The following is a 288,358-nucleotide window of genomic DNA, read 5'->3' on the forward strand; positions in this document are numbered from 1 at the left end:
CTTGAAAGTAGGGTATAAGATGAACATCAACAAAAGCAACGCAGTGGTTAGACACTGGACTCGCATTCGGGAGGACGACGGTTCAATCCCGCGTCCGGCCATCCTGGTTTAGGTTTTCCGTGATTTCCCTAAATCACTCCAGGCAAATGCCGGGATGGTTCCTCTGAAAGGGCACGGCCGACTTCCCTCCCCATCCTTCCCTAATCCGATGAGACCGATGACCACGCTGTCTGGTCTCCTTCCCCAAAACAACCGACCAACCGACAAAAGCAAAACAAGGATAATGGAATGTAGTCGAATTAAGTCGGGTGATGCTGAGGGAATTAGATTAGGAAATGAGATGCTTAAAGTAGTAAAGGAGTTTTGCTATTTGGGGAGCAAAATAACTGATGATGGTCGAAGTAGAGAGGATATCAAATGTAGACTGGCAATGGCAAGGAAAGCGTTTCTGAAGAAGAGAAATTTGTTAACATCGATTATTGATTTAAGTGTCAGGAAGTCGTTTCTGAAAGTATTTGTATGGAGCGTAGCCATGTTTGGAAGTGAAACATGGACGATAAATAGTTTGGACAAGAAGAGAATAGAAGCTTTCGAAATGTGGTGCTACAGAAGAATGCTGAAGATTAGATGGGTAGATCACATAACTAATGAGGAGGTATTGAATAGAATTGGGGCGAAGAGGAGTTTGTGGCACAACTTGACAAGAAGAACGGACCGGTTGCTAGGACATGTTCTGAGGCATCAAGGGATCACCAATTTAGCATTGGAGGGCAGCGTGGAGGGTAAAAATCGTAGAGGGAGACCAAGAGATGAAGACGCTAAACAGATTCAGAAGGATGTAGGTTGCAGTACGTAGTGGGAAATGAAGAAACTTGCACAGGATAGAGTAGCATGTAGAGCTGCATCAAACCAGTCTCAGGACTGAAGACCACAACAACAACAATACTGACCTATATTTTGAAATCTAACCCTTTTGGCGGCTACACTGTTAGCGTCCCAATGAGACATTTTGTTGAAATCGTGCTGAGACTGGCAGTTGCGGGTGCTATCTGCCTACCGCAGTTACTACTTCAACATCGAAACGCTAGACGAGTGAGTGCAATGCTCATTATACATTAATTTAAATAAATTAATCCAAATCGCCGAAGTGTAGGCAGCTATACTGCAACGGAAATACCGTCACAGCGTGACAACAAATTGGACATGCAAGTAGCTAACCACATTTACTATTCAAAGGATTGCCTAGTAGGATTAGCTGTACGACAGTTGGGTCTATAATTGCAAAACAATAATGCACTGAATGACATCGGATTGTTGTCAACGAAGTTCTACATGAGCCAAAGGAAGTGACTAGTAAGAAGCTACTATCATGTGAACTTAAGTTCTCTGAACATTAACGGCAAACAGTGGCCCACTAGAAGCTTAATTGTATCTGAACGTTGGAGGATACGTCGACTCTACCGGAAGACTGCTTGTCAAGCGCAGCAAACTTTCGTAATCTGCGGAGCTCGCAAATGCAAAGTAGCTAAGTGCAAGACTCGCGAAATAAGAAAAGTAATGAAGTAACTCAATTTGCGCTGCGAATCCTGCAGAATTTGAGCAGCTCGGATAACCGACAGCATTAATTGAAAAATACGAAACTTACAACTCGGGAACACGCGCCGCAACGAGCAGGTCATCACCAAATGCAGAATGGCTGAGATGGCGGCCGAGAATAACTGACGCCGACGCCAGGACAAGTCCAGACGTCCTCACTACGGCAGGTCCCGAAACGGAATCCTCATCTCCTCCTAACTCTCGAAAAATTCAGTCTGGAGGGGACGATCTCTAAGCATTGCCACAGTGACAAGCGAGAATTTCGCTTTCTTCTCCAGAATACAGAGGGACCGTGCACAAATTTCCCATTCTCGGTGCACTGAACGCATTTTGGTTTGCAGAAGGTTGGTACTAACTCCTAGTCAGGTTCCACTGATCGGTCGAGTTCTTTGTACGAAAGCATTATGTCTGAAAAGATTCGCAGGATTGGATAATCAGACTTTGGAGGGAAAGTAACGAGTTTTCCCACATCAAGCCAGTGTGCTTTCCTCAAACCTAGCCAAAACTGAGAAAGTAAAAAGATGAACGTCGCACAGCGACATGTGACTGCAAGGTCACAAATTTTGTTATCTGTTTGAATACTCAGTTGGAATCATCCCTAAGTTCGAAGGTCTTTCAAGTAACCCCGAAAACGGTAGCTTTTCTTTATATGAGGTTCAATACGCACAGTCTATGGTATGTATGCATGACCTCACATGCTCGCGGATGTATGGTGTATCCCGTCATCATCACTTTTGAAATGACGACACACGAGAGAATTTTGGTCGAATGGTCTGAACCTACGGTACTTCACATCAAAAGTTTTTTTTAGTTTCTTTTAGCACTGTGGAACTTTCTGCAGTCTCCAGAATGTGCTATAGATCATATGCTGCAGCCTATGTATTCTACTTTTATGATTCGAGATGGCCATATTCTTGTCCGAGGAGTGCCTGATTCACATCCTGCTCTGGTTCTGTGACCGGCAGTGTGTCTTACGTACACTCGACAGCAAAAAAAGTGGGTCACGCCTGAATTCCAACGTGTAGGCTGCACCTGAATGTATGCAACCAACATAGCATATCTGTGTTGCACATCGTCGCAACCCTCCACAGTACGGTCTCTGTAAGATACACAATGGGTACCGCTAGAGACTACTAGAGAACACCGGTCTTTATGAGAGTCCGTCCAGATGTAAAGTAACACCACGATAGTACTGAAGAGATCAGACAGTCCTTAATGTTTGTAAACTAAACTTAATTCCAATAAGTGATATTTCAAATGTTATGGGGCAACTAGTTTTGCCACATAAATTGTTCAGTAATCCTTAGACTCAATTAAATATTTGAGACAGTTTATGGATTTATAAAGTTGTATGGCAATTGGAAACAAGTTCTTTGCTGTCTAAAAGGTTTACCCAACACATGCTGAACGTCATTCAACGTTCTACGGGGAGCGGTTTCGCACCAACTTTATGTAATACTAAGCAGTTAAAAGAAAACGTGATTAACTGCGGCAAGCACTCTATGGAAATCCCAACATTAACAGCGAATCGCAAGTAATACCATTGTTCACATTACTCATCACAAATACTTGTACACAAAGTTGTACTTTAAATGACATGACCAATGTCTTCGTTCTGGATGCGGATGCAAACCCAGAACGTAAAGCCATTGTTAACCAAGCAAATCTTTGTGCCTTATCGAGACTCGATCACTAGGCAGAAAGAGACGTCAAATATTGACGTTTGCACCAGTCTCAGTTATCAATTGTGAACTTGAACGTAAATGACGATAATGTTTGTACAAAAGCAGGAACCCTAACATGACAATTACCTTCGTGATAATTAACCTCGAAAGACGTTGTATACTGTTGCATTGTTAAGGAACAAAGGATGCACATGTTTAAAATTGAAATGCCATTATGTAATGCTGGGGACAAGGATGCGAACCCAGCACCTAATGGGATTATTGAATAAGTACGTAAAATCGGAATGTGTATACCACAGTTTGTCACCAGTAGTGGAGTTGGAACCTTAAATGACGACTGAAGTTGTATTGCCTGACCGGGATTCGAACCCGGCGCCTACCGCCGTCGTTGTCTAACCAGGAACAGACGAGAAATGTCCAATGTTGGTCCACGATCAGCGAGATCTGCACACGTTTAACCAGAAATAAGGTGACGAAAAAGTCTATGCTGACTGAGAGTCGAACGCCGCACACATGGTTATGGAGACACGTTAATAATCAACTTCATATTCAGTAGTAGCTAGGAGTACCATGTTTAGTTGCGAACGTTAAGGCCTTCCTAATAACTAGTAACGTGTTGCCTAATATCATGATGTTAATTTACAAGTGGATTGAATGCCGTAAAGAGCAGCGTTCTCTAGTAGTTGTGTATCATTGAGATATAAATGAAGTGCCTCAGCAGAAAGTAATTTCCGTCGTGCAGCACGTATTGTTTCAGAGACACTGAGTACATGTTATAAGTGCACAAAACGTGTGTTATATACTAAGTATATACTATTATTTGGAGAAGCTACCGCCAAACCTGTTTACTTTTACATTCCGCTTAGTTGTCGTGGTTGAATACACGTTTTCTTACGGCTACATCTAATGCAGAGCGCTTACAAGAAAGAATAGTTTCCTGCGTCATGCTATTGCTAGCTAGGTCAAATATTCTGTGGTAGGTATGTTTAAAATGAATGTATTTTTGAAAGTATTGTTCGTCAAATATTTGAATGAATCGTCAACTGTAGGTGTGCCTGCACATGTTATAGCAAAATAGCTGTAGCTGCGTTAGTTTATACTAAAGACTTGAGTAGGTTAGGTGTAACTTTTGATCCTTCAAGGGGTGATCGTGGCCTTGCGGCCCGGGTCTGTACTAGCCGCGGCTCGCGAGCTACTGGCCAGCCAGGCTGGCCGAGGCGAGACGGAAGTGAGCGAGCTGGCGGTGGCGTTGGTGGGCCAACAGTCCGGGACGAGCCAGCACGGCTGCGCCGCATGCCTCTGCCTCTGCCGCTCCGTTTGACGTAAATATGTTTACCTCATCTCCTGGAATCAGTATAAGAGCGGGAAGCAGAAATACACATCAGGCTGTCTGCCATAATGGCTCGCTGGGAGAGGTCTATTCGAGGTAGAGTCAAAAAATGGTTCATATGGCTCTGAGCACTATGGGACTCAACATCTGAGGCCATCAGTCCCCTAGAACTTAGAACTACTTAAACCTAACTAACCTCAGGACATCACACACATCCATGCCCGAGGCAGGATTTGAACCTGCGACCGTACCAAATACCACTGCAACGAGATGTTGGAGGATCTGCCTTGAAAGAGGCACCACCAACAGGGCTCCTGGCTCAGGCAGGAAGAGAGTGATCTCACAGCAGGAAGATGGGGACCTAGTGTCTAGGAGCAAAGAAAATCCCTTTCTGAACGCGCGGCGTGACGTCACGTGTTCTGAAAACGTCAGTGCAATTGGCGGCTGTCCGTCGCCGTCGATCGCCGTTGCCATCACCCAGTAGTGGGCGGGTGGTACACATCTTCTTTAACACCGGCATCCATATGCCGTTTAATTTCACACACTCCTCCTTACGGTTGAAATTATTAGGGTGTTTAGCTATTTCGATTGCCTCCCTGTAGAGCCTTTCGTAATATCCGCTTGTGGCCGCTAGTACTTGCGTCTCCTCGAAACGAATATTGTGGTTCCCTGGCTGGAAAGCATGCTCCGCAACAGCTGATCGTTCCGTTTCTCCTCTTCTGCAATTTCCCTTATGCTCTTCCAAACGTTTAGAAACAGTTCTTTTAGTGGTACCCACATAAACATCACCACATCTGCATGGGATTCTATACACTCCAGCTTTTTCCAGTGGTTTGCGAGCGTCCTTGGCAGGCTTAAGGTATTCCTGTATCTTCCTCGTGGGCTTGTAAATTACGGTATGGATGTGGCCGACTATCGGAGTAAAATTACTGATCTGCTGGATCCGCAAGCATATAGGAAGCTGAATAAGGACCCCACTAACATCGTTCTCAGAACTGTGTCGCGGTTAATAAAAAAGTCCTCCATTGAAGAGAGTGTACAGAAAGGTCTCTGCAATTCGGTTGCGCTACCACCGAGGCTTTATGCATTGCCCAAAATTCATAAAGAAAATGTGCCGTTAAGACCGATACTAAGTGCCATTGGTTCGCCGACCAACTCGTTAGCCAAGTTTTTGACTACGCTGCTAAAACCACATGTGGGCCGTTCGGACTCTTATATAAAGAATTCGACACATTTCATCAGCAGATTGAATGGCATAGTGGTCCAGCCGGAGGACATATTGGTCAGCTTCGATGTGGTATCGCTGTTTACCATGGTTCCACTTAATGATGTATTGGAACAGCTGGATCGAATTTTTCCTGCCGATATTTCAGAACTGTTTAAGTGTTGTTTGACGACCACGTACTTCAAGTGGAATGAACAGTTTTATGAGCAAACGGATGGCGTGGCTAAGGGAAGCCCCCTAAGTCCCGTAATTGCAAACTTCTTTATGGAGAAATTCGAAGAACAGGCTTTAGGTACTGCCAGCAAAAAACCAAATGTTTGGTTCCGATACGTGGATGACACGTTTGTGCTGTGGAGACATGGTAGGGAGGAACTAAACCGGTTCCACGACCATCTGAACAGTATAAACTCGAGAATTCAGTTTACAATGGAGGAGGAGGTAGACGGCAAGTTACATTTCCTCGATGAGCTTGTTTTTAGAAACGAAAATGGTAGTTTGGGCCACTCAGTATACCGCAAACCCACGCACACGGACCGTTATTTGCACCGGGATTCGAACCACCACCCACAACAGAAGCGGGGTGTTATCAAGACGTTAGCGGACAGAGCTAGAAATATTTGTGAATCTGAGTTGCTCGACGCTGAGATGGAACATCTCCACAATGCACTATTGAAGAACGGATATTCGTCCGCCGAAATAAAACGTGCGTTGAGGCACCCACGCAGAAATCATACTGACGTACAGGCTACTGCAAAATCTAAGGTTTTCCTGCCGTTTGTTAAAAATGTAACGGGAAGAATAGGGAGGATCTTGACGAAGCGGAATATTACCGTAATTTACAAGCCCACGAGGAAGATACAGGAATACCTTAAGCCTGCCAAGGACGCTCGCAAACCACTGGAAAAAGCTGGAGTGTATAGGATCCCATGCAGCTGTGGTGATGTTTATGTGGGTACCACTAAAAGAACTGTTTCTAAACGTTTGGAAGAGCATAAGGGAAATTGCAGAAGAGGAGAAACGGAACGATCAGCTGTTGCGGAGCATGCTTTCCAGCCAGGGAACCACAATATTCGTTTCGAGGAGACGCAAGTACTAGCGGCCACAAGCGGATATTACGAAAGGCTCTACAGGGAGGCAATCGAAATTGCTGAACACCCTAATAATTTCAACCGTAAGGAGGAGGGTGTGAAATTAAACGGCATATGGATGCCGGTGTTAAAGAAGATGTGTACCACCCGCCCACTACTGGGTGATGGCAACGGCGATCGACGGCGACGGACAGCGGCCAATTGCACTGACGTTTTCAGAACACGTGACGTCACGCCTCGTCGTGGGAGCGCGCGGACACGGAATTTAGCGGCAGTCAGTAGCGAGCCAGTGGGTGTGTTGGACCTTCCATTGAGCTACGGACCCCCTTGAAGATGTCTCCCGCAGTCGGAGACGAAACGTTGGGAATCGACACAGAATTCGTCAACCGACCACGGCATAACAGCCCGGATAATTATAATGGACATGATATTTCCGGCCGTGAAAGTCTACGTTTTAGTAACTCCATATATTGTCTCAAGTATTTAATTTTGACTCAGGATTACTGTACGATATATGTAAAATAATCCGTTTTCTCAGAACTTTTGGAATGTCACTAATTAAGGTTAGTTTATGAGTGTTATGGGGTGTCTCATCGCTAAGAACATGTTTTCTAAAATGTTTTGTATGACGATATTAGTTGACGCTTAGACTGACTGCCATAAAGACCTTTGGTCTCTAGTAGTCTCTTGCGGTACCCATTGTGTGTAGTCAAACGACTGTACCCCACGGGGTTTTGGTGTTTAAAGGACCTGCAACACAGCTACGTTATTTTGGTTGTATTCGGCAGTGACCCACTTTTTTTTGCTGTCAAGTGTACATCATTTCCCTCATGTTATCAGTCGCAAATAATGAGGTGAAAATGCTTCCACTGAGTGTCACTACAATCTTGCAATAACAGTGAATCTGTTGCCTCTCGTCAGCGTCAGGAAAAATTCATGGTCAGTATAAGGAAACAATCGTTTTAAACGCCCTGCCGTCCTGCTTCTGATCGGTAGATGTCGGAAGAGTCTAAATTCGTGCAGTTGCCGTTTACATGTTGTCTGTGAAACTGACTGCGAGAAAGAAAGCAAATCATCGAATTTTTACAATATTGTAATTCTAGTTTTTGAACTTTTTTTTCAATATCACTTCATATGTAGGCTATGTAATACCGAGTGTTTTTGAATACAAAAAACAGTTTAATTTCTCGGTGATTATTTTTGAATTATTTAATATAATGAACCCGCCTCCGTGGACGAGGACGCGCACAGAGTGAAAATATCCATGTGACACTGAGTGGCAATATCCACTGCCGTGGCGTAGTATTACTGTTACACCCGACCTGGTTTCCAGTCGTAGACTAGCAGGAATGTGACGACACCGGTGTTGCCTCTTTGACAAGACCGTTCTAAAAAATGAAAATTGTGACAAGACATCACTCGGTACAGGAACAGGTACTTCTCCAGAAACGTATGGTTCGAGAGAATTTTATGCCAAGTGTGGCTCTTCACTCGCCTGAGAAATATTTCCTCACGGTTGAAATGTGGTTTCACTTTCGTTGGTCGCGGCGTTATTCTGGGTAATTACTTCGTTTGCGTTAACAGCTTCACTGATGGTTTGCTCTACATCAGATATACTGTTAATGCTGGTCATTTTTAAAAGATACGACAAGAAAACTAGTAACTCAGATTTTCCGGAATCTGAAAGGAGAAGAGCGGATGCAATAAGATAATTGCTAAGCAGTGAGCTCTCAGCAATGTAGAACGTTGTAGCAATGAACCGTTCCGCCAAGACACAAAATGTTTGCTGATTATAACTGCATAGGAAAAATCATCTAGGGCTCTTAGACTGCGTTATAACTACTTTTACTTGAATAATGTTACGAAAGAAGCGAGATAATAAAAAAGAAATTGTGTTAGCTCATTTGGTGTGTAGGTCTGTTTTCACGTATTTCATCTTTCTCTCAATATCCACCTTTGACCCATATCTCTTTTACTACGTCTGTTTTGTTATATAATGACATATATCCTTATAACTTTTTTTCTCACAGATAAACATAAAAAGAAAAAAATAAGTATTATTGTACACGAAATTGGCTGTTCATAAATTTGACTGTCACACAATAGTAATTCAAGTATAGGGATCGTTCATATCAACGGTCACCATTTGTCGTGTTATATCTGATTAAAATGATGTGGAAAAGATAAATGCCAATTTTTCTGTATTATTCTACATCGGAATAACACCACAAATGACGGCTACGGGATAACTTTTACAAGAGATACTTAATTTTTTATATAATTTGTTGTAGAACAGACCAGTACAGAATGTTGATTTCAAATAATACTAACTTACAATAAACACCTGCAGTCATCGTCTCTGTTAATTATGTCCTTTACTTATAGCGCCTTTACTTATGTCGAAATGAGTAGACAACATTCCGTTAGTTATTGATTGTCTTGGGAGAACCAGCCACAACAAAACTCTTCCATGTGGTGGGCAAGATGTATGAGACAGGTGAAATACACTCAGATTTCAACAAGAATATTGTAATTCCATCTCCGAAGAAAGCAGGTGCTGACAGGTGGGAAAGTTACCGAACTACCAGTGTAATAAGTCACGTTTGCAAAATACTAACACGAATCCTGTATAGAAGAATGTCTATAGAAAGGTCCCAGAACTGCTTTCATTAATAAACGGTCGCAATGCTGACATTGTACTAGGGACAGAAAGTTGGCTGAAACCAGACGTAAACAGTGATGAAATTCTAAACTCAGATTGGAATGTATACCGCAGACACAGGCTGGACAGTGAAGGGGGAGGCGTGTTTATAGTGATAAGAAGCGCAATAGTATCGAAGGAAATTGACGGAGATCCGAAATGTGAAATAATTTGGGTGAAGGTCCCGGTTAAAGCAGGCTCAGACATGGTAATTGGATGTCTCTATGGGCCCCCTGGCTCAGCAGCTGTTGTGGCTGAGCACCTGAAGGATAATTTGGAAAATATTTTGAGTAGATTTCCCCACCATGTTATAGTTCTGGGTGGAGATTTTAATTTACCAGATATAGACTGAGAGACTCAAACGTTCATAACGGGTGGCAGGGACAAAGAATCCAGTAAAATTTTTTTAAGTGCTTTATCTGAAAACTACCTTGAGCAGTTAAACAGAGAACCGACTAGTGACGAAACATATTAGATCTTCTGGTGACAAACAGACCCAAACTATTTGAAATAGTTAACGCAGAACAGGGGATCAGCGATCATAAAGCGGTTACTGCATCGATGATTTCAGCCGTAAATAGAAATATTAAAAAAGGTAGGAAGATTTTTCTGTTTAGCAAAAGTGACAAAAAGCAGATTTCAGAGCACTTGACGGCTCAACACAAAAGTTTTGTCTCCAGTACAGATAGTATTGAGGATCATTGGACGAAGTTCAAAACCACCGTACAATATGCATTAGATGAGTATGTGCCAAGCAAGATCGAAAGAGATGGAAAAGAGCCACCGTGGTACAACAACCGAGTTAGGAATCTGCTGCAGAAACAAAAGGGAACTTCACAGCAAACATAAACATAGCCAAAGCCTTGCAGACAAACAAAAATTATGCGAAGTGAAATGTAGTGTGAGGAGGTCTATGCGGGAGGCGTTCAATTAAATCGAAAGTAAAGTTCTATGTACTGACTTGGCAGAAAATCCTAAGAAATTTTGGCCTTATGTCAAAGCGGTAGGTGGATCAAAACAAAATGTCCAGACACTCTGTGACCAAAATGGTACTGAAACAGAGGATGACAGACTAAAGGCCGAAATACTAAATGTCTTGTTCCAAAGCTGTTTCACAGAGGAAGACTGCACTGTAGTTCCTTCTCTAGATTGTCGAACAGATGACACAATGGTAGATATCGAAATAGACGACAGAGGGAGACAATTAAAATCGCTCAAAAGAGGAAAGGCCGCTGGACCTGATGGGATACCAGTTCGATTTTACACAGAGTACGCGAAGGAACTTGCCCCCCTTCTTGCAGCGGTATATCATAGGTCTCTAGAAGAGCGTAGCGTTCCAAATGATTGGAAAAGGGCACAGGTCATCCCCGTTTTCAAGAAGGGACGTCGAACAGATGTGCAGAACTATAGACCTATATCTCTAACGTCGATCAGTTGTAGAATTTTGGAACACGTATTATGTTCGAGTATAATGACTTTTCTGGAGACTAGAAATCTACTCTGCAGGAATTAGCATGGGTTTCAAAAAGACGATCGTGTGAAACACAGCGCGCGCTATTCGTCCACGAGACTCAGAGGGCCATAGACAAGGGTTCCCAGGTAGATGCCGTGTTTCTTGACTTCCGCAAGGCTTTCGATACAGTTCCCCACAGTCGTTTAATGAACAAAGTAAGAGCATATGGACTATCAGACCAATTGTTTGATTGGATTGAAGAGTTCCTAGATAACAGAACGCAGCATGTCATTCTCAATGGAGAGAAGTCTTCCGAAGTAAGAGTGATTTCAGGTGTGCCGCAGGGAAGTGCCGTAGGACCGTTGCTATTCACAATATACATAAATAACCTTGTGGATGACATCGGAAGTTCACTGAGGCTTTTTGCGGATGATGCTGTGGTATATCGAGAGGTTGTAACAATGGAAAATTGTATTGAAATGCAGGAGGATCTGCAGCGAATTGACGCATGGTGCAGGGAATGGCAACTGAATCTCAATGTAGACAAGTGTAATGAGCTGCGAATACATAGAAAGAAAGATCCCTTATCATTTAGCTACAATATAGCTGGTCAGCAACTGGATGCAGTTAATTCCATAAATTATCTTGGAGTACGCATTAGGAGTGATCTAAAATGGAATGATCATATAAAGTTGATCGTCGGTAAAGCAGATGCCAGACTGAGATTCATTGGAAGAATCCTAAGGAAATGCAATCCGAAAACAAAGGAAGTAGGTTACAGTACGCTTGTTCGCCCACTGCTTGAATACTGCTTAGCAGTGTCGAATCCGTACCAGATAGGGTTGATAGAAGAGATAGAGAAGATCCAACAGAGAGCAGCGCGCTTCGTTACAGGATCATTTAGTAATCGCGAAAGCGTTACGGAGATGATAGATAAACTCCAGTGGAAGACTCTGCAGGAGAGGCGCTCAGTAGCTCGGTACGGGCTTTTGTTGAAGTTTCGAGAACATAACTTCACCGAGCAGTATATTGCTCCCTCCTACGTATATCTCGCGAAGAGACCATGAGGATAAAATCAGAGAGATTAGAGCCCACACAGAGACATACCGACAATCCTTCTTTCCACGAACAATACGAGACTGGAGTAGAAGGGAAAACCAATAGAGGTACTCAAGGTACCCTCCGCCACACACCGTCAGGTGGCTTGCGGAGTATGGATGTAGATGTAGATGTAGAAGAATGGAAAAACTGGTAGAAGCCGGTCGCGGGGAAGATCAGTTTGTTTTCCGGAGAAACGAAGGAACACGCGAAGCAGTACTGACCCTACGACTTCTCGTAGAAGATAGGTTAGGTAAGGCAAACCTACGGTTATAAAATTTACAGACATACAGAAAGCTTTTGACATTGTTGACTGGAATAGTCTCTTTTCAAATTCTGAATGTGGCAGGGGTGAAATACAGGGAGCGAAAGACTATGTATAATCTGTACAGAAACCAGATGGCAGTTATAAGAGTCGAGGGGCATAAAAGGGAAGCGCTGGTTGAGAAGGGAGTGAGACAGGATTGCAGCCTATTCCCGATCTTACTCAATTTGTATATTGGGCAAGCAGTAAAGGAAACAAAATAAAAATTTGGACTAAAAATTAAGGTCCAGGGAGAGGAAATAAAAACTTTGAGGTATGTCGATGACATTGTAATTCTTTCAGAGACAGAAAAGGACTTGGAAGAGCAGTTGCTGGAATGGTAGGGTCTTGAATAGAGGATGTGAGATGAATATCAACAAAAGCAAATCAGGACAATGGAATGTAGTCGAAGAAAGTCAGGTGATACTGAGTGAATTAGATTAGGAAATGAGACGCTTAAAGTAATAGATGAGTTTTTAGATTTGGGAAGCAAAATAACTGATGAGGGTCGAAGTAGGGAGGATATAAAATGTAGACTGACAATGGCAAGAAAAGCGTTTCTGAAGAAAGTAAATTTAACATCGAGTATCGGTATAGATTTAAGTGTCTGGAAGTCCTTTCTGGAAGTATTTGTATGGAGTGTAGCTTTGTATGGAAGTGAAACAGGGACGATAAACAGTTTAGACAAGAAGAGAATCGAAGCTTTTGAGATGTGATTCTGCAGAAGAATGCTGAAGATCAGTTGGGTAGATCACATAACCAATGAGGAGGCACTGAATAGAATTGAGGAGAAGGGAACTTTGTGGTACAACCTGACTAGAAGAAGGGATCGGTTGTTAAGGCACGTTCTGAGGCATCAAGGGATCACCAAATCAACATTGGAGGGCAGCGTGGAGGGTAAAAATCGTAGAGGGAGACCAAGAAATGAATACGCTAAGGAGATTCAGAAGGACATAAGTTGTTGTAGTTATTCAGAGATGAAGAGGCTTGCACAAGATAGAGTAGCATGGAGAGCTGCATCAAACCAGTATTTGAATAGAAGAACACAACAACAACAACTTATAGTGATCTTGTCCTGTGAATTAGACTTGGCTCCGAGCAATTTATTATCCAAAGTTGAAATAAATGCACTAAAACAGACGCGCTCTTTTATCACCATTTGTATATTCTGGAAATTATTTTTAAGCGTGATAAAGACACGTCTTACTTCAACGGCATTGAGAGAGAGGAGTGGTACTTACCACAGAGAAATTATTGACTTCATCTGTTGTCACAGAACATGTCTCCTTTTCTTTGAGAAGTGAGATGCACATTAATTTAGATGACAAGACAAAGATATTCGTTGACATTCGTTGTACAACCAAGAATTTTAAATGATTACTTGCTTAATGTGAAAGTTACATTACACTGGTTACAGAAAGAGGATATCCCCTTTGCGATGTGATGTTGTAACTAGAAAAGGCGCCAAACGATGATGCTGTTGAAAGGTGGGACAACAAAACAAATCAGGTTATCGTTATCTCTCACCCTAGAACGAAGTATTTGACGCAATTCTTGAATAAGGAAGCGGAGCTTATGAACTGCAGCTACATGAAGCTGGAGATGGATATTGAAGGGAAGAAGAGGAAGAAAAATTCTTGAAACTGGACGACAGGATCGAGAGAACTGTAAAAAATTATGAAGAGACTAGCAACTTCAGGTCCTGTTTGAAGACCATTGCTAATAACTGTAATACCCCCTCAACCGTATGGGTACGTCAGTTCAGAGGGCGCAGGAAGGCAACGGTAGAACCTGTACAACAGGACCAGGTATAGTGAAGCACTGTGGTTGCAAACCAATTTTCGAATTGATAACAGCTTTACTTGCTTACCAGTAAATAAAGTGTACTGCAGTTGTAGCATAAACATGATGAAGACTATGTAAAAAGAACGTGAATCCTTCGTCGCTGATGCTGTAATTTCCCAGAGCGAGTGAAGAGTTTTAAAAATAAATGTAATACAGTTAACAAAAATTGTGTTTCCTATGTTCAACTTACCTTAAATATATCCTTGAAGTGGTCTATCCTTAAACCATTTTTAAAGGTTTACTTTTCATACTATTCGAAGGCCATAATAACTGTTTAATATATGGTTGTGTACAGCTTGTTGGTTTCCATTTAACTTGAATTATACTAACACCTGTTCTTCATGGGCTGTTTGATAAAACTGCTCTTTTATCTGCCGTGTGAGATAGATCGAGGAAAAGTTTATCACCTCGAAATGGCTAACAAAAATGACATGGTGCAGCTTAACGTGAAAAAGCAGATTGTTCAAGTAATAGCCCATGTTTTCCGATCTGTAAACAAGCAGAAAGCATTGTTTGGCTGTAGAATATGCCTGTAATAGCAGTATTTGCACCCACGTATTTCTTCGTACTACATATTTAAAACAAAACAAAGACCTAGTTTCTCAGACTGAATTTTTCGAGCAGTGTAGTAATACGAATTTCTTAGGTAGCATCAGTCTATGAGATGATAATACGTTAACACTTCGGAATGAGATTCATAAGTTGTTCTCTGGGGCATGGCGTTCACTTTAAATATTAACACGGTTTTAGCTACATCTTCATGGATACTCTGCAAATCACATTTAAGTGCCTGGCAGAGGGTTCATCGAACCACCTTCACAATTCTCTATTATTCCAATCTCGTATAGCACGCGGAAAGAACGAACACCTATACCTTTCCGTACGAGCTCTGATTTCCCTTATTTTATCGTGGTGATCGTTCCTTCCTATGTAAGTCGGTGTCAACAAAATATTTTCGCTTCGGAGGAGAAAGTTGGTGATTGGAATTTCGTGATAAGATTCCGTACCAACGAAAAACGCTTTTCTTTTAATGATTTCCAGCCAAAATCCTGTATCATTTCTGTGACACTCTCTCCCATATTTCGCGATAATACAAAACGTGGTGCCTTTCTTTGAAGGTTTTCGATGTACTCCGTCAGTTCTATCCCACACCGCGCAGCAGTATTCTAAAACAGCACGGATAATCGTAGAGTAGGCAGTCTCCTTAGTAGGTCTGTTACATCTTCTAAATGTCCTGCCAATAAAACGCAGCCTTTGGTTAGCCTTCCCCACAACATTTTCTATGTGTTCTTTCCAATTTCTGTTGTTCGTAATTGCAATACCTAGTTGAATTTACGGCTTTCAGATTAGACTGATTTATCGTGTAACTGAAGTTTGTGGATGACCTCACACTTTTCGTTATTTAGGGTCAACTGCCACTTTTCGCACTGTTCAGAAATTTTTTCTAAATCGTTTTGCAGTGTGTTTTGATCTTCTGATGATTTTATTAGTCGATAAACGACGACGTCATCTGAAAACAACCGAAGACGGCTTCTCAGATTGTCTCCCAAGTCGTTTGTATAGATGAGGAACAGCAAAGGGCCTATAACACTACTATGGGAAATGCCTGAAATCACTTCTGTTTTTCTCGATGTCTTTCCTTCAGTTACGTCGAAGTGTGACCTCTCTGACAGGAAATCGTAAATCCAGTCACATAACTGAGCCGATATTCCATAAGCACGCAATTTCACTACGAGCCGCTTGTGTGGTACAGTGTCAAAAGCCTTTCGGAAATCCAGGAATACGGAATCGAACTGAAATCCCTTGTCAATAGCACTCAGCACTTCATATGACTAAAGAGCTAGTCGTGTTTTCACAGGAACGATGTTTTCTCAACCCATGTTGATTGTGTGTCAATAGACCGTTTCCTTCGAGGTAATTCATAACGTTCGAACACAATACATGCTCTTGTTGAATTAAATCACAGCTGTGGTCCATATTTCATCTGCCAGTAAAGTGCTTCCACTTCGAGCAATACATCGTATTTACACTTTATCTGGTAGTCTGTAAAATGCACGCCAGCCAAAGGAAATCATCGCAAACGATTAATGAATGTATATTAAGACCTTTATTCCTGTTTGTTAATACAGGTTGTTGCAGAGACAATGAATGATCTGCTTTAAATTGAGCGCAAACTTCCGTCAAACCTTGGTGTCTGCAAATCCCCATGTCCGAATTTCGCCAGCATTCCTTGCCCTGTAACGGTATTTGCGTCTTTCAAGCGATCGCTACCGGCTGCTGGCTTTCCGTCGCTGGGCAAGCTGTCCGTTATCCGGCAGTGTATAATGGGCCTCCGACGAGGGCAGTTATGTGCTCTATCTCTGCTGCTCATTTCCTGTAAGTAATACCCCTTGTAAACAATCAGTCTTCCTCTGCGTATGATAGTTTTGAATAATATTGTTCTTAATGGAAGTTGTATACGTTTACTTACCGAATTGTTTCACTAGACCTACAAGAATGACATCTCAGCAACATTTCAAGCAATCCGTACTATTTGTTGAGATCACGTATCCAGTTTGTGCTAGTAGAGTTGTGCCCCACACGAGTAGGCCTGCCAATTACAGAGCTCTCTCCCGTTTATAGACTGCTTGTTACTGCATTTGCCGTTATCTACACGCATGGAACCTTTTTGAAAATATACTTCTGTTGAAATGGAAACACTCTCTATTGTAGAAAATGAGCTGTGTTTTACCAGTAATAGTGGGGGACGACTGACGTCTTAATGTTTCTCAACGAAAATATAGTATCGTAACCGTGAAATGCTTCTAGGACGCGAAACAAATCTGTTCTGTGATAAATGCTGCTACGGGGAACATCGCAAGATTCTTTTGTTTCAAAGCCCGAACTTCTGTTTAAGATACACTTAAACAAACGTGTACAAAACTTTCGGTGAAAGGTAAAAGCCCTAATCTTGAGGCAGTGCAGTACATCGGTAGCATTCAGATATTACAAGTACTCGACCACGTCACACGTTCCAAGCCTATGGAACTTCAAAGTTTCAAGGTAAACTACTCAGCTCTCTCTCTCTCTCTCTCTCTCTCTCTCTCTCTCTCTCTCTATATATATATATATATATATATATATATATATTCATTTGTTAGTACGAGCGGTTAAGGACTCGGTACGTTTCAACATTGTTCATTATTCCAGTAGTGAACGTATGAACGGTCAAACTGCGGTATTCCAGTCAACCGTCAAACAAATGGAAAAATACATATATATCGCGCAAATAAGAACATACGCGTCCAGAAAACTGTTTTTAATCAAAATTTCATAAGTAGTGGAATAATCAGCTACCAATATATGGAGCAAAAAGTTTTTGACGATTTTTGATAACAAAGACTCACATCAAAAATCAAGTTAACTTACTGTTTTGTAGATATTGTATTGCAGTGTGTATATACGTATTCCTTCTCGCATATATTTCTATGTATTAAAACGTTTGAAAGACAATTTCCTATAATGTTTTGCACTTCCATGTAGTGTGCAGAATTTACGATACGACTTTGTCAAGAAAACCATACCGTATTAGATTTAGTTTTTGCCATTAATAAATTGACCGAGTTACTGATTTAATCTCTTAATTCCGATAGAATAATCTGACAAAAAATGGCTCTGAGCACTATGGGACTTAACTTCTTTTCTTTTTATAAAACTTTTATTAAAAAAAACAATGTTACACATTCCAAATACATACTAAGTTATACATACATGAAGTTATTTAAACAAAACGGTTTGATCATTTCAATTGCGCTGACGTTAAGGAAAGACAACAGAAGATTGTGTTACTGACTAAATCACCAGAAAGAATTAAATTAAACGTAAATACTTGAGAATGGCGGAAAGGAGATATGTAATAAAGTTGACTAGTCTTCCAACTACGCTTTCTGGACATTAATTGAATCTAAGTATCTGAAGTGATCAGATCTATATAATCAGTCTTTCGCTGAAAAAACAGGCAATGTGCCAGCCATTGAATATTACATTTATCAGATAATCTTATGGTTTTAACCAATCCATAAGGACATTTCTATAAAAACTGTCTATTTCCAAATTTCTAGTATAAGCCGATAATGCACCTTTAATGTTTCGTGTTTGGCAATATTAGACACACAATCTCAATGTCACATAAGTTCTGTACATTAGCTTATAAATTTCAAAAAACTAGTCTCTGAAGTAGAAAATGCACACATCATAAATATACTGTAAAATCTTAAATAGTATCCTTAAGGTAACTACAATACATCACTGTCAACACAGTCTTCTTTTTTTATATTAACCAATGCCCATTCTTTCAAATACAATTTTTAGCATATTACCGAACTTTTTCTTGTGATTCGAATAGATTCTAATTTTGTGGGACTCACACAGCATGCGTACCTTGAACTCTATGATGTTATCGGATCCTGATTTGTTAAGGACGTAGTTAAAAAAATTTCCCAGCAACCAGTACACAGCGTTATTTTTTGCTTCTTGGAAATAGCGTGCTTCAGGCCTGTGTATCAATGACAGCGATATATACTCAGGGGATGTTCTTGTAATCAAAGCTATTTGCTCCCGGATCCACTTCCAACTATTCATGTGACCACTGCAAGTATATCTATGAATTACTGTGTCAACTAGATGGCATTGTTGACATAAATTTGTTTCACAGAGTCCGATTGCGTACAGTCTTTCATTGGTACTAACTATGTTGTTAACTGTCTTGTACCATGACGTTTTTATATTAGACGTGAGCACATTAGAACTAATGTTTTTCCAAATCTCAGTCCACTTAATGTTTGGAAACTGTCGTTCTATTTTGTTTCTTCCTTCGCTTTTATCTCGTTCCCGAATTATGGCTCTCGATGTTAAGTGTCGGAACTGCCTGAGTTCGACACTGACATAACAAAACTCAACATAGAAAATCCTCACGTGCTGTAAGCGACTGTTGATATTCTGCACGTCAGTCGGGGGAAGCAGGCTTGGAGGTTTAATGATCTAGAAAAGTTGGCTGGTTATGCTTTCTCGCTAGTCTCTTATTAAATTAACTTGCCTTTTGATAAAAAGAGCAGAGGCTTTATCCGTTATATCGTTTAATCCTAGTCCACCATTTTTAGGATCTAAAGTGGCTACTTTAGCAGGTACTCTGAACACTTCACCTCTCCACAAAAATTTTGTGATTTTGGACATTATTTTCCTCGCTATCATTCTCGGTATTGGAAACAGCTGGGCAGTATAATAAGCCTTAGCAAGGATGCATGAGTTGATATACTGTGTTCTTTGAACTTGGTTCATATATCGAGTTAAATTCTCTACAATGGCTCCTTGCACTTTATCTGCTGCAACTTTCCAATTTAAAGCCGTCATTTTCATACGACGTGCTGTCAGGGTGAACCCGAAGTGTTTTATGTTGTCGGACTAATTTTGCCCACTCGACGTTGATATTATCAAAACCTCTGGGATTTAACATCTTACTTTTTTTCCGTTTGCATTGGCTCCAGATGCTCTACAGTACGAATCAATCACTGTTGCTAGCGTGGTTACCTCGTCATTATTCCTTATAATGACCCCTATATCGTCAGCATAGGCTCTTATAACTGTTTTATTTCCTGATAATGTTAAGCCTTTTAATCTGGCATGGACATGTCGGAGGAAAGGTTCCAGCGAAATTGCGAAGAGCGACATGGACAGAGGACTTCCTTGAGGAACACCTCGTTGTATTTGCATCGGCCTGGATTGTTGACAATTCACCGCTATTTTAGCATTTATTCCAGTTGCTATGTTCTTAATCAACTGTATAACCCTGTCGTTGAAACCTATTTTCTTCAATGTCTGTGGAAGATATTCATGGTGTACTACTTCGAACCCCTTATAAAAATCTAAAAACAATAAAGCACACTTTATGTTTGTTATAGAAGTTATTGCAATGATATCCCTGAATTCCGCTAGATTTTGAAAAATGATTCTGCCTTGCGCACAGTTCTGATGTTGACTAATAATTTTATCTGTAAGGCATGAAATTATCTTGTTTATTATTCTAGCTATTAATTTATAATCAGAATTCAGCAGTGAAATTGGACGAAAATTATTTAAATCTTTGTTTCCATTATTTTTTGGCACCAGAACAATTTTACTCTCCTTAAACTCAGTCGGAATCATTTTACCCTGAATAACCTCATTTACAATATCCGTGATTTTCGCACCTACTATTGGCCAGTAACGGATGTAAAACTCTCCTGGCAGACCATCCGGTCCTGGGGATTTTTTTGGTGGTGAGGCGCACAGTGTCACATACACGTCTTCTTCACTGACAACCTCGAGAAAATTTTCGTTGTCATCTTCTGTCAGCTGTGGGGCTAGGATGTCAAGGAATTCTACCAAAGAAGCATCACTACTTTGATGTACAGAATATAGCTCGCAATAATAGCGATAAATCTCGTCCATGATATCCTGCTGGGTTCTGAGAATCGTACCGTGTTTTGTTCGAATTTCTTCAGTAAAAGTCCTTCTCCCGTTTTTCGTATGCTTCACTAAATGATATAGGGAAGTAGTTTCATCTGCTGACACCGAATTTGCCTTCTATTTAATTTCAACCCTTCCATTTGACTTCTCTTGATATTAAGTAACTTGGCTTTGACTTTTTCGATGTCTGCTATCCGAAGTGAGGAACCTGCTGAGACTTGATCATATAGATCTCTCAAAACGGAATAGTAATACTCTGTAGCGCATTTCATTTCCCTTGCGCTCTGGGCACTGTATTGAATAAGAACTTTCCTCAACTTTGGCTTTGCCATTTTAACCCACCAGTCAATAGCAGTGGCATATCTACTACGGGCTCGCAGGCATATTGCCCATGTTTCTTTAATCAGATCTTCTAAATCATGATTTACTAACAAGGAAGTGTTCAAATTCCACTGATTCTTGAATCGGCGAACCGGCTGTCTTGTTAGATTTATGCAAGCTAAGACACTTGAATGGTCTGAAAAGTACTTAGGAATGGTTTCTACTTTTGTCACGGAAGTTACAAGATTTATAGAGATATATAGTCTATCAATCCTGCTACGTGATGTTGCCGTGACATAAGTGAACTCAACAGTGGAGGGGTATTTGATTTCCCATATGTCCTTTAATTCTAAACCAGTAACTAATTGTTTTAGTTCACTTGAGAAATTAAAATTAGGTAACTGATCTTTTCGATTTAAAACACAATTAAAATCACCTCCAAGTAATAACTGTCTTGGCGATTTCCTTAACAAGTATATCAAGTCATCTTTGAAGAAACGTGCCCTGTCAGCTCCATGAGAACTTCCTGAAGGGGCGAACAAGTTGATGATAGTCACATCATAGACATTTAGTCATATTCCCCTTTCGGATTCCAGTCATTCCACCTCGCTTACTGTAATCCCTTCCCTCACCAAAATAGCTGTTCCACCACTTGTTTCGAGAGATACATTTATGTAACTGACAAAACCGGGAATCACCAAATCCGAAATTAGAACTTCTTGTAACAGGGCAATATCAGTCGTGGATTCGTACAAAAATTCCTTAAGAGCCGATAATTTCAAACCGGTCGTGATTTTATTTATGTTTATAGTGATGACAGAATAAGATTGCGTCATTGTGCTGTCACTATGTAGTTGTTTTGTTGAACTAATTTAGTTTACTGTGGTTCAGGGTTCAGTTAAGCTGTAACAGTTTTCTCGGAAGGCTGAACATGGAATAACACTTCAATCAGTTTATTAGTTACCGTCCCGTTTTTTTCTACTTCTGATGTTTCTCTTGTACCGCAAGCAAACTGATTTCCTGGTAAACTTTCTGATTTTTCCTCCAGTGATTCATGTACGACCGTTTCGGACTGAACATTGTTTGGGCTTGGGTCGCCCCTACCGGATTTTCCCTTCCCTTGGTTACGAGCTACATTCTCATTTGGTTGCGTCGGTATTTTACTTCGCGGCTTATCTGGAGCAGCAGCAGACGCTTTAGCAGTTACGGTTGCCGGCGCCTGCCCTGAGGTGTTGACCGTGATTTCAGTCTGGCCACCACTTCGTCGTTCTTTATTAATTTCACTCACTTTCTGATCGAGGGAAACAAATGGAGACTGCAGTTTTGCAACCTCTCCCTGAATTTGTTTATTAACAGATACATTCTGATCTTTGCAATCGGTTACTGCACCTGTTGTTTCTTGCAAATTAATGCTGCTTACACCCCCTTCATTTTCTGGTACCGTATGTGTATTATCTTTCTGTTCATTAGTTTCCATTCGCATTTTGCCTTCAGGTTCCTCTGCCTTCTCATCGCACTGTTTTTGCTTGCGAAGTGAGGGAGTGGGACAAGACAGCTCGTCCTCTGAACAACTATCAGTTATCTCCAGAGGTCGTTTTTTCTGTTGCGTTTCAGTTTCACGAGTAGTGGCAACAGGGTTTCCTTTTGTTGTAACGGGGGAAATTGACTGTTCTCGTGAAGGGAGACATCAGCTTGGCCCGCTGCGTTAACATCCTCAACCAGTTGTTCTGGGCTATTCTTTGGTAACAGATCATTTAAGGTAAGCTTCTGACGCTGTATCAAATTACTTTTAAGAACAACAGTTCGCCGCGGACATTCCTGTCTGAAGTGGCCGGTTTCGTTACATATATGACATGTAGCTTCCTGACCTGTACAAACAATTTGTGCCTTATGCCCACAAACAGTTATGTGAGACGGAATATTCGTCTTAACGTCCATCTCTACACAGCGGACCCCGTTAAAACACTGCAGTTTAAAGCGAGGCGACCATCTTTCATTTGTAATTGATTTAACGTCTCCGTAGTTTGAAAGAGCTTCCTTAATCTTATCATTTTCAATTTCAATGGGAAGATTCGAGACACGAACGGTTTTGTAATGAATGTCCGCTCTATAGATGGAAACCTTACTTTTATAACCATTTCTATGCACAAAATCTACTTCATAGCCCCACTTTCGTAACACTTCATCAACAGTCGAAGCACTGATTAACTTGAGAAAAACACAGTATTTTTCCTGATCCAGTTGCCAGGTATGAACGGTTTCAGAATTTAGACCAATTACCTGTGTAATCCAGTTATCTATTTCCAGGGATGTCGGCTGAACAGGACGGGATTCCTTGTCAAAAGCAAATACCAGAGTATTCTTTTTGGTTAATTCAGCGAAGCAATTTCGGTTAAACAACCGAAATTCCAGGTAACAGCAGCAAGACCAGAAAGAGCGATCAGATCACAAGGAACAGGAACGAACACGGACGGCACTTGGCGAAGCACAAGTACAGCGATGTAAACACTGAAGTATAGCGCAACAGTTAACAGCGGCCACTCGTGAGCGCCGCTGAAACGGAACTGAGCCTAGAACTTAGAACTACTTAAACCTAACTAACCTAAGGACATCACACACGTCCATGCCCGAGGCAGGATTCTAACCTGCGCCGTAGCGGTCGCGCTGTTCCAGATTGTAGCGCCTAGAACCGATCGGCCACGACAGCTGGCAATAATCTGACACTTTGTACGCCTCACTTGCACTGTTCAGTTGCGTACAGTTAGACATGAAGTGGACTTTTCATGAGACTCAACCTGAACGTTCTCTTTATGTCGAATTGCAGTTGCCATGTGTTCTTCCATGCGTCCAATGAATCGAACTATGTAACTCCTACTACAAGCTTCCTCATAGATCACTGCACTCCCTTCGCAAGCTGGTTAGAGATCTTAGAAGATCTGTTTTTCTTTAGTAGGCGTCCAGTAGCATTTAATCGAAAGCTAATTGAAATATTACATATATTTAATTCACCAGTTAACCTATATCTATGGATATGATAACATGTATTAATGTATGCAGAGTGGGAGTTAGCTTTCAAATGAATGGTGTTTTGAAATTGTGTACTACTTGCCTTGGAGAGGGCTTTATTTGTCGCCTACCACCCGCCCTCCACTCCAAGTGGGTCATTTGGTTTGAACTCTGTTTTTAACTGTAGATGTTTTGGTACTAAAGCGAATGATAGATATGTCTAGGCAAAGTACGTAGTAAATAAGTACATAGTAAATGGCACGTGCATATCTACCATAATTTGTTCTGTTGGTAACGGAAACGAACACACCGTCACGCAACTTTACCCATCACAGCAAAGGCTTAGATGTGAATAATTTTTTCTTCATGGTGTGTGTGTGTGTGTGTGTGTGTGTGTATGTGTGTGGGGGGGGGGGGGGGGGAGGGCAGATGTTGAGTTCTGTTGAAGTACAAGATCTTCATTCAGATCCCGCGATATGAGCATCTTAACTTTCATAAACTGTTTCAGCATTTAGAAATGGAACGCGCTTTGCATCTACAGAAAATTCTAATACAAGTGATTAGAAATAAAAGCACTGTAGTAAAAAAATTGAGATGGGCCTATGTGTAGATGTTGATGTATATCACTCCATAAATCGCGAGTTTTTAGTGTTTATAAACTGCATGTTATTTGACACTCCAAATCAAATTATTTCCTTCTCAGCATTGTTTGATCTTGATACAAAGTACCGGTACTTTATGAAACACAGCACACATGTGAATAAATGTGCAAATCATTAGTCATTCTGAAGATTACTGTTTCTGAAAAGTATTCGTCCTAGAAGCGTTTTAGGGTTAAATATAAGAAGCGTGAAAAGTTTGACAGAGCACTGAAAGACCTAAGTCGAAACAAGGCCCCGGGAGTAGACAACACTCCATTAGATCTACTGAAGGCCTGGGAGAGCCAGGCCTAACAAAACTCTACCACCTGGTGAGAAAGATGTATGAGACAGGCGAAATTCCCTCAGACTTCAAGAAGAATATAGTAATTCAAATCCCAAAGAAAGCAGGTGTTGACAGATGTGAAAATTACCGAACTATCAGTGTAATAAGTCACAGCTGCAAAATACTAACGCGAATTCTTTACAGACGAATGGAAAAACTGGTAGAAGCCGACGTCGGGGAAGATCAGTTTGGATTCCGTAGAAATGTTGGAAGACGTGAAGCAATACTGAACCTACGAGTTATCTTAGAAAATAGATTAAGGAAAGGCAAACCTACGTTTCTAGCATTTGCAGACTTAGAGAAAGCTTTTGACAACGTTGACTGGAATACTCTCTTTCAAATTCTGAAGGTGGCAGGGGTACAATACAGGGAGCGAAAGGCTATTTACAATTTGTACAGAAACCAGATGGCAGTTATAAGAGTCGAGGGGCATGAAAGGGAAGCAGCGGTTGGGAAGGGAGTGAGAAGGGTTGTAGCCTGCCCCGATGTTAGTCAATCTGTATATTGAGCAAGCAGTAAAGGAAACAAAAGAAAAATTCGGAGTGGGTATTAAAGTCCATGGAGAAGAAATAAAAACTTTGAGGTTCGCCGATGACATTGTAATTCTGTCAGAGACAGCAAAGGACTTGGAAGAGCAGTTGAACGGAATGGACAGTGTCTTGAAAGGAGGATATAAGATGAACATCAACAAAAGCAAAACGAGGATAATGGAATGTAGTCAAATTAAGTCGGGTGATGCTGAGGGAATTAGATTAGGAAATGAGACGCTTAAAGTAGTAAAGGAGTTTTGCTATTTGGGAAGCAAAATAAATGATGATGGTTGAAGTAGAGCGGATATAAAATGTAGACAGGCAATGGCAAGGAAAGCGTTTCTGAAGAAGAAAAAAATGCTAACATCGAGTATAGATTTAAATGTCAGGAAGTCGTTTCTGAAAGTATTTGTATGGAGTGTAGCCATGTATGGAAGTGAAACATGGACGATAAATAGTTTGGACAAGAAGAGAATAGAAGCTTTCGAAATGTGGTGCTACAGAAGAATGCTGAAGATTAGATGGGTAGATCACATAACTAATGAGGAGGTATCGAATAGAATTGGGGAGAAGAGGAGTTTGTGGCACAACTTGACTAGAAGAAGGGACCGGTTGGTAGGACATGTTCTGAGACATCAAGGGATCACAAATTTAGCATTAGAGGGCAGCGTTGAGGGTAAAAATCGTAGAGGGAGACCAAGAGATGAATACACTAAGCAAATTCAGAAAGATGTAGGTTGCAGTAAGTACTGGGAGATGAAGAAGCTTGCACAGGATAGAGTAGCATGTAGAGCTGCATCAAACCAGTCTCAGGACTGAAGACAACAACAGCAACGGGGAGAAGAGGAGTTTGTCGTACAACTTGACTAGAAGAAGGGATTGATTGGTAGGACATGTTCTGAGGCATCAAGGGATCTCCAATTTGGTACTGGAGGGCAGCGTGGAGGGTAAAAATCGTTGAGGGAAACCAAGAGATGAATACACTAAGCAGATTTCAGAAGGATGTAGGCTGCAGTAGGTACTGGGAGATGAAGAAGCCTGCACAGGATAGAGTAGCATGGAGAGCTGCATCAAGCCAGTCTCAGGACTGAAGACCACAACAACAACAATAACATAAGAAGAATTGCATGTAATGTTGGGAACATCCATACCAAGTATCTTTTTCTGCAGATGAATGTATAAATTGGGGTCTTTTCCGAAACCCTAGTGTATATTTCATCCAAATTTGACACACAAACAACAGACTTAATGAGCATCAGCATTCTGAGGTTCATAAACTTCTAGCTGCAGTATGAGCGAAAGATAAGACAAATACAATTTTTGTAACCCCTGCCAGATTTGCTGTCCTATATGACTGGCGAATTGTATGGTAATGGTATCAGCTTGCGTTATCAACCTCTTTTGTAGTGCAGGAGTAAGAAACGCTTCTGAAGCTCTCAATGTGTAGGCGCCCTACACAATAGGCGTGTTGTGTTGCGGCAGTTCTATTGATTTGCTTTGCAGCGGCTACATCTGCAGATGGGAATAGCTGGGAGAATTCGAGAGGGGTAGAGTGTGCGATGAACAGAAAGGGGGCAGGGGAGAATGGATAGGGCGAGATGGCGCAGGAGTGGATGGATATAGATAGATATAGAGAGCCCAGAAGGGAATAGACAGCGAGAGGGGGCAGAAGGGGATGGGCAGAGAGTGTGTGAAGTAGGAGGAGGTGGATATAGTGGACGGCAGAGGAGTGATGTGATGGACAAAGTGAAAGAGAGAGAGAGAGAGAGAGAGAGAGAGAGAGAGAGAGAGAGAGAGAGAGAGAGAGAGAGAGGCGGTGGAGATGGTAGAAAGAGGTAGGACAGGATGATGCAGGAGCCAGGTAGAAAATGTAGTGCAATAGTGGGCAGGTGCAAAAGGAAGAGGGGGAAGGAGATGAATAGAAATTGGGAGGGGGGAATGAGGACAGAGGGAGGGGAGGCATATATGGTTGAAGAGAGGGGACCGAGGAGATGGACAAATAGAAGGATCAGGAGGAGATAAAGAGACAGAGAGAGGGGGGGAGGAGGAGACATTCAGGTAGTTGGGAGGATGATGTGGAGGAGACACAGAGGGGGAGGGAGGGGAGGAAACGGAAAGGGGAGGTGGTATGTACAATATATGCACATGCAGACGAAGCCTCAGTGCAAAGACTAGTATGTCCTCCTAAATCACTTTATCATTGCAACCAAACATGATGCATATACAACTTGCTACATGGCAACCAGGACTGTGGGGGTTAAAACCTCCTAGTTCCCTTACGATTGGAAATATGGGCAAATAAGCATTTTCACCCCTAATATGCAGGCTGATCTCCACAACATGCATTTTTGTGGTTAGTATCGGTATGTCTAGCAGGGGCCATACAAGTGGATGGGCATGGCTGAGCAGAGAGATTTTTTTTGGTCATCAGTCTACTGACTGGTTTGATGCGGCCCACCACGAATTCCTTTCCTGTGCTAACCTCTTCATCTCAGAGTAGCACTTGCAACCTTCGTCCTCAATTATTTGCTTGACGTATTCCAATCTCTGTCTTCCTCTGCAGTTTTTGCCCTCTACCGCTCCCTCTAGTACTATGGAAGTCATTCCCTCATGTCTTAGCAGATGTCCTATCATCCTGTCCCTTCTCCTTATCAGTGTTTTCCACATATTCCTTTTCTCTCCGATTCTGCGTAGAACCTCCTCATTCCTTACCTTATCAGTCCACCTAATTTTCAACATTAGTCTATAGCACCACATCTCAAATGCTTCGATTCTCTTCTGTACCGGTTTTCCCACAGTCCATGTTTCACTACCATACAATGCTGTACTCCAGACATACATCCTCAGAAATTTCTTCCTCAAATTAAGGCCGGTATTTGATATTAGTAGACTTCTCTTGGCCAGAAATGCCTTTTTTGCCATAGCGAGTCTGCTTTTGATGTCCTCCTTGCTCCGTCCGTCATTGGTTATTTTACTGCCTAGGTACCAGAATTCCTTAACTTCATTGACTTCGTGACCATCAATCCTGATGTTAAGTTTCTCGCTGTTCTCATTTCTACTACTTCTCATTACCTTCATCTTTCTCCGATTTACTCTCAAACCATGCTGTGTACTCATTAGACTGTTCATTCCGTTCAGCAGATCATTTAATTCTTCTTCACTTTCACTCAGGATAGCAATGTCATCAGCAAATCGTATCATTGATATCCTTTCACCTTGTATTTTAATTCCACTCCTGAACCTTCCTTTTATTTCCATCATTGCTTCCTCGATGTACAGATTGAAGAGTAAGGGTGAAAGGCTACAGCCTTGTCTTACACCCTTCTTAATACGAGCACTTCGTTTTTGATCGTCCACTCTTATTATTCCCCCTTGGTTGTTGTACATATTGTATATGACCCGTCTCTCCCTATAGCTTACCCCTACTTTTTTCAGATTCTCGAACAGCTTGCACCATTTTATATTGTCGAACGCTTTTTCCAGGTCGACAAATCCTATGAAAGTGTCTTGATTTTTCTTTAGGCTTGCTTCCATTATTAGCCGTAACGTCAGAATTGCCTCTCTCGTCCCTTTACTTTTCCTAAAGCCAAACTGATCGTCACCTAGCGCATTCTCAATTTTCTTTTCCATTCTTCTGTATATTATTCTTGTAAGCAGCTTCGATGCATGAGCAGTTAAGGGGCTCCGGAAAGGCTCAAAATTATGAAAAGTTCAATTTTTACTTTTTTGCGTTTTCTGAATCTGCAGACTATTACCTTTTAATAGATATATAATTTACTCAATTCCGAAGACTACAACTATTTTTAAATTTTTTCGAAATGTGTTCTACATGGGCGTGACCCACTGTGGCGCTGTTAAACGGCTGTCAAATAGTGTTATTATTAACGTCCGTGTTCATCAGGTACATTTTAGTGATGTGAGATAAAGTATGTGTTGTGGCTAACCTGTGATGGTTCAATATATATTGCTGGTGTGATTGTCGATTGTTTCATGTTTATTTACTCTGTCGTTATCTCGAAAATATTCGTAATTAATTCTGTTTCTTGAGTCTCTGTTTTGTTGAAGTATAATAATGAGTAAAAGTAATTAGAAATCCTCTGAAGGCTTTTAAGAAAAGGAGAAATGTTGGAAAGCCAAAGGTATGTGTTATTACTGTAAACAATAAAGACGATAACCAAGTGAGTGAACCTAACCTCTCAAGTACACCTGCCCATAGCAGTCAAAGTGGGAAAGAAAATACTTCACAGAAGAAGCTTGGTTCAATGAGTGAAAACTATGAATGTTTTATGGGCGAATCGGATGTGAATGAAATATTTGATATGTCGGTTCTCAAAGGAATTTTTTGAAACTGTGTAAGATGTATTCATTGTAGTGAAGTTGGTCTGGAACTCTCCATAATAAAGCACGTAGGACTTGCTAGTGAAATACAACTGAAATGTCATAAGTGTTCATACATGACCACCTTTTGGAACAGTGTTGCAGTAACTGCAACTGAAGAAAATGGTAGCAAAATCTACGAACACAACAACGAGCGATGCTTGCTTTAGACAAGGAACGCCTTCGGGCTGCAGACAGGGCTGTAAAGAGTCTAGAAATACAAGCAAGAGTAAACAGGAGGAGGAACAAGAGGAAGCTGGAGGAGGAGTTTGCAGAGGATGAAGATAATCCATCCTATGGACCTGGAATGCACTAAAAAGTTAATCCAATCTTTGTCGCTCGATTCCCAAAACTTTTATTTTCTCATACTAATTACATGTTTTCTAAGGATCTTCCAAACATATTTGTTTCAAACTTTCAGTAAATATTACACAGTACCTTCTGCATAATTTAACACAGCCTTTTTCCAAAAAACTGTATATTTTTGAATATATAAATAAAAAATTGCAAAAAATGTTGTGAATTTTCATTACAATTGAAAAAAAAAATCGTCTTTAATAACTGAACTAAAATTTTGTAAAATCCCTGTGTTAAGTTGTAGCCCATATTCCAATAAATAATCTGTAAAAAGTTCAACTTCCTACCTCAAATACTTTGTGAGGAAAGATGTAATTTATAAGCGTTATTTTAACACTGCAAGTATAGGGCGTTCCGGAGCCCCTTAAGCTGATTGTGCGATAATTCTCACACTTGTCAGCTCTTGCCGTCTTCGGAATTGTGTGGATGATGCTTTTCCGAAAGTCAGACGGTATGTCGCCAGACTCATATATTCTACACACCAACGTGAATAGTCGTTTTGTTGCCACTTCCCCCAATGATTTTAGAAATTCTGATGGAATGTTATCTATCCCTTCTGCCGTATTTGACCGTAAGTCCTCCAATCTTCACCCTCATAGAGGCTTTCAATGTATTCTTTCCACCTATCTGCTCTCTCCTCTGCATTTAACAGTGGAATTCCCGTTGCACTCTTAATGTTACCACCGTTGCTTTTAATGTCACCAAAGGTTATTTTGACTTTCCTGTATGCTGAGTCTGTTCTTCCAACAATCATATCTTTTTCGCTGTCTTCACATTTTTCCTGCAGCCATTTCGTCTTAGCCTCCCTGCACTTCCTATTTATTTCATTCCTCAGCGACTTGTATTTCTGTATTCCTGATTTTCCCAGGACATGTTTGTACTTCCTCCTTTCATCAGTCAACTGAAGTATTTCTTCTGTTACCCATGGTTTCTTCGCAGCTACCTTCTTTGTACCTATGTTTTCCTTCCCAACTTCTGTGATGGCTCTTTTTAGAGATGTCCACTCCTCTTCAACTGTGCTGCCTACTACGCTATTCCTTATTGCTGTATCTATAGCGTTAGAGAACTTCAAACGTATCTCGTCATTCCTTAGTACTTCCGTATCCCACTTCTTTGCGTATTGATTCTTCCTGACTAATGTCTTGAACTTCAGCCTACTCTTCATCACTACTATATTGTGATCTGAGTCTATATCTGCTCCTGGGTACGCCTTACAATCCAGCATCTGATTTCGGAATCTCTGTCTGACCATGATGTAATGTAATTGAAATCTTCCCGTATCTCCCGGCCTTTTCCAAGAATACCTCCTCCTCTTGTGATTCTTGAACAGGGTATTCGCTATTACTAGCTGAAACTTGTTACAGAACTCAATTAGTCTTTCTCCTCTTTCATTCCTTGTCCCAAGCCCATATTCTCCTGTAACCTTTTCTTCTACTCCTTCCCCTACAACTGCATTCCAGTCGCCCATGACTATTAGATTTTCGTCCCCCTTTACATACTGCATTACCCTTTCAATATCCTCATACACTTTTTCTATCTTTTCTTCTTCAGCTTGCGACGTCGGCATGTATACCTGAACTATCGTTGTCGGTGTTGGTCTGCTGTCGATTCTGGTTAGAACAACCCGGTCACTGAACTGTTCACAGTAACACACCCTCTGCCCTACCTTCCTATTCATAACGAATCCTACACCTGTTATACCATTTTCTGCTGCTGTTGATATTACCCGATACTCATCTGACCAGAAATCCTTGTCTGATGGATTGTGAGATGGAGAGGGAGGAATGAGGGGGAGAGAGAGGGAGAGGAGGGAACAGGAGGAGGCATCTTGTGTAGGCAGTATTGACATTCGTTGCAAGGTCTACATTTTCGTATGGGCATAGCTGAGCAGAGTGAGAGGGGAAGTGATTGATTTTTAGCGAGGGGGAGGATGAGGTGGACAGAGAGATGGGGGAAGGAGGAGGAGATAGACAGGACAGAGGTGGAGGAGATGATGAACAGAGTGGGGAGGAGGGGATGTACAGAAAGAGGTGGGTAGGAAATGGACACAGAAAGGGGGGAGAGGGGAGATACAGGAGGAAGGTGCAGCGGGATAGTGGGCAGGTGGAAAAGGAGGATGGGGGAGGAAGAGATACGAGGGCTGTTCAAAAAGTAAGGGGACTTCTCAAATTCCACAGGCAACGTACATTCGATTATCAATCATTTTTCGTTATGTTGGTACACATGCCCCGATCAGATGTTCACAGTCTATAGCATACTTCGTTTATTTTTGACAGATAGAAAGGTTAGACGTGTTTCCGTGTGCTCGGTGATTTTCGATTATTGTAAAAAACAGAGCAAAGAATTTGCATCAAATTTTGTGTGAAAAATGAAATCAAGTGCTCCAAAACACTTGAAATGTCGACAGTGGCATAGGGAGAGTCTGCTCTAAGTAAAGAAGCGTTTACAAGTGGTACAAGCTTTTCCAAGATGACCCAGAAGATGCCAATGACGGATCTCGCTCTGGAGCCCCGCACATCAACAACAGATAATAACGTCGAAGCCGTGAAGAAAATTGTTTTGGAAAATCGTCGAATTACAGTAAGAGAAGTTGCTGAGGGTGTTGGCATATCCGTCGGCTCGTGTCATGCGATTTTTTAGGATGTTTTGGGCATGAGACGTGTGTTAGCAATGTGTGTTCCAAAACTTCTCAATTTTGATCAGAAGAACCGTCGCATGAGCATCGCTCAGGAGCTCTTAAATGTTGTCAATGATGAACCTGACCTGCTCAAAGAGGTCATAACCGGTGACGAAACATGGGTTTACGGTTATGACGTCGAAACCAAAGCCCAATCGTCCCAATGGAAGCATCCCAGAGAGCCAAGACCGAAAAAAGTACGCCAAGCTCGATCAAATGTCAAAGTTTTGGTCACTGTTTTTTTTCAATTACCGTGGCGTTGTGTATCGTGAATTTTTGCCTCAAGGTTGTACGGTCAATAAGGAGTATTACCTTTACATTATGCGCCATTTGCGAGACACAATACGCAAAAAATTTCTGTAATTGTGTAAAAACAATTCATGGCTTTTGCATCACGACAACGCATCTGTTCGTTCATCGTTGCTTGTGAGAGATTTTTTGGCCAAAACAACACGACAGTCATGCCTCAGCCACCATATTCACCGGACTTGGCTTCCTGCGACTTTTTCCTATTCCCAAAACTGAAGTGGTCTATGAAAGGACGAAGATTTTCCATGATTTAGGTAGTAAAAACTGCATCGCTGGAAGAACTCAAGGCTGTACCAAAAAGTGCTTATGAGAAGTGCTTCGAGGATTGGAAGAAGCGTTGGCACAAGCGTATCGTATCTGAGGGGGATTACTTTGAAGGAGACAACGTGAATATGGATGAATAAATAGATATTTTTTCATAAAAATATAAAGGCACCTTACTTTTTGAACACACCTAGTATGTAGCATGTCAAGCTTTTCCTGAATCAGTGCCCCCAGTATAGCTTGGTGTTCATTAGTAGACTTTGGAGTTTTCGTGACACCATGTTGCTTGCCAATCTACATGAGGTGACAGTAAGTAACACTGCTCTAGCCCTTACACAGTGAACTGCTTGAACTTCTGCCGTGGCGTTTGCTTAATTTCATTTCATTTAACTACAAATACAGAGTAACAATGAACTATAAGTATATGAAATACACACATCAAAAAAAGTTTTGCATCACCTCGGTTCCGAGAGTTGCGGAACCTGTACAGAAATTTGGAATAGAGACCAAAATAAACATCATTTCCGCCCTTTTTATTGCTCATGAAAACCACACATTGCATGTTGTACCACAATACAGCGAGACCTTCAGAGGTGGTGGTCCAGATTGCTGTACACATCGGTACCTTTAATACCCAGTAGCACGTCCTCTTTCATTGATGTATGTCTGTATTTGTCGTGGCATACTATCCACAAGTTCATCAAGGCACTGTTGGTCAGATTGTCCCACTCCTCAACGGCGATTCGGCATAGATCCCTCAGAGTGGCTGGTGGGTCACGTCGTCCATAAAAAAGCCCTTTTCAGTCTCTGACGCATGTTCGATAGGGTTAATGTCTGGAGAACATGCTGGGCACTCGAGTCTAGCGATGTCGTTATCCTGAAGGAAGTCATTCACAAGATGTGCACGTTGGGGGCGCGAATTGTCGTCCATTAAGACGAATGCCTCACCAGTATGCTGCCGATATGGTTGCACGATCGGTCGGAGGATGGCATTCACGTATCGTACAGCCGTTATGGCGCCTTCCATGACCAGCAGCGACGTACTTCGTCCCCACATAATGCCACCCCAAAACAGCAGGGAACCTCCACCTTGCTACGCTCGCTGGACAGTGTGCCACAGGCGTTCATCCTGACCGTGTTGCCTCCAAACACGTCTCTGACGATTGTCTGGTTGAAGGCATATGCTACACTCATCGGTGAAGAGAATGTGATGCCAATCCTGAGCGTTCCATTCGGCATGTTGTTGGGCCCATCTGTACCGCGCTGCATGGTGTCATAGTTGCACAGATTGACGTCACCATGACGTCGGGAGTGAAGTTGTGCATCGTGCAGCCTATTGTGCACAGTTTGAGTCGTAACACGACGTCCTGTGGCTGCACGAAAAGCATTACTCAACATGGTGGCGTTGTTTTCAGGGTTCCTCCGAGCCACAATCCGTAGGTAACGGCTATCCACTGCAGTAGTAGCCCTTGGGCGGCCTGAGCGAGGCATGTCATCGATAGTTCCTGTCTCTCTGTATCTCCTCCATGTCCGAACAACATCGCTTTGGTTCACTCCGAGATTCTTGTTCAGAGCACAAAGTAACAATGCGGACGCGATCGAACCTCGGTATTGACTGTCTAGGCATGGTTGGATCACAGATAACACGAGCTATGTAGGTCCTTCCCGGTGGAATGATGAAGTGATCGGCTGTCGGACCCCCTCCGTCTAATAGACGCTGCTCATGCATAGTTGTTTACAACTTGGTGCGGTTTAGTGAAATCTCTGAACAGTCAAAGGGACTGTGCCTGTGAACATACACAGTCAACGTCTATCTTCAGAAGTTCTGGGAACCGGGCCCACATCTCGTGGTCGTGCGGTAGCGTTGTCGCTTCCCACGCCCGGGTTCCCGGGTTCGATTGCCGGCGGGGTCAGGGATTTTCTCTGCCTCGTGATGGCTGGGTGTTGTGTGATGTCCTTAGGTTAGTTAGGTTTAAGTAGTTCTAAGTTCTAGGGGACTGATGACCTAAGCTGTTAAGTCCCATAGTGCTCAGAGCCATCATCATCTGGGAACCGGGGTGATGCAAAACTGTTTTTGATGTGTGTAAAATCGTCATAACTTCTGAACGTTTTACATTAGGTCGTTCAAACTGCATAGTTGGCCATGGGCATCGTGGGAATTAGTATGGCTTGGCGATGAAGCCCACTTTAATTTGCATCAGTTCATCAATAATAAAAATTGGCGCATTTGGGGGACTGACAATCGGCATTTCGCGATCGAGAAATCTGTTCACCATCAACAGGTGACTGTGTGGTGTGCAGTTCTAGTCACGGAATAGTCGGTGTGATATTGTTTGATGGCACGGTGACAACAGAGCAATACATGTAAGTTTAGGAAGATGTTTTCATCCCCATCATTCTAAGTGACACTGATTTCAACAAGATGTGGTTCACGCAAGACGAAGCTCAACCCCATCGAAGCAGGACAGCGTTCGATGTCTACGAGGAGCACTTTTGGGACATCATTTTGGTTCTGGGATACCCAGAGGCCATTGGCATGGGCCTCGGTTGGCCGCCATATTCTCTGGATCTGAACACTTGCAACTCCTTTTTGTGGGTCTATATTAAAGACAAGGTGTACAGCAATAACCCCAGAACCATTGCTGAGCAGAAGACAGCCATTCAGGAGGCCATCGACAGCATCGACGTTCCGACACTTAAGCAGGTCATGCAGAATTTCGCTATTCGTCTGCGCCACATGATCGCCAATAATGGCAGGTATATTGTACGTGTCATAACCTAAATCCGAATATCTGTAGTGACGTTTGCATCTTGAATAAAGTGTGTGCACGCCGTAGTTTGTTACTAATGTAAGTTTTTTGTATGTAGTACAATAATTGTCACCCTGTAAGTAGCACATGTGAAAATGAACATCTAACGCGCTTTCACGTTACCTTGTTACCTTCTTGCGTCATTCTCATCACAGCAAGTGGTCAGATTGTAGTGCGAGCTGTAAATGTTGTCGCCATTATGGGAAGCTGCGACCCATAACATTCCTCATACGGCGATGGACGATAGTGCTTAGCTGTTTGTGCCCCACGCTCTCTGGTGAGATGACACAGGAAAAGTTGAACAAGGTATACCACTAATGGCTTATGGTAAAAAAAAAATAAGGACCGCAGTAGCGGAGTTACGTTCTTTCGCCGTATTCGAGTTTTCAGTTTCCTTCCAGATGAACATAAACAGAAAATACTATCAAGGTTGCATGCTTTAAAGCGTAATTTCCAGGTTCACATATCAAGGAAAGTAACGACAGTCCTTTGTAGCTATTACCGAAATGAAATATGAATCGAAAGCAAAATTATATTCAGGAATACCAACATATAGGATGGCTTTGTGGCCTCCCATCTTCCACTACACAGCATGCCCTGAGGGTATGGTAATTCCATCCCCCTAATTGAGGAATGAAACGTTTTCCGTTCGCTTGCGAACATTTATTCTATAACGCGTAATACATATAAAATCACATTTTCAACCATGAAGTGTTTTTACTCTAACGAGGCTGTCTTCTGGAACATAACACTTATTTTTTAACACATTTTAAAGGCCACTAGAAACAGGCTATTTATGGCTTATTTAAGTGGCAACCCCCTAACCTTATTATTGAATTGATGATGTCGAAATTACGATTACTGTCATGTAATGTTAACAAGATTAAATTAACACGGTACGGTCGTGGACGGTACCGATATGTTCCAAAGGGCCAGGCGCGAATATACGGTGTTTCCATGGCGTCATATCTCGTGTTCTATTGATCACAGAGATAAGGTCAAGTGTTTTGGTCAGCCCTTTGTCTAGCGACCATTTGTATACCTTTTGGGAGAACGGGCAGACTGTAACTGTCATATTTTAGAGGTCAACATTTTAACATCAGGCAACGTATAAAGGCACCATTTGTTCATACACGGTTTCTGAGAAAACTTCCAAAAAACTATATTTTTTTGTGCGCGAAAATTAACAATTGTGAGGATGGCCAGATCTGTAATTCCGGTTCATAGCAGATCGTCAAAATATTTACCATATGTTCTTAAGATGATGTTTTCGGGGAACCTTGAGACTTGTTTCGGTATCATTACCTGTCAGCGAGATTCAGAGGTTCAAAGTTACCGTACTTATGCGAGTAAAATATGAGAAAATGTAGTTTTAACTGACGTGGTGGACACGTGGCAAGAGTTCTAGGGTCACCGCAAGTGTTTTGATGACTCGAAACTCTATTTTTAGTCAGCATTTTATCACCAATAAAAGTTTGACGCGCTGTCTCCGTATAAAAGCGTCTTAACATGCCAGAAAGGAAATTAAAGTGAATGTCAAAAATTGTGTAAAACAGAAAAGACTGCAAAATCATTAAAATACTTCTAATAACATTTTTACTCTTTTAAAATACAAATCAAAAGTCGGGAGTTTTCGATGAATTGCAATCGATGACTACAATAACCAGGAAAAAATTATTTTCTGCTAACCCTATGCACTACGCTGCGCAATTAAACGATTACTTTTTTCAAATCTCGTAATTGTCTCCCAGTACGACACAGACTTCTGAGATTTGGCTAATAAGGTGCGTACAACATTCCTATGTGAGGGTGGAAAAGAGTGGAGCCCCGTATAAAATTACTCAGCTATCTTCACTTATTGTTATTTGTATTTTGCCTATACTGTGAGCCTTTTATACTGAGATGTTTCCCACACCAGCTTGTGCTGTGGCTCTATATGTATGAGTGATTGTCTGTGTGTGTGTTCTGTTGTAGTGAATACATACACAGTTGGTGGGACACAGGGTGAAAGTGCTTTCACACTATACGCTTCCGTTGTTATGGCGGCCTGCTCTAGATGTTGCAGATGCTGTATTGAAGCTGAAAGTATTAATCAAAGTTGCCGAGAAATATTCGTCGGGGCTCTGTTGCATAGCAATCAGATTTGCCTTCAATTCTTAGAAGCATTGGAAAAAAAATCCGTGAAATCACTTCTTTTCCGAAGAAAGCATCAAATTATTTAATTAGAACTGAAAGCTCCCGTCGGAACTATTCTCGAGTTGGTATTCATTAATAGATCACATTAGAGTATACGTCGTTTGTGGAAATAACACGTACCTGTTTGAATTGAACGAAGTTTTATTGACCTTAGTGTTAATGAAATTCTTCACGCACATCTATGAGCGATTCCCTATCGTATATACAGATGTATATACGAATTACCTTCAGAATTTAGCTAAGGTGTCGATTTGTACTATACAATAAAGAAAAGACTCCTCTCTCTCATAAAATTTAACAAAAACAAAAGCTTACTATCTAAGAATAATTATCTAAGCGCACTACGTCACAGAGTATTAAGGAATATCTAAGAATAATTATCTAAGCGCACTACATCACAGAGTTTTAAGGAATATCTTTGTCTACCTCTCTCGTACTATCACATTAATGCATAGCAATCTTATCATAAGATACATCATATATGCCCCTCTTGTGGACGAACGTTTTTGGGGAAAACTCACTATTCTGATGGTTGTTCATGACGCTGTATACTATTAATGTCCACTATACCTGTAGTAACATTTTTTTGTATTAGTCCAGTTACTATCAATATTAAATTGAACTTAAATTATACATTTGGATGCGTATACATAATGTGGTACAATATTGTGCTAAAAAGTCTGTGTTGCTTGATAATTGTTGAAATGCAGCTTATTTGCATAGCTCATTTAACTTAAATTAATTAGTTCGTCGAGGATGGCATGAGATGCGATCAGAATCTTTTTTCATTATCACTCAAAGCTTCTGTCACACGTCGTGGGACGTCTCAGACTTGTAATCTAGCCATTCGGCCAAGCCCCACAAATGAAAACCAAGGAAAACCTTGGGGTAGATTTAGAATCCTCGTATTTTTCATTTGCAAAACAAACATTTCATTGAATAAGACTGAATAACAAAATATTTACAGAATAATTTTCTTTGAAATGATTTTAAACACTTTTCACACAAGAAACACAACACTGTTAATCTCCTGTGCCTTGAGGTGAGCCGTCGACGCGTTGGGTTACGCCCATCTACGATTCCCTTTTATTTGTCATTTCCGGGTAGCTGATTTGAATTCTATTCCCATTTCACTATATCCTTGTGGATATTATTTTTTCCGACATATGGTGTACATGATAATAAGAGTCAGTATAAGTTCCGTGAAAAAGATGTTTGATCGATGCTGAGCTGAAATAGAATCTAATCTTAAGTCCTTTCTAATTCTCTGTCCTGAATTCGAAATATTCGGAAGTTGTAAGATGTTCTTAGTTCGTATCAATAACGATAGGATGGATGCACTATACACTAACCCAACTGGTGATGCCATCTCAACTTATGTTCGTCATATTTCAGATGTACCTTAACACTTGTCGATGTGCTTGTAACTGCTCAGCATTCGCCTAGTTGGTAACTTCGCGAGTAACAATTGACCTGACAAAATTTACATACAGAGGTATGTTACAACACTGATACAATTACAAAGCAAATGTCCATTACAAAATATTGAAATAAAGCATAGGCGGGTGTAGTAGCCGAGAACGGGTACCCCTTCCGAACAGTATGACTTCAGCTCAGCGAGTTAAAAAAGATACAAACATACACTTACATTGTCAAAATTGACATAAGCAAAAAAAAAATGTCGTGCCATAGACCAGATTCATTTGAATCATTAACCCATGGTCATTATGCATTGTGAGAACTGATTGAAGTTATTATTAATAATTAATCTAAAAATTAAAAGAAATTAGTCATACTATAGCTAAATTCTCTGCATTCTGGAAAGAAAATTCATCTCTCATCGAAAAACAAATATATAATGTCTGCATACGTCTGGAACATGATGCCTGAAAAGAAAGACTTACTACTAAATTGCAAAAAGAAAGAAAATATTCTTAATATGGTTCATAGTTTCAATGTAATACTGTCTAATCAATATTAATTGAGATGAATCGTATCTTCAGTCTTCAGAATCTTCAGTCATCGCGAAATTCTTTCAATAAATGATGAGGGTACATTCCTTTCACCTTATCTTTCTTCACATCCTTCAAAACATAAGTCCCTGGATGAGGTATTTTTCTAATCACAAATGGTCCTTGATACAATAATTGCCATTTTTTGTTCCTCCTCTGTATAAGTGAAGCATTAGGATGAGTTTGTACGAAAACTTGGTCTTTCACTTGATATGTTTTTATTCTTCCTAGTCGATGGTCAAAACAGATTTTTCTTTTCTTTGCCTTCTCCATTATAATGAGTAAGCCGTGGTGTACTTTATTTTTTAGTGACATTCTGTCAATTGATGTTTTAGGAATTGGTCGAATCCAGTCATTTTGCTCCTGTTTTCCAAACATCAGCTCGTACGGGGTGTATTCTGTCGTAGTATGTGCCATGTTGTTTACAATTTCCTGAAAATCGTCAAGGTAACAGATCCATTTCGTTTACTGGTTGTAGCAATATGTTCTCATGTACCGGTTTAATTCTCGAAAGATACGTTCCATAAGATTTGCCGAAGGGTGGTACACTGATGTTAGAATCTGTTTTATCCCACAGTTACTTAGTGTTTGCCTCCAGCGAAATCCAGTGAACGTTGACCCATTGTCAGACAGAATAGCCTCTGGTTTGCCTACACTGACTATATAATTTTTGACCAGTTTTTTGGCTATGGATGAACCAGTAGCTGATTTTAACGGATACAGTTTGACATATTTAGTGAATAGATCGAGAAAAGCCACAATATACTTGCATCCTCCTCTTGATGACGGTAGAGGACCACAGAAGTCGACCAAAACGATCGACAGTGGTTTAGTAGGGATAATAGGATGTAGGATATCCAACACACAAAAATTTTCTGGTTTGGCTAGCTGACAAATTTTGCATTTCCTTAACTGTCGGTGTACTTTCCTGCGGATATTTGGGAAGTAGCAATATGCTTGAATCTTTTGAGCACATTTTATTACTCCAAAATGTCCCCAAGTGATGTGCGTGTACAAAATTAAGTCACCCTCATTCTTCTCGGGAACACACTCTCCAATTATCTGAATCAATGTGCCCTCTGAAAAATAATACGTCTTCTTCAACTTTGTACAGTCGCTTCAGATGTTCGTTTCCAGGTTTTCCTAAAGCTTCTTTTATTGAAAGCCAACGAAGATCTTCATTTTGTAGTTTTCCCATGTGTTCACACATTCTTAAAAACTGTTTTCTATATTTTTTATTAGTCATTAACAGAATTTTGAACTTGGACGGATTGTCCGTTATGTTAATTGTTGACACATCTCCGTCTGTCATCGGCGATGAATTATGTATTTACTTTTAAACTGAAACTCTTGGAGTGAGAGCATTCATCTTGCTAATCTTGGATGTAATAACTTACACGTTTGCAAAAAACTTAAGGCTATGTGGTCACAGTATACTGTTGTCTTTGCTCCGTATAAGTACACTACTGGCCATTAAAATTGCTATACCACGAAGATGACGTGCTACAGACGCGAAATTTAGCCGACAGGAAGAAGATGCTGTGATATGCAAATGATTAGCTTTTCAGTGCATTCACACAAGGTTGGCGCTGGTGGCGACACCTACAACGTGCTGACATGAGGAGAGTTTCAAACCGATTTCTCATACACAAACAGTAGTTGACCGGCGTTGCCTGGTGAAACGTTGTTGTGACGTCTCGTGTAAGGAGGAGAAATGCGTACCATCACGTTCCGACTTTGATAAAGGTCGGATTGTAGCCTATCGCGATTGCGGTTTATCGTATCGCGATATTGCTGCTCGCGTTGGTCGAGATCCAATGACTGTTAGCAGAATATGGAATCGATGGATTCAGGAGGGTAATACGGAACGCCGTGCTAGATCCCAACGGCCTCGTATCACTAGCAGTCGAAATGACAGGCATCTTATCCGCATGGCTGTAACGGATCGTGCAGCCACGTCTCGATCCCTGAGTCAACAGATGGGAACGTTTGCAGGACAACAACCATCTGCACGAACAGTTCGACGACGTTTGCAAGACAACAACCATCTGCACGAACAGTTCGAGGACGTTTGCAGCAGCATGGACTATCAGCTCGGGGACCATGGCTGCGGTTACCCTTGACGCTGCACCACAGACAGGAGCGCCTGCGATGGTGTACTCAACGACAAACCTGGGTGCACGAATGACAAAACGTCATTTTTTCGGATCATTCCAGGTTCTGTTTACAGCATCATGATGGTCGCATCCGTGTTTGGCGACATCGCGGTGAACGCACATTGGAAGCGTGTATTCGTCATCGCCATACTGGCGTATCACCCGGCGAGATGGTATGGGGTGTCATTGGTTACACGTCTCGGTCACCTCTTGTTCGCATTGACGGCACTTTGAACAGTGGGCGTTACATTTCAGATGTGTTACGACCCATGACTCTACCCTTCATTCGATCTCTGCAAAACCCTACATTTCGGCCGGATAATGTGCGACCTGATGTTGGAGGTCCTATACGGGCCTTTCTGGATATAGAAAATGTTCGACTGCTGCCCTGGCCACCACATTCTCCAGATCTCTCCCCATCTGAAAACGTCTGGTCAATGGTGGCCGAGCAGCTGGCTCATCACAACACCCCAGTCACTACTCTTGATGAACTGTGGTATCGTGTTGAAGCTGCATGGGCAGAGCTGTACCTGTACACGCCATCCAAGCTCTGTTTGACTCAATGCTCAGGCGTATCAAGGCCGTTATTACGGCCAGAGGTGGTTGTTCTGGGTACTGATTTCTCAGGATCTTTGTACCCAAACTGTGTGAAAATGTAATCACATGTCAGTTCTAGTATAATATATTTGTCCAATGAATGCCCGTTTATCATCTGCATTTCTTCTTGGTGTAGCAATTTTAATGGCCAGTAGTGTAATAGTGAAATTTTTTAAATGACCAGACTACGGACGGCCAATGCTTCCTCTTCGGTAGTTGTATACGCTCGTTCACAAGCAGAGTCGGCTAGCGAAAGTTATGGGACAGAAAGTTATTTTTCCATCTATTATTTTTACCTGGAAGAGACAGGAACCAATTCCAATTTCCGAAGCGTCCGCCATTAAACCGAATTCTTGGCTCATATCTGGATGATATAATATTAGTGAATTAACTAAGGCATGTTTTATTGCTTCAAATGCATGCTGGCATTGTTGCGTCCACACCCACGGAGTATTTTTTCGCAACAAGCTGTACAACGGTTCTGCATTAATAGAGTGGTCATAAATGAAGCGCCTGAAAAAAGAAGCAACGCCGAGGAGTCCATTTAATTGCTTTTTAGTTGTTAGAACTGCGAAGTTTTTGAATGCCTTTAATTTTTCGGAGTCCGGTAATATTCCTTTTTCATGTATAAGATGACCTAGAAATTTAATTTTATCCCGAGCGAAATGGGACTTCTGCAGATTTGCGGTTATGCCTGCTTCCTTGAAACGTTGCAACACTCTCCTCATTAAATCGACGTGTTCCTTCCATGTGGTCGTAGCAATGAGCATGTCGTCCACAAAGTTAAACTGCTTCCAAGTGTAGGCCCCAATGCGTAATCTAGAGCATTTATGAAAACTCCCGAGGTCACGTTCAGCCCGAAAGGTAGAACCTTAAATTGGTAACCTTACCTTCGTGTACAAGCGTCACCTGCCATAATGAACTCCTGAGATCAATATTCGATAAGTATTTTAATCCTTCGAACTTTTGAATTAATCATCTATATTTTCCGGATGGGTTCGCATGGGCACAATAATCTTATTTATTTGGCATGCGTCTAGCACGAGACGAACCTTTCCTTCCTTATTCGGGACAACATGAATAGGACTACAGTATGGACTCGTTGAAGGCTCGATCAGCTCCCATTCAAGCATCTGTTGGGATTTCTTCATCAACTGCCTTTCGTAGCTGTGGATAAAAAGTACGGCAGAAAACTTGGCGTGGAATCACATCCAAATAACACGTGTATCCCTTGATTACACCTGGCTTTTCTTTAAAGACTTCATGATATTCCTGTATAAGATCGTATAATTGCTGTCTTTGATGATGTTGCAAATATTCAGGTTCTTGTACTTTTTCGTACACCTTATCTTCAGTTTTTGAGACTGATTGCAAATAATTAATTTGGTATTCCTGTGCAGGTTCCCTGAGAAGATTCACCTGATTTCTCTGATCCATTATTGTAGAAATGGCACGACCCAGAGAAAAATCGATATGCCAATTCCTCTCTATAAATTCATCAATTCCCAAGATACAGTCCTCAACCAATTTTTCTATTACAAGGAATATGCAATTTATAGCTATTATCTCCTATATTTAACTGTATATTTTACTATTATTTCAAGAAATGGAGACTCAAACCAAACCCTAACAAAACTGAAGTATCTACATTCCATCTTAATAACAAAATGGCAAATGAAATTATTAACATAAAACTCGGAAATACCAACCTCAGACATAATAAGTTTCCAAAGTACTCAGGTATAACATTGGATCGCACTCTTTCTTACCGAAAACATCTGGAGAACACCACTGCAAAAATTGGAACACGGAATAACATCATCCAAAAACTTAGCGGTACTACTTGGGGATCTAACGCAAAAACATTACGCACCTCATCTATCGCCTTAGTGTTCTCTGTGGCTGAGTACTGCGCTCCAGTCTGGATTAATAGCTGTCACACCAAACTTATTGACAGGCAATTAAATAACACAATGAGGTTGATTTCTGGAACTGTTAAATCAACGCCCACGTACTGGTTACCGGTGCTATGTAATATCCTGCCCCCGGACCTGCGTAGAAAAGCGGCCCTACTGCACGAATTCAGGAAGATTGAGACAAAACCAGAACTACCAATTAAAGAAGAATTCTCACAACTGCGACACACTCGATTGAAATCAAGAAAGTCACCCATACGCACAGCTGAGCAGCTTCAAAATAAAGACTATGACCACATGAAACAATGGAGACTAGATTGGAACCAAAAGACAAATGACCAACTACAGACCTGGTTTGAGAGCTATAACTGCAACATCTCTGGAATGGAACTAACGCGGAAAACATGGTCCGCATTAAATCGAATACGTACTGGACATGGCAGGTGTGCGGATTCACTACGCAAATGGGGAAGAGCGATGTCACCAGAATGCGACTGCGGTGCCCCTAGACAGACGATCCAACACATCCATGGTGAATACTCCTTGCGAGTATATGCAGGGAGCTGGTCCGACTTCCTGGAGGCATCCCCATCGGCGCTAGAATGGATCTCAAACCTCGATATAACCTTTTAACTGACCAATATAAACATAAATTCTATTTATGATTGTTATAAGATTTTAATGTCTAACACTTGATGTATTAATGTTGCATGTATAGCCATACGCTAAATAGATAAATAAATAACTGTAGTTTAACTTTAACCTGAGAGGACTTATGACCAGTTGGGCCCACAATACTACAACATTGAACAGGGAAAATCGGTGGATTTACTTTCTGAAGTATTTCTTGATATAACTTCTCAAAAACGACATTCACTGTTGCTCCCGTGTCGAAAGTAACCCGCACGGTAATGCCTTCAATTTCCGCTCGAATTTTCGCAACAGGTTCAGTGGTGTGTTCCTCTTGACAAGGCATCATATCTTGCTGAACTTCTTCTATTAATAATCTGTCATCACTGTACCTGAAAAAATTGATGCTTGAATTTTCGCCCCTCCAAACTTCCTCGACTGCGCCGCCGGGGCTTCTGACAGTCGAGTCTAGTTTAACGATTATGCATTATTGTTAGATGTTTGCTCCGTTACGTTAGTTATTGTATTGCTTGTGGTTGGTTTCGCCATTCATTTGCTTTGACGTTTGGTTCCCAACCTGAAGGTTGTGGTTGGTTGTGATACTCTTGGGTTTGTTGCTGATATCGGCGTTTTGGCTGGTAGTTCCCCTCTTGATAATATCGTTTCCTCTTCTCATTATTTTCCTTCCATTTTCGTTTATATGTTTGTTCACGTTGTTGATTTTGATTGCGTTGGTTTGGATTTTCATTACAAGATTTCACGTTTTTCTGGAAGTAGTTCACTTGTGGGTTTGGTGAATTGTGTGCAAAAGGTTTGGTTCCATACGTTGTTACTATTATATTTGTTGGATTGCTGACTTGGTTGGGTATAGCGCACACATGATTCTTCGAATAGGATGTCTATCGAATCCAATGTAGCTAAAAAAATCTTCCACATGTTGTTCAGGCACATGTAGAAGTTTTCCTTTACTTCTAGTGGAAGTTTGGCCTTTAATATTCGAATAACATCTTGTGTGGGGATTGGTTCATTCCAGTATTTGCTTTTATTTATGTATTTCTCGAAATACTTCCTTAAAGTTCCGTTGTTGAAAGAAAATGGTTGTGGGTCAAAAACTTCCTTGCGTAGTCCTTCTTGCACTCCCTTATTCCAGTATTTGTGCAAGAAAGCGTTTTGAAATTGCTGACGTTCTTGACACCATTCGGATGCTTCTCACGCCCATATCGATCCATCCCCATGTATGAATCCTGCAACGTACGTAATTTTTTGTTTCTCAGTCCATATTCGTGACAATATCCCTCTAAATTGCTAGATAAAGACCATGGGATTGATCGACTTTCTTTCGGGGTTAAATATCTAAAATTGACGATATTTAAGCATTTTTTCTTCATTCATAGTCACAGGTGTATTCCTGTGACTATTTCGTGGTGGATGATATTCCTGAAAATTTGGTTCCTGTTGATTACGTGAATACGCACCAATACATGGATATTGTTGCTTGGATTCAGTTTCACTGATTTCGACAGGAATAATGCCTGCTTTTGATAAACTGCAGGTAACAGGTGCCCCTCTAGTGTTAACTAAACCTTGCTGGCATGCTTTGAGTTCAATTTCAATCTTTGCCTTCCAAGGAAGAAATTCTTCTCCTAAATTTTGTTTAATCTCTTGAATTTCTGATTTAAGTTGTCCTCGTGCAGTTTCGTTGTTAATTTGTGCGTTAGCAACCGTTTCTGCCAAGGTTTGATCCACATAATTTCGCACCGTCTCGGTTTGCACTTTCGCCCACTTCTCTATGTCTTTAGAAAAAGCGATCTTTATGTTCGTTGAAACGTTTCTCTATTTGTTTCTCACCTTCGAGACTAAGAGTGTCTATCCTCCGAGTACGATCAAAGATTGCTCGCTCGTTTTCGTGTTGTCACGTCCTGTGCAATAGTGTTCTGTACGTGGATAACTTCTTGCAGTTGATTATTTAGTTTATCTTGACGATATAAGATATTTTCGTATTGATTGTTAATTCTGTGTATTGCTGTTCTTGTGTGACGACGAGTTGTGCTTGACTGGGCATCAAGTGACTGTTTTGCTTCCAAATTTTGGAATTTTTCAGTAATAATATCATTTATTGCTTTTAGTTTTTCGGGTTGCTCCTGAGCGAAAGTGGACTGTGCTGTAGCAAAATTAGTTTGCATAGTTTTTATATGATTTGCAAAAGTGGATTATGGTGTTGCAAATTTAATTTACGCAGTTTTCAATGCTTGGACCTTATTCGCTATTACGTTAATCCCCTGTGATATGACGGTCAAATTCGACATCAGCTGGGATAACAAATCAGTATTCTCAGCAATTGAGGTTTGCACTGGGTTTATTGAAGATTGTACCAACACAATTTTCGGCACAGTTATTTCGGTTTCGTGCGTAGTTGCGGGCAATTCTCCCCTAGCGAGTGTTTCTGTATCAGAAGTCATATTCATGTTATTATTTGGTAGTTGTGTATGTCTTTGGATTTCACCCGTTATATGAATGTCCGAAATTGCAACCGACGTGAGCGCAGAAATTACTGCAGGTTGCTCAGCCGTAACCGACACTTCGCTAACTGTGCCTGATTGAAATTATGTGGCACTATTTGAGAATGTAATAGCATTACTTATTTGATTTTGTGCCATCGTGATATTACGTGTTTGCTTATCGGCTTTAAACTTAGACCTAGTTATCACCATGTAAATACGCAACAGATAGTTTCTCTACTAAGTCTTCTCACAAGAATCTAAATTAATCTCTACACACGCTAAAGTGTTAATGTCGTAATGCTGTCGATGTTCACTTTACAATGTAACGTCAACACATTACATAGAAAACACATAAAATACTGTCTTAATTTATCTACTAAAATAGTGAAATTCTAATCAAAGTTATGGAGAAACTACTCATTGACGCTTAAAAGTCAATAAGTAAAAGGTCATTGCAATTCATAAATGCTCGAGAACGCTAGTAATTCAAATGTTTGGCCTTTTTGAAGTTTCTGCCTGGCTGCTAGGACGGCGTACACGTTCTTTTCACAAGATACTCCCGAACGTTCAGTTAGCATGAAACGCACAAAGAACCATAATGTAGTTACACTTTCTAGCTATACATACATGTACAAAACTGAAACATTAATTACTTAATTAATAAGATAACCAATTTCCCTAAAAATATGAACTATATCTGTAATGAAGTATGTTACAGTTACCAGTAATCACAAATATGTTTGACTATAAGTGTCGTGTCTGTCATCAGTTAAAGTGGTATTGCAGGTTCTAGTTCATTTTTAATGCTGTTGTATCAGGATCGAGTCCTGTCTAACGATAGACAATTATAAAATCACTCAGCTATCTTCACGTACTGTTATTTATATTTTGCCTATACTCAGCCTTTTATACTGAGATGTTTCCCACACCACCTTGTGTTGTGGCTCTATATGTATGAGTGATTGTGTGTGTGTTCTGTTGTTGCGAATACATACACCGTTGGTGGGACACAAGGGCGGTGGGTGAAACTGCCTTCACATTATACGCTTCCGTTGTTATGGCGGTCTGCTCCAGCTGCTGCAGATGCTGTATTGAAGCTGAAAGTGTTAATCAAAGGTAAAAAAAAAAAAAAAGATCCGTGAAATCACTTCTTTTCCGAAGAAAGCATCAAATTATTTAATTAGAACTGAACGCTCTCGTCGGAATTGATCTCGAGCTGGTATTCATTAATAGATCACATCTGAGTATACGTCGTTTGTGGAAATAACACGTACCTTTTTGAACTGAACGAAGTTTTATTGACCTTAGTGTCAATGAAACTCTTCTCGCACATGAATTAGCGATTCTCTATCGTATATGCAGATGTATATACAAATTTCCTTCAATATCTCGCAATGGCGTCGATTTGTACTACACAAATGAAATGAAATGATCGTATGGCATTGTTGGCCGGGAGGCCCCATGTGGGGAAGTTCGGCCGCCGTATTGCAAGTCCTTTTTAGTTGATGTCACTTCGGCGACTTGCGCGTCAATGAAGATGAAATGATGGTGAAAGACACACAACACCCAGTCATCACGAGGCATAGAAAATCCCTGACCCCGCCGGGAATCGAACCCGGGACCCCGTGCGCGGGAAGCGAGAACGCTACCGCAAGACCACGAGCTGCGGACTGTACTACACAATAAAGTACAGACTCCGCTCTCGTGAAATTAAATCTTAACGAGAGAAAAAGGTTACTGTCTAAAATTAATTATCTAAGTGTACTACGCCATAGAGTAATAAAGAATATCCTTGTCTCTCTCTCTCTCGTACTGTCACATTAATGCATAGCAATCTAATTAGATGATTCATCATACCTAAGCCATCATTCTTAGGCTCGTCGACGCTTCGAATTGCAAGGTGTAGACACACGTGAAAAAAAAAAAAATGCCAGAGCTCAGACGTTTGTGTGATGTATAAGGTGGGTTAATAATGTCACAAATGTCACATGAATTAGCGATTCTCTAGGGGGGGGGGGAGAGTCCCAATGGGGGGGGGGGGGGGGGGAGTGTCCCCAATGAACATCATCTGACCGCTTTGGAGTGTGGCACAATCGCAGTTTTTGCTGTGATGTTAGTGTTGGAACCGTTCAAAATGATTTGACGAAATTTGAACGTGATGTGTTGCAGGAAAGGGCGCTTATGAATTTTTGAGCCCCCCTGTTTCGGGTCCCCCTGCGGCGTTGCAGCCGCCGTCGCCTACTTCACAGCTTGTCGCTATGATTTTAACACTGGACGGAACGGCTCTGATCTCCATCTCAGACACGTCAGCAGAAGGGCTGAAAGGTGGTATGAGGAGAAGTGACGAACTTCCTACCGTGGGACGCGTCCACGCTGGCGAGGTTTTTGGTGAAATTTGGTGCCAGTTGACATCATCGACCCACCTTCCAGCTTGCGTGAACGTCTGAGCTCTGGCCTTTTTTCGAATGTGTGGACATGTGCCGTTTGAAGCGTAGTCGGGCCCCAGGGCGGCAGGGCGCCACCCCTTTGCACCATTACAGGTGAAGGTCGTAGGCATCTTTTTAGTTAAATTTCAAACTTCTGCGGCGGAATGGGTGGCAGTTATGGGGTTTTGAAACATGATCTCTTAATTGTGCTGGCCAGGGTGTTATGTGTACTTACACTGACAGAAAGAGAAATCACGATACCAAAAGAAATTAATGTGTAGCCGCGCGGGATTAGCCGAGCAGTCTAAGGCGCTGCAGTCATTGACGGCGTGGCTGGTCCCGGCGAAGGTTCGAGTCCTCCCTCGGGCGTGGGTGTGTGTGTTTGTCCTTAGGATAATTTAGGTTAAGTAGTGTGTAAGCTTAGGGACTGATGACCTTAGCAGTTAAGTCCCATAAGATTTCACACACAATTAATGTGGAGTAATGAAATTTTGAGAATACATTTGACCTGGTAAAGTGTTTAAGTGATTAAAACTGCAAGATCCCAGGTTATTGTAAGCACGAGATAAACCGTAGCAAATGTTAATTGCTGGTACATTAATAACCATCGAAACAGCCAGAATGTTGAATGCAAGCTTGCAACCGTACATCTGTTCTTGGTCGGTCAGTACAGGGATGGTTGTGGGAGACGGTTGACTTGTGGTCCTATGATGACTCATATGTCCTCGATTGGAGACAGATCTGTTGAGCAGGACAATATGTCGACACTCTGTGGAGCATGTTGAGTTACAACAGCTGTATGTGGGCGAGCGTTATCCTGTTGCAAAACGCGCCCTGGAATGCCGATGCAGCACAAGAAGTCGAAGTACCAGACTCACGCACAGCTTTGCAGTCAGGGTGCGTGGGATAACGACGAGCATGCTCCAGCTGCCATTCGACGTAGCTCCAGGTGTATGTCCAGTGTGACTAGACACAGGCAGGTTGGTTGCAGGACATCAACTGGCCTCCTTCTAACCGACACACGGCCATTACTGGCACTGAGGCGGAACCAACTTTCATCGATGTACACATCTCCATCGAGCCCTCCAATGAGCTCTCACTTGACACCGCTGAAGTGGCAAGTGGCGGTGGCTCGGGTTCACAGGAATGTGCTCCACAGGCATCGGCCTCAGAGCTGTCGTCGAAGTAACTGGTTTGTAACAGTTCGTTGTCACGGTGATGCCAACTGCTGCTCAAATTGCTGCTGCAGGTCCAGCACGATGGTCCAGAGCCATATTCCGAGCGCGGTGGTCTTCTCTCTCGTTAGTGCCACCTGACCCTCCAGAGCCCAGTCTTCTGGTGACAACCGCTGGCAGCAACATGTGCAGTGCCAACATTCCTGCCAGGTCTTTCTCCAATATCGAAGAAGGAAGATTCAGCTTCTCATAGCCCTATTATATGACCTCGTTCAATTTTCACCTTATCTCGACTAACATCAACTCGCCACGTCCAGTATCAGAGGTAACTGACGTCTACGACCGTTACAACGTGTATTTGAAGCTAACCTGATTTGCACTCTCATAGTGGCGATACTAGTACCATTCTTATGCGACGGACGCGAAATTTCGATCGACATCTGTTAGATGCAGAAACACGCCTACAAACTCTGTTCGTGTTGCACAACTCCTACTAGGTGTTGCGGCTGTTTTTCCGTCACTGTATTTGCTGTTTGTTTGTCACAATATATGAATGTGTCGAACCGTATAAATTATCTGTCAAAACTCTGCTGACATATAGAATTCGTTTTATGTTAGTAGAACAACCTGACGTAACAGAGAAAAGAAAGGAAATAGCCCCTGCCAGAGCACTAAAAAGGCAAATTATTTCCTCTTTAAACGACTCTGATAGAAAAGTCGGGATACAGGTGCCTCAATCCTCATTTTGCCTTCATCACCAAAAATTTTGGTGCGTGAACATATTCACACTTTTCGTGCTGTAAGAGAGCAGCAAGGAGACAGTGGCGGTGAAAGAGAGACAATATAGTGCCAGTGGGAGAAAAAGAGAGAGGAGATAGTGATGATGCGAGAGAGAAAGTGACAGTAAAAGAGATAGATGGAGATACGAGGTGTGGCTAGAAAAAAACCGGACTAGTACTGGTGAAACAATAAAACGAATGCAATAAGGCTGAAAGTCGCGTGGCCTGTCACGTGACTCTCTCTCCGCCTACTGCTCGAGTTTCATCTGCCTCCTGCACTCAGTCTGCCCGTGGCGTCTGTTTTAAGTAGTTGACGTTTTGTCTGTGCGTCGGAAAATGTTGAGTGTACAGAAAGAACAGCGTGTTAACATCAAATTTTGTTTCAAACTAGGAAAATCTGCAAGTGAAAAGTTTGTAATGTTACAACAAGTGTACGGCGATGATTGTTTATCGCGAACACAAGTGTTTGAGTGGTTTAAACGATTTAAAGATGGCCGCGAAGACACCAGTGATGACACTCGCACTGGCAGACCATTGTCAGCAAAAACTGATGCAAACATTGAAAAAATCGGTAAACTTGTTCGACAAGATCGCCGTTTAACAATCAGAGCAGTGTCTGAGTTAACAGGAGTTGACAAGGAAAGTGTTAGGCAGATTCTTCATGAAAGTTTCAACATGAACAAAGTGTGTTCAAAAATGGTTCCAAAGTGTCTCACAATTGAACAGAAGGAACGCCGAAGAATGATTTGCTCTGACATCCTGGAAAACATTGAAAGTGATCCCACCTTCTTACAAAATGTTATTACTTGCGATGAATCGTGGTTTTCTACTTACGACCCCGAAACTAAACGCCAATCGATGCATTGGAAAACTCCTGGTTCTCCACGACAAAAAAAAGCACGAATGTCAAAATCGAAATTCAAGGCAATGATGATTGTTTTTTTGACATCAAAGGGATTGTGCACATTGATTGGGTACCAGAGGGACAAACAGTGAATCAGCATTACTACATTAGCGTCCTGGCTACCCTACGTGAGCGAGTACGGAGAAAACGGAACGATTTGTGGAGAAAAAAGTCATGGATCCTTCACCAAGACAATGCCCCAGCTCACAGTGCGTTCTCAGTGAAGACGTTTTTGGCAAAACACAACATTCCCATCTCAGATCATCCACCCTACTCGCCTGATTTGGCCCCCTGTGACTTTTTTCTTTTCCCTAAAGTCAAGTCAGCTTTGAAAGGAACTAGATTTGAGACTATTGAAGCAGTAAAAGAAAAAGCGACGGCAGTAATGTATGGACTTACCGAAAATGATCTGCAGCATTGCTATGAACAGTGGAAAATTCGTATGGAGCGGTGTAGAGACCGAGGAGGAGAGTACATTGAAGGAGATAACATGAAATTGTAAATAATTGTAAATAAATGTTTTTTCCAGCATCAGTCCGGTTTTTTTCTAGCCGCACCTCGTATAGCAATGGGAGCCAACGAGAAAGGAGATACGAAGGTTGAATGAAAAGTGATGCCCTCACCTTCGATGATTGGTTTTGGATGGGAATATTCTAATAAATCAAAAGCAGAAATAAACCTTAGAATGTGATCTTTAATTACCAATATTCGCTTTTCCACGTCATCACCACGCAATTGGATACAATTCAGCCAACGATGAACACGTTTTCTGAAGCCGTCACAGAAGAAGTCGACGCTCTGTTTCCGCAACCACAGTCTCATAGTTCTCTCACCGTCTTCGTCAGAAGCATAATGATGTCCCCGCAGATCGTCTGTCATTATTGGGAGCAGATGGAAGTCAGACGGCTCTGAATCTGGACTGTATGGAGGATGCTGTACAGTGGTGAGATTCAGTCTCTCAAGTTCTGCTGTGCTGGCACGTGAAGGGTGTGGTTTGGCATTGTCATGCTGCAGGAAAACATTTCCCTTTTCCTTTCGGACCCTTGTTAGCCATCATTTCAGAGTTGGCAGCGTTGCGACGTAACACTCTGAATTTATTGTTGTTCCACGATGAAGGAAATCAATATGGATAACACCATCTGCTTTCCAGAACACTGTGGCCATGATTTTTCCAGCTGAGGGCTGTGTGTTGAATTTCTTTTTCTGGGGCGAGTCTTTGTGTCGATATTCCATAGATTGACGTTTCGTCTCCGGGTCGTAATGGTGTACCCACGTTTCGTCTCCTGTCACAACTGAATGGAGAAAGGCGTCACTTTCATTCTCGTAACACGAGAGTAGTTCCTGGTAAATTCCAGATCTGTGCACTTTCATTTCAGGAGTCAGCATCCCGGCTACCCATCATGCACAGATCTTCCGATAACCAAGCAAAGCAATAATGTGACTCACACGTTTTTGCGAAATGCCGATTGTGCTTGCAGTTTCTCTCTGAGCGATACGACAATCGTCCTGAATCACTCTGTCAACATTTTGCTTGTGAAACTCGGTGGTTGCTGTCACAGGACGTCCAACTGAATTTGTTTGTCACGCAGGTCAGATGTTCCCACCCCAACATCTTTAAACGTACTCGCCCAACGACGCACAGTACTCACTTCAACACAATCACCGTAAACTGCTTTCATTCTCTGATGACTCTCCTTTGAGGTGACACCTTCTGCTGTCAAAGACTGCACGTTGCTTAAATCGCATTCGTCGACCGTCTGCGCAAGGTTCCATACTTTACACTGTGACAACACTACTGTTCAATGCTAAGGCTTCCCGCCTCCTGGAGCTGTAGAGAAGAGGCTACAAAACAAGCCAGTACCTGCCACATACCAATGCTGCCAACTGTTGAAGAGTTACGAAGGTGGAGGCATTACTTTTCAGTCAACCCTCGTATTAACGGTCAGTGAGCGTATGGTCAGTGATAGTGAAGGAAAGAAGGAAATGGATAGAGATATATGCAGTGGGGGCAAATGAGAGAGGAGACAGACGAAGTAAAAAATACAAATGAGTGGAGACCATACATAGACATCGGGGGTCTGGACCCTGCCAAACTGGCGAACTTTAACAAGTAGGTAGAAGGGATTCCGCATTTCGGGCCGAAGTTTTAAACCTGAAGGTACAGGGGATAAATATAAGTCGGATCCTCCATAATTTTTGAGCTCCCAGGATATGGTGAAAATAGTGGCAATGTGAAGGAAAGACAAAAGGTGATAGTGTAAGGGAGAGAGGAGTCGGGGGCAGTGGAGTATACTGTATATCAGTGGGAGGAAAAAGAGACAGTGGCAGTGAGAGGAAGATGCTGAGTATGAAGGCTTAATTTCTAAGAGAGACTGGAAAAGGATTTAGAATGTTCTATGTTAAAAGAGCGAATATTGTCGCTTGTCAAAATGTTTGTTGAAGAAGGGGGAATGAGAATTGAGGCAGATGATTCCCCACTTTTCTGTTACAAGTTATTAAAGAGGAACGTATTTGCCTTTTCTATGCTCCGATGGGAGCATTTTTCCACTCGCGTAATAACATTTCTCTTTTTCAAAATATAAATAAGGAAAAATATTGGGAAATATCACTTCAGTTGAATTGGACAATCAACACAATGTCAATCACACTAAGTACTGCGACATTCTTTGAATCATCAGCGTAACAAAACGTTTTAAAATTTCCACAGATTTTTTTCATCGTTTAACCTTCATTTAAAGAGCCACATGCTCGGTGATTGGTTAATGACCTTAGGACACAGCCACTGAGTGTTGTTACACTATTGGAAATGGATCCAACTTATGGGTTAGTGATGTTGCTGCATCACTACAAATGAAACTCTGAGACATTCTAAAGTTTAAAGTTTCAAAAGCCTCCAAAGTTTTGGTAATCACCATATTGTTTAAGCCACCTTTCTTTTACTTCAAGTTTTACTGATCTCAGACGCCGTAATTTCACTCTGCAAACATCGATGCAAATAGGTATAAGCAGTGGGTACTAAGTTAAGTTTCGACCTCGGTGGTGTGCGAGGTGTGAAGAAAGCAGGAAGGAGAATTTTCTCATCACATTGTGCTTCATAACGATGCCACTTTAGGCATACGTGTGTGGAGATAATTATCAGCTATGATGTAAATTACGCACGGAAGTACAAGATTATGTGGAGGAATATCATAGAGGTTTGCATGTTCCAAAACACACGCTATGCTACTTATTTTTCAGTTCATACACACACAACACGATTTCACCACGCTGCTATAGTGGTATATCTGTTAGATCACTGAATCTGGCAGCAGTTGAAAACATAAGACAGTTGTCACAAAGTGTGCCGACACGTACCATTAACGATTAGGGAGGTAATCCTCAGCTTAGTGTGAACAACTCATAGACATTGTTCCGCTTCTCACTTCTGCGAAACTTTGCTATCTAAAAGCTACTGTAAGTGTTAAACAGGCAAAATTTAATCTCATATTCATTACAACTCCATATAAACTAGTACATCTGCCTAATATCGTGCAGAGCTCCCGCGAGCATGCGGAAGTGCAGCAACGTGACGTGGCATGGACTTGACTTATGACGGATGTATTGCCAGAGGGGAATGACACCATGAATCCTGCAGGGCTGTCCATAAATCCGTAAGAGTACGAGTGGGTGGGAGTTCTTCTGAACAGCACGTTGCAAGGCGTCCGAGATATGCTCAATAATGTTCACGTCTGGGGAGTTTGGTGGCCAGCGCCAGTGTCTAAACTCAGAGGAGTGTTCCTGGAGCCACTCTGTAGCAATTCTGGACGTGTGGGGTGCCGCATTGCCCTGCTGGAATTGCCCAAGCCCGTCGGAATGTACAATGGACATGAAAGGATGTAGGTGATCAGACAGTATGCTACGTATGTGTCACCTGTCAGAGGCGTATCAAGATGTATCAGAGCTCCCATATGACTCCAACTGCACACATCCCACACAATTACAGAGCCTCCACCAGCTTGAACAGTCCCCTGTTGACATGAAGGATCCATGGATTCATGAGGTTGTCTCATACCTGTACACGTCCATCCACTCAATACAATTCGAAACGAGACTTGCCCGACCAGGCAACATGTTTCGAGTCATCAAAAGTCCAATGTCGATATTGAGGGGCCCAGGCGAGGTGTAAAGCTTTGTGTCCTGCAGTCATCAAGGGTACAAGAGTGAATCCGAAAGCCCATATCGATGACCTTTTGTTGAATGGTTCGCACACTCCCACTTGTTGATGACCCAGCACTGAAATCAGCAGCAATTTGTGGAAGGGTTTAACTTTTGTCACGTTGAACGATTCTCTTCAGTCGTCATTGGTCTCATTCTCGCAGGATCTTTTTCGAGCCTCAGCGATGTCAGGGATTTGATGTTTTATTGGATTCCTGATATTCAAAGTACACTTGTGAAATCGTCATATGGGAAAATCCCCACTTCTTCGCTACCTCGGAGATGCTATGCGCCATCGCTTCTGCGCCGACTATAACACGACATTCCGACTGACTTAAATCTTGATAGCCTGTGGTTGTAGCATTAGTAACCGATGTAACAACTGCGCCAGACACTTGTTTTCTTATATAGGCATGCCTGTTTATATATCTCTGTATTTGAATACGCATGCCTATACAAGTTTCTTTGGCGCTTCAGTGTAATAACTGACATATTTCAACATGATACCTTTACACATCCGTCCTCCCTCCCAAAAGTGGTAGCACACTGGACTCGCATTCGGAAGGACGACGGTTCAATCTCGCGTCCAGCCACCCTGATTTAGGTTTTCCGTGATTTACCTAAATCGCTCCAGGCAAATTCTGGGATGGTTCCTCTGAAAGGGCACGGCCAACTTCCTTCCCTAATCCGATGAGACCGATGACCTTGCTGTTTGGTCTCTTCCCCCAAACATAGTTCCACACAACTTCTTCCTGTTTTCTCGATTGATCTGTGTTCAGTTTTTCAAGGCCTATCCACTGTGCCAACTTATAACTAAATCTGAGGGGGGTGCGATGGGGAGGTTCCCTTGTGAGTAATAATATAACATGTGACCTCGCGAAATTTGGACATTTCTCGAGCCAGCTGGACCAGAGTTCCTCGGCCGAAGTACGGGACATAATAACTGTCCCACCGTTACAGCCCTCCTACGAGCAGCTTAAGGCGGACTTGATATGCCATCTTGATATATCGTCTGAGGAGCAGCGAGTAAGGCAACTACAGCAACTACTGCACCGAGAAGAATGCGGTGACCGGAGGCCTTCGCAGTTCGTGCGTCACATGCAGAGTCTCACGCCGTCAGACTCGGTTCCAGATCTGTTGTCGTGTGCTGTCTGGGTGCGCAGCCTCCCCGCTCGATTGCAAGCCGTCATAGTCGTGCAGACCTGGTTGACAGGGTGCACAATGTGCCGGCAATGGCACCGAGCATCGCATCTCCAGCTACCTTCACGGCCTTACCCTGGCAGCCACCTTCACTCTACGTTAACGTATGCCTCCCACAGCTCTGGCAACAGACACTAATTTGCAGCATCTTCTGCAGAATTTGGCCGCTAAGGTGGCAGCACTCAGCACATAGGTCGACTGGCTGGCATGCTCACGGCAGGAGGGCAGCAGGCATCCTAGCAGCAGGTTTGGCTCACGCAGCAGGCAATGCAGCAGCAGCTGCAACTGCTCCCACCGTACCTGCTGAAGTCGTAGCAGGCTCCAAGTGGCATCTGCTGGTATCACACGTTTTGGAAATCAAACCACCAGGTCGCGCTCCTTGCTTGCACCAAAATGCCAGCTGTGATCGGACCTAGATGCACTCGGTTGCAGTACTTCATCGGCGTCTCTTTGTGACAGAAAGGGACGGAGGTGTGAGGTACCTCATAGACACTGGGTCAGATTTATCAGTTTTTCCTAGAACCATACCAAGAGATCGCAGGGAGGCCTAAACACTCTGTCTCATGATGACAAACAGTGCCGCCATAAAAACGTACGGCACCCAACACCGGAATGTGGATCTAGGACTATGCTACACGCTTGTGTGGAGGTTAACTATGCCCGATGTCAATGAAATGATTCTAGTTGCAGATTTCCTCGGACACTACAAGTTGCTGGCAGATATCGCAAACGCCCAGTCAATGGACTCTACAATGAGTCTGACGATAGCAGGGCAGTGGTGGCAGGCTGACTTCTTCACCATTAAACCCGTGGCATGCTCTGGAGCATTCACAGACGTTCTAAACAAATTTCTGGAGCTAACTCGCGTGTCTGGGACACCGTGCGATGTCAAGCATTCAACATATTAGTACCTCCCCCAGCCCTCCCATCTCACGTGCTGTCCACATCACCCTCCACCCGGCAGGCACGTGGTAGCAAAGACCGAGTCTTAGGCAATGTTTCGACAAGGCATCATCCGACCATCAAGCAGCTCATGGTCTTCTGCTTAAAAGGGAACATTTGTGGTGCCCATGTGCGGACTACTGCACACTAAATTCAAGGACATTGCCAGACATATATCCAGTGCCACACCTCTGGGTGTTAGCGAATTCTGGGAGGTGTGACTGTATTTAGCAAAACTGATTGTGCGAAGGCATATGCACAGGTGTCCGTAGCACCTGAGGACGTAGAAAAAACCAGTTATCACCCCCTTCTCGTTCTTTGAGAGCATGTTCATGACGTACAGCCTTAGGAATGCTGCACAGACTTGGTAGCATTTCCTGGATGGCATCTTGCGAGGTTTGCAATGCTGCTTTGCATACCATGATGACATCCTTGTATTCTAGAAGACATCCGATCTCCACTGCAGCCACCTAACAATAATTTCCAACCTGCTGAAATGTGTATTTGGAGTCAGTGAGACAGAATTTTCCAGACACTTAATCACCTGTACTGGATCCACACCTCTGCCAGACGGAGCACAGGCAGTTATGAACTTGCCATGTCCACAAACTCACAAAGGCCTGTCATCATCTCAGGATGGTCAACTTCTACTGACGCTGTCTGTGTAACGCTGCCATGCTGCTTGAACCTGTGACTGCAGTGCAATGTGACCTCACTGCTAAAAGAAGGGCTCCCATTACCTGGACTGACGAAGCGGAGTACAGCTATACTGGGTCAAAACAGTGCCTCACCAAAGTGGCACTGCTCGCCCTTTCAATACACAATGCAGAGCTGGCTGTCATTGTGGCTGCCAGCCAGACTGCCGTTAGCACAGCGCTCCAACAATGCGTTGATGGCAGCTGGCAGCCACTCAGCCTCTTCTTGCGGGGAAGTTATTGACGTCACAACACTCTTGGAGCATGTACAAATATGGCAACTGTCTGTGTATCTGGCGGTGAAACACTTCAGTTCTTCAGTAGATGCCTGCCCCTTCATTATCTTCACTGACCATAAATTAAAAACACACAGTTTCTGGATCAACACCACCAACTTTTCACTGTACCAGCTACACCAGTTGGAGTATGTGTACTTGTTTACAATGGGCATCTGCCATGTCTACGGGATGGACAACATTGTTGCCAACTACTTGCCCCATGACTGTGCTGTCATGTCCACCCAGGTGAACTTCGAAGACATCACACATAAACAGGAGGGTGACCCAAATGGACAGCTTCTAACACTGACACCTCCAGCTGCCTACATTTAGAACTAGTGGCCATTCCTGGATTCTCCCGGAAAGTTTGGTGTCATGTTAGAACAGGCACACATTGCGCATTCCTCCTGGAGAAATTTCAGCACAGTGCTTTCAGCTTTGTCCAGTTATCACATCCCATTGCACACACTATAGTGTCGCCCTCGGCAGTCCATTTCATGTGGCCCGGACTCTGGAAGGATTGCCATCAGTGGTCACGTGCCTGCACGGCATGCCAGCTTCCCAAAATCAGTAGACACACCCAATGCACACTGCAGAACCTTTCCCAACATGACACGCTGCATCACACTTGTCCACGCAGACATTGTAGGTGCATTTCCTCTGTCCTAAGGCAAGTACTACCTCCTCACAATAGTGGACTGCTTTACCTGCTGGCCAGAGGAAGTGCCCATAGAGGACATCACTGCTGAGATGGTCGCTACTGCTTTTGTTGACATCTGGGTGGTGCACATCGACTGCCCCAGCACATAAATACAGACTGCACCCGCCAGTTTGACTGTATGCTGTTCAAACACATCACCCGACTGTGTGGCATGTGGCTGCACTGCATGTAAGCTACTACGTGCCATCTAATGGCATGGTCAAGAGGCTTCATCAGATGCTGAAGGCATCTCTGATGTGCCACAACACCACCTGAACAGAGGGTCTCCTTCTTGTACTCTGTTCACTGTGAATAACCCTGAAGGAAGATATTGGCATCTCACCTGCAAACCTCATCTACAGCCAGTCACTCTCCATCCCCAGAGAATTCGTGGAGGAAGTTCAGTTTCACTACTATACGACGCCTCGACCCTGCCACTAGCAGAATGCCTGCACACTCACATGGTTGGCCTCCAACTCCACTACTGTTGCGACATGGTGCTGGAACAGCTTTCATCCACACAGACCTAAAGTGCTGCACATATGTCATGCTGCACCTAGATAAGGTACAGCCACCACGTTGGCTCCCGCCACCACTCTGCTCATGTTGATGTCACTACAAGCACGCAAGGCACAAACATAAGCTAGCTGCAGATGGAACATTTTTGCGTCTCACGCCTATCGAGGTCCGTTAGCCAATGGGGAATCTGTGTAGCAGCAGTTATCACAGCCATGGATGACAGCACAACAATTGCAGGCAACACTGCCAGTGTGCCCCCACACAGAAGTACCATTAGGCCAAAGCTCAGCAATCATGTGATGCCCATGAGCACGCAGGACACAAAGAGAGACAGCAATGCAAGCTACTAGCTGAGACTGCACAGATGTCTACGCCATTCTTCACTCTCACGAGCCGCAATCCATATGAATTGAACACAACACTTGCTGCCCCTGCCCACAGTCATGTATGCAAACCGGACAGCCACTACTCATTTGCTGCATTTCTTGCGCCCGTGAATTAAATGGTACCCACAAGACAGGAGACAATTCACATGCTTGGCTGATCACATGTCCATTGTCCTCCAAGACTGCACTGCATGATTGATCACAGAGTGTGTGCCCTGCAGGATTAGTGGTCGAGCCACTCACCGTGGTTGCACAATCATCCTCGCAGACGTTTTGAGTGTGTATTTTATAAGTTTTTTTTTGTGTGTATATGTTACTGTTAATAAATGAGTTAAATGTAGAACAATGTAAGTTAATGCAGGTGATTAGGAAAAACAGTACTGTAATGTTCGAATACAGTATTAATAGTGTGCTGCTTTCCAGTTTATTCAGTTAAATTATCTAGGCAAAATACTGCAAAGCGAAATGAATGCGCCCATGTAAGGACAGCATCAGGGAAAGCAAATGGTAGACTTTATGTTTATTGGGAGAATTCTAGGAAAAAGTAACTGATCTATAACAGAGAATGAATATAAGACACTAGTGCTTCTCATTCTTGAGTACTGCTGTAGTGTTTGGGATTCCCAACAGACAAGGTTGAAGGAAGACACTAAAGCAATTAAAATGAGAAATGTGCTGTTGGATATTGTGCTTGTGGGTTTGATGAACATGCAAGTATTGCAGTGATACTATATGGACTTGGGTGGGAATCTGTAGAAGGAAGCTGATGTTATTTCTGCAAAACACTGTTGATAAAATTTAGAGAACCAGCATTTGCGACTGATAGCAAAAGGATTCTGCTGCCGCCAATGTATATTTTGCGTAAAGGCCACCAAGTCAACAGAAGTTTGGGTTCTTATGGAGGCATCTAGACTTTCATCTTTTGCTCACTCCATTTGTGATTGAAACAGGAAAGGAAATGACTGTTGATGATACAAGGTACTCTTTGCCATGCTCTCTATGGTGGGATGTGAAATATGTTTGTAGATGTAGATTTACCTTTGTTACCTATGAAATGTCCTACAAATTTTTTCACCAACTGACAAAAACTCAAATATGCAGATTGCACTTGTGTGTTTGTACAATCTATGTTTATTTACCATCTAGCAACTTCATAAGTTTTTGAATACCAATATTTCTAAAAAAAGCTTTCTTTCATTTCTTCAATAGTTTCATCTATAGCAGAAAATTCTGTGTCCAGAGTAAAAAGACAGGACTGTGGGTAAGTGATTCTCATTTTCTGGTGTCTGCAATTACAGATAAGTCAGCATAAGGATTTTCACTAACCAAAACAAAATTACAGAACACAAAACTTCCAGTGCCAGAATGGAGAATGCATAGAACACTTCAAAATTTGTGATGGAACTGCTGACTGTTCAGATAAATCTGATGAAAATAAAGTTACTTGCAGATGAAGGCGGTGAGTATTTTGCAACTTGTTTTAGTTTCTCGCTCTTTATGGATGTTACCATTCACCTGAAAAGCCAACTGAGCTTTGCTTTGGACTAGTCAGGTAGTACACCTATGCTACGCATTGAGATAGGACCACAGATCATCCCTAATAAAGTTTTACCTAAATTACTAAATTTCAAAATAAAAGAGTATAAATGATAGACCACTTCCTTTACTTCCTCCCCATCATCCGTACCCCATTACCATCTGGCTACCAGCTTTTTTCTGTGGATGTCTCCATAGACAGTAACATCCCACTTATCCATGCCCATGCTGTCATAGACAATTTCTCTTCCAGCATCCTCTTGGTGCCAAACCCATTGCCTCATTCATTATACAGATGACTTTCCATGAAATTCTCCACAACCTTGTCAAGGGGAAACTATACAAACTGGTGACATACCTATAGGCACCTACATGGTACTGTCACAAGCCAGTCTGTTTGTGTGCCACCTAGAGGAATCCTTCCTACATGCTCAAAATTCTAAAGCCATAATGTAGGTGATACTTTCATAATCTAGACTCGAGGAAATCTATCCTCATTCCTTCAAGCTGTAACATTCTTGATCATATGTGTTTTGTATAGTCCTCTTCAGCTCAGCTAGACAACTCCTTTGACACTGATCTCAACTTCTCCATTGGCTCCATGAAAGCCTCCATAAATATAACACCTGCCAACAGTACCTCCACATAAGTAAATGTTGTGCTTTCCTCATCAGTTAGTCACAGCCATACAGTACAGCCACAGTGGATAGCACACTTGCAGAATGGAGCAATCCATTATACATTATGTTGATGCTCTAGCTGGCAAGTGTTATTCTCTAAACATGGTCAACTGTCAGCTCTCTTGCACTGTAGACCCTCAGAATGCTGGTAGATTAGGCAAGATTATATGAAACTAGGTAAACTTTTTGCACACTAGATCCCTAGTGTGGAGATCCTGTAGGGTGTAGAACATATCATAAAAAATTTTACATAATATGAATTAAAAAAAAAAAAAGAGATATACTAATGTTCCTCCCACAGATTCTTGATATTATTAATAATAATGTATACTTCAGTTGGTTCTACTAAGAAGTTTGTTGGTAGAACTGGAGGATTTTGTCACCAACAAATCATTTGGGTTTCTCAATAAACCTAAATTTGTTAGTAATAAAAACTTTTATCATTACTGGTAACTTATGGAAAATGTGTGTTCCTTAATACTCCAACCAGCAAAGTGGCACACACGGCTTCTCCTTTATTAACCAGTACCACCCTGTAAAGGAACAGCTTAATCTCATCTTCTTGTAGACCTTAACTACCTTTAATCTTGACCCAAAATGAAAAATTTTCCTCCCTAAATCCTTCTCATTGTCCCAAAACTGGTATTCAACAATACTCAATCTACAAAGTATCAGGTAATGACATATTTTTGAAATACTCAGTGCAAAACATGCCCCATGCTCCTTTCCAGCACATGTTGTATCATTTCCAGTCCCATGCAGTCACATGGATAGTCATGCTTTAAAAAAATTAGCCAAAAGGCACTTTTTTTACAAATGCTACCACAAAAATAAAACAAAATTCAGTATTTGGAAAGATTAAACATGTTTCTTCACAAAGTTTGGTACTTAATCCATCATTATTCTTCAGCTGAGTAAATGTCCGCCTCCTTAGCTGGGTGAGCAGCATCTCTGGCAGCAGGCTTAGGTTCGATTCCTAGCTGGGTTGTAGATTTTCTTCACTCAAGGACTGGTTGTTGTGTTGTCCTTATCATCATTTCATCATTATTGACATGTAAATCACCCAATGTGGCGCCATCTGAAAGGACTTGCAACTCGGCAGCTGAACGCCCCCAAGTGTGGATTCCTGGCTATCAGTGTCCTACGATCATTTCATTTCACCCGAATACATGGTGTAACAAAGACACTGGAGAACTATGAAAACTGCTATGTTTGGTGATGAGACAGGTATACTAACACTGTGTCTGTAAACAGCCAGGAGAATAGTTGATTAGGCCTTCAACTGGTGGACAGCCAACAGCCTAACTCTTAGTCTTGCAAAACAGTGATATTATATAATTCCAGATAAACAAAACCAACTTACAGGAGGCAAAAGTTGTGATCAGTGAGAACACACTAAGTGAAAGTTCATGTGTGAAATTCTTAGGTATCTACATGTATAACAAGCTGAGGTGACGTCAGAAAGTGGATGAATTATATAAAAATCTCAATTCTGCCTGCTTTTCAGCTAGGAATCACTCTATTTATTAGCCTGCATACAGGATTGATGGCATACATTCACTAAATACTGCCCTATTTCATAATATTCTGGGATCACACAGTTAAGGTTGGAAAAGTCCCTGGAAATATACACTAAGAATACTGTGTAAAGTTGGGATTCTCATATTCAAATAGCAACACATTTACTTGCTAGTTGTATATGATAAGAGTGAATCTGTAATGAACTATGAAACTCACCTCAATTCCTTTCCTCTCTAGTATTCAGAATGGAGTTCTATATTCTATTACGAAGATGTTTAACAGGTTGCCAACAAAAATCAGATAGGAAATTGTGAACCATCAGACATTCAGTAACAAAGTTAGAGTACCTTATTGGACACTCCTCTTTCAATTTATCAGAATATTTTGACACAGAGATGTAAATTCCAGATGAAGCAAGTGTTCATATTACACAACTTTGCTCAACTGCATCCCCAAAGGCTCTATTTTGTGATGGGATTTACAGAAATGGTAGGTGAAGGAAGGAATGAATCATATGTCAGCTCTATTGCAACCTGTAGGTAAGCTTTTATGTGGGCATGACCATCAAAGTTGGCCACCCTGGTTCAGATACTGCCACACTGAGACCAACATGCTTGTCTTCAGTAACTTTTTCTTTACATGAACCCAGTGAATCCTTTGCCCTGTCCCTCACCAAACCCAACTTTTCAGTGTTTTGTAGACTGGAACTGTCCCTGTTTCTTTACTTGAACCCTTTGGATTCTTTGTTCTGTTCCTTGCCAACACTGGCTTCTCAGTGTTATGTGTACTGAAACTGGCCCTGTAACATACTCCCCCACAACTTCATTTGGTCCCATTCAGCAGTCTGAGTCCACACCCACAGTGATCTCTCCAAGATCTCCTCTTTTCTCTTTTCTATTCTACTTTTTCCACTCTACCCATCTCTCTCTTGTCTCCCCCCCCCCCCCCCTCTTCACAACCTGTGCTTATTACTTGATTGTATACTTGCTACTTCCGTGTCCTTCGTCAAAGTTTCCTTCCAGTTAACTTTAGAAAAAAATATATATTTGGCCCTCTTTTCTCTCTGAATCTCATCATTCAACAAAACCACTTCAGTGTAGTTATATCTCTCTTGTCTTGAACTTTCAATATTCATGTCCTTTTAATCTCATCATTTTTGATCATATCCTTTGTTGTGTTATCTTTACTACATCTAAAAAATTTCATCTCTGCTGTATGGATTTTGTACTCTTCCTCATTTTGTAGTAGTCAATGTACCAGCCACTTATGCTAAAATGGGTTCTTAATAAGGCTACTGTAACTCTTTTTCACATTTCTTTTGAATGTCTGTTCCATTGTGTACCCTTCACACTCTGATAGAATTTGTTAGCTTTTTGTATTCCATTTTGCCATCATTTGTGATTACACTTCCCAAATATTTGAAACTTTTGACAATTCTTAAATTTTTCAGTTCAGTTTTATCTTCCTCCTTCATTCTTTCCTTCTGCTATCACTACTGTTTTGCTCTTCTATATGCTTACTCTCACCCTCCAAATTTGTCTGCCTATTGGTTCCATACATCTACTTCTCTTTTTGCTTCAATTTCATCTTCACCCCATACGACGGGGCTTTTATTTCATCTACTTCTACTAAGTTCTGACATACAACAAAAGTCTTATTATTATTCTCATTATTATTTTAGTTGTTGTGAAGATGGACATTGTCAGGAAGCTTAACTAGAAATTCAAAATATTATTTACAGTAATATAAGAACAAAGTAATTGGGTAAAAGTCATTTATTTCTCTGTGATTAATATTCTTTTCATTAGAGAACATTGCTTCTTCTCATATTCCCTGGCATTTATGAGGGTCCGTTTTTTCAAGATTTGTAAAGTTTTATTTTATTATTTATCTTTGTGACCAGGTGCCCTTTCTGATTCCACAGTCATCAAGGTAATCATAGTGAAGAAAGTTGTGTGTTCTATCTGCATTTTTACTGTGTAACTTTGTTCTGTGTATATGTTTTTTTATCTTCAGCTTTTCACCTGTTTGATGAGGCCTGCCATGAATTCCCCACCTGTGCCAACATCTTGATCTCAGAGTAGCACTTGCAACCTAAATTCTCAATTAATTGCTGGATGTATTCCAACCTCTTCTTCCTCTACAGTTTTTGCCCTTTAAGCTCCCTCTGTTACCATGGAAGTAATTCCCTGATGTCTTAGCAGATGGTTTATCATTGTGTCCCTTCTCCTTGTCAGTGTTTTCTACATATTCCTTTCTCTCTGATTGTGCACAGAACCTCCTCATTCCTTACCTTATCAGTCCAACAAATTTTTCAACATTTGTCTGTAGAATCAAATCTCAAATGCTTTGATTCTCTTCTGTTCCTGTTTTCCCACAGTCCACGTTTTACTACCACACCATGCAGTGCTGCAAATGTACATGCTCAGAAATTTTTTCCTCAAATTAAGGCTGATATTTTATTCTAGTAGACTTTTCTTGCCCAGGAATGCCCTTTTTGCCAATGCTAATCTGCTTTTGATGTCCTCCTTGCTCCATCCGTCATTGGTTGTTTTGGCCTAGGTAGTAGAATTCCTTAAGTTACTATTTCATGACCATCATTCCTGGTGTTAAGTTTCTTTGCTGTTCTCATTATTGTTACTTCTCATTACTTCTGTCTTTCTTTGACTTACTCTCAATCCATATTTTGTTCTCATTAGCCTGTTCACTCTACTCAGCAGATCATTTATTTCTTCTTCACTTTCTCTCGGGATAGGAATGTCATCAGTGAATCATATCATTGATATCCTTTCACCCTGAATTTTAATTCCACTCCTGAACCTTTCTTTTATTTCCATCATTGCTTCTTCAATGTACAAGTTGAACAGTAGGAGCAAAAAGATACACGCCTGTCTTACACCCTTTTTAATCTGAGCACTTTGTTCTTGGTCATCCATACCTATTATTCCCTCTTGGTACTTGTAGATATTGTATATTATCCATTCCTCCCTGTAGATTACCCATATTTTTCTCAGAATTTTGAACATTTGTACCATTTTACATAGTTGAATGCTTTTTCCAGGGTGACAAATCCTATGAACGTATCTTGATTTTTCTTTAGTCTTGCTTCCATTATCAACCACAGCATCACAATTGCCTCCCTGGTGCTTTTACCTTTCCTAAGACCAAACTGATTGTCACATCTTCAATTTTTTTTCCTGTCCTCCGTATCTTATTTTTGTCAGCAACTTGGATGCATGCGCTGTTAAACTGATTCTCTGAGAATTCTCGCACTTGTCAGCTCTTGCAGTCTTTGGAATTGTGTGGATGATATTTTTCTGAAAGTCAGATGGTATGTTGCCAGACTCATACAATCTACACACAATATCAATAGTTGTTTTGTTGCCACTTCCCCCAGTGATTTAGAAATTCTGGTGGAATGTTGTCTATCCCTTCTGCCTTATTTGGTCTGATGTCCTCAAAGTTCTTTTAAATCCTGATTCTAATACTGGATCCCCTATCTCTTGTAAATTGACTCCTGTTTCTTTTTATATAAAATTAGACAAATTTTGACCCTCTGTGAGGTCTTCAGTGTACTCTTTCCCCTATCTGCTCTCTCCTCTGCATTTAACGGTGAAAGTCTCATTGCACTCTTAATGTTACAACTCTTGCTTTTAATTTCACTGAATGATCATTTGACTCCGCTACTTGCTGAGTCAATAATTTCTTTTTTGATTTCTTTGCATTTTTCACTCATCCATTTCATCATAGCTTCCCTGCACATCCTATTTATTAACTTCCTCAGTGACTTGTATTTCTGTATTCCTGAATTTCTGTCAACATTTTTATACCTCCTTCTTTCATTAATCAACTTTTCTGTTACCCATGGATTCTCCACAATTACGTTCTCTCTACTTATGTTTTACTTTCCAACTTCTGTGAATGCCTTTTGTAGAAATGTGGATTTCTCTTAAACTGTATTGCCCAATGAGCTATTCCTTCTTGCTTAATCTATAGCCTTCGAGATTTATCACAGAACTCAATTAGTATTTTTCCTCTCTCATTCCTTGTCACAAGCCCATATTCTCCTGTAACCCTTTCTTCTTCCCCCACAACTGCACTTCAGTCCCCCCAGCTATTAGGTTTTCAACTCCCTTTACGTACTGTATTACCCTGTCAATATCCTCATATATGTTCTCTATATATTCATCTTGCAGCATTGACTATGTGTGTTACCATATTTTAACTGTTTGTGTATCATGCTCTGAGGTGGAAGTTGGTAAACAGCCCAACATTTTCTAAAAGAGTATGGAGAACTACCTAAAAACAATTCTCTGGCTGGTCAGTGCACCAGCCCATGGCCATTAATCTGCTGTGCAGATTCAATCCAGGTTTGGCCCACCTCTCTGCCTGCTAAGCTAGTGCACTGTGCATTACCCTATGTGAGTGCATCTTGTTAGGCACTGAAAATATATAAAGATAAGGCATAAAATGTCAATTATCTATCTTAATGTGGCTAAGAACCAGAATGAAGAAGCTAACTTAACCCTCAAGTGGATGCACCGATTTTCATGGCACGAGTACTTTGTACACATGTAAAGAGTAGCTGTCTGTATATTACTAAGATAAACATGTAAGAGCAAAATCATAGTTTCATCTTAGTTTTATTAAACAACAATTAAATAATCTTACACAATATGTGCTAAAGGACTGTTTAATTTGTGGGTTTTATGTGGCGTTGAACTGTAATAACACACTTTTAGGATCGAAACGACACTTATTTCGTCACTTAATAGAGTGAATACAGAAAGATGGCTGTCGAACATAGTGCTAGTACCCAAAGGCAAGAAGACAGAACCAAAGATCATAGTCAAAGAACTGTCACTTCACATCAGAGATGCCACAGAGCCCGACTCCCTGGCAGTGCGGAACACAGTGGGGCGGAACTAGCACACGCCCACAAAAAGATCTTTGTACCAGCACGGTGGGTGGAGGTGGCATCTGGCACTCAAAGTGTGCGGCTTGGGCGTATCATTGTCAGGGTCCCACATGTCGGACAGCTGCACAGGCAGTGGTGAGCTGAAGGGGCAAGCAGCAGAGGCGGCAGGTGAGGCGACGGTGGAGGCAGGGAGTAGCAAGAAGTGGCTCCGGGAGGGACCACGCAGGCCTTAACCACTGTACCAAAACTGTACTCGGGTGGCTGTTGAGCAGAATCACGAATGTATTGACCCCGCAGCATAATACGTACTGTGGGCCAGAGTACAGAGGTTGCAGAGGTGCAGAAACAGAGTCGTCTTGTAACATGACAAAGTCGCATGATTTCAAGTCCTTATGAACACCTGTGGCGTGGTGTGAGTGCAAGGTACAGGCAGGTGAAGGTGGGCCACATGAGCATGCACTCATTTGACAAGGGCCAGCAGCTTGGTAGCGTCCATTGGAGAAGTGTCCTCGACGAGTTCGGCAGGCAGGATGAGCAGTTCGCCATACAGGATCTCCGCCAATGAAGCATTGAGGTCTTCCTAGTGCGCAGAGCAGATTCCTAGCAATACCCCCAGCAGAGCCTCAGACCGAAGCCCACCATGGCACATGAGTGCATCTTTTAGCATTCTGTGCCATCACTCCACTAGTCCATTGGCCTGCGGATGATGTGGTAGATGGCCTTGGCCGGAGGGCGAGCAAAGCATTCGATAAGCAAAGTTTTTTCCGTCACGTACTTGAGTGAAGTGGGTGGTGAGAGTAGCAGATCACTGTGTCGGTCAGGATAGCCGTGGAGGTGGTTCACCAGGCAGACGAAATGTGCGTCATCTTCAGAGATCCCATGGATATCCAGTAGATGATCCACCAGGGCAAACCAAGTCTTAGGGTTGCCCTTTTGCAATGCAGGCAGCTTAGGAAATGTGCTGTGTACCACATGGTGATGAAGCACAGGCAGGCGAAAATCTGTATCAGAAGTTGAGGGAGCCCCTGACACCAGGAGTGCAGTAGCGGTGGGCAATGCATCACTTGAGGTCTGTGGAAGGGGGGGGGGGGAGGGGGGCACAAGCAGCACACGAAGAGGAGGAGAGGGCCAGTGCAACTGATGGCACAATGTGTCCCAACTGCAGGGCTGGAGGCAGGTGCGGTGTGAGTGTAACGGCTGGTGCCATTGCAACAATGGGCGGAAGGAAGGTGGTTGTGGTACAGCCAAGGGGGACCTGGTCCCGAAACTGACACGGAAGAAACGGCTGGTGCCGTTACGAGAGCAGGCAGAAAGTGATCTCGATGTGGCCATGGAGTGATGGTTGCAGCAACCGGCATGGCTGAGGTGACCTGTGTCGCCGAGACGCCATGTGGGGGAGGTGCAATGACGTCAGGCAAGTAAGAATGTGTGGCCCCACGCGTATGAGCATTCGGAGTACAGTTCTCTAACTGCATCTGCACATCAAACCAACTGGAAGGCGACTGCCTAACTGGATGGTGAAGCACAACGTTCTTCACATGATTATCGTTCACAATGACAGTGAGCTGCATGCAATGTCCAGGCGGGAAGCCCTGCTGCATAGTAGCATTTGCCGGTGTTTATGTTGGGCCGGCAATGGTTAAGTGGCCCCTGGCATGGCAGGGGCCAGTAAATTGTTCACTTTTAACCAACTGTACATTAGGAACACTATTAAAAACGCAAGCACAATTGATAGGGTGCGACGCACTTGCACAAAACGACACTGGTAGATCCAGTGTTCTCAAGACACTGTGGGCCGGCACACAGAGTCCGTTACTGATGAAAATAAGCACAAAATAATTCCCAAATGCACAACGTTGAAGTTTGGGTCACCACTATGGGTTTTACATGACATTGAACCATAACAAGGCACTTTTAGGATTGAAACAACATTTATTTTGTCACTTAATAGAGCGAATACAGAAAGATGGCTGTCAAACATAGCACTAGAACACAAAGACAAGAAGACAAAACCAAAGACCATAGTCAAAGAACTGTTGCTTTGCATCAGAGATGCCACAAATTAAGCGATAAGGAAATAAACTGTCATTATATTACTTTGTTGCCATGGACAGATGTTACATGACAGTAGTGTCCCACTCAAAGCATTGAACAGCACAGTTGCATCAGATCCCACAGTTTATTTCATTACTCATTATCTTGTAGACAACTGCCTCATTGTGGAATTCTGCTGCTAGTTCATAATGTGGGCCATTTTCTTGCATGGATTGTAAATTTTTTTTGACATGCCTCGCTGTTTATTTTACATTACCACTGCTCACATGATTGTATGACAACACAATTTATCACTGTGTTAGCTGAAATGATAACGAAGAAATAAGTATGGGCTTGCGATTGTGAAATGACAATGGAATGCTGCAAAACAGTTTTATTTGTGTTTGGTGCACTTTATACATAGACGCACCCACTCAAGGGTTAAAAAGGAATAGATCAAATTGAAACCCAAAACTGCGAACTTAAAGAAAATATATTGTGCATGCTTCTAAGTATTTAAGGAAGGAAGATATAATTGCCTAGAAGGTAAAACATGATGCATTATCTTCTGGTTAACATAATCAGTCACAGTGTTTGTGAGGATGAGCCATTGTCTTCATATACCATGAATCCATAAACATTATAATTATTTGTAGATGTACCTATATAGTTGGACAGTAATGCAAAGTTTGTGAACTGTACAGTAAACATCTCCATCAATAAAACGAAGATACATTTGTTGTTACATGGCATCAAACAGCGTATATACGAGGGTGGTTTGAAAAGTTCTCAGAACGGAATAGAAAAAGAGTACTTACCTCAGTGAAACTTTTTTTTATTTTTCAATGCAGTGTCCTTATAGATTAAGCACTTGGTCCAGTGATGTTCCAGTGCCTTAAACCCATCTCAAAAATGAGTTTCCTCCAGGCATGCAAAATAGTTGTCAACTCCGGTTATCAGTTCTTCGTTTGAAGTGAATCTTCACCCACCAAGAAAAATTTTCAGCTTTGGGAAGAGATAGAAGTCTGATAGAGCCATATCAGGTGAATAAGGCAGGTATGGCAACAATTCATACCTTACTTCATGTAATTTTGTGATGTTCTGATATGTCCATTCTCGTGCGTTTTTGATCCAGCGCAAGAGTCATCGCACCCATCTTGCAGATGATTTTTTCATATCTAATTCTTCAGTTAAAATATGATATACCCTTTCATGAGTAATTTCATGCACTTTCAATTGACGATCCTCCATGAACATTTCGTGCATTTTTGCAATGATATCTGGAGTAGTGACAAATCTTGGCCGACCACTGCGCGGATCACCATCTAAGTTGTCCTGACCAAATTTAAATTAATTTGTCCACTTGACAACAGTTGAATATGAAGGAGCAGAGTCCCCCAATGTATTCTGCAAATCAACGTGAATGACCTTTGCTTACATACCTTTCTTTACGAAGTACTTAATCATTGCTCGAATCTTGATTTTCTTTTCCATCTTTGCAAATAACTATGCGGGAACAACAACATAGCCACGTCACCACCACAGCTCTCTTCCAAACATGGCATGTGTTTACAGGCAACAGTCCAATGAATATCACATGAACAACTCGTTGCGCTAGCACTGATCTCTTGTGGTGATTCTGAGAACTTTTCAAACCACCCTCATACTAATATGTATACCACAGCCCAATTATGTGTTTTAAGTTCTTAATAATGAATGTGTTGACTGTAAAATACACAAACTTAGTACTATATTTGTCTGTGCCAGTTATATAGGTACATTCACAAAAGGTTACAGTATTTAATGTTTCATAGTACATAATGACAATGTCTCACATGAAAAAGCTAGTGACACAGATTAACATTGAACTGAAAAAAATTGTTCTGTCAATAATAGTTGCTAAATGAATAGCCATATTTCAGCTTCTTGGTGATTGTATCTTCCTTTTTCGAATTTTTATAGAAAGTGTGTTATGTATCAGATTTTTTGTGCTCTTTGAAACAGTACCGTAACAAACTAATTCATTTGTTGATATACTGACTGAACTGTTACTTGTCCTATAATCCATAAACTGAGAGCTACACTGAAGCTCAGATTAATGGGGAAATGGCCAATAAAGGTGTAATGATAACACATAGTCACAGAAGCTGACTCTCACTCAGCCATGTACTCCACAGTAATGACAGCAGGCTGCCTGAAATATCCTGACAAATATTTGAGATCTCATCAGAACACAAATGGGTGAAGACCAAAAGCTAAGAAGGGCTAAGAAGTCAGCTGCCAGCCTCTGTTGCTGAAGCACCAGGAGACTAGTCAGTCACATATTTAGCTTTTTCTGTTAGTTTTTATAGTTTAATTCTCAAGTTAGTAGTGGTAATCTGATGGATACGGTGTGTGCATGATGTGTGCAGATGCAGGAGCAGCGAGCCACAGTTTGTAAACAGCTGAAGATACTTATGGCCTTGGTCAGCCAACTGCAGGCTGCTACCGTAGTGTGCAGCAGCAACGGAGAAACTGGTGTATTGAATGGGACACATCCTCAGTTCCCGTAGGTGGGTGGCAGAAGTGGTGAAGACTCCTGGCCTCAGATGTAGGCTGGAAGCAGAGCTCACAATCTGCAGAATCTTACCTGGGGTCAGTCAGGATTCTTTGGTTTGGAGCTGAGTGGAGGGTCTCAACTAGAGTCTCTGTTGATTCTGTTAGTCATGGCTGCAGATTTCGTGAACTGTGTTATGGCGTGGAGAGTTGTAGGACACTTCTTGATAGGTCAGGGATGTGCTACACCAAGGAAGCAGCTATTCGGGGAATGGTGTACTTGTGGAGTGCACATGGGGGTTTCTTAGTCTAGTCAGTAGTTTGAGGTCCTCTGATGAACACTTGCAAGTCTATAAACAGAAAGATCACATACAAAGTAGACACACTTTGATTGGCAAAGTCTTAATACTAAGTTGTTGAAGTATTAGTAACAAAGTTCTTCAGTTTACTGATCCCCCTTAAAGTTGTTGCTCTCAGATTATTTTCAGGACCAAAAGCTGGCTAAAAACTGAAGTAGAAATCTCTAAAGTATTTAGCTAGCCATGGAATCTATATTGAGGAGACATATTAGGTGTCATAGAAAGGTGAGTGTTCATTGCTGTCAATACAAATATTGTGCCTATTGAGGTTGAAATTGAGTCTGACTGTGAAGTTATCTGAACATGAGTAGCAGGCATAGGTGGACTTTAGTTAGTTGATGCTTTTACCTGCCACGTTCTGCCGTAACAGTTGTAGAATCATTCGAGGAAAGTCTAGCACAAGAATACCCAGATCACACAGTATTAGCTGAGGGCAACTTTAATCTGCCAGGTATAGGTTGGAACGTGTATTAACTCACTGCAGGCAGTATGGACATACAGCCTTTTGAAGTATTTTTTAAGATTTTGTTTTTGAAAACTGTATTGACAGTGCCCTGGGTGGTACTGAGTCAACTGAATCACATTCTCCACCAGGGTTTCAACTACCTCTTGTCATGCCCTGAAATGAGGAATGTTCTACACACTAAACTTTCCACCCCTCCCAAAGTAGTACTCTGCTGCCCAATGAACATACCCAATATTCTTGTCCAACCCTACACAACTCCTGCTCCCAACACCTAGCCTTATGGCTCGTATGCCTGTAACAGACTAGTTACATATATCGTCCTATCGCCACCTACTCCAGTGCAGCCAGTCATGTTATCTACAAGCTAAGTTGCAACCACTGTGCTTCATTCCATGTACGCATGATAACCAGCAAGCTGTCTGTCCACATGAATGGCCACTTACAAACTGTGGTCAAGAAACAGCTGGACCACCCAGTTGCTGAGCATGATGCCCAACACAATGTTCTTCACAGCTGGTGCCATCTGGATCTTTCTTACCAACACCAGCTTTTCTGAATTGTGCAGGTGGGAACTCTCCCTGCAATACAGCTCTCCTAGTCTTGACCTTCATTACTTATTGTCCATGACCCATATATCCCCCTTCCCTGTACACCCCCCCCCCCCTCCCTCCCCATGCACTGTCTAATGTCCCAACTGCACCTATCTGTCCTACCCACTCTCCACTTCATCCCTGTATGTTTCCACAAGCACTTTAATGTCACCCCACCACTACCCTGCTCTCTCTCTACCTCCCTACCCCAGCTACTCCTTACACTCCACCAACCAGGTTGCTTCTAATATCATGCGCAGTTGCTGCCAGAGACAGTGGTCATGTGTGTGTGAACTACGTTTGCATTAATGTAAGTGCGTGGATATGTTGCCTATTTCAGAAGGAAGCCTTCTGCCCAAAAGCTTAAGTGTTTAGTAGCCTGTTTGTTGTGTATGTGTGCTGCTCAACATCTCTGCTATATCGTGAGCAGCAATCTGTCCTTTCCATAATATTGCCAAAAGGTTACAATAGCATTTATGCTAAAAAAAAAAAAAAAAAAAAAAAAAAAAAAAAAAAAAAAAAAAAAAAAAAAAAAAAAAAAAAAGCAGATAAGCAGTTCTTAGCAGCCACTTAGACAATGAATGGGCATAATTTAGCTCCAGTATGGCAGATGTAGAAGAAATATGGGCAAAATTTAAACTGATTGTAAATTCCACTCTGGTGATGTATATGTTAAGTAAGTGGATGAAAGATGGAAAGGACCCTCTATGGTTTAGTAATTGGATTTGGAAAAAGCTGGGGATACAAGAATTCTTGAACCCTTTGTTAAACAAAAAGTGTACAAGTGTTCACAGGCAGGAGTTAATAGAAATTTGTGCATCCATAAGAAAATTAAGGTGCGAAGCAACTTTCACCATCACACCTTAGCAAAAGATCTAGTCAAGAACCCAAGAAAATTCTGGTCATAAATAAAGTCACTAAGCAGGTCAAAAGCTTCTGTATATTCACTCATTGATTAGTCTGTCATGGTAGGAGAAGACAGCAAAAGAAAAACTAAGGTTTTGAATTTCATGTTTAAGAAATCATTCATGCAGGAGGATTGTACAAACATACCATTATTTCCAGAATGAGATTTTCACACTGCAGTGGAGTGTGCGCCAATATAAAACTTCCTGGCAGATTAAAACTGCTATAACCTTTAATCACCAATAATTGCATGGATATTCAAACACACTCACTGAGAAACAATAGCTGGTTACATGATAACATCTCAGTATCTCTTATTCGACTGCCGTGGCGTGCCGTGACGTGCGGCCGGCGCCGTTCGTAGCTCAGCCGAGTTGCGGAGCGCCTCTATCACAGTTTGTGCATACTGTCGTGGCAGCACTGTAAATGTCATGGCACTGTCACAACACTTTTCCCCCCTTGAAATAAAAAACACTCACTTCCTTGGAGACATGGACAGTGCGGAGACGTCCATGGCCTCTTGTGAGGCCCCGAGAAGATCCTGCGGAGAGACATGCGAGTATGGTTGAAAATGTCCAGAATGGAAGCTTGTGCGTGGAACGTGCCTCCTGGATGAGATGATGGGTGAAAACTCCGGAGCAGCATCCATAGGTGTCGTGAACCTGCGGATGTGCTCCATCGAGGTGGGTCCTGGAGAAGGCGGCGTCGCAACTGGGGCCGGTTCCGACGTACTCGGAAGCGGTAGCGACATCAGCTGCAGCAACACGTATGGTAGATCGGCAGCAGTGACAGGACTGGCATCTCGGGCTGGTGGAGGCGAAGGAAGGGGCAGTGGCACCGGCGTGGCCACCACTCGTGGGCGCATCTGGTCGTAATGGCGAACAACCATGCCGTCGTCCGTACGTATTTCACAAAGCCGGCGGCCGCGAAGAGCCTTGACCAACCCTGGAATCCATTTAGGGCGATATACATACCCTCGTGCCCACACGTTGGCGCGCACCGAGTATTTTCCCGCACTAGGGGACACAGCACAAGGCCTGACAGGGTGAAGCAGGTGCAGTAGAGTGCGCGGTTGGCGGCCGTGCAAGAGTTCAGCAGGGCTGCGATCACCCAGAGGCATGAAGCGATAAGAACTCAGAAATTGCAGCAGAGTGTCATCTGTGGAAAAATCACTAAGGAATTTTTTCATCTGGCTTTTGAAAGTGCGGACAATGCGCTCGACCTCCCCATTCGATTGCGGATGGAAGGGCGGTGCTGTAACATGATGAATCCCTTGTCCAGTACAAAAATCAAGGAAGGCCTGTGAAGAGAACTGAGGGCCATTGTCCGTGACGATCGTGGATGGAAGACCTTCTAGCGCAAAGATTTTGGACAAAGCCAGCGTCGTCACCGCAGTGGTGGGCGACGGACATTGAACAACAAACGGAAACTACGAGAAGGCGTTAATCAACAGTAGCCAATAAGTACCGAGGAAGGGGCCGGCAAAGTCAGCGTGCACCCGTTCCCATGGCTGCGCCGGATCAGGCCACGGAGAGGGCATTGTACGAGGTGCAGCCAGTTGTGAAGCACGCTGACCACATGCAGCAACCATGTGGGCGATGTCCGAATCAATACCGGGCCAGTAAACGTGCCTGCGGGCCAGGGACTTAGTCCGAGAAATACCCCAATGGCCTTCATGCAACAGTTTGAGAACATCTTTGCGAAGAGAGGCTGGCACTGCGACCCGTGGAGATGCGCCATCCGTGGCCAGAAGAACAACACCATCACGAACAGACAGACAAAGGTGCAAGGTATGGTAGTTGCGAAGGGGATCCGATGCCCAGCCCTTGGTCCTGTCCGGCTAACCCCGTTGAACAAAACCGATCACCTGACACAAGATTGGTTCCCATGCAGTAGCCGACGTGACCTGCGAACCTGTAAGTGGAAAACCCTTGACCGCACGACGTTCTTCCTCATCAATGTGGAAACAGAGTAGTTCATCACGATCGAAAACCGGGTCTGGGCCCATCGGCAATCGCGACAATGCGTCAGCGTTGGTGTGCTGGGCCGTGGGGCGATAGTGAATCTCATAGTGAAAACGAGACAAGTATAAGGCCCAACGTTGCAGGTGGTGAGCTGCCTTATCCGGAAGCGACGCCGATGGGCTGAACAGAGAGACCAGCGGCTTGTGGTTGGTGATGAGGTGAAACTTAGAACCATACAAAAGAACGCTGAACTTTTTTAGAGCATAAATGATAGCGAGCGCCTCCTTTTCGATTTGAGAGTACCGCTGTTGCGCATCGTTGAGGGTCTTGAAAGCATAGGCGATGGGTCGTTCCGACCCATCCTCATATCGATGGGCGAGAACCGGGCCTCAGTGGAGGCCCTCGTGACAACAATGTCATCCAGGCCATACTGTGACGCGTCAGTCGCCAGAACCAAGTGCTGACCCGGACGGAATGTGGCAAGACAAATGAGCCTTCAGGAGGACAAAAGCCTGCTCACACTCGTCAGACCAACAGAAAGGGACGTTTTTGCATAACAGCTGATGCAGAGGATGAGCTACCGCCACCGCGGATGGACTGAATTTGTGATAATGAGCAATCTTGACTAGAAACGCCTGAAGTTCTTTGACCGTAGACAGCTGGGGTAGAGCGTTAATGGCCGCAACGTGCTGCCGTAGAGGACATATACCCTCACAGGACAAGTGGAAACCAAGATACACAATGGAGGGTTGGAAGAACTGTGACTTGTCCAGATTGCACCTCAACCCAGCCGAATGCAAAACCCAAAACAGGGAATGCAAATTGCGAAGGTACTCCTCAGTGGAGGCCCTCGTGACAACAATGTCATCCAGATAGTTTATGCAGCCGGGAACGGAAGCCGTGAGCTGTTGCAAAAACCGCTGAAAAATGGCCGGCGCGCTAGCGACGCCTATGGTAACTGCTGCTACTGATACAACCCACAAGGAGTGTTGATGACGAGAAATTCCTTGGAAGAAGCATCCAACGGCAACTGATGGTACGCCTCCGATAAGTCAAGTTTGGAAAAGAACTGTCCCCCAGCGAGCTTGGTAAATAACTCCTCAGGACGGGGAAGAGGATAAGTGTCAATGAGGCTCTGAGCGTTGACAGTGGCTTTAAAATCACCGCACAATCGCAGACTCCCGTTTGGTTTAGAAACCACCACGATGCCCATTCACTGGAGGTAACAGGAAGGAGAATCCCTGAAGCTGTTAACCTGTCTATCTCAGCCTTGACAGGTGCACGCAATGCCACCGGAATAGGGCGTGCTCAGAAAAACTTAGGGCGAGCTGTAGGTTTAAGAGTAATGTGGGCTTCAAAATCCTTGGCATGACCCAGACCAGCAGAGAACACGGACGAAAATTGAGAACACAATCCATCCAGCTGTTGATACGGAATGTCCTCAGATATGAGGTGCACATCATCATCAATGGAGAACCCGAACAACTGGAAAGCATCATAACTGAACAGGTTTTCAGTGCCCGCATGATCCACCACATAAAACGTGAGGGGCCTAACAACAGACTTGTAGGCAGTGGAAGCATCAAACTGGCCAATGATAGGAATTTTCTGTTTATTATAAGTTCTCAGATTTCGCGTAACTGGAGACAAGGGAGGGGAGCCCAACTCCAAATACGTGCGAGAATTAATGAGAGTTACTGCAGAGCCAGTGTCCACTTGCATGCGAATGTCTTTATCCAGAACACGAACAGTAACAAACAACTTATTTGTTTGAGAAAGCACACAGTTAACATCCATGTCCGAAGCCTCGTCCTCGTCAACAGGAACTTTAGTGGACTGACACACAGAAGCAATGTGGCCTTTTTTCCTACAGGAATTACACGTGGCCCAACGTTTTGGACACGCGGCCCTGTCATGCTGTACAAAACAACGTGGACAAGAAGGAAATGGGGAACAAACCTGGTTCTGTGGTTGCTGTTTTCGCTGCGAGCGTGGCGGCCCAATGCGACGTTGTTTACGTGAGTGAACCGCCGCCACATCTTTGTTCTCCTGTGAAACAGGCAAATTGTCCGTGTCGAAAGTTGACTGTACAGCGCCTACATCACACCGCGCGTCTATTTGCGCGCCAGCAGCGTGGGACACTTCAAAGGATTGAGCGATGCTTAGAACTTCCGACAACGACGGGTTTGGCAGTTGTAGGGCACGTTGCCGAACTTCTTTATCAGGAGCAAGCCGTAGAATAGCATCCCTAACCATTGAATCACCATAAGACTCATGATGAGTGTCCGTGACAAACTGACATTTCCTACTCAGACCGTGTAGTTCCTCCGCCCAAGCCCGGTTAGATTGATGGGGCTGTTTATGACACCGGTAGAACGCCATGCGGGCGGCAACGACGTGGGTGTTTTTTCGGTAATAGTTAGACAATAAGTCACACATTTCTTGGAAGGACAGAGAGGCAGGTTCCCGCAGAGGGCTAACTGAGATAGCAGCTGATAGATCCGTGGGGAAATCCAATACAGAAATAACGACTTACACATAGGAGCATCGACAACGCCGAGAGCCAAGAAGTGTTGCCGCATACGCTTCTCATAATCCTCCCAGTCTTCAGCGGCCTCGTCGTAAGGAGGGAAAGGAGGCGGAGAAGAGGAAGACAGACGATGAGTAAGCGACGTCGACAATGCCTGAATAGCAGCCGTCAACTGTGTTTGTTGTGCCTGAATAGCAGCCGTCAGCTGTGTTTGTTGTTCAATGAGCGCTTGCATAAGCTGTTCCATGTCTGCCCCGTCACGAACACACAAATCCACAACGCAGTGAAAATATCCAACCTCGTTGCCAAAAAGTGTTATAACCTTTAATCACCAATAATTGTGTGGATATTCAAACACACTCACTTAGAAACAATAGCTGGTTACATGATAACAACTCAGTATCTCTTTTCGACTGCCGTGCCGTGACGTGCGGCCGGTGCCATTCGTAGCTAGCTGGTGCTCCCGCGCTCAGCAGAGTTGCGAAGCGCCTCTATCGCTGTTTGCGCGTACTGTCGTGGCGGCACTGTAAATGTCATGGCACTGTCACAACAAAAACTGTGTGCTGGACTGAGACCTGAACTCGGGACCTTTGCCTTTCACAGGCAAGTGCTCCACCATCTTAGCTACCAAAGGCAATGGTCCTGAGTTTGGGCCTCAGTCTAGCACATAGTTTTAATCTGCCAGGAAGTTTCATACGATCAGTTGACTGTTATACAGAATACCGCATGGAGGACATAGAAGTAGGTATCTGTGGCATAGAGAAGCAACTGAAAGGGTTGAAAACAAATAAGTCACCAGGTCCGGATGGGAACTCTAGTTAAGTTTTACAGAGAGTACTCTGCGGCATTGGTCCCTAACCTAGCTTGCATTTATTGTGAATCTCTCACCCAGAGCCAAGAGTATTGGTGGCTCCTGTCTATAAGGAAGGTAAAAGAATGGACCCACATAATTACAGATCAATATCCTTAAGTTCAGTTTGCTGCAGAATTCTTGAATACATTCTGAGTTCAAATATAATAAGAAAGATAGAAAAGCTTCAGTCCACAAATCACGACAGATTTAGGAAGTGTCACTTGTAAGAAATGCAAATTGCCATTTTTTTCACATATCTTAAAAACAATGGCTGGAGGGCAACAGGCAGATACTGTATTCTTCGAGTTCCAGAAAGCATTTGACACATTGCCCCACTACAGATTGTTGACAAAGGCCGAGCATATGATTTAGGTTCCCAGATATGTGAGTGACTTGAAGACTTTTTAAGTAATAGTATCCAGTATGTTGTTCTCAACAGTGACTGTTGATCAGAGACAAGGGTATTATCAGGAGTGCCCCAGGGAAATGTGATAGGACTGCCCTTATTCTCTATATACATAAGTGATCTGGCAGACAGGGTTAGCAGCAATGTAAAGCTGTTTGCTGATGATGCTGTGGTGTTGAGTGACTGTACAAGTACACAAGATGACTTACAAAGAATTTCTAGCTGGTGAGATGAATGGCAGCTTGCTCTAAATGTAGAGAAGGCTTAATTTCAGCCAGGATGAGTCAAAAATGACATTCTGGCTCCTCCTAGGAGTGTTTTTTTACTTACTGGAACAAGATGGCACCACTGATTTATAATAGTACATATGTATTAAATTGCAATGTAACAATAATTTGTTACCATGCTTGAACTGATGAACATGACAATAGGTGACTTATCACAATGCAGTGGGCAGTGGAATGTGGTGAAATACTTTGATCTCGATGGGCCAGGAATATCTTCATTGTTCATTATTAAATGCTTTATTAATTAATACTGCACACATGTTCACTGGGTGGCTACAGTGCAACTGCTTGAATTTTGTGGCTGGCAGTAGTTTAAAAAGTGATGTTATAGTCAGGAAGACTAACTGACTTGTTCTGATATGTATCAAGCAGAACTAGGGGAAAAAAGTGACACTGCTGCAGTGACAGACTGTAACACCTGTTGTTTGTATTAAATCTTATCGTTTTATTGTTTTGATTATAAGAAATTAAGTTTTAAAAAACCTGATTTTTCAGAACAGTGTTTTGTAAAAAAAAAAAAAAAGGATCTCTCATTGTAAGTTTTATCACAAGTTTTCAAAAACAAAACTTGTAGCTTTGGAGGATGGAGTGGGGAGGGGGGGGGGCGGCATATTATATAGTTAAAGAGTTGCCAGAAATTAACCACTTAAATAACTTGATTGGTTTTCATATTTATCACTTTTCATTACAACACAATGACCAGCTTGTTGATAAGATTTCAAATAAAATGTTAACTACAGTTAGACATGCCCAATTAATAAAGAGGCATTCTGGCAGTGGTGATGTTTTTACAGCGCACTTTCATAGGGAAATTCTTACTGCTGAATACCACAAAGTTGGTTTTGATTACATAATCATTAAACACAAATTTTTTGATAACTGATGGCAATACACATATGTTCATGTTACTGTGTGCTAGTCATTGAGATTTACATTTGGAACTTTACATATTAATGAATTTTTACACTGAGATGTGCACTGGATAACAGCTGAGCTTGTCAGGCTACCGACTTATTGTCTAACAGCAGTATATATAGACATTCAAAAGAATTATTAGTGAAATAAATAATTACATTTTACTTTATAATAATACAAGGGACAAATTTAGGAATGGTGTGATCCTCTTGAATCAGTTAATAATTTTGTTTAGTTGTGGGACGGGTTAGATAGCTAAAAAGGTAATAAGACAACAGAAAATCCAGGGTGGAATAATGACAATATTACGAAAAGGATAGATTGCTACTCACCATATAGAGGAAATGTTGAGTCACAGACAGATACAACAAATATGCTACTAAATATGCTTGATTTCTGCCAAAAGGCCAAAAGTATGCAACACACACCCGATCACACAAACATGACTTGCACACATATGACCATTGTCTCTGGCCACTGAGGCCAGACTACGAGCAACTGCACACGATAGGAAAAGCATTATCAGTGGTGGGGATAAGGAGGAGGCTGGGGTGGGGAAAGGAAGGGATACCAGAGCAGAGTAGGGGTGGGAGACGGTAAAGTGCTGCTTGTAGGAGCATGCAGGGATGTGGTGAGGTCATGGTAGGTCAGTAGGTGCATTGGGATGTCAGATAAGGTGGGGTGGTGACCAGGGTGGTTAATGAAACATAGGATGTATTGAAGGGAGACATCCCACCTGTGCAATTCCAAAAAAGCAGTGTTGGTAAGAGGGATTCAGCTGGCACAGGATGTGAAGCAGTCATTGAAGTGAAGGCAAGTTGTTTTGGGCAGCATCCTCAGCAACAGGGTGGTACAGCTGTTTCGTGACCACAGTCGCAGTTTGTCATTGGCCATTCATGTGAGCAGATGGTATATTAGTATTGTGCCCATGTAGAATGCAGCACAGTCACTGCAGCTTGACTTGTAGATCTCATGATTGCTTTCACAGATAGCCCTGCCTTTGATGGGATAGGTGATGCTTGTGACAGGATTGAAGTGGGCGGTGGTGACAGGAGGATGTATTGTTCAGGTCTTGCATGTATGTGTATTACAGGCAGATGAGCCATGAGACAAAGGATTTGGAGCAGGGGTGGAGTAAGGATGGATGAGGATACTGCACAGGTTTGGTGGGCAGCAGGATACCACTGTGGAAGGGGTGAGGAGGATAGTGGGTAAGTTATTGTTAATTTCGGGACATGGAAAAAGGTAGTCAAAGCATTAGCGGATGATGTGATTCAGTTTCTCCAGTCCTGGTTGGTATTAAGTAATGAGGGGAATGCCCCTTTGTGGTTAGACGATGGGGATCTGGGATGTGGCTGGTTGCACAAGGTTATTATGGTCTGTGAAGACCTCAGTGAGATCCTTCTTATATTTGGAGAGGGACTGCTCATCACTAAAGATTTTATGGCCATATCTAGGTCATATGGAAGTGATTTCCTGATATGGAATGAGTGGCAGCTGTCGAAGTGGAGGTATTGCTGATGGTTGGTAGGTTTGATATGGATGGAGTACTGATGTAGTCACTTTTGAAGTGGAGGTCAGCATCGAAGAAGGTATTTTGTTGGGTTGGGGACGACCAGGTGAAGTGAATGGGGGAGGTGTTGAGGCCATCCGTATCATTGAGACATCACACACACTCATGCAAATTCAGCTCACATACACATGGCCAGTCTTTGGCAGCTGAGGCTAGACTCCAGTCCGGCTCCAGTTTCTAGAGACTATGGTTGTGTGTGTGTGTGTGTGTGTGTGTGTGTGTGTGTGTGTGTGTGTGTGTGTGTTTTGTCAAAGGCCTTGTTGGCCAAAACTTAACTTCCCACCAGTTTTTTTGTTGTGCCTTTCTGTGACAGCATCTCTGCTATTTAGTGAGTAGCAACTATCCTACTCATAGAATTCTATTTACAAGAAATAAAGTATCAGGAAATGTCATAAGTAGTATTTTTATCAACAGATAAGTGGAAAGAACCACCACAGTACACTGGTAAATCAGGATATGAATACATTCAACACACTTTAATGAATACTGTACTCTACATTTCATGACTTAGAATCCATACCTCTGTTATTATTATCGTCACCATTTTCTTCACCATATTACATTTTCAAAGTGATGCAAATATTGCCATCTTACTTTAAATGTTCAATAATATAAATTTTTGCACTTGACAAAAAAAGAAACAGCACATAGTACTCTTTGAATGTAATATCAGTGAGTCACAGTTGGTATCAGTAAGCCAGTATAAATACCTGGACTAACACTTAATAGGGTCATGAAACGAATGATCAACTAAGCTGTCATGAATTTATTAGTAGAATACTATGCAAATACAATCAGTCTATGAAGAAAACTGTTTACAAATCACTTGTATGATCCATCTGGGGATATTGCTCAAGTGTGTAGCATTCATATCAAATCGGATTAAGAGGCTATATTAAATGTATACAGTGTAAACATTAGTAAAACTGACAAACTGCAAGGACAGATTTCTGACTGCAAATGGAAGAAAAAAGGTCCGGAACTACATCATTGCCGCTGTAGATGGTGACCTCTTACCATGTGCTGTGTGTTACCTGTGTGTTTCAGGCTGTATGATTGACACAGCATACTGTAAGTAGCAGAATGGTCTGGTATTCATCTCGGGGACAAGTGAAGATGGTGTTTATGTCAGAAGCACATGGAAACAGGCAAGAGGTAGCACGGCTATACTTAAACAAGTACCCTCACAGTCGGTAACTGCATTACACAACATTTCAAGTCCTTTTTGGGAATTCATGGATCACAGGTTTTTTCAGTCAGACAAATGTGCAAGGAGGCAGCAGACTATGCGTGCATCAGATTTGGAGGACTAGGTTCTATAGGATGTTGAGATGAACTGTGTACAAGCTCCAGGCAGTGGCTTGCCAACATGGTGTACACCAAAGTACAATTATGTGTATCCTACATAACAACCAGATACATTGCATCCCATGGAGGCCACTTTGAATACTTGTTATGATATGGAAGCGACGTGGCTCTGTACTGTGTTTTGGGACAATTTGTTGTCATTGCATGCACACCATCCATTTCTGCACACATGTTCACAGGACTTTTTTTCCCTCCATTTCCAGTCATGAATCCATACCTGCAGCTTGTCAATTTTATTGACGTTCACCTTGTGTAAAGGAGGGCAGTATAGATTGTCGCAGGTTTGTCTGACCTACAGGACAGTGTCAAAGAAATGTTGAAAGAACTGGCAGACCGTTGAAAATAGACAAAACCTATCCTGAGAAACTCCCTTAAAAAAGTTTCGAGAACCAGCTTAAAATAATGGCTCTATAAATATACTACATATTGGTCCCATAGGGATCATGAGGACAAGATTGGATTAATTACAAAAGCATAGAAGTGTTTAAAGAATCATTCACTGCAAAGTCCATACGGGAATGGGACAGGAAAAAGCCTGATAACTGTTAGTGCAGTGTATCCTCTGCCATGCACCTCAGTGATTTGCAGACTATAGATGTAGATGTAGATCTTCTCACAATTTTCCTCTGTATAATATAATAAATATAATAATAATAATAATAATAATCATCTTCTTCTTCTTCTTCTTCTTCATCTTCCCAGGGCCCTAACACATAATAATACATCAAATATACTTATATCAAGCTATATTCTTCCTTTCTCAGTTATCTAAGAGTGTCATGCAATAAGTACATAAATATCAGCAATGTAACCATCTTCTATAGAAAACTACACATATTACTACTCCAATACATCCAACTTTATTGTTATCTGACCATGACAAGAATGTTCAGAGCTTACCAAATTTAAAGATTTTCATTTTCACACTATGTGGTCATACTTGAAACAACACTTTTTTCCAGTTGTACAGTTATTTTCTAAATATTAAAGTGATACTTCTGAAGAAGTGCTACTATGACATATTCTTACACCACTCTTAAACCTCTGTTCTTTTCCCATAAGGATTGACTCTCATTACTGACGTAATTTATGAACTTTCTGTAGAAACTAGAGTTCTGAGTTTCCATCTTCTCTCATCAAGTAATTCAACATAAATCTTGCATTATGGGGTACATCATAAAATAATGAAGTCAAAAATCCCAAATATGTGCCACGTGAGCTGCCAAGATACACAAAATATTATCAAAGTTCTACGATTTGTCACTTGAAATAAGAAATATAATAAGAAAATTGTCCATGAATAACTGACATTGTAAACATTTCATAAAGCTAATGTTATTAATTTATCTTACTTAATCAATGTATATGATGTGTTTTCCATGTGGCTTAGATTTTCTTCTTCTCTTTTCCCATTGAAGAGAACACTCTAGGGGTCTGATGGGCAATGTAATGAGTAGTTTAGTCATTCATAATAAATTTGAAAAGCCTACACAATGTAATAGAAAACAGCATGTGATATGTAACTAAATGAACTACTGAAAATTGTACTAAAAAAAAACTACAGTAAAATATAAATTTCACATATCACTACTTCCTAAAATCCACCACACAGGGTGGTAATACTCAATCAGTATCATACATTGGTATTGATTCCCTGAAACATTTTCTAAGTTGAGATAATTTATGTATTCTTCCACAACAGATTTGAGATGAATAATCTAATATATCTGACACGTTTGTTACTTACATCTGCTGTTTGTTGACATCTGTCCTAGGTTTTAATCTACTTTCTGACCCTTATTGCCATATTGAAAAAGTATGCATTTTGTTGCATCTTAAACATTTTTGTGTACAAAAATGTTCGCAATTTTCAGAATGTACATGGTAAGTTTGTTAGTGTACTTTTGTGGTCAACACAATTTCTGATGACGTCAATCTAAATTTATTATGCTAAACCCGATCCATTTGTGTATTTTGTAAAATTTACAAACTCTGTTGCAATCATTTTACCAAAAACACTTTTCTCTAGTCCTCAATTATCACCATGACTCTGGTTGCTTTAAGTATTATTGCAGATGGTGCTATTTACTTTTTCATCACCAGACAATTGGCTTGACTGCTGGTTGAGTGCAGCCCTTCTATCTCTTTGGTACTAATATGAGAAGTATTGCAGAAACTTCAAGAAAGAACTAAAGGGCACAACATAAAGCATTTGCACGATGTAGTTGCTATAACAAGACACATGTATTTTATTTTATGACACCAACCAAAGTCATAGATATAGTACACAGCAGAGAGATTAATATAAATATTTCACTTCAACAGGAAGGGGTGATGAGTCCTGCGTCCCAGCCACCTATTGTTCCTGGGAAAGATCTCTGTGCTCATTTTGACAGGAAGCAGAGTGGACACAGGGCTGTCCTGGTGAGGCTGAAATGAGCAAACATTACCCCTCACCAAATCTGGGACTGAATCTGGGCCTCTGGGACTAGGGTCAGTTGCTCCTCCCAACATGCCACTAAGACTCTTTCTGATCCAGTAACATGCTTAATTTTTAGTCAAACAGACTTTGAGACACATCCCATCTGGTCAACCTGCAGTGATACAACTTGTATTCTTGTGAGTAGCTTGTGGGCTTGTGATCTGAATCCACAATTCTTCTAAGTCCTGACAATTAATTTTTAAATTTAGTTATTGTTCAATGTACAGCTATCAGTTATTTTATAGTTAAACTGGAAGTTCTCTCGTGCTTTTGTAGATACTACTAAACTAAACTAAAACTAACTAAACTCTTTCCGAACAGACCATGAAGGCCCAATGGTACCGACTGTCTGCCATGTCATCCTCAGCCCACAGGTGCCACTGGATGTGGATATGGAGGGGCATGTGTTCAGCACACTGCTCTCCCGGCCGTATGTCAGTTTCCAAGATCGGAGCCACTACTTCTCATTCAAGTAGCCCCTCAATTTGCCTCACAAGGGCTGAGTGCACCCTGCTCGCCAACAGTGCTCGGCAGACCAGATGGTCACCCATCCAAGTGCTAGCCCAGCCCAACAGTACTTAACTTCAGGTATCTGACGGGAACCGGTGTTACCACTGCGGCAAGACCGTTGGCTTGTAGATAATACTAGCAAAAGCAATTGACATGTGTTTGTTTACCTTTCCCATCCACAGTTTTTATTTGAAATAAGTATGCACGGAGTCCGTGATCATTGACATTACAAGATAAATAAAATGGTAAGGATGAATCTTGTCTGTAAATAATGGTGCAATAACATACTGGGTTTTTGTAGAATTTAGAGTTTCCTGACAATCTTGGCCCCTTACCCAAATCAAATTCTTTTTCAACATGTTACACACACACAGTGCATTCGTAGTTTGACTACCAACATACTTTCTATGGAATCTAGACATATGAAAGAAAAGGATTTTAGGTGTTCCTTATTTCTAGATTTTGGAATTTGGTCAGTGGCTTTGATTTCATCAGTTTGGCAATGTATGCTTTTGTTTAATTCGTTGCCCCAAAAATTTTAATTAATTGATCACAAATGTGAATCTTCCCAGTTTCATGGTCATTCCTCCTGATACAATTTAGAAAACACTAATTTTATTAACAAATAATGCTAATCCCAACTCTGACTGCAAAGCAAAATGTCATCCAGATGCACAGCCAGAAAAAATGTCAGTTTTGATCCAGTGATGGCATTCTCAGCTGGGGGATAGTAGACGTACTGATAATGGTTTCAGCATTGTTCCCCAACGGATAGCATAGTGGCATAGCAACCAAAGTGCCATACGTGTCTACCCTTAAATAGGGAATGCTTGTAGTCACAAGGCTCAGTGTTTTGCAAACATGTGAAGCAAGCCTGCATCCATGCCATGGAGACACACTCATGCTTCCTACAGCCAACTGAGCAAGTTTGAAAGGATGGTCCATTTGGAGAATTGTCACACAGGTTGGATCTGCTGTGTCAGTTGTGCACTGATACTGATATCAGTGGTCACGTGAACATTCTCACACCTGTAGATGAGGTTCTGCTTGTCCATGCACCAAATATGCCCTGCAGGATCATCAGATTGTAAGGGCAGCCCGGGCAGTTCGTACAGCTACCACAGCACAGATAAGAGGGCTTGTCAGCACAGACATGTCAACACGAACTTTTGTGAAGTGGTTCTTAGCAGCAAGACCATGAGCACACACACCTCTAGCCTCATGCCACAACATCAACATACATGGCTCAACTGGTGATGTCAGAGGATCACTAGGAAAATGGAATGGTATGCTGTGGTTTTCAGCAATGAAAATAGATTTGTCTGCACTTAAGTGATGGTCATTTGCATGTTCGACATAGACAAAGTAAGTGCTGTCTTGTAGAGTGCATTCATCCAATACACGCTTGGCTCTGCTCCAGGCCTTATGGTATGGGGTGCAATAAGCCACAACTATCGTTCACATTTGGTGTTTCGGGATGGGGTGCTAACCAGCACTTGGTATGTGCAGAATGTTGTTAGACCAGTTCTCTTGCTATTCTTGCAACAGGAAGGTGATGTGTTATTCCAACAGCATCATGCTTGCCCACACACTGCTTGTGAAGCACAGTGTGCTCTGCAAGACATGCTGCTACTTCCCTGACCAACACAGCCTCCAGACATATGTACAATCAAGCATGTGTGGGTTATGATGGGATGAACAGTGACTCATGTGACACATCAACCAACAACTTCAACAGAATTACTTAAAGAGCTTGAGCAGACATGGCATATTGTATCCCAGGACAGTATTCACCATCTGTACGATCAACTAGCTGCCAGAGTCGGGCCTACATTGCCACCTGTGGAGGCTACACCATTTACTAATATAGGTGTTTAGGCATGAGTTAATACCTGGTACCTCAGAACTCTGCCACAGAAATATTTAAGCCAAAGGACACAGTGCACTACTGATAACTTACCATTCTCCAAAAATGCAATTTTTTGTGAGATACTGGAACATGTGGAACTTGATGAGGTTCAGAAGTTATATTTAAACTGGTCATCAACTTAGTTCACTCAAACTTATGTAACAACAAGGTGATTATTTTATTTATGAATACATTTGTTCAAATGTCGTGAATCCGAAACAAGTCTCAAACCCCCTTCACATTTTGCCACAACTATCAAATAATTATAATAATCAACTGCTGCTTCCCTCAACTATGTTATATCTTTGCATATTTTGTAATTCCTTTTCAACAGCTGGTCTTTTTGCAGTTAGTGCATTATATGGTTTTAAAAAATCCTTGAGAGATTTCAGTCTTAGTACACACTAAGAATTTCTAACACTTCCTTGAATATCACTGAATACATCTCCGTAGTCCAAAACAAAGTCTGTAGTTCATTTTGTCATTCATTATTTAAATCTATAGTTTCTAATGCTTTCTTCTCAATAGCTTTCGTTAACTCTTCCGTTTCAACTTCTAATTCTGAACTATCTTCTACTATAGGATTTCTATCTTTCAGAAATGACAACATTTTCCCCCAAGAATCCTCTTCCCTCCCTTTTGAATTTTATTTGAATTTATTCTCCTTTGTGTCTATTATGCATTATCTTTTTCTCCTTCGAGTCTAAAACTGCATTAACTTAATGTAACAAGCCCATTTCCAAAATAAACTGTGTTCTGAAATTACCACATAACTATGGTCAAATTCACTTTCAAATGGCATTAATGTTTGCTTCCCTGCCACTGGCATTTCAGTGTTCTTCTTATTTTGCCTAATATAATTATTTAGAGCTTCTGGTATTCTTGAAATATGGCTACATAAATGAATTATTGCTTTTGTTTCTCAGCACCCTGTTTCTACCAAGATGTTTTTTTTTTTTTTACTTCATCACCTGTTGTTGCATCAATGTCTTCATCTAGTAAATCATTTCCAAATTCACTGAATTGTGTAACTTCGCTGTTTTGAATACCATTGTTCCTTATAGCATTTGTTACTTACCTCCATCATCCAGTTAATATTTAACTAGGAATGCTACTATGACTTACACAATTATGATCATTACTGAAGTCACCAAACAACATGGTCAAATCTTCTTTCATTCCTACCTTTGTCTTATATGATTCATAGGTTTCATTATAATTTTCCTTCTGCCAGTCAGGGTAAATTTTTTGGACAAAATTGCTAATATTTCCAAATTCAGTCATTAAGTAGACCTGTCACAGAATTCTACAAATTTTATACAAAAAACTCTTCTTACTAATCTTATGCCTTCAAATTAAATACTGATTAGAAAACTTAGTAACATACTTCCTCCCAAATACTTACATTTACTAAGCTATGAGTGTCAGTTGTCTTTGTACATATGATAGATTCTGTCATTTCTTTCTCTTTGTCATTCACATTTTCACTACATCTGATGACGCAATGAGAAAGATGTTGTCAACATATTCCAATTAGAAAAAATTCTTTTAACTCTGCCAAATAATCTACATCTTCATTCTGATTTATTCAATTACTCTCAATCCCTCCTTCATACAGAACATAACTTATTACAGCTACTAACTCATATTTCATCTGTCATGTTTTATCACACTGATCATGTTCCACTACCTCCTCACTTTGAGAAAAGATCTCAAAAATGTATATCACCCCAGTCTCTTTATAACTCCTGGATTTTCTGGTCTCTTTATACTTTTCTTCTACATTGATATTGTAAAAGTTGACTAGATCCTCTTCTTGTATTACTACTTTACTTGGCTCTTCAGCCCAGTTTTGCCACAAATTACTCCAAAACTCTTGATCTAATTTTATTAATCTAGTGTTTTATGTTCTTACCCTTCTACTGTTATAGTGATTATTTTGGTTTGAATATTTGCCACAGTTAGTGGTCCATATATTAAAATTATTATTCCTCACTCTCGCATTGTGGACCTTCAATTGGAGCGACCCTTAGCTTACCAGCTCAGTAATTCTAGCACCTCGACTTAAATTCTGAGGTGGATGCTGATTATGCTTCCAGTTTATGTTGCCTCTTTGATTTTGTGTTATGTTGTCTCCCTTTGTTATTAGCATAATGTTTTGGTGGACTCCTTTCCTGATTGCTGTAATTATTCCCCTCAATCCTCCCATGGTAGATACTAGTGCCCGAATTTCCATTCAAACCTTCCTGTGTGAAATGACTTTGTCAAAAACCCTGCATATTTCTTTCAAAAAGCCCTACTGAACTTGTCTACATATTTTAGAAATTATGCAGCTGATTCATCTGGCCCTATACACTAAACCCATACAATACTTTCAGATAATCTTCTCTTCAATGCATCAGTTTTAGTCAGCTTGTCAAAATGCTATCTCAACTGGACAGTTTTCTTCAGTTTGTTTTAGACAATTCTTTCATCCCCTTCCATGTCCCTTGTAACTTGATGCATTGGGGGATTGGCTTTTAATTCTGGCCTGTTCTTATTGTGACCAAAATTTGTTAAGGAAACTCTTTTTCAGTTTGTTGATATGTTAAAACTTGTATAAAGTGTGATTTACCCAGAATAGCACATCCCTACCAAGACAGCTTTTCATAGTATAATTTTAGGATTGTCAATAATATCATAAATGAAATTATCTTAGGGTGTCATAAGAAATCAAAAGGATGCACCTTGCTATCTCCAGGACAACTTTCCACTGGAATGTTGGACAGTACATTCCAACCTGTACTTATCAAAAATAAGTAAATAAAAATGAATTTGTAGCAACACATCCAGTAAATTATTCTCCAAAATTGAAACTGTTCTTTCATTGTTATCTTTTTCACAATGATGTTTTGAATTCCAATAGCTTTATCATTTTCATTACAAAATTTTGCCTCACAGCTACTGATAATGGATTCAACTTCATTACACAAATTAAGGTCCACATTTGAAATTTTACCTTGTATTTCAGCTTCCAAATCAGTTAGTTATTGATCAAAAATTTGAACCCTGGATTCTGTGTTGGTGACTTTATAAATTTTTGCAGTTTTTAAATTTACATTTTTAGCCTGATCACTTCATTTATTTTTTTACAGCAGTGATTTGCGTACTCAGGTCTTCCACGAATATCAGAGTTTGATTCCCTATTTCATACTTGGTCATGTCAGTTTCCGATAATCTAGTTTCCTAATCGACTTCTTAGAACATGGTTGCTTTCAGAAATTTGATTATTCCACAAATTTGCTTTGATAAATCACTTTTTATAGCATTACTGTTTTCCAGTCTCGGCTTGGTCACATCCCTTAAAATATTATAACAATAGTTTATTTCATGAATCTGTAGAATTTACAATGCCTTTATGTAGTCCTAGTCCTGAATGGTCCCCTTCCAGTAAGTCTAGTACTGAACCACTTTTCTCTTCCCCAAATGGTATTTGCAGTGTTTTAATAATAATTGCAGTTGTAAAATATTAAGATTCAGTCCAATCAGACAAAAGAACTGTTCAGTACTAATTTTTGATTTGAAGTTTTAGATTCCATTTTACTTTTGAAGTATGCAATACTTGGAGCAAGGGCAGGGAGTTACAGCAACTGAAACAAAAGCTAAAAAAGTTGTTGTATAGAAATACTATTATTCCTGAGAAGAATTTCTGTATGACAATGTGAAAATCTGAACAAGAAAGCAAATGATTGTTAACTAAGCTTAGCAGTTTTATGTCAAATAAATGACTGTAATAATTATGTTTTTTAAATATTAATGCTATTGTTATATACTGTCTCTGTAACAAATTTGAATTACAGTTGCAGTGTTGACATGTCCCCTGTACATTAAATGTCTTATTTAAATGTGTATGTTATCAGACAATAAAAACTCTTATTCTGATTCTGCTTTCTGAGTAAACGCATGATACGTTGGAGCATTTTCAGCAATGGTAGTTTTCTTAAGTGTTTTTAATTAATGACAATATTTTGTCAATTGCCACAAGAAAAAAAATTCCAGGAAGTTGTGTAATTCTTGTAATTTCACTTAAGACAGAGAAATGAGTAGAAACATAACTTTTCAGATAAATGTTTCTCAAAAACATTGTCACTTTCCACCATTTAACATGCCTGAATCTTACCAAATATCATGTAAACATGCAAAATCTTTACATTTTATGTAAGATGTTGCAGATCAAAATTTATTAACTTACCTTTTGATCATGAATATGTAGTTGGCTTTACAATAATCATTTATATTTAATGTAAAATCAGGTAACTCCCAAATCTAAACAATGTTCTGAAACCATCTGTTTTTTAATTATATATTGTCACTATTTCAGTTCTTTGACTTTTCCACATATGAAAACATGTTTCTGTCTAAATTATAATTGTAATAAATCAGATATAAGTAAAATGACTGTAACCACACCAGAAGTATCGATAATGCAATGGCTGGCATCCATGTGTTACAAACAGTAGTCAAATGTGCCCGACAACACAGTAAATGCATAATACAGTTCAGTTTGCAATTCATAATTGAGTTATTTCATAAATGCTCAATATGTATGCCTTTTGTTATTTATGCTTCATAAAAATTGTTGTTATTATGAGGGCTGATGTTTCACTTCTGAAAGTTACTGCAGAAAAAAATAAAAATGAATGTGCAAGATACGTGCTTTAATCAAAACTAGGTGAAGAACCTGGATCATTAATGAGATGAAGATGACAGCAAAGTGACCATAGACAATTACCTACAGATAAGTTTTGTTAAATATTTCTTAAATTATGAGTTCCTTAAATATTTAACCATAATGCAATATTAGCAGTAACATCTTTAGAAATGCATTCTGGTCTAAGCTGCCACAGATGGCGGTAATGTGTGCTTGTGGTATGCTTGCTTGAGTGTATGTGATTCTTTTTCTGGTGAAGGCTGTAGCTGAAAGCTGTAAGTGTCTTTTGATTGTGCCTGTCTGCAGCTTAACGTGTCATCTTTATGGTAAGCAACAATTTATCTTTTCTTTCCTTTATTGATACTCCGACCTGGAGAGTCCACTGTTTAATGGAAAAATCCAGGATGGAATAACAATAATATTATGAAATGGAAAGACTGATGCTCACCATTATAGAGGAGATGTTGAGTTGCAGACATACTCAACATGAAGAAGTGTTGAGCTTTTTCTAAAGTAAAACACACACACACACACACACACACATACAAGCAAACACAACTCGCACGCACTCAGCCACTGACCACTGAAGCTGGACTGCGAGCAACTGTGCCTGATCGGAGAAGCAGTGTGTGTGGCGGGGGTAGGAGGAGGCTGACATGGAGAAGGGAAGGGATAGCAAGGAACGGATGGTGGAAGGTAAAGTGCTGCTTGGGGGGAGCAAGCAGGAATGTGGTGGGGACGGGGTAGGACAGCTAGGTGCAGTCATAGGGTTTGAGGTTGAAGGGGGGAGGGAGGGGTGGAAAACAAGAGAAATAGGGGACAGGAAAAAAGAGAGGAAAAAAGACTAGTGGGTTTGTTTGTGGAACAGAAACCTGTGTAGCACTGGAGTGGCAGCAGGGAAGGGGATGGGTGGGTGAAGGACAGGAACTAACAAAGGATGGGGCCAGGGGGTTCTTGCAAGGAGAGTTCCCACCTGTGCAGTTCAGGAAATCTGTTGTTGGTAAGAAGGATCCAGATGCCACAAGCTGTGAAGCAATCATTGAAGTGAAGAAGGTTACATTGGGCAGCATGCTCAGCAGCTGGGTGTCCAGCTGTCTCTTGGCCACAGCCACAATTTGTTAGTGGCCATTCGTGTGGACAGGCACCTTCTTGGTTGTCATGCCCATAAAGAATGCAACACAGTGGTTGCAGCTTAGTTTGTAGATCACGTGACTGCTTCTACAAGTTTCCCTGTCTCTTATGAAATGGGTGATACTTGTGACAGGGTGGAGTAGGTGGTGGTGGGCAGATGTATGGGACAGGTTTTACGTCTACATTTATTGCAGGGATATGAGCTATGAGCCAAGGAGTTAGAAGCCCAGATGAAGTAGGGATTGACAAGAATATTATGTAGATTTCGTGTGTGGCAGAATATCAATGTATGAGGGGTGGGAAGGATAGTGGGTAGGATATTCCTCATTTAAGGGCATGATGAGAGGTAATTGGCCTCCAATGCACGCACTAGTTTCAGTCTCCCCCCCCCCCCCCCCTCACCTCCCCCAACCCCCTGTCGCCACCCATCTAGTTCTCTCTATTTTCTGCTGCTCTACTCCTATCCTTCTGTGCCATCTCCTCTCCAGCCCCGTCCAATCTGTCTAACATCCTGACTGCATCCAGCTGCTACCTTGACCCCAACACATCCCTGTATGCTGTTACAAGCAGTACTTTACAGACCCTTACCCTACCCTGTTAACCCTCCCTGTCCCTGTTCCTGCCCCTGCCTCCTCTTTACCCTCAGCACCCTCACATTGATTGCTTTTCTCACCAGGCAAAGATGCTCGCAGCCCAGCCTTAGTAGCCAGAGACAGTGCCGTGTGTGTGTGTGTGTGTGTGTGTGTGTGTGTGTGTGTGTGTGTGTGTGTTTTGTCTGCTGTAGAAAGAGGCCTTTTGGGCAAAAGCTCAATACGTATGGCAGTTTATTTGTTGTGTCTTTCAATAACGATTATATTTCTGATGATGTATCAACTTTAAAGCTATTTGTCATCATTTTGTGTAAAAGCAAATGTGGTCTGCCAATTTTGACAAATTTTAAATCTGTCATATAGGTGGTTTTATAATGGATTTGTTGTCTTCTTTGGGGTACGATTGTTTTGCATTTTTCCAGTCCAAAAAATCTGGTACTTTCAAATTGATAATAGTTCAGTGGGTAAAGTTCATTTATTTCAGCATCTCTATCTTTAAACACACACACACACACACACACACACACACACACACACACACACACACACACAGCAGTGGTTCACAATAACCTTTCATCTTCCACGGTACTGTAATTTCCATCTGCTCATATGAGCTTAAAAATTAGAACTACTCCTTATGACTGCTCAAACACATCTGTCTCTTACAACAGACTCATCAACACTTTCTCTTTCAGCTATCTCCTTGCCAAGTGTGAGGTAGAAGAACAGAGCTTTGCAGTTGTAGGCAATGAATCTATCCATTTACATGACTGACAATGGAAGTGTTTAAATTGACTTTACACACTTTTTTACATAAACATTACGTAATTTAGTGACAAATTGCTGTAAAGAACTTTATAAAATTTACCTAGCTATGTTTGTTGTTAATTAACTTCAAAATTATTCTGTTCATATTGAATGAAAGCAGCAGTCCACAAAGTATCTCACTTACATAGTAACTGATTTATGTAAGTCATTATTTTTTATAAATGAAATCATCTACCCCCCACCCCCACCTGGTGCATCTCTATTAGGGTCTGCGCAGGATATGCCGACCAATGTGCAGTTACCAATTTTACCAATTTTAGCCTGATGCGTTGGGTGTGTTCATTTGTTTGTTCAGAGGGGGAGGTTGACAATGTTTGCCCTCTTTTGGCTGTTTGGCTATGCACTGCAATGGCAGAATCAAGGTTCACACCCTGCAATCTTTCTCAAATGATTTTACAAGAACTATTCAGTAAAAAAAAAGTCATTTTTGTGTTACTTATAGCTGTATGTCAGCTTCATGATCGTTAGTGGTCATAGTTATTGTGATATTTCCACTTAAATAAGACAGCGTGAACTGAAAAAAAAGTTTCAATGAAAAAATGGGGTCACTATGATTTTGCATTTGGTGCATATTACATAATATGTTGCTGCATATGAAATTTAGCTAACATACTGAAATTTTATTTAGACTGTGGTCTCAAGAAAACTAATCTGATGTAGCACACTTGTTTGCAACTGTATGCACCAGCAATAAAGACAGAATGAAATATCCATAACATCTCTCACATTTGATAAAACAATGGAAAATCTTAGATGGAATGTAACAATATTAACAAAAGGATAGTTGCTACTCACAATACAGCAAAGATACTGAGTGGCAGGTAGGCACTTCACACACCCACACACACACACACACACACACACACACACACACACACACACACACAGACACACTCACACACACAATTTTTGGAAATTTGTGGTAAGTTCCTATGGGGCCAAACTGCTGAAGTCATTGGTCTCTAGGCTTACACACTAACTTAAATTATTTTACACTAAGGACAACACACACTCCCACGCCCGAGTGAGGACTCGAACCTACTATGGAGGGAACCGCACGAACCATGGCAAGGCGCCTCAGACCGATCGGCTACCCTATGTGGCACACACACACATATTTGATAAACAGATGTTGGCAAATGATAGGATGCAAAGAGGAGAGTATTTTGCCATATGGTTATTACACAAAACTTCATTATCTAATGTGTTATTCCAATAACTACAAACGTTTTTGATGAAAAAACGTAATTTTTAAGAGCCATCAACAGCTGGTTAAATAAGAAATGCAGTGAGTTTTGGAACAGCATAAGTGAAGATATTACACTTTTTTTTGTAGCTAGGATGTGCTTTTTCATAAGCTACTAACCTTACTTTTCTTCATTTCCTCACTTAGTAAACTTAATAAATCAGTTTCAGAATTCTGGTGCATTTGCATATAAATCAGTTTCAGAATTCTGGTGCATTTGCATTTGAACAGCATGTTAGTGACGTGACATTGTGTAATCTCCACTGTGTTTTGCAAAACAAACAAATTTTAACATGGCAACAAGCAAAACGTATGTTTTACGCAAAATTTGTGTCTCATGATGTTTCTCAGATAGTTGCAAATAGTTAACAAGCCAGGTGAAAATGAATTGCTGCTTTTGTTGGATTTTCAGCTGAGTTACTAATCAAAGCACTGGTGGCAGTAGATCTTTTTGAATGGTCACTATGCAATTGTGGTCATGGAGGGGCTCCACTTAATATTTACAAAAAATATGAGTGTAGGCTTCAGTTTAGAATGACACTTCCCTTCCAGTGCTCAGCATTACCCCAACAGTGCCTGCCCACAAGCTCCACTACTACTAGCACAGTGTCCCATGAGACCAGCCATTTGTAGATGTTAGGTAGTCATGCTGTGGTTGATATTGCTTTATGAAATAACTTCTAACACTAGTCTAGAGTGAATCATTTCTCTGTAATGAGAGGTAATAAATCACAATGCACCATGCTTCAAAATTGTGTTCTAAAAGGACTGTGGTCATTTCTGGTGCTTCAGCAATTGGTACACCTGAGATGACAGTGTAGTGGATGACGTAGCCAATGTACAATACTATCACTTTATTCCCACTTGTCAGGTTGGAAAACTTACCCAAAAGGTAATTTTCATTTTGGTGAAATGGAGCAACTGCTGGCAGAATAACTATCAGGTTTCCTAGGGGCTACCTTAGAGACATGCTTCCATTGTTGACATTTCCTGCAGTGGCTTACATAATGTTTGACAGATCAACAGACAACTGCCCAAGGTTTTGAATCTACCAAAGGTTATTGCAAATCCAGGATGACCTGATGTAGGAGCGTCTTGAAAATGCTATAGTATGGCTGACCACAAGTGGGCTGGGGTGATGAGGAATCATTTCCAACACATTAGGTCATAATGCAATGTATGCAATGTTCCAGTTATTAATCTGAATTCTTGTTTGATGACTTCTTCATTTTCTGATACCTCCATGGCCTTTAGCAATGCTGGATCTTCCCTTTCTTCTGATACAGTTTCCATTAGTGTAGCAGTGGCTGGGATATCGTCAGCACTACAAAATTCACGCAATAGACATCACAAAATGTTGAAGGCAGTTGATAATATTCTACTCTGAAGCTGTATTTCTGAAACTTAAATGCATGTCTTGCAAACTATCCCAATTGATCCTTCAGTCTTGTCCACCAACAACTGCAAGACCTTCTTTTCTTAGGTCTGGGGATTACTATGAAGTTGTAAGCATGACGGCTTAAACCTCCAGAGTACAGGAATGACCAGTACCCTCTTCCAATCACTTGCTCCAATGACTCACATTACATTGCTACTAAGAGAGGATAAATTCTGTCATATTCTGTACAGAATCATATAGGTATATGACCAGATCCAGTTGCCTTTCTGCTATTAAATGATTTTAGTTGATTTTCTGTTGTGTGACGTTTCACCTCAATACTACTGGCTGGTAACATGCAGGTCACCAGTTTAATTCTTGCCTCCTGCAATTATGTATCATTTAATATTTATTATTTCTGATGATTCTGGGACTTAGGCATTCCTGGAATACCAGAATGTGTTAGAACATTCTACATATTTACACCTAGGAGAAAATACTGTTGAGGCAATCAGTTGAGCTCTGTATACTCAATAAATTTGCTTTCCAGGTGGTGTTGGTCTTGATGATGAATCTGCTCTTGTAACTGGAACTTGATTCTGGATTCTGTGTGACAGTTTGGAGGAGACTGGATGATTTAGACATCTACACGGAAGTGACAAAAGTTATGGGATACCAACATCCACAAATACAGATGATGGTAGTTTGTGTACACAAAGTAAAAAAAGGACAGTGCATTTTTGCATCGATCATTTGCACTCACATGATTCATGTGAAAAGGTGTCCAATGTGATTATGGACACACAACAGAAATTAAAACGATGAACGTGGAATGATAGTTGGAACTAGATGCATGGGACTTTCCATTTCGGAAATCATTAGGGAATTCATCATTCTGATATCTACAGTGTCAATAATGTGCCAAGAATAACAAATTTCATGCATGACCTCTCACCATGGACAACATTGTGGTGGAGAGCCTTCACTTAATGACCAAGAGCAGGGGCATTTGCACAGAGTTGTCAGTGCTAACAGACAAGCAACACTGTGTGAAACAACCACAGAAATCAATGTTGGACATACAATTAACATCTGCACTAGGATGGTGTGGAAAAATTTGGTGTTAATGGGCTATCACAGCAGATGACTGATGTGAGTGCCTTTGCTAATAGCATGACATCACCTGCAATGCCTGTCCTGGGCTTTTAACCATATTTTCTGGGTCCTAGATGGCTGGAAAGCTGTGACCTGGCCAGATGAGTCCTGATTTCAGTCGATAAGAGCTGATGGTACAGTTCAAGTGTGGCACAGACCTCATGAAGGCATGGACCCACATTATCAACACTGTGCAAGCTAGTGGTGGCTCCGTAATGGTGTGGACTGTATTTACATGGAATGGAGTGAGTCCTCTGGGTTCTCTTGACTGGGAATAGTTATGTTTGGCTACTTGGAGATCATTAACATCCATTAACAGAGCTCATGTTTCCAAACAACAATGGAATCTTTATGCTTGATGATGTGCCGTGTCACTGGACATGAGACTGGTTTGAAGAACAGTGAATGATTTAACCATCCAGATTGCCTGACATTTATCCCATCAAAAATTTATGGAACATAATTGAGCTGTCAGTTTGAGCTCAAAATCCTGCTGCAGCAACACTTTCACATTTATGGATGGCTATAAAGGCAGCGTGGCTCAGTATTTCTGTAGAGGACTTCCATCGACTTGCTAAATCCATGCCACATTGAGTTGTTGCACTACACCAAGCCAGAGGAGATTTGACATGATATTAGGATGTACCCCATTACTTTTGTCACCTCAGTGTGTATTATCATGACTCTAATAAGGAAATACAATACCCATATTCACCCAAGTACAAGCAGTGCTTTCCTCCTGTGGTCTGCATTGTGGAGGTACCAATAAATCAAGAAGCATCAGGATGTTTATATACTACCACAAAGATAGAAGGGTGTTTGACTACTATTGCACAGCAAGAGATCAGAGAACAGGGAAATTCTATGCACACCACGAACTTCAAGTGACAACTGCTCACCTGTAGAATAAAGCCCATCACCATGTGCTGTTCAAGGTTATTCTCCAACATGCTGCTGTTGTTCTGTTGTCATGAAAAGTCTCACTCAGCTGTCAAAAATTGAGAAACCTAAATGAGACAGTAACCTATGGAAGTACAGTTGTCACACATGAAAATCCTCCATGGGTGACCATTGCCAATATATCAGGAAATTCCATCAACAGTATTATCAACAACCAACCTGTGCAGGCACCAGGTAATACTGGATATCATTTTCTGTTACAATGAATGCTCATCATCACTATTCTTCTGTAGAAGACTATTGTGTTAAAAGTTATGATTGGAAAATACTTTCAACCCATAGGATTTTGTGTTGTGAGAATAACTACATTGAGGGTCCAGTTGAAAAAAATATAAATGATGGAATTTGCCCCTTTACCATAATGCAGCAGCTTGCAGGCATCACAGGCAGTCACAGTCTGTGGAAGCTTGGATCATCAGATTTATGAAGCAAACCCACTAAGTTCAAACATTTGCCCATGACAATTGTCTGCCTGTGAAAATACACACATCATACCATCATCGAGACAAGTTCTAGTCAACCTTGACATTCAGTTAAACAGTAATGCTCTAGTTGAGTGCAGGAGAATATTCAGATTCAGCCTCCCAAAATAGATCTATATGCCATGATGTCATAAACATCACTAGTGGACAAGGAAAACTTTGGGTCACCAGCTGTCACAAACATCCAGAACTCATCCCTAAGGATTTGTGCATATAGTAGCTGAATTGCTCCAGAAAGGTCAGTTCAGTGCCATGGTTGGAGAAATGTGCTATGAAACTATTACCAACCATCCACTGGTGGAATCTAATAATAGCAATAGGCCCTGGCTTGGCTGAGGAACAGCATCAGCAATTATTGGTAATTCTGCATCAATTTTATGGCACACAGACATCTGGAAAGGCAACAAGGCAGACCAGAAGACCCAGCATGAAACAGCAAATGAACTCTAGGGATCATCTGACCATTAGTGGATACATAGTGTGCTTCCAGCTGAACGACAGATAATTCAGAGGCAAATTGAGAAAACGCTGCAAGACAACATTCAACCATCAGGGTGCCCTTGGACCTCTGCTACGATCTTAGTGCAAAAGAAAGATAGCAGATGGCATTTTGAAGTGTTATGTGCTGTGTAGGCAAATGACATTTCATACTCCTGTTGTAGTAGAAGGAAAGATGATCATGACAGAATAATGTTAAGTAGGGAGTAAGTTGTGGATAATATACTACATGCAGATATTTGTTTTCATATGTGCAGAAATTAAATGGGAGGTGTGGAATATGGGAAAACAGCAAGAGGTGATGACAAATAAATGGCTTCACCTGCTGTGGGTGGAGCATTTTACATTCTGGCATTGTGGCTTGGCAGTGGCTTGACTACCAAAGAGCAACCACATTCTCCAAGAATGGAAACAAGACAAGATGGTTTTGTGACAAATGAATTATATTGTAATTTGGATGATCATGTTGAGCCTTCAAGGCGTATGTCATATAGACATTGTGCTCTACTCAAATTCATGAGTGACACTAATGATCTGTACACCCATTCTGGAAAATATATGCTTGTAAAAGGAAAGTAGTGGATGTGCATTTTCAAGATATGAGTAGAAGTTATCTTCTCTTGCTCCAATAACAGCTGCAGAACGTGAAGAAGGCAAGCCTTTCCTCAGCTACACATGAGATTTCCGAGGCACTGATTAGCAGACCTCTACTTCAAGAATCATCTGTGACAACCAGATTAAAAGAAAAAGGTCAATACATCAGATATTACATCATGTGACAGATCTCATGAAGTGTTCTGACTTAGCCTCAACTACAAGGACTGAGCCAGCAGCTACATAAAGTCCTAAACAAATGAGAAAAACCCTCCAATTCCTATACTGATTTCTGAAGGTTGAACGAAATTATCAGGGAGGATGTATACCCATTTCCGTGAATTAATGACACCTTGGACTGTCTGAAGGGAGCAAAGTACTTCTCCATTATAGATTGGTAGATCAAAGTTGACAAAGCTGACCAGAAAGAGACTTCTTCCATCACACCTGATGATCTCTCTCAGTTCAGAATTACGCTGCTTGGCCTATGCAGTGTTCCAGTCTGCTTGGAACACATGATGGAAAACTATTTTTGACATCACAAATCAACAACTTACATTTGCTACTTTGATGACATTGCTTTTTTCTCAAGCAAAGAAGTGCCTTTTTGTTGCAGAAGCAATAGAAATTTGTGGCCCATAGTCAGCAGAAACAGTCCATTTTGATTCGTAAAATTTAATTGTCATAACAAATTTTCCGAGTACTTGGCTCATTTTTGATGTGAGAGGCTTTCTTGAACTGTCTCTCTATTACAGCTGCAAGTCATGGCCTTTATAAGAATTGATTCAAGATATGTGAAACTTTCTTGTAATAAGGAGGGAAAAAGATGATTCTTAAGGGGGTACTGGCAGGTCCACCAGTCCCGGCAATTTTTGGCAAGAGATATTGATGATAGTGGTGCAGTTATAGTGGCAATGTGGGAAAGTACTGCAAGATGCAAGGCAAAAAGAGTGAAGTTAGTTATTTAGTTACATTTTCATGGATCATTTTGCATGATAGATAGAAATGATGTGGAATGATCCATTTTACATTCACATTAATTTGTACATATGGCTACATTTTGAGTATTTAAGCTTTTTAAAATTATTTCATTTGGTTTTTTAACATAAAAAGAAAAAAATATACAGATGTGAGTAATTCCTACCCACAATCTTCAACACATTACAGTAATAGATATTCTTCTACAGCATAGAAATAGTTGTCAAGAAGAAACTTTCTCAGTTTGTTATCAAATTTCACTTTTCTATCTTTTGTAAGAGAATACTGTGATTCACACAGTCAAATGCCTTAGAGGGGTCCCAGAAAATACAAACTGGTATTATTTTATTATTTAACGCTTGAAAATCTGGTGAGTGAATATGTAAATGACATTCTCAGTAGAGCAGCCCTTCTGAAACCCAAACTATGGTTTGCCAAGGATACTATTCTTGTTAAGGTGAGATATTATTCTAGAACACATCACCTCAAAATTTTGGAGAATGGTGCCAGCAGTGAAACCTGTCAGTAGTTATTGAGATCTCTCTTATCATCTTTGTTAAAGAAGTGTTCAAAAATGAAACATTTCATTCTCTCTGGAAAAGTGCCTTCAGCTAGTGATGCAGTATATATATCAGATAAGACTGGGTGTATTTCATGGGAACAAGTTATAGTACTCTATTGGAAACACTGCCAAACCAGATGACCTTTTACTTTTGAGTGAATGTATAACTTTTTAAATTCAGAAGGAGAAGTTGGTGATACTTTCGTATGTGGCTCCATAAACTTTCCTGATGTAGTGATTGATGATATTCAGATTGGGCCCCAGTTGAAATGTAATGTCACCTTGACACAATATTTCAGCAGTCCACCTGGACGCCATCTTCAGGTGAGTAAGCTGTAGCATTAACTCACTGAAACTGAAATCAAACCACAGTGGGGCTCCTTTTTGCATTGCTTATATGTCCACCATATTTGTGCAAATGTAATGGCCCTTTAGCACAAAGCACAACAGTGCACCAATGGTGAAAACTTGTGGAAATGATAAATCGATATCAAACACTGTTGACACCTTTCAGTGACAGAAACAGTTTAATCTCAAAGAAAACGGTGTCGAAACTCTTACTTAAAGGATAGTCCTTACCTCTGTTTATAATATTGTCAGAGAGCCAGATTTCAACACCTTCTTTTGCTACACAGTTCCAATAATGTGATGCAGGAGGAATGTATTGTGTTCATCATACAGCATTTTATGTCCTTCAGTAAGACAACTGCAGGTTTTTCTGGCTTAAATAGATGTGTGTGGTGATGGTGCTCCATGCATCCATCCTGGACCATATGAATCATTTGTGCAGTTTAGGCTTTCCCACAGTGTCAGGGAATTTTGTAGATACCAGTCTTTCTCAAACCCGAATCATCCTTTACTGAGCCAAGCAGTGCTCTAGTCTTAACTGGCAGATGGAATACACTTTTAACATCAAATCTCTTTAACATTATTCCTATTTTTGAAGATATGTTTCCCATAAAATGTAGGATAGCCACCGATTTGCTCGTATCTTCTACTGGTTCCTGTGAAGGTCCAATCTATAGAGCATGACGGATCTGATTGTTGGTATAACCATTCTGCTTGAACACTGCCTTTAGATGATCCAGTTCTTGTGTCAAACTACCTGCATCTGAGATTGCATAAACGCATTTTACCAATGTACCTAGGACCCATTTGCATTGGTATGATGGATGACAACTTGATGCATGAAGCTTGTGGTCCATATGCAGGGGCCTAGAATAAACACTGTGTCGTAATGTTCAATCATCTCTTCTGTAGACCAAGACATCTAAAAATGGAAGATTTCCATCCTTTTCAACTTACAGCATGAATTTAATACTGAGATGCAGGCAATTAAAATGATTTAGGAAATGATCAAGAGCATCCTTACATGTGGCCATACCATAAATGTATCATCGACATATCTCCAAGAGCAAGTTGGTTTTAGAAACATCATCTTCAGTGCTGTGTCCTCAAAATCTTCTATAAACAAATTGGTGACTATGGACTCTCCATAGCCATTCTGTCAGTTTGTTCAAAGTATTTGTCATTAAATAAAAAATACACTATGTGATCAAACATATCCAGACACCCCCAAAAACATACATTTTTCATATTAGGTGCACTGTGCTGCCAGCTAGTGCCAGGTACTCCATATCAATGACCACAGTAGTCATTAGACATCGTGAGAGAGCAGAATGGGTGCTCTGCAGAACTTATGGACTTCAAACTTAATTAGATGATGGGTGTCACTTGTGTCATACGTCTGTACGCGAGATTTCCACACTCCTAAACATCCCTGGGTCAACTGTTCCTGATGTGATAGTGAAGTGGAAATGTGAAGAGACACATACAGCACAAAAGCATACAGGCCGACCTTATCTGACAGACAGAGACTGCCAACAGTTGAAGAGGGCCATAATGTGTAATAGGCAGACATCTATCGAGACCATCACACAGGAATTCCAAACTGCATCAGGATCCACTGCAAGTACTATGACAGTTAGGCTGGAGGTGAGAAAACTTGGATTTCATGGTCAAGTGACTGCTCATAAGCAACACATCACGCTGGTAAATGCCAAACAACGCCTCGCTAGGTGTAAGGAGTGTAAACATTGGATGATTGAATACTGGAAAAACGTTGTGTTTATTGATGAATCACAGTACACAATGTGGCAATCTGATGACAGGGTGTGCGTATGGCAAATGCCCTGTGACCATCATCTGTCAGTTAGTGTAGTGCAAAAAGTAAAATTCGGAGGCGGTGGTATTATGGTGTGGTCGTGTTTTTTGTGGAGGGTGCTTGCACCCCTTGTTGTTTTGTTGCATGGCACTATCACAGCACAGGCCTACATTAATGTTTTAAGCACCTTCTTGCTTCCCACTGTTGAAGAGCAATTCGGGGATGGCGACTGCATCTTTAAGCACGATCGAGCACCTGTTCATAATGCACAGCCTATGGTGGAGTGGTTACACACAATAACACCCCTGTAATGGACTGGCCTGCACAGAGTCCTGACCTGAATCCTACAGAAAATGTTTGAGATGTTTTGGAACACCGACTTCGTGCCAAGCCTCACTGACCGACACCGATACCTCTCCTCAGTGCAGCACTCCAGGAAGAATGAACTCCCATTCTTCAAGAAACCTTCCAGCACCTCATTGAACATATGCCTGCAAGAGTGGAAGCTGTCATCAAGGCTAAGGGTGGGCCAACACCATGTTGAATTCCAGCATTATCAATAGAGGGCGCCACGAACTTATAAGTCATTTTCAGCGCGGTGTCCGGATACTTTTGATCACGTAGTGTATGTCAATGTCAACATCTGGTGACAAAACTTAGTTGTTTCTTTGTTCAGTTTTTCACCAGTTAACTGCAAAGTACCTTCAAAAGGAACTCTGGTAAAAAGTGACACAGCATCAATACTAATGAGCAAATCCATGTGACTGAGAAACAAAGACTTCAAATGCTGAATAGAAACCAGAGAACTGGAAATATGATGTTCACATTTTCTGATATGGGGACTGAGAATGGATGTCAAGTTGTTAGAAAGAGCATCCAAATTGCTAACAATAGGCTGAAAAGGAACCCCTTGGTTGTGTACCTTAGGAAAACTGTATAATCTCGGCAGGACTGCAGCATCACATCAAAATTTTTAAAGAACATCATCAGATAATGAACTTTTTTCCAAAGGGAAAGTGTTGTGCATTTTACATGTTCAATTGCATTGTTCTGAAACCTTTGGTAAGCCAAGTCTGGAAGTAAAAGATCAATTTTACCCAAATAATGGTACTGCCAAAGAACTGTTGTGTTACCCTTGTCTGCCAGTAGAATTACTAAATACTGATCTTCTCTGATGGACTGGATCGTGGCTCATTCAAGTGAGGATATGTTACTTCATAGGAGTGGCACCCAACGTAATGTATGAGAGACCTCTTGCCTAACTTCATCAGCTATATCCTTGGGACACCTGGACACTGCTTGTTCAACTGCAGAAAAGGGAACATTCCTGCATGTAGGGGCAAAATTTATTCGTGGATGCAGTCTGATATTGCCCAGGACGACCTGTCAATCCATTCCCAGGATGAAGCAGACAGTAGTGCCAATACTTCCAAATACAAACAAAATAAATCCTTGGATATGACATCCAGTTGTCTGCATGTAAAACAAATGTGCTCCCTTACTAAGGCAAAACCAGCACGCTTTATAATATTGTTGACCATTTTTGTCCCAATTGAATGGACAATTCTGGCAAATTTAGGTATCATACCTTCATTCCAGCATCTCAGCAGAAAAGTAAGGGTGCTCAGCAATTTTCTCTTCTTACGAAGTTAGTCACACTTCCTTAAAATTGCAAACATTTCCTATCAGTAGACACTCTTGATGTGGCTCTGTAAACTTTCCTGGCATAGTGATTGATGATGAACATGTATCATCTTGACACAATATTTCAGTGGTCCACTTGGCTGCCATCTTCAGGCAAGTAAGCTGCTGCACCAACTTGCTGGAATTGAAATCAAACCACAACAATGGCTCCTTTATACACCACCTGTAAATCCACCATGTGTGTGTCAATGTAATTGCCCTCTAGTGCAAAGCACAACAGCACACCAGTGATGAAAACTCACTGAAAGGATTAATTGATATCAAACACTATTTACCAAAACAAAGACAGTTGTTTTTTAATGTCAAACAGAACAGTTCCAACTCTTACTTAAAGAATACCCCTTTATCTCTATAATATTGTCAGATAGCCAGATTTGAATAGCTTCTTTCATTACACTATCCCAATAATGTGACACAGGGGCAACCTCTTGTTTCTCATCATTAAAAATGTTGTATCCTTCAGTAAGACAATGATCCACAACTGCAAATTTTTCTGCCTGAAATAAACACATGTGGCAGTGGTCCTCCATGCATCAATCCTGGAGCATAGGAATTGTTTGTCCAATATGGGCTTTCCTGCAAAAGCAGGGAATTTTGTAGACACCAGCCAGGGATGATGGGGCATTAGGACAGAGTGTTTTTCATAAGCCCACACATATGTCCATGCATCAAATTGAGTGGAGTGCCATCACCACACGTGTTTATTTCAGCCAGAAAAATCTGCATTTGCAAAACATTGTCTTATTGAATATTGTGTTGCTACCTTCTATTTTGTTCAGTAGTGAGATCCTTTTCAATAAGAGTGGCACAAGTGTATCTTCTTTTAATTTGTGGCTGTGACATGTTGTTCCATGTTGCCATATGTACCCCACTCAATCAAAAACTTGCATGCCACTCATGAAAAGGGGAACATTTTCATTGTGTTTTAAGTTTCCAGCTTCCAGTTAGTTTTACTACAGTTCTGTACTGCCCCTGCTGCTCAATATGTTTCTTTACCACTCGTAATCTACTTTTAATGCTTTTCATGTGACTTTCTATGTAATGTTTTTTTTCCCCTTTTGAAGTAAATCACTAATTCAAATTATGAACGGCAAGTCTTATTGGTCCCATATTGCTCTTCCCTCCAACAGATGCCGATACGTTTACCACTCTGGTTTACCAGTTTGCTTTCCCTTTTGTGTAGAGTACTTCGTCCTCTGTGTTCACTGGTCATAGACCGTGTCCTGTACTCACCCACCACAGCTCTCGGGGCTATAGCATAAAGTTTAAATACCCTGCTGTTCATTGCATATTTCTTTATCTAGGCAATCATCTGTAGTATTCCATGGTAGCACTTTTCCATTGACTTTCGTTTTACTGCTCTAAGCCTGATCACTATTTTGTAAAATGTTATATAGAACTTTCTTTTTTTATGTGTACTACTGCATGTAAAAACTATTAGCTCTGGTCTCTTTATTTTCAGTATAACACCTGATGATAGGTTTGTAAGAGCCTGAAACCTTACAACTGACATGGTATTTCCAACCTCTGCTCTTATGTTCTGTTGTGGATGCTCCTCCAGCAGGATTGTTGGCTTAAGTCTGTTGTAAGAAGTACTGATTTCTGTACTTTGATTTTTAGGAACCTTTTTATAGTCATTTTGAGTAGCTCTTGTAGTGTGCAACTACTGCAAGATCTCTACTTGTTCTTGCCGAAAGGTAAATTTGTCTTTTTGTTTCACAAGACACTTTAATCCCTCTAGTGATTCATGGTTTCCTACCTGGCTGTTTCATGTCCATTCTGATTAGCTTATGTGGAAAGCTAACTTTCAAATAGTAATATGAATTTATCATAGAACAGACTAAATTTTATGTTAGCATTTCATTCATTATAAAATGCACCCTGTGTCATCTCCAGTAAACTAATCTAAAAGATATTTGTCCTGGTATCATTAATTATTCTAACTTATTTCCACTGAGGAATATCCATACTGTAAGATGCATTTTATTTATCATACGTAACTGTGTATCATGATCAGAGATAACATTTGTTACTGGGTAAACAGCTATTTTCTTACTTTGAGCTTCATAAAAGAAAACATTATCATTTAGAGTTCTACTGTCTTTATCCACACATGTTGGAAAGTTAATTATGTTCAAATGTGTGTGAAATCTTATGGGACTTAACTGCTAAGGTCATCAGTCCCTAAGCTTACACACTACTTAACATAAATTATCCTAAGGACAAACACACACACCCATGCCTGAGGGAGGACTCAAACCTCTGCCGGGACCAGCCACACAGTCCATGACTGCAGCACCTTAGACTGCTCAGCTAATGCCGCGCGTCAAAAATTAAATACTGAGACCAAATTGTAGGATCCAAATTAGGTTTTCAGATCACTTTTCCTGTCAGAATCATTTAGAAAATCCACATTGAAGTCACCACAGACTGTTAATTGCTTGCTGCTGCTGATAGCTAGCACAGTAAGGAATCCAAAATCTCCCACCAGAGGTCTATATACAGTTACAAATAGAAGTGAAGTATTTTTCAGCATTAGTTCATAAGTACACACTTCTGTGTGCTGATCACTACAAAATCCACTTGTCTTAATGTTTCTGAAATTGTCTTCCATCTTAATATATGTAACAACTCCTCTGTTCCCTATGTTTTTTGTTCATGGGTAAACTGCAATAGTGTAATTTTTTATACATCACTTATACATCACTATACATATTAGCTTTGAAGATATGTTTTAACAGGGATGGAAAATTAGAAGAAATAACAAGTACTCCAGCAGTGACTACGTAATCCGCTGCTTGTGTGCTGGTTTGTGCCTCAGTGTGTTCGTAGTACTGCCGTCCGGCAATGCTACTGAGTCACTGCTGGAATGATTGCTATTCATTATGTTTTGCTGTCCCTGTTAACACATCTTCAAAACTATTATTGCATTAAAATAATGTTGGACCAGTATATTGAATGGACACCCAACATTTAAAATCTACTAAAAAATTTGTTTGCAGTGTGAAACAAATGATTCCATAAACTTGCGGGTGCATGGGCATGTGTGACATTCTTGCATATTCGTCAGGTGGATAATGTAGGATGCTTTATAAAGCTGTTTGTTAATGATGATGCTTACAGATGAAGCTGTTGTATGTAGGAAATGTGCAATGCGAGAAAACAGCAGCAAGATGTGTAAAGGTTTGATATCTTATGCAGAGTGTGGTAGCTGAATCTCTCTGCAAATAAATGTCACATACAGTATATAAAGAGGAAGAAAGACATAACAGTGTTTTGTTATCCTATAGGTAATTATAAGGTGTCTCAATGCTGACATCCAAAGAGGTGTTTCCCTGCTTATTTATAGCTGTAGCCCTTCCACTGTTACTTGCAATGGTCGTTCATTGCAAGTACATGACCCATTTATGTTGATTTTTTTAATTTTCTTAAACTCATGTTTGAGATTCAGTGGCTTTGCTCAATGAATACTCATAGTAACTCTTTTCCACACCACGTAACAGCTTCTTGGGTAATGTCAGTCTCACTGTAAATATTCTACATTGCTGAAAACTGACATGTCACAACCTGCAATACCACTTGTTTGATGATCTTGGTACTAATGAACTTTAGTCATGTTGGAATGAAAGACAGCTGTCTTCCTGAAGCACATAATGAGAAACACATGTATAAGGCCCAAGTGCAACAGTTTCCAGTTTTGGAGATTACATTTGTTACAATAAGATTGAGTGTGCTGAGAGAGAATTGAAATATTATAAAAGAAAATAATTACTTGCTTTGTTTGCTTTTGAAAGTTGCAATGTAGAGTCAGATATCTTAGATAGCCAACAGTGTGACTGTTTGCTTAAATGGAATTTTGGTCTTCTCATTTTTTAGGCCGAGGGTACATTTTTTAAACATTTTTGCGACATGACTGTAAAAAAGTGCATCCCAAAAAACTGAAGAACTTCATATATATATGCAGCACATTGAACAGAGAGTTTCACATTTTTTGGATGTGTTATATACCTTAATCTTAATACTTGTTACAACATTTTATTTTATGGACGTAGACAGTAGTTAGAATGTGTTATTCTTGTGCACGGATGGTGATAGGTGATAGCTTTATGTATTAAGACAATCTTAATCCATCTTTCAGGTGCTCCTCTGATGCCTTCTTCCGCTGTGCATATGGTGCCTGTGTTGATGTGAATGCAGCTTGTGATGGTACCATCCAGTGTGAAGGTGATGGCTCAGATGAAGCCCCTGAGCTGTGTGGAACATCTCCAGCCCTCAAGTGCACACTTCCACTCAAACACAAAAATGGTGGCTACAAAGTGATTGGCTGTGACTCCCAATTTTGTGGGTTTGCACCAGGGGCACAAGTACCTTCTGGCACACAGCTGGAATTCTTCTGTGATGAAGGATATCATATAAGTGGGCCCAATGATTCCTATTGCCTTGATGAGGCCTTTACTCCACCGCCACCAGTTTGTGAGAAGAATAGGGAATATTCTACCTCCAGCACATTAAATCATGGTATTGTCTAATATGTCATTGAAGTTGTGTAATAGCTTATCTGGCTTTTTAGATAATATGAAATTACTACTCATTATGTACAATAGTATCAGCATTATAAGGAAAAGATAAATTGCTATTTACCATGAAGACGACAAGTTAAGTTGCTGGCACGAGTAATGAAAAGTCATTTATACATTAGCTTTTGATCATGGTCTTCATCAGAAAAGGAAACACACATTCATTCACACAAGCAAACACACCTTACATGCACATGACTGCCATCTCCAGCAGCTTGGAGTGGAATGGCATTCCAGTCTGAGCTGCTGGAGATGACGGTCATGTGTGCATGGGGAGTGTTTGCTTGTGGAATGAATGTGTGTGTATGTTTCCTTTTCTGATGAAGGCTGTTGCCAAAAGATAATGAGTAAATGTTTTATTGTTGTTCATGTTTGCAACTTAACGTATCATTACCATAAGTAGCAATTTATGTTTTTCTTATATTGTTGATATTCCAACCTATAAATTGTGTGTTACCTAAGTCTAATACAAACTTCAGTTACTGTTTAAACTCAAGTGTCATCCTTTGGTATGTGATATGCTTGATATCAAGTGCTACTCAAGCAGTGGGTAGAAGATTCCACGCAATACAGCCCTGCATGTGGACAGCAAAGTATGAATTGCATGTAGACCGTATTGCATTAAGACAGCTAGTTACTTATGATTGCTAGCATAATATTCTGTAATTATGATTTAAAAAATTGTGGTAAGTCAGATTTTTTATTTGTTACAATTCAGCAAACAGCCATCATTAAGTTATTGGTAATAAATGGCACATAATTTTGATAGTATATTTCTAACATTACAGATAAATAATTATTAATCAAGAAACATTATTATAAAATTTGTTACAAATGTTATATGGGTTTGACATCCATTCATTATCACGGTTCTGTCACTGTTTCTTTGTTTTAATTATGCTTCATTAGTGTTCTTGGAGTAATAACAGTTTGTTATACTAGACATGACTTACAGTCTGATATAAAGACAATCTGAAAATTATATCATATGATGAGTCATATCTAGTATAACAAACTGTTATTACTCCAAGAACACTAATGGAGTGTAATTAAAACTAAGAGACAGAGACAGAATTATGACAGCAAGTGGATGTTAAACCAATGTCTCATACATAACAAATTTCATAATAATGTATCTAATTAATATTTACCTATAATATTAGAAATAATGTACTTCCAGATAACCTGACAATGGCTATTTGCTGAAGAAGGCTTATTGTAATGAATAAAATGATCTGATGTAGCAGTATTTTTGAGATCATAATTACATAATGTTCTTAAAAGACATATACAATGCAGCAGACCAAAAGACTGCATAGTATTTCTGTATAACTCAAAAAACAGTGACAAATGAAATTCTGCCTGAAGCTGGAGGCAAGCTTAAAATTTAATTATAAGCACTGTTGAGCACTGTGAGGGGGAGGATAATGTCAAGTCATTAATGCAAGTTAGTCTTCAGGTACTCATCAACAAAATAAAAAGGATGTTTCATTAGTAAATTGTTAAGTTTCTTCCTGAAGCTATTGCTTTCTTGTGATTGATAGGCATAGTTTATTGAAAACTAGGCTGCCCATATTTTAAGGGGATCCAGATTTTCTCTGAGAAAAGAAACTGTCTCTAGAACATAAACACAAGTGATTGGAAATATATTTGTTTCTGTTATTAGTTCAGTTTTTAGCCATCAATCTGTAGGAGTTCTATATAGGCAGAATGGTTTCAGGATGGGTAGAACAGCATATGAACTGTCTTGTTTTCCTTTAACAGTGATTCATTCTAGTGGAGCCATGAAAGGAGTTTGTCAATTGTGTTATTTATTTTGAACTTCAATTTCAAAGCTGAGTCCACCTGGAAGATCAAATTTGTGCCATCTGCAAACAACACAGGAGATGCATTAAGGAGATTTAGAAGAAGGCCATTGATAAAGAGCAGGAAGGGAAGAGGGCTCAGTACCCACCGTGAGGGGCTCCACAGCTTATCAGGGCCTTGTCAGAATAATTTTTTTATAGAGTCAAGGTTTGTAATTTCTGCCATTTCCTTTTGGTTGGTGATATAGGATTTAAACCAGTTATTTGCTCTACATCTGATAGTATCTTATTCTAACAAAGAGTACATCATTAACAGTTGCCTTTCCTAAATCCAAATTAATGTTAGGTCAACCATTCTATTTTTTCTAGAAATGTTGTGATTATACTGCATATGACTTCCTCAAACATCTTGGATATAGCTGGAAGTATGTAAATTGGACAATAATAGTTTACATCATGACTGTCCCCCTGTTTGAAGATTGCAATTACGTTCAAGGTGTTTAGTACTTTTGTGAAACATCCTCTGCTTACTGAGCTATTGATTGCATTTCATAGCCAGATACATTCTTCAATAAATAATTTTTATTTATTTATTTATCATCCCAATGATCATATTTGTGATATAGGATTTGTCAGGATACATTTCAACAACTATATAATATCTTTACAAAAAATGTTTCTGTGCTGAATTCGTATGAATCTATCTTATGTTTAATACAATATACAACTAATAAGTGTTTTATAACATAATTTCTTATACGCTTGACAGGCCTGATCCTTGATGTTGTGATTTCATTTGTCACATTTATGATATCATATATTCTTATACAGTTGAGCAGAGCTATTCACTTATACTGTAGTGACATTTCTTAAGCATATGGTTCTTAATCTTCTTATGTGCTTGAGAGACATATTCATTGATGTAATTTCATTTCTCACATTAATTTAAACATAAATTCTTTGGTTATAATAGAGGGAAACATTCCACGTAGGAAATATATATCTAAAAACAACGATGATGTGACTTACCAAATGAAAGTGCTGGCAGGTCGACAGACACACAAACAAACACAAACATACACAAAAAATTCAAGCTTTCGCAACAAACTGTTGCCTCATCAGGAAAGAGGGAAGGAGAGGGAAAGACGAAAGGATGTGGGTTTTAAGGGAGAGGGTAAGGAGTCATTCCAATCCCGGGAGTGGAAAGACTTACCTTAGGGGGAAAAAGGACGGGTATACACTCGCACACACACACACATATCCATCCACACATATACAGACACAAGCAGACATATTTAAAGACAAAGTGTTTGGGCAGAGATGTCAGTCGAGGCAGAAGTGCAGAGGCAAAGATGTTGTTGAATGACAGGTGAGGTATGAGTGGCGGCAACTTGAAATTAGTGGAGATTGAGGCCTGGTGGATAACGGGAAGAGAGGATATATTGAAGAGCAAGTTCCCATCTCCGGAGTTCGGATAGGTTGGTGTTAGTGGGAAGTATCCAGATAACCCGGACGGTGTAACACTGTGCCAAGATGTGCTGGCCGTGCACCAAGGCATGTTTAGCCACAGGGTGATCCTCATTACCAACAAACACTGTCTGCCTGTGTCCATTCACGCGAATGGACAGTTTGTTGCTGGTCATTCCCACATAGAATGCGTCACAGTGTAGGCAGGTCAGTTGGTAGATCACGTGGGTGCTTTCACATGTGGCTCTGCCTTTGATCGTGTGCACCTTCCGGGTTACAGGACTGGAGTAGGTGGTGGTGGGAGGGTGCATGGGACAGGTTTTACACCGGGGGCGGTTACAAGGGTAGGAGCCAGAGGGTAGGGAAGGTGGTTTGGGGATTTCATAGGGATGAACTAAGAGGTTACGAAGGTTAGGTGGACGGTGGAAAGACACTCTTGGTGGAGTGGGGAGAATTTCATGAAGGATGGATCTCATTTCTGGGCAGGATTTGAGGAAGTCATATCCCTGCTGGAGAGCCACATTCAGAATCTGATCCAGTCACGGAAAGTATCCTGTCACAAGTGGGGCACTTTTGTGGTTCTTCTGTGGGAGGCTCTGGGTTTGAGAGGATGAGGAAGTGGCTGTGGTTATTTGCTTCTGTACCAGGTCGGGAGGGTAGTTGCGGGATGCGAAAGCTGTTGTCAGGTTGTTGGTGTAATGCTTCAGGGATTCCAGACTGGAGCAGATTCATTTGCCACGAAGACCTAGGCTGTAGGGAAGGGACCGTTTGATGTGGAATGGGTGGCAGCTGTCGTAATGGAGGTACTGCTGCTTGTTGGTGGGTTTGATATGGACGGACATGTGAAGCTGGCCATTGTACAGGTGGAGGTTAACATCAAGGAAAGTGGCATGGGATTTGGAGTAGGACCAGGTGAATCTGATGGATCCAAAGGAGTTGAGGTTGGAGAGGAAATTCTGGAGTTCTTCTTCACTGTGAGTCCAGATCATGAAGATGTCATCAATAAATCTGTACCAAACTTTGGGTTGGCAGGCCTGTGTAACCAAGAAGGCTTCCTCTAAGCGACCCATGAATAGGTTGGCGTACGAAGAGGCCATCCTGGTACCCATGGCTGTTCCCTTTAATTGTTGGTATGTCTGGCCTTCAAAAGTGAAGAAGTTGTGGGTCAGGATGAAGCTGGCTAAGGTAATGAGGAAAGAGGTTTTAGGTAGGGTGGCAGGTGATCGGCGTGAAAGGAAGTGCTCCATCGCAGCGAGGCCCTGGACGTGCGGGATATTTGTGTATAAGGAAGTGGCATCAATGGTTACAAGGATGGTTTCTGGGGGTACCGGATTGGGTAAGGATTCCAGGCGTTCGAGAAAGTGGTTGGTGTCTTTGATGAAGGATGGGAGACTGCATGTAATGGGTTGAAGGTGTTGATCTACGTAGGCAGAGATACTTTCTGTGGGGGCTTGGTAACCAGCTACAATGGGGCGGCCAGGATGATTGGGTTTGTGAATTTTAGGAAGAAGGTAGAAGGTAGGGGTGCGGGGTGTCGGTGGGGTCAGGAGGTTGATGGAGTCAGGTGAAAGGTTTTGTAGGGGGCCTAAGGTTCTGAGGATACCTTGTAGCTCCGCCTGGACATCAGGAATGGGATTACCTTGGCAAACTTTGTATGTGGTGTTGACTGAAAGCTGACGCAGTCCCTCAGCCACATACTCCCAACGATCAAGTACCACGGTTGTGGAACCCTTGTCCGCCGGAAGAATGATGATGGACCGGTCAGCCTTCAGATCACGGATAGCCTGGGCTTCAGCAGTGGTGATGTTTGGAGTAGGATTAAGGTTTTTTAAGAAGGATTGAGAGGCAAGGCTGGAAGTCAGAAATTCCTGGAAGGTTTGGAGAGGGTGATTTTGAGGAAGAGGAGGTGGGTCCCACTGTGACGGAGGACGGAACTGTTCCAGGCAGGGTTCGATTTGGATAGTGTCTTGGGGAGTCGGATCATTAGGGGTAGGATTAGGATCATTTTTCTTCGTGGCAAAGTGATACTTCCAGCAGAGAGTACGGGTGTAGGACAGTAAATCTTTGACGAGGGCTGTTTGGTTGAATCTAGGAGTGGGGCTGAAGGTGAGGCCTTTGGATAGGACAGAGGTTTCGGATTGGGAGAGAGCTTTGGAGGAAAGGTTAACTACTGAATTAGGGTGTTGTGGTGCCAGATTGTGTTGCTAACCCCCAGAAACCATCCTTGTAACCATTGATGCCACTTCCTTATACACAAATATCCCGCACGTCCAGGGCCTCACTGCGATGGAGCACTTCCTTTCACGCCGATCACCTGCCACCCTACCTAAAACCTCTTTCCTCATTACCTTAGCCAGCTTCATCCTGACCCACAACTTCTTCACTTTTGAAGGCCAGACATAACAACAATTAAAGGGAACAGCCATGGGTACCAGGATGGCTTCTTCGTACGCCAACCTATTCATGGGTCGCTTAGAGGAAGCCTTCTTGGTTACCCAGGCCTGCCAACCCAAAGTTTGGTACAGATTTATTGATGACATCTTCATGATCTGGACTCACAGTGAAGAAGAACTCCAGAATTTCCTCTCCAACCTCAACTCCTTTGGATCCATCAGATTCACCTGGTCCTACTCCAAATCCCATGCCACTTTCCTTGATGTTAACCTCCACCTGTCCAATGGCCAGCTTCACACGTCCATCCACATCAAACCCACCAACAAGCAGCAGTACCTCCATTACGACAGCTGCCACCCATTCCACATCAAACGGTCCCTTCCCTACAGCCTAGGTCTTCATGGCAAACGAATCTGCTCCAGTCTGGAATCCCTGAAGCATTACACCAACAACCTGACAACAGCTTTCGCATCCCGCAACTACCCTCCCGACCTGGTACAGAAGCAAATAACCAGAGCCACTTCCTCATCCTCTCAAACCCAGAACCTCCCACAGAAGAACCACAAAAGTGCCCCACTTGTGACAGGATACTTTCCGGGACTGGATCAGATTCTGAATGTGGCTCTCCAGCAGGGATACGACTTCCTCAAATCCTGCCCAGAAATGAGATCCATCCTTCATGAAATCCTCCCCACTCCACCAAGAGTGTCTTTCCGCCGTCCACCTAACCTTCATAACCTCTTAGTTCATCCCTATGAAATCCCCAAACCACCTTCCCTACCCTCTGGCTCCTACCCTTGTAACCGCCCCCGGTGTAAAACCTGTCCCATGCACCCTCCCACCACCACCTACTCCAGTCCTGTAACCCGGAAGGTGTACACGATCAAAGGCAGAGCCACGTGTGAAAGCACCCACTTGATCTACCAACTGACCTGCCTACACTGCGACGCATTCTATGTGGGAATGACCAGCAACAAACTGTCCATTCGCGTGAATGGACACAGGCAGACAGTGTTTGTTGGTAATGAGGATCACCCTGTGGCTAAACATGCCTTGGTGCACGGCCAGCACATCTTGGCACAGTGTTACACCGTCCGGGTTATCTGGATACTTCCCACTAACACCAACCTATCCGAACTCCGGAGATGGGAACTTGCTCTTCAATATATCCTCTCTTCCCGTTATCCACCAGGCCTCAATCTCCGCTAATTTCAAGTTACCGCCACTCATACCTCACCTGTCATTCAACAACATCTTTGCCTCTGCACTTCTGCCTCGACTGACATCTCTGCCCAAACTCTTTGTCTTTAAATATGTCTGCTTGTGTCTGTATATGTGTGGATGGATATGTGTGTGTGTGCGAGTGTATACCCGTCCTTTTTTCCCCCTAAGGTAAGTCTTTCCGCTCCCGGGATTGGAATGACTCCTTACCCTCTCCCTTAAAACCCACATCCTTTCGTCTTTCCCTCTCCTTCCCTCTTTCCTGATGAGGCAACAGTTTGTTGCGAAAGCTTGAATTTTGTGTGTATGTTTGTGTTTTTTTTGTGTGTCTGTCGACCTGCCAGCACTTTCGTTTGGTAAGTCACATCATCTTTGTTTTTAGATATATAAACATATATTCTTATAGACTTGCGCAGAGATGTTCACTTATGCTGTAATAACATTTGTCAGGCATGTGGTTGTTTATTTCTAATACTGTTGAGCATAGAAATTCACTTACACTGTAAAAATTTGTCAAGCAGTTTCAAATTTATCCTCATTTTCCATCTCTTTGATATGTTTTGGTAGTGCATTAGAAAGTTCGATACCTTGATTACATACATGTTTCTGACTTTGGGTCCTTGTTAGAGCGTGTTTTAACTCCACATTAAAATTATTATTTCCTGACTCTCATGATGTTTAGTACCTCGTGTTCAGTTACTGGGATCAGAAAGTTAACCTGTCTGATGTTGGCATAGTGATTCCTGGCACTAGATTATTGACAGTCTTTCAAAAAGTAAGGTAAAATGTTCACTAATCTGGTTTACATCAGAGATTTTTGTTTCATTTACCTGGAGATATTCAGGTGAGACCTATTTGGCTTTGGTTTGTGTGGTGCCATTGGCAGTGTCCAAAAGTGCTTTACTCATGTTACCTGAGTTTACAGTAAACTGGTTAGAGACCAGTTTTGCATTACTAATGACCTCCTTGAGGATTTTTACGCCTATTACAGTGTCTTTGGAAGTTTGGATCACTGTTTGTCTTACTTTCTATATAAAGTGTTTTCCTGGTTGAACAGGGGTAATTATTCACTCAGTGATTGTACTGTATTTGTTGCTCCTGTTGTCTACAAAAACATCTTTTGCATAAGATATAGGACAAGTCAAGTGTAAGTACACATCTGAAAGTGACTTCTAGGCATTCTTTTTTAATGTTACAATAAAACACTTTATGCATTAAGTATTTAAATAGCCACTTCATACATTTAAATATTCTTCAATGGAGTAAAAGCTATGGTGCTGTAAATATGACTTTAGAAGTTTTCCAGAGGTTTTGACCTCAGTGCGAGCTTTTAGGTTTTTGGGAAGTTTTTTATAAAGTTTATTTCCCATATGGAAAGTTCCCTTTTGCACACAGATGTGTTAATTTGGCTTACATGTAATTTTTTTTCTAGTAAAAGGTGATTCATTATTTGTAGCTAATGCTTTTTGATGATTTTTTTGTATGTCTTTTCAGGGTAAAGGCAATGTTGAAATAATGGTACAGTTTATCAACAAACATTTTTATTTTCTTTTCAGTGTCATCCTCAAGATATTTCCCCAAGTCTCATGCTTTAGTCAGTGCTTAATTAATGTTAAACTGTTGGTATCTGCAATAGCGGACCTTAATATGGTGCATGACCTCCCTTAACTTTTAGAGTGGCTTGAAATGTGCTGGGAACACTTTCAGTGAGATGTCTGAATATCTGTGTAAGAATGGCAGCCCATTCTTCAATAGCTGCAACCAGAGAGAATAATGATATTGGACACTGGGATCTGGAGAGAAGTTGACATTGTAACTCATTCCAGAGATGTTCCATTGGATTCAGATTGGGACTCAAGACTAGCTAGTCTGTTTCAGGAAAGTTATTTGCCAACAAACCATTGCCTCACAGATGGTGATTTATGAAGGGTGCACTGCTATGCTGATACAATCAATCACTGTCTCCAAATTTTTTACAACCTCTATCAGTATGTGAGGTTTGGCTTTAGCTGTGCTTTTTCCTTCACTTTTCCCCACTTCACAGTCTCATCACCAGCAGTCAACTTGGGCAGCTTGAGAATGATTGGATTGTCCCAAATGGCTTTGTTGCTCAGGTGACATCCAATGAGTAGTCCACATTCAAAGTCACCTAGCTCTCCTGGCCAACCCAGCCTGCTGTTATTGCTTCTCCACTGACAATCTAACACCCCCCCCCCCCCCAATCACCCTCCCACATCTATTTATTTATCCTTGGGAGTCCATCTCTTGAGACATTCATTGGTCATTTCCACTGCACATAGGGATGTTCAGACACTTCTGATGAGATAGTATATCTACAGCATCCTTTCACATTGTCATGTCATGCCTTCATTGACCTTATCCATGATACACTCGTTTGCTAGTTCCAAAGAAAAGTCTTCATTGTGGCAATACAGCTCATATGAAGCCCCTGAACTTTGTAGGGTATCTCTAGCTTCCAAGTGTACACTTGCACTGAAGTACAAAAATGGTGGCTACAGAGTGATTGGTTGTGACTTTGAAGCATGCAGTCTTAGCCCAGGAACACAAGTATCTTTTGACACCTGGTTGGAATTTTTCTGTGGGAAAGTGACAGTAGTGAAACTGTACTAAACATTTGCAAAATTCAAAACAGTTCCAACAAATCTCTGACTGCATCTAAATATCAGTTTGAAATATTCAGTCTCATCTTCCTTGATGGCCATAGGATAGCAAATGGTATCCTTGTTTTGTTTAGCCAATGTTAATCATTTTCTTCTGTCAGGAGTATTGCCATCTTCCTGAAAGTGGCAGATGTCCACTATCTGCACTCACCCAGTACCACATGCATTTCCAGTACAAAAGACTTAGTGAAGGTTTGTGAGAGCAGTAAGAGACCAAAGGACACAATCTGTCTGGTTCATCCACTAAGCTTTCTCTGACCTGAGGTATTATGCCAACAGCTACACTACTTATGACGCAAATGCTTTAATGTTTAAGAAACTAAATTTTAAGTCATTCTTTCTTTTTATTTCTGTTACTGGTTACATTCCAGTTACTTTGTTTCACCAATCAGTAAATGAATAATCCTCTTCTATCTCAACTATTCTTTTTCATCAATTACAGGGTTATTACAAATGATTGAAGCGATTTCACAACTCTACAATAACTTTATTATTTGAGATATTTTCACAATGCTTTGCACACACATACAAAAACTCAAAAAGTTTTTAAGGCATTCACAAATGTTCAATATGTGCCCTTTTAGTGATTCGGCAGACATCAAGCCGATAATCAAGTTCCTCCCACACTCAGCACAGCATGTCCCCATCAATGAGTTCGAAAGCATCGTTGATGCGAGCTCGCAGTTCTGGCACATTTCTTGGTAGAGGAGGTTTAAACATTGAATCTTTCACATAACCCCGCAGAAAGAAATCGCATGGGGTTAAGTCGGGAGAGCTTGGAGGCCATGACATGAATTGCTGACCATGATCTCCACCACGACCGATCCATCGGTTTTCCAATCTCCTGTTTAAGAAATGCTGAACATCATGATGGAAGTGCGGTGGAGCACCATCCTGTTGAAAGATGAAGTCAGCGCTGTCGGTCTCCAGTTGTGGCATGAGCCAATTTTCCACCATGTCCAGATACACGTGTCCTGTAACGTTTTTTTCGCAAAAGAAAAAGGGGCCGTAAACTTTAAACTGTGAGATTGCACAAAACACGTTAACTTTTGGTGAATTGCGAATTTGCTGCACGAATGCGAGAGGATTCTCTACCGCCCAGATTCGTACATTGTGTCTGTTCACTTCACCGTTAAGAACAAATCTTGCTTCATCAATGAAAACAAGTTTCGCACTGAACGCATCCTCTTCCATGAGCTGTTGCAACTGCGCCGATAATTCAAAGCGTTTGACTTTGTCATCGGGTGTCAGGGCTTGTAGCAATTGAAAATGGTAAGGCTTCTGCTTTAGCCTTTTCCGTAAGATTTTCCAAACCGTCGGCTGTGGTACGTTTAGCTCCCTGCTTGCTTTATTCGTCGACTTCTGCGGGCTACGCGTGAAACTTGCCTGCACGCATTCAACCGCTTCTTCGCTCACTGCAGGCCGACCCATTGATTTCCCCTTACAGAGGCATCCAGAAGCTTTAAACTGCGCATACCATCACCATCACTGAATGGAGTTAGCAGTTGGTGGATCTTTGTTGAACTTTGTCCTGAAGTATCGTTGCACTGTTATGACTGACTGATGTGAGTGCATTTCAAGCACGACATACGCTTTCTCAGCTCCTGTCGCCATTTTGTCTCACTGCACTCCCGAGTGCTCTGGCGGCAGAAACCTGAAGTGCGGCTTCAGCCGAACAAAATTTTATGAGTTTTTCTACGTATCTGTAGTGTGTCGTGACCATATGTCAATGAATGGAGCTACAGTGAATTTATGAAATCGCTTCAATCATTTGTAATAGCCCTGTATAATGAAAGAGTATTTTCTTCACATACAGTGAGCTAGATTGTATGTGAAATTTTTCATTACATCATCGTGTATGAGAAGAGTATTCAAGCAAACACAAGTGTTTGTAGATGAGAAGCAAGATGGAGAGGAAAGAAAAGCAGAGAAGCGAGTACACACTGACAAATGTGCTAGAGCTCAACTACAGAGAATACAAGAAAATGATAAAAAGTTACCAATACAGCAGAAGAAAGGGGAATGCTGAAAATCTCAGAAGAGTCAGAGAAAATAAGGGGAAGAAGAGAGAGATTTTGAGGAAAATAAGAAATCCCAATCAGTAAAGGGTCTGGTGGTTGGATCAGTAATATTCCAGGCTAATAACCTAGTGTTATTTTGAGAATTCGAGAATGACCTTAGATTTCCTTCTCTCTACAATTTACAATTTCAAATCACAAAATGGAAAGTTCACACAATGGATGCACTACCCAGGTGGTAACTCTGGTGAGGAATCCACAATTACATCTGGTAATGCATTGGGACCTATGGCTCTGGGCAGTCCCAACATTTGAGGTGATGAAGAGATGGACTATAGTGAAAAGTCTTCTAAGTAAAAGTTCAAAAAGAAGTACTACTTTGGAACATTAAATGTAATATTTCTACAGAAGAACCATAGGCAAATCTTAGCAGTGCAAGAAATGAGATTCTTAGATGAGAATGTAGTTGAACACAACATTATAAAATTTGTAATGGGAAACCAGCAGTAAGAATAATGGAAAACATGCCAATGTTTGGAACAGAAATTTATGTAAGAAAAAAAAATAGTAGATAGTATGAGAATGTACATCAGAATTAGGCCCATCCAGTACCTCACAGAGGAAATAGAATATAGCATTCTCAGTTGTTAAATGACTTCCAAAGGCAAACTGTACATTTGATAGCAAATCGTGTGATATAAAATAATCAATTATCCTTACATACACAGCCTTTCCAATAACTTTTGCAAACACTGATGGCATAGAAATGGGTCTAAAATTATCTACATTATCCCTTTTTATAAAGCAGCTTTACTGCTGAGTGCTTTAATTGCTCAGGAAACTGACCATTCCTAAAGGAAAAATTACAGATATGGCTAAATTCAAGGCTAACTTGTGCAGCACAGTACTTTAATATTCTGCTAGACACTCCATCATAACCATGAGAGTCCTTAGTCTTCAGTGATTTAATTATGACTCAATCTCCCTCTTACCTGTATCACAGAGGAGTATTTCAGACATCAATCTCGAAAAGGCATTTGCCGAGAAAGTTATATGATTTTTTGTAGAAACTAAATTTTTATTTAATTCACCAGCAATGCTCAGAAAATGATTGTTAAATACTGTACATATATCCGATTTATCAGTAACAGAAATATTTTTACTGTGAACTGACTTTGTATCATCGATCTTGTGCTGCTGACCAGACACATCCTTCACAACTGACCATATGGTTTTAATTTTATCCTGCGAATTAACTATTCTGTTTGCATACCACATACTCTTTTCCTTCGTAATAACATTTTTAAGCACCTTACAATACTGTTTGTAATGGGCTACTGTAACTTGAATGTGACTACTTCTAACATTTTGATATAATTCCCACTTTGTTCTACAATATCTTATCCCACTAGTTAGCCTATTACTGCTAATACCCCGTTTAGAACATTCTAATGGAAAGCATCTCTCAAAGCACATGAGAAATGTGTTAATGAAAGCATTCTATTTATCTTCTATGTTTTTGGCACTATAAACATCCTGCCACTCTTGTTCCTTGACCTTCTGCTCAGTACTTTCACTGTTTCTGTAATGAGGAAAAGTTCAAACTTTTTACATACATAATTTATGTAAAATGAATGTTCAAGTGAAGGTAAGATAAAATACCAGCAAAAATTAACTTATTAATTATAAATAATAATAAAAAATTGATTCCAGTACCCTAATGTACACCATCTCATAACTCAATTATAAAACTCAAACTAACTCATGGATTATGCCATCTTTGAAAATGTCTGTCTGTATTATTATTTTTATTAACTTGATTGGCAACACTGGGCTACTTGAGTCATTTCACATTCAATTTCTTTTTGAAGGTTGTACAGCTTGATTCTTGCTGCCCACCCAGTACCATTTCATTAATTTTGATTATGATTTTTCTCAATTAACGTGCAATCTCTGTAGCCCTTCTGTGACTCATTTCTGTTGAAAATGCATGGTTGTTAAGAAGAATATTATTTTTTTACTATTGTTCTCTGTATGCGTTTTTTTGAGTCCAATTGCTTTCAGATATTGTTGAATTTTTCAGATCTATTGTCCTCCTGCCTTCTTTCTAACATTTCTCATCACATCTACATCTACATCTACATCCATACTCCGCAAGCCACCTGACGGTGTGTGGCGGAGGGTACCCTGAGTACCTCTATCGGTTCTCCCTTCTATTCCAGTCTCGTATTGTTCATGGAAAGAAGGATTGTCGGTATGTTTCTGTGTGGGCTCTAATCTCTCTGATTTTACCCTCATGGTCTCTTCGCGAGATATACGTAGGAGGGAGCAATATACTGCTTGACTCTTCGGTGAAGGTATGTTCTCGAAACTTTAACAAAAGCCCGTACCGAGCTACTGAGCGTCTCTCCTGCAGAGTCTTCCACTGGAGTTTATCTATCATCTCCGTAACGCTTTCGCGATTACTAAATGATCTTGTAACAAAGTGCGCTGCTCTCCGTTGGATCCTCTCTATCTCTTCTATCAACCCTATCTGGTACGGATCCCACACTGTTGAGCAGTATTCAAGCAGTTGGCGAACAAGCGTACTGTAACCTACTTCCATTGTTTTCGGATTGCATTTCCTTAGGATTCTTCCAATGAATCTCAGTCTGGCATCTGCTTTACCGACGATCAACTTTATATGATCATTCCATTTTAAATCACTTCTAATGCGTGATAATTTATGGAATTAACTGCTTCCAGTTGCTGACCTACTATTTTGTAGCTAAATGACAAGGGATCTATCTTTCTATGTATTCGCAGCACATTAAACTTTTCTACATTGAGATTGAATTGCCATTCCCTGCAACATGCGTCAATTCACTGCAGATCCTCCTGTATTTAAGTACAATTTTCCATTGTTACAACCTCTCGATACACCACAGCATGATCTGCAAAAAGCCTCAGTGAACTTCCGATACCATCCACAAGGTCATTTATGTATATTGTGAATTGCAACGGTCCTATGACACTCCCCTGCAGCACACCTGAAATCACTCTCACTTCGGAAGACTTCTCTCCATTGAGAATGACATGCTGCGTTCTGTTATCTAGGAACTCTTCAATCCAATCACACAATTGGTGTGATAGTCCATATGCTCTTACTTTGTTCATTAAACGACTGTGGGGAACTGTATCGAACGCCTTGCAGAAGTCAAGAAACACGGCATCTACCTGTGAACCCGTGTCTATGGCCCTCTGCGTCTTCTGGACGAATAGCGTGAGCTGGGTTTCACACGACCGTCTTTTTCGAAACCCCTGCTGATTTTTACAGAGTAGATTTCTAGTCTCCAGAAAAGTCATTATACTCGAACATAATAAGTGTTCCAAAATTCTGCAACTGTTCGACATCCCTTCTTGAAAACGGGGATGTCCTGTGCCCTTTTCCAATCCTTTGGAATGCTACGCTCTTCTAGAGCGTACCTACGGTACACCGCTGCAAGAAGGGGGGCAAGTTCCTTCGCGTACTCTGTGTAAACTCCAACTGGTATCCCATCAGGTCCAGCAGCCTTTCCTCTTTTGAGCGATTTTAATTGTTTCTCTATCCCTCTGTCATCTATTTCGATATCTACCATTTTGTCATCTGTGCGACAATCTAGAGAAGGAAGTACAGTGCAGTCTTCCTCTGTGAAACAGCTTTGGAAAAAGACATTTAGTATTTCGGCCTTTAGTCTGTCATCCTCTGTTTCAGTACCATTTTGGTCACAGAGTGTCTGGACATTTTGTTTTGATCCACCTACCGCTTTGACATAAGACCAAAATTTCTTAGGATTTTCTGCCAAGTCAGTACACAGAACTTTACTTTCAAATTCATTGAACGCCTCTCGCATAGCCCTCCTGACACTACATTTCGCTTCGCGTAATTTTTGTTTGTCAGCAAGGCTTTGGCTATGTTTATGTTTGCAGTGAAGTTCCCTTTGCTTCCGCAGCAGTTTCCTAACTCGGTTGTTGTACCAAGGTGGCTCTTTCCCATCTCTTACGATCTTGCTTGGCACATACTCATTTAACACATATTGTACGATGGTTCTGAACTTTGTTCACTGATCCTCATCTTTAACTGTACTTGAGATAAAACTTTTGTGTTGAGCTGTCAGGTACTCTGTAATCTGCTTTTTGTCACTTTTGCTAAACAGAAAAATCTTCCTACCTTTATTAATATTTCTATTTACGGCTGAAATCATCGATGCAGTAACCGCTTTATGATCGCTGATTCCCTGTTCTGCGTTAACTGTTTCAAATAGTTTGGGGCTGTTTGTCACCATAAGGTCTAATATGTTATCGCCACGAGTCGGCTCTCTGTTTAACTGCTCAAGGTAGTTTTCAGATAAAGCACTTAAAAAAATTTCACTGGATTCTTTGTCCCTGCCACCCGTTATGAACGTTTGAGTCTCCCAGTCTATATCCGCCAAATTAAAATCTCCACCCAGAACTATAACATGGTGGGGAAATCTACTCAAAATATTTTCCAAATTATCCTTCAGGTGTTCAGCCACAATAGCTGCTGAGCCAGGGGGCCTATAGAGACATCCAATTACCATGTCTGAGCCTGCTTTAACAGTGACCTTCACCCAAATTATTTCACATTTTGGATCTCCGTCAATTTCCTTCGATACTATTGTGCTTCTTATCACTATAAACACGCCTCCCCCTTCACTGTCCAGCCTGTCTCTGCGGTATACATTCCAATCTGAGTTTATGATTTCATTACTGTTGACGTCTGGTTTCAGCCAACTTTCTGTCACTATATATGGGCATTGTGACCGTTTATTAATGAGAGCAGTTCTGGGAACTTTCTATAGATGCTCCTGCAGTTTACTATTAGCACATTAATACTGTTATTCTCTGTTGCATTTTGCCTACTCCTACTCTGCCGCGTCTCAGGAGGCATCTTGTCGGGCCTAGGGAGGGAATTCTCTAACCTAAAAAACCCCCATGTGCACTCCACACGTACTTCGCTACCCTTGTAGCCGCTTCCGGCGTGTAGTGCACGCCTGACCTATTCAGGGGGACCCTACATTTCTCCACCCGATAGCGGAGGTCGAGAAATTTGCACCCGAGATTTCCGCAGAATCGTCTGAGCCTCTGGTTCAAGCCTCCCACTCGGCTCCAAACCAGAGGACCGCGATGGGTTCTGGGAACGATACTACAAATAGTTAGCTCTGATTCCACTCCGCGAGCGAGGCTTTCCGCCTTCACCAATTCCGCCAACCACCTGTACGAACTGAGGATGACCTCTGAACCCAGACGGCAGGAGTCATTGGTGCAGACATGAGCAACAATTTGCAGTCAGGTGCACCAAGTGCTCTCTATTGCCGCTGGCAGGGCCTCCTCCACATCTCAGATGAGACCCCCCAGCAAGCAGACAGAGTGAACACTGGCCTTCTTCCCCGACCTTTCCGCTATTTCCCTAAGGGGCTCCATCACCTGCCTAACGTTGGAGCTCCCAATAACTAATAAACCCCTCCCCCCATGTGCCTGCTCGGACCTTGCTGAAAGAGTAGCCACATGTCCACTCACAGGCAGAGCGGGCGATGCCACACAGCCAGCCTCCACATTTACCCTCCACCTTGTGCGCCGTGAACGCCGCTGAACCCGCCACTCCCCTTGGGGAGAGTGTATTCAAAACAAACACTAGCACTACTGGCACTAGCACTATGGTTGACTAAAGGGACTCTCTCTGACTGTATTCAAAACAAACACGAAATCTATGGAACACTATTACTAGCACTCGAAAATTAAAGCTTCATAAAAGCAAAAAAACATGAAAGAAGAAGTGAAAAGTAAGAAAAATACAGTTAATACTTAAATTACGGTAGCTTGCTGCACAGCAGACGTGAAGCGGACGGCAGTTATGACGACAGACATTGTAAAATGCTGTTTCCTTGGATGTATAGGATGATGAAGAAATAGGTGATTTTTTTCTTCTTTTGTCAATCTCTCTACAGATGGTTTCATTGGAGATAATTATCCAGAGTTCTTCAACATGGAATTTTTCATTTGTGCAAGTTCTGGTGATTCTTCTTTCAGTTTTGAGGAGCTGAGCAGTTCCTCTTTCAATACAGGGTGATTATAATGAAAGTTAAACTTTAAAACCACTGTAGAAATAACACCACTGGTCATAATGTCAAATTGCAACGGAATATTATCAGAGAAGGGGGAAGAGGTATGGCAGAAGAAAAATAAATATTTACAAAATGTAGTGATAGATGGTGCTGTAAGCATCATAACTTAATAGTGTCAACTACAAATGACAAATTAATCGTACAGCTATGCCTATGGTGTACGTTTGACATTTAACAAACTGTGCTACTCAATGTGTATGGGTGTACAGATGTGATACTGTTAGTTACATAAGCCCATCCACCATGGCAAGGTCATATCACATCGGATGGGAAAAATCGGTTTTTAATTGTCCTGAGGCCAAAAACTGCATAAAAAGCATCAATCACATCAGTTTTTAATTGTCCTGAGGCCAAAAACTGTATAAAAAGCCTCAATCAAAGTCAAATTGGATTATTAATTTCTGTGTAACTGGCTCAAAACATGTTCAATATACTGTTTATCATTTTCTTCAACAAGTTGAAATCGAGAAACAGCATGTTCCAAAACTGATCAAAGTGTTTCCAGCGTCACATTCAGAATGTTTTACACAATACATGCCTTCAATGCAGCTAAGTTTGCAGTCAGAACACTGAACACAACATCTTTCAGATAGTCCCACAGCCAGAAATCACACAGATTAAGATCAGCTGATTGGGATGGCCAGGCTGTAGGGAAATGGCGGCTAATAATTCTAGCATTTCCAAAATGGCACTTCAGCAGTTGCTTAACTGGATTTGCAATGTGTGGAAGTGTGCCATCTTGCATAAAAATGATCCCATCCACACATTCACGCAGTTGGAGAGCTGGAATGATGTGGTTGTGCAAAAGACACACATAACATTTACCAGTTACAGTACAGGTAACAGGACCGGAAGCACCTACCTCTTCAAAAAAATATTGCCCTATGATAAATGATGCCATAAACCCACACCACATAGTAACTTTTTCAGGGTGAAGTGGTACTGGTTGATGTACGTGTGGATTTTCCATTGCCCATATTCAACAACTCTGTGTCTTGACATACCCTGTCACATGGAAGTGGGCTTCTTCTGTCCACAAAATCTTCCATGGCCAATCATTGTCCACTTCCATACAAGCAAGAAATTCTAAAGCAAAGGTCTCTCTTGCTGGGAGTTCAACAGGAAGCGACTCGTGCACATGGGTAATTTTGAATGGATAGCAAAGAATTGTGTTTTGTAGGATTTTACGCGCTGTTCTCATGGGTATGTCCAACATTTGAGCAATTCTCTATGCAGTACATGTTTGCACACCACCAATCATCTCCTCTTGCATTGCTGTGGCCACTGCTTTCACTGATGTCGAATCAATTCGTTTCCTCCCTTTACCAGGTTGCACGCCAAAAGAACCTGTCTTTTCAAATTTCTGAATCATTTTCACCAAACCCAAGGCAGTCATCATACCAACACCTTTTTTCAAACCTTTCAGTGTCTGGAACTTCTGGAGAGTGATGTGTGCACAGTCATCATTCTTGTAACACAGCTTTACAAGCAGAGCACGATCCTGCATTGGGACCGTCATGGTGAACGTCGCAGATGCGAAAGGAGGAAAAGCCATGTACCTGGCATGTTTATACCAACTTCAATCAGTCATGCGCATGACAGGTGTTGTTTTCATTTATGTATTCTGACACATACAGCACCTTCTATTGATCAATTTTCACGCTATTTTTTTTCTGCCATACGTTTTCCCCCTTCTCCGATAATATTCCATTGCAATTTGACATTATTCTGGCCAGTGGTGTTATTTCTACAATGTGTTGAAAGTTTAACTTTAATTATAATTGCCCTGTACATTAACTATGTTGTATATTGATAATTTTTCCTAGACATTTAAACTGTAGAACCATGTAAATATTTTCGATTGTTTATGAAGACTTCACTGGGTGTGATCTCACTTTTCTTGAATAATACTTATAATTCTGTTTTTTATGTGATTCTTTGGAGGCTGGTGATATGGGCATGAATGTCTTCCATGCCAAGATCTAGGGGAGCTAAATCACTTAGAGACACCAGGCAGTTTGTTCTTATTGAGAGTTTTGCTCCAGCTTTCCTTTTAGTTGTGTTTTCTTTTTTGCTGAATTCTCAAGATGTAATGGAGCACTACATTCAAAACCAATGTGGATTAACTATCACCTTGTCTAAGACCAGTGTTTATTGTGAATGCTTTTGACATTTTTTCCCTGTACAGCATGGAATTTGTGTTTGTCAAAGTTAGTTTGTTGATTTCTATTACTTTGAAATGAAAACTGTATGATCTGATGATTTTTAAATGTATGGATCTATGAATACTATCATGCACTTTTTTAAAATATATGACGGAAATAAAGTGCTAATGGTTTCTATACTTGAAATGTTTTGTTATTAGTTTCACACTGAGAATTTGGTCTGGTCAGCTTTTGTGTGGGCAAACTCATCCTTAGTATTATCTAAATTGTGGTTCCAGAGTGTTTTTACTCTTTCTGTAAATTAGATATGAAAAAAAAAATCGTATGTGAAGCCCAGAAGGGTTATTCCTTTGTAATTATCTGGGTTGATTTCATCCCATTTTTAAAAAATGAACGGATTATTCACATGATTCAGTGCTCTGGAATTTTCTCTGTAATCCACATTTTGACTACCTGTTGGTAGAGATTTATGACTACAGGTTTTCCTGCATTTCTCCAGGTTTCTAGACAGATTATGTCCTCACTGCATGGATTCTAAATTCTCAGTTCTCTGACTGTGAGTTCTATTTGGTTATGGTTGGAGGGTCTACTTGAACAGGGATGATTAAAATAGATATGCTAGTATTTAATCAAAATATTTCAGGCAGGCCATCACAATTTAAAAAGTTTGTTGAATGTATCTATGAAGGTCTCTGCAGTTTCCTGATTACTACTTGCTAACTTTCCTGATTTGTCCTTCGGCATTAATGTTGGGGTTACCACTTTTTGAGATATATGCCAAAAGTTTTGTGGTAATCTCACAGTTGCCTTTTCTTGAAATTTTTTTCATCATTTCTGGGGATTTTCAATATGTTAACATTTTGATTAACTGATGATTTAGTGGGGTGAATTCCTTTATTGTATTAGACTTAAATTTGATTTCTCTGACTTTCAGTCTTTTTGTTTTATCCAAACTTTGTGCCTTCTCTCTACTGCCTATTTACATTCTTCTTCTTCTGCTGTCAATATATTAATAGTCAGTTCTTGTGATTTGGTGCTGATGGACTCTTTCCCATGTGGTTGTACTTCATAATTTTCATTAATTTGTTGTTTTTGTTAATTTCATTTGATTGAATTTTCTTCTATTTTCTGATGGATGTTTATCTGTATCAAAGGGTTGAATTTTATTTTAATCTTTACAATGTAGGGGTCAGTCCTGTCTACTGCCCTAAGGACTTTAACATTCAGAGTTTCTTGATGATTTGTATCCATGCAGACATGGTGTAGCTGTAATTTGCCTTTTGTGATGTTTGGATTTATTTATTTTTATTTGGTCTATGTCTTATGTAATATCCCACATATGATTCCTACAGACAGATGTTTCCAGGCTTCAATTTATGCAGTTTCGTTTTAATGCATGTTGATTTTGATACAGGTTTGTGATTCCTGCAAATTCAGTAAAGTTTATGGTACACAATTCATGACCGTGTGGCTACATTTTGCTGGCTGCATACACAGTGCTGAGAATGTAGCTGACTTCACAACAGATATTGTCAATGAATAGTTTAATAATGTAATTTTTAGTGTAAGTCAATATGTTCACCTTTCATCTATTTTCTAAAAGCAATAAAGCCCCCATTGGATCTGTTATACCCCTAATACTCAATCCAGATATGCATATATGGAAAATAAAGAGACTTGAAATAATCCACTTTGTCAGTTTCTGATAATTGTTACCGAAACTGTACCATGTTCTGCAACACAGGACATTGTCATAAGTAAGAAAATTAATTTATATAATTTTCCTTCTCATCTGAAACAGTAAGTCTCCCTGACCTGCACTTCTGGGTGACATTCCCAAAATCAACCCCTTTTTTCTAGACCTCTCTAGTAGTTTTCTTTCACCCCTCTTCCTTCCCCTTCAATCCTTATACCTGCAGTAGGAACCACTGGCTCCAAAAACTTGCCAATTACAACCATCTTTTATGTGTGCCTTCTGCCGTCACTTGGTGAGTAGATTTCTTTATCTATCCAATTGAATAATTTTGTCAATAACTTTTCACTGGTGTGATGTTACATGGTAATGCTGTTTCAGGTCAGGAACATGACAGCCCCGTGTGTTTTTATTAGCAAAGACAAGATCCTGTTATTAGCCAGCAGTGGGGTATATAAAATCACCTGTTCTGATTGTGACAAATTTTACATTGGTCAGTCAGGGAGAGATATATCAACTAGGCTGGCTGAACATTAATGCAGCTGGAGGTTGCAGAATTCAGACTCTGCATTTGCTGAGCATGTACTGAGTGAGGCTCACAACTACCATCCAGTGTCACATGTACTTCACTTAGCAAACAAAGGCCATAAACTCAACCTGCTGGAAGTTCTGGAAATTAACAAACATCTTGCTTATAGTCCAGATCTCATCCTAAATGACCAGACACAGATCAACACTTCCCCTCTCCTAAACTTCATATAATCATCTCTGTTGTTCATTACTTCCTACACTCTCTCTTCCTTCATATTCTCATTTTCCTGTATTCGTTAAGTTGTTTTGTTTTGTTGAAGTTGTCTTTGTATTTCATATAGACTGTAGTTTCAATAGTTAAGGCTTTCTTTTAACTGGTGCTTGTATTACTGTCCATGTTTAACACCCCTTGTAGTTGTCATACCAAATACTATTCATATTTTACTTTGTTAATTTATTTCATGAAAACTGTTACACATACACTGCTTTGATTATAATGATAATGTTAAAATGCAGTATCACCACACTCTCAAACTATAGGTTCTCTCAAACACCTCCATTTTCCTGCATTTATTTATTTCTGTTTATCTTATTGATATTGCTTAAGTTCCTCATGTATTCTGTAGTTACATTGATAATTGTCTCTTCTATTAATTGGGTTTGTGCATCACTCTCTCTGTTTCATACGTCCTGATGTAGCCTTGTCTAATACTAATTTTATTTTATTAGTTTTGTTTATTAATAGAAACTGTTATGTAGGCATGCTATTCCTATTTTGTGCTAAAGGTTTTCTTGTCTACTCCACTGTTATTTATGTACTGTTCAATTTTTACATTTTTCATTGGAAAGATGTTACTTACTGTATGTTTCTACTTCAGTCTAGATGTGTTACTTCTCTTCCAATTTTGTTTGCAAACCTTTTAACTTCTTTGGTGATAATACTCAGTAAATGTCTGAAGATGGCCTTGTAAGCCGAAAACAGGTTAACAATAAAAGTAATATTGTAGAACAAAAGCAAACTGGTGCTTTTCATTTATTAATTTAATTTTTCTTATTTAGTTCTACCATAACTGAGGCAGTGAAATCATACTTTCTTTCTCTGAAAAGAAGTCTTTAAAAACCCATAGTAAGCTCTTTTGAAGTTTGTTTTCCAAAAGTGGTTGTGCTGCTGAACATCATTGTGTATCAACATGCATTTTTGAGAATTTCTGGAAACTAGCATCATCCTTTGCATAATCAATGAGTAATTTAAGCAAATTGCAGGCTGTGATTTAGTTACTGTAGCAGATTTTTCTATCTAACGTATTGTGTCACATGTAATTTTCCCTGAAAGAGGAGTGTCCCAATACATTATCTGCATTTATTGTAAATTAACTCTGTATTTGAGTTTGCTAAGAGCTTAATTAAAATTAAAAGATTTTAGGAAACTAGTCATTTTTACCACAGGTTTTGTGTTGCTTTAATAGAAATCTCGCTTCGTGTATTTGCTTCAATTCTTATAGGGCATTAACACATTTTTAGCTCAACAGATTAAATGATAATAAGTGGCTTTATTTAATGTTATTTGTTTACAACCTTGTAGTACACTGTACCATCCAGAATGCAATCCACTGTGAATGCTATTCTTGAACACAGTATGAGCTGGTTGACATTCGTAAGCAGCTGGAAACCGCCATAACTACAGTCAAACAATTGGCAGCTGCTGCCAATCAGTGTATAGGAAGAGCTCCCAAGAGCCATTTACCTGTGATACCTGTACCAGAGGTACATCAAGTACTGTTCTCTCCTGTGGATCCCGTCTCCTCTGCAGAAAGTACAGGATCTGTCATTACTTGTTCACTTGGCAGCAAATGATGTGTCAGTGGTAAATCAAGGCATCTTGTACAGAGGAGATTGGGACCAAGAAGGACCCAGGGTGTTGTGCCCAGTCCCATTAGCCAACAAGTTTGATGTGCTGTCTTTCACTGAAACTCAAACTGAGCCAGTGGGGCTCACCTCTTATGTGTTCGGGAAACCTTTTTTGACCAGTCTCAGGAGGAAGCAAAAGCAAAAGGGTAAGGAGTCTATTAATTGTCGGCAGTTCAGACTTACAATGAATGATGGAACCCTTTAGGAAAATGACAGCCAGGGTCAGGAAAGGACACCAAGTGTAGTCCTTGTGTATGCCTGGGGGCCTCATTTGACATGTTGATGAGGCTATACCCGCAGCCATTGAGGAAAGAGGGTGCTAGCAACTGCAGATTGTGGTGCACATTGGAAAAAATGATGTCTATTATCTATGCTCCAAGATCATTCTTGGGTCATTACAGGGTCTGGCAGAGAAGGTCGAGAAGACCAGCCTTGCACTAGAAGTTTCAATGAAGCTCACAGTTTGCAGTACTCTCTCCAAAACTGATTGTGGCCCTTTGGTTCTGAGTTGAGTGAAAGGGCTGAACCAGAGGCTTCAAAGGTTGTGTAAAAAGATATGCTGTGACTTCCTGAAATTGCACAATAGGGTTGAGAACTCTAGGGTCCCTCTAAATGGGTCAGGTGCACAATATATATCAGAGGCTGCTACTCAGGTAGCTGACTTTGTGTGGGGTGCACATAGGGTTTTTTTTTTTAGTTTAGGTAATTCTCCAACCAATCCAGATAACAATAACTGTAGGAAACCCAGAAGTATCAGTGTAAGATTGAGAGAAATGCCTCCAACACAGGAAGGTATTAAAATCCTAATGGTAAACTATGGAAGCATTCATAACAAAATTCAGTTTAAAGTCCTTATGAAAACCAGTGAAACTCATTTAATATTAGGTACAGAAAACTGACCAAAACCTGAAATTGGTAGCAGTGAGATTTTCAGGGAAAATTTAAGTGTATATCAAAAGGATAGGCAAATGGGAAACTGGGATGGTGTATTTGCTGCAGTAATTGAGGAACTCAGATTCACTGAGGTAGAAATTAAAGTTGCTTGTGAGATTATTTGGGCATGACTCAGTGAGATTGTCTGGGCATGACTCAGTATCAGGGGTGGGCATAAAATGATAACTGGAACCTTCTATCACTACCACTCATCTCCTGATGTAATCAAAAACTTTAGAGGGAATATCAGTTCACTTGTGCATAAGTTCCTCATTGGTGGAGACTTTAATCCTCCAACAATTAACTGGGAAAATCACAGTTTTGTTAGTGGTGGGTATAATAAGACATCCTGTGAAACTTTACTAAATACCTTCTCTGAAAACTACCTAGAACAGATAGTTAGGAACCCCACTCATGATGGAAATATATTGAAACTAAAGGTAACAAATAGACTTGACATCTTTGAGGATGTCTACATCAAAACTGGTAACAATGACCGTGATGTGGTTGTGGCAACAATGATTACTAAAGTACAAAGGACAAATAAAACAAGAAGAAAGATATGTATGTTCAGGAAACTAGATAAAAAACCAGTATTGCCACATCTCAGTGAGGAACTTGAAACATTCAGCACAGGACAGTAGCATGCATGTACAGGAACTGTGTCTCGCGTTTAAAAGAATAGTTGACCATGCAGTGGTTGTATATGTCTCACTAGAACAGTTCATAATGGGAGGGAATCTCCGTGGTATACAGGCATTGCACAGAAACTTGTAAAGAAACAGAGATTACTGCATAATTAGTGTAAAACAAAGCGCAGGACTATAAATACAGAGATGCTGAATGAAACACATTTGGCTGTCAGGAGGGCAGTGTGTGATGCCTTCAATGACTACTGTAGCAGAATATTGTCACGTGATCTTACACAGAACCAAAAGAAATTCTGTTCATCTGTAAAGGCTGTTCATGGCACCAAAGTTAGCAATCAGTCTTTGATGAAAGAGAGTGGAACTGAAATTGAGGGTAGGAAAGCAAAAGCTAAAAAGCTCAAGTTCATTTTCAAATGTTACTTTGCAAAAGAAAACCCAGGAGAATTGCCCCACTTTATTAAATCCTCATACCACTGAAAAGATGGATGGAATAAGTATTAGTGTCAATGATGTTGAGAAACAGCTGATTGTTAAAATTGAACAGAGCTCCAGGGCCTGATGGAATACCTGCCATATTCTATGCTGAATTTGTGGCTGAGTTAGCTCCTCTTCTAACTATAATCTGTTGAAGATCCCTCAAACAAAAAACTGTGCCCAGTTCTTGGAAAAAGGCACAGATCATATGCGGCTACAAGAAGGCTCGTAAAAGTGATCTACAATACTACTGCCCAGTATCCGTGACATCATTTTATTGTAGAATATTAGAACATATTCTGAGCTCAAGCATAATGAGGTATCTTGAACAGGATGACCTCTTCAATATCAAACAGCATGGTTTTTAAAAACATCAGTCATGTGAAACCCAACTTGCAATTTATTCACATGACATACTGAAAGCTCTGGATCAAGACAATCAGGCAGGTTCTGTATTTCTCAATTTCCCAAATCATTTGACTCAGTATCACACCTACACTTATTGTCAAAGGTATGATCATGTGGAGTATCAAGTGAAAGTTGAGACTGGATTGAGGACTTTTTGGTAGGGAGGACGCAGCATGTTATCTAGGATGGAAATCATCATCAGATGTAGAAGTAACTATGGGTGTGCCCCAAGATAGTGTATTGAGACCCTTGCCATTCATGTTGTACATTAGTGGTCGCGCAGTCAATATTAATAGTAAAATCAGACTTTTTGCAGATGATGCAGTTATCTGTAATGAAGTACTACCTGAAAAAAAGCTGCATAAATATTCAGTTAGATCTTGATAAGATTTCAAAGTGTTGCAGAGATTGGCAATTTTCTTTAAATGTTCAGAAATGTAAAATTTTGCACTTCACAAAATGAGAAAAACGTGGTATCCCATGACTATAATACCAATGAATCCCTGTTGGAATTGGCCATCTCATACAAATACCTGGGTGTAAATACTAACAAAGAGATAGAGGGGCTGGCCAGTACTTACCTCAGCTCAGTACAGCCGATAGATACACATAAAACAGAACTGAAAATTTACATTCCTAGCTTTCGGAACTTTGTTCCTTCATCAGGGAGGAGAGAGGGGAAAAAAGGGAAGAAGGGAAAGTGGATTCAGTTACTCACAACCCAGGTTATGAAGCAACAGGGAAAGGTAAACAGGGAGGGTAGCAAGGATGGAGGCATGGACAACCATGCCTCCATCCTTGCTACCCTCCCTGTTTACCTTTCCCTGTTGCTTCATAACCTGGGTTGTGAGTAACTGAATCCACTTTCCCTTCTTCCCTTTTTTCCCCTCTCTCCTCCCTGATGAAGGAACAAAGTTCCGAAAGCTAGGAATGTAAATTTTCAGTTCTGTTTTATGTGTATCTATCGGCTGTACTGAGCTGAGGTAAGTACTGGCCAGCCCCTCTATCTCTTTGTTAGTATTTGTTTCATATCTTATATGAGATTTTCCATTAATCATTTAAATACCTGGGTGTAACACTTTGTAGGGACATGAAATGGAATGATCACATAGGTTCAGTTGTGGTTAAAGAGGCTAGTAGACTTAAGTTTATTGGTAGAATACTTGGGAAGTGCAATGAATCTACAAAGGAGATTGCTTGCAAATCAGTTGTCTGATTGGTTCTACAATATTGCTCAAGTGTGTGGGACCTGTGCCAGATAGGACTTACAGGGTATATTGAATGTATGTGGAGAAGGGCAGCACAAATGGTCACAGGTATGTTTAATCTGTGGGAGAGTGTTATAGAGATACTGAATGACCTAAAGTGACAGACTCTTGAAGATATCCTGAGAAAATCTATTAACAAAGTTTCAAGAACTTGCTTTAAATGATTTCTCTAGGAATATACTACAACCTCACTCACATAGGTATCATGAGGATAAAATTAAAATATATACTGCACACACAGAGGCATTCAAACAATCATTCTTCCTGCGCACCATATGTGACTGGAACATGAAGAGACCCTAATAACTGGTACAATGAAATGTACCCTCCGCATTTATCTCATCGTGGTTTGCAGGATACAGATGTAGATGTATATGTAGATTCATTAATATACATGATAAAGTGGAGCTGTGAATGCTAGAGTGTGACATGATTAATTAAGGCAGTTATTGAAAATCGAGAGTAGTATATTATGCTCAACATCATTTTGTGTTTCAGGAAAGTGTCCTAGACTTGCATCAGAATCAATTTATGCTGAATGTTTCTATGGTGAATCGAGATTCACTTGCGACTGGGCAGTTCTCCCTGGAACAAGAGCAGTTGTGGATTGCAGGTTTTATTATACATCAGGAAATAGACTAAAACAGAATCTGACATGTGGACATAATGGTCGGTGGAATAGTGAAGTCAAGACATGCAATCCAGGTAAAACTACATCAGAGGCTTTGCAGCACATTTCAGTCTAAAATAAGCTAATAGTATAAATATGACAAGGAATTTCCTGGTAGAAGATTATAAACAAGATTGACAACTTGGTAGCTATTAGATGAATCATCCTCTGAGATAAAGTATACAAATGAAGGCATATCAGTTGTTACATGCCATTGACATCTCAGCTCCTTTTCTGTTTGGATATTTGTTACTTTTGCTCGTAAATTATTGTAAAGCTAGTAATTTTTATGATGGTGAAACTAGAAGTGTTTCTGTAGGGCAGGTTACTGTGTAACTACAAATGTGGTGTGGAAATGTGACACTGCGTGAATTCAATAATTTTGAAATAACAAGCATCTGTCAACAGACTGATAAGACACAGAAGAGTTGCTTATTTCTAGAAATAAGGACTGTGAATCACTATTTACTGTCAAGTATATCCAGTTTTGACTATCTAACTGGTTTTGGAACTGCAGCATGTATATTTCAAAATATTCACACATTACACAATGGTCTTTCTTTGTGTACCTAAATCCAAAATTCCTTAAGGCTTGTGGCAGTAATGTGGGAAAGCTTGTTAATGGACTATGTATTTTTCCACTATATGTTTAATTTTTCAGATCCTCTTCAATCAAAAAGAGTAGTTTTCTCTGTAACCTCAGCGTCTCTGGGGAAAATCTCTGTAGTTAGATCCAATTTTTTTATCAACATTCTTATTTATTATGTGCTGAAGTCTTGTACATTTTTCTTCTGCTGTTGAGTGACATGAATAAAATGTAGAGTACTTTGTAGTCTCTACGATTCAGAATTAGTGCCTGCTATTTGAAAAACAAATAATTAGAAGCTGAGACTAGGTAGATTTACCCTGTCCACTTGAAAAATGCAAGTAGATTCTAAAGCGGTTCATACAACCTAAGGGCAAGATAAATCTTGTTTTTCACAGTTTGGCATCTTTTGCCTGTTCAAGACAAATCACAGCTATTTTGTGTCTGCCTTCACCCCTGCCCTCTTCACCCATTGTACTCATAACAACAATAGTTTCATGTTGAGGATCATGATTGATGATATGCATATCATGCTAGTTTTAAGAGCCAGTTATTGAAATGTCTTCCAGTGAAAGTGAAGATGCCAACAAGGACACAGTTAACAAAGCACAGTTTGACAATTTGATATCAGATCACATGATTGTATTACAAAAATCTATAATACCAAACGTAGTGTCAGAAAAGAAGAATCCTTAAAATACTATTGTACAGGAATACTCCCATTGAACTAGCAAACAGTACAGTGTTGCACAGCTTAGTAAACTGTTCACTAATATGAAGAGTCAAATAAAAAAGAAAACTGATCTGAGAAAAACAGGATATAGACCAATTAAACTTGAAGATTGGGAAAAGCATTTCTTAGTATTGTTCTCCCAGGAAAATAATCCTAATTTTAGAGCTATTTCAGGTAGCATCAAGCATGTATCAAATGTTGCTAAAAACTGTGATGCAAATGAAGCTCAGAGAGAAATGTTATACTCAGATGCATGCCCAGCCTGTGCTCCTGTGGCAAGAAACTGAAACCTTAACATATGTTTGACTTGGGGGTGAAAACCATTTTAGCACATTAAATTGAAGAAACAAAAGACTGTCATTATCATGAGTTCAGAGACTTCTATTGTTCAAATAATTGGATTGCAGAACCATCAAATAGAAAACCAAAACAAAAAGCTAGAGAAAATTATAGAGGATAAATCTAGTCAAATGGATTATTAGTATAAAACACAAATATTGTATTATTGAACATCTTGCATCATTATATCTGTAGTGTTGGCAGAAGAGCCAACATCGTGTTGCTAGAGGTGGCCGAAATGCACACGTTTTAACACACGCAGGCTGGCATGAGGTCTGGAAAATGACAAGGAGATTAGAACTTAGAAAAACGGACGCAGATGGTGTAATACTTAACTTTAATCCATAACTGGTGAACATCGCTCTTGATGATACATGAATTACAAGATCAATAGCAAATGATAATGGCGCCTTGCTAGGTCGTAGCAAATGACGTAGCTGAAGGCTATGCTAACTGTCGTCTCGGCAAATGAGAGCGTAATTTGTCAGTGAACCATCGCTAGCAAAGTCAGCTGTACAACTGGGGCGAGTGCTAGGACATCTCTCTAAACCTGCCGTGTGGCGGCGCTCGGTCTGCAATCACTGACAGTGGCGACACGCAGGTCCAACGTATACTAATGGACCGCGGCCGATTTAAAGGCCACCACCTAGCAAGTGTGGTGTCTGGCGGTGACACCACATTATCCTTTTGTCATTGTCTAAAAGAAATAAATAAAAATAAAAATTGTACATTTTTCATGCTGTCCTGTAATTACATGACTTTCAGTTATAATTATGGTGCTTATTACATTTGAATAGTACACAACTAAACAAAGAAGAAACATCTAAATAAATCCAAGGATTTGCTGCTCTTCTGTTCACCATGTATGTTGCTTCCACTGCTTTCCAGCTGTCTGTCAGTAGGCTCGTCTTCAGTAGGGCTCTCACTTTTGTCATTGTCATTATCATAATTATTATCATCTTCTCCTTCTTTTCTTCTTCTGCATCTTTTATGCCCTCAAATGCTACTGAAAGTGACCTTTCAGGTGGTTAGAGATATTGTGTAGTACAGCGTACATTACTATTACTTTTGGGACGCTCTCTAAAGAAAGTCTTACATAATTACCGATGATCTGAAATATTGTTGCTTCAGTTGACCAAAGGCTCTCTTCACTATTGATCTTTCTCTGGCATAGACCAAACTGAATCATCACTGGTCAGCATTTCTTGTTGGCTTAAGCAAAGTGTCTAACCATGGAGATATTCCACACTATGAATCATGAAGCAAGCAAGCATTCCTGTTGTAGCATGAAATTATATTCCTAATTGTGCTGTGTCTCCATATTCTAGCATCATCTATGGTGGCCTGCACATGTATAGAGTTGTAACCTTTGTAATTGATGTATTCATTGCCGTGTACTTCTGGTTTTGTAATTTCTATTTGACTGCAGTGTGAAGCGCCTATAACAGTTGGGAATTGAAATATTTTTTTACCATTCTAGCTTAGCCATATTAACTTCCTGCCTTTTAGATAGACATTGCACACAGTCATGGACTTTTTAGACCATCTGATTAGTAATATCATTCACTGTTTTACATGCATTTTCTGGTCAGCTCCAAAATCCTTGGCCACATTGGTTTTGACTCCATGATTGCCCACAAAATTAAGAAGCATCTCCACCCAGATTCAGTAAGCCAACACTCCTCTAAATGTTTCTTCACATACTCACATAACGTCCACAGTTAAAAAGTCAAAATTTTTAGTTTCAAATTGTAACAGTTCTTTCCATCCAAATCTGATAATGTTTCACATATCACACTGCAGGAACATAACAGCGGCACAGACTGATGGACAGTGCTTAAAAGCTAGCATGCCCGACCATATCTTATGAATAACCTAGATGTATATCAGTGTGAAAATTAAATTCTATTCTTTATTCACAGCTGAAATCCAGCCCATCCAGAAAAAGCCAAGATACATCTTGGTAGATTAGCATCTACAACCTTCATCCATATACAACTTAGATACATCTCAATATCATGTGAGACTTAGCTACATCTCATTTTTATTCACATCACTCAGAGATTCATCTTTAATAAAATATATTTCTGAAATAGTTTATCAAAATTATTACAGTACTTTATATGTATTATGTTCCACATCAAAACATATATCGTACTCCATTATCCCCTTGTTAAATTTGAATGAAATAATGTAATGAAATATTAAAACTACACACCTTGGTTAATTATTAACTCTTGTAGATGGCAAAGAAAATACGTTTTTGTACACTTTGTGCCAAACAGATTTGAAAAACTGAAAGGCAAAGGTAAGAGTTTGTTACACTATTCTAAAAAGAGTCATGACTGAGATCAACAAAACTTCCACAGTCAAAGCTTAGTGTACTGCTAGAAAATTCTTGTCCATCCCTCCCCTCACCTCGGCGTCCCGGCCCCTTCCCAGTCAAATTTTTCTGTAGATTAAAAGGTACAAACCAAATGCTTGATGAAGTTCATGCCTAAACAGGAGAAAACAGAAGGAAATAAGTAATGCCTTATTTAAGAGTTCTTTAATGGAATGATATACTTGCTATCACTGTTTCATTGATTGGTAAATGGGTGAAACCCAATTAACCATCCTGACACTGAAACAGAATCAAAATCTGTTGCATACACACTTCACGGATCACTTCCAGACATTGTTTCTATAAGAACAAGGTGGAAATAAGTGGAAGATACTTGTGAGGAGTCACCAGAAATAACCACCTGAAGAAGTCATGTTGTGCTATATACACATCATTATCTGGCAGCAAACCTGAGAATGTTCAAAATAGAAATGCTTGAAAACAAATAAGGAATCATAACATAGCAGAAATTGTTAGATTAAAACAGTGAAAATAGCCTCTTTCTTGTGCCGGCCGAAGTGGCCGTGCGGTTAAAGGCGCTGCAGTCTGGAACCGCAAGACCGCTACGGTCGCAGGTTCGAATCCTGCCTTGGGCGTGGATGTTTGTGATGTCCTTAGGTTAGTTAGGTTTAACTAGTTCTAAGTTCTAGGGGACTTCAGCAGTTGAGTCCCATAGTGCTCAGAGCCATTTGAACCAGCCTCTTTCTTAGTTTGTTTATTGATTATTTCTGCCAGAACAAATCATCCCAAGTGATTAAAAAGAATGCAAGTCCTCAGTGCTAGTGAGTAGTTCTTTCATACTGTTTATGTAACACAGTTTCTCCAGAGGGAAGTGTCCTCAATTTATTTCCACACAAAAATTGAAGGGCAACTTATACAGCATTTGCAGTTGGTGGTATTGATTAACATTGATAAAGTCAATAAACATTTTAAACACTAGAAAAATATTTACAGTAACCATTCACATGATTAATGATAATTCTTTTCTTTCTGCCTGTCTAGTTACACACTTAACATAACTCCTTGAAGCAATTTGAAATGGAACAAACTCAAAGGAATTTTTTAGGTTTGGAGGTGGTGGAGGTGGGGGAATTAAGCATTGCTTTTTGTGCAAAGACAGAGAGTCTGCAGAACATTAACAATGGAGACCACATATGAGACTTTAGTCTGACCTCCTCCTGAACACCAAGATAACACTTGTGATCTGTAGGTCAGTGAGAAAGTAGAAGGTCAAAGCGATTCGGATATGCTGTCAGGTTTTGAACTAATTGATTTTGCTCTGCATGGTTGTGGTATAGAGATGCTTACAGAATCAAGACATAATGCTCATATGATAAATTATAAAAGATGCACACATCATGGACTCTCACTGGTGACTCCTGGAGCACTAACATTTATCTCTTTGGAAAAGTGATTCTAAGCCCTTGACATGGTGCTATGCCATAACATCTACAAGTCTCCAGTATATATGGGAAACTGAGTAAGAATTCCCCCCATGATGATTAAGAAGCTGAGCTCAGGAGAGTGACAAGACCTTACTGTGATACACTGTACATCTGGGTACATTTGCTTGTAAAACCATTACATTGTGATCATGTATTGTAATGTGGCATTATTAACCACTACTCTGAGTCCTCTTAAGTACCTTTCGTCAAGACATGACATGACAGATGCTGAGTCACAGATGGGCACAACAAAAAGACTATCGAACAAGTAAGCTTTTGACCAAAAAGGCCTTCATCAGAATTAGACAACATACAAACACACAAATTAATGCAAACGCAACTCACACACACATGACCACAGTCTCTGACTGCCGATGTCGGACTGTGAATAGCAGTGAATGACAAGAGAAGCAATCTGGGTGATGGGGGCAGGGAGGAGGCTGGAGTGGTGGTGATGGTGGCGGTGGGGGGGGGGGGGGGGGGGGGGATAGCAGAGTAAGGATGGGGGATGGTAAAATACTGCTTGTGGGAGAGAGGGTAGGCCAGCTAGGTGCAGTCAGGAAGTTAGATGGTGGTCAGTGGGGTGGTGGGTGGTGGGTAGAAGAAAAAGAGAAAAGTAAAAAGACTGTTGGTGCATTGGTGGAATAGAGGGCTGTGTAGTACTGGAATGGGAAGATGGAAGGGGATAATTGTGTAAAGGACAATAACTAATGAAGGTTGAGGCTAGAGGGGTTACGGGAACGTAGGATATATTGCTGGGAGAGTTTCCACCTGTGCAACTCAGAAAAGCTAGTGTTGGTGGGAAGCATCCAGATGACAAAGACTGTGAAACAGTCATTGAAATGAAGCATGTTATGTTGGGCAGCATGCTCAGCAACTTGCTGGTCCAGTTGCTTCTTGGCCACATTTTGTCAGTGGTCATTCATGCGGACAGGCAGCTTTTGGTTGTCATGCCAACACAGAATGCAACATAGTGGTTGCAGCTTATTTGTAGGTAACATGACTAGTTTCACAGGTAGCCCTGTTTTTGATGGGATAGGTGACACTTGTCACTGGACTGGGGTGAGTGGTGGGAGAATGTATGGGACGGGTCTTGTATCTAGATCTGTTACATATATATGCAACACGAAGCAAGGGATTGCGAACAAAGGCTGTGAAGGGATGGACAAGGATATTATGTAGGTTTGGTGGGCAGTGGAGTAGCACTGTGTGAGAGGTGGGAAGGATAGTGGGTAGTACATTCCTTATTTCAGACCAGGGAGAGTAGTCAAAACCATGATGGAGAATGTGATTCAGTTGCCCCAGTTCTGGGTGGTGCTGAGTTATGAGGGGAATGATTCTCTGTGGCCAGATTGTGGGACTTTGGGATGTGGTGGGTGACTGCAGACCTAAGACAGGAGAAATCTGTTTTTGTTGAAGGTTTGAAGGGTAGTTACAGTCTATGAAGGCCTCAGTGAGACTCTTGGCATATTTTGAGAGGGACTGCTCACCACAACAGATGTGATAGCCATGGGTGCCTAGCCTGTATGGAAGGGACTTCTTGGTATAGAATGGGTGGCAGCTGTCAAAGTGAAGGTATTGGTGGTGGTTGGAATGTTGGGCTGCCTCCACCACCTCCATCATGTACTGCTGCATGCAGTGTGGCCTTGGCTGCCAGAGATGTGGTTATGATTGTTTGTTTGTTTGTGTGTGTGTGTGTGTTGTTTTGACAGAAAGCTTGCTTGTTTGACAGTCTTTTTGGTGTGCCTCTCTGCGACTCAACATCTACTCTACATGGTGTGCAGCAACTATCCTTTTTATAATATTGTGATTATTCCATCCTGAATTTTCCATTGTTTAATCTTTAGTTGTGTAGTATGCATTACTTATGAAGACTGTTCTAGCTGCCTTTTTAAACAGATGTGTTTTAGTAATGTTTTTCATTTCCTTGGGCAATTTATTATACAATTATTATATTCCTTGAATTAAATGCTGTTTTGACTTTTTTTTCTCTGTAAATGTGTGATCGAAGTCACTCTTGTTCCACAATTATGTATAGAACTATTAGTGAAATAGTAATGCTTTCTCTGTTATACACAATGGATTGGTAGATGTTTTATTGGGCATCATATTTACCATTGACAGTAGAGATTATTTATTTCACAATTACCATTTCAGCCTCAATGGATTGGTAGATGTTTCATTGGGCATCATATTTGCCATTGACAGTAGAGATTATTTATTTTACAATTACCATTTCAGCCTCAAGGCTGTTATCAAGTGCTGCTGCAAAAGATTTTACTTCAACAAACTTTAAAATCTTCCAACATATGTTGTAGCAAAATCCATTGCAAGAGCCCTTGATAATGACCTTTTTGACAGAGTTGCAATTGTGAACTAAATAATCTCTGCAGTCAGTGGCATATAACATGTCCTTTAAAAAGTTCTACATGACAGTGAACCCCAACTGTGAGAAGTTAATAAGATCAGTGCAGTAAGGATACAAAGTTTTTAAAATGATTTTCTAAAATCGGCCTACTGATAGTTATTATTCTTATGGATCTTTTCTGCTATTTAAAAATTTTTCCGATTTTTGTGCTTTTGATCCTTTTGAATCCCATAATTAAGAACTGAATGTAACTAGGTATAATATAAAAAGATATAATTAGTTTAATTCAATGAGGAAAAATTTCTGATTGAAATGATTTTGATCTTAGGGGATGACCTTCCCGAACTCCTCTGATTATTTCCTCTTTCTGACTTGAAGAAATAGCCTGTAGTTCAGGAAGTTAGGAATGTTTGATAAGGTGAGGCAGCTGGGACATGCCACTCAAAATAATACATCAACAACAAGCAAATATCTTGAGGTACAGATTTAGCTAAGCTACAGTTGACAATGTGGCAAATTTTCTGATGTATGCAAGTAATTTCTAACATTAATAGCTACCAAATTGTAACACGAATCTTTCTAATGGATCTATACACTTTTTTGCTGTGACATTGGGAAAAGCAATAGAGAAGAACTTAAGGAATGTAACACATGTGACACTAGGTCAAACCGTGACAGGATAACAGTGCTGCAAAATGCTGTCCACCAAAAGGGGAGGAGGTCTCACAGTCTCATATACATGTCTCCTGCTGTACCAAATGTGAAACCCACCAGTCGAGGCTCTGCTCTGCTGTTATAGGTTTTGGAAAAGTCAGTCCTGCACAAATTTAGGCTTTTACGACTTATACTACAGTCAAAAAAGTGGATATGGTGAATGTTGCCAAAATGTTAGACCAACGGTGCAGTTATATGCTGAAAAATATCTTTATCATACTGAATCCACATGATCTTTCTCTGCAAGTACTATAAAAGAAATTTGACAGACTGATAATGTGAAGAATAAAATTTTCCACTGAAACAGAACAGCAACTGGTGAATGAAACATTTGAGCAACAGTTAGAAGCAGTCTGCATATCATTACAAGACAGCTTACATGTGCAAGTGTGACCAGCTGAAGGCATATTCTGCAAATATTGCATTCCAAAACACTTCATCCTTTCTACATTTTGCTCCATTAATAGCATTGTGGCACTGATCACATTATCAGTTACAGTTCTCTGAATGGTGACTATGATGCATCATTCCTATGTAAGATTTTTTGCTGGATCATCATTAAAAAACTGTGGGTGAATTAATCTTTGCAATATAAAGTACTGGAAAGTTCTGGAAAGTTGAAAATGCATGCAGGCTGAGAGAAATAGGTAAACAGTGACCATGGTCTCTCAACATGGGCATTGGCTTTTGAGGAGTTGCATCATTTATTCCCGTGTTTATTACTGGGACTCTCTATTACTATAAATATCTTCAGTTCATACAGACATGCTTCCACAGTTCTTGTAAGACATCACAATGGAGATGTGTAAATTGATGTGGTACCAACATGATGGATGTGTCACACATTTTGCTGAGATGATTACAGACTTCCTTAACAGAGCAATTGGGAATTATTGTGGCAGTTGTTTTGGATACACAAAATGGGAAAATGGCCCACATACTCACAAGACTTAATACTGTTTTATTTTCTCTGTGGTAATATTTGAAACAAGAAGCCTACAATGGGAATACAGACTTCCAGAGACAAATAATGCCACAAAGTATGGTCCAGTGCTGTGACAAGCCCAGATGATATTCATTGCGGAGTACTATCTGTCCAGAATCACTTTGTAGTGAATCTCAGTGCACAGAGTCAACATTTTGAAACTTGAAGGGGTGGACCATACCTTCATTAAATTATTGCTTACATTTGGTACAGTGTGGTAGACATAGTTACAACGTTTTTCATGACTGAATTCTCAGATAAAAAATTTTCATTTTGCTTGCTCTGACAAATTCAGATAAAAACCTAAGTTTTTTATGATTGCCTCTATTGTAGTCAGGGTCTATGTCTGAGATTCCTGCAAGGCTTCCACTTTTTTGCCTTGAGGATGGCCTGTGCTGGGACGAACAACACCATGCTGACATCATGGAAATGGCAGAAAATGAGATGATTGTCCTACATGTCCATATATTATGTTTGTACTCTCTATCCTGCATGACTTGCAGTAATATCACTTGCATTAGGTGGTGAACTAGGAAAAGATTTCCTCTTTCTCTATCAAGTTACACTTCCATGCTTTGCTAAGTGCACAGCCAGTGTCTCTATTAAAGTTGTTTTCACATAATGTAATTTCAATTGCTTACTCAGTCTCAGAGTCCCAATAGTTTGATGCATGAACAGGAACTCTCATTAGTTCAAACAAAATTTTGTGTTTATTATCAGGCCATTCTCAGCTACTGCTGATTTTGTGATCCTGTATTTAAGGTGATGTTGACGCTCACTGCTGTGATCAATAACAGTTCATGCAGACTGGCCCACATAAAGTGCTGCCACACTCCCAAAGAATATTATAAATCCCTGGTACTCTCAGGCCAAGATTATTTTTAATGGGCCACTATATTTCTTTAACTTTCCTGTGCAGCCAGATGACTGGTCTGATTCCTTGCCTGTTTAGGACTCTCCATGTCTTACTAGCTGTTGCACAACAGAATGCAAGGCAAGCTATGTGTTGGTTCCCCTGGCTCAGTTGAAACCATCATATCTTGGTTTCATCAACAGTGACAACTTAATATAATAGTATACATAACAAAATTGTTGACACCTATAGTTGGGCGCTGTATTCATCATGCTAAGAACTCACAAATGTTCATTCATGTCATAGAGAAGATGAGGATAGGCCCATGTGAAATTTTGGTGTGCCTCAGCATGTTCTCCCTTTTTACCAAAGTACTAGTAGGAGACATTAATGGTATTGGTTGCTCATTTTCCCCCTGAAATTTTAAAATTGATTGTTGTACACCTTGACAACCACTCTTTTCTGTGTGATGGAAATTATTTTGAAATACCTGATGGAACAGCCATGGGTTTGCTACTGTCACCAACAATATCTAATTTTTTCATGGAGGCTTTTGAAGAATGAGTGTTGAACAGTGCTCCTTTCTGTTCATCCTACTTCTTTTGATATACTGACAATACATTTTTAATATGGCCGAATGGCAGTGAGGTACTGCAGTAGTTCATCGACCATATGAATGGTATACATGATAAGATAAGATTTTCGGCAGAGTTGGAGAAGAATGGGGAGTTACCTATTTTAGATGTGTTGATCAATTGAAAATTAGATGGATGACTCAGCCAGAAGGAAGCTGTGCTGAACACCAAAATACACAAAGCCAGGACTATTCCTGACAAAGACCACCTCAGCTCTGAGATTAACCATCTGATGATGGTGTTCAGAAGGAATGGATATTCTGCCTGTTGTAATGAGTCAGTGATGTGGGATAAGCCAAGAAACAATGTCATTCGACTCACCTAGGAGGACCAACACATAACATGGCTTGTATTCTGTGGTGCAAGAATTAGTAAGATATGGAGAGTCCTAAACAGGCCAGGAATCAGACCAGTCATCTGGTCATCCAAGAAAATTCAAGTAATCTTGCAACCCGTTAAAAATCATCTTGACTTGAGAGTGACAGGGATTTATAATATTCCTCATGAGTGTGGCAGAACTTACGTGGGCCAGTCAGTATGGAATGTTGATGATCACTGTGTTGCGTATCAACTTTACCTTAAATATCTGATTTTTGAAAAATCAGCTGTGGCTGGGTGCAGCTTCTTAAATAAACAAAAGGTTTTGTGTGAACCAATGAGAATTCTTGCTCACGCATCAAATTATGAGGACTCTATGACTGAGGAAGCAGTTGAAATTAGCCTATGTAAAAACAACTTTAATAGAGGCACTGACTATGCCCTTAGCAATGTGTAGAAACATGTACTTCAAAAAGAAGGAGCACAATAGAAGACTACTCATAGTTCATCAACTGATGCAAGTGATATTACTGCAAGCAATGCTGGATAGAGAGTGCTGAAATAATCTATGGGCATAGTTGGTGACACCTCATTATGCACCATTTCCAGGATGTCATCATGACATAATCCAGTCAGTCAGATGCCATCCTCTTGGCACAGAAGCGAAGCCCTGTGCATTTCAGACCAGCCAGACATAGCCCATGATGACAATGATGGAGGCAATCATCGAAAGCTTGGGATTTTATCTGAGTGTGATAGGGCAAGTAAACAGACCGTTTTAACCTAATACAGTAGACATTTGTTGGCCTCTTTTTCTGATGGTAAACAGTGGTTGGCAGTGCTGCTCCCTTGTTACTATTTGAACAAGTTCCACACCCATTACGATAGCAAAGCCTTTTTTTTAAGGTTCCTTCCAAATGTCACAAAAAAGCATATAGATAGACTTTTTTTTTAAAAAAAGAAAGAAAGAGTTGATGTCTATATTTAGAAGCTACAAATGTTAAAAAATTAATTGTGTAAGTCATAAAATTTGCTGCATGCCCCACTTTATTAAAATATCACACCTGAACATTCACTACCTGACAGGTAAAGCCCCCCCCAGTAAACATTGGCTCACTGGCAACTGTGGCCGAGCAGTTCTAGGCACTTCAGTCTTGAACCGCACGATTGCTATGTTCACAGGTTCGAATCCTGCCTCGGGCAGGAATGTATGTGATGTCCTTAGGTTAGTAAGGTTTAAGCAGTTCTAAGTTCTAGGGTCGAAGTAGAGAGGATATAAAATGTAGACTGGCAATGGCAAGGAAATCGTTTCTGAAGAAGAGAAATTTGTTAACATCGAGTATAGATTTAAGTGTCAGGAAGTCGTTTCTGAAAGTATTTGTATGGAGTGTAGCCATGTATGGAAGTGAAACATGGACGATAACCAGTTTGGACAAGAAGAGAATAGAAGCTTTCGAAATGTGGTGCTACAGAAGAATGCTGAAGATAAGGTGGGTAGATCACGTAACTAATGAGGAGGTATTGAATAGGATTGGGGAGAAAAGAAGTTTGTGGCACAACTTGACTAGAAGAAGGGATCAGTTGGTAGGACATGTTTTGAGGCATCAAGGGATCACAAATTTAGCATTGGAGGGCAGCGTGGAGGGTAAAAATCGTAGAGGGAGACCAAGAGATGAATACACTAAGCAGATTCAGAAGGATGTAGGTTGCAGTAGGTACTGGGAGATGAAGAAGCTTGCACAGGATAGAGTAGCATGGAGAGCTGCATCAAACCAGTCTCAGGACTGAAGACCACAACAACAACAACAAGTTCTAGGGGACTGATGATCTCAGATGTTAAGTTCCATAGTGCTCAGAGCCATTTTTGAAACATTGCCTAATGTGAATGTTACTTTGCACATGTACACACCATTGGTAGGTATGTAAATGATTAGAGTTGCAGTGCTTTGTGACAGGGAAAACGACCACAACAATAGATTGGTGTTGTTCATGTTTAGTGTTGTTACAAGGGCAGATAGGATATATAAGAGATGTGAATAGCATTAGAAGCTGACTGATCACTGTGAAGGATGCAGATATGCTGTGTACCTGTGTGAAACATCATTATCAGCAGATGGCAATTTGTTATGTGCTTCATTGTGTGTCTCCATTTCCCTGTATGGTTGAATCATGTGTTAACCAATTTTAGAGCATTTGGATATGCCACAGACATAACTATGGAGGCAGTGTGAGAGAGTCAATGCTCTATCTGAAAACTTCACTCTAGGTATATCATTTAATTTCTACGACTAAAGTTCATCTTCCATACTTCCTGACCATTCATGCAATCTCCTCCACCATTCCCCACTGCCACCCTGCGCATTTTCTTGTCAGTTGTTTGCAACACTTTTCCATTGATTTATCAAACAGTGGAAGATTCAGGATGAAATATAACAATATTATGAAGAGGATAGATGCTACTCACCATATAGCAAAGGTGCTGAGTTGCACATAGGCACAACCAAAAAGGCACACACACACGCACGCACACACACACACACACACACACACACACACACACACACACACATACAAACACGCACACACACACACACATGCACATACCAAAATGCAACTAGCATACACATGACCACCCTCTCTGGCAGCTGAAGCCAGACTACGAGCAGTAGCACATGGTGGGAGAGGAAACCGGGTGGGGTTAAGGAGGAGGCTGCAGTCGGGAGGGGGAGGAATAGCAGGGTAGGGGTGGGGAACAGTAAAGTGCTGTCAGTGGGAGCATGCAGGGATGAGGTAGAGAGTTGGTAGGGCAGTTAGGTGCAGTTGGGAGGTTAGATGGAAGGTGGGGGTGAGAGGGAGGGTAGCAGAAATGGAGAGAAGTAAAAAGACTGGGTGTGTTGGTGGAATAGAGGATTGTGTAATGCTGTGTAAGGAAGGCACTCAATGGGTAACAACAATTACTAACAAAGATTGATGCCAAGAAGGTTATGGGAATGTAGGATATATTGCAGGGAGAATTCCCACTTGCAAAATTCAGAAAAGTGAAAAAATACATAAGTTATGAATAAAATCTTTATTATATATTTATTTATTTGTATTTTTTTCCAGCACCATGGATCTTTGCTGTTTCCATCTGCATCAATACAGAAAAGTTTCTTATCACTATCAAGAATTCAGTCCCATATACTCTGTGTGTGTGTGTGTGTGTGTGTGTGTGTGTGTGTGTGTGTGCCTTTTTGGTTGTGCCTATCTGCAACTCAGCACCTCTGCTATATGGTGAGTAGCAACTATCCTCTTCATAATATTGTTGCTTGGCTCATGGAATCCCCCCAAATTGCCTTACCATCAAATTATCCATCTCTGGCTGCCACCCTTCCTTCCACAATGACCTCCATCTGTTCAGATTCTGCCAGTCCTTAACAGAGACCTGCAAAACCATGTTAATCAAACCTGAACCTCCTCACAATACCTTTTCTCCATCTGTAAAATTCTCCTGCTATGCAATCCCAAAAAAGTGGATCCCATATCATACATTGAAACTCTTGCCCTCCAGGAACTAGTGCAACATGCACATCACCACCTCAAAAAATTCTCCACCCTCCTCACTTCCTAATGTCATCTTGAACTGCCACTGTCCACCACCTCTACAACAAACTCCAATCCTCCCCCACATCCTCTCATGGCTGACGAACACTGTCTCACAGACCTACTACATTTACCTGATCCTAAAAAATACCCTCCCACCACCATACAGAATTCAGCACCTAAACAATCCCAAAATGCAGTTTTGAACCTTTCCTCCAAAAGCCTTAACCCCATAGAAATATCAGTCCTTTCCAAAAACCTCATCTCTTTCCCAACTCCCAAATTCAATCATGCAAGACTTGTTAAAGACCTTTTCTCCTTCTCCCAGTCCCTAAGTGCAAACACCTTTTTGCCACCAACCCTACCAATCAGACTCAACCAAAGAAAAATGTTGAATGCCGCCTGATTCAGTTCACTCCTCCATTCAACCATGATCCACCCCCACTGCCCCCAAATCACCCCCTGCTAACTTTACAAAATTTCTTAACCTCAAACCGCACCTCACCATTATTCCCCAAATCTCTCAATGTGAAACTAACCTTACATCTGCAGAAAGAACCTCAATCCACCACCTAAAAACTGATGCCAACTGTATAATCCTAACTGTTGACAAAGGCTCCACTATTGTTCTTTTGAAATGCAAGGAATACCTTGCAGAAGGACTCTGCCAGTTGTCAGATTCATCCACCAAGAAACCCTACCACAGTGACACCATTCCAGAAATCCAGCAGGATCTTCAGTCTCTCCTCAAATTCTTTGACCCATCCCATAACCTCTCCTTGGGGCCCATCTATCTCTCCTCACCCCTACCACTCCTTGGACTCCTACCTTTTACATGCTTCCAAAAGTCCATAAACCCAATCACCGAGGACACCCCATTGTGGCCGGTTACTGTGCCCCCACTGAGAGAATCTCTGCTCTCATAGACCAGCACTTTCAGCCTATTACCCGTTGCCTACCCCCTTGTATAAAAGAGACTAACAGCTTCCTCCACCAACTCTCCACAGCTCCTGTTCTTTTAGTACATGCTGCCCATGGCTGTATCATTACTGAACATTCCCTTTCTCAATGCCCAACAGATTCCAAACCAACAACCTCCTTCCTAATCGCCATGACCAAGTATATTCTCATCCACAATACTCCTCCTTTGGAGGCATAACCTACAAAAAATCTGGGGTATGGCTATCTGAGATGGAACCATCCTGTGCCAGGCTATTTATGGGCCATCCAGAAGAATCCTTCCTGAACACCCAGAATCCCAAACCCCTAACCTGGTTTATATTTATTGATGACATCTTCATGATCTGGATTCCTCCAGAACCTCAGCACCTTCTCCCCCATTTGCTTCACCTGGTCCTACTTCACCCAACAAGTCATCTTCCTCAATGTTCACCTCCATGTCAAAAGATGACTACATCAGTACCCCTGTCCATATCAAATCTACCAATCACCAGCAATACTTCCACTTTGATAGCTGCTGCCCATTCCATACCAAGATGTCCCTAAAATATAGCCTTGCCACCAGAGACCATCACATCTACAGTGATGAGTGATACCTCTCCAAAATACTGAGTGTCTCACTGAGTCCTTTATGGGTCACAATTACCCTCCCAACCTTGTACAAAAACTTCCAGCTCCACTCCCCTCAAAACCTCAAAATTCCAATCAACACAATCTGGAACCACAACACCCTAATTCAGTAGTTAACCTTTCCTCCAAACCTCTCTCCCAATCTGAAACCTCTGTCCTCTCCAAAGGCCTCACCTTCAGCCCCACTCCCAGATTCAACCAAACAGTCCTTGTCAAAGATTTACTGTCCTACACCCGTACTCTCTGCTGGAAATATCACTTTGCCGTGAAGAAAAATGATCCTAATCCTACTCCTAATGATCCAACTCCCCAAGACACTATCCAAATTGAACCCTGCCTGGAACAGTTCCGTCCTCCATCAGAGCGAGACCCACCTCCTCTTCCTCAAAATCACCCTCTCCCAACCTTCCAGGAATTTCTGACTTCCAGCCTTGCCTCTCAATCCTTCTTAAAAAACCTTAATCCTACTCCCAACATCACCACTGCTGAAGCCCAGGCTATCCGTGATCTGAAGGCTGACCGATCCATCATCATTCTTCCGGTGGACAAAGGTTACACGACAGTGGTACTTGATCGTCGGGAGTATGTGGCTGAGGGACTGCTTCAGCTTTCAGACAACACTACATAAAAAGTTTGCCAAGGTAATCCCATTCCTGATGTCCAGGTGGAGCTTCAAGGAATCCTCAGAACCTTAGGCCCCCTACAAAACCTTTCACCTGACTCCATCAACCTCCTGACCCCACCAACACCCAGCACCCCTACCTTCTACCTTCTTCCTAAAATTCACAAACCCAATCATCCCAGATGCCCCATTGTAGCTGGTTACCAAGCCCCCACAGAACGTATCTCTGCCTACGTAGATCAACACCTTCAACCCATTACATGCAGTCTCCCATCCTTCATCAAAGACACCAACCACTTTCTCGAATGCCTGGAATCCCTACACAGTCTGTTACCCCCGGAAACCATCCTTGCAACCATTGATACCACTTCCTTATACACAAATATTCCGCACGTCCAGGGCCTCGCTGTGATGGAGCCCTTCCTTTCACGCCGATCACCTGCCACCCTACCTAAAATCTCTTTCCTCATTACCTTAGCCAGCTTCATCCTGACCCACAACTTCTTCACTTTCGAAGGCCAGACATACCAACAATTAAAGGGAACAGCCATGGGTACCAGGATGGCCTCCTCGTACGCTAACCTATTCATGGGTCGCTTAGAGGAAGCCTTCTTGGTTACCCAGGCCTGCCAACCCAAAGTTTGGTACAGATTTATTGATGACATCTTCATGATCTGGACTCACAGTGAAGAACAACTCCAGAACTTCCTCTCCAACCTCAACTCCTTTGGTTCCATCAGATTCACCTGGTCCTACTCCAAATCCCATACCACTTTCCTTGACATTGACCTCCACCTGTCCAATGGCCAACTTCACACGTCCGTCCACATCAAACCCACCAACAAGCAACAGTACCTCCATTATGACAGCTGCCACCCATTACACATCAAACGGTCTCTTCCCTACAGCCTAGGTCTTCATGGCAAACGAATCTGCTCCGGTCCGGAATCCCTGAACCATTACACCAACAACCTGAAAACAGCTTTCGCATCCCGCAACTATCCTCCCAAGCTGGTGCAGAAGCAAATAACCAGAGCCACTTCCTCATCTCCTCAAACCCAGAACCTCCCACAGAAGAACCCCAAAAGTGCCCCACTTGTGACAGGATACTTTCCGGGACTGGATCAGACTCTGAATGTGGCTCTCCAGCAGGGATACGACTTCCTCAAATCCTGCCCTGAAATGAGATCCATCCTTCATGAAATCCTCCCCACTCCACCAAGAGTGTCTTTCTGCCGTCCACCTAAACTTCGTAACCTCTTAGTGCATCCCTGTGAAATCCCCAAACCACCTTCCCTACCCTCTGGCTCTTACCCTTGTAACCGCCCCCGGTGTAAAACCTGTTCCATGCACCCTCCTACCACCACCTACTCCTGTCCTGTAACCCAGAAGGTGTACACGATCAAAGGCAGAGCCATGTGTGAAAGCACCCACGTGACTTACCAACTGACCTGCCTACATTGTGAAGCTTTCTATGTGGGAATGACCAGCAACAAACTGTCCATTCTCATGAATGGACACAGGCAGACAGTGTTTGTTGGTAATGAGGATCACCGTGTGGCTAAACATGCCTTGGTGCACGGCCAGCACATCTTGGCACAGTGTTACACCATCCAGGTTATCTGGATACTTCCCACTAACACCAACCTGTCAGAACTCCGGAGATGGGAACTTGCCCTTCAGTATATCCTCTCTTCTCGTTATCCGCCAATCCTCAATCTCCGCTAATTTCTATTTGCTGCCACTCATACCTCACCTGTCTTTCAACAACATCTTTGCCTCAGTACTTCTGCCTCGACTGACATCTCTGCCCAAACTCTTTGTCTTTAAATATGTCTGCTTGTGTCTGTATGTGTGGATGGATATGTGTGTGTGTGTGTGCGAGTGTTTACCTGTCCTTTTTTCCCCCTAAGGTAAGTCTTTCCGCTCCCGGGATTGGAATGACTCCTTACCCTCTCCCTTAAAACACACATCCTTTCATCTTCCCCTCTCCTTCCCTCTTTCCTTTCAAAGCAACCATTGATTGCGAAAGCTTGAATTTTGTGTGTATGGTTGTGTTTGTTTGTGTGTCTATCGACCTGCCAGCACTTTCGTTTGGTAAGTCACATCATCTTTGTTTTTATATCTAAAAACAAAGATGATGTGACTTACCAAATGAAAGTGCTGGCAGGTCGACAGACACACAAACAAACACAAACATACACACAAAAAATTCAAGCTTTCGCAACAAACTGTTGCCTCATCAGGAAAGAGGGAAGGAGAGGGGAAGACGAAAGGAAGTGGGTTTTAGAGGAGAGGGTAAGGAGTCATTCCAATCCCGGGAGCGGAAAGACTTACCTTAGGGGGAAAAAAGGACAGGTATACACTCGCACACACGCACATATCCATCCACACATACAGACACAAGCAGACATGGTCTTTAAATATGTCTGCTTGTGTCTGTATGTGTGGATGGATATGTGCGTGTGTGCGAGTGTATACCTGTCCTTTTTTCCCCCTAAGGTAAGTCTTTCCGCTCCCGGGATTGGAATGACTCCTTACCCTCTCCTCTAAAACCCACTTCCTTTCGTCTTCCCCTCTCCTTCCCTCTTTCCTGATGAGGCAACAGTTTGTTGCGAAAGCTTGAATTTTTTGTGTGTATGTTTGTGTTTGTTTGTGTGTCTGTCGACCTGCCAGCACTTTCATTTGGTAAGTCACATCATCTTTGTTTTTAGATATATATTTCCTACGTGGAATGTTTCCCTCTATTATAACCATCTTTGTTTTTAGATATATTTTTCCCACGTGGAATGTTTCCCTCTATTATATTCATGATATTGTTTCATTGATTTATGAAATTTTTACTTTTTGATGGCATGAATTAGTGTTTTCTCTCTTATAGAAGAAACTATTCAGAATTTTTAAAAATGTACAAAATTGCCTTCACTATACAAGATAATATTAGTTTTTGTATAAAATAATTATAATAATTTCATGTTTTTGAATATCTATTCAAATGCATAATCAGTTTGTGGAGATTTTCTTTAGCATAAAATTATATGGACAGTCATATGCAATTTCTTGCCTTTCTTTATTTGTATAATTTCTGCGTTTAGCATGTGGAATGGTCCGACCTCAACACATCCCTCTTATAGCTGGTGGTGAAGCTGTGCAACACAGAGAATTTCCATGGCATGTGGCAATTTATAAAAATGTGGAAAATATTTACAAATACATTTGTGGTGGTTCTTTGATTTCTCTTAAATATGTACTGTCATGTAAGTATCTGTCTTTCTAATATTTTCTAATTTTTAGTATGAAACATTTGTCACACTGTACTTCTGAAACACTTTTCTTCCATTCACTCTAGTTATCTTCCAGGATTTGTTGTAATTTCACCTTCCCTCCAGTATAAATGTATCTTATCTATATATTTTAATTTAGTGTTTACCTTTTGTGTTCTATTTTATTGTTTATTACCCATTGCCTTCTTCACCCTGCCTGCCTTTTTATGTACTGTTTTCCTTCTTTCCATCCCCCCCCCCCCTCCTTCCCCAAGATAAAAAAATCCCTTTACACTGCATTGCACTTACTTGCTGCCACAGCTGTTGCTGCAGCTTTGGCTATTTAAATCTTTAGCATTGTTTTGATAATGTTTTTAATTAAAAATAATGATTATTGATATCACTGAGATATTTTTCTTAAATTAGTGAAGTAAACTGTATTTTTATTTTCTTTAGCTGCTATTTGCTTCTGGAACAATGCAAAGTATGTGAAATATCCTGAGGAGCTTTTCAGAGTAATAGCAGGAAAATTTCACAGTAGCTACACCACTAAAGATCCTGGCCAACAAGAACGAGCAGTAAGTAAATGATGAGAAGGTTCACTGTCATGCTCATGTAGGGTGTTAGAAAACCTTATTTGTCAGTCTTTTCATTTTTGGTAAACTGAGTCATAAAAGCTGAAGAAATTGTGGCATATGAAAACATTTATTAAATTCCTTATTCGAAATGAGAATAATAGTCTGCTGTTGTTTGTCGTAGACTGATAATGATATTAATTTAGCCTTCAGGTTCCTGAGCATATTTGTTTACTGTGGAATGTGAGAAGAATGTATCCTAAACCATCACCAGGTAATGTACTGGCTCTAAAACATTTTACAGTGCATTACTTCTGTCATCTTGTCTCACTGTCTTTAATAACTGAATTGTAATTTTTAATTTTCCTATTGCACTCACCATTTCTTTTTCTGGCTGGATTTCACATTTCTGTTACTGTGGATAGTAATTAAGTTAAACTGGCATATTTTCTGAGCCTTAAGATGCTGTTTTTAACTGCTTTTAACTATATTTCGAGTGAAAGGAATTTTCTAGAACAGTTTTCTGTACTGAATAATTGCCAAGCATTTTAGACATGGGACTGAGTTTATGCAATGTTCGCTGTAAGTCTTAAAACTAGTTATTCATCAACAGCTGTGACATTTGGCTCAACTTAGTGAGACTGTCATTTAAAAAACACACAAAATGTACAATCCACATGTCTGAAGGTAGTCATGTTTTTAAAGTAATTCCTAAATTAATCTATAGTCAACTATCCAATGGAAGCTTAGGCTTTGGCTGAAATGCTTGAATTTAAGTAAGAAAATTTGTAATTCCTGTGTTGATACTAGACCCACTCATCATGCTGTTGGAGAGTTCACCATAAGGACAATTCAGAGTGACGATGTGTATCAGTGACACAGAAGAAACATTTTTATCAATTTAATAAGGAATTCTAAACTAACAACACTTTTTAAGAAGCAGTAAATAAGCATCACATTCAAGAAATCTTTCACATAGAAGAATCACACAAACATCCCGTCATTTGACCATCAGACAGACTCCCATATGGATGACATAATAATAAGCATACCTAGCATAGAGAAACAACTGAAAGAATTGAAAGCAAATAAATCACCAAGTCCAGATGGAATCCCAGTTCGATTTTACAAAGAGTGCTCTGTGTCATTGGCTCCTTGCCTATCTCACGTTTATCATGAGCCTCTTGGTCAACTTGAAGTCACAAGTGACTAGAAAAAAGTGCAGGTGCCTTCAATATGTAAGAAGGGTAAAAGAATGGAGCCGCAAAATTACAGGCCAATATCCCTGTTTGCTGCAGAATCCTTGAGCATATTCTCAGTTTGAATATAATAAACTTTTTTTGACTCTGAGAAGCTTATGTGTACGAATCAGCATTGTTTTAGAAAGCATCACTCATGTGAAACTCAGCTTGTCCTATTTTCATGTGACATACTGTGAACTGTGAATGAAGGGAATAGAACCCAGTATGTTGTCCTTGATGGTGAGTTTCATCAAGACAACAGTATTGTCAAGAGTGCCCCAGAGAAGTCTGATAGAACCACTGTTGTTCTCTGTGTACATAAGATTTTTCAGACTGGGTAGGCAACAATCTACAGTTATTTACTGGTGATGCCATGGTGTATTGTAAAGAGTCGAAGTTGAGTGACTGTAGGAAGATACAAGATGACTTAGACAAAATTTCCAGAAGGTGTGATGTATGGCAGCTAGGCCTAAATGTGGAAAAATATAAACTGATGCAGTTGAGTAAGAAGATCAATGTTCAGATACAGTATTATTAGCATTGTGCTTGACACAGTCAAGTCTTTAAAATATCGTGGCATAATGGCTGCAAAGTGATATGAGGTGGAACGAGCATGTGAGGACTATGGTAAGGAAGGTGCATGGTTGACTTCGGTTTATTGGGAGAATTTCAGGAAAGGTGGCCCACTTGTAAAGGAGATCGTATATAGGATGCTAGTGTGATCTTTTCTTGAGTACTATTCAAGTGGTCGGGATCTGTAGCAGGTCAGATTGAAGGAAGATTTTGAAGCAATTCAGAGTCAGACTTCTAGATTTGTTGCTGGTAGCTTTGAACAACACATAAGTGTTACGAAGATGCTTCAGTAACTCAAATGGGTATCACTGAAGTGAATGTGAGGTTCTTTTTCAGAAACACCATTGAGAAAATTTAGAGAACAGTTATTTGAAGCTAAATGCTGAATAGTTCTACTGCCGCCAACATACATTGCACTTAAAGAGGCAAAGATAAGATATGAGAAATTAGGGCTCATACGGATGCATGTACCCAGTCGTTTTTCCCTCACTCTATTTTTGATTGGAGCAGGAAAGGAAATGACAAGTAGTGGTACAGGGACCTTATGCCATGCACAGTAGGGTGGCTTGCGGATTATCTATGTAGATGTAGATGTAGATCTGCATCTACAAATGTGTCCCAACTGTGTTGGCATTCTGGCTTGAGATGCTGGAGTTGGCAGACGTGTGTGCATGAGGTGTGCTTGTTTGTGTGTGTGTGAGCGGTGTGTGTGTCTTTCTTTTACTGATGAAGACTCTGGCCGAAGGCTTAATATAAGTGTCTTTTAATAATGCCCATCAGCAACTTAACATGTCTTCTTTATGGTAAGTAGCAATCTGTCTTTTCCTACATTGCTGATGTTACAATTGTGTTCAGTGACCCACCATACAACTTGTGATGGGGATACAGAATGTTGTCCCAATAAGATCATTTTATCTCCTTTCTATGCTGTTTGTGTATGATATGCAAGTAGGAAGATCATTGACTTCCATCTGAGTTAGCCAGATTTCTCTAATTTTACCATTGTGGGCAGTAAAAGAACCTGATTTTTCTGCACCCTAACTCTTACCCTATCCAAGCATGAGCTTCATCTGTAAACAGGACATTAAGACTCAACCTCCCTTTCAGACACACAGTGTATATTGAAGGAAGAAATAATGCATTTCATGTAATGTCTTCCACTGCATTTTTTGTGCACTTCTGTGAAGTTTTTTGCTGCTGAATTGTGGCTTCTCAGGATTTTTTCAATAAATTTTTTTCATTAAATCAAAGCCTGACACATGATTTCCTCAATATAAAACTTATGTACTTTAGTAATTCCACCTCAAAAAGCTCCAAACAGAAGGTCTTAGGAATTTTATGGGTGTTTAAATGCCAATTGTATATTCAAATAAAATGGTATCTTTTATTTTATTTTTATTTATCTGCATCTGTATTCAGAATATGTTACCAGTATTTGAGTCAGATGCTGATTGTATACATGTGCATTTGCATCTTCTAATAGTTTCCTAATTATGTAACTTCCGTGTTCAGCTTCATAGAGTTTATCTCTTAGGCCATTTATACATGTGAACAGTAGGAGTCATGTCACACAACACTGATGTATGCCAGGCACTGCTGTCACTTCTGATGATGCCTTGTAATTAAAAGTGATGCAACGAGTTCTTTGCTAAGAAGTCTTCTTTTCACTTAACTTCTATACACAATCATACATGCTAGACTATGTTACTTAGTAACTCATCAAATGAAGAAACCCAGAGAGATGCTAACACTATAAACGTATCTGCACTCTGACTGTTGGAATAGAAGGCTACTATTGACTAGGAAACAAAATAAATTTTGTAACTCTTGTGGGCATGTGTGCATGCAAGAGAGAGAGAGAGACTTTCTAAAGCAAAAAGTAATAAGAAAGGTTACTTAACTACTCTCAGACAGAAACGGACAATGCAAAATCCAGGATGGAATATAACAACATTATGAAAAGGATAGTTAATATCCACCTTACAGCTGAGTCACAGATAGCCACAACAGAAAGACTCTCAGAAAGTGAACTTTTGACCAAGAAGGCCTACATCAGTAATTGGGGAGGGGGGGGGGGGGGGGGACGGACAAAAAAAAAAAAAAAAAAAAAACACACACACACACACACACACACACACACACACACACACACACACACACACACACAGACAGACAGGGTGGAGAGAGGGTAGAGCAGCTCTGTGCAGTCAGGAGGTTAGACAATATGTGAGTGGGTGGGGGGGAATCAGGGAAATAGATAAGTAAAAAAACTGTGGGTGTGTTGGCAGAATAGAGGGCTGTTTAGTACTGGAATGGGAACAGGTAAGGGGCTAGATGAGTAAGGACAATGACTAATGAAGGCAGAGGCAAGGGGGGTTATGGGAATGTATGATATATTGTGCAATTCAGAAAAGCTGTTCTTGGTGGGAAGGATTGAGCTGGCACAGGCAGTGAAGCAGTCATTGAAATGAATAATTTTATATTGGGTGGGTGCTCAGCAATGGAGTGGTCCAGCTGTTTCAGGGCCACAGTTAGTCAGTGGCCATTCATGCAGAAAGACAACTTGTTGGTTGTAATGCCCACATAGAATGTGCACAGTGGTTGCAACTTAGTTTGCAGATTTCATGACTGTTTCACAGATCGCCCTCCCTTTGATGGAATAGGTAACACTTGTTACTGGACTGGAGTAAGTTGTGGTGGGAAGATGTGTGGGAGAGGTCTTGCATCGAGGTTGTATGGGAGAGGTTTTGTATCTGAATCTATTAGAGCAATATGAACTGTGAGGCAAGGTTTGGGAGCAGGGATTGTGTAGGGATGGACAAGGTTATTGTGTCGGTTCAGTGGGTGATGGAATACCACTGTGGGAGGGGTGGTAAGGATAGTGGGTAGGACATTCCTCATTTCAGGGCACAACGAGAGGTAGTTGAAAAACCCTGGCATAAAATTTGATTCAGTTCTCCAGTCCTGGGTGGTGCTGAGTCATGAGGAGAATGCACCTCTGTGGCTGGATGGTGTCATTTTGGGAGGTGGTGAGTGACTGGAGAGATAAAGCATGACAGATCTGTTTTTGTAAAAGGTTGTGTGGGTAATTATGGTTTATGAAGCACTCAGACTCTCAGATCTGTTTTTGTAGAAGGTTAGGAGAGTAATTATGGCACAGAAAGGCCTCAATGAGACCCTCAGTATATTTCGAGAGAGACCACTCATCACTGCAGATGCAATGGCCACAGGTGGTGAGGCAGTGTGGAAGGGACTTTATGATATAGAATGGGTGGCAGTTTTTGGAGTGGATGCATTTATGGTGGCCAGAGACATTGATGTAGTCATCTATGAGGGGGGTCCAATGTCTAGGAAGATGGCTTGTTGGGTGGAGTTGGACCAGGTGAAGCAGATGGGAGGGATGGTGTGGAGGTTCTGGAGGAATGTGGATAGGGTGTCCTTATCCTCAATCCAGATCACGATGTCAACAGTGAATCTGAACCAGGTTAGGGGTTTGGGATTCTGGGTGTTTAGGAAGGATTCCTGTAGATGTCCCATGAACAGGTTGGCATAGGATGGTGCCATGCAGAGGCCCATAGCTGTACTCTGGAGTTCTTTGCAGTTAATTCCTTCAAAGGAGAAGTAATTGTGGGTGAGGGTATTGTTGGTCATGGTAAGTAGGAAGGAAGTTGTAGGTTTGTAATCTTTTGGGCATTGGAAAAGGTAGTGTTTAGTAGTGATAAGGTCAAGGGCAGTGGGAGTGTTAGTGTAAAGGGAGGTGGCATCAGTAGTGACGAGCAGGTGGAGAGTTGGTGGAGGAAATATTTGGTATCTTTTATATAGGAAGTAGGTTACAGTACACTTGTTCGCCCACTGCTTGAATACTGCTCAGCAGTGTGGGATCCGTACCAGATGGGGTTGATGGAGGGGATCAAATGGATCAAATGGATCAAATGGAGAGCGGCGTGCTTCATTGCGGGATCGTTTGGTAATCGTGAAAGCGTTACGGAGATGATAGATTAACTCCAGTGGAAGACTCTGCAGGAGAGACGCTCAGTAACTCAGTACGGGCTTTTGTTGAAGTTTCGAGAACATACCTTCACCGAGGAGTCAAGCAGTAGATTACTCTCTCCTACGTATCTCTCTCGAAGAGATGATGAGGATAAAATCAGAGAGAATAGAGCCCACACAGAGGCATACCAACAATCCTTCTTTCCATGAACAATACGAGACTGGAATAGAAGGGAAAACTGATAGAGGTACTCAAGGTACCGTCTGCCACACACCGTAAGGTGGCTTGTGGGGTATTGATGTAGATGTAGATGTTGATGTAGGTTCCAGGTAATAGGCTGATGGTGTTGGCATGCAAGACCAGAGATTCTCTCAGTTGATGGAACAGTAACCAGCCAAAATGTGTCATCCTGGGTGGTTAGGTTTATGGACTTTAGGAAGCGTGTAGAAGGCAGAAGTGTTGGGGAGTGGTAGGGGTGAGTAGAGAGCTCTACTTTGGGGAGAGGTTCTGTGATGGGCATAAGGATTTCAGTAGCAACTGGAGATCCAGCTGGATTTCTGGAACAGGGTCACCGTGGCAAGGTTTGTAGGTGGAAGTATCTGACAGCTGGTGGAGTCCTTCTACCAGGTAATCCTTGCAGTTCAAAACAACAGTGCTGGAGCCTTTATCCACCAGTAGCATTGGATCAGGATCAGTTTTTGGATGGATGACTGCAGTTCTTTCTGTCGATGTAAGGTTACTTCACATGTTGAGGGATTTGGGGAATGATTGTCAGGCAAGGTTCAAGGTTAAGAAATTCAGGAAATTTAACAGAGGGTGATTTGGGGTCAGATGGGGTGGATCATGGTTGGATGAAGGAGTGAACTGAGTCAGTCACGGTTCAACATTGGTCTTTGGTTGAGTCTGCTTGGTAGGGCTAGTGGTGAAAAAGTATTTTCCACTGTAGGGACTCGGAGGAGGAGGGAAGGTCTTTAACAAGTCCTGCATGATTGAATTTGAGAATGGGGCAAAAGGTGAGGCCTTTGGAAAGGACTGATATTTTGGAAGAAAGGTTTATTACTGTGTTTCTGGTCTTTTTAGGTTCTGGATTCTGCGTGGTGATGGGAGGAAGTTTTTGATGGTAGGAAAAATGTAGTAGGTCAGCGAGATAGATTTTTTCATCTGTGAGGGAACATGGGGCTGATTTGAAGGTTATTGTAGAGGTGGTGGGCATTGGTGGTCCAAGGTGGGAGTAGGAAGTGAGCTTGATGGATAGTTTTTTGACCTGGCATTGTGCATGTTGCTAAAGTTCCTGGACAGCAAAAGTTTCAAAGTGTGATATGCGATCCAGGAATTTGGGGTTGCATAGCAGGATAATTTTACAGATGGAGAGGAGATGTTGCAAGGAGGTTTGGGCCTGATGGACATGGTTTTTCCAGACTGTGTTGATGAGGGCTGGGGAGTGGTGGAATCTGAACTGATGGAGGTCATTGTGGATGGAAGGGTGGCAGCTGGAGATGGATAATTTGATGGTAATGGTAATGCAATTGGGGGCTTCCATGAGCCAAGCAACAATGCAGGAACAGTATGTGTGGCTGGTTATGGCTAGGGGTAAGGATGTTTTTCTGTATTGACACAGATGGAAGGAGCTAGTATCTATGGTAGAGTATAAAAACGTGTAAAAGTATGTAAATAATGTAGAAATATGTCCGTAAAAATGGGCAAAATTACACCCAGACACATGGGAAACATCACAAAAAGGATGAAACAGTTGAAGTAAGGGAAAATAAGATGAAATCTGAGGGAGTAGGCCGATAGCAAAAGGTTAAAACCAACTGAAATTGCAGTGAAGACACAATGAGATCAAAGAAGAAATGGATAAAACAATTTTAATATGAAACTTCCTGGCAGATTAAAACTGTGTGCCGGACCGAGACTCGAACTCGGGACCTTTGCCTTTCGCGGGCAAGTGCTCTACCACTTGCCCGCAAAAGGCAAAGGTCCCGAGTTCGAGTCTTGGTCCGGCATACAGTTTTAATCTGCCAGGAAGTTTCATATCAGCGCACACTCCGCTGCAGAGTGAAAATCTCATTCTGGAATTTTAATATGGGTTGCAGATCTGCAGGTGGATAAGTGTGAAGAAGGGGTATGGCAGATGTGACTAGATGAGGTGAAGTAAGCAGTTGTGAACTGGAATAGAGAGGAGAGGGAATGGGGGAGCGGAGGGGGTTGGGAGTAGTTGGTAGGATGAGATAAAAGTTGTATGGCACAGGAAGGTATGGGAAATAACACACGAAAGTAAATGAGATTGATGCAGGAAGAGCAATAAATCTGAAATTACAGTATTAATGATGTTGGGGTGTGTGTGGGACATGAGATACTGCACCAGCGTACAGTTTGCTATTTTAGCCATCTGTTATGTGCAGACATGATGGTTGATACAGCACAGTCCATAAGTAGTGTGTGCTGTGTGCTTTGCAAGGCAACAAGAGAGACACAGGAAGGAAGAGAAAGGAGGAGAACAGGCACTGAGCATAGTAATGTATTTGAAAATAGTGACAAAGGAAAACAGCACTGAGTTACAGAATACAAGAGAAACCATCAGGCACAATTGAAAAATGGAAGATCCAGGATGGAATGTTGTTGTTGTTGTTGTTGTTGTTGTGGTCTTCAGTCCTTAGACTGGTTTGATGCAGCTCTCCATGCTACTCTATCCTGTGCAAGCTTCTTCATCTCCCAGTACCTACTGCAACCTACATCTTTCTGAATCTGCTTAGTGTATTCATCTCTTGGTCTCCTTATACGATTTTTACCCTCCACGCTGCCCTCCAATACTAAATTGGTGATCCCTTGATGCCTCAGAGCATGTCCTACCAACCGATCCCTTCTTCTGGTCAAGTTGTGCCACAAACTTCTCTTCTCCCCAATCCTATTCAATACTTCCTCATTAGTTATGTGATCTACCCATCTAAACCTCAGCATTCTTCTGTAGCACCACATTTCGAAAGCTTCTATTCTCTTCTTGTCCAAACTATTTATCGTCCATGTTTCACTTCCATACATGGCTACACTCCATACAAATACTTTCAGAAATGACTTCCTGACACTTAAATCTATACTCGATGTTAACAAATTTCTCTTCTTCAGAAACACTTTCCTTGCCATTGCCAGTCTACATTTTATATCCTCTCTACTTCGACCATCATCAGTTACTTTGCTCCCCAAATACCAAAACTCCTTTACTACTTTAAGTGTCTCATTTCCTAATCTAATTCCGTCAGCATCATCCAACATAATTCAACTACATTCCATTATCCTCGTTTTGCTTTTGTTGATGTTCATCTTATATCCTCCTTTCAAGACGCTATCCATTCCATTCAACTGCTCTTCCAAGTCCTTTGCTGTCTCTGACAAAATTACAATGTCATCGGCGAACCTCAGAGTTTTTATTTCTTCTCCATGGATTTTAATACCTACTCCAAATTTTTCTTTTGCTTCCTTTACTGCTTGCTCGATATACAGATTGAATAACATTGGGGAGAGGCTACAACCCTGTCTTACTCCCTTCCCAACAACTGCTTCCCTTTCGTGTCCCTCGACTCTTATAACTGCCATCTGGTTTCTATACAAATTGTAAATAGCCTTTCACTTCCTGTATTTTATCCCTGCCACCTTCCGAATTTGAAAGAGAGTATTCCAGTCAACATTGTCAAAAGCTTTCTCTAAGTCTACAAATGCTAGAAATGTAGGTTTGCCTTTCCTTAATCTTTCTTCTAAGAACGTAACAATATTATAAAAATGGCAGTTGCTACACACTAAGTAATGGAGATGCTGAGTCACAGTTAGACACTACAAAAAGACTGGAAGAAAGTGAGCTTTTAGCCAACAAGGCGTTTGTCAAAAATAGATTAAATACAAACACTCACACTTATGCAAATGCAACCCACACACATGAGGACAGTCCCTGGCTGCTGAGGCCAGACTGTGAGCAGCAGTGTGTGGTGGGAGAAGCAACTGCATGTTGGGTGTAAGGACGAGGCTGGGGTGTTGAGTCAGAGAGGTAGCAGGGTAGGGGGACAGTAAAGTGCTGCATGTGGGAGTGTACAGGGATGAGGCAGAGAGAAAGTAGGGCAGCTAGGTGCAGTCAGGAGGTTAGATGGTGGGCACAGGAGAAGCAGGAGGGGGGGGGGGTAGTGGAAACGGAGATTATAAAAAGACTGTGGGTGCATAGGTGGAAGAGGGTCATGTCGTGCTGGAATGAGAACATGGAAAGGGATAGATGGGTAAGGGCAATGACTACTGGAGGCTGAAGCCAGGACGGTTATGGGATGTAGGATATATTGCAGAGATAGTTTGCACCTGTGCAGTTCAGAAAAGCTGGTGTTGGTGGGAAGGATCTAGATGGCACAATCTGTAAAGCAGTGACTGAAATGAAGAATGTTGTGTTGGTTGGAGTGCTCAGCTACAGGGTGGTCCAGATATTTCTTGGTCACAGTTTGTCGGTAGCCATTCATGTAGACAGACAGCTTGTTGGTTGTCTTGTCCACATAGAATGCATCACTGTGGTTGCAGCTTAGCTTGCTGATCACATGACTGGTTTCACAGACAACTCTCCCTTTGTTGTGATAGCTGACACTGACTGTACTTGAGTAGTTGGTGGTAGGAAGATGTATGGGACAGGTCTTGCATCTTGGTCTATTAATGGAATATGAGCCATGTGGCAAGGGGTTGTGAGCAAGGGCTGTGTAGGGATGGATGAGGATAATGTGTAGATTCAGTGGGTGTTGGAATACAACTGTTGGAGAGGTGGGAAGGATAGTGGATAGGACATTCTTCATTTCAGGGCACAATGAGAGGTAGTGATAACAATGGCAGAGAATGTGATTCGGTTGCTCCTGTCTGGGTGGTACTGACTATTCTGTGGCTAGATGGTGGGACTTTGGGCAGTGGTGGCCGACTGGAGAGATAAGGCACAGAAGATCTGTTTTAGTATGAGATTGTTAGGGTAATTACAGTCTGTGAAGGTCCTCAGTATATTTTGAGAAGGACTGCTGGTCACTGCAGATGCAATGGCAACAGGTGGCTAGGCTGTATGGAAGGGACATTTGGTATGGGATGGGTAGCAGCTAAGGAAATGGAGGAATTTATGGTGGTTGGTAGATTTGATATGGACAGAGGTATTGATGTAGCCCTCTATGAGGTAGGAGTCAATATCAAGGAAGGTGGTTTGCTGGGTGGAGTAGGACCAGGTGAAGCAAATGAGAGAGAAGGTGTTGAGGTTCTGGAGGAATGTGGATAGGGTGTCCTCACTCTTAATCCAGATCATGAAAATATCATCAGTGATTCTGAACCGATTCTAGGTGCTTAGGAAGGATTCCTCTAGATGGCCCATGAAATGGTTGGCATAAGATGGTGCCATGCTGGGGCCCATAACTGTATCCTGGATTTGTTTGTAGGTAATTCTTTCAAAGGAGAAGTAATTGTGGGCGAGAACACAGTTGGTCATGGTGACTAGAAGGGAGGTTGTAGATATGTAATCCACCATGTTCAGGAGCACTAATGCCATAGACATTAGGAATGTTAGTGCAAAGGAAGGTGGCATCAAATAGTGATTAGCAGGGCACCATATGGTAAAAGAACAGGAACTGTGGAGTATCCATCGAGGAAGTGGTTATGAGAGAGAAGGGTGCAGGCAGTAGGCTGAAGGTGTTGGTCTACAAGAGTATAGATTCTCTCGGTGGGGCCACAGTTACCAGCCACAGTGGGGTGTTCCGAGTGATTGGGTTTATGGACTTTGGGAAGCATTTGGAAGGTAGGAGTGCTGGGAGTGATAGGGGTGAGGAGAGGAGAGAGACTCCAGCGACAGGTTCTGAGATGGGCCTAAGAATTTGAAGAGATACTGGAGATCCTGCTGGATTACTGGAAAGGGGTCACTGTGGCATGGTTTGTTGGTTGATGAATGTGACAGCTGGTGGAGTCCTTGTGGCTCAAACTAATTGTTTCAGCTTTATGATTGACCTCACCTTAATGCGGTTGTTCAGTGTGTTTACGTGGGGCTGGGCAGGGTGCTGATGGCAGAGGCCATGGGTCACATCTCAGTGGTGCCAGTTGGGTCTATCGGTAGATCAGATTTCACTAGGCATGGCCTGCACCTCAATAGGTATGGGAAGGGGAGGCTGGCTAAGCTTATAGGTGACAGTGTGTTCAGTGGTGGTGTTGGTGTTGGTGTTGGTGGTGGTGGTGGTGGTGGTGGTGGTGGTGGTGAGGTCACTCTTGGAAAAATTCCTGTTGTTGTGTAGTAGTTGGCATTAGAGCTGCCCCTTTTTTAGATTGAAGTCAGCTGATAGGTATACTTGCTTAAAGGAAGTCCCCCTAACTAAGTGCTCACCTTCCAAGGATGTAATGTTTCCAAGTAGAGAGGAAATTAGCATATTTCATCAAAATATAAGAGGTATTAGAGATAAAGTTAGTGAGATGCTTATAGACATTGACTCTGAAATTATTGGTATATCAGAGCACCACTTAAATAATTTGACACTTCAGATGCTTCCTTTACCAGGTTACAGATTAGCTGGCTGTTTTTCAAGGAGTTCCTTACTGGTTGGAGGAGTGGCTATGTACATAAAAAATAGTATTCCATTGGAGTCCACAGACACTGCACTGAATACTGTGCAGGGGCAGTTCAATTTAGTGAAACTAAACTTCTAATTGTTGTTGTTTATTGGTCCCCTAACTCCGACTTCAGAGCATTTCTGCTCAAGCTAGAGAGGGTTCTTGATTCACTTTGTAGGAAGTACCAGAAATTAGTTGTATGTGGTGACTTCAATATAAATTTTGTATATGATGGTGCAAGAAAAAGGATGTTGGTAGATCTAAATTCGTATGATCTGATGCAGACTGTGTTTTTCCAACTAGGGTTCAGGGGAACAGTAGCACAGCCATAGACAATACTTTTATTCATTCTTCATTACTAGATGGGCATTCTGTTAGTAAAAGTGTGAATGGCCTTTCAGACCACAATGCACAAAGTCTAACACTAAAAGGCTTTTGTACTCGAACCAATGTCACATTTAATTACAAACTATGTGGGAAAGTTAATCGAACAGCAGTAGAGAGTTTTTTAAACCTTATCAAGGGACATGAGTGGCAGGATGTTTATAGTGCCGATAACACAGGAGATAAATACAATGTTTTCCTTAACACATTTCTCATGCACTTTGAGAGTTGTTTTCCATTAGAACATTCTAAATGGGGTACTAGCAGAAATAGGCAGCATGGGTGGTTGACTAGTGGAATAAGGATATCTTATAGAACAAAGCGGGAATTATATCAAAATGTTAGAAGTAATCACAATCAAGCTACAGTAGCCCATTACAAACAGTATTGCAAGGTGCTTAAAATGTTTTAGGAAGGGGAAGAGTATGTGGTATGCAAATAGAATAGCTAATTCACAGGATAAAATTAAAATCATATGGTCAGTTGTGAAGGAAGTGTCTGGTCAGCAGCACAAGGTCGACAATATAAAGTCAGTTCGCAGTTAAAATATTTCTGTTACTGGTAAATCAGAAATGTGTACAGTATTTAACAATAATTTTCTGAGCATTGCTGGGGAATTAAATAAAAAGTAAGTTTCTGCAGGAAATCATATAACTTTCTTGGCAAATGCCTTTCTGAGATTGATGTCTAAAATGCTTCTCTGTGATACAGACAAGAGGGAGATCGAGTCAATAATAAAATCACTGAAGACTAAGGACTCTCATGGTTCTGATGGAGCATCTAGCAGAATATTAAAGTACTGTGCTGCACATGTTAGCCCTGTATTCAGCCATATTTTTAATTTTTCCTTTAGGAGTGGTCAGTTTCCTGAGCAGTTAAAGAACTCAGTAGTAAAGCCGCTCTATAAAAAGGGAGGATGGGATAATGTAGATAACTTTAGACCTACTTCTATGCCATCAATGTTCGCAAAAGTTATTGAAAAGGCTGTGTATGTAAGGATAATTGATAATTTTATGTCACACGATTTGCTATCAAATGTACATTCAGCTTTAGAAGTCGTTTAACAACTGAAAATGCTATATTCTCTTTTCTCTGTGAGGTACTGGATGGGCTAAACAAAAGGTGTAGAATGCTTGGCATATTTTTTTTTTTTTATTTAACCAAGGCATTTGATTGATTTGATAACAAAATATTGCTCCAGAAGTTGAACCATTATGGAATACGGAGAGTAGCTCACAATTGGTTCACCTCTTACTTTAGCAACAGGCAGTGGAAGGTCATTATTTGAAATCTTGAAAACAGCTGTGATGTGGGGTCTGAGTGGGGTACAGTCAAGTGGGGTGTGCCCCAGGGATCAGTGTTGGGGCCACTCCTGTTCTTTATTTATATAAATGATATGCTCTCTAATATTACGGGTAACTCTAAAATATTTATATTTACTGATGACACTAGCTTGGTAGTAAAGGATGTTGTGTACAACATTGGCTCGGTTTCAAATAGTGCAGTACATGACCTCAGTCCATGGCTTGCAGAAAATAAACTAATGCTAAATCACAGTAAGACTCAGTTCTTACAGTTTCTAACACACAATTCAACAAAACCTGACATTTTAATTTCACAGAACGGGAATATGATAAGCAAAACTGAACTGTTCAAATTTCTAAGTGTTCAGATAGATAGTAAGCTGTCATGGAAAGCCCACATTCAGGATCCTGTTCAAAGACTTAATACTGCCATTTTTACTATTCGAACGGTATCAGTAGTGAGTAACCATTCAACACGAAATTAGACTACTCTGCTTATTTTCATTTGCTTATGTTGTATGGCATTATATTTTTTGGGTAACTCTTCACATTCTAAAATGATATTTTTGGCTCAGAAATGGGAAGTTTGGGCAATAAGTGGTGTAAGTTCATGAACCTCTTGTTGACCCCTGTTTATGAGTCTGGGTATTTTGACATTGACCTCTCAACATATATATTCCTTACTGTCATTTTTTGTTAACAGTATTAGCTTATTCCCAAGAATAAGCAGCTTTCACTTGTTCAAAAAGATTTCAGGCTTGCAGCCGGTCGATGTAAACTTCATTACATGAAATTTCGCTGGACAACTGCCAGCCATCTTCAGGTGAGCCAAATGGGGACTGACAAAGACGTTCTCCACTCCAGCTTATATAGTGTGCTGATAGTACTTCTTCTAGAGAGTTTTGATGTAGTTTCCCTTTTCACAAAAGTACCTCTTGCGGATTCCTTGATTCAAATTGGTCAACAGTTTGAATCAGACATTACTGCATTGTTTCGACATACTCTTTCCTCAACTTATTTTATGTTTAACCAGGAATATTTTGAACAGTCTGACAGTGTCGCCATGGACAGCCCTCTGTCTCCTCTGGAAGCTAACCTTTTTATGTAGGATTTTGAGGAGAGAGCACTTGAATCAGCGGTCTGTAAATCAGCTGCTTTTTGGAGAAACATCGATGACACTTTCATAGTGTGGCTCCACGGAGAAGAAAGGTTACTGGAGTTTTTTCATCATCTTAACTCCATCCATGAGAATATTCGATTTACTATGGAACAAGAGAAGTAAAGAAAGATGGCTGCCTTCCATTCCTGGATGTTTTGGTTAAATGGAAGAGTAATGGCAGTGTGGGACATTCTGTCTATCGCAAGCCCACTCACACTGATTTGTATTTGCATTCTTCAAGTTGCCATCACCCATCCCAGATCATGAGTGTACTTAAAATCCTTGTACACAGGACACACATGGTGTCGGATGCAGACAATTTGCCTAAAAAAAGGCACATTTGAGGATGGTGTTCAGAGACAATGGGTACTTGACCCGGCAAATTAACAGGGCCTTCTCAAATAGAGCCAGGAACCGGGAATTGGATAAAGAGGAGGATGTGCCAGCCAAGTCCTTAGCTTTTCTTCCCTTTGTTGGAAATATCTCCTTCAAGATAGCAAGGATTCATAATCATTTTCATGTGAAAATGGTTTTCGTTCACATTCTAAGATTTCGAATTTGCTGGGATTGGTGAAAGATGATCTGTTACTGCGGAAGGTGGGAATTTAAAAAATACCATGTCAATGTGGTATGGCGTGTATAGGACGGACAACACATACAATGGAAAAGCATTGTCCACATCATCAATGGTGCAGTCGCCTACTGCAACCCAGTAAGTCTGCAGTTGCGGAACATTGTATTTCTAATGGACATTCAATGGAGTACAACAAAGCTTCGATTTTGGCTACTGCAACAACTTTTTGGGACTCCATTATCAAATAATCAGTTGAAATACGCATTGTGGGAAATCTAATGAACTGTGACAGTGGTTACCAATTGAATAACGCATGGAATCCCGTCATCACTGAAATTGGCTCAAGACGAAGACGCCAGACACTTTGATAGCTGCGACCAGTGACAATACCGACGGTAGCTGAGTACTGCAGTTCCACCAGCATGGGCACTGTCGTTGGGTGGTGTGGCCCTTCTGTCTCTGCAATTGCAACACATGCGCTGCACTACTATCAGCACGCTATATAAGCTGGAGCGGAGAACGTGTTCATCAGTCCTCATTCAGGTCACCTGAACATGGCTGGCAGTTGTCCAGGCAAAATATCATGTAATGAAGTTTACAGCGACCAGCTGCAAGCCTGAAATCTTTTTGAACCGTTGATTCGCCGGGAAAATTTCAAGTTTTACAGCTTTCACTTGGTTAATACTTGGCAGAAATCAAACCTGCGTTTGGATCGGACTTTCTTAACTCTTGTGCAAGAACGTGTGCAGTATACTACTGCACCCATTTTCAATAAGCTACCACTCGAATTCAAAAATCTGAGCTGGAATCCATGCACTTCCTGTTGACCTTCAGTGAACAAGATTTCCCCAGTTGTGATGACCAGGTGGAATATCTTACAAAAGTTACCCTTACGGCTGCGGAACTTTCTAACCTCGCACTTCCTATTTACCAAACCATGTCCCAGTCACTTGGTGGAATGAGACATGCTGCAATGCCATTCGCAAGCGGAGACATGCTTTCTGCATTTTTAAACATCATTGTATGATGGCAAGTTGCACTCATTATAAACAGATCCATGCAAAGTGTCGTTGTGTTCTTTGGGATACCAATAAAGCTGGCTGTATTTCATTCACTAGTTCTTTTAGCAGTTTGACTGCTTCCTTTGTTGTGTGGGCCAACCTGTGATGGCTCTCTGGAAACAAGATCCCTTCCCCGGTTTCCAGCCTGACAGTAGTAAATGATTTCTTTGTGAACTTTGTTGCTATCTCCAACACATTGGACCACGATTTTGTGGAAATTTCAAGCTCTTCCCACTATCACCCTGCCTTCATCCATCAGAAACAAGTGGAGGAGGTTTGGGTGATAACCTTCTCTTCTCACAATCATGAGTGCTATAATGCCACCTTTACTATGGGGAAGCTAGATCATGCTTTCAGTTCATCTTGTCAGCAAGCACTTTCTGCTTAATAGGTACAACCACATCTAGGCAAAGGGCATGTTTCCCAGACATTGGTGTGAAGTCACTGTCATACCCGTAGCTGAGCTGGTAAGGACAGAAACCTTTCTTCTATCTACTGCTCCATCTCTCTCACTAGCTGTGTTTGCAAGGTGATGGAACGTATGATTCATGCCCATCTTGTATGGTGGCTTGAGTCTCACAATTTACTAACCACTGCACAGTGTGGATTATGAGCACACTGTTCTGCAGTTGACAATCTTGTTACTATGTTCACACATGTCATGAATGGTTTTCTGCAGAAATCCCTGACTGTGGCCGTCTTTTTTGATTTGGAGAAGGCCTATGACACCCACTGGAGAACGGGTATCCTCTGTACTCTCTACATGTGGGTCTTCCATGGCTGCCTGCCCCCCCCCCCTTTTCCTTGAGGAATTTTTAAAAGACCAAGTTTTCAAGGTGCATGTTGATTCTGCCTTTTTGGACACCTGCATCCAGATAACCGGTGTGCCTCAGGTTTCCATCCTGAGCATCATCCTCTTTGCTATCGCCATTAACCCTATAATGGCCTGTCTCCCACCAAGCATCTCCTTTGACAATTTTGCCATGTATTGCAGTTCTTTAGGGACCTGTCTCACTGAGCAACATCTTCAGTGATGTCTTGATTGTCTTTACTAATGGAGCATCATGGACAATAGCTTTCATTACTCCACTAACAAAACTGTCTGCATGAATTTCTGGCAGCACAATTGGTTTCTCCCACCATCTTTACATCGTGAGCCTGTTGCTCTTCTGTTTGTTGAAACTGTAAAATTCCTGGGGCTCATGCTCGATAGGAAACTCTCTTGGTCCTCACATGTGTCTTACCTGGCAGCCTACTGTATGCAGTCCCTCAGTGTTCTACCTGTCCTCAATGGTACTTCCTGGAGTGCAGATTGAACCACCCTCCGCCGTTTGTTCCAGTCCCTTGTCTGTTTGGAACAAGACTATGGGTGCTTTGTTTGTGCGTCTGTACATTCATCTCTTTTGTGCTGTTTCAACACTATTCACCATCATGGCATCCTTTTGGCCACTGGTGCCTTTTGCACTAGCGGGTATAAATGCTGTTTGTCTTGTGGCGACCCTTCCTTTGCCTCCTTCTTCAAAGATTCCTTTGATCGCCAGTACGAGGTGTGTCCTTCTTCTCTGTTACCTCCTGGAGTACACTTTCGGCACTTGCTCCAGCAGCGTAGCTTCACACTATCTGCAACTTTCTCACTGGGTGTGAACCCTTGACCACCTTGCCTTCATGCGCCGGCCCATGTTCACCTTGGCCTTCATTCACTTCCTAAGAACACTGCTCCAGCCTTGCTCTATCACCTTCAGTTTTATGACTTTTACATGGAACTTCACAATAGTACCTTTATGTACACTGATGGCTCTCAGACTGAATATGGTATCGGATATGCCTTTATCATTGGCACCGATGTTTCTTGGTACTAACTTCTGGCACACTGCTCAGTATTTACAGCCAAGCTCTTCGTCCCATCTCAGGCAACAGAGTACATCCAGTGCCACAGACTTTTCAATTGTGTCCTCTGCTCTGCACTTCAAAGTCTGTGTGTGCTGTACACCACCCATCCCTTAGTGCAACAGGTACATGAAAACTGCCACTTGCTCGCTCTTGGTGGAGCCACTGTGATGTTTATGTGGGTTCCTGGTTATGTCAGTCTGCCAGGAAACGAGCCTGCTAACGCTGCTGCCAAGGCTGCAGTCCTCGTATCTCAGCCCACTAGTTCCTATATTCCCTCTAGTGATCTCTGTGTTGCTGTGTGTCAGAAGGTGGTGTCAGTTTGGCATCGGTCCTCTCACTGGGAGGAGGTCATTTTAACTAGGTTGCATATTGGGCACTGCCTCTTTAGCCATGATCATTTGTTAAGTGGCACTCCCCTACTACTTTGTACACATTGTGCCTAAGTTTTCACTATCTGCCACTTCCTGATGGAATGCCCATTTTTTTAACTGTTTACTTTCCCAGTTGGGTTTGTCATCTGAGTTATCAGCAAATGACACGTGGGCTGTCGACCGAGTTTTACTTTTTATCTGTTGTAGCAATATGGCGAAGGCCATTTAGGTTTTGGTTCTGGACCTCAGTTTCTGTATGGTGTCTTTTCCATTATCTGTTGTCATGATTGCTTTTATATTGGCTCATTGTTACCTGGTAGTAGTCTGATTTCCCAGTTCTTTTAATACTGCCTGTTTAGTGTATACCTGCAACTGGCAGAAAATACTATGTTACTGTTCTCCTTTTTTTTTCAACAGATCTTCTGATGCTCACTGTGTAATAAGTCAAATCTGGCAAATATATATCATTTTACTCTGTTTCCTTCTTCCCGTATGAGTGCTTCAAATTTTTTTCAGGTGATGTATTTATTACCTGAACATTGCTTTGGAGTAGCCCATCATTATAAATCTTATGCAGTCAATCCAAGTTGGCATCATGTATAACTGTCAGTATAACTTTTGTCAGGTAGAAAATGTCAGGCACATAATGATGTAAATACAATGCCTTAAGTCATGGGATCTCTGTCTACATATACCATCGACGATGAGAAAGCAAGATTTTTAACAAATTACTCTGCACTTCCGCCTTGACTGACATCTCTGCCCAAACTCTTTGTCATTAAATATGTCTGCTTGTGTCTGTATATGTGTGGATGGATATGTGTGTGTGTGTGCGAGTGTATACCCGTCCTTTTTTCCCCCTAAGGTAAGTCTTTCTGCTCCCGGGATTAGAATGACTCCTTACCCTCTCCCTAAAACCCACATCCTTTCATCTTTCCCTCTTTCCTGATGAGGCAAAAGTTTGTTGCGAAAGCTTGAATTTTGTGTGTATGTTTGTGTTTGTTTGTGTACTATCGACCTGCCAGCGCTTTCGTTCGGTAAGTCACATCATCTTTGTAAAACAAACAAACACAAACATACACACAAAATTTAAGCTTTCGCAACAAACTGTTGCCTTATCAGGAAAGAGGGAAGGAGAGGGAAAGACGAAAGGAAGTGGGTTTTAAGGGAGAGGGTAAGGAGTCATTCCAATCCCGGGAGCGGAAAGACTTACCTTAGGGGGAAAAAAGGACAGGTATACACTCGCACGCAGACATATTTAAAGACAAAGAGTTTGGGCAGAGATGTCAGTCGAGGTGGAAGTGTAGAGGCAAAGAAGTTGTTGAAAGACAGGTGAGGTATGAGTGGCGGCAACTTGAAATTAGCGGAGATTGAGGCCTGGCGGATAACGAGAAGAGAGGATATACTGAAGGGCAAGTTCCCATCTCCAGAGTTCGGATAGGTTGGTGTTGGTGGGAAGTATCCAGATAACCCGGACGGTGTAACACTGTGCCAAGATGTGCTGGCTGTGCACCAAGGCATGTTTAGCCACAGGGTGATCCTCATTACCAACAAACACTGTCTGCCTGTGTCCATTCATGCGAATGGACAGTTTGTTGCTGGTCATTCCCACATAGAATGCATCACAGTGTGGCAGGTCAATTGGTAAATCACGTGGGTGCTTTCACACGTGGCTCTGCCTTCGATCGTGTACACCTTCCGGGTTACAGGACTGGAGTAGGTGGTGGTGGGAGGGTGCATCCGGAAAGGCAACTCACTCACCCTTCACAACCTTTCCAGCAAACCTCAACCTCCTCTCATTGCACACAAACCCAGTCTCTCCCATCTACTCAATCTCCCACTTCCAGCTCCACTCCCTCCAAAACCTCAAAATTCTGATCAACACAATCTGGAACCACAACACCCTAATTCAGTAGTTAACCTTTCCTCCAAACCTCTCTCCCAATCCGAAACCTCTGTCCTATCCAAAGGCCTCACCTTCAGCCCCACTCCCAGATTCAACCAAACAGCCCTCGTCAAAGATTTACTGTCCTACACTCGTACTCTCTGCTGGAAATATCACTTTGCCACGAAGAAAAATAATCCTAATCCTACTCCTAATGATCCAACTCCCCAAAACACCATCCAAATTGAACCCTGCCTGGAACAGTTCCGTCCTCCGTTACAGCGGGACCCACCTCCTCTTCCTCAAAATCACCCTCTCCAAACCTTCCAGGAATTTCTGACTTCCAGCCTTGCATCTCAATTCTTCTTAAAAACCGTAATCCTACACCCAACATCACCACTGCTGAAGCCCAGGCTATCCGTGATCTGAAAGCTGACCAATCCATCGTCATTCTTCCGGCGGACAAGGGTTCCACGACCGTGGTACTTGATTGTTGGGAGTATGTGGCTGAGGGACTGCATCAGCTTTCAGACAACACCACATACAAAGTTTGCCAAGGTAACCCCATTCCCGATGTCCAGGCGGAGCTTTAAGGAATCCTCAGAACCTTAGGCCCCATGCAAAACCTTTCACCTGACTCCATCAACCTCCTGACCCCACCGACACCCTGCACCCCTACCTTCTACCTTCTTCCTAAAATCCACAAACCCAATCATCCCGGCCGCCCCATTGTAGCTGGTTACCAAGCCCCCACAGAATGTATCTCTACCTACGTAGATCAACACCTTCAACCCATTACATGCAGTCTCCCATCCTTCATCAAAGACACCAGCCACTTTCTCGAATGCCTGGAATCCCTACACAGTCTGTTACCCCCGGAAACCATCCTTGTAACCATTGATGCCACTTCCTTATACACAAATATTCCACACATCCAGGGCCTCGCTGCGATGGATCATTTCCTTTCACGCTGATCACCTGCCACCCTACCTAAAACCTCTTTCCTCATTACCTTAGCCAGCTTCATCCTGACCCACAACTTCTTCACTTTTGAAGGCCAGACATACCAACAATTAAAGGGAACAGCCATGGGTACCAGGATGGCCCCCTCGTACGCCAACCTATTCATGGGTCGCTTAGAGGAAGACTTCTTGGTTACCCAGGTCTGCCAACACAAAGTTTGGTACAGATTTATTGATGACATCTTCATGATCTGGACACACAGTGAAGAAGAACTCCAGAATTTCCTCTCCAACCTCAACTCCTTTGGTTCCATCAGATTCACCTGGTCCTACTCCAAATCCCATGCCACTTTCCTTGACGTTGACCTCCACCTGTCCAATGGCCAACTTCACACGTCCGTCCACATCAAACCCACCAAAAAGCAACAGTACCTCCATTATGACAGCTGCCACCCATTCCACATCAAACGGTCCATTCCCTACAGCCTAGGTCTTCGTGGCAAACGAATCTGCTCCAGTCCGGAATCCCTGAATCATTACACCAACAACCTGACAACAGCTTTCGCATTCCGCAACTACCCTCCCGACCTGGTACAGAAGCAAATAACCAGAGCCACTTCCTCATCTCCTCAAACCCAGAATCCCCCACAAAAGAACCACAAAAGTGCCCCACTTGTGACAGGATACTTTCCGGGACTGGACCAGACTCTGAATGTGGCTCTCCAGCAGGGATACGACTTCTTCAAATCCCGCCCTGAAATGAGATCCATCCTTCATGAAATCCTCCCCACTCCGCCAAGAGTGTCTTTCCGCCGTCCACCTAAACTTCGTAACCTGTTAGTTCATCCCTATGAAATCCCCAAACCACCTTCCCTACCCTCTGGCTCCTATCCTTGTAACCGCCCCCGGTGCAAAACCTGTCCCATGCACCCTCCCACCAACACCTACTCCAGTCCTGTAACCCGGAAGGTGTACACAATCAAAGGCAGCGCCACGTGTGAAAGCACCCACGTTATTTACCAACTGACCTGCCTACACTGTGATGCATTCTATGTGGGAATGACCAGCAACAAACTGTCCATTCGCATGAATGGACACAGGCAGACAGTGTTTGTTGGTAATGAGGATCACCCTGTGGCTAAACATGCCTTGGTGCACAGCCAGCACATCTTGGCACAGTGTTACACCGTCCGGGTTATCTGGATACTTCCCACCAACACCAACCTATCCGAACTCCGGAGATGGGAACTTGCCCTTCAGTATATCCTCTCTTCTCGTTATCCGCCAGGCCTCAATCTCCGCTAATTTCAAGTTGCCGCCACTCATACCTCACCTGTCTTTCAACAACTTCTTTGCCTCTGTACTTCTGCCTCGACTGACATCTCTGCCCAAACTCTTTGTCTTTAAATATGTCTGCTTGTGTCTGTATGTGTGGTGTCCAAAAAAACAACTAAACTTTGTGACGTAGGCCCACACATAACTGGGCACCCAGAATCAGTTAATGACACATTTTTGAACACAACAAATACTTAAGATTTTATCGTGGCTGACTATCCGTGTCCAGTCCACATACTCGCAACAGCAGTTGAACGACTAAACAGTCACTATTTCGAGTCTCTCCATTTGTTTTTTCAACAATACAAAGCTACATTACTCTTTGCAGCCAGGCACGGAGCGTCCGGGGCATATTTGCTTATTCTTGACAGGTCGCGCTGAACACTTGCGAATTATCTCCCTTCCAGTTTTGCCTGCACAAACAATAAACGGGTGCACTATCCCATGCTTATCCTTATGCCCTGCTTTAAAATAACACGTGCTCGAAACAGCTGGAACACAAGTGTCTCCAGACTTTCATAAAATTCTGGGGGCACTACACAGGTCCAGATGGAATCTCAGTTTGATTTTACAAAGAGTACTCTATGGCATTGTCCACTTACCTAGCTTGCATTTATCATGAATCTCTTGCCCAACACAAACACCCAAGTGGCTGGAAAAAGGTGACTCCAGTATATTAGAAAGGTAATAGAATGGACCTTTAAAATTAATTCTGTTTGCTGAATGTATTCTCAGTTAGAATATAATAAACTTTCTTGAGAATGAGAAGCTTATGTGAATGAATCAGCATGGTTTTAGAAAGCATCACTCATGCAAAACTCAGCTTGCCCTTTTCTCACATGATATACTGAGAACTATGGGTGAAGGGTAACAGACAGATCCCATATTTCTGGATTTCTGGAAAGCATTTGACATAGTGCCCCCTTGCAGACTGTTAACAAAGGTATGAGCATATGGAATACGTTCACAGATATGTGAGTGGCTCAAAGACTCACTAAATAACAGAACCCACTATGTTGTCCTCGACAGCAAGTGTTCATCAGAGACAAACGTATCGTCAGGAGCAACCCATGGAAGTGTGGTAGGACATCCTTTGCTCTCCATATACGTAAAAAATTTGGCAGACGTTGTGGGCAACAATCTGCAGTTGTTTGCTGATGATGCCGTGGTGTACGGTAAGAAGCTGAGTGGCTGTAGGAAGGTACAAGATGACTTAGACAAAATTTCCATGTGGTATGATGAATGGTAACTAGGCCTAAATGTGGAAAAATGTAAATTAATGCTGATGATTAGGAAGATCAAACCTATAATGTTCAGATACAGTATTACTAGTGTCATGCTTGACACAGTGAAGTCATTTAGATACCTGGGTATAATGTTGCAAAGCAATATGAGATGGAACAAGCATGTGAGAACTTTGGCAAATGGTCGAATTCGGTTCATTGGGATAATTTGAGGGAGAATAATCCTCCTGTAAAGGATACCACATATAGGATGCTGGTATGACCTATTTTTGAGTACTGCTCAAATTCTTGGGGTCAGTACCATCAGTTTAAAGGAAGACATCAAAGAAATTCAGAGGCAGGCTGCTAGATTTGTTACTGACAGATTCTACACTTAAGTGTCATGAATATGCTTCAGGAACTCAAATGCGAATCCCTGAAGGAAAGGAGATGTTCTTTTTGAAAAACACTATTCAGAAAATTTAGAGAACCGGCATCTGAAGCTGACTGCTGAACGATTCTACTGTTGTCAACATAAATTACACGTAAGTACCACGAAGATAAGATACAAGAAATTAGGGCTTAAATGGAGGCATATTTGTGTGTGGAACATGAAAGGAAACGACTAATAGTCATAGACGGTACCATAAGCCATGCACTTGACAGTGACTTGTGGAGTATCTATGTAGATGTAGATGTACTGAATGATCAGTTTAATTCCAATTCTAAATAAAGTGTTAGAAAAAATTATTGCTCTGAGATAGTAAACTCTGTCCAATGAAGTGTTAAGGGAAACCCTGTATGTTTTTAGGGAAGGATACCCAACATCATCTGCCATATGTGATCTGGTGCAAACAATATTAAAGAAATAAAGTGGGAAAAAAGGGTGCTATGGTCATTCCTAGATTTATTATTTGAATTTGACAGACAGTCTCATGAGCTGCTACTTGAAAAACTGGAAACTTATGAGGTATAGCTAGTGTCTCTTACAATGATACATACAGGACACATATCAGATTACGCAAATCTCACACAGAGTGAGTACCATTATGAAGAACAGCACCTCCAATCCAGCTATAGTAATGTATGGTATGCACAAATGGTTAGTTCTGGGGCCTTTATTGTTCATTTGGTAATACAAGTCTAATGTGCTTTCAAGTACTACAGTACCAACCACATGGATTGTGATTGAAAGTTATGTCTTATAGTGGAACAGAAATAAAGTTGGATGACAACGTTATCTTCCTGGGTGTAATGTGAGGCAGGTGGATGAAGCAGATGACATTGTTATTTTATGCCAAAAATTTAGAAACTCATCTTCTGCATGAGGACAGTGTCACAAGTTCTGAATTATGAGCAACTAGTCTGGAGCCATACTTGCCTCATTCCAGTGACTGGCAGAGAAGGTTGAGAAAACCGGTCTTCCACTTGCAGCTTCAACAGAACTGACAGTTTGCAGTACAGTCCCCATAACAGTACATAGCCCCCTTGTTCTGAGTTGAGTGGAAGGATTGAACCAGAAGTTTCTTGGAATTGCGCCACAGGGTTGTGAATTGTAGGGTCCCCCTAAATGGGTCAGGTATGCACTATGCATTAGAGGCTACTGCCCAGGTAGTTGGCTGTGTGTGGGGTGCACAGAGGCATTTTTTAGATTTGGCAACTCTCCATCCAGTCCAGACAATGACAGCTGTGGGAAACCAGGAAGTATTAGTGTAAGATACAAAGGAATGCCCTCCACAGACGAGCACTAAAAGTGTAGTAGTTAACTGACGAAGCTTTTGCAACAAAGTGCCAGGCTTTGAAGTGCTCCTGGAAAGCAGTGAAGCTGACATGATACTAGGTACAGAAAGCTGATTAAAACCTGAAATTGATAACAGTGAGATTTTTGGGGAAAATTTAAGAGTACATTGAAATGATAGACTAATGAGAAACAAAGAAATAGACGTTCACTGAGGTATAAATTGAAGTTATATGTGGGATTGTTTGGGTAAAACTCAGTACCAGTGTTGAGCATAAAACTGTGATTGGCTCCTTCTATTCACCACCAGACTCACCTCTTATGTAACTCTAAACTTTAGAGAAAAAGCTTAGTTTACTTGTATATAAATTCCACAATCAATCTTAATTATTTTACCGTCAGTTGGGAAAAATACAGTTTTGTTAGTGGTGGGTGTGACAAGATATCCTGTGTAACATTACTGAATTCATAGAACAGATGGTCCAGAACCCCACTCATGGTGGAAATACATTAGATATAATGGTAACAAATAGACCTAACCTGTTTGAGGATGCCCTATTAAAAATGGTATCAGTAACCATGAGGCAGTTGTGGACTGATGATTGCCAAAGTGCAAAGGCAACTAAACAGGCACAAGGATATATGTATATGTTCAGTAAACTAGTTAAAAGAGCAGTATAATGCCATGTCTCAATGAGAAACTAGAAGCTTCTAGCACAGGAAAGGAGCATTTAGAGGAGCTGTGGCTCAAGTTTAAAAGAATAGTTGGCCATGCACTGGATAGATATATACCCAGTACAGCAGTTCATTATGGGAGGAAACTTCTATGATATACAGCATCTGTAAAGAAACTTTTAAAGAAACAGAGATTACTGCATAATAGATGTAAAACAAATCACAGGGCTATAGATGGTGAGATGCTGAATAAAACACATTTTGCTGTTAAAAGAGACTTATGTGAAGCCTTCATTGACTACCACAACAGATTTTTGTCAAATGATCTTTGTCAAAACCTAAATAAATTCTGGTCATACGTAAAAACTGTTGGTGACGTCAAAATTAGTGTCTAATCACATACAGATAAGGAAAGAACTCAAGTAGAGGAGAGCAAATCAAAAGTAGACATGTTTAACTCCATTTTCAAATGTTCCTCTATGAAGGAAAACCCAAGAGGTTGCTCCAATTCAATCCTCATTCCACACATAAGATGAGTGAAATAATTGTCATTGGTGTTGAGAAACAGCTGAAATCATTAAAATCAAACAAATCTCTAGGGCCTGATGGAGTTACTGTCAGGTTCTCAACAGATTTTGGAGCTGAGTTGGCATCTCCTTTAAATATAATCTATTGCAGATCCCTCAAACAAAAAGCCATTGCCAGTATTTGGAAGAAAGCACAAGATGGCTGAAGTGATCCAGAAACCTATGGTTCAGTATCCTTGATGTCAATTTGATGTGGAATCATAAAACACATTCTGAGCTTGAACATGATTAGGTATCTCAAACAGAAAACAACCTCCATGCTAACCAGCATGGATTTTGAAAACATTAGTCATGTGAAACTAAACTTGCAGTATTCTCAAATGATAAACTGGAAGCTTTGGATCAAGGCAGTCAGGTAGGTGCAGTATTTTTGATTTCCAAAACACATTTGAATCAAATTGTCATATCTATGCTTATTATCAAAAGTATGATCGTATGGGGCATCTAGCAAAATTTGTGAATGCATTGAGAAGTTTTGGTAGGGAGAACACAGAAAGTTATCTATGACTGAAGGTCATTGGCATATGTAGAACTAACTTTGGGGTACTGCAGGGAAGAATTGGGATCCTTGTTGTTTATGTTGTATATTAATGACCTTGCAGACAAAATTAATAGTAACCTCAAACTCTTTGATGATGATGCAGTTATGTATAATGAAGCACTATCTGAAACAAGCTTCATAAATATTCAACGAAAATAATCAATTATTGACAATAAAATATAAATGGATAGATAAAAAATCTATTCATCACCAAGCTGTGGTAGGAGAACACACACATGAAAAGGTTTAACTTTTACAAGCTTGCAGAGCCAGTGGCTCCCTCTTCTGGCAGGAGAGTAGAAGGGGAAGGAAGAGGACTGAAGGAACAGCCTGGAGATGTTTAGGGAAAGGGGTACAGTTCAAAAAAGTTCCCCAGAACCCCGGATCAGGGGAGGCTTACCAGATGGATGAGAATGAAAGACATTGATGGGGACTGCATCGGACGAGATTTGAAAACCTGAGAGCTTAAAGGCTGAAGACAGGGTAATATGCAAGACAGAGACTAATACTAAAACATTGTGTATGAGTTAAGAAGAGTGAAAAGCTAAGTGCATTGTATGTAGCGTAGGTGGGAGGGGGGACAGCAAGAACTAGACAAGTCAGAAAATGAAAGATGTAGAAAACTAAAATGGAGTGAAGAAAGAAGTAGTTAATGTGAAGAAATGCTGAGACAGAAGGAATTAAAGAAAATTAAGACCAGATGGCTGGCGAGAACAAAGGGCATGGTGTAGTACCAGTTCCCACCTGTGGAGTTCTGAGAAACTGGTGTCTGTAGGAAGAGTCCAGATGGTACATGTTGTGAAACAAGCACCAAGGCCATGATTGTCTTGTTGTACAGCTTGCTCTGTAACAGGATATTGTGTGTTGCTGGTATACACCATCTGCCTATGCCCATTCACCTTGACTGATACGCTATATAAAAAGCAGAACGGTGTTTACATAACAGCTTGTATTTGACGTGTCTTTTCAGAGGTGGCTCTCCCTTTGATAGTGTATGTTTTGCCAGCTACAGGACTGGAATAGGTGGTGGTAGAAGGGTTCGTAGGCCAACTCTTGCAGCAGGAATAGTCACTGAGGTAGGAGCAATAGGGTAGAGAGATGGATGCAGAAAGAGCATAGGATCTGACAAGGATATCGCACAGATTGGGAGAGCGACAGAAAGATATTCTGGGTGTGCTGGGAAAAACCTCAGGCAAAATGGATCTCATTTCAGGGCATGATTTTAACAAGTTGTGGCCTTGTCAAAGTAACTGATTAATACATTTAAGACCAGGATAATACAGGTGACAAGTGGTGTGCTCTGAAGTTGTTTTTTTGGAGGGGTCAGCAGTACCAGGATTTGTAGTGATGGCTTGGGAATCTGCTTTTGAACTAGGCTGTTGGGACAATTACATTCAGTGAAGGCTGAGGTGAGAGTGGTGGTGTATTGCTATAAAGAGTCTGCATCCAAACAAATATGTTTGCCTCGAATGCTGTACGGAAGGGAACATTTGACATGGAAAGAATGGCAACTGTCAAAATGTAGATACTGTTCTTTGTTAGTAGGCTTAATGTGGATAGAAGTGCGTAGCTTGGCTTCCTTGAAGATGATATTAACATCAAGGAAAGTGAAATGGGATTAGGAATAGGACCATGTGGAGTTTAATTGGGAGAAGATATTTAAAGATTTCAGGAATTTTAACTGGTCAGCCTCACCATGAATACATGTAACAAAGATGTCATCAATGTATCTAAACCAAACCAGGGACTGAAGGCTAATGGATCCTAGGAAACACCCTTCCAAGTGGCCCATGAAAAGATTGGCATAGGAAGGAGCCATCCTACTTCTCATGGCTGTACCCCTGATCTGTTTGTATGTCTACCCCTGAAAGGTAACTGTTGCTAAGTATAAAGTTGATTAAGATGAGCAAGAAGGATGTCATAGGCTTGGAATCAGGTGGGCACTGACTGAGGAAATGTTCAGCCACAGACAGTGTCCATAGGGGATTTTGGTATTGAGGGAGATCGCATCTGTGGTGACAAGCAAGGTGAGTGGTGGGAGTGGAACATGCATGAATTTCAGATAATCTAGGAAATAGTTTGTATCTTTAATATAGGAGGGAAATCTATTTACTATGGGTTTCAGGTGTTGCTCAACTAAGACAGATATACATTCGGTGGGTGCTTTGAAGTCAGCAACTATAGGACAGTTAGGATGATTGGGTTTGTGGATCTTAGGAAGAAGGTTAAAGGTGGGGGTGCATGATTTGAGTGGGACCAGAAGTTGTATGGACTGAGGTGTAAGCCCTAGTGAGGGGCCTGAAGTTTTTGGACGGGACTGCAGGTCAGTTTGAATCACAGGGATAGGGTTTTGATGGCGGATGCTGTATGTTGAGGTGTCAGACAGCTGGGTAGACCTTCACTAACATACTCCGGTTGGTCAAGTAACACAGTGGTAGATCCCTTGTCTGTTGGAAGGACAATGATTGAGTCATCAGCTTTCTGGGAACATAGAGTCCGGAGTACTGCAGACGACAGATTAGGTCATGTTGTAGGGACTTGAGGAATGGTTGTAAAGCAATGCTTCATATGAGGAATTCTTGGAAGGCTTGGAAGGGGTGATTTTGGGGTAGTGGTGGTGGATCAAGTTGGGATCTGGGTTCATACTGTTCAAGGCAGGGTTCAATGTCAAGTTTACTGATGTAAAGGTTTTGAGATTGGGTTGCAAAGTGATATTTTCAGTTGACATTGCATAGAAAAGAAAGTAGGGTCTTCACCAAAGCAGCAGCATTAACTACAGTTTTAGGGCTGAAAGTGAGGCCCTCGGATAATACAGACAATTCAGTAAGGGAGAGTGCTTTAGACAAGAGGCTGAAAACTCTTTACTGTTGTGAATGGTGCTCATAATTATGAGTTATTACTGGTGACCCCTCCAAAAAACAACTTCACAGCACACCACTTGTCAACCAATATTATCCTGGTCTTGAATGTATTAATCAGCTAGCTTGACAAGGTCATGACTTCCTAAAACCATGCTCTGAAATGAGGTCCATTCTGTCTGAAATTTTTCCCACCATACCCATGATACGATTTTGTTGCCCTTCCAATCTGTGCAGTATCATTGTTAGACCCTATGTTCCTTCTGCACTCTTTTTCCTACCCTATGGCTCCTACCCCTTTGACCACCCCTGCTGAAAGACTTGCCCCATGCACACTAATACCACTGTCTATTCCAGCCCTGTAACTGAAAAACATACACTATCAAAGGGAGAGCCACCTCTAAAATGACTCATCATATACCAGCTGTTATGTAATCACTGCTGAACCATTCACATCAGCTTGACTGCCACCCAGTTATCAGTCAGGATGAATGGGCATAGGCAGATGGTGTGTATCAGCAACACACAATATCCTATTACAGAGCATGCTGTACAACATGACAGTCATGACCTTGGTGCCTGTTTCACCACACGTTCCATCTGGATTCTTCCCACAAACACCAGTTTCTCAGAACTCCACAGGTGGGAACTGGTACTACACCATGCCCTTTGTTCTTGCCAGCCACCTGGCCTTAATTTACTTTAGTTCCGTCTGTCTCAGCATTTCTTCATGGTAACTACTCTTTTCTTCACTCCATTTTAATTTTCTACTTCTTTCATTTTCTGACCTGTCTAGTTCTTGCTGCCTCCCCTCCTACCTATGTTACATACAGTGCACTTAGCTTTTCACACTTATTAGTCTCTGTCTTACACATTATCCCGTCTTCCCCCTTTAAGCTCTCAGGTTTTCAAATCTCATCTGGTGCAGTCTGCAACAAGCAGTCTTTTGTTCTCATCCCATCTGGTAAGTCTCCCCTGACCTGGGGTTCTGGGTGACTTTTCTGAACTGTACCCCTTTCTCTAAACCTCTCCAGTCCTCTTCGTTCAGTCCTCTTCCTTCCCCTTCAACTCTCCTGCCAGAAAAAGGAGCCACTGGCTGTGCAAACTTGTAAAAGTTAAATCTTTTTGTGCGTGTGTTCCTCAACCACCACTTAGTGAGCAGATTTTTTATCTATCCATTTAGATTTTACATAAATATTCAGTCAGATCTTGAAAAGATTTCAAAATGGTGCAAAGATTGGCAACTTGCTTTAAATATTCAGAAATGTAAGATTGTGCACTTCACAAAACAAAAAATGTAGTATCGTATGACTATAATATCAGTGAGTCACAATTGGAATCAGTTAATTCATAAGATACCTAGGTCTAGCTCTTTGTGTCTGCAGCTAATGGTCTAGGGGCTAGCATTGCTGCCTCTGGGTCGTGGGGTCCAGGGGTCAATTTTTGGCCAGGTTTGGGATTTTCTCTGCCTGGGGACTGGGTGTTTGTGTTGTCCTCATCATTTCATCATCATCATTTATTTGCAAGAGTGACTAGATTGGAGTGTGAAAAGAAAATGGACTGTGTAAAAATAGGGACTTTGCACTGGTGCTGATGACCACACAGTTGAGCACCCCACAAAACAAACATCATCATCATCTAACTCTTTGTAAGGATAAGAAATGTAGTGATCACATAAACTTAGTGTTGGATAAGGCAGACTTCAGTTTACTGGTAGAATACCAGAGAAATGCAACCAGTGTTCAAAGATTTGTTACAAATTACTCTTGTGACCTATCTGAGAATATTATGGAAGTGTGTGGGACCCATACCAAGGAGGACTAACAGAGAATATTGAACTTATACAGAGATGGATAGGACAAATGGTCACAGGTTTGTTTGACCTATGGGAGAGGGTCACAGAGGTTCTGAAGAAACTGAACTGTCAGACTCTTGAGCATAGATGTAAACTATCCCGAGAAAGCCTGTGCATGAAGTTTCAGGAATGGCCTTAAATGATGACTCTAGGCATATACAACAACCCCTCATGTGTTGCTCATGATGAAAAGATTAGATTAATTATAGTATGTGTAGAGGCCTTTTAACAATAATTCTTCCTGCTCTCTGTATGTGAATGGAACAGAAAAAATCTAATATCTGACATAGTGGGACATACCTTTGTCATGCACTTCACAGTGGTTTACAGAATATAGATGTAAATGTAAATAGGGTATTCATCCTACAAAGTCAATAAAGATTGTGTGCAAGCTTATTGATACTGAGTCTTGCAGTGGGATGTTCAGATGCAAGAATTTATGAACACTGCCATAAATATGTGTTTATAAAATTGTTCAACTAATTTTAAAATATAAGCAGTACTAGAGTCTAAAAACAGATGTGCATATCTATAATCCAAGGATAATCTGTGATTATCATCCAAAAAGGTGTGGCAAAAAGGTGCAGACAAAAACTCGTATTACATGAGGATCAAATCTTTAAAAAAATTTCCAAAGAATTTAAACAACTCAAGTGGACTCTACTTTGAGATGGCATTGAAGAGTTTCATGTGAATAAAAGTTTTTTATAGTATTAAGGAATTCTTTTCAGAGGAATGGAAGAGTTTATTTGTTCCAACAGTATTTGTAATTACCAGTAATCAAGATATAATATAATTTTTTGTTGTTTCTAATTGTTCCCACAAAATTATGACAGGAAATGTATAACATGTCCACAAGACTTCCCTTCCCATCCCGTGCAGCAAGAATCCCCTGATCCACAGTTCTGGGTGACTTTCCCAAAATCTAACCCTTTTCCTACACCTCTCCAGACCTTTTCCTTCACCCCTCTTCCTTCCCCTTCAACCCTTCTGCCTGAAGAAGGAGCCACTGGCTCTGAAAGCTTGCCAATTACAACCGTCCTTTATGTATGTGTTCTGTCACTGCTTGGTGAGTAGATGTTTTATCTATCCAATTAAATTACTTTGTCAATAATTGATTGTTTCCATGTTATACAAGAATTTACATTGTTGTTTATATTACTATCCATTTAATTTAGGGGTGAATGGTGGTCGTAAATTGTCTGTTCCCATCTACACCTTCTGTACTATCCCATGGACTATTAAGCAACAGTGCTGTGACTACATATTGCTTCTGTCTTATGGAAGTCAACTTATAACCAAAAAATTATGTTGTTATTAATTTTTTATTTACTTTCCACTACCAAGAGTTTAAAATACACTGCTAAACAAAAGTTTGGAATACTTACATAAAATGCAGTCTAAGATACTAGAGGTCTCATTGCCCTAAGCAGCTCATGGATTATGCAGTTAGAGCCCATATACTGGATGGCATTTATTACTGGGATGCCCTGTGGGCCTTCTTCAGTCATGTAAAAACTGCTGCCACAATGGTACATGATGAGCAGTCCAGTTTCAACAACAGCTTCATTTGGTTTGTGTTCAGCACTGCAGTAACATGCCACATAGAGGCATACAACACTTTGATAGAGTGTGGATAGAGACTTTACTGTCAGCAAGTCATACACAGCAGTATGTTGCCAATCAATTACATGTCACTCAAAGTGATGTGTCTGAGATGGGTAGGAAATATAGAGAGACAGCAAATGTGAAAGATAGACCTCGCAGTTGTCATCTCGTATGACAACAACATTGCAGAATCGTGTCCTCCAAGTTGGCTCGCAGGCGCCCAACATCGGCTGCCAGAAATGTTGGAAATGGCTTCTTCCAGGGAACAGGAATTCATATCTCAGTCCAAACAGTGCATAGAACATTGCATCAGCATGATCATTCCAGAAGGTGAATGACAAGGTTATCATTGAACCAACAGAACTGACACAATCGAAGGACCTAGGGTCTTGCACATCAACTTTGGACCATTGCAGAATGGAGTAATGTTATGTTTTGTGATGAGACAGGATTGGTTTGCGACTGGACACTAGAAGTTTTATTGTTTCGAGAAGTGCTATACAACACCAGAAACATTCAGGAAGTCCGTCTGTTTGCAGGTGGAAATCTGATGTTGTGGTCGGTAATAATGATAGGATGGTGGACCCCTCTAATTCCTATCTACAGCAATTTGACTGATCCTTGATACTTCCAAGAGATCCTACAAATGATCGTAAGACCCTACAGATGGGAAGTCAGTGACAGCTTCATCCTAGTTGATGATAATGCGAGACCGCACCATACTCTAGCAGTGCCTTGGTTACTTCAAAGATGCAATGTCAACCAAATGCATTGGCCAATACAGTCTCCAGATGCGAATGCAATTGAGCATGCATGGGGGTTGAAGGTGGCCATTGCACAGCATCCGAATCCACCTGACAATCTTCAGGATCTCATTGAAGCTGCCACTGGGACCTCATACCCCAAGATAAACTTGATGCTCTTATCCAGAGCATACCTCACACAGTGGAAGAACTCGTCTGTATGTCAGGAGGCGATAAACTCTACGAAAGACTGTTAATAATCATCACTGCTTTTGCTTCCAGGGTGTACACTTAGGAGAGAGCCTGCTTTGTTTTGCAGTGATTTTTGTAACCAACAAAAGTTTTTCTTGTCTTTGGAAGGAATTATGTTTATTTTGTTAATAAGGTATTGTACAAACCTCAATGGGAGTACTATAAGAATTCATTGTATTAAATTCTATGATATTCCAAACTTTTGTTGGGGTGTGAAATTAAATTTTTGCCAGTTAACATATGTTATGGTCCCTTTCATCTCTTGTGTACTGTCTGTTATCTTGCTAAAATGTTTTTAATCGTCAGATCTTTAGTAGAATAATGGTGTGTTCAGCAAAGATCAATAAGAATAAAATAAAATGAGTTCTCATTATGTGCCATATTTGATAACATTTATGAACATATTTGTACTTATATATCTTTAGAATCATATGCTTCTGGGTTTTGGTATTGATAGTAATGTTAAAAGTTAATGAACATATTATTTGCAGACAGAAGAGAAAATTTTAGTTAATATTCACATGAACTGAAATAATATTTGTTTCTGAAATTTGCAGGTAAGGGCCATTGATATCCCTCAAAGTTTCCTGGGGTCAGCAACGGCATTTCGTGATGACATAGCAGTACTGACAGTGGACTTCCCATTTCAGCTAACAGAGATGATTAGTCCTGTGTGTGTGGACTGGGATGATGTTTACGATGTTGGACCAGGTGATAAGGGACATGTACGTTGAATCTAGTAAGAAAACAACTGGTAATGTCTTACTATAAATTGCATATTGTTCAGTCATCAGACAGAAAAATAAAGAATTTGCCATGTATTTATTGTTACCTCATGGCATTATCATTTTATTTGGCTGGCCTAACAGCACAGATTATTAGTAGATGTATAACAGTATCTTGTAAATAGTCTTCATGGGCTTGCTGCTGTATAACATTGTGCAAATTCCACAATATTTCCTTGGAGCAACTGCCCGTTTCGGTGCTAGAGAAGGGTCTGCATTTTGCACCTACACCAGAGACCATTCCCATCTGAAATGTGATTATTGGAATAGAGCAGGCTGTTTCGAAACTTCCTAAGGATGCTGCCATAGAGATAAGGCGTGACACATACCGCATCTTGACTCAAGCTTCATCTAAGAGCTCCAACTTTAACATCACCTCAGCTGAAAGAAATGTTCTATGAGAATTGAGAGAAGACCAAGACACCGTCATCTTAACTGCTGACAAAGCAAATGCTACTGTACTTCTCTCTCACACACAGAATATAACAGCAAGATATACAAACTGCTCAACAATCCTGCATATAGTAAATTAAAAAGTGATCTGATGGGTAGGATCCATAGAAAAACTGTGGAACTCATCAGGAATAGCTCAATTCCACGAAAGTCACTAAGGGTTTGCATCAACAGGCTGCGCTTCCACCTAGAAACTATGGCCTACCCAAGAGCCATAATACCTCTACATCCCATTGTAAGTAACATAGGAGCACCTACTTATTTTGTTACCAAATACCTGACAACACTATTGGAACCTCTCAAAGACAAGTGCGACATCACATTCGAAACTCTGAAGATTTCATAGGTTACCTGAAAACTCTTAGATTGCGATCATCAGATCTGTTAGTAAGTTTCAATGTTGTGTCTTTATTTACAAAGGTGCCCTTGCAGGACTCTTTGGAGCTCATTAGCAACAAGTTTGAGGAGGACATTGTAGCATTATTTAAACACGTGCTTACTTCAACATGCTTCTTATTTCATGACCAATATTTTTAACAAGTGGATGGTGTCGCCATGGGAAGCCCTCTGTCTCCTGAGCTGGCCAATTATTTTATGGAGGACTTTGAAGAAAAATCACTGCAGCCAGCCACTCTCAAACCCTCTTGTTTTCTGCGGTATGTGGATGATACATTTGCGGTGTGGCCACATGGACTTGATACTCTACCTATGTTTCTTCAGCATCTGAATTCACTCCATACAAATATAAACTTCACAATGGAAGTTGAAAAAGATGGTACTTTACCTTTTCTTGATGTCTTGGTATGAAGGAAAGCAGATGGAACCTTGGGACACAGCGTCTTTTGCAAGCCAATGCATTCAGATCTATATCTGCAGGCCACAAGCTGCCATAATCCTGCACAATACAGCAGTGCATTATGTACGTTAGTTCATAGAGCACATGTGGTATCTGACCCTGAGAGACTGTCAAGTGAAATACAACATTTGAAGACAGTGTTCCGACAAAACAGTTATTCTGAGAGACAGATAGGTAATGCATTCAGGCCAGGCGAATTCAATCTATGGAGCAGAATGAAAATACGAAGACACCCACCACTTTTGCCTTTTTGCCATATTTTGGTGTCATATCATCCAGAATTGGAAGAGTTCTTGGAAGATATGGAATTAAGTGTGTATTTCAACAATCTGAAAAACTGAGAAACCTGTTAGTTCAGTTAAGGATGACATTGGCCCGAGGAAATGTGTTGTGTACAAGATTCCTTGTCAGTTTGGAGCAGTGTTTATAGGCCACACATGTCGCACAATACAAGAACACTGCAATGAACATCAGCATCATAAACGCCTTCGTCAACCGGAAAAGTTGGCAATTGCAGAACACTGCCTGAATACAGGACATCGTATGATTTATGAAAAGATGGAAGTTTTATCCCCGGCATCACCTTTCTGGGATTGCATCATTAAGAAAGCAATACATACCCATACAGCTGATAATCTCATCAACAAGGATACGTCATTTCAAATGAGCGCAGCCTGGTACCCTGCATTGGCTGCTATTAAATCATGACACGAAAATCAAGATTCTTTGATAACAGGCCCGTCATAACACTGGCCTAGTATGGTTGTTGCTTAGTAACATCTGACGGCACTGTTGACAAATGCAGCATACAGTGCACATGCAGGAGAGCTACTCTGTGATTTTTGACAGAGGGAGTTTGAGAATGGCAAATCATTGCACACGGGTAATTTCTGCGGCTGCGCATTCTTCACATGCATTTTCTAGAAACGTGGCATCGATGTGTGGATACCATCTGTTGTGCCTAGCCACCAGCAAGGTTGAAGTACCTGAAGATGTTGAACAGTTGCTCTGAGGAAATATTGTGGAATTTGCATAATATTATCGGCAGCAAACCCATGAAGACTATTTACGATATATCCACCGGGAGAGCTTGAAGAGTCACAACAGTATCTTGTTTATGGGAACTTGGCAGCATGCCTTTGCAATACTTCTGTATTAATGAGACATGCAGAAAAGTTGGCAAACAAATCACACCTATCAAAGTAAATCAAATTAACTACTGTGCAACATAAAAAAGGAAGCATAATAAGAAGTTATATTGATAACTGGGGAAAATCCAACAATGCAAAATCTGGGATGAAATAATAGTGTCGATATTATGATAGGCTGCTACTCTCCATGTACAGGAGGTTCTGAACAGGACAAAGGCTCATTCAATAGTAGAATTTAGGTATTGGACAAAGTCCTTCATTAGGCAGGCAAACTCTCTCTCTCTCTCTCTCTCTCTCTCTCTCTCTCTCTCTCATTCACTCACACACACACACAGATATATATATATATATATATATATATATATATATATATATATATATATATAAATCCACATTCACACAAACACACATGACCACTGTCATCTGGAGGAGCCACTGCCCCGCTAGGGCAAGTAGCGATCTCAGTTGGGATGGGTAGTGGAGGTACAAAACATGCATGGCCAGAGATAGCAGTGGTGGCAGTGTACAGGTGGGGGACATCCTGTAGTGCTGCCTGTGGTTGCATACAGGGATGCAGGGATATTGTGGGGAAAGGATGGAGGACTGGAAAGACAGCAGTGAAGAGGATAGGCAGCAAAGGTTGATGGCCAGGCGGCTTATGGAAATGAGAGGTATATCACAGGGAGAGTGCACACCCATGTGGTTCAAAAGGGCTCTTGTCAGTGTGGAAAATCCAGATGACATGGCATGTAGCTCAGTCACTAATATTGAGCACACCCTGCCATGTAGCTTGATTGACAATTTGGTGGTCTAGTGGTGGCCTGGTCTGGTAGTAGTGGGATATGTGTGGGATGCATCCAGGTCTTTCTCAGGGATATGAGCCTTGGAGCGGGAGGCTGGCAGTGGGAATGCAATAAGGACAGACAAGGTTATTGCAAACATTGGGTTGTGCATGGAATTCCAATGTGGAAGCTGTGGAGGAGATTTTTTTCTGATGTCAAGGGACAGTGGTAGATAGTTGAAATCCTGGTGGGGAATGTGATGCAGTTGCTCCAGTCCTACGTGGTAGTGAGTCATGAGGGTGCACTCCTTTGTGGCTGATTAATTAGTAATGAGGGATGATACAAACTTGGTAGATCTGTTTCTATACCAGATGGGGAGGGTAACATCAGTCTGTGAAGGCTCCAGTGAGATCCTGTGCATATTTTGAAATGGACTGCTTGTCAGTGCAGATGCAACAATTGTGGATGACTAGGCTGCATGGAAGGTACATCTTGGTGTGGAATGGGTAACAGCTGTTGAAATGGCAGTATTCCCAGTGCTGGTTGGTAAGGACTCCTCTAGATGGCCCATGAATAGGTTGCCATGGAATAGTGCCATGTGGGTACCAATGGCTGTATGTTGGATTTGTGTGTAAATGCTACTGTCAAAAGAGAAGTAATTGTGGATGAGTATATAGCTGATCATGGTGAGCAGGACCAGGAAGGAGGTTGTGAGCTTGGAGTCAGTCAGATGTTGGGAAACTTAGTACTCAAGGGCACCAAGACCATGGACCTACTTTCAGATATATTACATCTGCCACATTATCTAAAATTTCCTCCCCAATCCTACAGAAGCCAGAGCCTAAATAGACCTGTAATGCAGTTATGAACCTGCCCTCCAAAAGCCGCGCAGCCCTGAAAAGTATCAGTCCTTTCCGAATGCCTCGTATTTTGCCCCACTTCCAAACTGAGTCATGCTGAGCTTTTTAAAGACCTTCTCTATACCTCCCAGTCCTTACAGTGAAAACACTTTTCCTCCACTAACCCTACCAGTCATACTTGACCTATAACCAATACTGAATGCTACCCTTACTCATTATACTCCTCCATCTGTCTGTGATACAACCTCCCCCCCCCCCCCCCCCGCCCCCCTGCCAAAATCATCCTGTGATAAGTTTCTATAAATTCCTAACCTCAAACCTTGCCGCACCATAATGACCCAAACCCCTCAACATGGAAACTAACTTCACACCTGTAGAAGGAACTGCAATCCACCACCTAAAAATTGGTCCTGACTTCATAATCTTATCTATTGATAAAGGCTCCACCACTGTTGTTTATGAACCAGGAGATGGCTTCCACCTGCTATTACACATATCTGCCTCCAGTCACTTCCACAGTCACCCGATGCCAGAAGTGCAGCATGAACTTCATTTCCTCTTCAGATCCTTAGGTCCATCCAAGAACCCTTTACGTGAGTCTCTGCCCCCTTCTCACTCCCACCAATTCCTGGATTCTTCCCTTTTAAATGCTTCCTAAAATGTATGACCCAATTACACATGGTGCCCCCACTGTGCCTGGATACTGCAGCCCCACAGAGATGATCTCTACTATTTTGGACCAACATCTTCAGCCTATTACTCGAAACGTGATCTCCTATATAAAAGACTCTAACATTTTCCTCTGCCCACTCTCAACAGTTTGTGCCCCTTTACCATCTGGCACCCTGCTCATTGCTATCCCCAGTGCCCATGGCCTTGTTGCCATTGAGAAGCTGATTGATTCCAAACCAACTACCTCATTTCTGATCACTGTGATGAACCACATCCTCACTAATATTGCATAGGAAACACTTTTCTAATATTCTGCAGAATTATATTTTTTAGCCATGAACCACCAGTCAGCTTCTTAGGCCATGGTTTGGTGGCAACTGAATGCCAGCAACACAGATAAAATGATGAACAACTTACACGGGTATTACTCGTAATGAAGATGGAAAAGTAAGAAAGATAGTTACATGTGGGAGTTTACAAAGGAAAGCATTACAGGTTTATGTTATGAAGAAGTAATTATACTTAACTAAAACTGAAAAATATTTTTTTTATGTGGACATCATTCATTATATTTAACAATAGATGAAAAATAAAGATGAGTGTATAATTGTAATCTAATATTTGTATAACTACACTTAACAGGGGAAAAGGATTTAATACAAAGCTGGCATTCTCTGTTGTGTATTTACCAATTTCAAGTATTTCCAGTAGTGTCTACTTTCTCCTTTTTTTAACAGTATGTAAAACTCCACAATCCAAGATGGCTATTCGTTCACACACACAACCAGATAGACACCCAAGCACACTGTAACCCTGCCGCAGCAACATTGATTATTAGCGATCAGTTGTGTGGGGTTAAGGATATGGGGAGTGTGTGGGGAATGATGCATGAAGCTAGGAGGGCATAGCAGGATAGTGTGAGGCAGGAGTGAGAAAGACAGATAACTGGGCAGCTTCACAACAAGATGAGAAGGGTCCTGAGGGCATACAAGGAATAGAGAGAGAGAGAGAGAGAGAGAGAGTGGGAGAGAGGGAGAGAGACTGCACGAGGGGGAGGGAGTGGGGGCTGTAGGAAGACTGGTGGGAAAAGGTAATACATAATCCAGATAGGACAGGAGCTGTATTTATAGAAAAAAGAAGGAAAAAGTAAGGTGAGGCAATGGAAAACAGCTTAGCACAGGTTTTGAACACAGGGCATGGAAGACCACAGGATATGGGGAGAGACAATTCCCACCTACATAGTTTAGAGAAACTTGTGCTGCAACGGAGTATCCAAGTTGCTCGCATAGTGCAGCAGCTGTTAATGTCCTTAATGTTGTGGTGCACAGCATGTTTAGCAACTGGACGGTCAAGTTTTCAGTTTGACATAGTTTGGTAGTGGCCATTTATGCTAGTAGACAGTTGGTTACCTTTTATGCCCACACAGAGTACTGCGCAGTAATTGCAGGAATAAGTTATATAACATGGTGTTGCCTTTTATTTGTAGGAAATGCTTTTGACTGGAATGTAGTGGTAGTAGTAGTAGTAGTAGTAGTAGTAGTAGTAGTGGTAGCAGTAGTAGTGGCAGTAGCAGTAAGTGGTGGTGGGTGGGTGGGTAGGTGTGACAGATAGGTCTTGCACCTATGTTGACCACCAAGGGAATGATCCATGGGGTGCAGGATTGGTGTAGGGATAGACGAAGATATTCAGTACGTTAGGTTGGCAGTGGCACACTACTTTGAGTGATGTAGGCAGAATTATCAATAGGGTATTCCTCAGCTGAGGGTGGGATGAGAGATAGTTGAAGCTGTGGTGAAGGATATGGTTGAGCTTTTCACCTCTGGGTAATCAGAGGAGTGCTGGTTGGGGATGGTTAACAGGACTGTTAAGTCATAAGAGGAGAGACCCTGGAGATCAGTCATTAAAGGCTTAGGTAATGTAATTGGTATATTTTGACAACTCCTACTTTCCACTGCGTATGTGGCTTCCATGAGTGAGTGTCAGTGAGGAAGAAACTTTTTTAATTGGAACTTGTAACTGCTGTCCTAGTGGAGATACTGTTGGTGGTTGGTGTACTTGATGTGAACACATGTATTTATGGTACCATCTGAGAGACAAAGATCAACATCAAGGAAGGTGGCTTGTTTAGTTTAGAAGGATCAAGTCAAGTGGATTTCGGAGTAGCTGTTCATGTTATGGAGAAAAGAGCCAAGATTATCTTTGTCATGAATCCACATCATGAAAATATCAATGAACCTGGATCACACAAGGGTTTTAGGTGTTGACTGGATAAGAAGGATACCTTTCTGGAAGTCCCTGTTTTTAGCTGTCTTTCCTTCCATCGAATTGGCTTAACGTGCAGTCATTTTTAACCCCTTTCTTATCTTCGTGTTCTGACCGTAGTTGTTTTTGCGCCCTAAAACAAACCAGATGGGATTAAAGAAAGATATTGAAACAATTCAGAAGTGTGCTGCTAGTTCTGTTATCAGCAGGTTCGATCATCGTGCAAGTGATATGAAGGTGCTTTGTGAATTCAAATGGGAATCCCTGGAGGGAAGACTATGTTCCGTTCATGAGACATTGTTGAAGAAATTTAGAGAACTTGCATTTGCATCTGACTGCAGAATGATTCTACTGCTGCCACTATACATTTGGCATAATAAGGGCCATGAAGACAAAATAATAGAAATTAGGGTATATGCAGGGGCATATAGGCAGTCCTTTTTCCCTTGATCAATTTACAAGTGGAATAGGAAAGGAAAGGTAATGACAGATGTATATGTAGATTTACTGTTGAAATATCCTGTCCACATTCCCCCAGAACCTCAGCAGCTTCTCCTCCATGTGCATCATCTGATTCTCCTCAATCCTACAAGGTAGCTTCCTTGATGTGAACTTCCAACTCCCGATGGGTGCATAAGTACCTCTATCCGCAACAGAACCAGCAACCACTGACAATGTCTCCATTTTGACAGCTGCCACCTGTTCCATGCCAAGATGTCCTGCGCATACAACCTAGCCACTCATGGTTCTTGAATCTGCAGTGAAAAGCAGTGAATCTCAAAGTTTTCCAAGGGTCTCCCATGGCAAAATTACCCCTCCCACCTTTTCCAAAAACAGATATCCTGTGCCTTGTCTCCCCAGTTACTTACCATGCCCCACATACCCGCTGTCTGGTCACAAAAGCCCCTCTCGTACCAAGGAGTGGAACAGCTGAATCACATTCTTTGCCATGGTTTTGACTACTTCTCCTCCAGCGCTGATAGATGAGAACTATCCTCCTCACTATCCTCTCTAACCCTCTCACAGCTTCCAATCCAGCTTATCCGATATTCCTGTCCATCTCTACTGCAACCCCATTCCCAACCCCTTGCCTCATTGCCACTCCCGAAGACTGGCTAAAATTTACAGACGTGCAAAATATGGCATGGACTTCAATGTGAGATGCCTTTAATAGGTTCCACAACGAAACGTTGTCTCGAAATTTGGTAGAAAATCTGAAGAAATTCTGGTTGAATGTAAAGTACACAAGCGGCAAGATGCAGTCAATACCTTCGCTGTGCAGTGTCAATGGTACTGTTACCGACGACTTTGCCACTAGAGCGGAGTTATTGAACGCATTTTTGAGAAATTCCTTCACCAGGGAAGATGAATGGAATATACCAGAATTTGAAACACGAACAGCTGCTAGCATGAGTTTCTTAGAAGTACATACCTTAGGGGTTGCGAAGCAGCTCAAATCGCTTGATACGGGCAAGTCTTCAGGTCCAGATTGTATACCGATTAGGTTCCTTTCAGATTACGCTGATACAATAGCTACCTACTTAGCAATCATATACCACCGCTTGCTCACCGATAGATCTGTACCTACAGATTGGAAATTTGCGCTGGTCGCACCAGTGTTTAAGAAGGGTAGTGGGAGTAATCCATCAAACTACAGACCTATATCATTGACGTCGGTTTGCAGTAGGGTTTTGGAGCATATACTGTATTCAGACATTATGAATCACCTCGAAGGAAACGATCTATTGATACGTAATCAGCATGGTTTCAGAAAACATTGTTCTTGTGCAATGCAGATACCTCTTTATACGCACGAAGTAATGGCCGCTATCGACAGGGGATCTCAAGTTAATTCCGTATTTCTAGATTTCCGGAAAGCTTTTGACACCGTTCCTTACAAGCAACTTCTAATCAAGCTGCGGGCCTATGGGGTATCGTCTCAGTTGTGCGACTGGATTCGTGATTTCCTGTCAGGAAGGTTGCAGTTCATAGTAATAGATGGCAAATCATCAAGTAAAACTGAAATGTATCAGGTGTTCCCCAGGGAAGCGTCCTAGGACCTCTGCTGTTCCTGATCTATATAAATGACCCGGGTGACAATCTGAGCAGTTCTCTTAGGTTGTTCGCAGATGATGCTGTAATTTACCATCTAGTAAGGTCATCCGAAGACCAGTATCAGTTGCAAAGCGATTTAGAATAGATTGCTGTATGGTGTGGCAGGTGGCAGTTGACACTAAATAACGTAAAGTGTGAGGTGATCCACATGAGTTCCAAAAGAAATCCGTTGGAATTCGATTACTCGATAAATAGTACAGTTCTCAAGGCTGTCAATTCAACTAAGTACCTGGGTGTAAAAATTACGAACAACTTCAGTTGGAAAGACCACATAGATAATATTGTGGGGAAGGCGAGCCAAAGGTTGCGTTTCATTGGCAGAACACTTAGAAGATGCAACACGTCCACTAAACAGACAGCTTACACTACACTCATTCGTCCTCTGTTAGAATATTGCTGCGCGGTGTGGGATCCTTACCAGGTGGGATTGATGGAGGACATTGAAAGGGTGCAAAAAAGGGCAGTTCATTTTATATTATCACATAATAGGGGAGAGAGTGTGGCAGATATAATACGTGAGTTGGGATGGAAGTCATTAAAGCAAAGACATTTTTCGTCGCGGCGAGATCTATTTATGAAATTTCAGTCACCAACTTTCTCTTCCGAATGCGAAAATATTTTGTTGAGCCCAAGCTACATAGGTAGGAATGATCATAAAAATAAAATAAGAGAAATCAGAGCTCGAACAGAAAGGTTTAGGTGTTCGTTTTTACCGCGCGCTGTTAGGGAGTGGAATGGTAGGGAGATAGTATGATTGTGGTTCGATAAACCCTCTGCCAAGCACTTAAATGTGAACTGCAGAGTAATCACGTAGATGTATAAAAGACCTAGACACAATACCTGGCTTATGCATCCTCCCACTACCATCTACTCCACTCCTATCAAAGGCATTTCCTAAGTCAGGGTTTCTTAATTTGATTGATCAGTGGTGAACTTCGCGGTGAGTTATTTTAATTTTATATGCATTTTATGCACAAGGTACCTTACTTGTACTCATTTTTGTCTGTCAAACTTCTGTTGTTGCCTTTTTTAGAGATGTCCATTGCTCTTCAACTTAGATGCATAATGTAGTATTCATTATCACAATATCTACAGTCTTCAAATGCATATCATCATTCCTCAGTATCATAGTTCTTTCCATGTTGATTTTTACTGATGACTCTCTTAAACTTTATCCTTCTCTTCATAATTAACAAATTGTGGTATGAGTCTAAATCTTCATCTTGTTATGTCTTACAATCCAATGTCTGATTTGAGAATATCAGTCTGACCATAATGCAATGCAGCTGAAATCTTCCCATGTTTTCAGAACTTATCTAAGTATGCCTTCTCCTCTTGTGACTTCTGAACATGTATTTCCTATTACCAGCTAAAGCTTACTACAGAACTTGAGGAGTCTTTCTCCTCTCTCATTTGTTGTACCAAGTCCATATTCTCTTGTAATTTTTTTTATATTCCTTACCCTACTCTAGCACTCCCATGATTATTAGGTTATCATCTCCCTTTACATTACTGAGTTAGCTGTTTAGTGTTCTTATAAACACTGTCTCCCTTCATTTTATGCTTGTGGTGTTGGCATGTATACCTGAATTATTTTTTTTGGCATTGGTTTATCACTGATTTTGATGAGAATAATAGTACCACTGAGCTGGTCAAAGTAATTGCTGTTTGATGTACCTCCCTATTCATGACGAACCCTACTCTGGCTACACAGCTCCATGCTTCTATTATGCTATATTTGTCAGATCACAAATCCCCATATTCTTCCCATTTAACTTCAATTATCCTCACTGTATCTAGATTGAGGTTTTGCATCATTTTAGATTTTTTAGCTCCCCTATCACCTTCAAACTTTGGAAATTTCATTTTCTGTTTTTAGTATGCTACCCTTTTGTTAGTCATTGAATCATTTACTCAAAATTGACTTCTGTTTGGCAGTTCGCTCCCAGGAATCTGAATGGTGGACTAATCTGGAATCTTATTCCAATGGAGAGATCGTCAAGACACTTTCTCAGTTACTGGCCTCATGCCCTGTGAATACAAGTTAAGTGTCTTAGATCCAGGAATTTCCATTGGCTTCTGCATCCTCATGCTGTTGATCATTGTTGATTCTTCCACCTTTTAAGGGCAGTTCTCCATCCCAAGGGCCCCTGGATTCTGAGAACCTTTATGCATTCCTTAGCCCTCTTGGAAAGTAATGTTAGCAGAATGAGGGTGACTCCCTATTCCGGAAGTTTGTTAGATGTACTGATTACAATGAAGCCTGAACTTTTTGATTCAGTTTATGTAGAACAGGGACTAACTTATCATAGGACCACTATACTGTCACTGTATATGGCTGAGGTTAGGAATTTAGGAGGATATTTCTGCTTAGCAGGTGTGTGAAGGAAAAGATTTAAGATTACCCGAATGGTCGACGTGAAGCATTCATCACCAGGCCTTGAAATGCTGAATATAAGTGGTCAAAGTTCAAGGGTTTTGTACAAGATGTCTCAGACCTGTATGTGCTGAGAAAAGTTGTGATAGATGGAAATGACGTGCTGTTATCGTAAAGTCCTATTAGAAAACTGCTTAAAACTGGAGAGAGCTTCACTGTGGATGTAAATGTAGTCAGATCCTCACAAATAAATGTAACATACTGCACATAAATAGACAGGTAGACCCTTTAATGCATTATTACACTATTGAAATCTTTGGAAGCAGTCACATCCGTAAGATATCTTGGATTAAGCATACACGTCTCCCCCCATGAACCATGGACCTTGCCGTTGGTGGGGAGGCTTGTGTGCCTCAGCGATACAGATAGCCGTACCATAGGTGCAACCACAATGGAGGGGTATCTGTTGAGAGGCCAGACAAACGTGTGGTTCCTGAAGAGGGGCAGCAGCCTTTTCAGTAGTTGCAGGGGCAACAGTCTGAATGATTGACTGATCTGGCCTTGTAACACTAACCAAAATGGTCTTGCTGTGCTGGTACTGTGAATGGCTGAAAGCAAGGGGAAACTACAGCTGTAATTTTTCCCAAGGGCATGCAGCTTTACTGTATGGTTAAATGATGATGGCGTTCTCTTGGGTAAAATATTCCGGAGGTAAAATAGTCCCCCGTTCAGATCTCCGGGGAGGGACTACTCAGGAGGACATTGTTATCAGGAGGAAGAAAACTGGTGTTCTACAGATTGGAGCATGGAATGTCAGATCTCTTAATCGGGCAGGTAGGCTAGAAACTTTAAAAAGGGAAATGGATAGGTTAAAGTAAGATATAGCGGGAATTAGTGAAGTTCAGTGGCAGGAGGAACGAGACTTCTGGTCAGGTGAATACAGGGTTATAAATACAAAATAAAATAGGAGTAATGCAGGAGTAGGTTTAATAATGAATAGGAAAATAGGAATGCAGGTAAGCTACTACAAACAGCATAGTGAATGCATTATTGTGGCAAAGAGAGATATGAAGCCCATCCCTACCACAGTAGTACAAGTTTATATGCAAACTAGCTCCGCAGATGATGAAGAGATTTATGAAATGTATGATGAGATAAAAGAAATTATTCAGATAGTGAAGGGAGACGAAAATTTAATAGTCATGGCTGACTGGAATTTGATAGTAGAAAAAGGGAGAGAAGGAAATGTAGTAGGTGAATATGGGATGGGGGGAAGAAATGAAAGAGGAAGCCGCCTGGTAGAATTTTTCACAGAGCATAACTTAATCATAGCTAACACTTGGTTCAAGAATCATGAAAGATAGTTGTATACATGGAAGAAGCCTGGAGATACTAGAAGGTATCAGATAGATTATATAATTGTAAGACAGAGATTCAGGAAGACATTTCCAGGTGTAGATGTGGACTCTGACCACAATCTATTGGTTATGATCTGTGGATTAGAACTGAAGAAACTGCAAAAAGGTGGGAATTTGAGGAGGTGGGACCTGGATAAATAGAAAGAACCAGAGGTTGTAGAGAGCTTCAGGGAGAGCATAAGGGAGCAATTGACAGGAATGGGGGAATTAAATACAGTAGAAGAAGAGTGGGTAGCTTTGAGGGATGAAGTAGTGACAGCAGCAGAGGATCAAGTAGGTAAAAAGACGAGGGCTAGTAGAAATCCTTGGGTAACAGAAGAAATATTGAATTTAATTGATGAAAGGAGAAAATATAAAAATGCAGTAAGTGAAACAGGCAAAAAGGAATACAAACGTCTCAAAAATGAGATCGACAGGAAGTGCAAAATGGCTAAGCAGGGATGGCTAGAGGACAAATGTAAGGATGTAGTGGCACATATCACTAGAGGTAAGATAGATACTGCTTACAGGAAAATTAAAGAGACCTTTGGAGAAAAGAGAACGACTTGTATGAATATAAAGAGCTCAGATGGAAACCAGTTCTAAGCAAAGAAGGGAAAGCAGAAAGGTGGAAGGAGTATATAGAGGGTCTATACAAGGGCGATGTTCTTGAGGACAATATTATAGAAATGGAAGAGAATGTAGATGAAGATGAAATAGGAGATATGATACTGCGTGAAGAATTTAACAGAGCACTGAAAGACCTAATTTGAAACAAGACCCCAGGAGTAGACAACATTCCATTAGAACTACTGACAGCCTTGGGAGAGCCAGGCCTAACAAAACTCTACCATCTAGTGAGCAAGATGTATGAGACAGGCAAAATACCCTCAGACTTCAAGAAGAATATAAAATTCCAATCCCAAAGAAAGCAGGTGTTGACAGATGTGAAAATTACCAAACTATCAGTTTAATAAGCCATGGCTGCAAAATAACTAACACGAATTCTTTACAGATGAATGGAAAAACTAGTAGAAGCCAACCCCGGGGAAGATCAGTTTGGATTCTGTAGAAATGTTGGAACACATGAGGCAATTCTGACCCTACGACTTATCTTATAAAATAGATTAAGGAAAGGCAAACCTACGTTTCTAGCATTTGTAGACTTAGAGAAAGCTTTTGACAATGTTGACTGGAATACTCTCTTTCAAATACTGAAGGTGGCAGGGGTAAAACACAGGGAGCAAAAGGCTATTTACAATTTGTACAGAAACCAGATGGCAGTTACAAGAGTCGAGGGGCATGAAAGGGAAGCAGTGGTTGGGAAGGGAGTGAGGCAGGGTTGTAGCCTATCCCCAATGTTATTCAATCTGTATATTGAGCAAGCAATAAAGGAAACAAAAGAAAAATTTGGAGTTGGAATTAAAATCCATGTAGAACAAATAAAAACATTGAGGTTCGCCGATGACATTGTAATTCTGTCAGAGACAGCACAGGACCTGGAAGAGCAGCTGAACAGAATGGACAGTGTCATGAAAGGAGGATATAAGATGAACATCAACAACAGCAAATCAAGAATAAAGGAATGTAGTTGAATAAAATCGGGTGATGCTGCAAGATTTAGATTAGGATATGAGAGACTTAAAGTAGTAAAGGAGTTTTGCTATTTGGAGAGCAAAATAACTGATGATGGTCGAAGTGGAGAGGATATAAAATGTAGACTGACAATGGCAAGGAAAGCATTTCTGAAGAAGAGAAATTTGTTAACATTGAGTATAGATTTAAGTGTCAGGAAGTCATTTCTGAAAGTATTTCTATGGAGTGTAGCCAGGTATGGAAGTGAAACATGGACGATAAGTAGTTTGGACAAGAAGAGAATAGAATCTTTTGAAATGTGGTGCTACAGAAGAATGCTGAAGATTAGATGGGTAGATCACGTAACTAATGAGGAAGTATTGAATAGAATTTGAGAGAAGGGAAATGGGTGGCACAACTTGACTAGAAGAAGGGATCGGTTGGTAGGGCATATTCTGAGGCATCAAGGAATTACCAATTTAATATTGGAGGGCATTGTGGAGGGTAAAAATTGTAGAGGGAGATGAAGAGATGAATACACTAAACAGATTCAGAAGGATGTATGTTGCTTTAGGTACTGGGAGATGAAGAACCTCGCACAGGATAGAGTAGCATGGAGAGCTGCATCAAACCAGTCTCAGGACTGAAGACCACAACAACAAGCATACACAGTGATTTACCATGCGAATACAACATAAAGCTAATCACAAGATTCATCAGAAGTGTAGTCCACTCACAAGGAAGGTAGTTCATAAAGCTCTCATTTGACCAATTCTGAAATATTGCTTCACTCTCTGGGCTTTGTACCTTACAGGACTGGTAGTGTCATAGGGTGGGACAAGCAAGAGTGAGCAGCAGTTCCTCAGCCACTTTGTGGATGGCATACTATGGAATATTGAAGCTTGTTGCAGTTCACAGGCTGGAGCAGCATTGTATCCAGCATTATTGAGTAGTGGTTTTGATTTCACATGTGTGACAATCTGCCTTTATATTGGTTATTGTTTTGATTTTATTTTACTGTGAGGTGTTTTTAGGCTTGTTTTTTCAGTCCCTGCTCACACTAAACATAAACTTACCTCTATTTACAGATATACAACTGGTACAAAACATTTTTTGAGCTGTGTTTATAGATACAATGTCATGGAATAGTTTTAACTTTGTCAGAGATTGAGGAATATTACTATTTAAAGTCATTCAAAAATAACATAAACTTGTGGAATTTTTCATGTTTTAAAGTGACTTTTAACTGCAGCCTTATCTCTGAGGTGTCCCAGTTTGAAATAACTCACATTTTTATACTTCAATATTTCAAAGTTCCTGTATATCTTTCACCTCTTTCTTGATCTGTGTACTACCTGTTGTTATGACTCTGAAATTATTGTATAACTATATTGTAGGTTGCAGGCTGGGGTGTGACAGAAACAGGAGAACCAAGTGAAGAACTGCGTTCTGCAGAATTTCCTGTAATTGCGTATAATGAATGTCTCAAGACAATTAAACCAAACTATCGTATCTACTTTGGACATGATAAGATCTGTGCTGGACACAGGAATGGTATTACTGCTCATTTTCTTAAAATTATTTTGTGAGATAAAAATTTTTTCTTCATGTTTGTATTTACATCATCCAGTAATTTGCCATGCAGTGCAGTGTGCATAGATGGATCCATTCTATTTTCTCAGTGGCCAATATTACAAGATATAAAAGTATAAATGGTATGGGAGCATAAATGCAGATATCAGCTGCATATCACGTTCAGGAAAGCCATGAATGTAATTATGCAAATGAATTTAGCTTTACTCATAATGACAAATTTTGTAAAAATACATATTGCACAAAATTGGTGAGATTTCCCCTACATCATCACACCCCTCTCTAATACCAAATGAAAACACCCTTCAGTTAACTTCTACCAAAGTTTTATTTTATTTCTGAGTTCTGTTCTTTCATGTGAAATAATTAGAAATTTGTGCAAAATGTATAATATAGTACAGTAATCCCCTGGACCTATATGATTGGTGTGACACACTATAACCATGTAAGACTAAGGCAAACTGAGTAAGTCATAATCCAATTTCACCTATAAATACACAAAAATTATGGTTCAAATGGGACCAGAGAATAAATAAAACGATGTAATTTAGAAGAAAAATGTTTAATAAACTGTTCAACACTACAGCAAATTCCATTACCGTACAGTATTGTGCATTGCAACAATGCAAACTTAATATTGCAGTATCATCTGCCAGTACTGTGCAATTTATAGATAACTTCCAGAATGAGATTTTCACTCTGCAGCAGAGTGTGCGCTGATGTGAAACTTCCTGGCAGATTAAAACTGTGTGCCCGACCGAGACTCGAATTCGGGACCTTTGCCTTTTGGGCAAGTGCTCTACCATCTGAGCTACCGAAGCATGACTCACGCCCGGTCCTCACAGCTTTACTTCTGCACACTTCACTGCAGAGTGAAAATCTCATTCTGGAAACATCCCCCAGGCTGTGGCTAAGCCATATCCCCGCAGTATCCCTCCTTCCAGGAGTGCTGGTTCTGCAAGGTTTGCAGGAGAGCTTCTGTAAAGTTTGGAAGGTAGGAGACGAGATACTGGCAGAAGTAAAACTGTGAGGCCCAGGCGTGAGTCGTACTTCGGTAGCTCAGATGGTAGAGCACTTGCCCATGAAAGGCAAAGGTCCCGAGTTCGAGTCTCAGTCGGGCACACAGTTTTAATCTGGCAGGAAGTTTCATATAGCACACACTCCACTGCAGAATGAAAATCTCATTCTGGAAACAGCCCCCAGGCTGTGGTTAAGCCATGTCCCCGCAGTATCCTTTCTTTCAGGAGTACTAGTTCTGCAAGGTTTGCAGGAGAGCTTCTGTAAAGTTTGGAAGGTAGGAGACGAGATACTGGCAGAAGTAAAGCTGTGAGGACCAGGCATGAGTCGTGCTTCGGTAGCTCAGATGGTAGAGCACTTGCCCTTGAAAGCAAAGGTCCCAATATCGAGTCTCGGTCAGGCACACAGTTTTGTTCTGCCAGGAAGTTTCATATAGATAACTTTCTTCTACTTAGTGGTTGATTGGTCACCTCTGGTGACTGATTTACACCATTCTTGTATTGCCTTCTCAAAGACATAGTTGAAAAGTAATGGATACAGCCTAAATCCTTGTCTTACTCCTATTTTGATTTTGAAAGCATCTGAGAATTCTCATGTAAATGTAACCTTGAACTTTGTATCCATCACACTGCAAGTGTTTTCAGGTCTAGACCTTGTTCTTTTAGCATGTGGAAGAGTGATTCACAGTTAACTGAGTCATAGGCCTTTTTGAAATTGACAAATGTGGAGACTGAATTTTTGCTACCAATTCTCGAGTGTCTAAGGATTAGCTTTAGGTTCAAGATGGTCATGAATGGCCTAGTCCAAATCTTGCTTGATATTCTCAAATTTTTGGTACAAATTGTTCCTGTGCTCTCTCAAAAAGACACTGAGGTAGAATTTTGTGTGTGACTGAAATACATCGATCAGCCAGAACATTGTCACTACCAACCTACTATTGATATAAACCCGTCCAGGGGATAGCAGCGTCACCTGGTGAGGAATGATTGCTAGGTGCCTGTAGTATCAGTGAGTATACTGTTCATGTGAAGAATGAGGAAGGTGCACGATCTATCTGAGTCTGACCAAGGGCAGATTGTGATGGCCTGGAGGCCAGGCACAAACATTTCAGAAACTGCACGACTTGTCAGGTGTTCGAGGAGTGCTGTGGTGAGTGTCTTCAACACGAGATGAAACATCATCCAGACATTATGGGATTGGGTGGCCAACCTCTTATTACAGATTTTGGTCATCATAGGGTGAGAAGACTGGTAAAACATGACAGGTGGTGAACTGTGGTGGAACTAACATCAGGTTTTAATGCTGGGCTGAGTAGGAGTGAACATGAACACTCAGTGCACTGATCATTCCTAATGATGGACCTCCACAGCCGACATCACATGCTTGTGCCAATGGTAACACCAAGACACTGGCAACTACAATGGAAATGGGTATATGACCATCAGCACTGAGCATTGGTGCCGTGCCAGAGTATTGCATAGCCTGATGCATCCCAATACCTTCTTCATCATGCTGATGGGTGGCCTTGAATTCGTTGTGTTCCAGGGGAGCAGCTGCTTCACACCTGTACAGTAGGATGGAGACAAGCTGGCAGGCATCAATGGGTCCAGTGAAGCTTGTGTAAGGTGCTGTGATGGTTAAGGAGTATCGTACACTGCTTGCAGGCCACATACACCCCTTCATGATGATCATGTTTCCCGACAGTAGTGGCATTTTTCAACAAGGTAATGCACCATGTCACAAGGCCAGGAGCATGATGGAGCAGTTTAAGGAACACAGTGATGAGTACCAGTTGATGTGCTGGCCCTCCAATTCGCCAGATTTGAACTCAATCAAACACATTTGGGATATGATTGAATGTAGCTCAGAGCTCATCACCCCCATCTATGGAATTTACAGGTCTTACATGACCTGTGTATGCAGATGTGGTACCAATTCCTTCCAGGGCTCATTGCTTCCATGCCTTGATGTATGACTGCTGTTATTCATGCCACAGGTGAACATACTGGTCATTGGGTAGGTTAACATAATGTTCTGGCTGATGAGTGTAGATGAGGTTCTCTTGTAGTGATTTACATCTGTTCTGTCTCCGTTCTTGGGCAATGTGTGAATCAATGCATTATTCCAGTCCTTCAGATTTTTTTTTTTTTTTTTTTGTTTTCCAAATGTCTTGTGTGATTTTTGATGATTTCTGTTATGGTGTTTGAGCAGCCTGATTTGAGGATTTCTGTTATTATACCATCTTCCCCCTGATGCTTTATTGATTTTTAGTCCTCTGACCTGTCTGGATATTCCTTCTTCATCTAGTAGTAATCAATGTAGATTTGTGCCTAAAGGTTCTTCTGGTGGGAATCTTTGTATTCGTTCTGGCAGTTAAGTAGCAGTTTGAACTACCTGGGCCGGCCGGTGTGACCGTGCAGTTCTAGGCACTACAGTCTGGAGCCGAGCGGCCGCTATGGTCACAAGTTTGAATCCTGCCTCGGGCATGGATGTGTGTGATGTCCTTAGGTTAGTTAGGTTTAATTAGTTCTAAGTTCTAGGTGACTGATGACCTGAGAAGTGAAGTCGCATAGTGCTCAGAGCCATTTTTGAAATACCCGTCAATCTCAAAGCAATTTTCTTGATTGTTTAGAGCCAGTTGCCCCATTTCATTTCTTGAAGCAGAGGCTTCATGGTTGCTATCCTGTGAGTTTTGATCTGAAGTTCTTATAGAAATTTTGTGTGTTGATTATTTTGAAATCTGCCTTTGAGTTCAAGTAGTTGATCTTGTTGATGTTTCCTTTTTGTCTTTCTGAGTAATTTGGCTGTCTCTTTCCTCACTGCCAGGGGTGTTTTGTAATTGTCTTCTGTGTCATTGCTGTTCCAATTGTGACATGGATCCTCATTCCCTCAATTGTACTTTTCCCATTTTTGTGAAGAAATTAGTTTGTGCTATTTTGATAAATTTATTTTTGAGTTGTTGCCAATTCATTGCCTACTTTTTGTCTAGTTCTTCCATACGAGATGGTTCAGATCCTGCTAGTGTCAAATTAGGAGACTTGTCTTCTTATCTGTGAATGTATGTTGTTATAAATGTGGTTTTATTCTTGTCAGGTAATGGTCTGAGTCTGTTTGCACATTTTGGGAGTTAGATTTCTCTGTAGTTTGAACAAAAAATTGCTACATGATCAGTTTGGATATAACAGATGAGTGTGTTCAATTCTGTACATGTCATCTGTTTTGATGGTTTCTTTTTCAAGAGTGCAAACATGACTTTAAAATTGAATACCCTGCACAGTTCAACTAGCCTTTATCCATTCTGGTTAGTCCATTGATGTGCTGGGTATTTTCTGGTGTTAACTGTACTTCGTTTCTTTGCTTAGCTGTGCAATTGAATCGTTTTTTGTGGTGTTTTAGGTGCTATTTCTTCTAGTGTTTCACATGATTCCTATATCTCTTCATGGGTAGTTTTATTTTCAGCAGTGATTGGGACCTATACATTGATTGTTGTGTGTGTTTTATTTGCACTTATTCTGTTGTTTACAGGCTTTACATTTGTTATGGAAGTGAGTATTTCTCCCCTAACTGCAAAGGTGGCCCCGAAAAGTGGGGCATTTTTCAGTATTCATTATTTCTGTTTTACTTTCAAAAAGTCTGTAGTTCCCAAAATACATTGAATATTTGTTAGTCAGTCTTGATTTTTGGAGTGCCACTATTTGTATCTTTTGTTTGTTTATGGTTTTCTCTAGTTCATCCAAGTTTCCTGTTCATAACACACCATTTATATTTAGTGTGCTGAAAAAAGGTTTTGGTGTATGGATGAAGTTGATCTCAGGACTCAAAGACTTCCTCTCTCTGCAGTCCAGATGTCAAAAAATCTAACAGTCTGGTTAGACTGTACTTGACAGCAGTGAATTGATTACCACCTGAGCTAAATATTTGTTTCATGCTGCACTTCATGGTACTTAGTTATCTCATGTTTTGGACAGATCTAGTTTTTTAGAACTGGGCCGTCCGGAGTGGCCGAGTGGTCCTAGGTGCTTCAGTCTGGAACCACGTGACCGCTACAATCACAGGTTTGAATCCTGCCTCGATCATGGATGTGTGTGATGTCCTTAAGTTAGTTAGGTTTAAGTAGTTCTAAGTTCTAGGGGACTGATTGAAGTGTTGGCAGAAGAGCCAACACCGTGTTGCTAGAGGAGGCCGAAATGCACGCTTTTAAGCTCACGCAGATTGGCGTGAGGTCTGGAACAAGGTAAAGTAATTATCCTATAAAGAAAAGAACGTGGTTCTTGGAATACTTAACTTTATTCCACAATTGGAGAACATCTCTCTTGACTATACATGCTTCGCAATATAAATATCAAATGCTATGGCGCCTTGCTAGGTCGTAGCAAATGACGTAGCTGAAGGCTATGCTAACTATCGTCTTGGCGAATGAGAGCGTAATTTGTCAGTGAACCATTGCTATGAACGTCGGCTGTACAACTGGGACGAGTGCTAGGACGTCTCACTAGACCTGCCGTGTGGTGGCGCTCGGTCTGCAATCACTGACAGTGGCGACACGCAGGTCCGACGTATACTAACGGACCGCGGCCGATTTAAAGGCTACCACCTAGCAAGTGTGGTGTCTGGTGGTGACACCACATTCCTCCTCCACAAATCGGCGTACAGTTGTGTTATAAGGCTTCCGCCTGCCGTGGGGAGGACCCCATGTTGACATATGCGACGAGGTGGGGAGCCTAACAACAGGCGAGGCTGTGCCACCCGCACCCTGCCATTCGGTCCGAGGGGAGCTAGGAAACGCCTGAAAACCTAGTCCAGGGTGCACACCAACATGCGGTGTATGCGCCCGTAAAGAGACAGGAGGGACCGAAGATTCGACCTCCACTGGGGCGGGGCAGCCGACGGGCGAAGACGACATCTGGTCCGGAGCGGGCAAGAGGTCCATGCCGGAGGACAGCTGGTCACGGGAAGCAATTGGCAGTGCGTGACCCAGGGAGGCGCTTGGCGGCTGCAGCGAAGCGTCCACGGCGGGCGTCACCGGTGGGAGAACAGGCGGCGGCGGCACGTCGCCATGGGGCAAAATGGAAGGCAGCGTCGGTAACACCTGGGGCTGAGGCGAGCCTGTAGATGGGTCCCCAGGGCGCTGACCGGACGGCACCGTCGCTGAAAGCAGACGGGGAGCGGCAGAACCCGTGTGACGACAGAAGCGCAGCTGATTGAGATGCCGACGCACCTCACCAGAGGCCCCCAAAACCAAATACATAGCGCGGCCGAGGCAGCGAAGAATGCGCCCTGCGAGCCGGAACGCTGTGAACCTCGATAGGTGCGATAGTATACAACATTGCCGGGAGCAAAAGCAGGTGGCTGCCGCTGCACAGGAACCTGATGCGGCGGATGTAGCAAAGACATCAAGGTTCGAAGAGGACGACCATGGAGCAACGCAGCCGTCGAGCGACCATCTCGGGCCTGAGAGCGATACGAGGACAAGAAGAGCAATAACGCGTCCTCCCGAGAATGCGACTCTTTGAACTTCAACATCTGTGACTTGAAAGTCTGGACCAATCATTCAGTGGCACCGTTTGACTGAGGCGAAAACGGCGCGGATGTCAGATGTTGAATATCATTGGCCCTGCAGAATGACTGAAATTCTGCGGACATGAATTGTGGGCCATTGTTGGAAACAATAGTCTGTTGAAGACCTTCTATGAAAAAGATAGCAGATAATGCTTGGATGGTGGCCGATGACGTCGTGGAAGACATCTGGACAACAAAAGGAAAATTACTGAATGAATCTACGACAACCAACCATCGAGCATTCCAGAAGGGACCAGCAAAATCGATGTGTAAGCGTTGCCAAGGGGAAGTGGCTTTCGGCCATGCAAAGAATTTCCGCGGCGGTGCGGATTGTTGTTCGGCACACGCCATGCAAGAAGAGCACATATTCGTAATCGCAGCATCGATTGTGAACCAAGTACAGTGCTGACGAGCAAGTTGTTTCGTTCGCACTATACCCCAATGTCCTTGGTGGAGAAGCCGTAAGACAGAGGACTGTAACGAACGTGGGACCACGACCCTGGACTGATCATTATCAGAACGCAACAACAAAACACCATGTCGAACAAAAAGTCTCTCCTTGTGAGCAAAAAATCGGCGAACCAACGGATCCTCGATCCGTGACTTTGACAAGGGCCATTGCGTAGGAACAAAACGCAAAATGGTAGCAAGGACGGGGTCAGCAGCTGTGGCTGTAGCTACACGACGAAAATCGATTGGAAACGATTCGACCACGTCATCGGTTTCCACATCAATAAACATGCAAGCAAGTTCGAAGAATCGAATGCTCTATCCTCAGCAACAGGCAAACGGGACAACGCATCAGCGTTTCCGTGCTTAGCAGTGGTCCGATACAAGATATCGTAGCGGTACTGCGAGAGGAAAATAGACCAGCGAATGAATTTCTGCGCTGTACATGGAGGTACAGGCTTGTTTGGATGAAAAAGCGACGTCAAAGGTTTGTGGTTTGTGATGGTGGTAAAGTGACGACCATACAAGAAATCATGAAACTTAGTATCACCAAAGACGAGAGCCAAAGCTTCTTTCTCGATCTGTGAATAATTTCGTTGCGCAGACGAGAGCAATTTGTACGCAGAGGCAATAGGGTGATCATGTGAACCATCTTTGTGCGCAAGCACAGCACCGATCCCGAAATCCGATGCATCCACCATCAACAAAAGGGGTTTCTGGGGATCGAATGCCGTAAGGCAAGTATTTGAAAGCAACGCCCATTTCAACTGGCGAAAGGCGTGTTCGCATTCCGTCGTCCAGACGAACGGAACACCTTTACGGCGTAAGCAATGAAGCGGAGCTGAAATGGAAGAGGCGTGGTGCACATATTTATGGTAGTAATTAATTTTTTCCAGCACACTCTGTAGCTGCTTCAAATTCTGCGGCGAAGGCAAGTCTTGTATGGCACGGAGGTGCTCGGGACTGGGATGTATGCCTTGGGCATTGAGTACATGGCCCAGATAGGGTAAGTCACGAGCAAAAAACACACATTTGTCCTTCCGCAAGCGAAGACCATTTTGTCGCAAGACCTGCAATAATGTCCTGAGATTAGCTAAATGTTCTTCGTCTGTCTTTCCGGAAATCACAATATCGTCCAGATAGTTTGCTGCAGTAGGGACCGAGGCACAAACAGTCTGCAGATATTGCTGAAACAATGCAGGGGCAGATGCACACCTGAATGGCAGTCTTTTGAACCGATACAAACCAAGATGCGTGTTAAACACCAAGACGCGCTGGGATTCGTCGTGCACTGGTATGTGCAAGTACGCATCTGCTAGGTCCAACTTCGAAAAATATGTACCCGGGCACAGTTTGTCAAAAAGATCTTCCGGGCGGGGTAAAGGATAAGTTGCAATCACTAGTTGTGGATTCACCATTGCCTTGAAGTCCACACAAAGTCTCAATTTTCCGGAAGGTTTTGGCAATATTACTAAGGGTGAGGCCCAGAGAGAAGCCTGCACACGTTCAATCACACCTTGTGATTCCAAATCGTGTAAGGTTCTTGCGACCTCATCACGCAATGCGTGGGGAACATTGCACGCTCTGAAAAATATCGGTTGCGCGTTTACTTTCAGTTCCAAATGTGCTTTATAGTTCTTAGCACAACCAAGGCCTGGAGCAAAAATGTCTGCAAATTCTTCACATAGACTAGAAACACTGGCTGAAGGCACAGTCTGGGTCACCGAGAGGACCTGATTGACTATAGACAAGTTAAACAACTGAAATAAATCTAAACCAAACAAGGTCACTGCAGAAGAAGAACGAAGAACGTAAAATGACACAAGTTTTGTTTCTCCCTTGTATGTTGTAAGAAGGCTCCACTGTCCTAACATAGGGAAATTCTGACCAGAATAGCTAGTTAACTTAATATTTGCGGCACGCAACGGAGGTGTGCCCAGCTGTTTGTACGTGTCGTGATTGATCAGAGAAACTGCAGCTCCGGTATCGGGCTGTAATGGTATCATGTTGCCATTTATGACCAAATCTACAAAAAGTTTATTGTCCTGCTGGCGACAAGAGCGACTGTCTCATGCAACGTGAACAGACACTGGTACAGAATCACATGCGACTTGACGGGACTTCCGGCGACGTCGACGCACACTATTTGTGGGACGAACACAGTCACTGTTAGAGAGAGTGGCACAGGGCAGAGTGGAATGAACTGCATGAATGTCCATGGGCGAAGGTTCACGAGCCTGAGTATTCGTGGTTTGACTCCAATTCCGGTGCGAAGCAAAGGGCCTGGAATGGTTGCGAGTGTCCGTTCTGAGCTTTTTCTGGCAAACACTTTGAACATGTCCTTTTTTATTACAGAAAAAGCAAATAGCTTGGCGTGATGGGCAATTGTCACGCAAATGTCTAGTAGCACACTGCGGGCATTTGCTTGCTGGCGCGGCAAACGTAGCGGAGAGCTTGGCGGCAGCTGCGCGGATCAGCGCGAGGGCTGTTTACTGTTCCATGCAGCTCACCCGGCGGGCCGGTTAATGTGACACACAGCTGGCGAAGATTCAAATGATTTCTGAGCAAAGTCAAGTGTGTCTTGCCTATCCAATATGTCTATCACTTGTTGAAGGGAGGAATTGACTAGTTTCAAAATCTGTTCCCTTATACGAACATCAGAAACGTTCTGTGCAATTGCATCACGTACCATTGTATCTGAATAAGGGAGTCCACATTCACACTCAAAAGCACAATTCCTAGTAAGGCCTTGCAAAGTGGCAACCCACTCCCTATTAGTCTGACCGGCCGTACGTTTTGTACGAAAGAAAGTATACCTTTTTGCAACTACATTGACAGAGTCTTTAAAATAGGCATCTAATGCAGACAAAATTTCGTCGTAGGACAGAGTTGCTACGTCGCGTCGGGGAAATAATTTCACTATCACTCGGTACGTGTGGACGCCTACGGCGGAAAGAAGAAATGGCTGCCACTCATTACCCTAAATTCTGTAGGCGGCGAGATGGAATCCAAATTGGCGTGACCACTCCGTCCAGCTTTCCAGTGCCGTATCAAAAGGACAAAAAGGTGGTGCAACTGCGTGTCGTGGCTGCGGTAGCGGTGGCCGCCACATCGTTTTGCATTGCACGTTGACCCTGGATGAGCTGTCCAAGGGCATCCAATAAGGGCTGCATCTGCTGATTCTGCAAGCGATAAAATTCGGACAGTACATCTGGAGATTGTGGCGAAGCCATGACACAAGTAATTTAGGTAAGATCAATTGGTACAAACGCGATTTAGCTCGTTGCCATATGAAGTGTTGGCAGAAGAGCCAACACCGTGTTGCTAGAGGAGGCCGAAATGCACGCTTTTAAGCTCACAGAGATTGGCGTGAGGTCTGGAACAAGGTAAAGTAATTATCCTATAAAGAAAAGAACGTGGTTCTTGGAATACTTAACTTTAATCCACAATTGGAGAACATCTCTCTTGACTATACATGCTTCACAATATAAATATCAAATGCTATGGCGCCTTGCTAGGTCGTAGCAAATGACGTAGCTGAAGGCTATGCTAACTATTGTCTCGGCAAATGAGAGCGTATTTGTCAGTGAACCATTGCTATGAATGTCGGCTGTACAACTGGGGCGAGTGCTAGGACGTCTCTCTAGACCTCCCGTTTGGTGGTGCTCGGTCTGCAATCACTGACAGTGGCGACACGCGGGTCCAACGTATACTAACGGACCGCGGCCAATTTAAAGGCTACCACCTAGCAAGTGTGGTGTCTGGCAGTGATACCACACTGATGACCTCCGATGTTAAATCCCATAGTGCTCAGAGCCATTTGAAGCCTGTGCTTATTCTCTATATATACACAAATGATCTGAAGGACAGGGTGAGCAGCAGCTTATGGCTGTTTGCTGATGAACCTGTGGTGTACAGGAAGATTTCATCACTGAGTGACTGTAGAAGGGTACAAGGTGGCTTACAAAGGATTTCTACTTGGTGTGATGAATGGCAGTGTGCTGCACATGTGGAAAACTATGAGTTAATGTGGATGAGTAAAATGAACAATTATAATTTCATTAGAGGTGTGCTGGTTGACACAGTCACATCAATTAAATATCTAGGCATAATGATGCAGAGTGATATGAAATGGAATGAGCATGTCAGTTTGGTAGTTGTGAAGGCAAATGCTCAACTTTATTTTATTGGGAGAACATTTGGGAATGTGTAGCTCATCTATAAAGGAGATGGCATATAAAACACTAATGCAACCCACTCTTGAGTAGTGTTAATATTTGGGATGCTCACAAGGTCAAATTAAAGGAAGACATTCAAGCAATTCAGAGGCACACTGCTCAATTTGCTGCCAGTAGTTTCAAGCAGCATGTAAGTATTACAGACATGCTTCATGAACTCAAATGGGAATCCCAGGAGGCAAGTGCTCTTTTTGTGAAGCACTGCTGCTGGATGAGAGCACACAGCTATCATGCTACAACCATAACTCATTGTATCAACCTGCTTGCTACCATCTGACTTAACAAAGGCATGATACGGGTTGCTACTCTTCTTTCTCTACTTTCTGTGTCTGTCTCACTTTCAAGAGTCCTCCACCATCAGCTTTTCTGGGCAAGTACAGACTGTAATTTCACAGCAAGAATGGACAGTGTAGTCAATTTTCATGAGATCTCTTATTTTCCTGTCCACGTTAACCACCTGTACTTGAGTCCAGTTCACAATATTGGCAGTGTGCCTGATGATGAGTATTGCCCAGGCATTGTGTGCCTTGGTGGTATGGTGCCATCTGGTTTACTTTTCAAAATTTTTCTGACCCCATTTGGGTGTACAAGTTGCTGACCACATGTTTTGATTACTCATGCTTAATGTTGTCCAGCTGTAAATGCCTAGCTATTTGCTGCCCCCTATCTGATGACACTTGTTGGTTTACCCCTTTAGCACTGTGACATCTTTGTTTTTTGAGATTTTCATCTTTTTCAGTACCAGTGTGACACTTTAGTTGAAGCTCAATTCCATTCTGATGTGACTGAAAAAGATTCAGAGGTAAGCCTGGATTTCATTTTTAATTTTTCACAGAGCTTCAGATCATCCAGGTATGGCAGGTGGGATATTTTCTGAGAATTTCTCACTGTTTGATAGCCCAGGTTTGTTTCGTGGGAGATGGTTGACAGTGGAATAAAAGTGATGATGAATAGCAGTGGGGACAATGAGTCACCCTGGAAAATGCCTCTATTGATGCTAACTAGACCAAAATTTTCTTTTCTGACAGATAGTTCTGTGTACGAGAGTTGTTGTTGTTGTTACTTAATACATGTTTCCTTGAGCTTAGTGACAGTCTAGCACAGTTCCCACACACTGTTTAGCTCCCTTAGTATTCCATTTGGATAACTTGCAAAATTTTGGATGACCTTATTCACATGTACACAACACTATTCTTTAAGATGTTAGTTTTTGGAAGTTAGACTCAATGTCCAATATTAAAATATATTAAGTTAGTATTAATTTCAAACATTAATCATTGTATCAGTATGGGACACTGATTCTATTATTTAAGAATTATTTATTAATAAATTGTGAGAGAAACAAAGCAATGGAAAAGCCAGGATAGAATAACAAAAGGATGGATCACTACTCACCACATAGGAAGCACTGAGTGGCATACAGGTTCAGTGAACGAGATTCATAATTATTCACTATTGTCCTTCATCAGACATAGACAAAGCACACACCCATTCACATTTGGAAACACACACATGGGCTCTGTAGGATCTGAATGCTATTACTTGACTGCAACAGCACCTGTGATGCACAGCGGTCTTTGCTAGGGCGAGTAGAAGGGTTACAGAAGAGGCATGGAGTGGAGAGGGCAGGCTAGTGGGGTGGAGATGAGGTAGATCCTAGTGCTGCCTGTGGGAGTGTGCAATGGTGTGATGGGGCTAGGATGATGGAGTGTGGGGATAAGATGGTGGGGTGTTAGTTGCATAATTGGGTGGCTGTGCTAAGGGGAAATAGGGGAGAGGAGGGAAGTGCAGAAGGGGAAGGCCTATGCAGGTCTGCTGGAGAGATAGAAGGCATATGCAGGTCTGAACGTACTGGCAGGTGTAGCACAGGGACTAGCATAGGTGGAGGCCAGGGGGTGTACTGGAATGGAGGATATATCATAAGGAGTGTTCCACCCATACAACTTAGAAAATCTGTTGTGGGAGGAAGAATCCAGATGTGACAGGCTGTAATGCAGTCATTTGACTCCAGCACAAGACCTCTTGTTTTTCCCTGGAATGAGAAATATCCTCTCCACTATCCTCCCCACCCCTCCCACAGTGGTGGTTCTCCACCTACCAAACCTACACAGTATCCTTGTGTGAGCCTGTTTCACCCCTGCTTCCAACTCCTTGCTCATATCTGTGCAGTAAATGTAGATGTAAGACATGGCCCATCTCATAACTGCCAGCTCCCGTCCTGTTATGGGAATCTCCTACCCATTAAAGGCAGGCCACCTGACAAAGCAGCCATGTGATCTATCAACTTTGCTGCAACCACCATAGTGTCCTCAGCATGCCCCTGCACACTTCCACAAGCAGCACTAGATCTTTCCCCATCCTACCCTGCTTTCCCCACCCACACTCACCACATACCTCTTCTGTACACCCCTCCCCCCTCCTCCCCCCCACTGATCATCGCAGAAAAGATTGCTGCTCACCTCAGACACAGTGGCAGTCAGGACATAGCACCTGTAAATGGCAACTGTCATGTTTGTCTTCAGGTTTTATGCATGTGTGAGTGTTTTGTCTATGTCTGACGAAAGACTTAGTCCACTAACTAATAATATATTGCTGTTCTTTTTCAACATGTCTGTCTGGCACTCAATGCTTCCTCTGTTTCATAATTAACAATCTGTCCTTTACAGAAGTTCAGAGAGAGCTAGAGTAAGACGATGTTTTGTTAGGGAAATTTCGATCTTGATGATCTTGTTGTGTACAAGTTAATGAAACTGTTGCTTATTTCCAGGGACAACTGCATGTAGAGGAGACAGTGGGGGAGGGCTCACCTTCATACATGAAATCAATCCCTTACCGCCTTCAAGTAAGTCTTATTTTGTGCAGGGAATTGTTAGTGCAAATGGAGGTCCGAGTCGACGTGGTGCTTGTAACCTAGAAGACTATGTTGCATTTACAAAAGTGTCAGAATTTAGAAGTTTTCTTAACAAATACAGAGAGTAATAAACTATTAGATATTCAGTTTTATTTGTAAAGACTATTTTTTCTTTATGCTGTTAAGGGAATTGTCAAAACTAAAGCTCTATAATAAAACAAATCAGATATGTTGTTTTTAATAACTGCATCTTCACAGATAAGTGGTCTAAAAGAAAAATAGATTTAATTTTCAATTTAAGAAGGAATGGTTTATTTATTGGTCAAACTAACTGGTACTTAACATATTTGTTTAATTGTTGATCTTGTGCTGTAACATGAAACTGGTGAAAAAATACAATACTTTACATTCTTTCTTTAATGTATGTACAATAATTGTGTGGAAACAAGCATATAAACTGTCAAGGATGTTTAGTTTATCAGCTGCTGTGCAGTTGCCTAAGTCTTGAACCCAGTTAATGTACTTAAGTAGCCCTCATGATAGTGTTTAATATCACCATAATAGTTTATTTTTTGTACTAAATGGAATCTCTGTCAATAAATACTAATTGCTGTTTTCAGAAATAATCATTAAATATGAGAGATAAAAATGTAAACAGCTGATCAGAAGCAAAACATTCCAATGAGTGCAGTGAATCTTCATCCACAGTTCTAACAACTCAACAAGACTGTAGAATCAAACATTTACTTAACATCTACATCTGCTGCAGGGGACATAGTATCTAATGGATGGCTAAATAAGAAACATAGCAAAATCTGTGTAAACTATGTCCAAATAACACTAGATAGCTTAGATCAGAATAACAGTACAGTAGATGACAAATCACTAGTGTATAGTGTATGGCATAAGTCAGGACTAGCTATTTAACCATTACATGAATGTCACTTTATCTGTTAAATTTTGTTGTCAACTTGCTTAGGGCATATTTTGTATGCTATTGTGCAGATATATAGTACAAAGTTATTCAGAAAGTGACATGTAATTTATCATGGCATCATGAACCACTAACATATCAACGCCAGCACTTCATACATCATAGAGCAGAACAGTGTGAAAAACTAGTACGCTAATGATAGAAATCAGTGCCTTTTACTCTGATGCCCAACAACATTTTTTGGGGAAGAGTACTGAAAAGGTAGGACTTCACTGTTGTGTATGAGATTGGATGTGAGGTCAGATAGGATATAATACCTGGCCACCACAAAGAGAGTCAGTTGTGCACTTAAGATGGCCATGAAACATTTTCACTCTGATTTCCCTATGTTCATCCTTCCTTTCTTGGAATATCCTTCCACTCACTACCCAGGTGAAGTAATTTTTGGTCCCTTTCTGGGTTTGCTCTTTATATTCCAAATGTTTTTCTGTAAGATGGACCAAATGGGGAAGAACACCTTAAATAAGGACTACTGCATTCAGTGTTAAAAAATATCTGTGCACAACACCTGCCTAGGCTCTTATGTGCACTTGAAAGCTAACACTGTAGCCTATCCAACATGGTGACGTCATTATATGCGTTTTTGTCTGAGCCACCTCAGGCCTAATCTGGGCACCCATAATGAGATCATTCAGTGTAAATGCTATGGATGTTACCATCAACTGCTGTAATTACAATAGCTAATTTCCTCATCTTCTGCAGCTTGTGTTGATCTACAAGAAACACCCTTATGTGATGACCATTCCCCAATGTTATGCAGTTCTCATGGATTCTTTTGGAACTGCTGGCCCCTGTGGGATTTACACATTGATTCACACTGATGTCATCAGTGAGTGTATTCCCCTTCATACCACATTGGAGGCAATAGCAATGTGAGTGCAGAAATCCTCAGTGATCATACGTAAGTCACAATGTTTATTTACTTCCAGGTAGGCCACTTACTTCCACTGAGTTGACCACTTTAATCAGACAACTCCCTCCCTCCTCCCCTCCTCTTTTTCTCCTGCTTGGGAACTTAAATTCACATAGCCCCACATGTGTGTGTGTGTGTGGGGGGGGGGGGGGGGGGGGGAGCAGGGGGGAGTTCACTTTATTTGGTACAAGTCTTCTTCTCGGTCAACTTCTTTCTGACCATGATCTGTGTTTCCCCACTGATGGTATTCCTACCCACTTCAATGCCACCTGTGACATCTTTTAATCTATCAGTCTCTTTCTCCTGTCCCATGGCTTCATTGCATTGGTCACTACATGATGATCTTTGTGACAGTGACCACTTTCTGGTGATCCTATTTCTTTCTTCCCAAAACCAGATGGGCCGATTTCCATGTTGGATGCTTCAAAGAGCCAACTGGCTCTTGTGTACCTCTGCTCTTATCTTCACTCCCTCCCCATCAGATTTCATTGACAATATTGAGCAAGACATCTCCTACACTGTGAAAACTGCTATTCCCGTTTTTACAGATCCTCTCCATCATTGGTTGGTGCGATGGTGGACCAAAAACATTGCAATAGATATTCAGGATCATCAAAGAATGCTGCAGCAGTTAAAGTGATGTCTTTTGCAGACCTTCTTTATCACTTATAAGCAATTTCATGCTAAGGCTTACCATCTAATTAAACATAGCAGGAAGGAATCCTGGGAGCACCACATCTCTTCCCTGGGAAAGTATGCCTCTTCATCCCATGGCTCAAGATCTTCAACTAAACCACATCTCTTCTTTCAGGATGGTCTCTGTTGTAACACTTCAGCTTTCGCGGAACACCTTGCAACCCTCTTTGCGGTGGTGTCAGCATCCTCTTCTTATTTGACTGTTTTTCAGATGCATAAGTGACAAAGACATACTCTCATTTGCCCTTTGGCATGCCAAATTATGTACTGAACCTTTCACTGACTGGGAATTGTTTCAGGCTCTTTGCTCATCTCACAGTATGGATCTGGGCCCTGATTCCATTCACATTCTGATGCTACAACATCTGACAATTACTTGATGGCACCATCTCCTCAGTGTCATCAATCAAATTTGGCTTGATAGTTATGGTGAGAAAGTATCAGCATTCCAGTCCTTAAACTGAGCAACAACAAACATCCATCTACAGTTACTGACCAGTTAGCCCCAATCCTTTCAAGCAGCTTGCAGAACCTGTTGAATAGAATAGAATAGAATCTATTCTATTCTATTCAACAGGCTCTGCAAGCTGCTTGAAAGGACAGTTGCCCAAAGATTATGCTAAGTTCTTGAATCTCAGGGCCTGTTTTCTCACTCTCAATGTGATTTCCTTGATGGATAATCTGCAACCAACCATCGAGTTAAGTTGTAAATGGCAATCTGACAGGCTTTTTCTAAACACCAACACCTCGCTGCCATAATTTTTTAACCTACATAAGGCATACAACAACACCCGGCATATCACATTAGTTACTACCCTCCATGACTGTGGCTTTTAAGTCTCCCAACCAACTTTATTTGTCAGTTTTATCCCACTGCTTGTTCTGGGATAGACTTGCTACTTCACTCAGCTCTCCAGGAGCCCAAGCGAACAGCATCCAATAGGGCTTCTTGCTATCACACATCGTAATGAATTTGTGGGGCAGGAGGTGGGGAAAAAAGGAGAGGGGAGGGGAAAGATGGGTGGGTGCATTGCAAGAGGGTGGCAAACAAAGAGTGTGGGTGATGTGAGTGGGGAGGAGCTGACAGAACAGAGGGGGTGGAAACTTGGGTGGAGGGTGTGGGGACAGTATGGTACGATAGGTTGAGGCTGGGATAATTACGGGTGCAGGGAATGTGTTGTATGAATAACTTCTAAGTATGCAATTCAGGAAAGCTGTTGGTGGAAGGGAGGATCCAGAAGTCTCAAGTAGTGTCAGGTAGTGGAGCAGCCCTTGAAACGAAGCATGCTATGTTCAGCTGTATGTTGTGCCCCAGGGTGGTCTACTTTGCTCTTGGCCACAGTTTGGCAGTTGCCATTCATGCTGGTTTACAGCTGGTTGGTTGTCATACCAATATAAAAAGCTGTGAAATGTTTGCAACAGAGTGGTAAGTGACATGGCTGCTTTCACATTTGGCCTGGCCTTGTGACATAACTGTAATAGGAAGTGCTTGATGGATGGATTGGACAGGTCCTGTGCCTGGGTCTTCCACAGGGATGTGATCCTTGTTGGAAGGCATAGGTGGGGCATAGGGATGTACTAGGAAGTTGTGCAGGTTGAGTGGGTGATGAGACACCACTTGAGGAGTGGTGGGAAGGATCTTGGGTAGAATGTCCCTGATTTCAGGCCATGATGATGGGTAATCAAAGTCCTGGCAAAGAATGCGTTTCAATTTTTCCAGTAGTGGGTGACAAAGGGGGGGGGGTCTCCTTTGTGGCTGGTTCTTGGTGGTGTGGTGGTGTGGGAGGATTGGCTGTGTGAGGGGAAATGGCATGGGAGATCTGTTTGTGGACTGTTTCTGGGGGATAGTGCGTATCTCTGAAGTCCTTGGTGAGACCATTGGCATACTCAGAAAGGGAGTTCTTGTCACTGCAGGTATGCTGTCCTTGGATGGCCAGGCTGTAGAGGAGGGATTTTTTTGATGTGAAAGGGATGACGGGCATTGAAATCCACAACAACAGGTGATGTTGGTGGTTGGTGGATTTAATGAGGTCAGAAATGTGGATGGAGGCATCAGAGAGGAGGTGGTCTACGTCTAGAAATGTGGCACACTGGGTTGAGGAGAATTTGGTTTAATGGATGGGAAGAGATGGATGTGAAGGGACAGAGATAGGTGTCTTGGCCCTGAGACCAGATCATGAAGATATCATCAATGAAACTGACCCAGATTAGGGGTTTGGAATTTTGGGAAGCTAGGAAGGTCTCCAATAGATAAGTCATAAACAGATTGGCAAAGAGGGTACCATGTGGGTGCCCATGGCTGTGCAACAGATTTGTTAGTATTACCTTCCTTTCAAAGGAGAAGTAAGGATACAGTTAGCAAGGTGTACGAGAAATGAGGTAATGGGTTTATAGTCTGAAGGACTTTGGGAAAGGTAGTGTTGAATAGCAAGAAGACTATGGGTATGAGGTATGTTGGTGTGTATGGAGAGGGTGTGAACAGTGATGAGTAGGGATCCAGGAGGTAAAGGGGTGGGAAAGGTGGAGAGTCAGTAAAGGAAGTGGTTGGTGTCTTCAATGTGGTGGTTGTGTCAGAGTTATGGGGTGGGACCACTCACATAACTGGTGGAGGCCTTCTGCCAGGTAGTCACTGTGATTCATAACAACAGTGGTGGAATGGTGGGACCTTTGTCTGCAGGTAGAATGATTAGATCAGGATTTATTTTGAGGCTGTGTATGACAATTCTTTTTTCTACTGAGAGGTTGGTGTTCTGAGGGAAGAACTTGGGGAAAAGATGGTGAGGCAATGTTGGAGGTAAGAAATTTCTGGAAGGTTAGGTAGGAGGCCGGGAGGATGGGTGGAGGTTCACAGTTGGATGGCGGTATGAACTGAAAGACACAAGGTCCATTGTTGGAATTAGTTTGGTTCTTGTTGGAGGAATTGGTGTCAAAGAAGTGCTTCCCTCTCAGGGATCAGAGATTCCTTTAACACAAAAATATCCTTCCCATACAGCCTGGCCACTTGGGGATGACGTATCTGCAGTGACACGAACTCCCTTGCTGAATATGCTGAAGGTCTCACCAAGGCCTTCACAGACAGGTACCACCCCAGACTTAGTCAGCAAATAGATCTCCTTTGCCATTTACTCACATGCCAACAATCCTCCCACCATCCCCAAGAACCAGACACAAAGGGGTGCCCCCTCTGTCACCCAATACCACTCCAGTCTGTAACAACTGAACCATATCCTTCACCAGGGCTTTGGTTGCCTATGATCATGCCCTGAAATGAAGGACATCCTTCCCAAGATCTTTCCCACCCCTCCTAAAGTGGTGTTCTGTTAACCATCCAGCCTTCACAACATCCTAGTCCATCCCTATGCCACTCCCAATCCCAACTCAATTCACAAGGACCATATCCCTGTGGAAGACTCATGTGCAACACCTGTCCAATCCACCCATGGCGCTGGCCACTGGTCGCCGAGCGGTTCTAGGCGCTTCAGTCTGGAACCATGCGACCACTACGGTCACAGGTACAAATCCTGCCTCGGGCATGGATGTGTGTGATGTCCTTAGGTTAGTTAGGTTTAAGTATTTCTAAGTTCTAGGGGACTGATGACCTGAGATGTTAAGTCCCATAGTGCTGAGAGCCATTTGAACCATCCACGGCCTGAGAAATAGTGACGTTGCATAAAGGGATGTACCTACCAGAACGAAAAGAAGGTCGACCCACATGCAAAATATAGGTACTTATCTTTGGAGAAGGGGACAGTATCATGACAGAAGTCACACATTTTATAGGAATTATTCCAGTAAGTTTGAATTCTATGCACTATTAGTGTTATTACTTTTTATGGAAGTTTGTGAGTGCCAAAAGAACACTTTCATTTTGCCCAGAGTTACTTCAAACCACACAAAAATACCATAATTAGTACATACTTAGAGAAGGTAGTACAAAAAACTGAAAACGGAAAGTAGATTACTCATGTGTCAGGGACACCTGGAGTTTACGATTGGAAAGATAGCAGATAAAAGAAGAAAAAAAAGTCCTCATGATTATTAAAAGGAAAAAAATGTATACTGTTGAAATGTGAAATGTTGTTATGGGTGATATTAATGTACATAATGATTATATAAAACATTGAGTGTTCAACCTGAGGAGGGGGTTACGTAGTGCTTTGAGAATTTTGGTGTAAATTCTAGAAACAGTCAGCCTTCCACCATCTTGAACACACGATACTTTTGATGTGAGTGGGGAGAACGGAACCCTATTTACTGTGTGTCACATGTCTGTGTGTGCAGTTCTGAAGTTTATCGTGAGAAGACTGTAGACATGGTGGTTACACAGCACCGACAAGTACTTGTCGGCTGGTCCATGGGAGTCGTATTGAAAGTGCACAGCAGAATCAAGGAACATACGTTGTTAAGTGAAGCAAAAGAAACTGTGTACATCTACCTATTTCTGTAAGTAGAAAGAGTCTTGAGGAATTCCTGTTCCCAGCAATGTACTGCGGAGAAGAAGAGAAAGGGAGTTTGCAGCAGCAGGCTAACCAGCTAGAAAATTCCGCTGACCATTTCAAGTAAGTCATATCATTAAAGAAATTGAAGTTTGCACACATACTTCACTACTTCAAGTTGTCCAGAACATTAGACTGGACTTTGTGTATTAGCAGATGTGTGTAAATGTAGACTGATTCTTTGGTCATTTATCTGTAGATAAGATGTAGGTTATTCGAAACCACGGAAAGTAGTTAGGACTTCTTCAATAGAAGTATGCGAATATGGAAAGAGGGAAAAAATAGATAGGTCCTCAAATAAGAAGTATGAAAGGAAACAAATTGAAATGGTTGCTAAGATTGAAGAAGAGAAAGAAGATGGAAGATTAATGGAATATTCCAGAATTTGAAACACGAACTGCTGCTAGCATGAGTTTCTTAGAAGTAGATACTGTAGCGTTGCTCTTGGGGGACAAAAAATAAAAAAAAATTGTTACTTTTTTTTTTAATGTCGAAAAAGTGAATATTTTGGTGGGCCACTTGGCAACAGAATCAGGGATTCATTACACTATTATAATAACATACGTTGACCATTAAATACCTGAATAAGAGCAGCATATTGATATATATATATATTTGAGATCGCTCGGAAGAAACATTATCATTTCTGTGCATTTTTATAGTCGCGATGTAGTCATACCCGGATCAACGCTAAGGGACCAGAAGATTTATAGACTTTAAAAGAAATGCAACACTACACGAAAAAGTTGGTTCAGAAATAATAGGAAAACGATAATGTTCCTTCTGCCTCATGCTGCGTTCGGCCCATCAGCGTGATCGTAATTTCTGATGAAGTAACACAAAAATAATTATCATTCAGTTAAATAAGGAGATGGAATCATCAAGGTTAATTTACGAAAATAAGCACACTTATCTTTAACACACGTTTTTTTAATGCTACGTACCTTTTCATATTAAATTACAATAGATGACCATTGTGGTTAAATACTTTATACATAACAGTCAAAATGTCCTCTTGATTGTGTCTGTTCGATATCAGTTACAAGAAACTACATCTTTTGTGATTGGAAAAAATAACAATTAGCATATTCACTCAATATTTTCACATCAAATATAATATACAGTTGTGGAACGCAGCAAGTCCGCGTCCGCCTCTCATGGAATACAAACAGTAAAAGGTGAGGCGCGAAAAGCCTCATTTGTCTTGAAACAACAGAATTCTTTTTTTTATACCATTAATCGATACATGTACATAGAGATTTACTGGCACCGCGCAAGAAGGGCAAAGATAAAGAATAATAGATTCTGTCGCTGCTATGCGATGATTCATTTCTTTTACTTTACAATTGTTCGATAACTTTAGGCCATCAGGCGTTTACTATTGAGCGTATATCAATGTTTGTGAGGCGAAAATTACTATTACACTGCCTCCCATGAGGAGGGAAGGAATACCGAAGGTATTACTTTCATCCTCATGCCCATTGGAATATTTGTAATTTTCGAGTGTAACATACAGGTTATTAAAAGTTTCATTTTATATTCATTCCATAATAAAAGAATTAACGTTTCAATTTGTAATTACTGACGGTGGATCATTGTGAATTTGTTCTGTTTTCTATCAGTGTTTGCATGGATTCAGTCTTTCTTGGTGATTCTTAAAATTAAGCCTATAAGTACACATATTTACAAAATTTATAAGGAAATAGAGTCACACTTCATTTTTCATCGTTGCAAAAGTAATTTGACTACCACAACTGGTACACAACTTTCTGTTTTGACAGTATTCATTACATTGTCATCGTCTTGTCGATTGATTGCCTTGTCCGTCGTCGCACTTAATTATACATTTATTTTCGTCGCACATACACTATTTGTGATAGACTTGGATTGTAGAGCGGCCACTGGTGATGGCTTCGACAAGGAAGTCCATATCTTTCACTTTCAGGGCTCGAGTGTGGCTCTCCGAATTATTTCACATAGAAACAGATAAAATATCTTATATTAGAATAGCTTACAAAACTAATTTTATATACATGTGGGATGGGATATAGGAAGGATCGGATCCTTTGACGTATTTTCGTGTGCTTATTTTCATTCGTATCGTGACCTCTCGTCAAAGTTTACATTTCAACAGAGTTCAGAGGTGACCTTGTGACTTGTCTCTGTGTACAATCAGTCATTATAATAATTACGTTAACTTCTCTATTTTAGAGTCTCTCGGAAGGTTTATGATACATACAAAATGTTTTCAGTACTGGGTGTGAATGTTTTTTCTACAGAATGTAGCGCACAGCAACTGCGTTGGCGGTTGAACGTTTACATTATTTCGTCACATGGTGGCTGTCCGCCTCCACTGTTGCCTGTTGCGAACAATCTTGAAATTCAGTCTGTGCGCGCGCACGTGACCGGAGCTTTCTTGCAGAGCGTTGATTTCGCGCTTGAGGTGCCGTGCGTCGCTTTTGTTCGGCGGATCGTGGCTTTGTGCTTTTTTTAGATTGCTGGAGGGAGCTTCTGCCACCGAAACTGCCTCACATCACTTCCTGTCCACTATCCAGTTACGGATTCACAGGTAAGTGGTAGCTACCGCTGCAACTGCATGTGTGGAATGACACTGATTATTACACACTGCACACATCAACGAAATTGTTCACACATATGGTGCAGTAGAATACTGCCACTGACAATCGTCGAACTTTAAAACTTCACTTGCACTGTGGTGAGCGTCTGCGTGAACGGTGTATTAACAGAAATTCTCGCGTCATAACATCACACGGTGTTTACAAGTTGATTTACATACTAATATTTACAAGAGTTCATTTAAATCGAGAAATAATCTAATTGACCACTTTGAATCAAAACAATTGTTTCTTAATTAGGCTTTTTTTTTTATTTATGCCTACGGTCACAGGTAGGCTATTATGAGTACTTTTTCTTTGACCAAATCCATTCCAATCTCCTTTACAAATTAATTTCATTCATAGTAATCTTTATCACGCTTGCTTATTCATTTTGTAGGACCAATACATTTTTTTTTAGTGCTCGTCTTATTTAGTGACTTGTGAGGGGAGCTTCATTTATGTCAAAAGTTTTTCTCGTATGTGCTTGTACTTAAAGAAAGTTCGAGGACAGATTTGAAAATAGCAATTCCGCCTCTGAGTTTCGTGTAGAAATACAAACAGTCGAAAAAAGAAAGGTGGGAAAAGCGGGTCTACTCGCGGATCGTCGACAGAATCTAAATTACTCCTCAACCAGGTCGAAAATTTAATTTACCTTGCGCATTACAAAAGCAATATGCGCGTCGCGAACCTACTCATTTTTATATGTAGTGCCTCACTTCCTAAGCACACGTGCATCTTTACAAGTTGATCCTGAGGAGTGGATAGGATCAAGGATCTTAAAGGATTTGCACTTAGGAAAGGGATTCAATAATCACATAATCACAGAGGAAACAATAAATATTGCAGTGCACACTTAAAATAAAATCTATCACTTCCAGCATGTATATATAATATGTATCTTGCTGCAGCTTGCTTACTACTCTTTGCTCATTTCTTAGACTAAGTCAAGTTTATGCATTACGCATTTGGGTATTAATTATCATTTGTATATATAAGCCTCTCACTAGAGTGTTGTTTGCTGCTGTCGCTACCTGTGAAGCTTGGGCGAGATCCTTATTCTATGTGCTGCTAGCTTGTGAATTTGCAGTATCGCTAATGCTCAATAGTACCGTGAAGTTGGCATAATAAACCATGTTACTCATATCTTCTTTGACTCAGCTTGTTTATAGTCTGGACTCATCTTACTTTGCGTTATACAACAAACTTCCTTTTTATTCCATCACGCTTTTACTTAAGGTTAACGTCAGGCCTTTTTAGAACAATTGCACTGCGTCATCAATCTGTTCATGCTTAATCCTAGGTATCTGTTCACTTCAAAGAGATGTTATTTTATCGCTGGCACAGCACTGTGCTGGAATTTACAAGTTAAATCTACCGACTGTTTTACGCTAACAGGTGGTGCCTTATTTACGTCACCTTTGAAAATAGGGAATAACCTCATGGAATCGAATCTTTTCTTACAACTTTCCTATTTTGTCTGGACGTTTAAGTATTTCCTTTTAAAACAGGTCATTAATTTGTCCTCGATTAAATTTCACTTACTAATACTAAGCACATATAATCATCATTTTCATATTACTATTTAGTGAGAGAAGTGCATTATTCGCTCCTTCCTGCTCATTCTCAAATTACTATTTAGCGAGAGAAGTGCATTATTCGCTCCTTCCTCTTTCCTCATTTTAGTACCTCGGGGCTAATTAATACCCCTCGAGTACATCATTTTCCTTACATACTAACTTATAACTAAAATTGAAAATCGCCTCTAGGACATGTCCTCCTGTTTACATAAAGATTATTCATGTAAATACTTGTCTACAACTTATTCTGTATTTTATTTTCCAGACACGTTGTTTTGATACATAAGGTTTCCTTTCAGCACCGGTTAACGTCCGTAGTCAGTTCAGTTCCGTTCTTGTTACTCATTGGTTAATCCTGATCTCCAATACCTTAGAATTTTCTTACAGCTTAAATTAACTTAATTCCTGGCGTTATAAAATTTTCTTAAATCTTGATGGTGGAACAATCCTTTGATTTTATTCGTGGCAGGGTCAGATAACAAATAGCTACCAATGTGTGGTTTCCTCATTATCACAAAGGGACCTTCATAAATGTGTTGCCACTTACGATTCTTCTTTAACAACAGGGATGGTTTAAAGTGAGTCCTGACTAATACCTTTTCTCCTTCTTTGAAACCTATAACTCTGTTTACCTTCTTATCAAATGCCTTTTTTCGGAGGTTAGCATACGTTGTCAATGATATGAGAGCTTGCCTGATTTTTGCGTCTAGGTCCAATTCGTTGTCTTGTAACTTTGGAAGGGGGTCTATCCATTCATTCCTCTCTTTTGATCTTGACATTAACTCATGTGGCGTGAATCCGGTCGACAGATGAGGAAGGTGGTTTACAATCTGTTCGAATGGTGTTACGAAGTCTACCCACTTAGACTGCTTATTCGGAATGTACGTCCTTATAAATCTGTTAAATTCTTTGAAGATTCTTTCTGTCGGATTCGATTGCGGTCGAAACAGGGATATCAAAATTTGTTTGATTCTATGGCGAGCAAGAAATGCACGCCACGGGCGTGATGTGAAATTTGAAGCATTATCAGACAAAATTGATTCTGGAACCCCGAATCGTGGGAAATAATCATTTTCAATGCGACGAATTATTGGATTTGCACAAGAAGATTTTACTGCGTACAGTCTTATGTGCTTAGAAAAATTGTCCAGGATTGCTACTAAGTATTTAGCGCCTCCCCTACCGGTGGGTAGTGGACCTGCTAAATCAATACTAAGAAGCTGGTTTGGCCTTTCAGTAACTATTGGATTTAGTGGAATTGAAGTGGAAATGTTTAAGGATTTTGCCTTTTGACAGATGACACAGTTTCTCAATAATTTATGAATTCTCTGGTGTAGATTCGGAACATAACAGTAAGTCGAGATTTTCCTTTCACATTTTTCTGGTCCGTAGTGACCCCATGAAATGTGAGTGTACCACAGAAGATGTTCAATGAAATTTCGAGGGATGCAAACACACCACCTCTCAGATGACTCAGACGTCTTATGAAATAGCACTTGGTTATGAACTTTATAAAACTCGGACAACTTATGGGCTGGATTTTCGTGAAGAATTTGTATAACCTTTTTCCATTTTGGATCTGTATTTTGAAGAATCTGAATCTGCCTACATAACTGAAGAAAATACTTTCTGTGAATTGGATCTTTCATTAACAAGACTTTATAATTAGACATTTGTTCCACCAGTTCGCTGGTTTCTAGTAAGCCCTCAGGTGAGCGAGAAAGTGCGTCTGCTATAACATTATCTTTACCTTTTATGTATACAATGTCAAAGTCATATTCCTGCAGGAATAAGCACCATCGAGTAAGACGAGGGTGTTGCAACTTGCATGTAAGGAGGAATGATAAGGCTTGATGGTCTGAATAGACTTTAATTTTTCTTCCATAGATATAATAGTTAAATCGCCTAAAAGCCCATATTACGGCAAGTGCCTCCAACTCCGTAACCGAATAAGACTTCTCACACTCTGATAACACTCGACTCGCAAAGCTAATCACTTGGATTTGCTCGTGTCCATTTACTAATTGAATCTGGAAAAGACAAGCGCCGATACCCACAAAGGAAGCGTCTGCAGTAATACAAAATTCCTTATCCATCTGAGGATGATGGAGAATGTTACTGTTAACCAGACTGTCTTTAATTTTCTTAAATCCGTCTTGGCATTCCGGCGTCCAATTCCAATGTGAATTCTTTTTTAAAAGGTTGTGAAGAGCGGGATTGTTCAATACCTGATTGGGAACAAAACGTCTGAAAAATGACGTAAGACCGATAAATCCTCTCAGTTGCCTTTTTGTAACAGGGGTTGGAAAGTTTTTTATTGCAGATAATTTTTCCGGGTCGGGTTTAATTCCTTCAGGGGTGATGATGTGCCCTAAAAATTTAATTTCACTTTTTCCAAACTTGGATTTCTTAAGATTTGCTGTAACACCATACTCTCTGAATCGTTGAAATATCTTTTGCAGAAGGGCCACATGATCTTCCCAATTTTTCGATGCTACAAGAACGTCATCCACATAGACTGTTACCTCATCTAAAAGTTCAGGACCTAGTACATAGTCAAGGGCAGAAATAAAAATTCCGGAACTCACATTTAGTCCAAACGGTACAACTTTGAAATGGTAAGATCTACCTGCAAATATAAACGCAGTGTACTTCCTAGACTCCTGCGCAAGTTTTACTTGCCAGTAACTGCTTTTCAAATCAAGGGTACTCAAATACTTAACTCCATGAAACTTCTGCAGATGCTCTTCAAGAGCCTCTGGTCTCGTTCTTATGGGTACTATAATTTTATTGATTAATCTTGCATCTAGGACTAGCCTTACGCTACCATCTGATTTTAGCACAGACAATAAAGGACTCGAATAAGGTGAATGAGATACTTCTATCACATTCCAGCGTAACATTTTCTTGATCTCGCACTTGACAGCTTCGCGTCTCGCATATGGAATGGAATAGCTTGTTCTACAGTAGGTTGAATGGGGCAGGACATCCATTCGATATTCAAAGCCTTTTATTAGTCCAGGTTTCTTAGAAAATACTTGAACGTAATCTGTTAACAAATTGTAAAGCTCATTCTTCTGTTGTTTGGATAATTCAATGGACTCACTAGCTTTACCGTATAATTCATTCTGACCGGGAATTAGGTCTTTATACTCATCGTCATTAACACTTTCAAGATCTGTCATGTCTTCTGTCTGACTGTACTGTTGTCTTTTAGTCCATGGCCGTACTGCTGTTTGAAGCACCCCAAAGTTTGTCTTCACCTTACTTCTTAACAAATTTACAGTTACTTGTTGCTGGCTCGCTACTAGAGTACAGATTCCACACTCGATGTCAATTTTAGCTTTCGTCTGCCTCAAGAATTCCATACTCAGGATACATGGCACTGATAGGTTTTTAACAATAAGAAAAATGCACGTTACTGAAATAGACTCTATCTGGATTTGAAGCTGAGTCTGAAGATTTACACGTTGTGTTAGTGGACCAATTGCTCCCGATATGGTGCAACCTTGAATTGGAAGTGATAAAACTTTGCATACAGAGGATATTTGCTTAAATAAACATAAAGATAAGACATTTATATTAGCTCCTGTATCTACAATAGCTGTTACAGGTATGTTGGCAATTGATACCCTTATGGAAGCTTGAACTTGTTCGTCCCATATGTCATCATTGTCTTTCGTCTCAGTGTCTGCTACTAGATCATCCCGTAAGTTTGTCTCTTTGTCATACCTAATTGCTTTAATTTCATGTGGACTAACGGACAGGGTGCCCCCATTCAAACCTGCAGCATCCTCTAGGAGGCTCAAAGGTGCTGCTTTTAATTTTCCGCTCGACGCTTACTTTCCTGCTGATTCATATTTCTTAATGTTTCTTCCGTCTGGAACTGGTGTTGGTTTTGTGGTACGAACTCGGTTGGAAACGGATCTTGTTGTCCTGGCGTATTCGCTTGCGCATAATAAATTTGCGTATTATGCGGGCGTTTAGGCTTCAGAGTTCCCGAAGGTCCGTTCGCTTGTGGCTGAACAGTATTTTGCTGTGGCTTGTGTTGATTGTAACCGTTAGCGAAAGGTGTACATTGGTCTTCACCTTGATTATGCCATTTATTTCTTTTCCACTGTCGATTTGAATCGTAAGACTGATCGTTTTGATAATTCCCGTTGATCGGTTGCGTGTTTCCATATTGCTGGGGCTGTGTGTTATAATGTGCATTTTCGTACTGAGGTGGTGACGAATTGTATATTGGATTGTATCTCTGGCCGTTATTGTACTTATTTTTGTATTTGCTGTTGGAGTACGTAGTGTGCTTATTTTTGAAACCGTTGTGGGGTTGGTACTGGTTGTCGCTGTGACGCGCTTTCGCTCGGCCACCATTGTTGCCTGCGTATTCTGTATTGTGCTGGCCGCCTGCACTGAAGTGGGCGTTGCCAACATCAACTCTAGCGTCCTCGTAAATCAGATCTAACGAGTCTAACACAGATAGGAAAGTGTCCGTATCGTCCTCAGACACGTTTACTAACTTTTCTCTGATCGCAATCGGTAGCTTAGTTTTTAGAATCATAATAACGTCTTTGGCGGTGATCGGCGAATCCCAGAACTTGATTTTCGCTAAATACTTTTCAAAATATCTTCTCAAACTACCGCGCTTACTGTTAAACACTTCGGCGTTGTAAACCTCTTTTCTCAGGCGCTGCTGCACACCAGAACTCCAGAATTTAGCTAAAAACATCTGTTCAAACTCTTTGTAACTTTTACAAGAGTCGACCATTTCGGTTCCCCATAAGGCAGCATCGCCTACGATAAATCCACTAACAAATTGAATTCGCTGGCGGTCACTCCAGCTACTCGGGAAAATTCCTGAAAAATTTCGGAGGAACACTATAGGATGAATTTCTCTTTTCTGTGGGTGAAAGGTCGGAAAAATACGATGTTTGATCACGCTTTCCTCCTGCATCAAACTGACAAAAGTGGATGGGCTGGTAGTCTGGTTAACTTGTGCTTCTATAGAACTATGAGTTTGAGCGTTATCAAATGGTGAACGGTAATGTACCTGCTGTTGTTCATTACTTCGTGGTGAATTATTCCAGTTTCCTGACACGGGAGGTGGGGAATTTTCAACTTGACATTTTAGTGTACGAACTTCATCAACTATCTGTTGACGCCATTCAGGTAAATCTTGAGCTAATGTTCGTCTTATCTGGCCTAATTCTGACATCACCGTGTCTCCTGTTTTTCCAGGGGCTGCCAATATTTCAAAGGTCATGTTTTTGACAGTTTCCCTGAGTTCGTTCTTGACCTTGTTTTCTATGAATCCGTCTTTGTTTTTAATCCACTGTTGGTAGTGGTCGGACAATGCTTCAGCATGTGCCTTAACAGTATTCTTTATTTGGTCCTCTACATTAAGAGTCTCAATCTGTTTCGAAAGATCATCAACAACATTCTCGATCGTGTCTACTGCGGTTTTAACTCCTTTGACCTCATCAGAGATTGCAGTATAATCTTCTTTTAAGGTCGCAGCTTGTTTTTGATATTCTATCACTTTTGAATTTATCTCCCCCTTGGCTGCTTCGATTTTTTCATCTAACCGTTTTGAAATATCCTCTATTTTTGACTCTACTTGTGTGTCAATTTCTAGCCTCATGATCGTGATCTGACTGCTGATTTGGCTTTGGACATTACCCAACAGGGTATTTAAATCAGCTGTTATGTCTGCCTTTAGTTCGGCCTTTACCGAATTTAACCGTGTATTTAGGTCATTTATCTCCGTTTGCAGATCTGTTTTTACTGAATTTATGTCTGTTTTTACCGAATTTATTTCTGTTTTTACTGAATTTATGTCTTCTTTTACTGAGTTGCACAGATTTGTAAGGACCTGATTTTTATTATGCCGTCTTTCGGCCTTCTCTTTTTCTTCGCGGGCCTTTTCATCTAATTTTTCCTGCTTTTCACGTTCCTGTCTTTGCGCCTCTCTCTGTCTTTGACTTTCGAACTTGCGTTCCATTATTGCTTCGATCATTGCAGCCAAGTCATTTTTTTCAAAAGCGGGAATAGTTTGCACACTAGGACCAGCTTCTAAAACTTCGGTCGAGGCTGCTTCTGCCTCCGCTCGTGTACCTATCGCGCGTGATCGTAATGGATAGTGAGGTCCATTCGCATCACCGCTGTCGTCTGGTTTTGTTTGTGTCCGCTGTTTACCGTCAGCCATGTTCATGAATTATTTGTCAAACGTCAAAATGCTACAGATATTGTTTGTCACTGCCGTCAGTCGTTTGTCTGTGACGTAGTGCTATGGCTTACTGGGACCTAAGATAAAATTTTAACTCTGGGTAACAACTGACGTTCATTTACGCCAAGAAGACAAGATGGTTCCTACTAATTACAAACAAATGAAATATCACACGTTTTACCAGTTTTGAGCGTAGTTATCCGCCATATCGTATTTTTTTATGCACTGACAACAATGTTACACTTTCACTGAATTTAACTATGTAAGAACGGACTATGGACAAATTGAAATAAAGCTGTTTCAAGGCAAGGAAAGACAGGTTTACGTTCTGATCAACTCGAAAGATGCTACGTCACTACGAAAGCTTGGCTACTGCGTATAAAAATTTGACTTACTATGGCTGTCTTGATAATGATACAGCTGGATACTCGCGTTTTTTGGTAATTTCATCAATCGTTCTTCTGAATTAATTAAAAGGTTTTCCCACTTCTCTTTCTCGGTTGAATTGCATCCACATGAAAAATGAAACAATTATTAGAACAAGAACTGAAAATTTTTTAAACACAATACATGAAATGATTTTTTGATCAAGTCCCTGTTCGGGCGCCAAGTGTAGCGTTGCTCTTGGGGGACAAAAAATAAAAAAAAATTGTTACTTTTTTTTTAATGTCGAAAAAGTGAATATTTTGGTGGGCCACTTGGCAACAGAATCAGGGATTTATTACACTATTATAATAACATACGTTGACCATTAAATACCTGAATAAGAGCAGCATATTGATATATATATATATTTGAGATCGCTCGGAAGAAACATTATCATTTCTGTGCATTTTTATAGTCGCGATGTAGTCATACCCGGATCAACGCTAAGGGACCAGAAGATTTATAGACTTTAAAAGAAATGCAACACTACACGAAAAAGTTGGTTCAGAAATAATAGGAAAACGATAATGTTCCTTCTGCCTCATGCTGCGTTCGGCCCATCAGCGTGATCGTAATTTCTGATGAAGTAACACAAAAATAATTATCATTCAGTTAAATAAGGAGATGGAATCATCAAGGTTAATTTACGAAAATAAGCACACTTATCTTTAACACACGTTTTTTTAATGCTACGTACCTTTTCATATTAAATTACAATAGATGACCATTGTGGTTAAATACTTTATACATAACAGTCAAAATGTCCTCTTGATTGTGTCTGTTCGATATCAGTTACAAGAAACTACATCTTTTGTGATTGGAAAAAATAACAATTAGCATATTCACTCAATATTTTCACATCAAATATAATATACAGTTGTGGAACGCAGCAAGTCCGCGTCCGCCTCTCATGGAATACAAACAGTAAAAGGTGAGGCGCGAAAAGCCTCATTTGTCTTGAAACAACAGAATTCTTTTTTTTATACCATTAATCGATACATGTACATAGAGATTTACTGGCACCGCGCAAGAAGGGCAAAGATAAAGAATAATAGATTCTGTCGCTGCTATGCGATGATTCATTTCTTTTACTTTACAATTGTTCGATAACTTTAGGCCATCAGGCGTTTACTATTGAGAGTATATCAATGTTTGTGAGGCGAAAATTACTAATATTACAATACCTTAGGGATCGCGAAGCAACTCAAATCACTTGATACGGGCAAGTCTTCAGATCCAGATTGTATACCAATTAGGTTCCTTTCAGATTACGCTGATACAATAGCTCCCTACTTAGCAATCATATACAACCGCTCGCTCACCGATAGATCTGTACCCACAGATTGGAAAATTGCGCAGGTCGCACCAGTGTTTAAGAAGGGTAGTAGGAGTAATCCATCAAACTACAGACCTATATCATTGACTTCAGTTTGCAGTAGGGTTTTAGAGTATATACTGTATTCAAACATTATGAATCACCTCAAATGGAACGATCTATTGATATGTAATCAGTATGGTTTCAGAAAACATCGTTCTTGTCCAATGCAGCTAGCTCTTTATTCACACGAAATAATGGCCGCTATCGACAGGGGATCTGAAGTTGATTCCGTATTTCTAGATTTCTGGAAAGCTTTTGACACCATTCCTCATAAGCGACTTCTAATCAAGCTACTGGCCCATGGGGTATCGTCTCAGTTGTGCGACTGGATTCATGATTTCCTGTCAGGAAGGTCGCAGTTCGTAGTAACAGATGGCAAATCATCGAGTAAAACTGAAGTGATATCAGGTGTTCCCCAGGGAAGCATCCTGGGACCTCTGCTGTTCCTGATCTATATAAATGCCGTGGGTGACAATCTGAGCAGTTCTCTTAGGTTGTTCGCAGATGATGCTGTAATTTACCATCTAGTAAGGTCATCCGAAGACCAGTATCAGTTGCAAAGCAATTTAGAATAGATTGCTGTATGGTGTGGCAGGTAGCAGTTGACACTAAATAACAAAAAGTGTGAGGTGATCCACATGAGTTCCAAAAGAAATCTGTTGGAATTCGATTACTCGATAAATAGCACAAATCTCAAGGCTGTCAATTCAATTAAGTACCTGGGTGTTAAAATTATGAACAACTTCAGATGGGAAGACCACATAGATAATATTGTGGGGAAGGCGAGCCAAAGGTTGCGTTTCATTGGCAGGACACTTAGAAGATGCAACACGTCCACTAAAGAGACAGCTTACACTACACTTGTTCATCTTCTGTTAGAATATTGCTGCGCGGTGTGGGATCCTTACCAGGTGGGATTGACAGAGGACATCAAAAGGGTGCAAAAAAGGGCAGCTCGTTTTGTATTATCACATAATAGGGGAGAGAGTGTGGCAGATATGATATGCAAGAAGGGATGGAAGTCATTAAAGGAAAGACTTTTTCGTCGCGGCGAGACCTATTTACAAAATTTCAGTCACCAACCTTCTCTTCCGAATGCGAAAATATTTTGTTGAGCCCAACCTACATAGGTACGAATGATCATCAAAATAAAATAAGAGAAATCATAGCTCGGACAGAAAAGTTTAGGTGTTCGTTCTTCCCGTGCGCTGTTCGGGAATGGAATGGTAGAAAAATAGTATGATTGTGGTTCGATGAACCCTCTGCCAAGCACTTAAATGTGAATTGCAGAGTAATCATGTAGATGTAGATGTAGATAGCCCGAAAGACAGGGAATACTCCCCAGTCCACTCCCCCCAGGATCTGTACCTAACAGGTACTTGAGTGAGATGCTGGAGGATGCTTAGCGTTAAATCATCTCCTAGAGAATGGACATTTCACCTTCACCATTGAGATCCCCGAAGGAATTCTTAGCAACCCTATGGAAACAGTAAATGGTGAAGAATGTTTGCGAGGGTTGCCTGAAAGGTGTGATGTGTGTCTTGTGTTAGCCATGATTTATTGGTTAGTGTAAATCATGCTTTACAATACCCATCCCTTTCAAAATTGATACAAACTCTCCCATTTATGTCACATCTCATAAAAGGTATAAAGTAACCTATGCAAAATAGAAAATTATACCCATATAATAGTCATTCAGTTCATCACATTATATTTTTCACAAACATAATATTCTTATTCTGTTTATTTCATCGAAATTAGTATTTGTTTTATTGTCATATCCAGTTCTTCAAGTAAAGATTACAGGATAGTTTAAGATTTTGGAAATAGATGACAGAATAGTGTAAGATTTGCAAGCAATTTGGTGCAGGAAAACTATTTTGGAAGATACACCAAAAGCAACTCAAGATCTGACGATCGTCACTCCGCCCATTAACTCAGAATGATAACATCCCTGGGGGATATATGACTTCACCCAGATCCCATGGATCTGATATTAACTTTTCTTGTGCACTGGCAGACCAGTATTTCTCTTTAAATTTCTTTTGGAAGTCTCCCCACTGCAAATCAGTCACACCTTCCCTAGTTAACACAACATTAGGTGAAGATATTCTTTTTTCTACTTGTTCCTGTATAAGTTTGACTTCTCTCCATAGTTTGTCTATGCTCAGCCTGTTATCAGTAAGTTCGGAAGAAGCCTTAGGAGATGTATTCCCAGATGTTATTCTCTCAGTGACTTTCCGATCTACAATTTCTTCTACCTGTTCCTCCAGACTACTTACATTTATGATATCAGAGGTTGTTATCTTCTCTTTGAAGCTTCTTTCTACACTGTCTACTCCTGTACATACACCTGTGATTTGCGATTGTATGACAGGTATTAATTCGCTATGCTTATCAACGCTCTCTTTCAAAGTATGCCATCCCTGCTTTACAGCATTAAACTTAGCATTACATAGATCCTCCTATGATCCTAACTTTTCATTAATCTCTAATTCTACACTATTACATTTTTCCTCAATATTCAATTCTAATCTTCTTGTCAGATCCTGAAATTTATCCTTCTGTTTTTGATTGAAGGGCCTGGCGGTGAGGGCGTGATCATGGGTAAGCTCGATGTGGGGAGCATGTGGTCACTCAATGGAGTGCGTGAGACTGGAGTAGAGGGCGAGGTCGGAGGAGAGCTGATGATTGAAGCTGGAAGTCACTCGATCGAGTGTGTAAGTCTGATGTGGAGGGAGTGATAAGAGCATCATGATCCACGACAATGAGTGGTGTGGTCATGGCATGAAGGGGGATAGAGGAAGGCTCGACATGAGCAGGCTTAAATATTCTTGAGAGAGACTGTAACAGTTGAATCTTTCATCTAGATGTCATAGGCGTTGGCTGAGCACCGGAGAACTCAGAATGGGCTGGTATAAGGAGGTTGGAGGGGAGCACAGACAGTGTCATCTCGAAGCATGACGTACTTGGAATTGTTCAGAGATTTCGGGACATGAACCTTAGGGTGGGAATTGCTGGGGGGTAGAGGGATATGGAGGTTGATGAAGTGGCTTCTGACGCTGTCCATGAAGGAAGGTAAGTCAGACTGAGGGAGAGAAGCGGAAGGGCCGTATACGAACTCGGCTATTGTGCCTTTGAGGTCTTCCTTGTAGATTGCACGAATGCCGAGTAGCACAAGGGAAAGGGTCTCCATCCATAGAGACTCATGGCATTGAAGAACTGCCTTCAAAGTGCAGTGCCAGCGCTCGACTAGTCCGTTACTTTGCGGGTGATATGCTGTGGTATGGATGCGCCAGATGCCGCAAATGTTACAAATCTTGTTGAACATGGCTGACTCAAATTGTCTGCCCTGGGCAGTCTAGATGGTATCTGGACATCTGAAACGAGATACCCATAACTCGACGAAAGCTCGAGCAACAGTTTCTGCCATAATATTGGGTAGGCTGACAGCCTTGGCCCAGTAAGTTGTTCAGTCGATAGACGAGAGAACATAATGAAAGCCGTTAGAGGAGGAGAGAGGGCCGATAATGTCACGAATATGCTGGAAATGCCCAGGAGGGATCGTAAAGGCACTGTGGGGGGAGGGGGGGGGGGGGTGAAGTGTGCTTGTGTACTTTGCAGTGTTAGCACGTGACGCAGGAGCGTGCCCATTGTTGGCAGTCCTTGTTGACATTTCTCCACATAAAGCGCTCCACTACAAGGTGAGTGGACGCATAAACACCGGGGTGGGCTAAATTATGCAACACGTTGAAGACAGCTCGATGGAGCGTGGTTGGGATGAGGGGGCATAACATACCCATACTGTCGTTGCACCAGATCTCACCATAAATGCCAGGGAAGGTGGTGCAGATGAAGTGTAGTGGAGTCTGAAATCAGGTTTTGTTTTTCCTCGTTGGCAGGTTGGAGGTTAGGCAGTTCAGAGAGGTCTAACAGCGAATGGATGGTGTCAACTCATGAAAGGAAATCAGCAACTATATTGTCAGCACCCTTTATGTGTCTGACATCGGTGGTGAAATGATGAAATGAGATATGAAGTCCATGTATCTGAAGCAGCAAGTAGGCAGGTCAGCTGGCGGGTTTGTAATGGCCGCAGCCAGGGGTTTGCGGTCGGTTGAAACATAGAAAGGGCTTACCTCAACGTCAGTCTTAAAATGCTTGATCACTTCGTAGACCGCGAGCAGCTCCCTGTCAAACACAGAATATTTCTGTTGTACATTGGTGAGCTTGCGTGAGAAGAACTGCAGAGGCGAAGTTTGGCTGTCGATTGTCTGGCTAAGGACAGCGCCGATGGCAGTATCGCTCACGTCTGTGATGATGGAAAGCTGCGCATTGGGATGAGGATGCGCAATCGTGCAGGCCGCGGCAAGAAGATTTTTGAGGGCAGTGAAAGAGTCAGTCATAGCAGGGGTCCATGGAATGGACCAAGATCCAGAAGTGTCAGTGCCTGCCAAGGCGTCCGTCAGTGGAGCCTGGATCTCCGCAGCCCGAGGTAGATGCCAACGATAATAATTAACCGTCCGCAGAAATCGTCATAGCTCTTTGAATGATGAAGGTCTGGGTTGGTTTAGTATTGTTTGTACTTTCTCAGGGGGCGGTGAAATGCCGTCGGCAGAGACCCGAAAACCGAGAAAAGTGACAGTGGGTTGATGTACCTGCAATTTGTCCTGGTTGGTCTCGATGCCTGTTGTGGCGAGAGTGTTCATAACAGTTTGCACATGTCGAATGTCATCCTTGATGGAGGAGCTGAACACAGGAATGTGATTAAGATATGCAAAGCAGAATTTTAGGTCGAATAGCACTTCGTTGAAGAAGTGTTTCCAGGTCTGGGTTGTGTTTCTCAGAAAGAAGGGCATGAATTGAGACTGAAATAACCCGATTGGGGTGGTGATTGCTGTCTTCTCGATGTCTTCAGGCGCCATGGGGATCTGGTGGTAAGCCCGTTTGCAATCAATGACAGAGAACGTGATCGCACCTGCAAGGGAACTGGTAAAGTCGGCAATGTTGGGTATGGGGTAGGTGTCCATAATTGTTCATGCGTTTAGTTGATGGTAGTCTCCGCACATGTGCCAGGACCTGTCTTTCTTGGGTGTCATATGTATGGGCATAGACCAGCTATTAGCAGAGGGTTCAATGACGTCAGAGCTTAGTAGTTCAGAAATCTGATTTTTAAGTTCGGAGAGGTGCTCGGGACAAAGTCGACGTGGCTTACTGGAGATGGGGGGACATGGCGTAAGGGGGAGGCTTGTGAACCATGCTGTTGGTGATGACAGAAATGTTGCCGGTGGCACGGGAGGCGGTTCGTTTACAATGTGTGGCAGGCGGGGCAGGCGAGGCGTGGTCGTGGTGTTCGGAGCCATTCGGCAGATCCAACGGGAGCCGAGGTGGCAAAGTGTCCCAGGAGTCAACGCAACAAGATGGCTGCCGGCCCGAAGCAGTGGCACCGTGGTCAGGTGAGCTCGGTAGAGCTCGTGAAGCGTTAGTGAGTCCATTGTCTGAGGGTGCGGCTTGTGGCAGCATGGTCGCGGGTGAAACGCTTGGCGTGAGTGCACTGTTTGTGTTGTCAGTGGCGGTCACACGGCGGTGCACAGGAGCCAAATTTTCATAGTTTGAGGTGCGGTCCGCAAGGGGCGGGGTAGGACCTGCCAGTTCGGGAACACGTGACACTCGTCGCGCATGCGCACTTGTATCCGGCCGAGTGTCAAAAGCTGCTGTGTTAGGAGGGTGTGGCCCTGCGGAACTGTCAGTACATGTTATGGTAGTCTTGATAGCACAGTTGTGAGGGGTAGTGGGAGGTACAACGCACGGAGCCTCGATTGCTGGGACTGCAAGCAGATTCGGCACACTTACTGACCTTGCTTTGTCCTTGCTGTAGTGTCTGCAATTCCTTTGCTGCATCAGAGAGCTGGAGCTGTGTTATGTGGAGCCGGAGGGAGAGCTCAAAGTTTTCCTTGTGTAGGTGAGTGACGTGTTCAAGCTCGACAAGGCACTTGTACGTGGTTTCTTGTAATGTCGTTGACAGAGACGAGCATGTACGGATGAGATGAGCCCGGAGCGATGTGGCACAGGGTGGTTTGCTCGACGGACTACAGGGGAAGTGAGTCTTGGACGGACTGTGAAACATGGTGTTTTGCACTAGGTCCGGCGAAAGTTTCTGGTGTTGCAAGAAGTCAATCCCTAGTATAGGTTCCCCAATTTTGCATACTAAAAAAGTCCACTCGAGTTTTGCAGTTTGCAGAGAGAGAGATGACGTGGGAAGTTGAACCCAACCATTGTAGTTTAGTTGAATTCATGGCTTGTAGTGAAGCGTGATGAGGGTGGATGTTCAACGACACTAAGGACGTAGGCAGCAGCAAAACATCGGCGCCTGTGTCCACTAGGGAAAGGTATCCCGAAGAAATGTCTTCAATGTAAAGTCGTCCACAATTATCCAGTCATTCCCAGACAGAATGGAGCATTGGGGGGTGCCTGTCATGTTGTGCACAGGAGGTGGCACCCGGACCTACCTGCGATTGGCGTTTGGGAAGTAGCAGGGTGGTCTGCAGTTCCGTGCCGCCTCACCAAACCGTGTGTGGAAGTAACAGTATGGGTAGTGTGGTTGTATTTCCTGTGGAAAGTTCATTGCCAGTGGCAGTGGCTGAGGTTTGGTGGCCACAACAGATTCGTTTGCAGGAGGGGGCGTGACCATGGGCAGAGCCAGTGACATCCCATTTGCTTGTTTAGTGCTTCCCGGAGCAAGCGGAACGGTCGGCACAGTACAGCCCCAGCCGCGTCCGGCTGCAGGGCGATGAGCCTGAACCTGAGACTTGTCAGGTAGGCAGTGGCTGGCAAAATAGAGCACTGATGCATCTTGTAGCTTGTCACCAGTTGTCATTCTTTGGTGGACAGGTTCAGGAAACCTTTGAACCAGAGCAAAGTGGATGTGAGGAGATAGCTTATCTGACCAGATGGCGAGGAGAGCTATGTTAGAGAATAGATTGGCGCTGACCAGGACACATAGCCATCTCCAGAGCTGGGAAGGTTTGTTGTTGCCTAGTTGCTCGATGTGGAGCACTTGCCGTATTGCTGCCTCAGTTGGAGCGTGCAAGCCGACGTAAAACTATGGTTTTGGCTAGAGTGTACTTGTTAGATGAGTCCGGAGCATTGACCAGGTCAGCAATCAAGTCCTCCTGGTCGTGCAGGTGGGTAATGAGGCACAGAAACCTGGTTGACTTGTCGAGTTTGTAATGGTTGAACACTTCGTCCCCAATTTTTAACCAGGTTGTTGGTCTGTCGGGATTAAACGGCTGCAGTGTCGGTAAGCATTGTAGAATGTTCAGAAGAACAGATTGAGTTGAGTTCGTCGGGGCACTGCCTGAATCGAGATGTTGTTGCTGTAGTATTCCAGGAGAGTATGTCTCCAGGGGATGTGGCAACGATGGCTGTTTGGGTGGCAGCGTGAAGCTGACACATTGTGATTGACCGTGATCCGTCGCGACGTGGAAGTCCGATTCAGGTGAGACACCGTAATGTGTCGATTGTGGTTACGGAAGTTCAACATGTTGCAGGTGTGTTTGGATTGGTGCATCATGGAAGACTGATGCGGATGAGTCACCGAGATGTGCCGAGAATGGTAGCGGAGGCTTGACTGGAGCCGGCGAGAGGGTGACAGGTGAGAAAAAGTTCAAAGTTTGAGAACGCGTGTTAGTCCGCAGAAAGTTCGATGTATGATCAGAGGCAGGGCCACCTGCGTTGCAGGGAGGCTGCGGAGGTGCGGGCTGTCCAGAAGCACAGTGAGGGAAATGATGTCGAACATGGGATGGAATGTGTGAATGTTCGCTGTTCATAGTCTCTCCACTCAAAACGGTGTGCGGATAAGGTGAATGTAGTGGCACAAAACACTGAGGCGTAGCAGTGGGACGGAGGTGGAGGTCAGGCACAGATAACAAGTTATTGTTCCTGTCGCAGGCCAAGGTATTGAAGTAGGAAGGCATGTGCTGATGTTGAACCAAGGCAGGTGCAGGCGTGGTTGGATGCTGAGGAGGTAGACTTGTGAATGAAGCAGTTCTGGCCATGTGGCAGGTATCCACGTGGTACTGCACGGATTGCGGCGTGGCAAATCATTGTCCTGGTGGTAGTAGGTTGTCTGACAAAGCATTTGCAGAAATAGGCGTTGGTCCCACACTGCACGGAGATCTGTGAGAGGTAACTGCAGAGTTGATGAGGGAGGGCACATGTGGTGGGAACAAAGGCGTTTGGTAGCCAGTGTCAGGTGCACTCTTAACCTCACTTATTGTTGCAGGCTTGAAAACATCCAGTGAAATCAGCGGAATCATCAAGTGAGAGGCATCGCCTTGCAGTTCTGGCGGGTGTACATCGCCCGCAACATGATGCATATCGATCACAAAATCTGGCGTTAGGCGCTGGGCTGAAGTCATTGTTCAAATGCTGTGTCGATGTAATACACGCGAAAATAACCGATGCGGAGGTTGTGGACACAGTAAAACAGCGAAAACGGAAGATGTTACATCTCGGGGTCACCGGTGAGGGGAAATTTGGGTTGGTTACACCAAACAACACCCATTTAGCAATAGTTCATTTATTCACCTAAACACATGCAAGGCTCACAAAGAACTGGACATGGTGGAACACCCCAAAGACAATGCTCAGAGTCCAAAGACGAACACATTTTGATGCTGGTGTCGACCTCCTCGTCGCCACAAATATGTATGTATAACAGTGTGAGTTACTGAATTTGAGGTTCAGCTGATACTATGGATCACCTGTGTCACTTTGAGTGATAAAATGGCATGAATCATAATAAATATGAATATTTTACTTAATTAACTTCATGCACGGAATGGATTGTATGTCCAAATTCAGTTCTTGTGAAGAATTCCAGGACGTCAAACAAGACAAAGTTAAGTTACATCATCCATCTGAACTGTTTATATTTCATTGAGTCTTAAGTGCAATAAATTTGTGTCGTCTCACTGTCAAGAAATAAAGTATGTAGCTGAATTACTACTCAACATGGTGGAATGATCTAGGATACAAGGTAATACAGCACAAAGTGATAATGCTGTTTTGAGCTGTTTGTCATACAAAAATAAGAAAATAAAATTAACAATGGAATCCATAAACATGAACCAGTTCCATGAAGCAAATTTCTGGAGCCAAACTAAAAGGACCAACACTGAATTTTCAAACCAATAACAGATGGGCGATGATCAACATCATGGACTTAGACAACCAAGATAAGTATTTAAAAAAAAATTAATGTCATCTACTTTGTTCAGTTTAGTATGTTTAGTTAATGCAAAGAACTTTATGTTTAGATATGTTTGTTAGTAAGTTATTGAAATTTAGTGGTCTGGGTGAAGTTGCTGAACAGGTACAGGATGTAGATGAGAATGTAGGCTTAGAAGAATCACAAAGGTTGACATCTTGAAGGAGGAACTAGGCAGTTCAGATTTTCTACCCATACCAAGCACCAGCTGATCAACACGCATATTACTGCAGCAGAGAACAAAGTAAGGTAGGTTGGGGAAATGGAAAGAAATGACAAAGGTTTTAAGATAATGCATAATCCAATTAAAAATGAATGGAAAATGTATGTGCAAGAATTAATTAAAGGTAAAGAGTCTGCTGATACAAAGTTGGCAAATGTAGCTCAGCAAAACAGGATGGCTAATTAACAAAATTCACCACAAAGCCACCAATGTAAGCAGTAATGTTGATGTATGTCAAGCCAGCATACCATATGTTAGTAATACACAATTTGAATTACAAGAAAGCTTAGTTGTTAAAAGTTTTGGTAGTAGTTGTTGGAATATTGTAAGCATGAGAAATTTTCCAGTAGAAAAGATGGTACACTCTGGTGATTTCATTTACCAGTGTAAAGATAGTTTTGTATCTTAAATATCTGAAGCACTTAAAATTACATTAAGAAAAACATTTTTGGGTGAGGAAGCATTATCTTGGGTTAAACAAAATATTAGCATATGTGACTTTCACTGCATCTGAAAAGTTTTTTTGAATAATTTTTGATCAGACACTAAGCAAGAAGGAATGAAAAGTGGTTTCCTAAATGAACCTAATTTCTGGGAAGGTAGTAGTCAAATGAAAGACTTTTGTGAGCAAGAGTTAAAGATGTTAGGACATTCAGAAAACCACTTGATGAATTAATTAAGGTTGATGTCTTAAAGAGGAGGTTATCAAACAAATTCCAATGGGGATTGGTATATGGACTTGTGTCTGTTGTACAAGTTCTAAAGTATGTAGCCAAGATAAACAGAGGATGGAAGAGAAATAAAAGACAAGGGCGTATACAAAGAGAATACGGTCATCAGAAAAATGGTGGGTGAACTTAAAATTATCATTAGGAGAGAAAGAGAAAGAGAGAGAGGGAGAGAGAGAGAGAGAGAGAGAGAGAGAGAGAGAGAGAGAGAGAGAGAGAGAGAGAGAGAGAGAGGAAGAGAGAGCCAGGAAATTATAGAAATGAGAATAGGGAACATGAATGGAGGCATAGGCCATGGGAAAGAAACAACAGACAATTTGATAACAGGAAGGTACAAAATAGAGGGAATGATCAGGAAAACAGAGGGCCATCCAATTGGAAGCCTGTGAGTATAGGACAAGAAAAAGACACAGAAATCAGGCTAATGGTTACCAATGAAGGGAAAGAAATAATTCACAAATGAGATTCCATTGTGGGAGTAGTAGGAGAATATACCAGGTTAATATAATTAACTTTTTTAATACATTCTGGGAAATTATACTAAGTGAAATGAAAGAAGAGGGAGACAGGAACTAGATGAATGGAATAGAAGAAGGTGAAGAAGTTTTGATAAACTTTAAATGCATTTTAACCATCAGCTGTTTTATTGAACTCATATATCATTTGTCATTTTTGGTCACAGGCCATCATCAGTGGATTTCTGTCAACAATGAACTTGAAGAAATAGAATGTATACAAAAATGACTCAACTCAAATATGTGCACAAAATTGCATATGATACTTATGAGGTAAAACACATCATTTAAAAACATATCACTTTTCCTTCTAAGCTGATACAACATCAATATTGTCACAACAAAATCATCAAAACAACTATCATCAACTGCCCTTGAAGTACTAATGAACATATCTCACATTGAAACTTCCTGGCAGATTAAAACTGTGTGCCCGACCGAGACTTGAACTCGGGACCTTTGCCTTTTGCGGGCAAGTGCTCTACCAAGAGCTGGTAAAGCACTTGCCTGCGAAAGGCAAAGGTCCCGAGTTCGAGTCTCGGTCGGGCACACAGTTTTAATCTGCCAGGAAGTTTCAGATCAGCGCACACTCCGCTGCAGAGTGAAAATCTCATTCTGGATATCTCACATTGCTTAACCCTAGAATGGTTGGGCTGGGTCTGTGAGACCCACTGGTTTTTGTTTCACTAAATTTATATTCTTATATTTGCTGAATTGACTCGAGTGCCCTGCTACCTTCCTGAAACATCCAAAAGAAAGCATTATTGTTGTGAATAAGGTTTTTATTTGTTTATTCATAGTTTGGCAGTCTTTCAAAAAGTGCACAGGTCTTTCAGACCCTGCCCGACCATTTACGTAACTAAATTCTGCCGGTGCAACCCCATTTTTATTTGGGTGTATCATTGAGTAACTAGTTATTTTGTGAACTACATGTGATGACCTAACACCTAATTATCATTGTCGGTAGTGTTCAGTATAACATGGCAAGAGAAAGACTTTCTTACAGTGAAATTCACAGAATTTTGTTTGATGATAAGACTGAAGCAGACGATTCTGATGCGGACCCAGACTTCGAAGTAAACAGTTATCATGACAGCAATAGTGAAAAAGTAGTGATGAAGAGGAAGATGTTCAGTCATCTGCTGACACCAATGCACCTGCTATTGCCAATCCAAGTACAGCTTCTCTAACTGACTTAGGTACTACCAGTTTTGATGAACTGAAGGCATATTTTGGCCTACTTTACTTAGCTGGAACATTGCATTGTGGTAAAATGAAATTGGAGGCTTTTGGAAAACAGATGGGACAGGAATAGAAATCTTTCATGCAAGTATGTCACTGAAGAGGTTCAGATTTTTGACTCATTGTATCGGGTTTGACTACATCCATACAAGGGAAGAAAGAAAAGCACAAGATAATCTTGCTGCCATTAGAACCATTCTTGATATGTTTGTCTCCAACTGCAAAGCATATTTTGCTCCATCATAAAACGTTACTTTGGACGAAATGCTTGTTCCATACAGTGGCAGGTGCAGGTTCAGGATGTATATCTCAAATAAACCTACCAAGTATGGGATCAAGGTCTTCATCCTGGCTTGTTCCAAAACGTACTACCTAAAACATTTGGAAGTTTATGCAGGTGCGTAACCCCACGGACCATACAAAGTTAGGAATAAGGCAGATGATGTTGTTTTCCATCTTGTAGACCCAGTAAAAGGGCCTGGAAGAAATCTGACGATAGGCAATTGGTTTACCTCTTACCCAGTTGTCAAAAAGCTATTACAAGAAATGAATATTACTGTTGTTGGTACATTAAAAAAAATAAGCCTGAAATTCTGTTTGACTTTTTACCCAAAAAGTCTAAAGAAGTGTTCTCAAGTATGTTTGGATTTCAGGAAGATGTCACATTACTTTCATATGTACCAAAACGAAACAAATCAGTACTACTTTTTTCGTCACTGCACCATGATAATGAAATTGACAGTGACAGTGGTGGAAAGAAAAAACCAAGTATAATAACGTTCTACAACAAAACCAACGGTGGTGTAGATGTCGTTGATGCTATGTGTGGTGAATACACTGTTGCTAGAGGGACAAGACAGTGGCCTCGGTGTCTCTTTTTTCAGTTGTTGAACGTTGCTGCTCTCAATGGCTACATTGTGTTCAAAGCCAACAAAAATGTATCAGTTAGATGAGAATACTTCATAACACTAGGAAAGTGTCTCATAACACCATATTTGACAATGAGCGCAACCCAAACAGACTTCCCATGCGATATTCACAGTCTTGCCTGTAACCTCTCCAGTACCAAAGAACAAAGAATAGTCAAAGATCCACTACCAGGGAAAAGGGGAAGATGCTACAAATGCAAGGACAGCAAAACTAAATACTTTTGCGAAGTTTGCAAATTTTGGTTATGCTTGGTGCATGCAGAAATGGTTTGCAGCGACTGTTTTGAAAAGTGATAATTTTAGAGCAGGATATTTTATGAACTATTCTTCAAATTCATGATTTCTATTTAAACAATAAAAGTTCATCATTTTTGCTTCTTATTTCTACAACTTACTCTCATTTATATTCTTATTTCAGTCAAATTTACTTGTATTTTCAGTTTGCTGACATTTAGTACTACGAAGATGTATATGTTTCAGTTTTTTTTACAGTAATTGATGTATGATGCAGAAAGCTGAACTAATGTCACTATAGTATTTATTAGTACCTAATCAAAATAAAAATGTGACATTTGATCAAAACATACTGTTTGTAATTTGTTACAAGTGATTTATTTATTGGGTCCCACAGACCCAGCCCGACCGTTCATGAGATTATTTTTCACCCGACCAGTCTAGGGTTAAAGCCAAATAAACAATGTACTAAAGAAGAACAAGATGAGTATAACACTGACAAAGTTCCACATTTGTGAAGTAATGTAAGAAATAATATATTCATAAAATGTAGCCACTTTTGCAATCAGAACAAAAGGATGGAATATCTCTAGCAAACATCTTTGATAGACAGTAAACAAGGATGACACTGACAGTGAAAGCTACATTGTATGCAATAACAAAGTAAAAGTGAAGTCTATATAACAGTGAAACCAAATAGGAGAAAAATAACAAATACATAAGCCATATTCATGGTGCAAGAGTTATCAACGTGCGTAGAAGAGTTCAGCCTTCATTATCTCAGCAACCACCACCATATGCAGCAGGTCAACTTTCCAAAATTACTGCAACAACTCAATCCCCAACAGTGGGACCACTATTACTAGTGTTAGCAAATGCACCACTATCAGCAGATCCAACAGAGCCAACACCTGTGGCAGCAATACCAGCATTAATTACTGATACAACTGAGCCTTCACCAAGGGCAGCATAACCTGAATCATCTGAAGGAAAATCACTGTTATCAAAATCAGCTGCAACAGTAGCACATGCATCACAAATGATGCTGCTGCAATGGTCATTCAAGAAATTATTGCACTATCCAGAATAGACCTACCAATAATTTCAGAAGAAGTTCATGGGATATCATCACTCCCACAAGCAGAAGAGGCATCTGCAACATCACTTCAGGAAGATATATTGGCATCAAGAATAGTTAGAGAGCCAAAAGATGAAGCATCATAAGCACCCATAGTATTAGTGGCAACTGTAGGAGAACCATCAGAGCAGCTAACAGACAAGAATTCTTTGCCATCCCAAGGAGAATTACCTCCTGCAGGAAGGAGGAAACAGAGGCCCAAAAAATCTGCAGTACGCAGTGAGAATTTTTTGTAGTACCATCACAAGGAAAGGAAAATTGTGTCATAACTACATCTTCAAGTAAGCCTAATGTCAAAACTTTAAGAGAGACTATCCCAATCAACCCCCTCAAATCTCCAATCAATGTTAAGAAATTCACTATTTTCCATCATAACATTCAAGGCACAGTACGTAAACTAGATGAACTACCCATTAACATTTTAGACAAGGACTTTATTAATAATGCGGATGTAATCTGTTTTGGTGAACACTTTATGAAACTTGGTCCTGACACACTCCAACTGAATAACTATAAACTAGCAGCTCTTTATTGTAGATGTTCTCTAGATCTACATCTACATCTACATATATACTCTGCTAGTCACCAAGCTGTGTGTGGCAGAGGGCACAATTCGCACTAAAGTCATATGCCCCCCTTCCCCCTCCCCCACCACACCCCCCTCCCCCCTCCCCTCCATTCCACTCGTGGATCGCGCAAGGAAAAAACGAATGTCTGAACATCTCAGTACAAACTCTTATTTCCCTTATCTTTGAATGATGATCATTACGTGATTTGAAAGTTGGTAGTAATAATATATGCTCTACATCCTCGGTGAAGACTGGATTTCAGAATTTAGTGAGCAGCCCCTTCTGTTTAGCGCGTCATCTATCTGCAAGTGTGTCCCACTTCTAACTTTCTATGAGATTTGTAACGCTCTCACGATGGCTAAATGTACCAGTCATGAATCTTGCCACTCTTCTTTGGACCTTCTCAATCTCTTGAATCAGACCAAACTGGTAAGGTCCCATACAGACAAACAATACTCTAAGACTGGATGAACTAACATATTGTAAGCTATTTCCTTTGTTGAAGGACTGCTTCGCTTCAGGATTCTACCAATAAACCGCAATCTAGAGTTCGCCTTACCCGTTACTTGTGTAATCTGATCATTCCATTTGAGATCATTTCAAATAGTCACACCCAGATACTTCACTGATGTTACTGCTTCCAAAGACTGATCATTTATTTTGTACTCATACATTAATGGGGATATTTGCCTTGTTATATGCAGTAGGTTACACTTACCAATATTGTGAGATAACTGCCAGTCATTACACCACGCATTTATTTTCTGCAAATGCTCATTCATTTGTTCACAATTTTCATGTGATACTTGGGCCTTCTTCCAGACCTGTGGAACTTTCTGCCATTCCAATGATCTCTGGTAGATGATGGATAAGAATGGTGCTATATTTGTAGCATAGTCAACATAAGATCTTACGGGGATACCATCTGGGCCATAGATGGAGTGGCAATTTATGTTAAGAACAAAATAGCTTATAGAGCTTTAGACTTGAGTTAATACTGTATTGATCAACATTGTGAGGTCTGTGGAGCTGTAATCTGTACTGACTTTTCTGAAGTTACTGTCCTCTCATTTTACAGGGCCCCTACAGGCAAAATTTGTATTTTCCTAAAACAGTTAGAATCTCTGTTAACTCATGAATTCTTTTAATTTAACAGTACTGATGGATTTTCCCACTAGAATCACAGCTAATACCATGAGTCACATTGGAACACCTTCTTCAACAGAAGCCGAAATCTAAACACAACTGTAAAACATATATTAAAATGGGAAGGTGTTAGCCCTCTTAGTAAAAACAATTCTAACACTAAAACTTTCAGAGTAATTAACACATAATCTACTAATACCTTCCGTAATTCCCTACAAGAAGTTGACTGGGACCAGTTGGAGCTCTTTGACAACACTAATGACAAGTATAATGTTTTATAAATTAATTTAGTTGCCTATTCAAAGCAACTAAATGTACTGCCAAATTCAAGAATGAAACCTATTCTAACAAAAACTGGTTAACTTAGGGCATCAAAACCTCCTGCAGAAGGAAAAGTAATCTGTATGCCTCATTCAATTCCAGTTGTAGTCTAGAAAAAAAAAAACGTTGCAAACTATACTGCTCTACCTTAAAAAATTTCTAAAATGGACAAAGAGCATTTCTATAAAATTAGAAATTAATGTCCTTAATAATAAAATTAAAACCATATGGGACATAATAAAAATGGAAACAGATAAAATCCCTGCTGGAGAAAACATCATACAAACTAAAACAAATGATACCATTCATGAAAATGTTGAAATAATTACCAACATTTTAACAAACACTGTTTGACATCAGCAGACCAAACTGAAAAAAATATCATCTGTTAGTGAAGCCACATTATTCCTTCAAAGAGCTATTAATAATAAAAAAACAAGCAGATTAAAATGTCTCCTGTCACAGTACATGAAATTGAGAATATAATTAGAGAGAGGAAAAGCAAGAATTCTGTTGGCTTTGATGGTATCTCCTCAAGATTACTGAGAGAATTATACAAGCCAATAATCAAAATACTGTGCTATGTATTCAATGAATCCATCCAGCATGCAACTGATTCTGAGGGGCCAAAGTATGCAATGATCAAACCTCTCTTTAAAAAAAAGTGATAAATCTGACATTATAAACTATCAGCCTATCTCCCTGTTAACAACCTTGTCTTAAATTCTTGAGAAATTGGTTCACAATAGACATATTGACCATAAGGTATTAAGCAGTTGACAGTTTGTATTTCAACAGCGTATATCTACAGAACAAACTATTTTCTCCTTCACCCATCAAGTCTTTTAATAATAAATTATCTCCTGTTGGTATCTTCTGTGACCTTTCTAAGGCCTTTGATACTGTTAACCATGAAATCCTCTTAGCAAAGACTGAATATTATGATATAAGAGGATCAGGTGGCTCATGGATTAAATCCTATCTATCTGGAAGAAAGCAGAAGGTCGTGTTGGACGATTCTGAGGGGTGTTCTGTCATCTATCTGGGGCTCTATTGGCTGTGGTGTTCCTCAGCGCTCTGTACTTGGCCCCCTTCTCTTCTTCATCTTTATCGATGACCTTCCCTCGTGTACGAGCTTTAACTTTCATTTTACTCTTTTGGCTGATGACACCACCATCCTCATCTACAAAGCTCCCAACCACAATCTTGAAGAATCAGCCAATATTGTCTTTAATGAAGCACTTAATTGGTTTGAAAATAATGGGTTATCACCAAATGTTAACATGACCCAATTTGTTCATTTCTAACGTTTTTTTTTAAGGGGAAGGGGGCAATCAGTTAAGTATTAAATGTAATGGTAGCAAGTTACTACAAGTTGAGTCATCAAAGTTCCTGGGTGTACATATTAGCAGCAATCTAAAATGGCCTGAACATATTTTACAACTTCTCAAAAAACTCAGCCCAGAAACATTGGCTAAGCATATTATTTCCACCGTCTGTGATTGAGATACTGCAAAAACTGCTTATCTTAATTACTTCCATACACTTTTGTTGGATGGCATAGTTTTCTGCGGTAATCAGCCCCTTTCCAAAAAAAATATTCATTACTGAAAAGAGAGTTATTTGGATAACGAGTGAAATCCAGCCTAGACATTCTAGAAAATTAGGGATAATGACAACTGCACATCAATGTATCTACTCCCTGTTATTTTTCATTGATAAAAATTATTATTTATTTTGTTATTATTTATTTTTTATTATTATTTATTTTTCATTGGTAACATGCACAATTATACAAAACTGATGATTCATACCATATCCACAATACTAGTATTGTACACAAAGCAGTCCATTACATGAGCTGCAAGGTGTTCAACACACTCCCACCATCACTGAAATCACCTTATCCATGACCTTCCCATAGTTAAACAGCTCCAACACTATCTAATAGATAATTCCTTTTATCTGGTTGAAGAATATTTCAGTTGTGTTAATTGTAATTGACTTTTTCTTTTAATTAAATCTGATGTACTCTTATGCATTATGATAGTTGGAATCATTGTTAACATTACTATGTCTTTTATGTAGCTATTAAGACCTACTTTTAGTTTAAATTTTGTAATTTTGTCTATACCTATTAATGTGCGTTTTCCTTATAGCTATGTCTCCTCTTGCAAGAGGTTTTTTTTATATGTTGCTTTTGTAATAATCTGATAAGTCCTACATCCACATGAATGTCTTGCTATATTGGATTTAGGGATCTAAATAAATAAATAAAATAAATAAATCAAGTAATAAAAATAAAAGTGCTCTAAATAAAGTGAAACATCATGTGTCATTTGGTACCTAACCTGTGACAGCAACCTTTATGCAAAGATACACAAATGAGTCAGATAGGGTATAAATGCAGAAATACATAATTTTTCATATAACAAATTGACATTTTACAAAACAGAAATACCCAAAAATATTAGAACAAATAGTTCTAAATAATCAAAATCATATTATAAAGGTGAACGAGCCGTACAGTTCCAAGGTACTGTAATTACAAATAATTTTCAACCTGCAATTTTTAGTGAAGATATAAAAATCACCTATAATTCAAGTTGTACAGTTTATGATTTAGATTTATAAGGCAACCATCTGACAGCAATATAATACAAAGTGGAAACAAGCTGTCTCTTTAGAATGACATCCCTCAACATTGGAAAATGTTGACTGATCTACCAGAGCTCTCCAGCAAACATAAAATAGTTCTTTCAGTAAACAACTGAGGTACACCAGGAGGCAGCAGCAAACATTAGATAAAAGCATAATTACATAATTTCAGGGAAATAAAGTCAATAAGGATGAGTTAAACTTGAGCGTGTCTAGTTTTATGGAAAAGATGGTGGTTGACGTCATAGCAGAGCAGAGAGAGAGAAGGATGGCAGAAACACAATTGTTAGAAGACTTGGAGTTCTGACAGTGAATTGGAGTGGATGGGTAGCAGTGTCACTCCCACTAACATTGTAAATGAGCTTTGCTTTTTGCTAGAACAGAACTAGAGTGTGTGCAGTAACTTATGTGTAGGGAAAACCCACATAGCAGAAAGAGCATTACACTTGTGAGAGCACAGTTGGGACTAGCCTAATTGTGACAAGATTAACAACATCTCTGAGTGGGATGGAACACTACCAGCAGCATAAGTATCACACTGAGGGGTATAACCATGCTGCTGTCATCATAGGGGATTGTGAGTTGCACAGTACAGAAGGGGTGGATTTTGTAAACATTTGTAAGAAGGTTTTATAGAAGCCAATGTGACTCAAGAATATAAGTGATTTTTACTAGAACCTTATTACTTTATTAAGGAGTGTCAAATCTACACTTCATCATAGTAGCCTTATGATTTGGCAGAAATACAGAACTCAGAGGATGGTGGACAACGCATGAGCAGCTGCACTGCAGGTAAATTTAGGTAGGTTACTGGTCAAGAAAGTGCAGAGGCTGACTACATTATCAATGTGCGGTAAGTCATAGATATGACACACTGTTCACCCCTATAATGCTATCGCTTACTGCACCAGTCAGCCAAGTCGGTCCAGGTGTGTTGTTACATACGCATTGTCATACATTTCTTCTCCTGCTGTGACATCAGTGTTAAGTATAATTTTGTTTTTAGCCAACCAGGAGTAGTAGGATGTCCTCCTTCAGTGAGCAAGCCATAGGGGAATGTTACAAGTATGATTAGAGATGGTGGAGTAAGACTTGTTTTAGATTCCAGACATTTAAATAAATATTTAGAGAGGGAAACAGATCACTCAGAAAGTATGTGTGCATTACTAAATAAATTTGAAGATATTAAATATATGAGTAGCTTGGTTTGATTTCTGGATTTCATCAAACTGCTTTGGTTTCTGACTCAAGCAAGCACAGTATTCTTGTATAATGGGAGATGTTTTCAGTGCTGTGTAGTACTATTTGGGCTATTGTTTCTGTGCCAGAATTCATGCATTCGACTGTTTTAGGAAGTAACCTTCTGCCAAAATCGACAATTTATGTGGATAACATTTTTATAATGAGAAGACTTGGGATGAACATCTTGATGGGCTCTGAGAAGTAGGAGAAAGGCTAAGAAAAGTGGGAATAACATTAAAACCAGTGAAATGTAAATTTGCTGTGAGACAACTAAATTTTCTTGCCCACAGCATAGCTGAAGAAGGAATTTTGCATGGCTTAATAAAATCTCAGCCACAGCAATATTTACAAAGCTAAGAATGAAAGAAAGAATTAAGATTCTTTTTGGGTTCGCTAATTTATATACAAAATATGTAAAAATGCAAGTCATGAATGCACCACGTTTTAACAACCTTTAAGGAAAAATACCACGTGGAAGTGGAGTGAGGAATGCCAAGTAGCTTTTGATGAGATAAAGGAACAACTTTATGAAGGTTAAATACTGCACAGACCTCGTCATTCATTACCATTTTGTTTAGTAACAGACAGTAGTGAGTCTGCATTAATAGTTCATGTATTTCAAGAAAAGATATTTAATGGGAAAATGGAACATCATTCAGTTGCTTTTGCAAGTAGAACACTTCCGAAACACGAAAAGAATTGCATAGTTACTAGGAAGGAACTTCTGGCCATTGTATACAGTTTCATGAAATTCAGGAATTATTTACCTCAACACATAATCATTGTTTATTCTGATCACAAAGCTCTATATTATATCCAGAAGCATACATTATAGTACAGCTGACTGAGTCATAAGTTGGGTAATTTATCTGCAACAGTTTTACTACACAGTAAAATAAATAAAAGGGAAAAAGAAGGTAATTGCAGATGATTTATCTGCTGTAGGTTTACCTGCATGGGCTGAAAATGAGAATGTCATTGGAGATGAAAAAAGAAGTTTCAAAATTATGTGCAAAAAAGGAGCATAAGTTGAAGAAGATATTAGAAAAATTGTAACCAATTTAGGAGGAACTGGAATCACCAGGAAAACTGGAAACCAGAGAAAAGCTATTTAGGAAAGAAGGGATATGTGGAAGTTCAACAATATTAGCATGCATATAAGGAAATTTTATTTTAGAGATATAGTCCAGATAGTGACAACTGGAAAGTGTGCTGGCCAGAGCAATATACTGATACTCCTATAAAATACACACATTAAAGTTTTGGCCACTGTGTGGCTCATTAAAATGTATTCAAAAGATACATGAAAGTGTATATATCTACATCATTGATGGAGAGTTAGAAAATGTGTAGCTACATGTGATAAGTGACAATGTGTAAAAGTCAGCAATCAAACATGTAAAGAATACTTACAGAGTGTTACTCCAAAATTGACTTTTTAGGCAACTATCCAAAACAAAGGAGAAAAAGGACGAGAGGGGCAATATAGCTATATATTTGTTATGGTGGATTTAGTTTCTAAGTTTATAAAACTGTATCCTTTGAAGAAAGCAGCAACTAAGAAAATCATATTACAGATTACTCAAGGCTACTTTCAAAATGTAGGTGTTCCTAGGCAATTCTTTCTGATAATAGGAGACAATTCACTTCAAAAAATGGAAAGATTTTTTTTGATGAAAAATATATAAAACATGTACTAATTTCAGTTTATTCGCAGTCACATAATACAACTGACAGATATATGAGAGAGAGAGGTCAGTAGTACAGAACTAAAGCAAACATCATTCAAATTGGATATAATACATTAATTGCTTTGAAGATGAGTTTTGAAATAATTTATGATAAGAAAACATGCTAACCTAATCAATGTGGGGTGCACTCAGCTTTTGGAAGCCAATTGAGGAGCTACTGTCATGCAAACAGACAGTAGCTGGGAGAGAGGTGTACTGACCACGTGCCCCTCCATATCTGCATCCAGTGATGATTATGGGATGAGGATAATACAATGGTGTGTAGGTTATATTAAGCCTTCAAGGGCTGTTTGGTAGGAGAGCTTAACCTGATGAATGAGTTGTGGTTGTGATTTTTATTGGTCCCGTAAATTACCTTTTGTACACATATGTACTTGTATCATACGACAGGTCATTAGGATTACAATCTAGATAATATGAAATGTAAAAGTATATAAAATAGCTTACACATTAAATTTACATAGGAGTTTTCACACTATTTATAGAATATTACATCGTTGTTGTTGTTGTGGTCTTCAGTCCTGAGACTGGTTTGATGCAGCTCTCCATGCTACTCTATCCTGTGAAAAATTCTTCATCTCCCAGTACCTACTGCAGCCTACATCCTTCTGAATCTGCTTAGTGTATTCATCTCCTGGTCTCCCTCTACGATTTTTAGCCTCCACGCTGCCCTCCAGTATTAAAGTGGTGATTCCTTGATGCCTCAGAACATGTCCTACCAACAGATCCCTTTTTCTAGTCAAGTTGTGCCATAAGCTCCTCTTCTCACCAATTCTATTCAATACCTCTTCATTAGTTATGTGATCTACCCATCTAATCTTAAGCATTCTTCTGTAGCACCACATTTCGAAAGCTTCTATTCTCTTCTTGTCTAAACTATTTATTGTCCATGTTTCACTTCCATACATGGCTACACTCCATACAAATACTTTATTACATTGTACACAATGACTTATGATGCAGTATATTCATAGTATTACATGGTACAAAATGACTTATGATATATACAAAAAAATAATAATAATTTTGTGAGATATAATTAGCTTATATTATACATCAGTGGCTAATAATTGCAATTAATTTCTTTAACACTGATTTCTGTTGCTAGGTCTTTTTATGATGTGTGAGATTTATCACTCACAGGATGAACTTTTGATCACTGTTTCGCTAATGCAGTCAACTACACTATAAAATTCTCCTTGTATCAGAAACATTTTTAGAGTTGTAGGGAATGTTTTCTCAGTTTTGAGGTCTTTGAGGTCTTGTAATTACCTTGGCATTGCTAGTATTAACTTGATGCCAGAGTATTTGGGTCCTTTTTCAAAAATCTTAAGTCTATGTGGAATGCACCGCAGATGTTTTCTATTCCCTGTGTTGGGTGTATGAACAGTCTCATTATTCTCCAGTTTTGTGTGATCACATAATGCACTCACAATGGTCTAGAAAATATTCAATGATGGAAATGTTAGAATGTTTAGTCCTTTGAAACAACTTTTTCATAATTCTTTTAGCTTCTTTTTTGATATAATTTGAATGGCTTGCTTCTGTAATGTGAAAATTCTCTTCATTCCTGTGATAGTTCAGTTCCCCCATACTGTGATTCCATATCGCATGTATGGTTCAAAAAGTCCACGACAGACAGTGCACAAGAGATCTCAGTGAGTATACTGAGCCAGTTTGTTCATTATAAATATCACTGAGCTTAGCTTACTGGAAACAGTATTTATCTGCTGTTTCCAATTTAGTTCACTGTGTATTCTAATGCCCAAAAACTTAACTGAAACTACTTCTTCCAGACCTTTTTCATCTAAGAAAACATCGATACGTTCTTCTTTTTGTTTATTTTTGAAGACCATGTACATAGTTTTTTTTTCAGATTAACAATTAACTCATTTTCAGAGAGCCATTGTGCTGCACTACTGACAGATATGAATGTAGTTTTCTCAAATGCCTACAAATTGTTGGAAACAATTGAGACAGTCATATCCTCTTCATAAAGTATTTTGATTTCATTTTCACATTTTTGTATATTATTCACAAATAAATTGAAGAGAACAATTAATTGAATAGACTAGTTAAGAGAACAGTTAATTGAATCCACAGTGTATAAAATGGGAGGGAGGAAATAGATAATAAAACCATGGAACAGTGTCATAACAGGAGGAAAACGAGAGGCATCACAATAAAGTGAAGGTGGCAAAATTTAAAATCTGTGATCTAGTTCTAGCGAAAAGTTATGAGAAATCAGAAGCAATCAATTTTGAATTTAAAAAAAGCTTTTGACATTTACATTGGGCCATTTGTGATACTGGGAAACCCTCATCCAAATGCTTAAGTATTAGCATACCCAAAATCAAAATGTATGGAATCAGAGAAATGTTACACAGCTAAAACTGTACCAACATGTAATTAATACCATTAACTGAAACACCATTTTTAGTAAAAAAAATTAAGCTACTCAAATTCTTCATACATGTACAACTATCATTAGTAAAATACCTCAGGGGACTGCACAAATTCTTGTGAACCTGCATGTCGTAAATACAAAGGCACTAGCCATGTAACATTTTACTTCCATTTTTTCATGTCTCTGATGTAAGGTTTTGTCCTACTGAGCTTTGTATGTCTTATGTTACTCATTCAACCAATAACTATATCTGTCATATATGTTCAGTTGTGCACAAACAACTGTTGTTGTTGTTGTGGTCTTCAGTCCTGAGAGACTGGTTTGATGCAGCTCTCCATGCTACTCTATCCTGTGCAAGCTGCTTCATCTCCCAGTACCTACTGCAGCCTACATCCTTCTGAATCTGCTTAGTGTATTCATCTCTTGGTCTCCCTCTACTATTTTGACCCTCCACTCTGCCCTCCAGTATTAAATTGGTGATCCCTTGATGCCTCAGAACATGTCCTACCAACCGATCCCTTCTTCGAGTCACGTTGTGCCACAAACTCCTCTTCTCCCCAATCCTATTCAGCACCTCCTCATTAGTTATATGATCTACCCATCTAATCTTCAGCATTCTTCTGTAGCACCACATTTCGAAAGCTTCTATTCTCTTCTTGTCCAAACTAGTTATCGTCCATGTTTCACTTCCATACGTGGCTACACTCCATACAAATACTTGCAGTAACGACTTCCTGACACTTAAATCTATACTCGATGTTAACAAATTTCTCTTCTTCAGAAACACTTTTCTTGCCATTGCCAGTCTACATTTTATATCCTCTCTACTTCGACCATCATCAGTTATTTGGCTCCCCAAATAGAAAAACTCCTTTACTACTTGAAGTCTCTCATTTCCTAATCTAATTCCCTCAGCATTACCCGATGTAATTCGACTACGTTCCATTATCCTCGTTTTGCTTTTGTTGATGTTCATCTTATATTCTCCCTTCAAGACACTATCCATTCCATTCAACTGCTCTATCAAGTCCTTTGCTGTCTCTGACAGAATTACAATGGCATCGGTGAACCTCAAAGTTTTTATTTCTTCTCCATGGATTTTTATTCCTACTCCGAATTTTTCTTTTGTTTCCTTCACTGCTTGCTCAATATACAGATTGAATAACATCAGGGAGAGGCTACAACCCTGTCTCACTCCCTTCCCAACTACTGCTTCCCTTTCATGTTCCTCGACTCTTATAACAAATTGTAAATAGCCGTTTGCTCCCTGTATTTTACCCCTGCCACCTTCAGAATTTGAAAGAGAGTATTCCAGTCAACATTGTCAAAAGCTTTCTCTAAGTCTACAAATGCTAGAAATGTAGGTTTGCCTTTTCTTAATCTAGCTTCTAAGATAAGTCGTAGGGCCAGTATTGCCTCACGTGTTCCAATATTTCTACGGAATCCAAACTGATCTTCCCCGAGGTCGGTTTCTACCAGTTTTTCCATTCATCTGTAAAGAATTCGCGTTAGTATTTTGCAGCTGTGACTGATAGTTTGGTAATTTGCACATCTGTCAACACCTGCTTTCTTTGGGATTGGAATTATTACATTCTTCTTGAAATCTGAGGGTATTTCACCTGTTTCATACATCTTGCTCACCAGATGGTAGAGTTTTGTCAGAACTGGCTCTCCCAAGGCTGTCAGTAGTTCTAAGGGAATATTGTCTACTCCCGGGGCCTTGTTTCGACTCAGGTCTTTCAGTGCTCTGTCAAACTCTTCACGCAGAATCATATCTCCCATTTAATCTTCATCTACATCCTCTTCCATTTCCATAATATTGTCCTCAAGTACATCGCCCTTGTATAGAACCTCTATATACTTCTTCCACCTTTCTGCTTTCCCTTCATTGCTTAGAACTGGGTTTCCATCAAAGCTCTTGATATTCATGCAAGTGGTTCTCCTTTCTCCAAAGGTCTCTTTAATTTTCCTGTAGGCAGTATCTATCTTACCCCCAGTGAGATCAGCCTCTACATCCTTACATTTGTCCTCTAGCCATGTCTGTTTAGCCATTTTGCACTTCCTGTCGATCTCATACAACTAAGAGTACAAAATGGATGACGCAATACCAGAATAAGATAGAGAATATTAGAAAATACTTTCTCAGCCCATAAAGCTGCACAGAGAAATTCTTTATATGAAAATTTGTTTCTTTTGAAGTTATTGACAATCAGTGAGTAGTTAGAGTGAATGTACAGGTAGCCAGTCAGTTGAGAAAAAAAAAACACCACAGGAAGTAGTATACAAAGAAATGTTTAGGGTGATTGCCAATTTTCTGGATATGTTGCAGAGAGTAATTCTGCATGAGAGAATGGCAAAGTACTTGGAATGTCCATGTGTTATCCAATTTAGCTGTAATATTTTATACCTTATTGAATTAATAGTTATCCATGACATGATACGCCATATCACATTTAAATCTTTTGTCTTTTGTTGAAAATACATTACGTCTAGATACATTGCATAGCTTTCTCACTGCCACTTCAACGATATTACCATATTGGGATTAACTTTGCATTTACTAAAAACTACTGATTGTTCAAATAAAGGAAAGCAAAGCACTTGCAAAGCAAAGCTTGTCATCACAAATGAAAGGCTAGCAAATGTTTCATATAGGCAAGATCATTACATGAATGCCAATCACTGGAGACACTGCTAGTAGGAAAAGAATAGTAGATCATTTTAGTTTTGAAGTTTCTGTGGACTTTCTTTACTCTTGGTGCAATCATGTGTTTCTTCACTTATGACACTATATACTAAATGAATTGTCATTTGAACTTGATAAACTTAGTCACACCAGATATTTTGTGGTCTAATTTGTCTGTATGTTTAAAACATGATTCACATTTGTCCTTTTACACATAAAATTTTATGTTTGTTTATTGCCTTAAGTTGGTATTTCACAAGTTGAATCCACAGGTGAGCTATTATATTACTATTTTGCACTTTGTAAATGGAAAATACTATTTTTTATACACGTATGTGAAGCTTATACGGGAAGTATGATTGCCAATATAAACTGAACCTGATGGTTGCAATCCATACTGTCTTGGTATGCTGGTGTTTGTGATTTCTGTTCAACACATTATTAGAAATATGATTGTCAGTCTACACTGTGACTGAGGGTTGTAACCTGTACTGCTTTGAAAACCTGATATTTATCATTTCTTCTCATGTAAATATTATTCCTATTTTTACTATATGCAACTTCCTTTATGTAAATCAGGATTCTAGAACATATTGCTACTAAAATGTCAACTCAGAGGTGTACAGAGGTAGATGTGATGTGTATAGGAATTCAATTCACTGACTGCACTCGACAAGCTTAATTTCTTGTGACTGGTATTTTACATTTGATAGATTAACCTGCACTGTGGTAAAAACATTGTTAATGTACACTGAAGTGCCAAAGAAACTGGTATAGACATGCATATTCAAATATAGAGAGATGTAAAGAGGCAGAATATGGCATTGTGGTTGGCAGTGCCTATATAAGACAACAAGAGACTTGTGCACTTGTTAGGTGAGTTACTGTTCCTACAATGGCAAGTTATCAAGATTTAAGTGAATCTGTATGTGGTGTTCTAGTCGACACACGAGCAATGGAACACAGCATCTCTGCGGTAATGATGAAGTGGGGATTTTCCTGTACAACCATTTCACAAGTGCACTGTGAAGATCAGGAATCCAGTAAAATGTCAAATCTCTGACATCTCTGCAGTTGGAAAAAGATCCTGCCAGAATGGGACCAACAATGACTAATGAGAATCGTTCAATGTACGGAAGAGAAACCCTTTTGTAAATTGCTGTAAATTTCAGTGCTGGTCATCAACAAGTGTCAGCATGCAAACCATTCAATAAAACATCATTGATATGGGCTTTTGGAGCTGAAGGCCCATTTGTGTACCCTTGACAACTGTATGACACAAAGCTATAGCCTCACCTGGGCCCGTCAGCACTGACGTTGGACTGTTGATGATTGGAAACATGTTGTCTGGTCGGACGAGTCTCATTTCAAATTGTATCAAGCAGATGGACATATATGGGTATGGAGACAACCTAATGAATCCATGGACCCTGCAAGTCAGTAGAGGACTCTGTTCAACCTGGTGGAGACTCCTTAATGGTGTGGGGCATGTGCAGTTGGAGTGATATGGGACCACTGATATGTCTAAATACAACTCTGACAGGTGACATGTACGTAAGCTCCCTGTGAGATCACCTGCATCCATTCATGTCCATTGTGCATTCCAATGCACTTGGGCAATTCCAGCAGGACAATGTGACACCCCCACACATCCACAATTGCTACAGAGTAGCTTCAGGAACGCTCTTCCGCTGGCCTCTAAACTCCCCACACATGAACATTATTGTGCATATCTGGGATGTATTGCAACATGCTGTTCAGAAGAAATCTCCCTTGTAGTCTTACAGATTTATTGACAGCCCTGCAGGGTTCATTGTGTCAGTTCCCTCCAGCACTACTTCAGACATTATTCAAGTACATGGCATGTCGTGTTGTGGCACTTCTGTGTGCTCATGGGTGGACTACACAGTCAGCTGTGCCAGTTTGTTTGGCTCTTCAGTGTAAATTCTGTTTACTGTCCAAAACTGTTACCTGTCAGTGTGCATAAACTATGTCCTCTGTATAGTGAACAAACTTATAAAATGCTTTAACTCATACCCATTGTTCGTTCAATCAATCTGATTTAAGATACACACATTCTGTGTACATATCATATTGTCGTCATATAACTATACTAAAGAGACAAGAAAACTGGTACATCTGCCTAATATCATGTAGGGGCCCTGCAAGCATGCAGAAATACTGCAATGTGACATGGTGTGGACTTGACTAATGTCTGAAGTAGTACTGGAGGGAATTGACACCATGAATCCTGCAGGGCTGTCCATAAATCTGTAAGACCATGAGGAGGAGAGATCTCTTCTGAACAGCAATTTGCAAGGCATCCCAGATATGCTCAATAATGTTCATGTCTGGGGAGTTTGGTGGCCAGAAGAAGTGTTTAAACTTAGAAGAGAGTTCCTGAAGCTACTCAGTAGCAATTGTGGAAGTGTGAGAAGTCACATTTTCCTGCTGGAATTGCCTAAGTCCATCGGAATGCACAATGGACATGCATGAATGCAGGGGATCAGACTGGATGATATGTTCATGTCACCTGTCAGAGTCATATCAAGACATATCAGGGGTCCCATATTACTCCAACTGCACATGCCCCATGCCATTATGCTTACATTACCATGTCAGCGTATACGGAATGTTACCTTTTCTTATACATAAATGTAATTTGAAAAAAATTTTTTTTTATTTTATATTTGTGTAATTGCCTTCTGTGTTCTCTATCTAAAGTTTCTATCTCTGTGTCAATATATTTCAGCCTGTGTAAGTGCTCTGATTGTTAGAAAAAGTGATCTAATTTGTATGTGACTTTTCCAGGACTAAATGACATATTAAAGGAGACAATTACCCGTTGCAATGAAAGAACAGAAACTGTGTGAAGATTAAAGCCTTGAATGTCTAAACATTTTTCATTGGAGAATTTCTGTAATTCTAAGATGTTTATTGCTAAGTAACTGTGTAATACTTCTCCATCACATATTTTGTCTACACTTTTGTTCACAAATTCTGTCTCTCTCTTAAAAATTTATTCTCATTACCAGCTCTCTATTAGGTAGATTGCCTAGAAGAGTCTTTCACATCATGAAGATATGCAATATTCTTTTGGGAATATTGAAACATAAAAGACCAGCTTAGAAAGCATATTGAACATTTTGGTACCACTACCCTCAACCCACTGAAGGCAGGTCATCAGCCAGATCTCAATTAACAGGAGAATAGTCAGAACCAGTAATTGCTACCTTGTGTATGAGGCACAAATCTGTCATTTAGTCACTGTTGTGGTCTTCTGTCCAAAGACTGTTTTGATGTAGTTGTCCATACTAATCCGTCCTTGCAGGTCTCTTCATCTCCTGCTAACAACTGCAGTTCACATCCTTCTGAATCAGCTTACTGTATTCATCTCTTGGTCTCCATCTACAATTTGTATGCCCCCCACCCCCCACTCCTCTTCCTTACCATACTTCCCTCCAGTACTAAATTGGCGATTTCGTGATATCTTCAGAATGTGTCTTATCAACTAATCCTTTCTTCGAGTCAGCTTAATCCACAAATTTATTTCTCACCAATTCTATTCAGTACAACACTAGTTATGTGATTTACCCATTTAATCTTCAACATTCTTCTGTAGCACCACATTTCAAAAGAGTCTGTTCTCTTCTTATCTCAACTGCTTATTGTTCATTTTTCTCTTCCATACATGCCAACACTCCACACAAATATTTTCAAAAACAAACTTCCGAACACTTATGTCCCTATTCAATGTTAACAAATTTCTCTTTTTCAGAAATGCTTTTCTTGCCATTGCCAGTCTACCATTTACATCCTTTCTACTTTGGCCATCATCAGTTATTTTGCTACCTAAATAGCAAAGTTCATCTACTACTTTTGGGGTCTCATTTCCTAATCTAATTCTCTCAGGAGGAACTGATTTAATTCTACTACATTCTAATATCTTTGTTTTGGTTTTATTGATGTTAATCTCCCTCCTTTCTAACCATTGTAAATTCTGTACAACTGCTCTTCCAAGTCCTTTGCCATCTGTGACAGAATTACAATGTCATTGGCAAACATCATTTTTTATTTCTACTCTATGAACTTCAATTTGTTGCTCAATTTACAGACTGAATAATATTAGAGATAGGCTACAATCTTGTATCACTCCTTTTAAATCACTGTTTCCCTTTCATACCCCTTGACTCTTATAACTGTAGTCTGGATTCTGTAGAAGTTATAAATAGCCTTTTGTTCCCTGTGTTTTTCACTGGCTGCCTTCAAATTTTGAAAGGATGTTTGCAGTCAGCATTGTCAAAACCTTTCTCTAAGTCAACAAATGTTATGAATTTTAGTTTGTCTTTCCTTAACCTATCTTCTACAATAAAGTGGTAGGGTCAATATTGCCTCATACGTTCTTACATTTCTCCAGAATCCGAATTGATACTACTCAAGGTCTGCTTCTACCAATTTTTCCACTCTTCTGTAATGAATCTGTGATAGTATTTTAAAACCATGACTTATTAAACTGATTGTTCAATAACATTCACATGTGTCAGCATCACTTACTTTGTAACTGGAATTATTACATTCTTGTTGAAGTCTGACGGTATTTTGGCTGTCTCATACATCTTGCAACCAGATGGAATAGTTTTTTCATGGCTGGTTCTCCCACAGCTATCAGTAGTTCTGATGGAATGTCATCTACTCGAGGGGTCTTATTTCAACCCTCCCATCTCATCTTCATCTATGTCCTCTTCCATTTCCATAATAATACTTTCAAGGTCATCTCCCTTGTATAGAGCCTCAACATAGTCCTTCCACCTTTGCGATTTCCCTTATTTTCTTAGTGCTGGTTTTCCACCTGAGCTCTTGCCATTCATACAGATGTATTCATTTTCTCCAAAGACCTCTAAATTTTTTTTTGTAGGTGATAGTTGTCTTTCTCCTAGAGAAATATGCTCCCAAATTCTTACATTTGTTCTCTATTCATTCCTCCTTAACATTTTGCACTTCTTCTCAATCTCATTTTTAGACATTCATATTCCTTTTTGCCTGCTTCATTTGCTGCATTTTTATATTTTCTCCTTTCACACATTAAATTCACTATCTCCTATGACATCTGAGGATTTCTACTAGGCCTTGTCTCTTTACCTATGTGATCTTCTGATTCTTTCATGATTTGATCTCTCAAAGCTACCCATTTGTCAATTGGTAGGAGCATCCAAAATTGTCATATTCTGTTTTTAATTTGTGTGTGTGTGTGTTTGCTCACACACACATGCATGTGTGCACACATGCGTGTGGGGGCATCACGCATCTTTTGTCTAATTCTGATGAAGGCCTTTTTGAATGAAATCTCGTGTGTTTGACAGTCTTTGTTGTGCCTATTCGTGATTCAAAATGTCTGCTATTGTGGTGAGTAGTAATCTATCCTTTTTATAATACTGTTATATAATGAAAACATGTGTAAATTAAAATGGAAAGTGGGGAATTTGATGATTTTGATAAGAAGTTAGTGTATAGAACTGTGCTTCAGTGCTGTGACAGTGGAGAGTATCAGACAGCTAGAAAAATAAGATTGATCTCTGTGAAAAAATTAATTATTGTGGCTCAGAGACCTTCTTTCTGCGCCTTCAGTGCTCACTTATTTTCTGAATCACATAGTATAATGATGGACAAAAATTTTAATGGACTGCAGGAACACTGCAGCAGCAAGAATGAGATTTTGTGTAAAATGCACTTACTGCATGCTATAGTGTACTTCGACAAAACACGGTTTTCATGAAACCACAGACAATTCTGTATTACTTCAATAGAAATATTGGCCAAAAAGTACCTACTGCAACTTTTGGATAGAGTAGATCAATGGCCTGGATGATGGATGCAGTGATGAAGATTTGCCAACAAGTGCAAAGAAAAAAAAAAAAAAAAAAAAAATTGGTAGGTGGAGAATATTCTCAGTCACATTAAGTCAAGTCGTCGGAATTAAATTCCTGTTGGTGAGATGCAAGTTCTCGCACACTGTTGCACAAGGAGGTATCTTAAATAAAATGCATTTGTACAAGGCAGTATAACAATGCTGTCTCAGATGTTACCAAAATTAATTTCATAGTTTTCTTAACAGCTTTCTTTCTGGAATTTTTTACAATGTCCAACAGAATGCAAATTCGTCAGCGACAATATTTATTGTTACACGAGTAGAGCACTTTCACGCGTAGTATGGTATTTTATTTTTTATCTCAGGATGCTTTCACATTTTCATGAGAAAATATGTATGACATGCAAACATAAACTTTGAGAATGTTCATATATTATTTTCAGTTGAGAAAAGCTAGAGGTTTTTTTTTTTTTTTAGGTTGAAAAAAAATATTTTTCTTCAATATTTCTTGTAATGTTAATTTTTATTTTTGCTGAATTTTTTTTTCAGAATTTTAACTAACATCTGAACTTATCACAAACTGGCAATGCTGTAGGATGGTAAAATGACCCTGAGGTTCCTATTTACTGATTTTCAAAATGATTATGAGACTTTGCAAAATAATGAAATGCAATACACGTAAGCAAATTATAAAAGATTCTATGTAAACACAGAATCACTGTTTATTTTTATTTTATTTATTCACCTGAAAATCTCATTTGCAGGTCTCACACAAACACAAACACATACATACACACACACACACACACACACACAACACACACACACACACACACACACACACACACACTACATATAACTTCAACATTTACTTGGATAGTACAATAAGTTCATTATATCTGCTCTTGCTTTAGCAGCAACAGTAGTTTTTGCATATTATTGCTTATGTATGTTGTACTTCACATGGTTTAAGAATTCTGACACTGAATAGAAGCAGTGACCTAATAAGAATGTCCTTAGGGATGTGTGAAACAGAGAAAGTGAAGAACTAACTTTAATTTAATGTGACAGGCTATTGTACATTTGTATTGTGCTATTTTTACTGGAGGTTTTGAAGTCTGTTGTCCTTACTGACTGAACAAGGGGTTTGTCTTTTTGCCTGGTATTATGTTCATGTACATTACCATTTTTATTTACCTCTTTGATATTTTTCCTCTCACATTTACAATTTTCTAGAGTAAACAGACAGTGGAGAGGGAAGATGGAAGACTTTTGAAAGAGGGCCCTACATGATTCAGTCTGTTTTGCATGGTGCATTGCTCTTACAGCTCTTTTTTGGGTCCAGAAGATTACTAAGTTATGCAGTTCTAACACTGTGCAAGCTTGCTTTGTGTGCAAGTAAGCGTAGGCTGTAGAATACTTTTTTCAGTGTTGTATTCATTTTTGTTGTGTGTGTCTGCCATTTAAAATAATTTTGAAGCCATATAACTAAAAAATTTTGTTTCCACTGAAGGTGTAATTCCACTGGCATTTATTGTCACAGAAGTGTTGCAGGCTTCCCCTTTCATCAGAAATTAAGCACAGTTATTTTGGAAGTGTTTATTATTAGTTTATTTCCTCCAACCCAGTCATTTAGCTGGTCTTTAGCTTTATTTATGTTCTCTTGTAACTGTGTTTCTGTTTCCCCCGTAAGAAGGATGCTTGTGTCATCTGCAAACAAAATAATTAGTTGCAATTATATGCTTACATCTAGGTCATTTATATACAGAAGGAAAGGTATAGGCTTGAGAATGGATCTTTGAGGGACTCCAATTTTAATTATTGCTGCATCTGAAAAATATGTTCTGGAGCTATCATTTAGTTCATATTTTATTACCACTTTTTGTTTCCGATTTGTCAGGTATGAGGAGAACCATTTTAATGCACTGTCTCTAATGCCATACTTCTGGAGTTTTTCCAGCAGGATTCTGTGGTCCAAAATGTGAAAAGCTTTGCTCACATTTAAGAAAATACCAGCAGCATTTTGTTTATTATCCAGTGCATCTAGAGTTTTGTAAGAAATTACATATGGCACTGGTCATAGATTTATTTTTCAGAAAATCATGTTGGGCATTTATCCAGAAATTTCATTAATTTGTTGTATATGATTCTATCAATGAGTTTGGCAAAAATTGACAATAATGAGACTGCTCTATAGTTTTCAAATTTGCTTTGTCACCTTTTTTACAAATAGGGATCACTTTGACAATTTTAAGGATCAGGAAAGACTCCAGTTGAGAAAGAGGAGTTGATTATCTCTTCAAGTGGTGTTGCAATGTTTGTCATACATTACTTTATGATGAAGTCTGGAACACTATCAATTTCTGAAGAAATTTTTCTGAAGGTGTTTGGTATGATTTCATTTTGCGATGTTTCATAGAGATAGATAGAGTGGATGCAAGAACTTACTTTAATCTGTTGGTTAATTTGGCTATCCTTCTTATTATTAATTATTAGGTTTTCTGTATTGTCTTCTGTTGTAATTCAGTTGATCTAATTTGGTGAGACATTAGTTTGAATAAAGCACCATTTCCAGAGGGCTTGTACCTTCTGTTTTGACTTCTTGTACAGGTGCTCTTTGGAGGTGAGTTCGCGCCAAGTTGAGGTATTAAGCGGAACAAAAATGTGATGGCTTTTTGTGTTATATAGACTATGTGTTGTGTAGAATAAAATAGAACATGTGGTTTATTACATGAGTAAACAGTGACAACATGTACTTTATGTTCTTAGTCAAACAATTATCCTCATCCTCATTTAAAGGAGACAAGCACTACAGAAAAGTTAACAGGTTATGGGCCCAGGGCACTCTGTGGCAAGTGTGTTTAAAAATTCGAAGTGAAAATGAACATTAAGTGATGGAACTGATGAAGACAACATATTTTGACATTCTGCAACAGCCGACGACGAAGAAAACAGTACATAATGATGGAACCATCTGTGAAAATTGATTGCCTGTGCAGCAGTAGGCAGAAGTCAGAAAAAAAAGTTTTTCTGAGGCCATGAGAGATACAAGCAAAACCAAAGAGGTGAGGAGAAAACATCCAACAGAAACAGACTGTTTTTCTTGTGGTAAAGCAGACCACATCGCCAGGAAGTGTCCACATTTCCAAGGAAAACAAGTGGGACCTCCACCAAGCAAACAGAATTATACCTAGAAATCAGCATACAAGGCAAATGGATGCAAGCTCAACAGTTTTAAAAATGTTCCAAACAGTGTAGGTCCATCAAGTGCAACTGAAAAAGAAGATGAAGAAATAGTGGCTATGACAGTGACCAAATGTGGAGAAGGTGCTGATGAAAAGGTGTGGGTTTTGGATTCAGGAGCATCACATCAAATGACTAGTCACCAAGAGATACTACAGGACTTAGAGATGGGTATCTTTGGAGAACTGAAACTGGCTGATGGGAAAGTTACTGAAGTGACTGGTAAGGGGACAGTTATCATGAAAGCATCAGAATCATGTGGTGGTAAGACAATACAATTAACAGAAGTGCTTTTGGTGAAAGAACTGGATGGGAACTTGTTGTCTGTAAAACAGACGGACAAAAAAGGGATGTGTATCAGATTCAAAAATGGTGATGTTAGTGTGTCTGTTGATGATTCAAAACAACTGTGATATACCACTTTTCTTGTCTCCACACTAGTTGAATATGACAGAATCTTCAGGCGCAGGCTGTTTAGTTTATCTTCTAATTACTTTATGTGTGG

The 288,358-nt window shown here is 40.9% G+C and overlaps 1 protein-coding gene and 1 pseudogene across 1 annotated transcript; one reads left to right on the forward strand and one right to left on the reverse strand.

Moving 5' to 3' along the window:
- Nucleotides 1-16,649: 16,649 nt before the first annotated feature.
- LOC124622700 (modular serine protease-like) lies at nt 16,650-232,491 on the forward strand. The gene is made up of 11 exons (XM_047148489.1): nt 16,650-16,701; nt 63,859-63,910; nt 63,992-64,088; nt 64,134-64,201; nt 116,090-116,469; nt 144,807-145,013; nt 165,227-165,388; nt 165,851-165,972; nt 201,928-202,095; nt 218,053-218,209; nt 232,280-232,491. Exons 1-11 carry the CDS (start codon nt 16,650-16,652, stop codon nt 232,489-232,491), a joined length of 1,677 nt encoding a protein of 558 aa, XP_047004445.1.
- Nucleotides 91,088-91,205, reverse strand: LOC124623494 (annotated as a pseudogene).
- Nucleotides 232,492-288,358: the final 55,867 nt, after the last annotated feature.

This window comes from Schistocerca americana, chromosome 7 (genome assembly GCF_021461395.2).
Source record: "Schistocerca americana isolate TAMUIC-IGC-003095 chromosome 7, iqSchAmer2.1, whole genome shotgun sequence".
NCBI lineage: Eukaryota > Metazoa > Arthropoda > Insecta > Orthoptera > Acrididae > Schistocerca > Schistocerca americana.

Coding starts and splice junctions, on each gene's coding strand:
- LOC124622700 (XM_047148489.1), top strand. CDS start 16,650: ATGGGCCTCCGACGAGGGCAGTTATGTGCTCTATCTCTGCTGCTCATT. Junction 64,089..64,133: donor ATAAATCTGATGAAAATAAA/GTTACTTGCAGA, acceptor AACTTGTTTTAG/TTTCTCGCTCTTTATGGATG. Junction 165,389..165,850: donor TCTTAAATATGTACTGTCAT/GTAAGTATCTGT, acceptor TATTTTCTTTAG/CTGCTATTTGCTTCTGGAAC.